Consider the following 258,161-nt stretch of genomic DNA (forward strand, 5'->3'; position numbering starts at 1 on the left):
GTTAGAGTAGCTTTCTTGTCTATCTTAGCTGGCATGCCTGATGGAAAGGTTTAGAATATAAATAACTAAATGTACTTAAGAAACATTCCTTTCAATCTTTTACCCTGTCTTTAGCAGAGATGCAGAGAACAATATTTACACTGAACAAAAATATAAACGCAACATACAACAGTTTCTAAGATTTTACAGAGTTACAGTTTATATAAGGACATCAGTGAATTAAATAAATGCATTAGGCCCTAATTTATGGATTTCACATGACTGGGAATACATATCTGTTAGTCACCGATACCTTAAAAAAAAGATCAGAAAACCAGTCAGTATCTGGTGTGACCACCATATGACTCATGCAGCGCAACACAGTTGATCAGGCTGTTGCTTGTAACCTGTGGAATATTGTTCCACTCCTCTTCAATGGCTGTGCGAAGTTTCTGGATATTTGTGGGAACTGGAAAACGGTGTTGTGCACGTCGATCCAGAGCATCCCAAACATGCTCAATGGGTGACATGTTTGGTGAGTATGCAGGCAATGGAAGAACTGGGACATTATCAGCTTCCAGGAATCGTGTACAGATCCTTGTGACATGGGGCCGTGCATTATCATGCTGTAACATGAGGCGACAGCAACAGATGAATGGCACAACAATTGACCTTAGGATCTCGTCACGGTATCTCTATGCAATCATATTGCCATTGATTAATTGCAATTGTGTTCATCGTCCATAGCTTATGCCTGCCCATACCATAACCACACCGCCACAATGGGGCACTCTGTTCACCTGTTGACATCTTCAAAACGCTCACCCACGGGACACCATACACGCTGTCTGCCATCTGCCCGGTACAGTTGAAACCGTAATTCATCCGTGAAGAGCACACTTCTACATCATGCCAGTGGCCATTAAAGGTGAGGATTTGTCTACTGAAGTCGGTTACGACTCCAAAATGAAGTCAGGTCAAGGGTGGTGATGATGACGAGCAAGCAGATGAGCTTCCCTGAGACGGTTTCTGACAGTTTGTGTAGAAATCCTTTGGTTGTGCAAACGCACAGTTTTATCAGCTGTCTGAATGGCGCATCTCAGACCATCCCGCAGGTTAAGAAGCCGGATGTTGAGGTCCTGGTTGGCATGGTTACACATGGTCTGTGTTCAAACCCACAGTTTTATCAGCTGTCTGAATGGCTCGTCTCAGACCATCCTGCAGGTGAAGAAGCCGGATGTTGAGGTCCTGGGTTGGCATGGTTACACATGGTCTGCGCTTGTGAGGCCGATTGGACCTAATGCCAAATTCTCCAAAACTTATTTGGAGGCGGGTTATGGTATAGAAATTAACATTAAATTAGCTGACAACAGCTCTAGTGGACATCTGTGGCATTGTGTTGTGTGACAAAACTCCACATTTTAGAGTGGCCTTTTATTGCCCACAGCACAAGGTGCACCTGTGTAATGCTCATGCTGTTTAATCAGCTTCTTTATATGCCACAATGGTCAGGTGAATGGATTATCTTGGCAAAGGAGAAATGCTCATGAACAGGTATGTAAACAAATTTCAAACATTTTAGAGATATAAGCTTTTATGTGCGTATGGAACAATTCTGGGATGATTAATTTTAGCTAATGAAATATAGGACCAACACTTTTCATGTTGTGTTTATATTTTTGTTCAGTATAGTTACTTTAAAAAATAACCACCATTCAGGAGGATACAGACAGCTGAAGAGGTATGCTTGGATATACAGAAAAAATATATATATATTTTTACATAGAATTAAGCATAATGATTATGGCTCTAGATTGCAGGAAAAAGCTATTTCAGGTGTTTGAAAACGGCAAAATTCTCCAAATTACAGACAGTGAGCCTAGCTCCCCTCCGGACCACCCCCAGCCATCCTCATGTTCTTTGTGCCCTCTAATATTTTTGCGGTGCATGATGCCCCTGAATCAGCCTGTCATTAGCGGTGCCAGGGAAAAAAATACATTTTACAAGCTATGCGTTGTGATAATTGTGTTGTTCTCTCTATAACCTGTTAGTTCATATGCCTTGACACCATGATACATAGGCCAAGGCCGAGAAGTTGCAGAATAAATTCAACCACAACTGTTTCATCACAAAATCAGAGAGCAACATCTGTCCGGTGAAGTCCACAAAACATATTGCATGTCACAGTTACATGACCTAATGCATGGTCAAGCAAGTTAATGTTTCCGACATTTTCGGACTACTAAACAACTATTAATTTAAAACCAGAGTTACAAGTCGCAAAGAAAACAGGTGCTGAATCCACTATTCCAGCACCATTTCAACATAATCTAATCACCTATGCTTCATCTAATACAGTGACAACTAAAATATAACAAAAACTATTTATTCTAATCAACATAAGCTAAATATGATGTGTCTGTCCATGGTACTAATTTCTCTTTCTGTGTGTGTGGAAGTAGAAAAAAATGTGTTGACTTACCCCACTTGTTGAGAAACGCCAATGCCATCCTACTATTTCATGTTGCCTAAACAGTCTATGACTTTATCATACAAGCTTTGAGTTTTTGTTGCTCTAGGCTACCTGGCTAAAATGATTTCTCGCTAGCCTAACTTCCTTTCATGGGCAACAATTCACTAAGCCAGCTAGTTAACATTAGCCTAACGTTACAACATCTAGCTACATATTGAACTTCCATCCTCTCAGGCCAGGGGCATGATGTATGAATTTATGGTTCATTCCGAATCGCCATTATATTCATTGGCCAATACGAAGAATTAAGTAAAACCACAAGTCGAAATCCATATCTGCATTCATGGCTAATTTAGGAAAGGGACGATTTTAGCTAGCTACTAGCCACCAAAGGATAATGACACAATGAGATGCAACAATTCACGTTTTCTGCCAATGACATTTGAATTCTAATGTGATGTGACTGGTGGGAAGCCAAATCCAAACGGGCTTCCCTTGGCACCTTTTTTGTACGCCAGTACCATTCACAGCTGAGCTCACTCAGTTTAGCTCAACTCTGATTGGCTATATTTTTTTTAATATATTATCAAGGGAGGCCAAATGCTCGCTGGCCTCCCTTGCATTCAATGCTAAGGGCGGCAACAATGGCATACTCTTTTTGACCAGACAGCATAGATGGGTTACATATACAGAGAGGCGCTGTTTCGTTCCCTTGGATGCTTTCCCTGGTGAGATACATTCAGCCTCTTGCGAATTGAAGGACATTTTCTTGGTCATTTTTGTGAGTAAGCCTGGCTTCCCTTGGCTACCATGAATACACACCACTGCAGCCTGTGGCATATTAATTGAAACTTATTGTTTCCAGGCCTTTATAACCTGTAATTTATGACACTTGCCTAAATACTAGGCCCTATAAATTCAATGCTCTGATTCAGATGACCATTTGTATGCCTATGTCTAAAAGTGTTCCTTGTCACAGTAATATCTGAATACACTCATAGTTCTACTTCAAAATATACTAGATAAAGTGTCATGTAGAAACATGTAGTAGGTCTAAAGTTATATAAACTATGTAGCCGTAGCGAAATACTAGGCCAGGCCTAATAGCCTAAATTAATGTTTAATAGTTGTACGTAGAGATAAATAGCTACATCCATATACTCTGCAACTGTGAAGTTGACTGAGCTGCCTGTACAGTCTCATTGGGACCCGGCAGATGTTTTGAAATGTGGCAAGGAGGAATTTCTCCCACTTCCACATTGCTTCCCCAGCATGGAAAACTGCACAGCTATATGCAGGAGTAATTCAATCAGCACCCGGAAATCGTATTAAGAGGTCTCAAACGTTTCCAAGGAGATGGAATGAAAAACATAAATATTTACTGTATCACACTTGAGAATTAAATAAAAGTACAGCATTCATGGTGTTAGTGCAGCAAGAAGGCAGTGGCATCAACTCTGCAACTCTTGATTAACATTGAGTGGAATAAAAGTGTGGCTTCACACAAGTGCCAGCACACATGTTGCCTGCTGACGATGGCAAAATGATGAACCTACTTTACATTTCATGTTACCCATATTCTTAAAGTGTATGTCTTCTGTGACACAAGAGACACAGATCATGTGTCTACGGCAATGGACATCCTAAAACAGGACAATCTTGTCCTGTAAGGGCTTGTGTGGATGGGGTTCAGACTTTTGCCTGCACCCACACCAGTCCTTTTTGGTCGGATTGCTTACGCCTGCCCTAGAAATAGCTTGGCATGCCAGGTGGCTGTTGAAAGAGGATGACATGCTCCAAGCAGATGAATGAAACTCCTCTGTTCAACAAAATGTATAATTTAGGCTGCAAATTCCTGGAGCCAGTTTAATGACTGCTGCCTTAAAACATGGTGTACATTGTGCATGCTTTAGTTCCATTAACAGCACCAGCGCTCCAGATGTGTTCCTGTTCACAGCCTCGTAATCTAACAAACTAACCACTATCAAACCCTCAGCACAGGGTGACAGGATCACAATCACATAGCAGATGCATAAACATTTGCATGGAAATGATCTTTCACTTCTATTCATCCAGAAGAAACTAAGGTGCTTTCACAGATGCAATTGGAGAATTATTTGAATGGTGTTTTGCAACTGCATTAGCAGCATACCCTGACAGTAAGGAATGCGGTGTGGAAAAGTTGACTGAAATAGTCTCATGACTAGACTTCCATTAACAGGATTGTAGTACCTCCCAGTCTCCGTATTTGTGACTGCGTCTCTTAACAACAGCACCTGTGCGAGGGAGTGGACTTTATGTACAGTGGCTTCGGAAAGTATTTTGACCCATTGACTTTTTCCACATTTTGTTATGTTACACCCTTATTCTAAAATTAATTAATAGTTTTTTTCCCACCTCAGAAATCTACACACAATACCCCATAAAAACAAAGCAAAAACAGTTTGCTAATTTATATTTTAAAAAAGAATGAAATATTACTTTACATAAGAATTCAGACTCTTTACTCAGTACTTTGTTGAAGCACATTTGGCAGTGATTACAGCATAAATTCTTATTGGATATGACACTACAAGCTTGGCACACCTGTATTTGGAGAGTTTCTCCGATAATTCTCTGCAGATCCTCTCAAGCTCTGTCAGGTTGGATGGGGAGCATTGCTGCACAGCTATTTTCAGGTCTCTACAGAGATGTTCCATGGGGTTCAAGTACGGGCTCTGGCTGGGCCACTCAAGGACATTCAGAGACTTGTCCTGAAGCCACTCCTGAAGCCACTCCTGCGTTTTCTTGGCTATGTGCTTAGGGTCGTTGTCCTGTTGGAAGGTGAACCTTCGCCCCAGTCTGAGGATCATCAAAGATCTCTCTGTACTTTGCTCTGTTCAGCTTTGCCTCGATCCTGACTAGTCTCCCAATCCCTGCCGCTTAAAAACTTCCCCACAGCATGATGCTGCCACCACCATGCTTTACCATAGGGATGGTGTCAGGTTTCCTCCAGACATGACGCTTGGCATTCAGGCCAAAGAGTTCAATCTTGGTTTCATCAGACCAGAGAATACTGTTTATGGTCTGAGAGTCTTTTGGCGGGCTGTCATGTGCCGTTTACTGAGGAGTGGCTCCGTCTGGCCACTCTACCATAAAAGGCCTAATTGGTGGAGTGATACAGAGATGGTTGTCCTTCTGGAAGGTTCTCCCATCTCCACAGAGGAACTCTAGAGCTCTGTCAGAGTGATCATCGGGTTCTTGGTCAAATCAAATGTTATTTGTCACATGCGCCGAATACAACAGGTGTAGACCTTAAAGTGAAATGCTTACTTACAAGCCCTTAACCAGCAATGCAGTTTAAAGAAAAACCCTAAAAAAGTAAGAGATAAGAATAACAAATAATTTAAAAAGCAGCAGTAAATAATAGCGGGGATATATACAGGTGGTACTGGTACAGAGTCAATGTATCAATGTGCGGAGGCACCGGTGTCAAGGTAATTATGTACATGTAGGTAGAATTATTTAAGTGGCTATGCATTTATAATAACAGAGAGTAACAGCAGCGTGGGGGGTGGGGGCAATGCAAATAGTCTGGGTAGCCATTTGATTAGCTGTTCAGGTGTCTTACGGCTTGAGGGTAGAAGCTGTTAAGAAGCCTTTTGGATCTAGATAGTGCTTGCTGTGCGGTAGCAGAGAGAACTGTCTTGATTAGGGTGGCTGGAGTCTTTGACAATTTTTGGGGCCTTTCTCTGACACGCCTGATATAGAGGTCCTGGATGGTAGGAAGCTTGGCCACGGTGATGTACTGGGCCGTACGCACTACCCTCTGTAGTGGCTTGTGGTCGGAGGCCGAGCAGTTGCCATACCAGGCAGTCACCTCCCTGACCAAGGCCCTTCTCCCTCGATTGCTGGCAGCCCAGTTTGTCTAGGAAGTGTCTTGGTGGTTCCAAACTTTTTCCATTTAAGAATGGAGGCCAATGTATTCTTGGGGACCTTCAATGCTGCAAACATTTTTTGGTACTCTTCCCCAGATCTGTGCCTCGACACAAGGCTGTCTTGGCGCTCTACGGACAATTCCTTCAACCTCATGGCTTGGTTTTTGCTCTGACACGCACTGTCAACTGTGGGACCTTATATAGACATGTGTGTGCCTTTTCAAATCATGTCCAATCAATTGAATTTACCACAAGTGGACTCCAATCAAGTTGTAGAAACATCTCAAGGAAGATCAATGGAAACAGGATGCACCTGATCTCAATTTTCAAATCTCATAGCAAAGGGACTGAATATTTATGAAAATAAGGTATGTTTTTTTTATTTGTAATAAATAATCTGTGGTGCAGAAGAAAGACATTGTTTCTGTGCCAGTCAAAGAACCATTTGAAGACTCCTTAGACACGGTCTCTTCTGAGACAGTGTAAATGTCAATGTGATGATATTGATCAGAGTGAATAGTCAATAAGCATCTTGTTTCATGGGAAAAAGTTGTGTAAAGGAATACAATATAAGCATTTCGCTGCACATACTACATCTGCTAAACTGTGTACGAGACCAATAAACTTTGATTTGATATTCTATGATGCACATCCAGGCAGGGTACTCAGTACTTGTACATTTCCAAGCAGCAATTCTTGTAATGCGTTTATTCAACAGCTGCCTCACATCGACTGCTTCTATTGGGCCACATGCCCAGATTCCAATTAGAGGTTGAGTTTGACAGTGACAGAGAGTTACGGCAGGAAATCATGTCGCTTTCTTAAAACCATGTCTGTGTATTCATTGCGAGCTGGTTGGTAAGGTGGATTGCAAAACTGAGGACTTTGTGAATGAAAAATGTTGACATACAATACCGCTCAAAAGTTTGGGGTCACTTAGAAATGCTCTTGTTTTTGAAAGAAAGCTCATTTTTTGGCCATTAACATAACATTGATCAGTAATACAGTGTAGACATCATTAATGTTGTAAATGACTATTGTAGCTGGAAACAGCTGATTTTGAATGGAATATCTACATAGGCCCATTATCAGCAACTATCACTCCTGTGTTCCAACTATCACTCCTGTGTTAGCGAATCCAAGTTTATCATTTTAAAAGGCTAATTGATAATAAATTCAAAAATGCAATTATATTAGCACAGCTGAAAACTGTTGTGCTGATTTAAAGGAGCAATAAAACTGGCCTTCTTTAGACTAGTTGAGTATCTGGAGCATCAGCATTTGTGGGTTCAATTACAGGCTAGTTATATTTTTGGATTCATCAATTCAAAACATGACATTATCTAAATGTTGGACTTTTTATAAAACTGGTTTTGATTCTGCATGGTTTAGCATCACATAATACCAGAGACTCTTGAATTAATGTGAAATCGTTTTTAGTAATTTTTTGTGTAGGAATGTGACCAGACAGCTTGGGTCAGTGTGTCAAATTTGATGTGATAAGTAAGGTTTTGCTGATTAGAGGACAAGGCTTGATGCATTTTTAATGCTGAGAAATTCCCCCCACTGCTGTGTCTATCACATTTAGTGGCATTAACCCCCACATTTCCTTGTGACAGTTGTAAACTCAGCGGGAAAAAAAGTCCCTTTTCAGGAACCTGTATTTCAAAGATAATTCGTAAAAATCCCAAAAAACTTCACAGATCTTCAGTGTAAAGGGTTTAAACACTGTTTCTCATGCTTGTTCAATGAACAATAAACAACTAATGAACATGCACCTGTGAAACGGTCGTTAAGACACTAACAGCTTACAGACGGTAGGCAATTAAGGTCACAGTTATGAAAACTTAGGACACTAAAGATGCCTTTCTACTGACTCTGAAAAACACCAAAAGAAAGATGCCCAGGGTCCTTGCTCACCTGCGTGAACGTGCCGTAGACATGAGGACTGCAGATGTGGCCATGGCAATAAATTGCAATTTCCGTACTGTGAGACACCTAAGACTGCGCTACAGGGAGACATGACAGACAGCTGATCGTCCTCACAGTAGCAGACCACGTGTAACAACACCTGCACAGGATCGGTACATCTGAACAACACACCTGCGGGACAGGTACAGGATGGCACAACAACTGCCCGGGTTACACCAGGAACGCACAATCCCTCCATCAGTGCTCAGACTGTCTGCAATAGGCTGAGAGAGGCTGGACTAAGGGCTTGTAGGCCTGTTGTAAGGCAGGTCCTCACCAGACATCACCGGCAAGAACGTTGCCTATGGGCACAAACCCACCGTCGCTAGACCAGACAGGACTGGCAAAAAGTGCTCTTCACTGATGAGTCGTGGTTATGTCTCTCAAGGGGTGCTTGTCGGATTTGTGTTTATCGTCGAAGGAAGGAGCGTTACACCGAGGCCTGTACGATTTGGAGATGGGAGGGTCCGTCATGGCCTGGGGCGGTGTGTCACAGCATCATCGGACTGAGCTTGTTGTCATGGCAGGAAATCTCAACGCTGTGTATTACAGGGAAGACATCCTCCTCCCTCGTGGTACCCTTCCTGTAGGCTCATCCTGACATGACCCTCCAGCATGACAATGCCACCAGCAATACTGCTCGTTCTGTGCGTGATTCACTGCAAGACAGGAATGCCATTGTTCTGCCATGGCCAGCGAAGAGCCAGGATCTCAATCCCATTGAGCACGTCTGGGACCTGTTGGATCGGAGGGTGAGGGCTAAGGCCATTCCCCCCAGAAATGTCCGGGAACTTGCAGGTGCCTTGGTGGAAGAGTTGGGTAACATCTCACAGCAAGAACTGGCAAATCTGGTGTAGTCCATGAGGAGATGCACTGCAGTACTTAATGCAGCTGGTGGCCACACCAGGTACTGACTAACTTTTTATTTTGACCCCCCCTATGTTCAGGGACACATTATTCAATTTCTGTTAGTCTCATGTCTGTGGAACTTGTTCAGTTTATGTCTCAGTTGTTGAGTTTTGCTATGTTCATACAAATATTTACACCTCAAGTTTGCTGATAAGTTTGCTGATAAAGTGAGAGGACATTTTATTTTTTTGCTGAGTTTACCTCCTAAGCCTTGTGAAAGAACATCAGGGTACAGTGATATGGTAGTGATATGGTAATGCCAGAAAGAGTGAACGGTTACATAATAGAAGGTGAAGGATTTTACATTGCAGGTTGGATTCTCATTGCAGAATTTAGATGTCTGGGATCTGATACAATGTGGAGAAAAGGGAAGGAAAGTGGAAAAATTTCAATGTGCAAGAAAAATAACATGTATTTATTTGGTGGAATACTGATTGTTGTTGTTGTCCTCTCTCAAAAACATTTCACAAACTTTTAAATTGAGGAATAAGTCCATAAAAACAACATTTCAGAATGCTGTTTTGCTTGAGGGCAAAAGTCAGTGTAGTCGTTTGAAGATTATTGCGGTCACACTGTTGCCAGTCTTGCCACCAAACTGGAAGCGGGGTGTTGGTAGCTCTTTCACAAAATCAAACCCTGCAAGTCAAAGACATTATTAGTTTATGAGCAGCAAGCATAGAGTTAATACCTTGCTGTGCTAGCATTGCTTTTCAAGCTGCGAAACTCTCTCAAAACCCTTGCACTAGACTATGGTTTTGTGTGGGTTTTTAAACAACTATCATTCACCATCTGTGGTGCATCTTCAAAGCCAGTAGAGAGAAGCTGTCATTTTGACAGATGATGTTCACATGGCCTTGGTCCCAAAAGCATCTCCCCAGCTCTTACTCATGCTGAAGTGTGACAGCAAATGGGAGCTTGCCTAAATACTGGCTAAACAAGGTTGCTTTTGTTATAACCTGACATTTGACCAGAGAGCTTTCTTGGTTGTGGCATTATAGCAACATTTTAATAATAGGCCAAGACACTGAAATAAACCACCCAAACAAAGATTTTACAAGTCCAACAGACTGCCCTACTCCCTGCTGATAATACTTAACTTGCTATTGAGCAAAATGATCAAATCAAAATGGCATAAAAGATGCCATAAACAATCAAGGTTAGTGATGAGAACTGACTTTGCATTCATGAAAAAAACAGATATTTAGGTTATCATTATGTTGACTGTGGGATGGAGGTGTCCTGAAAAGTGTAATAATTCAGGCTGTACACTCATAACATTCCAGTGTCTCGGATGGTTCACTCACCTTGGCTGAACATCTGTAGTAGCTGTTCCTTAGTCCAGTTGCAGGAAGTGATGACGAACAGCCCCTCCTCCTTCAGTGCCCCTCTCAGGGATTGAATGTAACATGCTTTGCCCTCCTCAGTGTTCTCTGGGTTCAGGCTTATGGCGTCAAATGTGCCCTTGTCGATGCATACGTCAAAGTCGCTCAACTCTCCAGAACAGCTCAAGAAGTCCACCTCCTAGTATGATGCAAAAGGCACAGTGAGTGAGTTGATATCAGTATATGCTTGAAATCATATTTACATTTATATACAATAGCCTGGTACTCCAGATGTGTTGAGCTACATTATGGCTGTATGAGAAAGCCTGTACACCAAGTCTATCATTTCTCAAACTCTTTGGCATTAAACAACTGATAGTGCCTTCAGAAAGTATTCAATATCCCGTGACTTCTTCAACATTTTGTGTTACAGCCTGAATTCAAAATGGATTAAATAGATTTTTTTCATCACACACACACACACACACACACACACACACACACACCCCATAATGACAAAGTGAAAACATATTTCATACATTTTGCCAATTTATATAAAATTTAATACAGAAATCTCTCTTTTACATAAGTATTGACAACCCTAAGTCAATACATGTTAGAATCGCATTGGGCAGCTATTATTGCGGAGTCTTTCTGGGTAAGTCTCGAAGAGCTTTGCACACCTGGATTGTTCCATATTTGCACATTATTCTTTTAAAAATTCAAGCTTTGTCAAGTTGGCTGTTGATCACTGCTAGACAGACATTTTCAAGTCTTGCCATAGACTTTCAAGCCAATTTAAGGCAAAACTGTAACTTGGCTACTCAGGAACATTCAATGTCCTCTTGGTAAGCCACTCCAGTGTATATTTGGCCTTGTTTTAAGTTATTGTCCTGCCGAATGGTGAATTTGTCTCCCAGTGTCTGTTGGAAAGGAGACTAAACCAGGTTTTCCTCTAGGATTTTGCCTGTGCTCTATTCCATAGTTCTTGCCGATGACAAACATACACATAATATGATGTAGCCCCCATAATTATTGAAAATATGAAGAGTGGAACTCAGTGATGCGTTGGATTTGCCCCAAACATAAGGGTCTGCTTCCAGGATATAAGGTTCATTTCTTTGCCACATTTTTTGCAGTTTTACTTTAGTGCCTTATTCTGTACAGGCTTCCTTCTTTTTGCTCAGTCATTTAGGTTAGTATTGTGGAGTAACTACTATGTTGTTTATCCGTCCTCAGTTCTCCTATCACAACCATTAGTCTTTTAAACTCTTTTAAAAAGTCACCATTGGAGGTTTCCTTCCTCTTTGGCAACAGTTATGAAGGACCCCTGTATCTTTGTAGTGACTGGGTGTATTGAAACACCATCCAAAGTGTAATTAATAACTTCACCATGCTCAAAGGGATATTCAATGTCTGCTTTCTCATCTACCAATAGGTGCCCTTCTTTGCAAGGCATTGGAAAACTACTATTATTGCACACAGAGTGAATCCATGTAACTTATTATTTCACTTGTTAAGCAAATTTTACTCCTGAACTTATTTAGGCTTGCCATAACAAAGCGGTTGAATACTTATTGACAAGACATCTCAGCATTTCTTTTTTAATTAATTTGTAAAAAATGTCTAAAAACATCATTCCACTTTCATATTATAGGGTATTGTGTGTAGGCCACTGACACTAAATCTCAATTTAATCCATTTTAAATTCAGGCTGTATCACAACCAAATGTGGGAAAAGTCCAGGGGTATGAATACTCTCTGAAGGCACTGCATATAAGGGACTTCCAGCATCAATCTTTGGCTTCAGTATCTGTTGAACTTGAGTAACCACGTGACAGAGGCTAATATCTGTGAAAAAGTAGAGCACTTTTGCCCCTGTGGTCAAAACTGACCACTGCTGAGGACCTACCACCATTGAAAGACCTCTTATCCTTATAGGCCATGGAACACTAGACCTCTGGGGTGAGCCAATCAGCCACACATTCACCACCACCTAAGGGTCACATCATTGGCATTTTATGAGGTGGTTAGCAGTGATTCAGTGTTGAGAGAAATCTGTATGTCCATTGGAATGGCTGCTTTCGTTTTGGACGGATGCGGCCATAAACCTCAGTGATGTGATTTAGGACAGAGGTGGGAGAGCAAGGCTTTAAAACAGTTGAAAAACACACATCCAAATGGTGACAGAGGTGGGATTGTCCCAGGCAGACACTAACTACATGGTACACTCCAGGCTAGTCATTCACTCACACACTTTGTCTTCCACTGCTCTGGGGGTATGGATCATGATGCTAACATACCATCTGACATACACACCCACTGCTACCCATACAGGAATGTTGCCAGGCTCGGGTCAATATTGACTTCAACAGCAAGCACCCTGACCAAGTACAGTATACAGTACACAGCTCCAGAGCAATAATCCCTCTCACCCACAGAGAGAAGCATGATAGAAAGTTGAGTGAAGTTCAATCCCTTTATTGTGGCAATTGTGATTGACCCAATGCAATGTCAGCCACTTTCAATACAAACACCCCAAACCAAAACTAACTATGCAATAGATTTTGTTGTAGGCAGAACGCATCGGAGTAGGATTCAATTGCATTGACACGCTCTACACAGACCCGTGGGGCATAACTAATCAGAGCTGCAGTAGGCTTATATGCAAATAAGCCATGACCATATATGGATCTGTGCCATTTACTTTGAACTGGACTGTTTTCAGCAATACACTATGTAGTCAACAGCCAGATGGTAGCATAATTTGTTGATTGTCCGTAATAATGATATGGGAATAATAATGCATTATATTTTGTAAAGTGGTTTCTTGCATCAAACAACATTTTCAATCACCTCCTTGCCCTGCATGTATTTTTTAAGTCTCATGGAACATAGGCCTACATTGAACACCACACATTGGCTGTTACTGTAGGCTGAATGGGGCCGTCATTGAAAATAAAATAAAATTCTTAACTGACATGCCTAGCTAAATAAAAGGTGAAATTTAAAAAAATGATAAACCAGCTATTTCCATGTTAAAATGTTATGGGATGTATTTTCTCCATTGTTATTGATGTTAGGCCACTCTGGTAGGACTACATTATGATCAAATAGCCACAGTAGCCTACTTGGCCACTTAAAACTAATTTAAAGCGGGTACAACCTCAGTGTTCACAGTAAACAAGCGCTGGAATTTTCACAAAGTTCAAGTTTGCTCTCAGCAGACCTGAAATTAGCTCAGTGGCATTTCTTTTTTAAAGGGAACATTGCTCCACAGGAAGGTGTACAGTAAGATATTATACTATGCATGTGTGTGTATGGGGGAGGAAACCTCACTCATCCCTAGGTACGGTATCGTATGGCTGAGCGGCATTTAAAATCTGTTTTTCTTGCACGTGTTCCTGCAGATGTGTTAAATCCCATCAGTTCTCCCAGGCACAAGGTGGCTGAATCCAAAGCCGGGCGGAGTCCCATTACTTTTAACACCCCCCCTGAAAGGTAAACACAGGAGAGTTTCCCCTTATGGCAGCAGGGGATACAGTGTGCTGAAAGCTAGTTTGTGTCACTGGCAGTTGAAGATTTCATGCAGAGCTAAGCATCAATGGCTGGGTTTGTCTGTGGCCTGGGGTCCATCCAAGAGACCCTCAGTCCTAAACATAATATTACTGGGATGGAGTAAGGGAATGTTGATAAATGTTGGAAATTGACATTTTTATATTCCAGTCCTGCACGTGGCATTATACCATTACAGTATGCTTAAATCATAAACAAAATGAACAATAGGGTTTTTTATTCATGAAATGGTCATTCTGACAGATATGTCACATATACAGTTGAAGTTTACATACACCTTAGCCAAAAATATTTAAACTCAGTTTCACAATTGCTGACATTTAATCCTAGTAAAAATTCCCTGTCTTAGGTCAGTTAGGATCACCACATTATTTTAAGAATGTGAAATGTCAGAATAATAGAGAATGATTTATTTCAGCTTTTATTTCTTTCATCACATTCCCAGTGGGTCAGAAGTTTACATACACTCAGTTAGTATTTGGAAGCATTGCCTTTAAATTGTTTAACTTGGGTCAAACATTTCAGATATTCTTCCACAAGCTTCCCACAATAAGTTGGGTGAATTTTGGCCCATTCCTCCATGACAGAGCTGGTGTAACTGAGTCAGGTTTGTAGGACCCTTGCTCGCACACACTTTTTCAGTTCTGCCCACAAATTCTCTATAGGGTTGAGATCAGGGCTTTGTAATGGCCACTCCAATACCTTGACTTTGTTGTCCTTAAGCCATTTTGGAAGTAGACTTGGGGTCATTGTCCATTTGGAAGACCCATTTGCAACCAAGCTATAACTACCTGACTGATGTCTTGAGATGTAGTTTCAATATATCCACATAATTGCTGAGCAGCCTTTCAGGTTATGTTGATATAGGACTTGTTTTACTGTGGATATAGATAATTTTGTACTGGTTTCCTCCAGCATCTTCACAAGGTCCTTTGCTGTGGTTCTGGGATTGATTTGCACTTTCGCACCAAAGTACGTTAATCTCTAGGAGACAGAATGAGTCTCTTTCCTGAGCGGTATGACGACTGTGTGGTCCCATGGTGTTTATACTTGTGTACTATTGTTTGTACAGATGAACGTCATACCTTCAGGCATTTGGAAATTGCTCCCAAGGATGAACCAGACTTGTGGACGTATACAATTTTTTTTCTGTGGTCTTTGCTGATTTCTTTTGATTTTCCCATGATGTCAAGCAAAGAGGCACTGAGTTTGAAGGTAGGCCTTGAAATACATCCACAGGTAAGCACCTATTGACTCAAATGATGTCAATTAGGCTATCAGAAGCTTCTAAAGCCATAACATCATTTTCTGGAGTGTTTAAAGGCACAGTGAACTTAGTAAACTTATATAAACGTCTGACCCACTGGAATGGTGATACAGTGAATGATAAGTGAAATAATCTGTCTGTAAACAACTGTTGGAAAAATTACTTGTGTCATTCAAAGTAGATGTCCTAACTGACTTGCCAAAAATATACACGTTTTAAAGACACCAACCTAACTGTATGTAAACTTCTGACTTCAGCTGTATGCAGTGCACCACACCTATTTTTCTTCTAAAGCATTAGCGATCAATATAATGTTATTCATTTATTAAAATATGACTGTATAATGAATAGGTATGAGGTATAGACATACTGTATGGAGGTGTGGGTTGGTGTCTGTGCATAGATCTCACAATACAATAAAATAGTGCCACCAACAGTATACCATCTGCTGTAATCATGTGTCCCATGCACATAACAATTGCTGGTATACACATGACCAAAACACTGGCTATTTCTTGTTATTGCAAAAGAGAGATAGGTACACTCCCTTATCATTTGTGTATTAACAAAAAACACTCAACTCCCTTACTTTGCACTGCAATTACAAAGCTATTAAGCCTGCTAATGTACTGTGCAACAGCAGATAGATACTCTGCTGTTACTGTAGTGTTTACTGTAGCGATTATAATTTCTACACACACACACAGCAGTTAGGGCTTACCTTGACCTCCACATTAGAAAAGTTTTCTGTCTGCAGTACACTTCTTGCAAGTTTAACAGAGGCAGCAGAATAATCTATTCCTGTGAGATTTGTGTATCCACTTTTGGCCTAGAGAGAAAAAAAAATGCATAAAGAACATGAATAGTCATGCAAAGGCAAAAATTGACATAGGTGAAGAGAGTATTTAATCAAATGTTGTCCTACACCAAATGTACAAAACATTCCTAATATTGAGTTGCACCCCCTTTTAACCTCAGAACAGCCTCAATTTGTCAGGGCATGGACTCTACAAGGTGTCGAACGCATTCCACAGGGATGCTGGCCCATGTTGTCTCTAATGCTTCCCAGTTGTGTCAAGTTGGCTGCAGGTCCTTTGGGTGGTGGACCATTCTTGATACACAGGGCAACTGTTGAGCGAAAAACCCAGCAGAGTTGCAGTTCTTGACACACTCACCCTCTGTATGGCACACATACACAATCCATGTCTCAAGGATTAAAAGTTTTTATTTAACCTGTCTCCTCCCCTTCATCTACCCTGATTGAAGTGAATTTAACCAGTAACATCAATAAGGGATCATAGATGTCACCTGGTTTCAACTGCTCAGTCTGTCATGGAAAGAGCAGGTGCTCTTAATGTTTTGTACATTCAGTATATGCTACAGGTGAAGGCCTAATAGCCATTTTTAAAGCATAGTAATTCCACACCTTTCAATTTTTTACAAAGCCTACCAGTTCTACTAAGAGGACACCATTCCCTGTGCCAATATCAAGTATAGCAGCGTCTTCTGGGATTTCCTCTTTTTCCATCCACCGCAGCACACGGTCCATACTCTCTTCTCCAAACCTTGGGAAATAGATATGGGGCACAGTGCAGCACAATGTGTCCTTGGTTGCTGTATGTTGTACTAGGTAGTTCACTGGGGCAAAGTGTTACAGGCAAATTAACATTCCACCCATAGACATTAATTCCACCCATAGACATTAATTTCACCTCCCCAATCCATTGCAATTGAAAGTTGATATAGGGCTGCAGATCCATGTACACTACAACCAGAAGTATCTTTACCATATCTCACCGACGTCCCCAATGTCTTTAAACGTCTGCAATTCCCTCTGGTACGCATCATCCCAGCTAACAAAAAATAAATGAAAATAATGTAACCTCGCAAGGAACAGAAATATACAAAGTTTCTATAAATACTGGCATAAAACAGCTCGTGTGGCGTAGTGCCTTAATGATTTTTTTGGACTGTATGGGAATTGCAAATAAATACAAATGTATGCTGGGCAAGGAGAACAGTGGTGTCATTTGGAACACTCACTATTCTCTCGTTCCGAGCTTCGAGGGTGTAAAATCATCTTTGACCAAGTCCTCATTGATTTTAGAGGTATTTGGACAGCCAAGTGTGCATTCAATGGATTCCATACCAGATAGATAGCTAGCTTCTTGCTGTACAAACCAAAGTAGCTAACGTTAGCTAGCCAAGTAGCAAACGCGGGCAGGAAGCAAGCATCAAAACGTGTTCCTCTACTTTCATGTGCACATATTCTGTATGTTTTAAAGAAGACTACTGTAGCTAGTTAGGCAACGTAACTTAAGCGATATGCGTTATCGTTTATAATAATGCACAGACATATACGTTTCCCAATGTGTTTGTGACGCCCAGAGGAGCGAGCGTGCAACCAAAGAGTTGTATAAGTAACTCAAGATAGACCATAGTAGGCAGAACAAGCAAGGATGTGGGCAGAGCCAAGTACGAGCTAGCGAGATCCTATTGACGCGTTCTAAGCATGTATTTAGATGTTTCCGTTAGGGAACGCCTACTCTGTGAAGTGCGCGTGTGCACTGACTCAATTCGCCCTTGCACTCCTTATCAACCATGACATTTAAAGGGTAAAGTCTACAAAACTTAGTCCACTATTAGAAACACATTTTAGTTTTTTGAAACAAACTGTATGGAGATCGAATGTTTAATCGATGAGAAAATTAGCAGAATATCGGCCAAAATCCATCTCGCTCCATTTTCTCCTACTACTAGCTACTGGCCTTCCTCTCCTCACCATATTTGGTGGTGAGTGGGAACGCCAACTGGATGCTTCATATTTATACATCCGGTGAAACATCTAGGAGGGGTGCTATCATTGAGTTATAGATGGGATGTTTCCATCATGGCGGCATCCATTTCGGGATATACTTTTAGTTCTGTGTGTTATCACAGCGCTAACAGCAACTCTGATCATGTAAGTACAGGAAACATGTTAATGAATTGGGAGAGAGTGCATACATTTGTTTAGTTACAACTTGGGTATATATTTGGATGTTATTGTCTGAAATTAAGTCAGTGGATTTCCCAGTGTCATCTTCCTGTTGCTCGCTAGCTGCAAACTAAGCGCAATCACTTACATAGGGAGACATTTGTTAGCTAACGTTATTTGGCTAGCCTGCTATGCTATCTATGTCAACCCAACTGACTTCCGTGGTGTCGACTGTATATATATAATATATGTATATGTTAGACAATGCATCATTGATGTTGCTATAATTAGTTGGTTGATTTAAAATATATTTGAAAAATGTCAATTGCATCACCTTCTGCAAATCAAGCACTAAAAATGAACTAGTTAGATTCTGGGCATGTCGTCATCATCAGACAGGTAGAACAAGCGAGCTGTCTAGATCGTTTCCGCGTTATCTACTGTAGCTAGTTAGCCGGTTATGCTAGCCAGTTAGCCTGTCATGTTAAATGATCTGACTTAACATTAGTTAGCTAACTGGCCAAAAATGTAGCTCCATATTTATTGCTATGTAATTTTATTGTTTTTGTAAAGTAATTTATTCTAGCACTGTTACCACATAGTTAGCAAGCTAGCTAGTTGGACAACTAGGAAGTGAATTGATCAAATAAATACGCATGCATTCAAGCCACACGTTTTTGTTTATCATTAGAAGACTGGCTTGACACCTGTCAGTAAACAGTTGTGTGTCGATGCTGCCTAATGTTTCACCTGACATTTGACACGTGATTAGTCTAGGGGTTATAGCGTTGGACTGGTAACCGGAAGGTTGCAAGTTCAAACCCCCGAGCTGACAAGGTACAAATTTGTCGTTCTGCCCCTGAACAGGCAGTTAACCCACTAGGGGTCATTGAAAATAAGAATTAGTTCTTAACTGACTTGCCAATTAAAATAAAAATCTGTGTTGACTGTGTAGTGAGAGCTTGAAAAGTGTCAAGTCTCATCGTGCTGCTTGAGTGTTTATTATTAGTAATTGTCTTCTGCCCAATATATTCTCGGCCTATTTTTATAATCAAGTTTTTGATCCTACAGGAGGGATTCCTTTTAGGAGAAGTTAGGCATGAAGAAACTGTCAGCATCAGTGATACACAGATCAGCAGTTCTGAACTACTCCAAGTAGTAGGTAAGGCCTTGGGTAGCTAACTCAAGGAAACCAACCTATTTGTTTCCAGGCTTGTCTTGGTGGGTTATATGCTCCATGCTACTGTGGAATTCTGTCAAACTGGACTGGCAGGTTTCAAATCAAAGGGATTGTCTTTTGTTTTTTTTTCTGTTTATAGTGGAAGACCTTTACCGCAGCTGTTCAATATGTTATGTAGCTAGTAATGTATTTTGTATGCAATATTACTGTAGGCTGTCTAAAGTCTTACAATTTGTAGTCATCTCAACATTTATAGTGGTAAGAATATATATAATATATTATATTACATTTTAGTCATTTTATAGCAGACACTCTTATCCAGAACGACTTACATTTGAGTCCATACACATTGATACATATTCATACTGGACCCCTTTGGGAGTCGAACCTAGTTGCAAGCACCATGCTCTACCAACTGAGCTACACAGGATGACATTAGACTAACTATACGATGGAGTTTAATAACATACATTTGCTGTGTTCTTTTTTTTTTAAACAGAAGTCCACAATCATGAACCTTGTGCACAGCTATTTAGGTAAGATATTATATTATTTAAAATTAGATGGAATTTGTTGTCCTTAATGACATTTTGTGACATAACAAAAAGTAAAATGTTTTTTCCAAATGACTGCTTGGTTTATGTGCAAGTTATGGGGTTGAATATAATTAGACTAGTGATACATTTGATCAATTATGATTTATCCAATCAGAGATTAAGCTTTGTCTTCATCATGCACATTGTAGGTTAAATGCCGCACAGTACTTTCATTCAACAAATGAGGGATGTAATTGTCAGTGAACAGTAGGTGGCCCCACCCCACCATGAGTTTTGAGTAACAAATGCAGAGCTACTGGAGGAAATTGACTTTTTGTCTATCTTTCCCCCACTAGCTTTTATGATTATGCTGGACAAGTCAATGAAGAGAGTCTTAACAGAATTCTTAAAGACAGACGGAAAGTGAGTATTTATTGTATTGTAGGTCTATTTGTATGAACATTTAGTGGTATTATTTGCCAGTAGTATCTAGCTAAAAAATACTGGCTGCGCATCTTTTAAATTACCCTCTTGTACTTGACCCCCCCCCTGCGCGTGGGTAGAATGTCATCGGCTGGTACAGGTTCAGGAGGAACACGCAGCAGCAGATGTCGTTCAGGGAACAGATCATCCATAAGCAGCTGACCCAGCTGCTAGGAGTGCCTGACCTAGTCTTCCTCCTCTTTAGCTTCATCTCCACAGCCAACAACTCCACACACGCCCTGGAGTATGTGTTGTTCAGACCCAACCGCAGGTAGGACTACCTACACATAGCCATACGCACGCAGTACCAAACAGCATAAACAAACAGGCTGGTGCATATGTTGGCGATGCTGAACAATTCACACCATTTTTAAAGGGATTCTTAGGGATTTTGGCAATGAAGCCCTTTATAATCCACACATTCAAACTGTACATTAAATTAGCTGTTGAACCACCATCCTCTGTGATTGTTCACAGGCTGTTGCTCACCCTGTGCTTGCAGGGCAGTGTATGTGAGTTGGATAAAAGCATAAATACCCAGTGGCTAAGATACCACAGAGGCGGCGAACAGTAGTGGCCTCTACTTTGAGACAAAATGGTTGCTCGTTGTGGAGGCTCCTCAGGTGCATAGGCATAATTTATTTGATTCCTTTATTTATTTGTCAGGCACAATGTACAGCATGCCATTGCACCAGATTTGTCTGTTGTCCCTGGGAAGAAAACATATATTTATATTAAATCAGAGTTTAAATGTCCAACAGTATCGGACATCTTAAGAGTCAGAATGTCTTAACGTTCACATGACTGCTTTTCTTTATAGAATGACTGTTCAGATGCATCATACATAGATTAATGAACTATGTCAGGTCTAGCAATTCTATATCTATGGTCAGATGGACAGCACAGCTGGAGGTCGGTCTGTAGGGATTCAAGGCTTGTGTGTTGGAATCAAGCTGGGGATTTAAATGCTACTCTGTCTGGCTCGAGGGCTCAGAGTGGGTTGGTGGAGGCCTGGCGGGATTGTGTGTGGGTGAAATTGGACATTAGCAAATTATTACGTCTTCTGAACTCTCAACTAGATCCATTGGATCTGGGCATCAATCAAAGCTGTTGCTGCCCTACATACTAGTTACAGGGCCCCAGCCATCAATGGGTTTAAGGGTATTTTGGGCAAGGCTGCCTGTAGTGCATCATCAGACCAACTCTCTGGTTCTACCCAGCAGGTACAACCAGAGGGTGACACTCAGCATCCCAAACCTGGGCAACACCAGCCAGCAGGAATACAAGGTCTCCTCTGTCCCCAACACCTCACTCAACTACGCCAAGGTCATCAAAGAGCATGGGTGAGTGTCTCCCACATGTAGGCACTGTCAAGTTGTTTATTTTCAATGATTTAAAATCTTGTTTGATGGAAATGGGATATGTTGTATGTTTTGCAGGGCTGAATTTTTTGACAAAGATGGTGTGATGAAGGATATCAGAACAATTTTTCAAGTCTACGGTGCACTACAAGATAAAGTGCAAGTGAGTTGGCTGCCAGCAGATTTCCTATTCATACCATTCAATTGATACAAGTCACATACTATACTTGCATAAACAGCAATGTGGTGCTTTGGTTGACACCATAGCTACAGTGCCTTCAGAAAGTATTCAACCCCCCATGAACTTTTCCACATTTTGTTGCATTACAAAATGCGATTTTTAAAACTAATGTAATTATTTTGACGCAAAATACTCTGTCTACAAATGTATGAAAAATAAAAAAACTCTAATATATCCTGATTTAGACAAGTATTCAACCCCGTGAGTCAATAGATGGTTGTTGATCATTGCTCGACAGCCATTTTAAAAGTTTTGCCATAGATTTTCAAGCCAATTTAAGTCAGAATTGTAACTAGGACACTCAGGAACATTCAATGTCATCTTGGTAAGCAACTCCAGTGTATATTTGGCCTTGTTTTAGGTTGTTGTCTTGCTGAAATGTGAATTTGTCTTCCAGTGTCTGGAAGTGGACTGAACTTGGTTTTCCTCTAGAATTTTGCCTATGCTTAGCTCTATTGCATTTCTGCTCACCCCCCAAAAATCTCCTTAGTCTTTGCCGATGACAAGTGTACCCATAACAAGATGCAGCCAGCCACCACCATGCTTGAACATATGAAGAGTGGTGCGACTCAGTGTGGTTGGATTTGCCCAAACTTCATGCTTTGTATTCAGGACAAAAGGTTAATTTTCTTGCCATATTATTTGCAGTATTAATTTAGTTCCTTCTTGCAAACATGATGCATGTTTTGGAATATCTTTTCAAATCCCAAAACATTTTATTTGTCACGTGCTTCGTAAACAACCGGTGTAGAATAACAGTGAAATGCTTACTTACGAATCCTTTTAACAATATATATTTTTAAATAGTGACACGAGGAATAAGTACACAATGAATAACAATATAGAGTAAAAATAACATGGCTATATACAGGGAATAGCCGTACTGAGTATGCTGTACAGGCTTCCTTCTTTGTTTTAAAATTACTATTGGCCAACAGGAGGCTGCTGAGGGGAGGATGGCTAATAATAATAGCCGGAACGGAGCCAGTGGAATGGCATCAAACCCATGATACCGTTCCGCCTATTCCGCTCCAGCCATGACCAGTGCCACCAATCTCCTGTGTATTGGCATTCTAGTGAAATCCCATAGCGGTGTCCTTCCTCTCCAGCAACTGAGTTAGGAAGGATGCCTGTATATTTGTATTGACTGGGTGTATTGATACGCCCTCCAAAGGGATATTCGGTGTCTGCTTTTATTTTTACCAACCTACCATTGGTGCCCTTTTTTGCGAGGCATTGAAAAACCTCCCTAGTCTTTATGGTTGAACATCTGCTTGAAATTCACAACTCGACTGAGGGGCCTTACATAATTCTGTGTCTGGCGTACATCGATGGGGTAGTCATAACAAAACTCATGTAAACCACTATTGCACACTGAGTCAATGCAAGATATGTGATTTGTCAAGCAAATGTTTACTACTGAACTTAAGGCTTTCCATAACAAAGGCTTGAATACCCTTTTGACTCTCTTAGCTTTTAATTTTTAATTATTTTTTTAATAAAAAATAAATCCTTCACATTTTGGGTTATTGTGTGTAGAATAGTGACACAAAATCTAATACATAATGAATTCAGGCTGTAACAAAACAAAATCAACAGGTTGACTACTTTCTGAAGGCACATAGAAAAATAGTGACGATATGATTCTTGAATTGTTAGCTTTTTTTCCTGTTTCAGTCTGTATGTGGAGAGGTTGAGCAGAGTGAACGTGTGAAAGAGAAAGTCCAGGAGGAGGTGAACAAACTCAAACAGCAAATTGTTCTCAGGAAACGAAAAACCACAGATGAAGAGAGAAGTATGTAACTTATTTGGGTATGAATTTGGCTACTCAAATTCATTCTCATGAAAAATGATTATTGTATCAACTAATCTCCCTGTAACTATATGAAAGAATGTTTTTTGTTGCTTATTGAACCCCTCCCCCTTTTTAAATATTAGTCTATTTGTCTCTCTCTGTCACTCAGGACTCCAGGAAGCGCAGAACCCTGAGCCACGTCTCACTCCTGAGGAGAACACAGAGCCCCCGGAGACCTCCCTCCTGTCCAGAGTGGCCTTCCACACCCCATCCACCCCCGAGCGGCCAGGTCCCTCCGCAAACCCTCCTGCCTACGCAGACCTCCTCTCCTTGCAGAATGACTCGCTTCTCCCCTTCTCATCCTCCCCTACCAGTGCTGCGCTGCTCCCCCGGCCCCAGGCTGTGGGCTCCCCAGGTCACCCTTCTCCCAGCCCATTAGGTCTGGGCCTCAGTGCTGGCACCAACCCTGCTCCTAGCCCTGGTACACCATACCTGGGAAACGGGGACGGATCCAGCTCTGACTCCCTGGACAGACAGGCCGCAGGGCAAGAGGATGATGACGAGGAGGAAGATGATGATGATGACAGCAGCGAGTACGAGAACCTTGTGAGCGAGGTGGGGCAGTTGCCCCCAGTTTCCGCCAGTGTGTTGCTGCAGGGCCGCCCAGCCGCCCTCAGTCCGGACGGCGACGCCTCAGTCCGCGGTTCACAGACCTAGTTGAGGGGGGGGGGCTCAATTAACTGACGCACCGAGATAGGAGGGCGTCCAAACCAATCAAAGATAATGATTCTATATTACAGAGGAAGTGCCAGCCCTGAAAATAAAAGGCATGCGGAGGTGGGGTATTCTGCTGTGTATATCTGTTTGTCTTAGTTTTATCTCTATTCTGGGGGGAATGTCAAGCTTCATGGGGTTTTACTTTTCTGTCTAGCATGGAAAAGATAGTCCGTTGGAGCCTGGCTCTCTTCAGTGGATGTGTTTTGATTTAGGGACGGAGGACGTTATAATGGAATAAACGCCAACCGGTTTGTCCGACCTCTCCGTATGGATAGACCCACTCCGCTTTTCCTGGATCATGCTGCGTCACATCTGCATCACCAACTTTAAGCATCCAATTGTACCATTACCTCTTGCACTATTTTTGCTTTTTTTTAAACAATTTAAGAAAAGCAAAAGGAAAATGTTCTGCGGCCTTCAAACCTTTCTTTTTTTTTGTGAGACAGGCGAGAGATTTTTTTAACATATTTTTGGGGTCGTGATTTGCTTATTACAAAAAAGAAGAGATGGTGGTGACTGTCAAAGTAATGGAAACACTTGAGAGTATATTCAAAGCAGGTGCTTCCAAACACAGGTGGGGAACCTGAGTTAAGCTATTATCATCCCATCATGCCTATGGGCATGTATAAAAATGCTTGGCAGGCCATTATTTTGGCTATTATGGCTATGCCACCAACCACAGGGCACTAGTTGTTACTGAATGGTTTGATGAGCATGAAAACATGCTGTCTGTCACCAGACCTCATCCCAATTGAACGCTTATGGGAAATTCTGGAGCGGTGCCTGAGACAGTATTTTTCACCACCATCCATGTCGCATACCTCCCAAGTTCCAGACACTTGTAGAATCTATGCCAAGGTGCATTGAAGCTGTTCTGGCCCCAACGCCCTATTAAGTCACTTTATGTTGGTGTTTCCTTTATTATTGTCAGTTATGTATGTAAACTATCATTTCGGTAGCCGGCACGGTTCTAGACACTCAACTTTTTACTGTCATTAGGATTTAATTTCCTTTTAACATCGATGTATTTTTAAGAATCATGCGGTTGCCTATTTAGATGACGAATAATAGTTTTTATTCAAAGTTTTCCTTTGCCACTACTATAATGGGTGCTTATATTATTTTTATGACAATGTTAATGTCATTGTCTCATTCTTCTATAATAACACTGAAACTGTATGCGCTTTGCTGCACTTAACAAATGTAGTTGATTTATTTGTATTGTGCTTTACCAATGCAGTTCAGTTGTGCTACTTGAGTAGTATGCTTTGACCACCTGAGCAGAGCTAGCTCAGCTTTTGCGCATTGTATGGGGTCAACAGAGCGAAAACACAACTTAGTGTAGCTTTACTAACCAGACAACTATGCTGCATCAGAGCTAGCAGTAAACAAGAAACTGCTTCTACATAGACCTGTCTGCTTCTTCCACCTGTTGTCCTTGTACTGCTGGTTGCCTCCATTACTGCTGACACTGACTAGAATGGCTTCTCCCTGGGTAATTCTGATGGAAAGGTTCTCCCTGTAGTCTCTAAATGTGTTACAGCCTGGGAACAAGGCAACCCCTGCCTGTCCTGTCAAAACCAATAGACCTCACACACTCAAAGCTGTTTGGGCTAAATGTGTATGGACCTTTTGATAATGTGAAAAATATGACCTCAATTCATAGTCCAGTGCCTTCCATTTTGACAGTTACACTGGCTCGTAACTACACACACAATGCAAGCGACTGGAAAGAAGTTTGTTCCAATTGTGGTGAGAGGATCCTTTACCCTGCAGTGTTAACCTACGCCGTGTATATATTTTTTGTGCTCTGCTTACCCCACATCATATTTGGTTGTTTACAGTCACGTTAGTTAAGCTAACGTAGCAGGCATAAAATAAATGCCTGAAGCTAGATCCCCTACATACTAGTCTTGACTAGAAGAATAAAAACACTCGTGGGAGGTTCTCTTCTGCACTGTTCAATCAATCGAGTAAATGTCGAGGAGTTGTAAGTGGGAGTGTCGCCTTGTTAATGTCCAAAAGGAGAAGTTGCATCACTTGCTCACTTTCCATTTCCCCTGAAAACCGGAACATACGGTTGTTGGGGACTCTGCAGAGGCTACTGTCACGTTGGATGGGTACTGTTAGAAACCAACTTTGCAGTAGACTTTCTTCCTTGACCCTTCACAGAATCCCAATATTTCTGTTTGAAACTGGAATTACACTGAACAAAAATATAAACGTAAAGTGTTGGTCTGATGTTTCATAATAAGCTGAAATAAAAGATCCCAGACATTTTCCATATGCACAAAAAGCTTATTTCTCAAAAATTGTTTGCACAAACTTGTTTAGATCCCTGTTAGTGAGCATTTCTCCTTTTCCAAGATAATCCATCTACCTGACAGGTGTGGAATATCAACAAGCTGATTAAACAGCAAGATCATTACACATGTGCACCTTGTGGAGACAATAAAAGGCCACTCTAAAATGTACAGGTTTGTCACACACTTGAGATGTCTCAAGTTTTGAGGGAGCATGCAATTGGCATGCGGACTGCAGGAATGTCCACCAGAGTTGTTGCCAGAGAATTCAATGTTAAAACGACATTGGAGACATAAGCTGCCTCCAATGTCTTTTTCGAGAAATGGCCTCACAACCGCAGACCACGTCTAAACACGCCAGCCCAAGGACCTCCACATCTGGCTTCTTCACCTGCGGGATCGTCTGAGACCAGCCACCCAGACAGCTGATGAAACTGAGGAGTATTTCTGTCTCATAAAGCCCTTTTGTGGGGAAAAACTCATTCTGATTGGCTGGGCCTGGCTCCCAAGTGGGTGGGCCTATTCTCTCCCAGGCCCACCTATGGCTGCGCCCCTGCCCAGTCATGTGGAATCCATATATTAGAGCCATTTAAATTAATTTAAATTGATTTCTTTAATTGAACTGTAACTAAGAGAAATTGTTGCATGTTGCGTTTATATTTTTGTTCAGTATACACTATAGTGGGAAGAAATCCCATACATAGATCGAGAGACGGGTTCTGAGTCAAGCCCAGAACGATGAGTGTGTGACACATATAGAGATGGCCCAGTGACGTTTCAGAGATAAGCTAGTGAGTGAGGGGAGACTTGAGTGACTTTAGGGGACCTTGCACATTCGAGGCAGACAATGACACAGCTCAATTCTCCATGGATGGTTTTAAGCATTTAACATGATAATGTGCAAGGAATAGTCTGCTAATTAGCCAGAAGGGATGTAGGGAGGAGCTTTACCATGTAAAGCAGTTTGTTCTTTTTACTGCAACCAGCTTTTCCCATGTACAGCCCATTTCTTGTATGTCGCTCTTTCTGTCTTAAGGTCATCTAGCTTTCCTTCATCACTTAGCCATGTCAACTCATAACGTGGCGGACTGGTACTCCATTTTTATTTTATTGTTTACAAATTAATCACTGAATAACAAAGTCACAACTGATTATAGTGACAAAATTGAGAGTGAAAGGAGTGGTTTCCACTTGATCACTGGAATAAAAAATTGGAGTTAAGAACAAATAATAATGTACACTGTACAGTAGATCGGAGGGGGTAGCATTCAAACAGCACTTATTTATGAGCATCTCAGTCATGTTGGAAGTGGCTGGCAGGAGAGGAGGGAGAGGAGGGTGAAAGCGGCCCCTGAGATCCTTCTCTCTGAAGCACAAAGTCCCATTAAATCCCTGATGTCTGAACATGTCTATCATAGGCGGGACAGTGATAGACCAAGCTCTTTTGGTCACAGTTGTTCTCTCACAGAGAACACGGTTCTTATGTGGGGTGTAATAAAAGAGACATGCTTATTTATTTTGCAGAGTTATTTGTTCGCTTTCTACCCACTTTCTTTTAGGCCTGAGTAAAAGGTTGTTCAGAAAGACCAACTGTTAAAGGCCCAGTACAGTCAAAACTAGGTTTACCTGTGTTTTATATATATTTTCACACTATTAGGTTAGGATAATACGATGAAATTGTGAAAAGTATGCTAATACTCTTAATAAAGTGTAAGAGTTGTTTGAAAAGACAAGCTGATATTTTGGCCTGTTTTGTTCGGCCTGTTTTGGCAGGGTGGACTTTTTGGCCTTCCATTGTGACATCACCATGCAGTAAATGAGTTAATAGACCAATAAGAGAGAGATCCACATCTTTCCACCAATGACAGTTAATTTTCAGTTTTCCCCTCCCCACTCCCAGACAGTCCTAGCAAAATTCTTGCCTGAGAAATTTCTATTTCCGAAGAAGCTATTTTTGTTTCTTTTTTAACATTTGAATTGAAAACAATCACAGTAAGGTACTACATTGTTGCCCAGAAATGATTTAATATTGAGATAACAAAACAAAAAAAGCCATATTACACTTTTAACAATTCACATCTCTCACATACAAATTCGTTAATGTGCACATTCATTAGTGGGACTTTTGAATTAGAGAAAACAGTTGTCATTCTCTGGAGTTATTGAACATTTTTATTGTATAAATCTCCAAGATAATTATTATTATTCATTTGAGAGGAAAAAGTCAAGAGATTGCATGTCATATGAGAAAATATAAAATGTTATACATATGGCATTGCTATAAATGAAAAAAATCCCAGAATTCCAGATCATTTAAATATTCCATGCGTTCCTATTGCTCTGGACAGTTCCAGAGAACCGTTCGCCGGCGTTCGAGAGCTGCAGGTAGTCGAGTGGACTAGTAACCGAAAGGTTGCCAGATCGAATCCCCGAGTTGACAAGGTCAAAATCTGTCGTTCTTCCCCTGAACAAGGCCCACTGTTCGAATCCCCGAGGTGACAAGATAAAAATCCGGGCCGTCATTGAAAATAATGTTCTTAAAGGACTTGCCTAGTTAAATAAAGGTAACAAACGTATAAAAGCAGAGTTGTCTTCTTCTGGGACGTAATTTGGGAAGTGGGTGGGGCGTTCATGTAAATAAATCATTGACAGTCGCATGAACCATGCAGAATTTGAAAGATGTATTTATTGTTCTGCTAATTTGCCATTGTTTATGTCAATGCTTGAAATAGGTTTAAAGCAGGGTCGCAGTCTGTCGTTGGTAAAATAGTCATGATGATTGATGGTGGTCTAGAACTTCCATCGATTACTTTTTTAATAACCTGCCCTTTACTGCAGACTGCTGCAGTATATATATATTTTAATCCAACATGTGACGTCATCCTAATGTCCCTTAAAGATATACAGCTGAGATACAGACGTAAACAAATTACATGACGGTGGCTCCGTGAATGGGGTGTAATGTAATATTCCGTGGTACATAATTTGAGCCAAAACTGCAGAAATTAATTACGGTTTCATATTATTTTGACTTCAGAGACGGCTAAAATAAAGCCACAGGTTTAACAAAGAGTTATACATATTTGATAAAGCTTGTTAACTATTGGCAACGAACGACGTATTGCATAGCAAACAGGAGGATTGCAAAAAAACGATCCAATCAGTTTACCCGGTGAATCCAGGTGCCAAGTCCTTTTGCTTCTCTCTGGAGTGTATTTTTTTTCCAGTGTCCCCCCACGCCGCCATTAAAGACAGACAGAACGGTGGTTGAAATTTGGGATTAAAATTATTTAAAGCCCTGGAGAGACTGCATCGGGGGTGTTGTTCTATTGCACAGGTCTCGGAGCTACGTACAAACGGAAACTTAAATATGTGTCTTTTGACCAAATGAAAGCTTGACTTCGGGACATCCAGATTGGGTTTCGTTGGGAAAGCGCGAGCGATATAACGTTAATGTTGGACTGAAGCTCAAGAGCGGTTTGTTGTGGTTGCGCGTTGAAGGAGTGTAAACACAGGAAAAGGTAAAACACAGTTACATATTTGGTTGAAACCAGCAGACGCCACTGTTAAATGTTAGCTAGATACAGTTGTCACCCCTTGTGTGTGATGTTTAGGACGAAAGCCATAACGTTACCTTTACTGCGATCATCATAGCTGCACTGAATAGATAACGTTAGCTGAGTACTTTACTGTAGTTGGCTAGCTACACTAGATTATTTTCATATGTGTTAACGTTGGTTAGAATTTGATTTGTCAAAAACCGTTTCATAAATTAAGAGACTAATGGGCACAACATTGTCTGTTTAAAAAATAGTCTTAAACGAATGTGAATTTCGCCCTGCATATTAACTTTAGTCGTCTCGCAAATCTAAATTATTAGACAGACGATAAATTAACTAGTTACAATAGTTAGTCTTATAGTTGTGTTTTTACCATTGTTACTTTGTAAATAGCTAACTATAAATATCATGAATTTTTATTCGACATGCCCAGCTCAATATGCAGTAGCAAAACTAGGTAATTACAGTAGTTGACTTGTTATATTGCTCAATTGAAATAAGTAGACACAATGCACAGATGCGTTTTTTTTCTTTCAAACCAATCAGGTAGCTACCAATCCAGGCTATATAGATAGACAGCAAGGCGTGGCTTCACGTGACCACATCCCGGAGTAGGTACAGGCATAGGGTACTCATGTTGCTCTGATGTAATTTGTCGAGCTTTGGTGGCCTCCTAAGCAAACTACTGACACTTTTACATTTCCATAAGAGTTCAGCAGCATCACGTATTGTTATTAATATACTTGGCTGTCATGACAATAATTTTCATGATACTTATTCAGCCACTCATTTACCTAACCTGCTAACACTGACAGAAAAGATAATAAAACTGTCACATTATACTTACTTCACTGTTTGTTTACCCCTAGCTTTTTTTTAGCCGGATAGCTAGCAGGCTGGCTAGCAAGAAATTCATCTCTATCTAATTCACTAGTCAGATATGTTGCGTAACTACTACCTGCCCTTGAACGGTCTAGGTATTTAGAGAAGTGTATTCTTGTTGGATTGCTTAAATGGCCTTTCAACTTGCCAGAGACCAGCTGGGGAGACAACCCTACCAAATGGCCCAAATTGGCCAATGTTGATACCTACACCTAACATTACACGGCGGAATATCCAGTTTTGCATGAATATCCAAATGCGGAAGAATATTATAGCTGTTATTTGGACTATACAGCTCACTGGTCCTAACTACAAGCGAACTAGCAAGCTGTATGCAATACATCCAGAGATGTTTGATTGGGTTCAAGTCCAGGCTCTGCTGGGCCACTCAAGGACATTCAGAGACATGTCCCGAAGCCACTCCTGAGTTGTCTTAGCTGTGGGATTAGGGTTGTTGTCCTGTTGGAAGGTGAACCGGCGCCACAGTCTGAGGTCCTGCACACTCTGAGCAGGTTTTCATCAAAGAGCTCTCTGTACTTTGCAATATTCATCTTTCCCTCGATCCTCACTAGTCTCCTAGTCCATGCCGCTGAAAAACATCCCCACAGCATGATGCTGCCATCACCATGCTTCACCGTAGGGATGGTGCCAGGTCTTTGGCATTCAGGCCAAAGAGTTCAATCTTGGTTTCATCAGACCAGTGAATCTTGTTTATCATGGTCTCAGAGTCCTTTAGGTGCCTTTTGGCAAACTTCAAGTGGGCTGTCATGTGCCTTTTACTGAAGAGTGGCTTCCGTCTGGCTACTTTACCATAAAGGCCTAATTGGTGGAGTGCTGCAGAGATGTGTGTTCTTGGGGACCTTCAATGCTGCAGACATTTGTGGATTGACACAATCCTGTCTCTGAGCTCTACGGACAATTCCTTCGACATCATGGCTTGGTTTTTGCTCTTACACGCACTGTCAACTGTGGGACCTTATATAGACAGGTGTGTTCCTTTCCAAATCATATCCAATCAATTGAATTTAGCACAGGTGGACTCCAATCAAGTTGTAGAAACATCTCAGGGATGATCAATGGAAACAGGGTGCACTTGAGCTCAATTTGAGGCTCATAGCAAAAGGTCTGAATACTTATGTAAATAAGGTATTTCTGTGTATTTCTAATACATTTGCTACATTTTCCAAACTGTTTTTGATTTGTCTTAATGGGGTATTGTGTGTAGATTGAGGATTTTTATTTAATCCATTTTAGAATAAAGCAGTAATGTAACAAAATGTGGGAAAAGTCAAGGGGTCTGAAGACTTTCCGAATGTGCTGTAATATCCTGAAACTGAGGTTCATCTAACCTGGTCCTTGGACAGTTGATTCAACTTCATTTTGTGGTCTTTTTCTCGTACTAATTATTGTCATGACAACCAAGTATATTAATAACGACACATGATGCTGCTGAAAACATTTATGGAAATGTAAAAGTGTCAGCTTTTCGAGCAGGGCTAGCTAGTTAGTCTGGAGACGTTGCTTGGCACCATAATTGTGACATACATTACATGCGACAATCTCTGTTCATGCTAACATTTTTACATTTAGAATGAAAGTTTTTAGGTATGATGTAGATAGAAGTATGTTAATTACCAACCAAACATATCCATAATGATTAAAAAAAAGACACAAAAAAACAGCCATTGTCAGGTTATGAGTAAAGCAGGCAATTTATCGTAGGAGTAACAGGGTACCCTATGGCTGTACCCCACTTGGGGGTGTGGTCGCATTAAGCCATGCCTAGCCGTGTGTATCTATGCTTGTGGTGGTTTCAACTTTCAAATGTAAGTTACTCATCAACCTGGTTTTGACAGCATAGTGGGTCAATATCTGCAAAAACGAACAGTGTTGAAGCGCAGAGGGCTCTCCACAGTGATTTCAGTGTACGCAAAGTTTAAAAAATCATACCACACAAAGTACGAAGAACTGGCCTCTCGAGTGGCACAGCGGTCTAAGGCACTGCATCGCAGTACTAGAGGCGTCAATACAGATCCGCGTTCGATCCCGGGCTGTGACGCAGCCGACCGCTACCCGGAGACCCATGAGGTGGGGCACAATTGGCCCAGCATCGTCCGGGTTAGAGGAGGGTTTGGCTGGCCGGTATGTTCTTGTCCCATTCCGCTCTAGCGACTCCTGTGGCGGGCCGGGCGCATGCGGTTGCCAGTTGTACGGTGTTTCCTCAGACACATTGGTACGGCTGGCAACCAGGTTAAGTGAGCAGTGTGTCAAGAAGCAGTGTGGCTTGGCATGGTCATGTTTCGGAGGATACATGGCTCTCGACCTTCACCTCTCCCGAGTCTGTATGGGAGTTGCAGCGATGGAACAAGACTACCAGTTGGATATCACGAAATTGGGGAGGATAAGGGGTAAAAAGTGCCAACAAAAAAGTATGAATAATTAAGAAGAGAGCTCTATCGGAATTAAAGACTTTGGAGCCTTGAAACTTCCCAGCTATTTTGGTCCTGTACCTGCCATGCCATACCAGCGTGAAGCAAACCTACACAAATGAGCAGAAACTGTGTCCCAGTGATGGCGAAGGCTTGAATCTCGCTCATTGCAACATCTGCGGTGTTGCTTGTGGCAACATCATTTCGCTGAGTCTACCTTTTTAAGGTTCATTATTGGCATGAGTTTGAGTGTTGTTTGGTTTCATCTGTCAGGTAACACTGCTCTGTAGGGCACATTTGCTCTGTATTTCCGGATGTGTTTACAGTATCAGTTTTAAGAGGCATGGAGGCAGAAGATTGTGTCGCAGGCTGCTGCTCTTGGCTTCTTGCTATGTGGGTTAATCTGCACTGAGCCTCTCGGTGCGTTAAATCAAAGCCTGAGAATTTGTGAGCGCACATCGTTGTAGCTGTTTGAGCATGGTTGATGAAATACAAGTAGCTTTCTTAGTTTTTGTGTCAGAGTTGCGAGGTCTCTAATATCAGATCTGTTACACTATAATAGATTAGGCTTAACTAGCCTAACTGATGTTTTTGTTTTCCTTTCAAACATGACATCCATTTTAAAGTCTAAATGTGTATATTAGATCTATATGTGATCTTTATTCTGTGTGTTTCTGCATGTGTCACAGTGCAGTCAGTCTGATTTTAAAGACCAGTATGGCCCCTCACCCTATCCTGTGTTTCTGTTGTTACCCTAGCATCCTGCTTGCCTGTGTGATCTCCTTGAGTGGAGCTGCCAACCAGAGTCCCTCCCAGCAGCAGCCATCACCCAGCGGTGGAGTGACGATGACTGAGCTGGGTGCCAAGTGGGCCTGTGAGTACTGCACGTTTGAGAACTGGCCTTCTGCCATCAAGTGCACCATGTGCCGCGCCCAGAGGCCCAGCGGGGGTGCCATCATCACCGAGGAGCCCTTTCGGAGCACCCCTGGCCTGGACTCCAGCCACCAGTGGGAACGTCTGAGTCACAGCAACAACCCACCCCAGGGAGGCTCCAGTCTTCTAATCTGCCCGGACTCCAGTGCCCGCCCCCGTGTCCGCATCACAGACTCCCCCGAGCCCCCCTCCAGCAAATGGTCCTGCCACATGTGCACCTACTTAAACTGGCCCTGTGCCATTCGCTGCACTCAGTGTCTGTGCCAGCGGCATCAGGGACATCAGCAGGAGCAGCGCCACCAGGGACTGGCGCAGCAGCCACGCATTTCCACCGAGTCACCCCAGACCTCAGGCTCAGGATGCCAACCCACACACCCATCCACCCCTACGGACCCTTGCGAGGAGTATAACGACCGCAACCGCCTCAACACCCACGCCCAGCACTGGACCTGTGCCGCCTGCACTTATGCAAACTGGCCTAAAGCGTGCAAATGTGTGGTGTGTGACCACTCCAGGCACAAGAGCTTGGCAAAACCCATCGAACTGGCCTTGAACCCCGAGAACCTACCACCCTCCATACTCAACGAGCAGGACAGTGACAACAGGAGAGGGGGGGTGGGAAGGGGCGGAAGTGGAGTAGTGGGGTGCTGCGGTAGCCAGAGAAGGTCCCCGCCCACCTCCAAGCGGGAGGTGGAGGCTAAAATGGACTTTCAGAGGAACGAGCTGGCATTGGGAGCCGGAATTGGGAGCATAGAGGAGCGGCAGGTGGACTTTAAGAGGCTTAAACAGATGAAGAACAGGATGAGGAGGACTGACTGGTTGTTTCTCAATGCTTGTGCAGGTGAGTCAGTGCGTGAGTGGATGCAAGGAAATCGATGTTATCTCCAATCCTGTTTATTTCTCTGCATTGCCTGCTGTGGAGAATGTTATGCTCATTATGGTTGAGAAACAACTCCCCTGTATTTATGTACTTCTGTTGTGAAATGGGAGTTCTTCATTATACATTTTATGCAGTGAGTTAACAGATTCCCTGCTCATGCTCTGAGAGGAGAGGCTGCAAGCTGAGTGGGTGGATGGATGAACAGTTAGGAACTGCTGTGTTGACTCAAGCCAGAGGTTGAGTTCCTGTCTGACTACAGTGCAGATGAATGCCAGATAGGTACCATATTAGCTAACCACATCATAAGATATAGCAATATGTCAGGCAGGAACTCAACCATAGTCTTTTGGTTCATTATGTTCCTCCAACACTTACCCTCACCTGACAGATATTCTTGTTTGCTAGACTGAACAGACTGATTGTCTTTCTGTAAACTAGGGTACCAGTATTTCCTACACTGGACAACTTGTTACAGCTGTTGATAAATCATTGATGATAATCTGCCATTTTTTACTTGCCAATGTTCCTTCTCTAGACAATAAAGTAGATGAGCTCAAGGCGAGGATCTCCTTCTAGAGAGACATACTCTGTTTCACGGAATGTTTTCAAGGAATCCCCGTCCATATGTAACAGTATAACTTTAGTCCGTTCCCTCGCCCCGACCCGGGCTCGAACCAGGGACCCTAGCTAGCCATTTCACATTGGTTACACTCACCCCCCTTTTGACCTCGTCCTTTTCTGCAGCAACCAGTGATCCGGGTCAACGACATCAATGCAACAGTTTAACTTTAGTCTGTCCCCTCGCCGGGCTCAAACCAGGGACCCTCTGCACACACAGATAACAGTCACCCACGAAGCATCGTTACCCATCACTCCACAAAAGCCGCGGCCCTTGCAGAGCAAGGGGTACAACTACTTCAGGTCTCAGAGCGAGTGATATCACCGATTGAAACACTATTAGCGTGCACCACCGCTAACTAGCTAGCCATTTCACATCGGTTGCACATACAGCCAGCTGGGTTCTCAGTTCATCGTGCAGACAGGAATAAATAACTTTCCGTGAAGAAGAAATGCGGGGGTGTATGCTTCATGATTAACTACTCATGGTGTGATTGTGCAAACATACAGAAACTCAAGTCCTTTTGTTCACCCGACCTAGAATACTACACAATCAAATGCTGATCGTAGTCACAGCCGTGTATATTCCCCCTCAAGCCGATACCACGAGGGCCTCAAAGAACTACACTGGACGTTATGCAAACTGGAAATCACATATCCTGAGGCCGCATTTATTGTAGCTGGGGATTTTAAGAAAGCAAATTTGAGGAAAAGGCTACTGAAGTTCTATCATCACATTGACCGTAGTACCTGCTCAGGAAAAACACTAGATCACTGCTACTTGTTTTTTCGAGATGTCTACAAGGCCCTCCCCCACCCTCCCTTTTGCAAATAAGATAACAACTCCATTTTGCTTCTCCCTTCCTATAGGCAGAAACTCAAAAGGAAGTACCCGTGCTAAGGTCTAGTCAACACTGGTCTGACCAATCCATGCTTCACGATTGTTTTGATCACGCGAACTGGGATATGTTCCGGGTAGCCTTTGAGAATAACATTGACGCTTATAAGGGATGTCTTTCCCATGGTGACTATAAAAAAAAGCTACCCAAACTAGAAACCATGGATAGACGGCAGAATTCGCGCAAAGCTGAAAGTGCAACCCACTGCATTTAACCACTGGGAATAGGGTCAAATACAAACAGTGTAGTTATTCCCTCCGTAAGGCAAACAGGCAACATGTCAGTATTGAGGCAAAGGAGTCGCAATTCAAATGGCTCTGACACGAGACGTATGTGGAAGGATCTACAAACAGTCACGGATTACAAAGGGGAAACCAGCCACGCCGCGGACACCGTGTTGCACCCAGACAAGCTAAACACCTTCTTAGCCTGCTTTGAGGATAACGCAGTGCCACCGACACGGCCTGCTCTCATTCTCTGTGGCCGAATGTGAGTACGATGTTTTAAGCATGTTAACCCTTGCAATGGTTTTGGCCTAGACGGCATCTTAGCCGCGTCCTCAGAGCATGCGCAGACCAGTTGGCTGGAGTGTTGACAGACATTCAATCTCTCCCTATCCCAGTCTGCTCTACCCAAGAAAGCAAAGGTAGCTGAGCTAAATGACTACTGCTCCATAGCACTCACTTCTGTCATCACAAAGTGCTTTGTAAGGCTAGTTCAGGATCATATAAACCTCTACCTTAACTGACATACTAGACCCACTTCAATTTACTTACCGCCCCATTAGATTCACAGACAATGCAATCGCCATTGCACTGCACACAGCCCTATCCCATCTGGACAAGATAAATACCTACGGCAGAATGTTGTTCATTGACTATAGCTCAGCATTCAACACCATAGTACCCTCCAAGCTCATCATTAAGTTTTGGGCCCTGGATCTGAACCCCGCCCTGTGCAACTGGGTCCTGGACTTCCTGATGGGCCTCCCTCAGATGGTGACGGTAGGAAACAACACTTCCACTTTGCTGATCCTCAACACAGGGGCCCCAGAAATGTGTGTGCTCAGCCCCCTCCTGTACTCCCTGTTCACCCATGACTGCATGACCATGTACGCCTCCAACTCAATCATCAAGTTTGCAGACGACAGTACAGTAGTAGGCCTGATTACCAACAATGAAGATACCGCCTACAGGGAGGAGGCGAGGGCCCTGGCTGAGTGGTACCAAGAAAATAACCTCTCCCTCAACATCAACAAAACAAAGGAGCTGATCGGGGATTTCAGGAAAACGCAGAGGGAGCACGCCCCTATCCACATCGACGGGACCACGGTGAAGGTGGAAAGCTTCAATTTCCTTGGCGTTCACATCACTGACAATCTGAAATGGTCCACCCACAGAGACAGTTTTGTGAAGAAGGCACAACAGTGCCTATTCAACCTTTTTTTTAGGAGGCTGAAGAAATTTGACTTGACCCCAAAGACCCTCACAAACCTTTACAGATTCATAATTAAGAGCATCCTGTCGCGCTGTATCACCGCCTAGTACGGCAACTGCACCACCCGCAACCGCAGGGGTCTCCAGAGGATGGTACGGCATGCCCAACGCATCAGCGGGGGCACACTGCCTACAGCACCCAATGTCATGAGAAGGACAAGAAGATCCTCAACGACCTCAGCCACCCGGACCACGGCCTGTTCACCCCGCTGTCATCCAGAATCGAGGACAGTACAGGTGCATCAAAGCTGGGACCAAGAGACTGAAACTGCTTTACTCATCTCTTATGTATATACTGTATTCTACTGTATTTCATCAATGCCACTCCGACATTGCTCGTCCTAATAATTATATATTTCTTAATTCCATTCTTTTACTTTTGTGTTGTTGTGAATTCTTAGATACTACTGCACTGTTGGAGCTATGAACACAAGCATTTCGCGACACCTGCAAGAACACCTGCTAAATATGTGTATGTGACCAATAAAATTTAGATTTGAACTCTTATTTAATTATTTCTCATGGTTTGGGATTTTACATATTTGTCAAATCATGTGATAACTTTAAACCTTTCTGTCCTGGCATTTATGGCAGTGTAAGTTGTTTATGTCATATATTAATCAGTTAAATTAGACATTGAACTTGAACCCTGTGACAATCCTGGCTCTAGCTGTTGGACAGTTAAAAAAAATTCTCTGGAAATTTCAGAAATGCAGTGTAACATTTAGTGTCTGTTTATGTTATGTGGTGAACACAGTTTTCATGGGCACACAAACCCCCCAAAATCAATGCTATTGCAAAATCAAATTCTTCTAACCAGATTGCTTCTTCAATATTTATGCATATTACTTGTTAGATGCACATTTGGGGTCGTGCTGTTTAATTACGCGTGATATTTTCACACCATCTGATCCAGGAAGGAGTTTTCTGAATGACAGTCAAGTGACGAACAGCTGTTGTGATAGCGCATGTGATGCAACAACAGCCCAGGTGCTGGAAAAAAGGGTGTTTGCGAGGAATGTCCCAAATGTTTTGGTGTCTCATTCGTTACGCCGGTGAAGACAGTTGTGCCTGGATTCACGTTGGATCTAATATCTCTAGTGAATTGATGTTGATCATCGGTTCTCTGCTTGATTTACAGCAGGTTCTCATAAGAATTATCAGAGAACGCATCAAGGTAATGAGTTCATGTTTTTGTGCCTCGGATTTGACACTACTGTGTGCAATTGTGTAGGATAGACTATTGCGCAACACCCAACGCTATTCCTATGAATTATTCTAAATCTAATTATGACAAATTACATAGAGAGCATAGTGGGCTTGTTTACACTTATCTGACCAGGTTTGCACACACTGCAGCAAGGATTTTGGCCCACTCCTCCATACAGACCTTCTCCAGATCCTTCAGGTTTCGGGGCTGTCGCTGGGCAATACGGACTTTCGGCTCCCTCCAAAGATTTTCTATTGGGTTCAGGTCTGGAGACTGGCTAGGCCACTCCAGGACCTTGAGATGCTTCTTACGGAGCCACTCTTTAGTTGCCTTGGCTGTGTGTTTCGGGTCGTTGTCATGCTGGAAGACCCAGCCACGACCCATCTTCAGTGCTCTTACTGAGGGAAGGAGGTTGTTGGCCAAGATCTCGCGATACATGGGCCCCATTCATCCTCCCCTCAATACGGTGCAGTCGTCCTGTCCCCTTTGCAGAAAAGCATCCCCAAAGAATGATGTTTCCACCTCCATGATTCACGGTTGGGATGGTGTTCTTGGGGTGGTACTCGTCCTTCTTTTTCCTCCAAACATGACGAGTGGAGTTTAGACCAAAAAGCTTTATTTTTGTCTCATCAGACCACATGACCTTCTCCCATTCCTCCTCTGGATCATCCAGATGGTCATTGGCAAACTTCAGACGGACCTGGACATGCGCTGGCTTGAGCAGGGGGACCTTGCGTGTGCTGCAGGATTTTAATCCATGACGGCGTAGTGTGTTACTAATGTTTTCTTTGAGATTGTGGTCCCAGCTCTCTTCGGGTAATTGACCAGGTCCTGCCGTGTAGTTCTGGGCTGATCCCTCACCTTCCTCATGATCATTGATGCCCCACGGGGTGAGATCTTGCATGGAGCCCCAGAACGAGGGTGATTGACCGTCATCTTGAACTTCTTCCATTTTCTAATAATTGCGCCAACAGTTGTTGCCTTCTCACCAAGCTGCTTGCCTATTGTCCTGTAGCCCATCCCAGCCTTGTGCAGGTCTACAATTTTTATCCCTGATGTCCTTACACAGCTCTCTGGTCTTGGCCATTGTGGAGAGGTTGGCGTTTGATTGAGTGTGTGGACAGGTGTCTTTTATACAGGTAACGAGTTCAAACAGGTGCAGTTAATACAGGTAGTGAGTGGAGAACAGGAGGGCTCCTTAAAGAAAAACCCTGTGAGAGTCTGTGAGAGCCGGAATTCTTACTGGTTGATAGGTGATCAAATACTTATGTCATGCAATAAAATGCAAATTAATGACTTAAATCATACAATGTGATTTTCTGGATTTTTGTTTTAGATTCCGTCTCACAGTTGAAGTTTACCTATGATAACAATTACAGACCTCTACATGCTTTGTAAGTAGGAAAGCCTGCAAAATCGGCAGTGTATCAATACTTGTTCTCCCCACTATAGATGTTTTTTGCATTGGATATATTGACCATATCATATGGAGACAAAACATAAACCTTTTACCTTTATAAGTAGACATATTTTCAAATGATTACATCCTTCCAATATAAATCTTAAATAACTATTTAGTTATGAATTTAACTTTAATTAAATGAGTTGATTCTTTACATGGGATGATTTCACTGAACAACAAAAGAAAGAATATTGAATGATCCCCAATGAGCATCTCCCAAAAACGTTTTCAACATTCAATGATAGTTTCTAGATTAAAGCTTTGGTTGTCTTCCTCTCAGGCTTCCATGTATTCTCCCTGGACCTCCTCAATGTCCACCTCTTGAACATCAGACTCTGAGGCCTTATCTTCATAGGGCTGAGATTCTGCTAATGGGATCGATATGACAACAGCCAGGGAAAGTGCAGGGCGCCAAATTCAAAACAACATAAATCCCATAATTAAAATTCCTCAAATAGAAGTATTTCACACCATTTTAAAGATACGCTTTTTGTTAATCCCACCATAGAGTCCGGTTTCAAATAGGCTTTACGGTGAAAGCACCTCAAACGATTATGTTAGGTCAGACCCAAGTCACAGACAAATGTTCAGTAGTTCCAAAAACATCCGGTGATTTTGCAGAGAGCCACATCAATTTACAGAAATTCTCATAATAAATGTTGATGAAAATACAAGTGTTATGCATGGAACTTTCTCCTTAATGCAACCGCTGTGACAGATTTCAAAAAAGCTTTACGGAAAAAGCTAACCATGCAATAATCTGAGTACTGCGCTCAGAGATCAAACAAGCCAAAAAGATATTCCCCATATTGTGCAGTCAACAGAAGTCAGAAATAATATTATAAATATTCACTTACCTTTGATGATCTTCATCAGAATGCACTCTCAGGAATCCCATTTCCACAATAAATGTTTGTTTTGTTCGATAGTGTCCAACATTTATGTCCAAATAGCTAATTTTGTTAGCGCATTTTGTAAACATCCAAAGTCACGAAGCGTGTTCACTAGGAGCAGACGAAATGTCAAAAAGTTCCGTTACAGTCCGTAGAAACATGTCAAACGATGTATAGAATCACTCTTTAGGATGTTTTTAACATAAATCTTCAGTAATGTTCCAACCGGAGAATTCCTTTTGTCTGAAGAAAAGCAATGGAACGTGAGCTACCTCTCACGTGAACGAGCGTCATGAGCTTGTGGCAATCTGCCAGACCACTGACTGAGCCCTTATGAGCCCCTCCTTTACAGTAGAAGCCTCAAACAAGTTTCTAAAGACTGACATCTAGTGGAAGCCTTAGGAAGTGCAACATGACCAATATCCCACTGCATCTTCAATAGGGAATGAGTTGAAAAACAACCAACCTCAGATTTCCCACTTACTGGTTGGATTTTTTCTCAGGTTTTTGTCTGCCATATGCGTTATGTTATACACAGACATCATTCAAACAGTTTTAGAAACTTCAGTGTTTTCTATCCAAATATACTAATAATATGCATATATTACCAACTGGGACTGAGTAGCAGGCAGTTTACTCTGGGCACCTTATTCATCCAAGCAACTCAATACTGCTCCCAGCCATAAGAAGTTATCTTCATTGTCACTTTCCAACCTTTTTGAGGATGGCTCATTGTCAGGCTAAAAAAAACCTCAAATTTGCCCGGATGGCCACCAATTTTTCAACCCTTGTATTGGTCAGCCTGTTGCGTTGATATGTGTTCCCAAACAAGGACCAGTTGCTCTCTGAGGAAGCTGATATTGGTGGGATTTGAAGGATGATGGAGGCAACGGGAAAGAGCCTCAGATCCACAAAGTCCCTTCCACCAGGTGGCTGATGAGATATGTTGGTACGACTGCCATATTGCATCTCCATTCCAAAGCCCTTGCTTGGAAGTGTACTTCGCCATACTGCAAAGAACCTTGCCCTCATCCAGGCCAAGGTGGTGAGATACAGTAGTGATGACTTTGCAGAAGTCTTCATGCTTTTTGATGTATTTCAGAACAGCAATTTCCTCTGCTTGGAGCAACAGTGAAGTGGGCAGGGCAGTACGGATTTATTCTCATACAAGCGCAAGCAGAGTCTGAATATCTGACAGAATGGCATTGTCTCCCTCAATCCGTGCAATGGCTACTGCTATAGGTTTCAGGAGTTTCAGGCTGCTTATCACTCTCTCCCAAAATACATCATCCAGGAGGATCCTCTTGATGGGGCTGTCCATATCGGCAGACTGTGATATGGCCATTTCTTGGAGTGACTCCTTCCTCTCCACGAGACTGTCAAACATGATAACACCACCCAAACGGGTTCTTGCTGGGCAGCTTCAATGTGGTGCTCTTATTCTTATCACTTTGCTTGGTGAGGTAAATTGGGAGTTTCCATATATGCTGAGCATGTGTTGGCTGCTTTTCCTTCACTCTGCAGTCCAACACATCCCAAACCAAACTAGTGGATAAAGCATGTCTGGTTAGAGGGGTGTATGCTGGGCGAAGAACATTCAGTAATCTCTTCCAATACACTGCCTGTGAGCATCGGAGGTGAACCAGTTGCATACACAGCTTGAGCAAGACATTCATCAGCATTTCTCTGACTACGTTCCTCCATTGAGTCAAAAAACTTCTGAGTCCAGGAGTACCATGAGATGTTGCTATCGATAAGGTGTCTGATTCATCATTTTCACCTCGAATAGAAGTAGGACTTTTGTCAGAGGTTGCTTGTTGTAAGCGCTAAGGGAACTTTATGCACTTGGCCAGATGATTCTGTGTCTTTGTTGCATTCTTCACATATGATTTGGCACAGTATTTGCAAATGTACACAGCTTTTCCTTCTGCATTAGCTGCAGTGAAATGTCTCCACACATCAGATAGTGCCCATGGAATTTTCCTATAAAGATTAGAAAAGTTAGATTAAACAACTCCTTTGTAAGAAATGTTGTTTTTAAATGAAACCTGTATAGTTGAAGTCGGACGTTTACATACACCTTAGCCAAATACATTTAAACTCCAGTTTTTCACAATTGCTGACATTTAATCTGAGTAAAAATTCCCTGGCTTAGGTCAGTTAGGATCACCACTTTTATTTTAAGAATGTGAAATGTCAGAATAATAGTAGAGAGAATGGTCCAGTCAGTAGCACTGCACCTGGAGTTAATGGTGACTGAGTGGATTCCACTGCTGCTGTCTGGACTACATGGCAGAGAGGATTCCATTGGCTAGCTACCCTCTCTTCTGTTTTTAGTGGAGTTGCCCCTCACAGTCAGTTTGTCCACTGATGCAAAGGACTCCCCATTGTCTGAGGGGACCCCACTTAATATTGTGAATGGGAGCCCAGGGGATCTCTTGTTGTCAACATATACACTGCTCAAAAAAATAAAGGGAACACTTCAACAACACAATGTAACTCTAAGTCAATCACACTTCTGTGAAATCTCCACTTAGGAAGCAACACTGATGGACAATAAATGTCACGTGCTGTTGTGCAAATGGGATAGACAACAGGTGGAAATTATAGGCAATTAGCGAGACACCCCCAATAAAGGAGTGGTTCTGCAGGTGGTGACCACAGACCACTTTTCAGTTCCTATGCTTCCTGGCTGATGTTTTGGTCACTTTTGAATGCTGGCGGTGCTTTCACTCTAGTGTTAGCATGAGACAGAGTCTACAACCCACACAAGTGGCTCAGGTAGTGCAGCTCATCCAGGATGGCACATCAATGCGAGCTGTGGCAAGAAGGTTTGCTGTGTCTGTCAGCGTAGTGTCCAGAGCATGGAGGCGCTACCAGGAGACAGGCCAGTACATCAGGAGACGTGGAGGAGGCCGTAGGAGGGCAACAACCCAGCAGCAGGACCGCTACCTCCGCCTTTGTGCAAGGAGGAGCACTGCCAGAGCCCTGCAAAATGACCTCCAGCAGGCCACAAATGTGCATGTGTCTGCTCAAACGTTCAGAAACAGACTCCATGAGGGTGGTATGAGGGCCTGACGTCCACAGGTGGGGGTTGTGCTTACAGCCCAACACCGTGCAGGACGTTTTTCATTTGCCAGAGAACACCAAGATTGGCAAATTCGCCACTGGCGCCCTGTGCTCTTCACAGATGAAAGCAGGTTCACACTGAGCATGTGACAGACGTGACAGTCTGGAGACGCCGTGGAGAACGTTCTGCTGCCTGCAACATCCTCCAGCATGACCGGTTTGGCGGTGGGTCAGTCATGGTGTAGGGTGGCATTTCTTTGGGGGGCTGCACAGCCCTCCATGTGCTCGCCAGAGGTAGCCTGACTGCCATTAGGTACCGAGATGAGATCCTCAGACCCCTTGTGAGACCATATGCTGGTGCGGTTGGCCCTGGGTTCCTCCTAATGCAAGACAATACTAGACCTCATGTGGCTGGAGTGTGTCAGCAGTTCCTGCAAGAGGAAGGCATTGATGCTATGGACTGGCCCGCCCGTTCCCCAGACGTGAATGCAATTGAGCATCATCATTTCTCTGAGACATCATGTCTCGCTCCATCCACCAACGCCACGTTGCACCACAGACTGTCCAGGAGTTGGCAGATGCTTTAGTCCAGGTCTGGGAGGAGATCCCTCAGCAGACCATCCGCCACCTCATCAGGAGGATGCCCAGGCGTTGTAGGGAGGTCATACAGGTATGTGGAGGCCACACACACTACTGAGCCTCATTTTGACTTGTTTTAAGGACATACATCAAAGTTGGATCAGCCTGTAGTGTGGTTTTTCCACTTTAATTTTGAGTGTGACTCCAAATCCAGACCTCCATGGGCTGATAAATTTGATTTCCATTGATCATTTTTGTGTGATTTTGTTGTCAGCACATTCAACTATGTAAAGAAAAAAGTATTTAACCTGTTAAGTCGACCCTCTACTTTTCGAACATTCTGTTAAAAATCGCGCAATATTTCAGCGCCCTGCTACTCAGGCCAGGAATATAGTATATGCATATGATTAGTATGTGTGGATAGAAAATACTCAGACGTTTATAAAACTGGTTAAATCACGGCTGTGACTATAACAGAACGTGCGTTTCATCGAAAGGTGCAGGAAAATCTGATCACTGAAATTGGAAATAAATATCCTTGCGCTACTTCCAGGAATTGTTCAAAGTGAACTGAATTAAATGAGGCCGAGGTTGCAGTGCCTACAGCTTCCACACGATGTCTAGAGTCTTGTCATTTGATTCGGCTTTGATTCTTGGTCAAACCGAATCAAGGGAACCGATTCCCTCCGGTCTCCGACCGGATGTTTTGTGCGAGCTCTCTCCAGACATTTTTTCGAGACGGACACCTATAGAATTTACATCGCCTCCTGATGAATTTTATCGCTTATTAACGTGTACTAATACCTAAAGTTGCATTACAAAAGTATTTCGAAGTGTTTTGTGAAAGTTTATCGTCGACTTTTTGAATTTTAAAAAATGACGTTACGTTATGAAACGCAATTTTTTTCCCGTTTATCACACAGTCTTCATAGATCGATATCTAGGCTATATATGGACCGATTTAATCGGAAAAAAAGACCCAATAGTGATTATGGGACATCTAGGAGTGCCAAGAAAGAAGATGGTCAAAGGTAATGAATGTTTTATATTTTATTGTGCGGTTTGTGTAGCGCCGAATATGCTAATTATTTTGTTTACGTCCCCTGCGGGTCTTTTGGGGTGTTACATGCTATCAGATAATAGCTTCTCATGCTTTCGCCGAAAAGCATTTTAAAAATCTGACTTGTTGCCTGGATTCACAACGAGTGTAGCTTTAATTCAATACCCTGCATGTGTATTTTAATGAACGTTTGAGTTTTAACTAATACTATTAGCATTTAGCGTAGCGCATTTGCATTTCCAGAGCTCTAGATGGGACGCCTGCGTGCCAGGTAGGAGCAAGAGGTTAATAAGAATATTTAATTAATTCAGATCTAGGATGTGTTATTTTAGTATTCCCTTTATTTTTTTTAGCAGTATATATACACACACACCCTGCCCTTAGGTCCCAGGGGCTGGTAAACAGTGGGCCCAGCATGCGGGGCTAGGCAGCCTGGCAGCGCCTGCACTAAAAATAACTGACTGGTGCACAAGTCAAAAATATACATGCATTCACATCGAAGAGGATGTTCAGCCTGCTGTTTGCATGACTGGAGTCCTGTTACGTACCCTCTGCTGGTGTAGCATTACATGTCATTTGTGTACATGATTAGGCTACTTGTTTTAAACAAGCATCTCATCTGGACTTAATGAATCACATTTCAGCCTACATTAGCTTCACAATGATCCTTATTGGAAACTGCAAGTGCCACTTTCCTCAGTAAAATCTGTCATATAATTACACGGGCTAAGCATTTGAATGTTTGTTTAAAACAAAGCTAAATCTGTAACATGGTCGGATTAACAATGCATTGTGGGAAGTACCCTGTATAAAAATAGTGTATCCAGGAGCAGTTTTAGTCATGTTGCTATGATGCATTCCAAGCCTTTACTCTCCAGAAGCGAGCAATTAAGGATGTTTGCTCCACTGTAGGACAAGATGCCTGTTTGTATTAAGGGCAGTCTGCTTGACTGAGGATATCCTTGTCTGCTTTACAGCCCACTGGCTTGTGCCACAGCAGGTTTATCGGACTTTCTCATTTTATTAGAGAGACTCTTCATTGCCTGAACACAGCATGCAGGTTTCAAGTGGTGCCTATGCTTCAGGAAGCTTTCTCTGATGACCTGTCTGATGGTGTGTGTGTCTGCAAGTATCTGTTCTACATAAGGATGTGTGTCTGCTTGCCAGTTTTACACCTGAATGAATCGGTAAAAGGAGTGAATGCAGAAGCTACAATACTAGTCTTGTCTGTGAGTGGGTAGATCTATTGGTACCAAGATGAAAAAACCCATAGACACGTCAGCCCAGAAGGACTGGAATTGAACACCCCTGGGCATAGCTAGCACATCAACTAGGCTACATGACTTGCCTGCAAAGCTGCAACACAACCTGAAACATGAAATGTGATATCATTGGTAAAATGATTGAACAGGAATTTGTACTGTGGGATGAACATGTTTGGATAAACCCACTCTATGCAATCTATAGATCAGGCAAACTATTTTCTTTGGTTGCTATCATGACTAGTCTGAGTTCTGAATCACACACTACCTAGCCTAGGCTATGTCATGCAAAATATCAGTAGGTTAATTTAGCCATGAAGCCACTGTGGAAACAAGTTGTAAACGGGCACAAAGTGTGCTGTAGATGGCATGTTGCCCCCTATTCTGGAGCGCTGGCCTATGTGTCACTGGTTGTCAGAGGCTACTGTTGTGGCAGACGACCTGCGAAGTAGTGCCGACGCTGCCAGTTGAAAATCTGTCAAAAAAATTGAGAGCTGCAGTAACACACAGGCTGACTGTTCATCTGGCTCTCTGTCTGCACTTCTTCCTTGACAGACCATTGAAGGCCCTGGGTTTCTGCTGCCCTGAGATCAATTAGACTCCTATTTATGCAGGCTCATAGCCAGCCTTCAGTTAATTCAATTGATTTGGTGTTACCGTCAGGGGAAATTCAATCAAATCTGGTTTTCTTGTAAAAAAAAAAGGGTCTCGTGACTCTGTCAATTGGAGATCTGGACAAACAGGCGAGAGAAAAAAGGAGAGGACTAGAGAAAATAAAGGAAAGTGGTAGGTCTAGATGCTTTGTGCCAGGTGAATTAATTTACCGTAAGTACAATTATTTTTTGCATATGTAACTCAATGCGGTAATGAGAATATTGTTGGAGTTTATCTTCTGAATGTTTAGTGTAGGCCTACGTATCTACATGTACATAGATTGCTGACGCTAATTTACAACAAATTACTCTGTAGATCAGTTGGTAGGACATGTGGCTTGCAAGTCCAGGACTATGGGTTCAATTTCTGTGCGTCACCCATAAGTAAAAATGTATGCTTGAGTGACTAAGTTGCTTTGGATAAAAGGGTGTGCTAAATTGCATATCTATATCATATCAACAACGTTATAGATATAAGTTGATTTAAATGGACCCTTTTTATGTGGACATTTTCTGTGGGGGGAAATTAGCACTTTCATGAATTTTGTGTCTTGATTATTTTTCAAAGTTCTCGACCCTTCCAAATATAGAGCAACTCTTTTTGTATCCATTTCCTTCCTAATGTGTTGTGTATGTGTTGCAAACGATGTGAGTGCAGTTCTGACTGTGCAGGCCGGCCGGCTGGCTGGCAGGCACACCCACAATAATGGACTGCTGTGAGAAGTGGTTGTGGTCTTGTCTCTCACATTCCTGTCTGAGCTCTCTCCCGCCCTCTCTATTACTCTCTGGCAAGCTCCTAACAACACAGTTTGTCCTCCCACTCCCTCTCTTCCTACTCACACTTTCTCTTAGTTGCTTTCTAAAACACACACTTGTGTGATATATATATAACACATCATTCACATTTTATTTGTCACATACACTTGTTTAGCAGATGTTTTTGCGAGTGTAGCAAAATGCTTGTGCTTCTAGTTACAGCAATATCTTCTAAGTAATATCTAACAATTTCACAACACAAACTTAATACACACACATCTAAAGGAATGGAATTAAGAATATATAAATATATGGATGAGCAATATCAGAGCGGGATAGACTAAGATACAGTAGATGGTATAGAATACTGTATATACACATGAGATGAGTAATGCAAGATATGTAAACATTATTAAAGTGACTAGTGTTCCATTTATTATAGTGGCCAATGATATCAAGTCTGTATGTAGGTAGCAGCCTCTTTGCTAGTGATGGCTATTTAACAGTCTGGCCTTGAAGTTGTTTTTCAGTCTCTCAGTCCGAGCTTTGATGCAACTGTACTGACCTCGACTTCTGGATGATAGGGGGGTGAACAGGCAGTGGCTCGGGTGGTTGTTGTCCTTGATCTTTTTGGCCTTCCAGTGACATCGGGTGCTGTAGGTGTCCTGGAGAGCAGGTAGTTTGCCCCTGGGGATGCGTTGTGCAGACCGTTCCACCCTCTGGAGAGCCCTGCGGTTGTGCCGTACCAGATGGTGATCCAGCCCGACAGGATGCTCTCAATTGTGCATCTATAAAAGTTTGAGGGTTTTCGGTGACAAGCCAAATTTCTGCAGCCTTCTGAGGTCGAAGAGGCGCTGTTGCGCCGCCTTCGCGACACTTTCTTTGTGGGTGGACCATTTCAGTTTGTCAGTGATTATGGACACAGGAACTTAAAACTATCCACCTTCTCCACTGCTGTCCCGTCGATGTGGATAGGGGGTGCTCCCTCTGCTGTTTTCCTGAAATCCACGATCATCTCCTTTGTTTTGTTGAAGTTGAGTATTTTCCTGACACCACACTCCCAGAGCCTTCACCCCCTCCCTGTAGGTTGCAGCGTTGTTGTTGGTAATCAAGCCTACTATTGTAGTGTCGTCTGCAAACTTGATTATTTGAGTTGGAGGCATGCATGGCCATACAGTCATGGGTGAACAGGGAGTACAGGAGGGGACTGAGCACGTATCCTTGTGTTGAGGATCAGCGAAGTGGTGGTTTTGTATCCTACCTTCACCACCTGGAGGGGGGGGATCCAGGATCCAATTGCACAGGGCAGGGTTCAGGGCCTCAAGCTTAATGATGAGCTTGGATGGTACATTGACTATAACTCAGCCTTCAACAGCATAGAACAGCATTATTACATGGGAATTCCACTTATCCAGATGGGATAGGGCAGTGTGCAATAGGTCTGTGGACCTATTGGGGCGTTAGGCAAATTGAAGTGGGTCTAGAGTGACAGGTAAGGTGGAGGTGATTTGATCCTTGACAAGTCTCTCAAAGCACTTGATGACAGAAGTGAGTGCTACGGGGCGATAGTCATTTAGTTTATTTGCATTCTTGGGTACAGGAACAATGGTAGCCATCTTGAAGCATGTGTGGACAGCAGACTTGGATAGAGAGAGATTGAATATGTTCGTAAACACTCCAGCCAGCTGGTATGTGCATGCTCTGAGGACGCGGCTAGGGATGCCGTCTGGGCCGGCAGCCTTGTGAGGGTTAACGCGTTGAAATGTCTTACTCACGTCGGCCATGGAGGAGGAGAGCCCACAGTCCTTGGTAGCTGGCCGCATCGGTGGCAGTGTTATCCTTAAAGTGGGCAAAGAACGTGTTTAGCTTGTCCAGAAGCAAGACGTCGGTGTCCGCGACTTGGCTGGTTTTTCTTTTGTAGTCCATGATTGTCTGTAGACCCTGCCACATATGTTTCTTGTCTGAGCCGTTGAATTGCGACTCCTTTGTTTCTATACTGACGTTTTGCCTGTTTGATTGCCATGCGGAGGCAATGACCTCTAAATGCAGCCTCAGGATATGTGATTTCCAGTTTCCATAAAGTCCAACTTCCTTGAGGGCCATCGTGGTATCAGCTTGAGGGGAGATATACACGGCTGCGACAATAACCGAAGAGAATTCTCTTGGGAGATAATACGGTCGGCATTTGATTGAAGCATTCTAGGTCGGGTGAACAAAAGGACTTGAGTTTCTGAATGTTAGCACAATCACACAATGAGTTGTTAATCTTGAGACATACCCGTTTTCTTCCTGGAGAGATGTTTATCCCTGTCAGCACGATGTAATGAGAATCCAGATGGCTGGACCGACTCTGACAGTATATCCCGAGAGAACCCTTTCCGTGAAACAGAGTGTGTTACAATCCCTGATGTCTCTCTGGAAAGAAACCCTTACCCTGATTTATTTTTTTATTTTTTTTATTATTATTTTTTTTTTGATCACTCACACTGATTACCCTTTTGATTGTAGAATACTAGTTAGTCATAGCGATGTTGTTGTGTAATGTGCCAGAGACTGCTACATGGGTATTTCAGAAATCTGAACAAAAATGATGAGGCTGGTAGAAGCACTTGAATTGTTCTAATTTTATCTCCCCCCACACTTTTTATAATGCTGTTCTTTTTCAAATGGTGGTTTTGTTTCAGTACTGTAGTAGTAAATCTACCCTGGTGCTTATGTGGTTTTTGCAAGGAATAGCCTACAAATGATTGGAATGGTAAACGCAAAGAATTTCCACCATGACTGATATACAGATACACCGAGTGTCCAGACATTAGGAACACCTGTTCTTTCTATGGCAGACTGACCAGGTGAATATGATCCATTTATTGAAGTCACTTATTAAATCCACTCCTGTCAGTGTAGACGAAATGGAGGATACTGGTTAAATAAGCCTTTAGACATGCATGTGTTTTATTCAGAGGGTGAATGGGCAAGATAACAGATTGAAGCGCCTTTGAACAGGGTATGGTAGTAAGATGCCAGGAGCAACGGTTTGAGTGTGTCAAGAACTGCAGCATTGCTGGGTTTCCCGTGTGTATCAAGAATTGTCCACCACCCAAAAGACATCCAGCCAACTTGACACAACTGTGAGACGTGTTGGAGTCAACATAGGCCAGCATCCCTTGTAGAGTCCATGCCCCAACAAATTGAGGCTGCTCTGAGGGCAAAAGGGGTGGAACTCAATATTAGGAAGGTGTTCCTCATGTTTTGTAAACTGTACATTGAGTTTGTAGTGTGCATGGCTTGTGTTTTTCACTGCTCACTAATTTCCCCCTCTCCTTTTCTGCAGGTGTGGTAGAGGGGGACCTGGCTGCAGTAGAGGCCTATAAATCGTCAGGGGGGGACATCGCCAGGCAGCTGACATCCGACGAGGTGCGCCTTCTCAACCGGCCCTCGGCCTTTGACGACGGCTTCACCCTGGTCCACCTGGCCATCCGCTTCCAGAGGAAGGACATGCTGGCCGTGCTCCTCACTGAGGTCAGGACGACATACAGGCCCTGCCAATGTATTAGCTGTAATGGTACAGGTCAAAGACTTTATTTATTCAGCTGTACCAGTTAGTGTAAATTGTGCTGGTAAATAGTCACTCCATCTCCAGGTTGACTTAGTTTCTACTTGTCAATGTTTTGAAGATCCGGCTGATGAATAGCTGTGTTCAACTCTATCTACCGGGAGAGGACACAGTGGATGGGATGTGTTGTATTGAGCTGTGGTGTGTGTGTGTGTGTGTGGCAGATCAATGGGAGTGTAAACATGATCCCAGATTATCCCACTGCTGGCTTGAAGCTCTTATCCCAGTGTGTGTGTGTGTGTGTGTGTGTGTGTGTGTGTGTGTGTGTGTGTGTGTGTGTGTGTGTGTGTGTGTGTGTGTGTGTGTGTGTGTGGTGTGTGTGTGTGAACCCTGGAAGGACTGGCAGGATTTTGTCCGCTAAGGAAGGACAGGGCAGGGTCTACCTGGGGCCTGTTCAGAAGGGTGCAGTGTTACCAAACGTTCAGATATAGATTGTGTTAAACAGATCTGATTAAACAGGGAATCGAGTCAGGGATTCTACTCATTTAGATTTCTCCCTGGAACGCTCTGAATGTTTCACCTGGCTTTCATGCTCCCTAGGTTATATTTTCAGTAGGAGACATTTTATCATTCCTGTGTCACATTCTCTGTCTGTGTCTAGGTGTCCCAGCAGGCAGCTAAGTGTATCCCAGCCATGGTGTGCCCTGAGCTGACGGAGCAGATCCGTCGTGAGGTGGCTGCCTCCCTGCACCAGCGCAAGGGAGAATTCACCTGCTACTTTCTCACTGACCTGGTCACCTTCACCCTGCCAGCAGGTCAGCCTCCCACTGACCTATTACATACTACTGCAGTAGTTTTATTTAGCCTAGTTACTGTGTATAGTTGTGGCGTCCTGTTTTTCTGCTCTTCTACACTAAAGCTTCATGTCTTAGGCCTGTATGATGGTAGAATGCATGCTTTGTGTTAAGTAATTGTATGGTTGTTTCCAACTACTCGAGATAACGGTATTGTCGGATGAACAGGCCAACTGTGTCCCAAATCAGGGCTCCAGAATGTGACGATTTGGTCGCGTTTTGCCACTCTTTGACTTGGCTAAGCGAGTAAAATATCGAATTGCTTGGAACTGTGCAAGCTGGAAATTCTAGCTGGTCACTTCAGTCAACATTTTCTGTTTTGGGGGAGGCTACAGTTATGATTTGGTGAAACACAAGGCTCCAGACTGCAACCATTTAGTCACATTTTGCAACCCTTTGACTTGACTGTGCGAGGGAAAATTAATTGGATGCATCGATGTGTGCTGCACATTCAACATGGTCACCTCAACCTTTTTCGGAGGATAAAACCATGATTTGGTCAAACAGTGTGCATTATCATCCTTATCCTTCCTGTAATGAAAGTGTCTGCCCTGTGCCTGTTTCGCTGGCGGAAGCCACTGTCACTCCCTCTCCCACACGGGTGCTCCGAGTAGGTTAAAAGATAGGATAGTGCTGATTGGGCTATTTTTCAGTTGTTGTTTTTTTTATTACTAATTGACCAACGTTGGTTCAATTATTTGAATTCCATTTAGTTAATTTTTTTCTGTGAGCTCAATGTGCACATTGTGCAGCTTCTCTATTGATAAATCCGATCAAGCGCGAACTCTGGGATGTACTAGGGAGTTGTAGTTTCCAACAGGCCAATTTAGTGCAGAAAAAGATGTAATTAACTACAATGACCATAATCCATTGGGTGTCTACTTGTCCGGTCTGTGTTACTTTTATACCTGCTGCGTAAAAGAGACAGAAGGATCCGCAATCGAAGGATGGAGAGCAGTTGCTTCGTGAGGTATCTCTACCTGAAAATACTTAATCTAAGTGATTTTGATAGTTGGTATTCAGCAGTCATAAAATAATGCCTTATTTATTTGGAAGAACTACTAAAATAGTGATTTTTACATAATGTGAATAAATGATGGTTAATGGGACTTTTATTTTATTATGTGTTGAAGTATTCAACACACAATGCATAGTGCATTAAATGTAAAAATAATCCAAATACATTTTTGTTGATATTTTTAATAATCGAACTGACCTCTAAAAGCACTAATAGCTCAGCACTACTAAAGGAAGAGAAAAATGCAATAGCAGAAGAAAAAAAATCTGAAAGCAACTGTTGTGACAATGTTTGTGGAGAAGAGGGTCTCATCTTTTGGGGGGTATTGCATGTATTTCTTAACTCTTGATATTGAGTGTTTTAGCATTGTTTTAAACCCAAAATAACTGCGCAGTTCGGCCATTGAGGTCAATCATTTGAGGCCAATAGATGTCATTAGGTAGTATGCTGCAAAGTTTTTTTTTAGACATAATATTTAATGTTTGAGTAATCAGATACACTTACAACAGGCAGCCTAATAAATTAATTATGGACTGTCGTTTCTCTTTACTTATTTGAGCTGTTCTTGCCATAATATGGACTTGGTCTTTTACCAAATAGGGCTATCTTCTGTATACCACCCATACTTTGTCACACACAACTGATTGGCTCAAAGGCATTAACCTCTTGCTCCTACCTGACACGCAGGCGTCCCATCTAGACATCTGGAAATGCAAATGCGCTACGCTAAATGCTAATAGTACTAGTTAACTCAAACGTTCATTAAAATACACATGCAGGGTATTGAATTAAAGCTACACTCGTTGTGAATCCAGGCAACAAGTCAGATTTTTAAAATGCTTTTCGGCGAAAGCATGAGAAGCTATTATCTGATAGCATGTAACACCCCAAAAGACCCGCAGGGGACGTAAACAAAATAATTAGCATAGTCGTCGCTACACAAACCGCACAAATAAAATATAAAACATTCATTACCTTTGACCATCTTCTTTGTTGGCACTCCTAGATGTCCCATAATCACTATTGGGTCTTTTTTTCTATTAAATCGGTCCATATATAGCCTAGATATCGATCTATGAAGACTGTGTGATAAACGGAAAAAAATAGCGTCTTGTAACGTCATTTTTTAAAATTAAAAAAGTTGACGATAAACTTTCACAAAACACTTCGAAATACTTTTGTAATGCAACTTTAGGTATTAGTAAACGTTAATAAGCGATCAAATTGATCACGAGGCGAAGTATATTCTTTAGCTGTCCGTCTGGAAATAATGTCCGGGTAAATCTCAACCAAAATATCCGGTCAGAGGCTTGAACAAATTGCTTTTCTCTTCTTCGTTTGACCAAGAAACAAAGCCTAGGCAAATGACAAGACTGTTGACATCGTGTGGAAGCTGTAGGTATTGCAACCTCAGCCCCATTTATTGTGGTTCGCCTTTATCAATGGGTTGAAGTGGCGGATGGATATATATTTCCATTTTCAGTGATCAGATTTTCCTGCGCTTTTCAATGAAACGCATGTTCTGTTATAGTCACAGCCGTGATTTAACCAGTTTTAGAAACGTCTGAGTGTTTTCTATCCACACATACTAATCATATGCATATACTATATTCCTGGCATGAGCAGCAGAGCGCTGAAATGTTGCGCGATTTTTAACAGAATGTTCGAAAAAGTAGGGGGTAGGAGTAACAGGTTAAGAAGGAAAGAACTTAATTAACTTAACTTTTAACAAGACACATCTGTTAATTGAAATGCAGGAGGGGACATAGCACGCACCCCTGAGGGGCCCCCGTGTTGAGGATCAGCGTGGCAGATGTGTTGTTACCTACCCTTACCACCTGGCCCGTCAGGATGTCTAGGATCCAGTTGCAGAGGGAGATGTTTAGTCCCAGGGCCCTTAGCTTAGTGATGAGCATTGAAGGCACTATGTTATTGAATGCTGAGCTGTAGTCTATGAACAACATTCTCACATAGGTGCTCCTTTTGTCCAGGTGGGAAAGGGCAGTGTGGAGTGCCATAGAGATTACATCATTTGTGGATCTGTTGATGCGGTATGCAAATTGGAGTGGGTCCAGGGTTTCTGGGATAATGGTGTTGATATGATTCAAGACCAACCTTTCAGCGCACTTCATGGCTACAGAAGTGAGTCCTACTGGTCGGTATTCATTTAGGCAGGTTACCTTGGTGTGCCTGAGCACAGGAACTATGGTGGTCTGCTTGAAACATGCTTAATCTGTCCCTGACAGAGTCTGTAATACCAACATGTCAGTGAAGACACTTGCCAGCGCATGCTCGGAGTACAAGTCCTGGTAATCCTTCTGGCCTTCTGGCCTGGTAATCCTTCTGGTGAATGTTGACCTGTTTAAAGGTCTTACTCACGTCAGCTACGGTGAGCGTGATCACACAGTGGTCCGGAACAGCTCTCATGCTTGCCTCGACGAGCGCATAGAAGTCATTTAGCTCCTCTGGTAGACTCCTGTCACTGGGGAGCTCATGGCTATGCTTCCCTTTGTAGTCTGTAATCGTTTGCAAGCCCTGACACATCTGATGAGCTTTGGAGCCGTTGTTGTCGGATTGAATCTTAGTCCTGTATTGACACTTTGCCTGTTTGATGGTTCGTAGCTTATTATCTGCGTCATCTGTCCACTTCAGTATTGAGTGAGTCACTGGTAATTCCTGCTTTAGTTTTTGCCTGTAAACAGGAATCAGGAGGATAGTTGTGGTAAGATTTGCCAAATGGAGGACAAGGGAGAGCTTTGTATGCATCTCTGTGAATGGACTAAAGGTGGTCTAGATATTTTTTCTTCTGGTTGCAAATGTAACATGCTGGTAGAAATGAGGTAAAACGGATTTGTTTCCCTGAATTTAAGTCCCCGGCCACTAAGAGCGCCGCCTAGTTTTTGCTTATGGCCTTATACAGCTCGTTGAGTGCGGTCTTAGTGCCAATATCGGTTTGTGGTGGTAAGCAGCTACGAAAAATCTATTGGTAAATAGTGTGGTTTACAGCTTATCATGAGATACTCTGCCTCAGGCGAGCAATACCTTGAGACTTCATTAATATTAGATTTTGGTGCACCAGCTGTTATTGACAAATAGACCCATACCGCCACCCCTTGTCTTGCCGATGCACGTAAAATCAAGCCAGCTGTATGTTATCCATGTCGTCGTTCAGCAGGACATAAGATATTACCGTTTTTTTAATGTCCCATTGGTAGAATAGTCTTGATCGGAGCTCATCCAGTTTATTTTTCCAATGATTGCACGTTGGCTAATGGGACTGATGGTAGAGGCGGCTTACGCACCCCGACCTACGTCTCTTCTTCATGGGAATGATGGGGATTTAATGAAGCCTTGTCCGGTTTCTGAAGTAAATCCTTCGCTTCCAACTTGTTTAAAGAAAAAATCTTTGTCCAGTACGAGGTGAGCAATCTCTGTTCTGATATCCAGAAGCTCTTTTCGGTCATAAGAGATGGTGGCAGAAACATTATGTACAAAATAAGTTACAAATAACACAATAACACGAGCACAGTTGGTTAGGAGCCTGTAAAATGGCAGCCATCTCATCCGGTGCCTGTAAAACGGCAGCTTTGACTCCTGCAACCTCAGGGTATTAAACCCTAATCACTTCAGCCTGGCATGGTTTTTTAACATGTGTGTAGATCAAGAGGTTAAGACTGATTCACTTTCTTCTCCAAGCCCTAAACTTGATTTCACCGTTAAGTGAAATGAATTTCACTGTCAAATAAATACTTGCCCTCTAACTTGCCCTTTTTGAAGTTATTTGATGAACTGTATCAAGTCTTCCTTGTGTTGTGTAACTAAATCAATTGAATGCCACCCTAAGTGTGTTTTTGTCTGCAGATATCGAGGACTTGCCCCCAACAGTTCAGGAGAAACTGTTTGACGAGGTGCTAGACCGAGATGTACAGAAAGGTGAAATATTGACTTGTTTCAGTAACTTAAAATACCACTATTTTACTGAATTGTGTGTGAGTGAGAGACCGTTGTCATAGTCAACACTGGGTGGCATCTGAATAGTTTCCTATCCCCTCTACTAAATTAGAATGCTGCTGTATAGTGTTGTATTACAGGTCTGTTCACTGCCTGCCGACAGTGTGCATTCCCTGCTGGCCTTTCTGACATTTTGCCTGCCCTTATCGTGTGTACTTGCATCTGTGCTAATTGAGTTTTAGGATTCCACTGATCCCTAAAGGGCTCTCCACAGGGATTTCATACTCTTTGCAAATGGAGCTACGGAGGTTAGTTTGCATCTCGTTTAAAACATTCTGCCTCAAAGTACCTAGAACTACGTAGAGGGCAACGCAAACAAACCTCCGTCGGATCCATTGCGTAGACTGTGTAGAGCCCTTTAACGAATGACTGTACTTCCTCAAGTGCCTTTTGACTTTACAACGAAGAGTCGTTCAAAAATAATCAATCGTTTGCAATCTGCATATCACTAATCACTGTACGTCCCTATACTTTACAAGACTTGATGTTAGTTCTGGGCTGGAACAAAAGCCTGCACACCATATAAAACCAAGGAGTGCGTCATTTTTTAAATGACCCCATTGCCCTTTCAAAGTCTCACTTTCTCTCTCAGAGCTGGAGGAGGAATCTCCTATCATCAACTGGTCTATAGAGCTCGGCACGCGGTTGGACAGCAGGCTGTATGCCCTGTGGAACCGCACGGCTGGGGACTGCCTGTTAGACTCAGTATTGCAGGCCACCTGGGGCATCTATGACAAGGACTCTGTCCTCCGCAAGACCCTTCACGACACTCTGCACAACTGCTCCCACTGGTGAGATCTGGGGTGTGTAACTTTGTCTGGGGATAGGATGAGAAGGCTGTGTTTGTTTGTGCAAACCAATTATTTAATTGTGGAAAAAAGAACCTGTTCTCATTGCAAAAGGGTTTAAAGCATTTGAGTAACACTCACTTGACCTTTTCCACAGGGAGTTGATACAGGGTCACTGATGTGTGTGTGTGTGTGTGTGTGTGTGTGTTGTCTGTCTAGGTTCTACATGCGCTGGAAGGAGTGGGAGTCGTGGTATTCCCAAAGCTTCGGCTTGCACTTCTCACTCAGAGAGGAACAGTGGCAGGAAGACTGGGCTTTCATCCTCTCACTGGCCAGCCAGGTACTCACTCACTCACTCATTTCCTTATGCATATAAAACATAAAGCTTTGAGCTTTTTAGGTGGAAGGACTTGGGATCATCGGTGTACAGATGTAGGATCTTAATTTGATCACACTTTTTTTTTTTTGCACTGCAGAAAATACAGATGAACTTTGATTTACATAAATTCTCAAAACCTAACTTTTTATGTAGCCTGCTTTTGGCCAGCTAATAGCCAAACAACCGATCAAGCAAAGTTATTGACTAAACATTTAAATCCTGTTGCTGCAGGATTATTTGGCTGTGACAATATAGGTGAAATTAAGATCCTACATCTGTACTGTAACATATAACATATAAAATATGTATCTCTCTCTACAGCCTGGAGCCAGCCTGGAGCAGACTCATATTTTTGTTCTTGCACACATTCTTCGTAGACCAATCATCGTCTATGGAGTGAAGTATTACAAAAGTTTCCGTGGTGAAACACTTGGGTACACCCGTTTTCAAGGTGAGATGTCTGCTTTCTTTGGCCTTAGTCTTAAATTGGGCTGTTTTTGAGGCTCTCTTTTTTTTCTCCCTGTGACGTAGTGGGCTCCTTAGCGGCACAGCTTGTCTAAGGCACTGCATCTCAGTCCTTGAGGCGTCACAACAGACACCCTGGCTAGAGTCCAGACTGTATCACAACCGGATCGTGATTGGAAGTCCCATAGGGTGCAGCACAATTGGCCCAGTGTCGTTCGGGATTGGCTGGTGTAAGCCGTCATTGTAAATAAGAATTTGTTCTTAACTGACTTGCCTAGTTAAAGGTTAAAGACTTTAAAAAAAAAATACAATCCTGACAAGCAAAAGGCTCTCTAAAAATGCAGTGTTGCAGATTTCTCTCCTTGTCCAATTAGATTGACGACCCAGTCTGTGTCCATGGGTTGCACCATATCTGCTGGCTCAGACAAAGCCCTTCTGATTTGAATTTGCCCTAGCACAAGAATCGTGGCACAAGGATGATGCACATTTTTGATTGCGTTTGCTGATATGCAGATTTGAGAGTTTTGCTCAAGGTCAGTATTCAATCAGTAGCGGATTTCCGGATAGCGCTTTCAGAAGCGTTTTGACTTACACAGCAGTGCGTCATAGTTGGAGGGAGTTGCCACTTGATTTATAAACTGTCAGTCTCGTAGCATGACCCTGAGTATTGCAGATAGAAATGTATTGTACAATGGCAAGAAAAGGTATGTGAACCCTTTGAAATTAACTGGTCATAAAATTTCAACAATAGTCAACAATAGACAGTCTGCTTAAACTAATAACACACAGACAATTATACGTTTTCTCGTCTTAATTGAACACGCTGTGTAAACATTCACTGTGCAGGTTGGGGAAAGTATGTGAACCCTTGGATTTTATAACTGGTTGACCCTCCTTTGGCAGCAATAACCTCAACCAAACGTTTTCTGTAGTTACGGATCAGACCTGCACAAGGTTCAAGAGGAATTTTGGCCCATTCCTCTTTAAAAAAACGTTTCAGTTCAGCAATATTTTTGGGATGTCTGGTGTGAACCGCTCTCGAAGTCATGCCACAGCATCTCAATCGGATTGAGGTCAGGACTCTAACCAGGCCACTCCAGAAGGTATATTTTCATCTGTTTAAGCCATTCTGTTGTTGATTTACTTCTGTGTTTTGGGTCGATGTCCTTTTGCATCACCCAACTTCTGTTGAGCTTCAATTGGTGGACAGAACCTTACATTCTCCTGCAAAATGTATTGATAAACTAGGGAATTTGTCTATTGCTGTGACTTAGATGAAGATCAGATCAAATTTGATGACCGATTTGTGCAGAAATCCAGGTAATTCCAAAGGGTTCACATACTTTTTCTTTCCACTGTATGACATGATTCACTGACATGATTCCCTGACACATAACAGAAGAATGTGTTGTTTTCCATAATATATCCTATTCCTTTCTTAATGTTCTGCATGCTGCACCCCAGTGGACACAAGCCAGTGTAGCTGTAGTCTATTCGGGGTGTGAACATTACAACTTTGAAATGTTTCAACGAAATTTGGATTCTTAACTTTAAGAAAAATCCTTAACTGAAAAACAACTAAGAGCATTGAAAGCACGAAGCTCAACTTCCCCACTGTTTTAGTGCCCTGGCTACCATGCTGTGAGCAGCATGAAGTAAACCTGTGCACATACCATGTGTGACTGAGAGTTAAGTGCGAGACATTGCACGGCAAGAAAAATGACGAGATACAGCTTTTGATTGCCGATATAGTCCTAGTGCACAGTTCTGACTGGTGGCTGACCTGCCTAAACTGTGCCTTCTCTCTCCTTCCCTCGGTAGCTTGCTAAGATGCAAGTGTTTGATTGTTCTCAGAAATATGGCAACTAGTCTCCTCTATTCTAAAAATACAGAATCTTATGAGTCGATTCCTAGTGGAATTGAATCTTGACACTCAGAAATTGGAGTCGACACCGGGAGTCTGTGTGTAAGGAGTCGAGGAATCAATTATTTTGGAGTCGACACCGGGAGTCTGTGTGTAAGGAGTCGAGGAATCAATTATTTTGGAGTCGACACCGGGAGTCTGTGTGTAAGGAGTCGAGGAATCAATTATTTTGGAGTCGACACCGGGAGTCTGTGTGTAAGGAGTCGAGGAATCAATTATTTTGGAGTCGACTCTCCACCACTACGTCCTTGTCGTTAACAGTTGGACAAATGGCAGAGAAAGGCAAGCGACAGTGCTCAAGTCTGACAGTGTTGAGCTACAGTAATGGTAGTACAGGTGCAAATGTTTAACCATCTGAAAGGGGCGCACCGTGAGACCCAAACCATTGCTGGCAGCAGTGCAGCTCATTGCCAATTCACATGGATTAAAAAACTATAATTGTTTTAATGGAAATCTATTTATTTTTTTAAATGCAGCTTAAACATTAAGAATGTTTTTCCATTTGTCACATCCCTAGTTTGTAGCTGTCCACTACTGAGCCTAGATGCAAAGTCCCAGTGTGAAATGGCACAAGCGTGTCTGCATACTTCGCATAGCTCACTTAATCGGTCTTCTCATTCTTATAGGAACCGTAGCCGCATCAAGAATCAGTCCAAGTAGATTACAATCTGTTTAGTAAAGGGAGGGGGGTTACAATTGTTCATTGTGATTGTTCCAATGCTGATACAGCATGCGACTCTCTCTAAAACCAGTCGAAGAACAATTCTGCCAAAATAATCCTACCCCCTAACTTTGAAGCATTGCAGGAGGAAGGTTCACTGTACGTACTGTTAGTAGCCATGTCTCTCGGCATATGTTAGCCATCATGGGAAGAGGGAGTGGTAGTTTAAAGCGGGTGTCCAATAAGGGCTGAGGGCGGGGTCCACATCCATGGGCCCTAGTATAAACAGTCTGGCTTTAATTAGCCTGAAGAGCTCGTGCAGCCATAAAGACAGCTCTCTGTAACGATGGGCTGCCTGTGGTAATGTCATTCATTACAGAGGGACGATATAGGCTACTGTTTGTGTTGCCAAGGAAAGGCGAGGCTTATGAGCGTCCGTGGAGGGAGGGAAGGAGAAAGCTCTGTTTAAATTGGTCGCCAGGTGAACCCAGTAAACACACAATAGCAGACTGTTGAACAGTGACCGACAGTAACTGTTCTAGATGCTCAAAAACAGTGGTTTGTGGTTTCAGTTAAGGTCACAAGGTGAAGTGTCTCGTTCACTTTTAGAGGCTGTCTAGTGGTTTGAGGCTGATGGAATAGGCTCAGAGAAAGTGTCCATTGTGTTTGGGAAACTGTTGGTAAGCAATATGTCAGCCTGTTTTGACATTTTGGTTTGTCATTTCTCTTCCTCTTTCTTTTTGTCCATCCCCATGTCCCTTTGACTCTTACCACCTCCCTTAATTCCATTTCTCACCCTCTTCCCCTTCCCCATCTCTCTCCAGGTGTGTACTTGCCCCTGCTGTGGGAGCAGAGTTTCTGTTGGAAGAGTCCCATTGCTCTGGGCTACACGCGCGGCCACTTCTCTGCACTGGTGGCCATGGAGAATGACGGCTTCAACAATCGGGGCGCAGGCGCCAACCTCAACACAGACGATGATGTCACCATCACCTTCCTACCGCTGGTGGACAGTGAGAGAAAGTTGCTCCACATCCACTTCCTCTCAGCACAGGAGGTAGGAGGGAGCGCCCGCTGTGGTATCATGAATATTTATATGGACCCCTAACGGGTTGCTTTTCAAGGATTCTGTCTGAGTCTACTATTCATGCTGATTCAAGCTAATTTTGCTATTCATGCTGACTGACTATGTAGTTCTATTATACCATCTGCTAAGTGACTATAGTATGTCGCTATTCTCGTGAAGTGACTGGAATGTGAAAAGGGGGATTGGCTGCACTAATTGCACTTTTTTCTCTGTATGAGAGCATTCTCTAAAATATGAGATGTAGTCTCATGGCTGATGGTTTTCTTGTCTGTGTGTCAGATGGGGAACGAGGAGCAGCAGGAGAAGCTGTTGAGGGAGTGGTTGGACTGCTGCGTGACAGAGGGTGGAGTGCTGGTGGCCATGCAGAAGAGTTCCCGCCGGCGGAACCACCCCCTGGTAACACAGATGGTAGAGAAGTGGCTGGACGGCTACCGACAGATCCGCCCCTGTGCCTCGCTCTCTGACGGTGAGGAAGAGGAGGATGATGAGTGACAACTGGAGTAGGCAGGAGTCCACCCTCTTTTTTTAGTTTTTCCTCTTTTACTTACATGGACAAACTGTGAAAGGGCAGGGAATTACCGTACCCTGGCAGAGGACACACATAATATATGCCATTTAGAGACTGAGAGAAACTGTTGCTGCAAAAAGACTTGGGGATGACAGAAATAAAGGATTGTAGATTTCAAACGCTAATGATCTTCTCAAATGTAAATGCATGTGGTTGTTTAAAAAAGTATAAGGAAATATACCAGTATCAGTTTATGATGGGCATCGATGAAGTACACTTCCTAAATGACTGTCCTTTTTAGTAGTTTTTCCAGTTGAAAGAGTTCGTTTTTTGACGGGCATGGTCTAGGCCAACATCTTTGTCAGGGCACCCAACAGAAAACTGCTGCAATTGTGTACTATGAATTTAATTCTTAAAGGGATACTTAAGGATTTTCTCAACAAAGCCCTTTATCTACTTCCCTAGTCAGATGAACCCATGGGAGATACCATTTGTCTCTGTATCCAGTATAAAGGAAGTTAGAGGTAGTTTCGCAAGCCAATCCTAACTAGCATTAGCGCAGTGAATGGCATCTACTAGCAGTTATCATAGGCTTTGTTATTGTGCTAATGCTCGTTAGCAACTTCATTCAAATGCAGGGACAAATGGTATCCACAGGTTCATCTGGGGAAGTAGATAAAGGGTTTCATTGACAAAATCCCCTTAGTAACTCTTTTAAAACTAAGCACTACACATTTGACTAACTGCTTGAATGAAGGTCATTTTCAAAGCTACATAAATGAAGTTCCCTTCTCACCTCAAAACAAGTGTCACTAAGGTCTTGGGGATCATACACATTGGTGTTTAGTTTACCCTTTTCCCCAGAATGGCTAAAATGAAGTCTTTTCTTGATCTCAACTAATTCTCCTTATGTTTGGGAGCTTTTGAGCTGAGATTCTGTCGTTTTGTAATTTCTTTCAATCTTGATGTTTTGTGGCAGACCTTTTTGCTGTGAGGAAAATAACCATCTGTGGAAGTTTACTTCAGCACCTCATGTTTGGTGCTTTGGAGGAGTGTGTAAGTCACATTCAACGTCTACATTAAAACAATTCTCATGTTTCTTTTTCTCTGTCCTGCTATTCTTCCCTGTCAAGTTAAACCCATGGTACCTGTTTTTTTCCTATAATGTATACTTCTTGTCTATGTGAGACTGCACATGAACCGAAGTTAAAATATCATGGTCATAGTTTTTTGTTGGGTTTCCTTGCCATTGAGTTGTACTGTAACTTATTTTGGTGTATTACAATTAGGTATAATCACATTGTGCATCGCCTGTATGTTGCTTTGTAGTAATGCAATAGTTGCAGATTTAGGTAAACGCCTGACCTCACTATAGTGCCAGCTAGAGAAAAAAACTTTTAATGTCCAATTTATGAAGTCTATAAAATGATAGTGTAGTTTGACCGTTTCAGTATACATTGACTCGTGTGGTGCACCTGGTTATTTATAGGGATGTCTAAAAGGGAGAGTACTATAACAATATCCTAAATTATATAATGGGAACTTCTATAACCTCCATGTGGCCAGTAAACCCATTACACCACAAAATCCAGAAAGGGTCAACTGAAGGTCATTACATAAATAAGCAGCAAAGTCAAACACTTTCACAGACCCTGATAGAACAGCATTGTTTTTATTTGAACTGCACTGAATTTTATAGATCACCTTGTACAAATACTCACACTAAAAACCAAACAATATGTTAGTAGCCTTGTCTTGCTAAAGTCAGGGCACTAGGGATGTTGCTCACAGAGTGCACGATGCCTCCAAGAGCTCCAACTGGCTTTCATTATAAGAACAGGGGAGGGGGGGGGGGTGGTTCACATAAGACTATGATTATAAGAACATTTAACTAGGCAATACAAATCTAACAGGACTCTGCAAAAACCTTGAACACCAAAAAACAGAGGTTTGATTTATAAAAATACCACAATGAAGAAAAGGTGGAAACACGCAGAACGATCCAGACTTTTTTTCTTTCAGACAATTTGGGGAAAAAGATTATATCTGCAAAAGTTATTTTTCCTGAGTCAGTAACCTCAATTTCCAAACCCTTTCCTGTCTGGCTGGTGCTACTGTGTAGGTCCTTTTGGTGAGAGAAAAAAAAATGGACATTTTAAGAGAGCCCTCTAGCATACAAACACCTGTGACAATGTCCAAATCCATGATGTGGAGGTCCATGTAAAAGCAGGTGCTTTTAACAGTTAGAATGGCTTTTGCATGCATTTCTTATTTCAATATTTTAGTGATAGACCACCACATGATTACTGAATCCGGAGTTGGAATGAAAGTCAATGAATCAACAGTTAAAAGTTTACATTGTCTTAAGATTGCGATAATGACCTTTACAGCAAGTCTCTCAATCCTTGTGCGTCAGAACCTGGAGCTTTGAAGAAGCTCTTCAGAGATACTAGATGTCTAAAAGGAGTTTACCAGATCAACATTTTCTCTATAATATATTGGGTGTTCTCAGGGGTTGAGAGATGTTCACAATGGACAAATTCAAACGGTTTCAGGTCCCATATTCACTTAAATTTGGGCTTATTGTTCTCGTACTGGTCATGAGACTCAAGAGATCTGGCAACCCTGGTGTGTCCATCAAATCCTTTCTGTACATTCAGGAACCAGCAACCTACAGGGTGAGGGATGGACTAGGACAGGGTTTAGAGGTCCCCATTGAGACTGCTGATGGCATTGGTAACACCAATTGTCTTTTTCTACTTGTCTGACAACTATGTCATTTCTTAATTTCTTTTTTCACATTGAAGAAGAGAAAGACATATTCATTTGTAGGGTGGTCTCAGAACAGAGGAAAGACAAATAGACACACGTGAACTGAAATGATGGAATGGGGCAGGGTGGAGTTAGAGGAAGGCAAGTAACAGATGATGTCATTGTCCTTCCAAGCTCTCTTATTGGTGGGTCAGTCAAGGTGGACGGGCCTTAACTCTGGCATGCGGTAACAACGTGTCCCAGAAAGCAGGAATAAAAAAAAATTAAAAGAAGAGGATCCTTGGAACATGAGTTTTGACGGTCCCCACTTTGGAGAAGCAGTTGTGAATATATTCACTGTCCCCACTTGGTTCCGGTGTTGTGTGAACCCTAACGATCAGTCTGCTGGTCGATGAGTGGGTGGGTCAGTTGTGTATATATGAACTCCTTTGTCTCTGGATGCAGAGTTATGGCTCGGTCATGTGCTCTCTCATGGGCTCCCCGTTTTTGTAGGGTTGGTTGGGGGACGGGGCCTGGGAGGGGTGGGTACCGGAGGGCAGGGTGTGGGCGATTGTCACCCCCCCAGGCACCATCCCCTCCATTGGCCCATGGATCCCACCAGAGGCCACACCAGGGGGGTACCTGTGCCAGGGAGACATTGGTGAGGTCACATGGTACCATAACAATACCTCATAGGTTACAAAAACCTGATAATCCTTTAAATTGCCATTTTAAGTTGCTACATTTAAAAACATGTGTTGCCTCACATTAGACATGAGGCAAAGGATCAAATTCAGTGGTGAATTTTATAATAAAAGAAAGTAAAGTCACATTGGAGAAAGAGTGTGGTGCAAAACAGACATCACATGAAATCTGAAAACTGATTCAACTCTTACATGTCAATTCAGGATTCAAAACGACCACAAGACCTCATCTGTTGTTCTTGGGAAACTGATAAACGTATCAGAGAAATATATCTTGATTTACTAAACCACTCAGATCTCAACAAAATATAGTTGGCATAAGGGGATGGTGTAGGGCTAGGGATGGCAGGTCAAGGAAAGATTCCTGATAGAATATCTCAGGGGACAAACACTGAACTGTATGAGAAAAAGGGGGGTTTAGAAGGAAAATGATACAAATGTCACAAATATACCCAAGTAGACCTCATACTTCCTGTGCAGGAATATGGAATACAACGCTGACTGTCCTACAATCAAATGGTTGCCATTATGTGCTACCTTGCAATAGATTTGTGTATTATTTGGCATGGTACAAGTGCCTAGGTTTGGCCACATTTGTTGGTTTTGGGGAAGTAAATGAGGGGTGCAATGAGAGGGTGGGCAGAGCAGGTATATTGGGTGGTAAATAAAGCAGACAGTGACTATACTTTTCAGTATCATGAAAACCAACAGCAGTTCTGCTTTGATCAGCACAGGTGGTCCTGAGCCTATCACTGTGGGTCAGCATCGGTAGTATTTACCTGGTTCTCTATTAGGTATATAATTTGTCTTGCATTCCCCCCGTTCCTATGGCCTGTACCATGGTTTGGTTGACTCGGCTGTGTAAGAGAAGTAGTTCAGTCCAGTTGAGACAGTAGGTATAGGGTGAGAGACTGAGAGGTCAATACTGTGAATTCCTGACAAACAATAGCAGGGGATGGTAGTAGCTAATCAATGTTTCCCCATAGCGCTTCATTTCCACTATATGCCACTACGGAAACCAAGACTAAAATACCACCAAGGTTAAATAGAAAAGACAAGAAGTTATCATATATTGAATACAGGGAAAAACAAAGTATATATCTGAGCATGGAAATTACTCCTGCTGTACCAATTGAAAAAAATGTATCCCCCTTTTTATCAAAATGATTAAGTCCTGCTTATGTGGACAATATATGCAAGAGGAGGTGGACCTGACCCTACATAACTGTCAGTTTGGTTGTGATTGATACCTGTACGCGGCACCGTTGAGTTCGGGGTGCATTTGCTGCTGTTCCACTGTCCAAGGAGCCGTGGTAACAAAGAACTCTTTGTTGACACAGTTTCGTAAACTGTCGGGAATACGGCCTGCGTCGTAAAAACCAAAACATTCCAGTTAAGAATCAGCTCCAAATGAGTTTATAAGTGTGATAAATGTGTGTGTGTGTGTGTGTGTGTGTGTGTGTGTGTGTGTGTGTGTGTACCAGTGACGGCTCTGCGTATCTCTGTGGCGGCTGCCTCTCTCATCTCCAGCGAGGCCTGTTCACTGTACCAGGCCGTGTGAGGAGTACAGATCAGGTTAGGAGCATCCTTCAGAGGACCCTGGGTAAAACTACACACACCAGAAAAAGAGATTGGCTAACAACTGGATAATGGAGTTGACGAAGTTACCTTTTCACACAGATAAACACACACTCACCTGAAGGGTTCTGACTCATGGACATCCAGGGCAGCTCCCCGTATCCTGCCCTCTTTCAGGGCCTGAGCTAAGGCCTTCTCATCCACCAGACCTCCCCGCGCAGAGTTAACCAGAAACGCACCCTGGCGCATCTTAAACAAAAGTAAACCCGTTTTACTAACATCAAATAGATAGTAGATATCTGCGATGAGATTAAGTGATATTCACTCTCCTGGAGAATACACATGTTGGAGCCCACTTGTACAGTATGTGCCTGCAGTGGTGCTTTCAACCATAAAGCCCTAAGGTGCCCTGCAGTATGCTCCTCGTACCAACAGCTTAGATTCAAATCACAAAGAGCTAACGGAATAAAACTTCTGTGTTCCAAAAGAGAGAGACAGAGATTAAATGAGAGTATCTGGATAAAAGTAATCCCTTCATCTTGACAAAAACTGAAATTCAGGGTCCTAGTTGTATCTGATCTGTAAAAGGCACAAGCCATAGACACCAACGCACGTACGCACAAACAAAGATCTTTTGGCAACAAAGTAGTGATGTTCTTTAAGAAACTTTTCTATGGTTTATATGAATATATAATTAACACGTTAACCAGGTTCTGCCTTGAGACCGGCCCTCACATTTCAAAGAGGAAATGGATGTTAGTCGTCGACAGCAGCATGCAGTTTTAAAAGCAGACTGTAGGTGACAGTGTTGATCACCAACTTGGCCACGAGGCTGGGTGCACAGCACTGTACTGTAAATGGTAAATTATGGCCTATTTTAGCATTGTGTGTGTGTATGGGTGTATGTTTTAATTGCCTGCAAGTGTGTGTACCTGTTTGATGGTGAAGTCGTTGATGAGGTGGTGGTTGTGTTCATTCAGGTTGCAGTGCAGGGAGACACAGTCACTCTGGTAGAGCAAGTCCTGCAGGGTATAGACACGCTGAACACCCAGCGAACGCTCCAGACCGTCCTGCAGGTACGGGTCGTAAAAGATCACGTTGAAGCCAAACACCTTGGCCCGCACTGCCACCGCCTGCCCTGAACGACCTGTAGACGTACACACGAATACAGTGTCAGAAAAGGATCACAAAGTTATGGCTGTGTGTGTATGTGAACCAAGCACTATCAGAGTGTGTTCTTGCCAAATACCAACATCTCCTGTGACTCACCAAAGCCAATGAGGCCCAGCGTTTCTCCTCGGATCCTGGCGGCTCCGGATGCCACCTCTCTGATCTGCTCCACGCTCTGGACCCGTGTGCCCTCCCGGAGCGCCTGGTACAGCCATGTGTTCCGCCGGTACAGGTTGAGAATGTGGCACAGAGTGGAGTCTGCTGTCTCCTCCACCGCCGCCGATGGGATGTTACACACCGCGATGCCTGGCAAAGGGAAGACAGGATGAGAGAAGAAGAACACCAAACATGTATAGAAGCCCTGTGCACAGCAATGTGCTGGTTATGGAAGGAACTACTAAGTATCCAAGAAACATGTAGAAACATGTCCCCACTTGGAAAGGCTGAAATTGATTCAAATTGTAGCGTTTAATAATTATAGTGAAAACTATTTTTAAATGAAAGACACGTTTCACACCAGGTTACTATGTTTATTGAGGATTTTTGTTTGAATTATTAAGTGACATGCCTGGGGCAAAAATGACATCTGTGGGGGACTATTTCTTAATAATGCTTTCACGGTTGTCTGTGTATTTAGGGGATAATACTTCAACTACATATGCTATGTACTGAAGTATACAAGAAGTGTTTGGTTAGGCTACATTCCATAAAGTCTTGGCCGCAGTGCTGAGGAGTGGGTTGTTGTTGGTTCTATGTTGTGTCTGTCATATTGGCCGATGCAATAAAATGTCCCCTTAGGGGATCAATAAAGTTTGATCTTATACCTCTCTCCTCTCTGTTTCACTCTCTTACCCATCTCTCCGGCTGCCTTGATGTCGATGTTGTCGTAGCCGCTGCCGATGCGGATGATAATGCGTAGAGCCTTGAATTTCTCCAGGTCTTCTCTGGTCAAGGTGATGGTGTGGTACATCATGGCCCCTACTGCCTCGTTCAGCACCTGATGGAGAGGCACCTTCATCATCATCATCATCATCAAATGCTTTTCATCATTATGTTTAAACATTTTGAATAAACCCTTTTTGTGTGTGTATGTGTACGTGTCAAAAGCCCTGCGTTGTCAGAATGTGTAAATGGAAACAAGGTGAGGGTGGAGACGGGCAGGGTCATAAACTGGATTGATGTTTTATCCAGATCCCCAGATACCATAGCAAGTGCACCCTGTCAGGCGTTTTTGGTAAATAATAGATTTAAATTCTCCTCAGGCTAACTGCATTAGCTTGGCCTGCCAGATTAGCATAGCTGTGACTTTCCATAGCGGTTTTATTAGAGCTAGCTGGAGTCAGCACAAGATGCTAATTCAAGGTTAAATCTCTCCTCATGCATTCATCTATGCTTAGGCTGTGTTGCTAGCCAGAGGCAAGTTTGGCTGGAGACAACACGTCCTGTGGGTTGTAATGGCCAATGCTGTGTGAGTCATTAAGCAAGTAATCACTGAGCAATGTGTCAGAATAAATGGAAAAACTGAACGCGTGATTATTTTTAGAACGATGGTGGACCAGTATTAAAATATACAGAAGTTGTAAAAAAGCACTTTGATATGGCATAGAGGGATGGACTCAACCCAATAGATGTTTTTCAGAATTTCTTATCCAGATCAAAATGTTGCGAGGAGAGTTTGTGTGGTGTGGAATGCTATCAGTACACCACTCTATTGTACAGATCAAAGCTGATATAACGCTAATGACTCATTTGTATCAATTCACTCACAGTCCACAAACAGATGGTTAAACTGCTTACATTGTTCTGACATCAGAGGGAGAGATAACGTGCAAGCACGCGAACCCTTTAGCCGACACAACACAACACGAGAGTGGTAAGTCAGCACCAAAACACGACGAGAGCACGCTAGCACTGCTTTGAAATGGATAGTGAGTCATTGTAACCTCCTAATAGTGCTGTAATGCTATGTAATTCACTGGGGAGAAATATACAGATTCAGGCTCCTGTCAGGGAACTAACTTGGCTCATCTTTCTCAGGCGATGCATGCAGAGAGGCAGTAGTGTGCGTTTCAGTATGTATGATGAAAGTGGGTGAATTTGTGTCTTTGAGAGGTGAGGGCTGTGTGTTTATGTGTAAATGTGAGTCAGCATGTGTGTGTATTGTTTGGTTTGTATTTGAGCCTCTGTGTTTGAGCCAATGTTAGTGGGTTGTTTGCGTGTGAGTGTGCGGCCCTTTCTCCTTTCGTGTGTGTGAAGTGCCACTTCTGCTGTCTCTGCTGACTCGTAGACAAAAGGCGGGAGCTCTGTCAATATTTCTACACCCAGGGTAGGCTGCCTCGCTGTGTAATGTACGTGCAAACAACAGCTGTTTGGACAGAAGGCCTTGGTGTGTGTGAACAGGGTAGCACAGAGAGGCCAGGGTCCAGAGAGAAGCATGTCAAGAGGTCAACAGAACCCGGGTCCTGTTTTTCCTCTCACTTTCTCCTTCCCTCCATCCATCTAGCCTTTTCTATTTTCCAATCTCACTTGCTCCCTCTGTGCGTTACACCCAAATATAAATATATATTTTTAAATGGTTCAAAATCTCCTTTTCTGACAAAAGATGTCAACAAACCTTGTTGACAAGATCACAGACAACATGATTATCACGGATTGTTTGGGCTTTTGACGCTGATCAACTGTAAGGTCAACATACACAATACATGGAAATTGCTTTGCTTTGTTAAAGGTGCAATATACAGAAATCGCACCGCCATTTCCTAGTTGCAGAAATTCTAATAGTTGTCAGGTTCAAATCCAAATCAAATGTTATTTGTCACATGCGCTGAATACAACCATACTTTTAATTTTTGGATAAAAAACGCTCCCGTTTTAAACAAGATATTTTGTCACGAAAAGATGCTCGACTATGCATGTAATTGACAGTTTTGGAAAGACAAAACTGACGTTTCCAAAACTGCAAATATATTATCTGTGAGTGCCCCAGAACTAATGCTACAGGCGAAACCAAGATGAAATTTCATACAGGAAATGCCCCAGATTCTGAAGGCGCTGTGTTCCAATGTCTCCTTATATGGCTGTGAATGCGCCAAGAATGAGCCTGTACTTTCTGCCGTTTCCCCAAGGTGTCTGCAGCATTGTGACGTATTTGTAGGCATATCATTGGAAGATTGACCATAAGAGACTACATTTACTAGGTGTCCTGCGTCGAAATTATTGCGTAATCTCTAGGTCCATGCGCGTTCCATTTCTTCAGAGGAGAAACTAAACTGCCACGAATAATTTATCATCAATAGATATGTGAAAAACACCTTGAGGATTGATTCTAAACAATGTTTGCCATGTTTCTGTTGATATTATGGAGTTAATTTGGAAAAAAGTTTGCGTTGTAATGACTTAATTTTCGGGGTTTTTCTTACCCAAACGTGATGAAGAAAACAGAGCGATTTGTCAACACAAATAATATTTTTGGAAAAACTGAACATTTGCTATCTAACTGAGGGGGGGGGGGGGATACAGGGGAAAAGGAGGAGTGGAGGGGGAGGTGAAAAGAGCTACAGTTTGAATTGAGGACATGCACATTGTTAAGGCTTATTATTTTGTAGAAACTCATACAGTCTCAGTGTATAGCATGTGCATGTATGTGTATGCATGCTCGTGTCAGTGCCTGAAACAGTGTGCGTACGTGGGTAAGTGTGTGTTGTACCTTCTCATGGATCTCCTGTGTGGACTGGGCATCACAGAAGGCGACTGTGGCCAGGTCTTTGAGGATGGGCATCTCGACTGTACAGTCACGTCCATCCAACAGGGCCACTAGGGGGCGAGGGTGCATGGGCCCATTCATGATCTGGGGTCGGATACCTACAGACAGAGAGAGACAGAGATAGAGACAGAGAGAGATAGAGACACAGAGAGATAGAGACACAGAGAGACACAAAGCGAGAGCGAGAGAGACAGAGAGAGAGAGATACACAGAGAAGGAGAGAGAGATAGATACAGAGAAAGAGAGTGAGAGAGGTTTTAATTATGGAGCCTCCCTAAAGCACACACACAGCAGTTACAGTAGAGTATTGTAAGACACACAGCAGTTACAGTAGAGTACTGTGAGACACACAGCAGTTACAGTAGAGTACTGTGAGACACACAGCAGTTACAGTAGAGTACTGTGAGACACACAGCAGTTACAGTAGAGTACTGTGAGACACACAGCAGTTACAGTAGAGTACTGTGAGACACACAGCAGTTACAGTAGAGTACTGTAAGACACACAGCAGTTATAGTCGAGTACTGTAAGACACACAGCAGTTATAGTCGAGTACTGTAAGACACACAGCAGTTATAGTCGAGTACTGTAAGACACACAGCAGTTATAGTCGAGTACTGTAAGACACACAGCAGTTAGTCGAGTACTGTAAGACACACAGCAGTTATAGTCGAGTACTGTAAGACACACAGCAGTTATAGTCGAGTACTGTAAGACACAGCAGTTACAGTAGAGTACTGTAAGACACACAGCAGTTACAGTAGAGTACTGTAAGACACACAGGGAACCTCATGAAAACCTGAAGGGTCGGGGATTGTCAAAAATAAACCACATGGGAGTATAGACTGCCATGTGCAGTCTCTTTTTAACAGAACCTTCTCATAGACATTGGATGTGCGCATGCAATCTTTTCACAACCATGCACATAAACAAGACGTTCGATGTGAAGACTGACAGTTTGATACAATGAATGCTCTGACTCAAACTGGACTGAGTGCTCTTTTCCACTATCATCTCCCTCTCACCTAGTAAGACAGATCAATAACACACACTCAACACTTCCTGAAATAACCAACACCTTTTCTGTGTCTCATGATGTGACTCCAGGTACCTCCAGATACCAGGGAACAAGGCCTTTCACGTCATGAGGTCACTCCCACCCTATCACAACCCTGCAGGGGCAGTTTGTGTGTGTGTGTGTGTACGCACACACACCTAAGCAATCACACACGCACTTGTCTTCTGTATCTGTTACAGCCTGATACTATAGACCACAATCTCTCAACCTTCTGCACACACCGCACAATACCACCATCCCTGGAGCTTCAATGGTAACACACCAGTGAGCTACAGTACCTAGCCACCTCCAGATGTACAATTCAATAAGGAAACAGAGAAAAAAAGAGAAGAGTGACTGGACAGAATGGAACAAAAAAAGGAAAGTGGGGAAGTGAACACCATCGCTCCCTACTGCTGTTGTCATGGTGATTACAGGATTTGGGCAGGATTATAAAATATTTTATTTAGTGGCATCTGTGCTGCTGGGGAACAGATCTGAGCTTTTCTCTCTGCACTCTGTCTCCAGAACTGTAACCTGTGCCCGTCGAATGAGAACACAAGATAGCATCAGGAATACAAAAAGAGAATACATAGAAATGTGTCAGAATGTAACACCAAAATATTTTGCTTCACAATAACACTCTTTTGTTCTCCATTGTTTTGTTTTTTTGTAATAACAAAAAACAGCTAACCACTAAATCCTAAACTGAACCCAGCCTAGTAAATGTATGAATTTTCACCTTGGTGACAGTAACCAGGGAGGGTAAAATCACAAGGGGATGGTAGAGGAACATATTTTCACACAGTACAACCTATAGAACGCACCTACAGACATCGTGTATAATGTCACAGCTGTGACAGACTGCCCATATCCACTGAGGTCCCCAACGATCCATGTGAGTGTGGAGGAGCTCGGAAAGGCTAGTGCATAGATTTGATCATGGGCTAGTGTGTCAGTCACTGTGTCAATACATTCTCACTGCCTTGTACATGAAGGAGTGCAGAGGAAGGAAATTGCCATGACAACATTGTTCTTTACAATTGAGTGAATAGGGTACCTACAGCATCAATATCCCTGGAAGAGTGAGGTGAATATAGCTATAGTGCTCCACAGAGACACACCAGAGTCTCCTAATAACCCGATTAACATAGCACAGAATGGGTGAAAATAACTTGTTTCAAATACCCTATTAGCTGGGAGCAGAAGGTCTCTCTCCTTCGGTATAGCTGTGTGCTCGGGTGTGGCTGAAACGGCCAAATCTACTCATTTGAAGGGGTGTCCACATATCTTTGGCCATGTAGTGTATTTGCTGCAGTGTGCAGGTCCAATAGGCCTTATGGTTGGGAATATATTCTCTCTCCCTCTCTCCCTCCCCCCGCTCATAAGAGCCTGGCAAAAAACTGGCAACACTGTAGGAAGTGGGTCAATATACTTACGATTCATTATTACCTTGTGGCTAATACTAGCACCCTAATAAGACTGAATAAGAAGCTGTGCTAAATACATGATACATTGCTGGTTAATTAGATACTAATGAGAGACTAATGAGGTCCTAAAACCTGGTCACAAATTCTGAAGAGCTTCTTAAAGCAGCCTGGGAGAAAAGACACATGAGGCAAGTCATGCATCCACCCTGTGTGAAATGCAAGTCACATCACGTCATGTGCTACAGCGCCATACTGTGACAATATGTTCTTAATGCCATAATGCAATACTAATGTATGCATACATGTTCTGGATAATCTGAAAATAGAGTGAAGATTAACAGATATGCACACACACGCACAAGTGCACAAACTCACCAGTACACACACACACATACAGTGCCTTCAGAAAGTATACAGACCCCTTGACTTTTCCCACATTTTGTTACAATTTCCTCAGCAATCTACACACTATAGCCAATAATGACAAAACAAAAATACATGATTTACATAAGTATTCAGACCCTTTGCTATGAGACACAAAATTGAGCTCAGGTGCATCCTGTTTCCATTGATCATCCTTTGATATGTTTCTACAACTTGATTGGAGTCCACCTGTGGTAAATTCAATTGATTGGACATGATTTGTAAAGGCACACACCTGACTATATAAGGTCCAACACTTGACAATGCATGTCAGAGCAAAAACCAACCCATGAGGTAGAAGGAATTGTCCTTAGAGCTCCGAGACAGGATTGTGTCGAGGCACAGATAATCAAATCAACTAAAATGTTATTGGTCACATGCACATGGTTAGCAGATGTTAATGCGAGTGTAGTGAAATGTTTGTGGTTCTAGTTCCGACCATGCAGTAATATCTAACAAGTAATATAACAATTTCACAACAACTACCTGATACCCACAAGTGTAGAATATAATAATAATAAGAAGAATATGTACAGAAAAATATGTGGATGAGCGATGGCCGAGCGGCATAGGCAAGATGCAGTAGATGGTATAGAGTACAGTATATACATATGAGATGAGCAATGTAGGGTATGGAAACATTATATAAGTGGTGGCATTGTTTAAAGTGGCTAGTAATACATTTATTACATCCAATTTGTAATTATTAAAGTGGCGAGAGATTTGAGTCAGTACCTTGGCAGCAGCCACTCAATGTTAGTGATGGCTGTTAACACTCTGATGGCCTTGAGATAGAAGCTGTTTTTCAGTCTCTCAGTCCCAGCTTTGATGCACCTGTACTGACCTCGCCTTCTGGATGATAGCGGGGTGAACAGGCAGTAACTTGGGTGGTTGTTGTCCTTGATGATCTTTTTGGCCTTCCTGTGACATCGGGTGGTGTAGGTGTCCTGGAGGGCAGGTAGTTTGCCCGAGGTGATGCTTTGTGCAGACCTCACTACCCTCTGAAGAGCCTTACGGTTGTGGGCGGAGCAGTTGCCGTACCAGGCGGTGATACAGCCCAACAGGACGCTCTCGATTGTGCATCTGTAAAAGTTTGTGAGTGTTTATGGTGACAAGCCAAATTTCTTCATCCTTCTGAGTTGAAGAGACGCTGCTGCGCCTTCTTCACCACGCTGTCTGTGTGGTTGGACCATTTCAGTTTGTCCGTGATGTGTACGCCAAGGAACTTAAAACTTTCCACCTTCTCCACTACTGTCCCGTCGATGTGGATAGGGGGCTGCTCTGGTTTTAGGGTGTTAAATACTGAGCTGTAGTCGATGAACAACATTCTTACATAGGTATTCCTCTTGTCCAGATGGGTTAGGGCAGTGTGCAGTGTGATTGCGATTGCATCGTCTGTGGACTAATTGGGGCGGTAAGCAAATTGGAGTGGGTCTAGGGTGTCAGGTAGGTGGAGGTGATATGGTCCTTGACTAGTCTCTCAAAGCACTTCATGATGACGGAAGTGAGTGCTACGGGGTGATAGTCATTTAGCTCAGTTACCTTAGCTTTCTTGGGAACAGGAACAATGGTGGCCCTCTTGAAGCATGTGGGAACAGCAGACTGGGATAAGGATTCATTGAATATGTCCGTAAACACACCAGCCAGCTGGTCTATGCATGCTCTGAGGACGCGGCTAGGGATGCCGTCTGGGCCAGCAGCCTTGCGAGGGTTAACACGTTTAAATGTTTTACTCACGTTGGCTGCAGTGAAAGAGAGCCCGCAGGTTTTGGTAGCGGGCTGTGTCGGTGGCACTGTATTGTCCTCAAAGTGAGCAAAGAAGTTGTTCAGTTTGTCTGGGAGCAAGACATCATGGTACGCGACGGGGCTGGTTTTCTTTTCGTAGTCCGTGATTGACCATAGACCCTGCCACATACCTCTCGTGTCTGAGCCGTTGAATTGCGACTCTACTTTGTCTCTATACTGACGCTTACCTTGTTTGACTGCCTTGCGGAGTGAATAGCTACACCGTTTGTATTCGGTCATGTTTCCGGTCGCCTTGCCCTGATTAAAAGCAGTGGTTCGTGCTTTCAGTTTTGCACGAATGCTGCCATCAATCCACGGTTTCTGGTTGGGGAAGGTTTTAATAGCCGCTGTGGGTACAATATCACCGATGCACTTGCTCATAAACTCGCTCACCGAATCAGCGTATTCATCAATGTTATTGTCCGACGCTATGCGGAACATATCCCAGTCCACGTGATCGAAGCAATCTTGAAGTGTTGAATCTGATTGCTCGGACCAGCATTGAACAGACCTGAGCACAGGCGTTTCCTGTTTTAGTTTCTGTCTATAGGCTGGGAGCGATAAAATGGAGTCGTGGTCAGATTTTCCGAAAGGAGGGCGAGGGAGGGCTTTGTATGCGTCGCGAAGGTTAGAGTAACAATGATCCAGGGCTTTGCCAGCCCGAGTCACGCATTCAATATGCTGATAAAATTTAGGGAGCCTTGTTTTTAGATTAGCCTGTTAAAATCCAGCCTCGGGATATGCAGCCTGTGGCATTGAAGGTCCCCAAGAACACAGTGGCTTTCATCATTCTTAAATTGAAGAAGTTTGGAACCAGCAAGACTCTTCATAGAGCTGGCTGCCTGGCCAAACTGTGCAATCAGGGGAGAAGGGCCTTGGTCAGAGAGGTAACCAACAACCTGATGGTCACTGACAGAGCTCTATAGTTCTTCTGTGGAGTTAGGAGAACCTTGCAGAAGGACGACCATCTCTGCAGCACTCCACCAATCAGGCCTTTATGCTAGAGAGTGGCCAGACGGAAGCCACTCCTCAGTAAAAGGCACATGAAAGCCCACTTGGAATTTGCCAAAAAGCACCCAAAGACTCTCAGACCATGAGAAACAAGATTTAACTCTTTGGCCTGAATGCCAAGCGTCAAGTCTGGAGGAAACCTGGCACCATCCTTACGGTGAAGCATGGTGGTTACAGCATCAGGCTGTGGGGATGTTTTTCAGCAGCAGGGTCTGGGAGACTAGTCAGGATTAGGGAAAAGATGAACAGAGAAAAGTACAGTGAGATCTTTTATGAAAACCTGCTCCAGAGCGCTCAGGACCTAAGACTGGGGGCGAAGGTTCTCCTTCCAACAGGACAACGACCCTAAGCACAAAGCCAAGACAATGCAGGAGTGGCTTCGGGACAACTCTCAATGTCCTTAAGTGGCCAGCTGGAGCCTGTACTTAAGGTCTCTGGAGAGACCTGAAAATAGCAGTGCAGCAACGCTCCCCATCCAACCTCACAGAGTTTGAGAGGATCTGCAGAGAAGAATTAGATAAACTCGCCAAATACAGGTGTGCCAAGGTTGTAGTGTCACACCCACAAGGACTCAGGGCTGTAGTCGCTGCCCAAGGTGCTTCAACAAAGTACTAAATAAAGGGTCTGAATACTTATGTAAATATAATATTCAGTTATTTTAAAAAAAATATCTAAATGAGCTAAAGGTCCTAAAATCCAGTTTTTGCCCTGTCATTATGGGGTATTGTGTGTAGATTGATGAGTGAAAAAAACAATTGTATCGATTATACAATAAGGCTGCAACTTATCAAAATGTGGAAAAAGTCCAGGGGTCTGAATACTTTCCTTAGGCACTGTATGTGCACACTGCTCACAGGCACACACACACAGTTGGAGTGGATCCATCCAGTCCAGCGGCTCTTGTTGACGAGCTCTGTTCCCCATGGGATCCCACATCATTACAGAACTGATGTGTCCTCTGGGATCTCATCACCACAGCTGGTCCAGGACCAGTGCTTGTGCAACCCACGTGGTTCTGTGAACCACACTCATGTGATAAGTAACATTGCCAGAGACACCAAGACTTAGATACCCAAGCAGTGATTCTCAACCAATTTGCTAACAGGAACAGACAGCTAATAGGGTCGGACTCTCTCCCTTGAGGATCACTGAAATGAAAACTACCCAGGGAAAACTATAAAGTTCCTACTTGTGAAGTGAAACTATGAAGTTCCTAGGTCCCGATATATTTCCTCCGCCAGGAACCTGTGTGTTCCGGGAACCAGAGACGAAGTTACAGTTGTGTGTCCAATCAAACCCACCACCACAGCTGGTCCTAGATCAGCACTTACAGGCTTCTTAATCCAACTTGGCAATGTATCTCACCCTCCTCTGTACTAAAGGCATTGGTCTGTTTAGCACCGTGGGAGTTTGGCAGGCTAGCCTGAGCCCCACCCAACACCTGTGTCATAGGAAACCATTGCAGGGGTAAACACTAGTCAAAACAGGGTGGAGAGACTCCACTCTAGACAAAATATGAGGCTCATTTTGAGGGGGGAAAAAAATAAAAAATGAGCCCTTTGTTTTAGTGAATAAAGATGCCACTGTAACTTTTGAAGCCACCAATTTGATTCAATGATACACCATAGTTAATAGATAATCAATTACTACACCCTGAGCTACTGAATGGTCTATTTGCTTAAGTGGAAACAAATGTAGACCATTTTACGAGGATTTCCTCTGCATTATTATCACAGAACACTAACACAACCAATAGATGACGTTGCTCTGAGACTCACAAGGGAGTGTGTCACCACCATGCAGTGTTGCTGTGCTACTGCTCCCGGGATGACCTTGAGATTGACACCAGGCCAGTATGAACGAAGATGTCAGAGAGCAGAGAGACATGAGCATCCAACCACAGATAAAGCCCAGATTTTCTGCAACTAAAAACCTTTCTGGATTCTGACAACAGAAATAGAAAAAAAACATGAATAGAAATGTGCTTTTCCCTCAGAGAATACGATGGGGTGTCTAGTTCCCATTTGGATGCCTGATCAGACAACTCTTATTCTCCGCTGCCAGAGGGTGAGAGTCACAGATTTAGAGGAGAATCGTATCCAAATGAGAGCAGAACAATTGAGAAACAATCTCTCATTTGAATTTTCTCATCAATTTCTCTTGGAACTTGAGTTGTATTTCATTAGTAGCTGCCATCCTATTGTATGCAGTCATTTGTAAGCTAACTCACTTTGTACCCTTTTTCAAAGCACCCTTCAAATAAAATAATTGGTGATATGATGTGATATTTCTGTGTGCCTCATTGCCCTGTTACTTTAAAAGACTCTAGCTGTCAGCTGTTTGTACGAGTTTCCTGACACAAGACCCAGCTTTGAGGTAGAAATGAACCACCTTGAGACACCAAAGACTGTCTCACATACCCGCTACGCTGTTATTTACATGCTGCATATCTCCAGCAACAATGTCCCATCTGGAAACAAACAGTTCAGCATACTGGCTAATAAAACAGTGAGATAGTTTGACTAAATAAGGGAGTGTTGCTCTCCCCCTATCTTCCAATCAGGTTTTCCGCAACAGATTAATGGGGAGAAATGTGCAGGGTTATTCAAATATCCGAACGGACTTTAGTATTCGAATACTAGTGTGAGTATTCCTTTTTGCAAGATAAAAAATGACAACACTGAAAAGGCCTTTTCTAAATTTTAATATCCATGTGACTTTGTTGCATACATGAATATACCATGACATTTCAAATAATACATATATTTTTTGTTTACTTTTACCCAATTTCATGGTATCCAATTGGTAGTTACAATCTTGTCTCATCCCTGCAACTCCTGAACGGACTCGGGAGAGGCGAAGGTCGAGAGCCATGTGTCCTCCAAAACACAACCCAACCAAGCTGCACTGCCTCTTGACACAATGCCCACTAACCCGGAAGCCAGCCGCACCAATGTGTCGCACCAACGTGTCGGAGGAAACACCGTACACCTGGTGACCGCTTCAGCGTGCACTGGGCCCAGCAACTCTGTTAGGCCACAGCGCCACTCGAGAGGCCCCAAATTATACATTTTATAAAACAACAAACTTTTCAACTTAGTTATGACGTGCCCCCATAAAAAGACTGGTAGCCTTCACCTGTGTAGCTTGTTGTTTATGTTAGCCAATCAAATCGGCAAAGAGGCTCAATGTCTAGCTAGTGGAGAGTTTGTTTACTAATGCCATGCAAGATGGGAATTAAATTATGAAATTAAAGTTAGCAAAATGAGAAAAAGTAGGCTACAATGACCAACCAACAGGTAGGTTGTTATTTTATCTGAATAATTGGGGAGAAATCACAACATGTGGCCTTAATTAGCCTAGCTAGCTATAGCTAACTGGCTACTCTAGTCAAGACAGGCAGTTATATGAGATGGATAAATAACATTGTGGGTCCTACACGTTATCTAGTCTTGTCTGTAGCCGAGTTGCCTCTCTCTCCTTCAGTCTGCTCGCACTAATCTGACCACACACACACCAGCACCTCTGCAGCTGCACCAATAGAGCGCCAGCCTCTCTCTCTTGAACAGCAGTGCTCAGGTTAAAAACAGAAGTATACATAAACAAACATATACAAAGAAATACATGTATTTAGAATACCTGATATCCGCCAACAATGTATGATTCTATTCGAATAGTAAAAAAAAAAAAAAAATCAAACCCCCATCCCTAATTACGGGAATAGCTCGTAATGGCTTTCATCACCCGTCCACCCTCATTCTGCCCTTCTCTCCTTCTCTTTCTTGGATGTGAGTGTGTGAAAGATGAACAAACACAGCGACTCAAATATGTGTGTGAAGGAGTCAATATTTCTACCCTGGCCTCAAGTCATCAGCCCGTTGAACAATAAAAAAATGAAAAAACAAAAGGAAGTGAGGAGGATTTTCCATGGCATGGTGATGTCAGGGCTCTGCCGCGGTGCGGTCGCCGAGCTCAGAATGGGGTTTTATAGAAACTGCTCTCTTTCCTACTGTAGATGAAGAGCCAAGACGGCTCAATGGCTTAGGACCAACAGCTGGTTCTTGTTACCTAGCAACTCCCTAGCTGAGGCCATGGTTACAGGTTGGCTCAGAGTGGGGGTCTCACTCTCCTGACTCAATATGGCAAACCAGTGGTGAGACAGACATCTTCACTCAAACTAACAGGCCTCCAAAACTGGTACACCGAGAGAAAGAGGTTCTGACTCCAACTAAGAAAATAACAAAGAGAGGTATGTGAATGTGTTATGTCTTTGTGTATCAATATATGCCAGGAGAATTAATAAGTGTAATGTGTCTCTTTGGCTGGTCAATAGCCAAAAGCAGCATGGTTTAAGTCCTGGTGCAGAGACAGTACATGGATGGGTAGTGAGACGACAGCGTTTCTCTCTCTGGAGTTCTCTCTCATTTCTACTGGAGCTCTGCCAGAGCACAGGAACATTGCACTGCCTCAGAGGGCCAGCTCTCAATCCACATGCATAAAATACAAATAAAAACACATGCACAATACACATGGACACACACCGTTTCCCGGTACACCTCCTCTAAGCCCCTATATAGAATGAATAAGGAAAAGGTCAGGACTCACTATTGTACAGGATGAATCAGCATGGGGCCATAACATGAGTTAAGGTGCATACTGTGTGTGTATATGTGTGTGTGTGAGCAAGAGAAAGAGAGAGCAAGAGGGTAAAGAACATATCATCTTCTGTCGTTGGCAGGTTCCCCTTCCAGACCCCATCTGGACCATATCGGCGCCCCCCCCCCACACACATACACACACTCTATCCCCCCTGTAGACACACAAAGCCCCTGCTTGTCCTCCCTCTGCCTGCCATCTTCCACCACCCTTATCACCACCCTGCTGCCACTGCCCTGTCACCAGCCCCACCAACCAACCCCTCCCCTGCCCTGTCACCAACCCCACCAACCAACCCCTCCCCTGCCCTGTCACCAACCAGCCTCTCCCCTGCCCTGTCACCAACCAACCCCTCCCCTGCCCTGTCACCAACCCCACCAACCAAACATTCCCCTGCCCTGCCAACAACCCCACCAACCAACCCCTCCCCTGCCCCCAACCCCACCAACCAGCCCTGTCACCAACCAACCCCTCCCCTGCCCTGTCACCAGCCCCACCAACCAACCCCTCCCCTGCCAAAAGAAAGGGCAGAAATTGGGACAGAGAAAGGGAGAAGAGATACAAGGAAACAAGAGAGAGTGGAGGAGCTGGAGAGGGGGAGAGCGAATGAGAGATAATGAGACCCATGATAGAGAGAGGGAGGAAGATGAGAAAGAACGTCCGTCTTCCTAAATGGCAGCCTTTGTGCTTCCCCAGAGAGGCTCACTCTCTAGAGCACAGTTGGGGGGGCCAGAGACAAAAGCAGGCGACTAGTGGACAGCACACTTCAGCTCCCATTCAACCACACTGGCATTCTTTACACAGGAAACTACCACACATGGACCATACATACACCACAGGGAGGAAAACACACACACACACACACACACACACACACACACACACACACACACACACACACACACACACACACACACACACACACACACACACACACACACACACACACACACACACACACACACACACACACACACACACACACACACACACACAACTGCCTGCCATGTAGACAGACTCTCTAGGATTTAATGTGGTAATAACTACATACGGTTTACAATGTAGCTAAACACTGTATAAGAACATGCATACACACCACACACACACACACACAAACGCAGACATCACTCACTCATACTCCTGGAAACATGCATGACCATTCTTCAATGACCACCCCCCAACACTCCCAACACTCAATTACAACCCCCCCTCGTTCTTCTCTGCTCACTCACTCGCTTTCCTTCCCTTTTGATTTACAGAGTTCACTGGTTTCAAGCCAAGTAGAGAGACAGATGCACACACATTCTTTCATGACACACGTCATTGCAGACAGGCTGAGGTTCAATTGCCTCGAGCCGTACAGAACCCCCCCTACACACATGCTTCCATACATGACACCCCACACAGGTACACACACATACGCACGCACGCACACACACAGAACAACCAACAGGAAACATGCTCCTTGCCTGGGAAATGCGGTCTCCACATTCTTCAGATTAAGGGAGGCACATGACAATGGCTGAACGAAAGAAAAAAAATAAAAAGTGGGCAGGGGGGATTCTCCGAGTGTGTCCTGAGGGTATCCCCTCCGCTGCCTCCTCCTCTCTTTCTCCCCCTCCCTCCTCTTCCCTCTCTCCTTTCTTCTTGCACAGTCTCTATCCGCCACTCGTTGTCCAAAAGCACCCTTCACCTTACCCTCAGCTGTTCCATACTTGAGAGCTGTGTGGGGGGTAACAGGGGCAGTAGGGGGGTAGGAGGGGGTCAGGGCAGGGTGGGTTAGGTCGGGGGATTATGAATAGTCTCGGATTGAGAAGAAGCGTCACTTCTTTTACCTCCGGGGCATAAACAGCTCTTTTCCAGTCAGCATCCGCCAGCAAATCTTCTCTCTTCTCCTCTCGTCGATCGCAAATATCTCCTCTCTCCGTCTTTGTCTTCCTCTCTATCCCTCCCTCCCTACTGCACACTCCGTTCTGGCTATTTAGATCGCAGGCTTTCTCCACCAGCCTTTGTGTGAGGCCGAGAGCGAGGAAGAAAGAAAGGAAGAAAAGACAGGGAAAACAAGTGAGCAAACCAGAGAGCCCCAGCTACGTAGGAGAAAAAAAAAGAGAAAAATGAAAATAAAATAAAAAAATCCATAAAGGAGTTCCAGTCAAAACGAGTGGTGTGGTGCGGCGCTCCTGGCGTGGACAACTCAGTCTTCCGTTCGCTCTGCTCGCACTCAACACATTTTCCTTCCCTTATTTTTTCCCCTTCCCCCTTTCCCTCACTCTCACTTTTATTATTTGTGATCTGGCCTTCACAGCATTTTAAGAATGCCAGCCCCTTTTTTCCCCACTTTCCCTCTCCCTCCTTTTCACACACTGTTATTTCCCTCCTGCTTCCCCCTTCCTCCTTTCTTCACAAAACATCCCGTTTATTTTCAAAACCAGAGTTGGGTAGGTTACTTTCTAAATGTAATCTGCTACAGTTGTAATCCTCCCGAGTCAGGCAGCAGTCTGAGGCACTGCATCTCAGTGCTAGAGGCATCCGGTTCGATCCGGGGCTGTATCACAACCGGCCGTGATCGGGAGTCCCAAAGGGCGACGCACAATCGGCCCAGCGTCGTCCAGGTTAGGCCGTCATTGTAAAATAAGAATGTGTTCTTAACTAGCTTGCCTAGTTAAAGGGGTGGCAGGCATTAGAAGAAGACAAAAACGTATGTTACCCATTGAACAACATCTATTGCAGGACAAATCAATGTTAATGTTGACATCGCTGGCCATATATGGATGTGAAATTTGACTTTATGGGTTGGTTATGTAGGCTTCTTCTAACCCATCGCTTTCTACTACATATAATAATACGATGAAATGATATCTTTACATTAAAAACCAAAGTCGATCAGAATTCAAGTCATTCCAATAAATGTTATGCCCTTTGATCTTCAAGAATAGGACCGGTAAATATAGATTAGACAAATTGTTATACCTGAACACGACCCCAAAACTAAGGACTTAATAACCAGCCCTACTCTGTTGTTTATTTTCTTGTCATGGAGGACTGATTGGGCTCATTGATTCGAGTTGAAAAATAAATGCTGCGCTCATGGAATAGCATGCTTTGAGCACGACTGAAAAGTGCTATCTACATGTGAAAAATGAATGCCATATGCTGCATTTGCTTCAGGCCTATTGTTTACCTTTTTGTTGGTGACACTTTATATTGATAATATGCAGCAGTTTAAAGGGCAAATCCACAGATGAAACAATAACAAAATGGTCACCCCGCCTCTGTTTTGGTAAACAGCCGAGGGATGGGCCTGGAGAAATGTAACCACTCTCAGATTAATAGACAGAGGCTATGGATGCAAGGACTGACCATCCATGATATCAAAATGATTGTTTTATCTATGTTATGAGGCTATACACTATGTGTTTACATTTACAATGTTTACAAACATTGGAGAAAAACAAGAACATATTTTGGGTTCTCGTGGAGTGTGACAGTTGAACTAAGCTCATAAGGCACTTAAGTTATATTCTTCAAGAATGAAATATACATTTTATATATATAAAATCAATTGATGTAGCAACTACAGATTGTCCCTTTAAGTCTATTAAAAGTGGGCGAGTTTGAGCATGTGTCCATGAGGCCTATGGCTTAATTTTTTTTATCAGTATGAATTAGATTGAGCAATAAAAGCCCCAGTAGATTCCATAGGCTGGGATCCGCACTATGCAGCTGTTGCAAGAGCACATTTTTCACTGGCTGTCCACTGGTTTCAAAATCAATGATCGATAGGCAGCTTAAACTTCTTGAATTCAACTATTATTGGGTTAAAAAACACATGTAGATTTGTGAACAGCCATCCACAACAACCACAATCCATAAGGTGCAAATCGCTAAATGAGAGAGCAGCAATGTGATTCACATCAATGCGCGATGTAGATATAAATAATACGTGATGTCAGTATCACCGTGGACCACATCACTGTTGTCATCCATACCTCCAAGCATTTATTCAAGTTGGATAATCTTTGGATGTCGACAGCAGTCACACCATTCGAAGACTTAGCTTGGACTGTAGCCTATTCCTGCTCTTTTCCTGCAATCCATCAAACCTATTTGGTGGGTCATCATAGTGGTCTCTGACTTGTTGTCAGACTCGCTCAGGTGGAACAAACTTACATTTGTGCCTTTTTTCAATGCTGATTTGAAATGTCATTGAGATAACAGAAGTGTCAAGGATTTTTTCTCTGCAAACATCCTTCCTGAATTTAAAAGTAATCCTCGAAGTAATCAGTTTTGCAGAAGTATCTGTAATCTGATTACAATATTTTTGCTGGTAACAGATTACAGTTACCTTTTTTTGTAATACCTTACATGTAACAGAATACATGTAATCAGTTACTCCCCAACCCTATTCAAACCCAAATCAGTGAAGTACACATATGGTGTATTTCCATCTAATGTCTAACGGATCAACAAAAGATTACAGTAAAATATCAACATCATCACCTGCCAACATAAAGTTAAACCGACACACGACAAATAAACAAAAATAAACAAATGTATGTGCACACATACACAAAAAAACACAGAAGAACGTGACTGCAGTTAAGGATTCCTAAACGATTACGTTGACAAAGAACTGAAAATCTGGAAAAATCACTGGTATGTTCTCAGGAAAGTAACCTCTCCTACAATCACCTGCATGTTGTCCCTTAATGTTCACAACCTCCCATGGTTTGGTGGCGTGTGTCACCAATTTGTAATGACAATACATTAACGTAGACAACCATAGGACATGCACACCTACATAGAAACATGTGCTCACACACACACACACACACACACACACACACACACACACACACACACACACACACACACACACACACACACACACACACACACACACACACACACACACACTGTTAAACCCTTTTCTGAACCCACTCTTCCTGTGGTCTTGGTGGCAGTGACAGCAGTGAAGGGTTAATTAATTCTCAGTCAAACTCAGTCAGACAAAACCAGGTCAGAAACCCAGAGGGAGCGTATAGAGCTGAGCTTCCCCTGCCAGAATACACAAACTGTAGAGCAGGGGTCGGCAACAGGCCGAAACCGGGTGAGGGGGATTTTAGTTTTGGTCAAAAACATTATTTTTTTTAATCACCAGGAATTAAGCTAAAAATGTGTTTAATGTAGGAAATCTGCCCCAAGTATTCCCACGAATAAAAAAAAATAGATAGGTGATCATTTCTCAATGTTATCAAGGTAAGAAATGATTATTTTCAAATACAATAATTTCATACCATGATTAAATTGAGGCACAATGCAATCAAGGTATTAAACACACTTGCACTCTTTAAAAGTTTACTTTGGCTCAGTGGTGTTCTAAACCCCAACACAGGACTTACAGATTGTTTACTTCTAGGGCTAGTACTCTGAAGGAGTCAATTTAAGGCAGGGCTGGAGCTCACCGACAAAATGCCCTACAACAGGACTTAAAAGGATTTAGAAATACAGGTTAAGAAGTCCGCCTTCAAATAGAGGTTATTCTACAACCACACCCCAACCGTCTAGGAACAAACAAACACCTCATCAGTGTGCAATAATGGAACACTATTAATTTACACATGTTAGAAATGGCATCTATGCCTAACATATCAATGACAAAGCTTGTTTCAATGACTTCATTTACCAAACCCAAACAGAGTATACAAAATATTAAGAACACCTTTCCATAACATATACTGACGAGGTGAATCCAGGTGAAAGCTGTGATCCTTTATTGATGTCACTTGTTAAATCCACTTCAGTCAGTGAATGGGAGGATACCGGTTAAATAAGGATTTTTAAGCCTTGAAACAAATTGAGACCTGGATGGTGCATGTGTGCCATTCAGAGGGTTAATGAGAAAACCACTAAATGTAAGTGCCTTTGAACGGGGTATGGTAGTAGGTGCCAGGCGCACCGGATTGTGTCAAGAACAGCAATGCTGCTGGGTTTTTCAAGCTCAACAGTTTGCTGCGTGTATCAAGAATGGTCCACCACCCAAAGGTCATCCAGCCAACCTGACACGATTGTGGGAAGCATTAGTCAACATGGGCCAGCATCGCTGTAGAACGCTGTCAACACCTTGTAGAAGCTGTTCTAAGGGCAAAAGGGGGTGCAACTCAATGTTAGAAAGGTGTCCCTAATGTTTGGTATGCTCAATGTACATCCAATGGGTCAGCCTAGTAGAACACACGTTCTGCATATTGTCGCTAATTGAGGTTAACTCAGCTTTGTGAGGGATATATATATATATTTATATCGAGAGAGAGACAGAGGAGCATGGCACAGCAGCAGGTGCACTCCAGGTGTATCTTGGGGGAGGGTGTCTCAGCTCTGGTGCTCCCCTTTTCTCATTCTGCTCTCTCCATCGCTTTCCTCTCTGTGTGTCATGAGCCATCTGGCCTGGTAACACAGTGATAGAGAGGGAGAGAGAAAGAGAGAGAGAAAAGCTCCCCTATACCCTCCACCTAAACACTGTCTACAGAGAAACGCACAGACACACAGTGAGTGATAAGTCATGCACACACGCGCATGCAAGTACACGCACAGGCCTGCGCACACAGACACACACACAGCTGGGCTCTGTTCCAGCTGAAGGCAGAAAGCTGTTTGGGGAGATGTCAGCTCACAACACCAGGGATGGAGTTACAGGAAGACACACACCATTTACACACTTACACACTTACACACACACAGCTGGACAAGATAAAGGAGGTGTAGCGAAGCTTGCTTATCAGTCCTGATGTTGTCTTGCCCGGAAACCTGATGATAGTCACTGACTCAGCGCTAGAGCCTTAATGAGCGAACACATTCATGTGCTGCTGGTGTGTGTGGAATTAAATCCTAGGTGAGGTCGTTTCTGCGAAATCCCTCCCATAAGGTCTAGAAGTTGGATAAGACTTAATCGCAAATTATTATTTTTTTTAATGTACAAAGCCATTAGATCCAGACACATTATCATCAGATCGCATAACTCCTTTTGTCAGGTAGATACCTCAAGGTATAAAAGCAACATAAAAGACAAGCTAGAATAGGGACAGAGAATAAGGGACACGTGTGGAGGTGGAGAGCAGGAATCATAACCCTGAAGGGCTATTCCTTTACAGCTACTACTCTACAGTCACACAGAAAATGAGGTTCCTTTTCCAAGATGGCCTCCCTCTGGTAAAACACAGTCAGACAGCGTAGTAAAGCATTTCAACCATGCAAAGCCTCTATATTCCCATATATTCTCATCTGGGGAAAACAAGGTTAGTGCAGCCACTTCTGCTCTGTAATTTAATAGCCATGAAGTTTTCATTTTCTCTGGATGAATTATTCAATGTGACTTCCTGCTTGGCAGAGAGATAAAGAGTATAAGAGAAGGAGAAGAGAGAGTGTGAAAGAGGGAGGAGGAATGGAGGGGTTGGATGGGGTTTCAAATTTCTCATTTCTTTTCTTTCATTTCATTCCCCTTTGATTTTCATTTTCGTACTCCAACTCTCTCACACTGTCAGTCCTCAGCCGTCCTCACTCTTTCTCATCTAGCAAATCATAGTGTATCATTCATATGAAAAGTTATTATAAATTGCTATGGAATATTATGATATTATATATTATTATATACTATATTTATATATACACTACCGTTCAAAAGTTGGGTCAATTAGAAATGTCCTTGTTTTTGAAAGAAATTTTAATTGACATTTTTTTAAATAACATCAATTTGATCAGAAATACAGTGTACATATTGTTAATGTTGTAAAAGAATATTGTAGCTGGAAACGGCTGATTGCTTATGGAATATCTACATAGGAGTACAGAGGCCCATTATCAGCAACCATCAGTCCTGTGTTCCAATGGCACGTTATGTTAGCTAATCCAAGTTTATCATTTTAAAAAGCTAATTGATCATTAAAAAACCCTTTTGCAATTATGTTAGCACAGCTGAAAATGGTTGTGTTGATTAAAGAAGCAATTAGCCTAATGAAGGCCAGTTTAAGTAAGTATCTGGAGCATCAGCATTTGAGTGTTCAATTGCAGGCTCAAAATGGCCAGAAACAAATATATTTTTTCTGAAACTCGTCAGTCTATTCTTGTTCTGAGAAATGAAGGCTATTCCATTTGAGAAATTGCCAAGAAACTGAAGAGCTTGTACCACGCTGTGTACTACTCCCTTCACAGAACAGCGCAAACTTGCCCTAACCAGAATAGAAAGAGGAGTGGGAGGCCCCGGTGCACAACTGAGCAAGAGGACATGTACATTAGAGTGTCTAGTTTGAGAAACAGAAACCCTCACAAGTCCTCAACTGGCAGCTTCATTAAATAGTACCCACAAAACACCAGTCTCAATGTCACAAGTGAAGAGGCGACTCCGGGATGCTGGCCTTCTAGGCAGAGTTCCTCGGTCCAGTGTCTGTTCTTTTGCCCATCTTAATATTGAATTTTTATTGGTCAATCTGAGATATGGCTTTTTCTTTACAACTCTAAATTCTCTTCATATTTCACAACATTTTAGGTACCGCAGGCTGTCCCAACACATAATGACATGCAAGTGAATTCTGACACTGTAAAATGCCCTGATAATTGACTCTAAAATATTGTATTCTATACCTATTTGAAGAGAAACAAGTTATTTATTCATGTGTATGATAAGATGAAATATTGTCTCAGGGAACTCTACTTAAATCTTAGGAGACCCTACATGGGTCCCGGACCCCAAGTTTGGGAACCACTGTACTATTAACCTCTCTCCCTGCTTGCTTCAATGCTTCCTCTCTCTGTGTATCTTCTTTGCCTCCTTCATTGCAGCCTGACTCACCACTCTCTGTCTCACTACTCAGTATAAAGAAAATTGATTTTGTTAATAGAACTTACAGTAGCCAATCTTTTGATTATAGCTAGCCTCATTTCAGTCAACTGCTCCTGCTGAGGTTTGGCTCCGTTCAACGTTAGCTTCTAACTTCATCCTTCTAGCGAGCTGGATATAGATAACTACCTGGCTAATAGCCAGAGCCCTTGAGCTACCTAGCTCGCTGGAGATCTGATTGAAATATCAGCGACTATTTACCAGTTGTACACTCATTCTCAGAGAGTCGGGTTTTTTTGTTTGGGGGATGTCTGTTGAAACTCCAGGAGTCGAACGAAGTTAAAAACATTCCCACTGTTAGCGGCGTCTCTCTGCTACTTAACACTGTAGGTCAAGGGAGCTTGTTTCTCCTCTCGGCCTATGTCGTGGGGGGAGTTTCCCGTTGAGCAAAGCATTGAATGAATGTGCTGCTAACAAGGCAAATACGGGGGAGTAGGCGAGCATAACGAGCATACATAAATCATTCATGATTCCACTCGTTCGCAGAGGTAAGCGCGGTTAGAAATCTGATCAAGAAGCCTTCTGAGCGTTGATCAACGCAATAAGTGGGTTAACAATAATTATCTAATTAAAAGGCTAGTAAGTACTATTTTACAAATAGAAAGGTGTGAAAACGTTTACCCTCCACTACATCCCTGGTTGGGTCTGGCAAAACCCATTCATAAACATTGATATCCTGCCAGGCAGCAATGAATCTACATTTGCCCGGCATGTTAGCTATCAACGTGACGTTTGGCGGCGCCTAATCATTCGGTTCTGTACCTGCCTGGCTGAGTAGCAGTGTGGCTGGAATGAACGCGCTTCGCCTGGCATCCAGAACGCAAAACACTTCAGGAAATAAAACTCGGTAGTCTGCCTGGAAATGAATTTGCAAGACCAATAAATGTTTCAAAAAATGTTCATGTTAACATATTTGATCATCTTCTGTTCTTTCAAGTACCAACTTGAGAAAATGTCTGATTTCCAATGTATTCCAGTACTTGAATTGCAGAGTGCCAAATTCAAGCACCTCAAGCACATTGTGCGAACCCTGCCCACTACACAACCTCTCGAGAGGACTCACTGAAAGGCATGATAAAAGGTCATCACCTTTAACCTGCAACCAAGATTACACCCTGACCTTCACCCTCAGACAAGGGGCGGGTGCTGCTGACAGCCTCATCTCACATCCATGGCAACCCCACCCTTGGCTGCTGTCTTACTACGTCATCACAAAGCCCCTCCCCCATCACCATGCAGGCTGCAGAGCTGGTCCACTGTAGTATATATCTCGTCTCATCCCAGTCCCACCAGCTGGCACATAGGGCAGAAAACTGTAGTATACAGTATCTAGCCTAATGCACACTGAATCAATGCCTCTTAAAGATGCACTCAAGGATTTTAAGCACAACAAATGGGTAACAGATAGTATGAATTGGATGCGTTTCATATCATACAAATAAAACGACTTAACAAATGAAACGGATGATGTAGTACACAATAAACTGGGACCACTTTTGGATTGTGAGGCACCACTCAAAACTACTGGCTGAAATGATAAAGTTTGAGAGTGCATCTTTAATCCTAGAACAATTGCGTGTTGATGTAAAAACTGAACCCATTTAAAATATAATCTACCATCTAGAGAACCACAGATCATAATGCCCATCACGCTAGGGAAGAGCGGCTCGTGTCTTACGCGCATACTGACCTGGACTGGCATCACGCTGTGTGGCTGGCATCCATGCATCTGAGTGCAAGCACTCCCAGAGGCACCTATGAAGAAGAGGTGCCACTCAGCCATAGACAGTATTCAAACCCATTGCCTTTGTCCACATTTTGTTACATTACAGCCTTACTCTATAAATGATCAAATAAAACATTATCATCAATCTACACACAATAGCCCATAACGACAAAGTGAAAACAGGTTTTTAGACACCGTATTTATATACAGTACCAGTCAACAGTTTGGACAAAAGTTTACACATTCCAGGTTTTTACTTTATTTTTTACTATTTTCTACATTGTAAAATAATAGTGAAGACATCAAAACTATGCAGTGGTGGAAAAAGTACCCAATTGTCAATGGTAAAGATACCTTAATAGCAAATGACTCAAGTAAAAGTCACCCAGTAAATGACTACTGGAGTATAAATCTAAAAGTATTTGGTTTTAAATATACTTAAGTATATTAAGCAAACCAGACGACATAATTACTATTTATTTATTTATTTACGGATAGCCAAGGGCACACTCCAACAGTCAGACATAATTTACAAACGATGCATTTGTGTTTGTGTTCGCCAGATCAGAGGCAGTAGGGATCATCATGGAGGTTCTGTTGATAAGTGTGTGAATTGGACCATTTTCTGTCCTGCTAAGGACTCAAAATGTAATGAGTACTTTTGGGTGGAAGGGAAATGTAAGGAGTAAAAAGTACATTATTTTCTTTAAGTATGTAGTGAAGTAAAAGTTGTGAAAATATATAAGTAGTAAAGTACAAATACCCCCCAAAAATGACTTAAGTAAAAATACTTAAAAGTTCTACTTAAGTACTACTTAAGTACTTTACACAACTAAGAAATAACACATACAAAATCATGGAGTAACCAAAAAAGTGTTAAACAATTCAAAATATATTTTATATGAGATTATTCAAAGTAGCCACCCTTTTCCTTGATGACAGCTTTGCACACTCTTAGCATTCTCTCAACCAGCTTCATGAGGTAGTCACCTGGAATGCATTTCAATTAACAGGTGTGCCTTGTTAAAATGAAATATGCGTAATTCCTTTCCTTCTTAATGCCAATCAGTTGTGTTGTGACAAGGTAGGGGGTATACAGAATATAGCCCTATTTGGTAAAAGACCATGTCGGTATTATGGTAAGTACAGCTCAAATAAGCAAAGAGAAATGACAGTCCATCATTACTTTAAGACATGAAGGTCAGTAAATGCGGAACATTTCAAGACCTTTGAACATTTCTTCAAGTGCAGTCGCAAAAACCATCAAGCGCCATGATGAAATTGGCTCTAATGGGGACTGCCACAGGAAAGGATGACCCAGAGTTACCTCTGCTGCAGAGGACAATTTCATTTGAGTTACCAGCCTCAGAAATTGCAGCTCAAATTAATTCTTCATAGAGTTTAAGTAACACACACATCTCAACATCAACTGTTCAGAGAAGACCGTGTGAAATCAGGCCTTCATGGTCAAATTGCTGCAAAGAAACCACTACTAAAGGACACCAATAATAAAAAGAGACTTACTTAGGCCAAGAAACATGAGCAATGGACATTAGACCAGTGGAAATCTGTCCTTTGGTCTGATGTGTCCAAATTTGAGATTTTTGGCTCCAACTGCTGTGTCTTTGTGAGATGCAGAGTAGTTGCATGGATTATCTCTGCATGTGTGGTTCTCACCGTGAAGCACGGAGGAGGAGGTGTGATGCTGTGGGGGTGCTTTGCTGAGGACACCGTCAGTGATTTATTTATAATTCAAGGCACATTTAACCAGCATGGCTACCACAGCCTTCTGCAGCAATATGCCATCCCATCTGGTTTGCGCTTAGTGGGACTATAATTTGTTTTTCAACAGGACAATGACCCAACACACCTCCAGGCTGTGTAAGGACTATGTGACCAAGAAGGAGAGTGATGGAGTGCTGCATCAGATGACCTGGCCTCCACAATCACCCGACCTCAACCCAATTGAGATGGTTTGGGATGAGTTGGACTGCAGAGTGAAGGAAAAGCAGCCAACAAGTGCTCAGCACATGTGGTAACTCTTTCAAGACTGTTGGAAAAGCATTCCAGGTGAAGCTCGTTAAGAGAATGTCAAGAGTGTGCAAAGCTGTTAGGCAAAGGGTGGCTACTTTGAAAAGCCTCAAATATATTTTGATTTGTTTAACACTTTTTTTGTTATGACATGATTCCATGTGTGTTATTTCATAGTTTCGGTGTCTTCACTACTATTCTACAATGTAGAAAATAGTTTTTTCTTTTAAAGTAAAAATAAAGAAAAACCCTCGAATGAGTCGGGGTGTCCAAACTTTTGACTGGTACCTTCGGTCTCCCAAAACCCACAATAGTGGAATTTTGTAGACAGAAGGTGCTCTTTCGTAAAAGGGGTAAACTGTTCAAAAAAAGAAAGGAGGACCATGGCACTCTTCATATAATTAATTAAAATGCCTTTATTTGTATGGCCTTCTTTAGAGAGTACCACGATATAATACAATGTCTTCTTTTGAACAGCTTTTCCCAATCAACCCCGATTTGAAGAGGGAGTAGTTACAGAATTAATTGGACAACACCTAGTAAGCAATCAATCAAATGTATTTATAAAGCCCTTCTTACATCAGCTGATGTCTCAAAGTGCTGTACAGAAAGAAACCCAGCCTAAAACACAAAACAGCAAGCAATGCAGGTGTAGAAGCACGGTGGCTAGGAAGCAATATTATACACATTAAAAAGTGAAATACTGTAGATATTTTATCAAAAATGCATATTAAGGCTATAAGTATTAGAACCCCTAGAAAGGTAGTTCTAACCTTGAATATGACTGGGCAAAGTGGTAAGAACAGGAGAGCCATCTATTTTATAGTTTTCCGAGCCCATTTGTTGGAAAGTACACTTTATTGATTTGGTGTTTCAACCGAAAGGTCGCTGTTTGCAAAAATAATAGGCTACTTCCCCAGAGATCACATAGGAGAAAACATCGCTCTGAGGTTGAGAGAAGCTTAAGGGTGTTTTCATTTTAGTAATTTTATGAACCGATCCCAGTCCTCTTTAAAGTGAAATCTGGGGTAAAAAAAAAATCAAAAGAACTCAGTTTACTTTATATTCACACAGCCCTTGCCTTTGAATGAGGATTCAACTCTTTTGCCAGTTCACTTCACCTATATTGTGGTTCCGAGTCCTCTTTGCATTCACATTTCTATTTATTATGTCTCCCCCTCTTCCTCGGGTCCAGCAAAATTAAGGCAGTTATAAACATCACAATACATTCACAACAAATGTCACATTACATTAAGTGTGTGACCTCCGGTCCCTACTCTACTACCACATATCTACAACACAAAATCCATGTGTACGCTATTGTGTGTTTGTATGCATGTGTCTGTGCCTATGTATGCATGTGTCTGTGCCTATGTATGCATGTGTCTGTGCCTATGTATGCATGTGTCTGTGCCTATGTATGCATGTGTCTGTGCCTATGTATGCATGTGTCTGTGCCTATGTATGCATGTGTCTGTGCCTATGTATGCATGTGTCTGTGCCTATGTATGCATGTGTCTGTGCCTATGTTTGTGTTGCTTCACAGTCCCCGCTGTTCCCTGAGGGATATTTGTATTTTAAAAAAAAATCTAATTTGACTGCTTGCATGAGGTACTTGATGTGGAATAGAGTCACGTACGTAGTCATGGCTCTATTTAGTACTGTGCGCCTCCCATAGTCTGTTCTGGATTTTGGGACTGTGAAGAGACCTCAGGTGGCATGTCTCGTGGGGTCTGCATGGGTGTGATTAAGTAGTGATTAAGTCAATCTCTCCTCCACTTTGAGCCAGGAGAGATTGACATGCATATTATTCATTGTTGTTCTCTGTGTACATTAAGGGCCAGCCGTGCTGCCCCGTTCTGAGCCAATTGGAATTTTCTTAGCCTCTTTGTGGCACCTGACCACAACTGAACAGTTGTCCAGGTGCGACAAAACTAGGGCCTGGAGGACCCGCCTTGTTGATAGTGCTATTAAGTCAGGGAAGCTTTTTATTATGGAACGACTTCTCCCCATCTTAGCTACTGTTTTATCAATATGTTTTGACCATGACAGTTAACAATCCGGTGTTACTCCAAGCAGTTTAGTCACCTCAACTTGCTCAATTTCCACATTATTCATTACAAGATTTAGTTCAAGTTTAGTGAATGAATGATTTGTACCAAATACAATGCTTTGAGTTTTTGAAATATTTAGGACCAACTTATTCCTTGCCACCCAATCTGAAACTAACTGCAGCTCTTTAAGTGTTGCAGTCATTTCAGTTGCTGTAGTAGGTGACGTGTATAGTGTTGAGTCATCTGCATTTACTCAAAGCCAGTGGCATGTCATTAGTAAAGATTTAAAAGAGTAAGGGGCCCAGACAGCTGCCCTGTGGAATTCCTGATTCTACCTGGATTATGTTGGATAGGCTTCCATTAAAGAACACCCTCTGTGTTCTGTTAGACAGGTAACTCTTTATACACAAGAATCAGTCATTTGTGTAAGTGCTGTGCTTGTTTAATTTCCTTCCCTATAAGCCTGCTGAAAGTCTGTTGTCAATTTGTTCACTGTAAAATAGCATTGTATCTGGTCATAATTTTTCTAAAGTTTGAGCCAGTTACTATTTTTAGGTAGTAGAATGACTTTTGCTTCCCTCCAGGCCTGAGGGCACACACTTTCTAGTAGGCTTACATTTAAGATATGACAAATAGGAGTGGCAATATCGTTCGGTATTATTATTCTCAGTAATTTTCTATCCAAGTTGCCAGACCCTGGTGGCTTGTCATTGCTGTTAGACAACAATAATTATTTAGCCTCTTCCAACACTCACTTCACAGAATTCAAAATTACAATGCTCGTCTTACATAATTTGGTCCGATATACTTGGATGTGTAGTGTCAGCAATTGTTGCTGGCATGTTATGCCTACATTTCCTAATCTTGCCAATTTAAAAAAAATCATTAAGTTGGCAATATCATTGGGTTTTGTGATGAATGAGCCATATGATTGAATTAATGATGGAGCGGAGTTTGCCTTTTTGCCCAACATTTCATTGAATGTGTTCCAAAGCTTTTTACTATCATTCTTTGTCATTTAGCTTTGTTTCATAGTGTAGATTCTTCTTTTTATCCAGTTTAGTCATATGATTTCTCCATTTGCAATATGTTTGCCAATCGGTTGTGCAGTCAGACTTATTTAATAATAATATATGCCATTTAGCAGACGCTTTTATCCAAAGCGACTTACAGTCATGTGTGCATACATTCTACGTATGGGTGGTCCCGGGAATCGAACCCACTACCCTGGCGTTACAAGCACCATGCTCTACCAACTGAGCTACAGAAGGACCACGTATTTGACATTTATTTTGCTTCATCCCTTTCAACCATACATTTTTTCAATTCTTCATCAATCCACAAGGATTTAACAGTTTTTACAGTCATTTTCTTAATGGGTGCATGCATATTAGTAACTGGGATAAGCAATTTCATAAATGTGTCAAGTGCAGCATCTGGTTGCTCCTCATTACAAACCACAGACCAACACAGTCTTTACATCAACAACATAGGAATCACTACAAAACTTATTGTTTGACCTCTTACACACTATATCAGGCCCAGCCTTTGGAACTTTTCCTAGATATGGCTACTATTTAAATTAATTAAATTTAAAAAAAAAAAATGTTTTTTACTATATTGTGATCACTACATCCGATGGATTTGCATACTGCTTTCAAGCAAATTTCTGCAGCATTAGTAAAGATGTGATCAATATATAATGATTTAATTCCTGTGCTGTTTGTAACTACCCTGGTAAGTTGACTGATAACCTGAACCAGGTTGCAGGCACTGGTTACAGTTTGAAGCTTTCTCTTGAGTGGGCAGCTTGATGAAAGCCAGTCAATATTTAAAATCACCCAGAAAATATACCTCTGTTGATATCACATACATTATCAAGCATTTCACACGTTATCCAGATACTGACTGTTAGCACTTCATGGTCTATAGCAGCTTCCCACCAGAATGGGCTTTAGGTGAGGCAGATGAACCTGTAGCCATATTACTTCAACAGTATTTAACATGAGATCCTCTCTAAGCTTTACAGGGATGTGGTTCTGAATATAAATGGCCACACACACCTCCACCTTCGGCATTTGTGACCCAATTCAGATAACTAGGCGTATGTTGGAAGTCACGACTTCACAGGAGAGCCATTTGAACATAAAACATTTGATCAAAACTCGTTTTTTGGCAGAAATGCCTTCTCGAACATGTGAACTTTCATGCCATCTGTAAATACTAATAAAATGGTTAAATAACGAGCCTTGTTGGTTAAGCCACAGAAAAAGTTGGCAAACTTCCCACTAGCTATGTTTTTTTTTTATGTATTGTGTAATGGAGCTGCATAAACATTTTGCTCTCCATTCTCTGTAAGATCAAGTTTTGAAATCAGTGGAATTAGAGTATGATAGCTAAAGAGATGGAGAAAACACCCATCTTCAAACTAGGGGCAACTGTGGTATGGCATTCCTGACAGTGAGATGCGTCCATCATGCATGATGATGTATACAGGTAAGATAATCTAGCGTTAGCTAGCAACATTTTCAGATATTACACGTTTCAAATTTTGATAGAAAGTGGTTTCATTTCAAGCTAAAGTGTACTGTTAGCTAGCTAGCCTATGTTAGCTGTCTGGCTCCCTAGCTGATGTTATTATTCATGTTATTATTCATTTCCCAGAGCTGTTAGCTTTTCTAGTTAGAGCCTAATGTTAGCTAGCTAACATGGAACCTGGTTGGTTAGTTCCCAGCACTGTGGCATTGTTGGCACTGATCTTGTTGTTGAACTAGCTAAAGTTGTTGAACTAGCTAACGTTAGTTGGTTGGTTCGTTAGCTAACGTTAAGTGATATGTGTACAACACCCATTGAATATGGCTTGTGTAAGCAAATGTCTGCAAAAAGTGTAATGAAATTGTTGCCAGCAGAGCTGGTTAGGCTGTTTTTTATCCAGAAGTAAACAAATCATCGGCCAGAGCGTCAAGTGTGCGCTCCGAGAGCGAAACAATGTGGGTGGGGCTAAAACTTAAGAGGGTGTGAACGATGCTGAATGGGTGTAGACAAAGCCAAGCTCTTCACTAGATACCAAAACATTCAACAGTGATTATCTCAAAGGTGAGTTGATCAACTCTCGAAGCAGAATTACTTTCCCATTGTTCCTCAAATGCAGTGTATGATATACCACTTTGTAGCTCTGAGTCTCTATTTTTATCCAATGTAAAAAAAAAAAAAACATTTCAAATTTTGCTACATAAGACTGAATCCAGGTGGTGAGTCACATATTTTCTGTAGATCTTATAACCATGTATTGCTACCACTGTACCATTGAATGTCATCTGTTACTAGCAAATTATTGATTTCATCAACCTTGTTTCTTAAGCTACATATGTTAACGTGGGCTATTGCACTTTTCTGGGATGCTTGATTGTTTTAATTGCTTTACTGAGAAGCTTAGCAGAGGTAGACATGCTCAGGTTATTTATGTTAGTGCAGGGTGAGCTGCACACAGTGGACTTCCTGCTAGTACACACCACCTAAGTGCTAACAGTATAACTCTGGGTCATAGGCACATGATTACTGTATACAATAGCTGTAGGATCAACAGAGGCATTCAGGGCAGTAAGAGGAACATAAATTAGGTTAATTACATCGCGTCTTCCAGTGCTCCTGGGATAATGTACATTTGCTGAAGCATTATGACAACTCAGTGAAACAATGGTAGGTATTAAATGAGCCGTGCTTTGGTCTTTGATAAGTCATTGTCTCAACATAGCCTTATAATGCTGTGAAATGATCCAGGAACCCAAACGATAATGATAATAATAATAATACGAGCTTTGTTTTCAGAAGGTATCAAAATTACATGGGTGTAGATACATGTTATACCCACAGAGCTGCAATAGTCTCGTAGCCAGTTATGGAGGGCTAAAGGTCGGCTGAACCATTCAATACCACAATTTAGGGAGGTCACAGGGTCAAATATTATAGGGTGTTTTTGTTGTCAAGTAGTGAGCCAAATAGTTCTTTAAAATCAATCTTCAGCTATTCTGAGCATATGTCATTGAATCCCACATGAACTATAATATACGTCATTTCCTGATGCTGGTTTAAAATGTTTGGGAGAGACTTATTGATATCCTGTACTCGTGCTCCTGAATAGCATAACATTTTTGCTCCAGGGACTGAGGCATTTCTCACCTTTGAGCTCCAGGGACTGAGGCATTTCTCACCTTTGAGCTGCCCAATACAACAGCCAGAGAAGGGAATTGAGAAATCCACCCATTCCCACCTCTCACACAATTTGTTGAGCCTTTCACGGGCCCACGAGAAGCAGGATATGGTACACCCGCTGCTCCAGGGCAATAGGTTCAGACCTCAGCAGGCAGTGCCCTGCCAGATCCAGAGACGGGGAAAGGAGCCGAACGACAACGACGGCGCTGCTGGAGTCAGCGTAGTTAGAGTTAGCACCGCCATTGCAGACACAGGCAGTTCCAGCGATGAAGGTGCAGGTAGATCAGGCACCAGTGAAGCTATTCCTAATGTCAATCTGCTCGAACCCCTCAGTCACTCCTGTCCGGTTAGCAGTATGCTGCTGCCTGCGGTTTCCACGACTTGTGACATTGACCAGCAGCTGATTGGAACACTCTTCTTGCTGTTCTCCGTCTACTTCACTACAGGATGGAGGAGGAGAAGCAGATGGAGACCACTTCCTTGGAAGGCAGGTTCCAGGTAGCACAGGCCATTCGGATAGGGACAGATGACAAGGGGTGAAAACATCCATTAGGCCCGAGCGGCATCCATAGGAGTTGAGAACGAGAAAGTTCGTAGAATTGAGATTTGTTTGCTAAGCATAGCGACCTCATTCCTGTAGTCCTCCGCTAGCAAAACAATTACCGCATTGGAACTCCAATTGTCAATATTGTCAAGGACAAGACCAAAATAAGCATAGCTTCTACAGCACTGGAAATGTTTGTTAGCTATTCCAGGAGAAGCAGGCTCCTGGTAGCAGGTGTTGACACAGATATCCAAGTTCTTGAGTTTTCAGTGTCGAGTCGTTGTCTCCCGACAGCAGCTGTGTTCATTGCAACATTCACTCAATGCACTCTACGTTTTTACAATGTGCAGGTCAAGCCATTCCATCAGAATGTGTTATCGGACAGCTAGATATACCTACTTAAATTGTAATAGCTAATAGATTGCATTTGTTAAAATATGAGACGTACGAATTGTAATCAGAAGATACTATTAAAATGTAAATATTATTGGTAACAGAATAAATAGCAGAAGAATAAATGAAGAGTAAATAATGCTGTAATTGAAAATTGTACACCCAATGTAGGCCCTGTAAGAGCTAGAATAGATGTTGTATCCTATGTTGTGATTCTTACCAAATATGTTGTCTTTTCACAATATTCCAATCATTAGCCAAAATTAAAAACAACGTTTCTACTGTACAAATTCTGGTAGGATCTCCCCCTTTCGTTCCATCTACATCCATTGAAAAAACATTTTGCAACAGAATCGGCGTAATGAATACACCCCCGTACATATCATAATCTTCTCTATTTTGTGGCACCAATGTGAAGGGTGTGTGGTGTGGGAATAATGACAAGTGAACCTGGGGGGCTAAAAAAGGGAACCAGAACACGGGATTCAAGCGAACCGAACTCAGACCACCTCTCGAAATGGTCTCAGTTCGGTTCACTTCGGGGGCTCTTTTTAGGGTTCTGAGTTCCTTTGGAATGTGTTCACACTGCAAAGATTGGCTGAAAGTGACCAAGTGTGAAAACACCATTTGCTGCCTAGGGCCTGAATGAGGTGTGCATAACTATAACGGCGCAAATGTGGTAAAGGCCATCACGTTGAATGACTGGACCAGATTCCAATGTTTTGGACACAGGCTGCACCTTGTAATCGGTAGGCTACGTGTTTTTAAGGGACTTTGACTTCATTTCTATTATAATAACAATTGTAGCCTACTTGTACATAATTACACAATCATAAGCTTCTTATTCCCACTACAGCCTATGGCTGCCTGAAAACTAAGTCGTAGACTTAGTCGTAGAAATCGACTCTGCCGCTCAAGCATGCTTTTGCGGCACAGTCGATAGCGCGCCGGACCTCGGGCTAAATCTATTTGATGATCCCTGCCATAGACTGACCAGGTGAATGCTATGAACCCTTATTGATGTCACTTGTTAAATCCACTTCAAATCAGTGTAGATGAAGGGGAGGCTACATGCTGAAGAAGGACTTTTAAAACTTGTAGACAACTGAGACATGGATTGTGTACAGTGCATTTGGAAAGTATTCAGACCCTTTCCCCCACATTTTGTTACATTATAGCTTTATTCTAAAACGGATAAAGTATAAATGCACAATCTAAACACAATACCCCATAAGGACAAAGCAAAAAAATGTATGAATAAGTGTTTGAAAATCGCAATTCATAATCGCAATTAGAATATCTGGCCATAAAATCGCAATGAGATATTTTGTCCAAATCGTGTAGCCTTAGGTGTTACTAATGAACATATTGAGGCTATCGGCATATCATATCTAAATATTTATATAGGCTTACTAATTATGAAGACGGTACAGAGGAACAGCTCAAATGGTTGAGATATTCCCTACATCATGTTGTCAAATGTCAGAAATTATACTCAGACATACTCAATGCAACCAAAAAAAACGGTTGACTCTGACAATTTCTACAATGCAAAATTATATTAACTACTGCTCTCAAAAAGGGCACATGCCATTATTGCTCCGTGGTCATATTTCAACACTAGGTGACTAAAATGTCATTATTATGACTCTCCTCTAGCTCACTGTATTAGCTCAAGCACCCTTTTTTTCAACACAGTGCCATAAAATGCTAATTCTCAGCCATTTCCACCAGTCCCCACTCTAGTGAAACATTTTGCCCGCTCCTTAAAGGATCATCTTTCTGTGATTATGACCAAACCCCTGTTGCCTAGCAACACACAATTAAGAAATATGCTTTCAGAGAGGCTTTGCAGGCGTCCATTAACAGATGAAATTACCAAAGCAACAAATGTCAGCCGCATGCACATTCATTTGTTGTACTGAGTGTGTGTTTAACATGAGGAAACCCTTGTGTGCAAAAACGAACTAGGGTGAGCTATTATCATGGCTGCAGATTTTTACAGCAGAGAAAGGTAGCTAAACAGAAAGGGTCCTTTAGACATAAACAGAAGAAGTACCATCTTTTTCCCCCCCTGAGACTAGACAGACTTCATAAATCCATTTGTTCTCAATCTGTAGGGGAGCTGTCGGAGCCAATGGTTATAGCTCTAGTACTGGGGGAATCCAAAGATGTCAGCCTAGTCCATAAATAACGGAGTGAATCTGTGGATTAGTAGGGTTGTAAAAGGAGGATCTAAAGGACTAAACCCCTTTTGCTTCTCATTCCAGTAACTCAGAGAAAAGACACAATTGCTAATCGGTGATCATCACATTCATTTCAGCAGCATAGCTAGGATGTTGTCCAACCCGATGGATGCTGTCCAATAGCATTATTATTGAACAACTTTGATGATGAATCATACTTGTTGAAATCATAGTTAGTGCTGGTAATTTCTCACATCTTCCAAATTTCTGTAGCACCAACGTTAGAGAGCTACAGTATACAATATAGTTCATTTCAACATTCCCTACAGTGGTCACTGCTGCACCTGAACAGAGACAATAACAGTGTATGCAACACTACACATAACGTACAGCTCCAGGCCACTTCAATGCACTATAAGCAGAATGATGCTGTGATGATGCTGAAACCAATATTACATAACCCTTCCCACCAGGCCATCAGCCCTGAAGATTATGCTATGTGTGGACAAGAATGTGGACAATTATGCCTTTGTTCTGTGTGGACAAGCTTCAAATGCCTACAGATGAGGTGAAGGGCAAGGAATATTGCTCCAAAGCAAAAACAGCTCTCTTTTTCTCTCTCTCTCACACACACACACACACACACACACACACACACACACACACACACACACACACACACACACACACACACACACACACACGGCACGCATAAACTCAAGGCTCCAATTTTCCCATGTTTAATCGTGACCATGTACCCAGATTGGTTGGACAAACAACTACTGACAGGCTGTTTCTGCTTTAAAAAGCAGCGTTAACTCAGATAGATGACAGCTCACATCGTACCACATCACACTGTCCTTGCCCCACTCCCACCCTCCCATCTTGGTCATCACAACCATTATGTGTGGCAAAAAAATAAACAATACAGAACAGCATGCATCTCATAGAGCACAAAGATGACTGACAGTACACGAGTGTCTAAAATAGAATTCAGAACGAGGTAGGTAGGGCTACTCTCAGAGCTTTTCAACAGGGACTCATTTTAGGATCACAACAGCGGACTATAAATAATTAGGGCATGGGGAGGATTAAAGGCTGATATTGTTAAAAAGTTACGCTTTTGGGCCATTAATTAAGCCATTCATTTAAAAAAACATGATCTCAAATATGGATATACTGTAACTAACGCCATTCACGGAAGATATGGTAGACAAACTCTTAAGGATCGGAACCTTTTTATTCAATTTTTGCCTAAAATGACATATCCAAAACCAAATCTAACTGCAAATCTAACTAATTCTTGATACCATTTGAAAGGAAACACTTTGAAGTTTGTGGAAATGTGAAATTAATGCAGCAGAATATAACACATTAGATCTGGTAAAAGAGAATACAAAAAAAATAATTGTATGATCATCTTTGAAATGCAAGAGAAAGGCCGTAATGTACTATGCCAGGTCAGGCGCAATTTAAATGTTGGCCACTAGATGGCAGACGTGCATGGGTAAAGTTTTAGACAGATTCAATGAACCATTGCATTTCTGTTCAAAATGTTGCATCAAGACTGCCCAAATGTGTCTAATTGGTTTATTAATACATTTTCAAGTTCCTAACTGTGCACTCTCCTCAAACAATTGCATTGTATTCATTCACTGCAATAGCTACTGTAAATTGGACACTACAGTTAGATTAACAAGAACGTAAGCGTTCTGTCCATATCAGATATGTCTATGTCCTGGGAAATGTTCTTGTTATTTACAACCTCATGCTAATCACATTAGCCTGCGTTAGCTCAACTGTCCCGTGGAGGGGACACCGATCCCGTATTAAGTTGAGATGTTTATCCATTGTCAATCCAATACAAAGGCACATACACAGGTTAACAATAAGCAGAGCTCCACACAGCCAAAGGGTAGATTGAAATGATGTGAAAGCAGCAAAGAGATAAATTCATATCAATCTACAATCTACAGAAAAAGTATCTCAAACACTTCAACGTTGAGTGGGAACCAGATAAATGGCCCTTTTCGGGCACTTGGTTTAAGAGCACTGCATTACAGTATCCTGTATTCAATTCATGCCAAATAGCTGTCATAAAGAGAGCAGTTTCATAGCCGTAAATATTCAACTGTTATTTGAGAAAGGGGCTATCCTGATAAGGGTATACAATAATTATTAATTTGATTGCAAAAACACAATACCTAATTGTTGTCTTAGAGTACAGAGTGAATGGTTATCTAACCAGAGCTTCCATTTCAAATAGAAAAAATATATAACTACAATTTTTTTTATATAACCCAAGAGAAACCATACTCTTTCAGTAACCATACTCCTTCAGTAGCCAACAAATACACTACAGCCAAGAGACATTCTATACAGGAGGACTAGGGGAGAGGAGGAAGAGGAGGGAATGTTTGAGGGGATAAAAGTATGCTTTACTTGTATCTGGTGATGCCATGGTGGAGACGATGACAGGTGGGCCAGTACGGCGGCTAAGCTTCTGGTTGGTGGCCATAGCACTCTGGTTCTGCATGCTGGTACCCACTGGCATCATGGCTCCATCGGACGGGGTGCCCCCAGCCTTGCGTATCATCTGAGGGCTGGGGTGGGCGCTGTGCACGGGTTGCAGGCTGCGGTCCCGTTTCATCAGCTCCATGGGCACTGTGTAGTTGGTGGAGTATGCCCTTGGGGCCTGCTGAGGTGACGGCTGGGCAGGCATGCACACTGGCATTTGCTGTTGTTGCATGGCTTGCATCTGCTGGGGCATGGCACCCATCATCTGCATGCCCGGCGTCATGGGGACACCCGGGTGTTGGGAGAATGCAGACATGGGCCGGGACTGGACAGGGACCATGGCACCATTGTAGGTCCCTGGGGTACGAGGTCCTGGGTAGCCCTGTGTATTTTCCAGAAGTTGCTGAGAGGGAGCACTGTTGGGCCTCCTGGCCAAGGCCTCAGCCATGGTGGGGGAGATGGTCTGCATGGTACCAGGGGTCTGTGGTGGCATCAGCCGGGGGTCCATGCCCATGGCCTGCTGCTGCTGCTGGAGGTACATGTCAGAGCGGTGGCTGAAGCTGTTGGAGCGGCCCCGCATGTGGGCCTGTTGCTGGGGCGTGGGAGGGGGCTCTAAGGGCCTCTTGACGCTGATGGCCACCCGTGACAGCACCCGCGCCTGCCCTAGGTTGGGAGCCACTGAACGTACGTCATTCTCCTCCATGACTGCCAGCATGCCGGTTGTGTCAAAGCCCTGCTGGATGAGTGAGGAGATGGTACTCTCTGAGAGACCCTCGTTTCGAAGAAGAGCCAGGAACTCTGGGTCGGCGTTCCTCTTGTGATCCACTGGAGCTGCAGGCGTCTGGTGGGCTGTGGGAGGTGGAGGGGGGAGGGCTACAGGGGCAGGTGGGATAGGAAGAGGGGCAGGAACAGGTGCAGGAACATGGGCGGCGACAGGAGGGTTGGGGTTGTAGACCTGCATGTTGGGCTGCGGAGCTTGTTGTTGTTGAACGCTGTAGGGCAATGTGCACTCCTGCCTTATCATCATACCTCGCTGCTGTATGCTCCCATCCAGCCCCTGAGTGTTAGGGTCCACCACCAGGCAGGTGGCTGCAGGCTGCTGCCGAGGGTCCACGGGATGGCCGTTGATGTCGGTATAGACTGTCTGGCCGGCTAGAGGGGTTGGCTCAGAAGTGTAACGAGGTGAAGAGGGTTGTTCCATTCCATAGTGAGCAGGAGAGCTTTGGCCATCTGGCATCATATTGGCAGTGGCGGTTGCAGCTACAGCTGCAGGCTGATTGTAAACCTGGTTAATGCAATGGGCAGTTGGCGGAAGAGGGCGAGGAGGAAGAGGAGAAAAAGACGAAGGACCCGGAGGTAAGGGCCTCCCTCCCTGTCCCTGGTCCCATGGTGGGCGTCCCACTGGGTTCATCCCGTAGTGGGACGGGGATCTGCTGAGCGGGTGAGGCTGCTCCTGAGTCTGATGCTCCACCCGGTAGAAGCCCCGGGGGTCCTCTGGTGGTCGGGGAGCCATAGCAGGGTCATGGGGATAATAGTCCTGGGAGGCGATGAATCCTCGGTGACTATTAGCCATGGGTGGACGGTCGTAGTTGTTTAGCTCAGGGACTGAGCCCTTTCTCATTCCCCGGGGATCGGTAGTGTAGCCTTGCTGACTGTACAGAGAGTCTTGGTAGGAGTAGGGGTCTCGTTTCAGATCCAGGTCCGGAGGACGCATCCCAGGGGGAGTCTCATAGTAACCTCCTCCCTCTGCCCCGTAAGACAGCGAGTTTCGTCGACCCGCTATCCTGCCTTGTTGGTCATACACGCTTTCTCCCCCGGCCCACTGACCCTCATTCCCCCCCAGGGTGTCCCAACTGTGAGATCGACCGATACTCAACTGCTTGCTGGCGACGAGCATTGGAGAAAAAAAAAAATGGACAGCTTTACAGAGGACAAAAAACAAGCAGGGAGTAGTTGGTGTTTTCTTTCAAGTCTTCAGTTACAATTTACATCAATAGAGTGGAAAGGAGGGAGGGAGGATGGAGGAGGAGCAAAAACAGATGAAGCAGTGGGGTATATTGTTTCACCTGATATCCAGTTGTCATTTTTTGGGGCTCTTCTGAGGTCCTTTCTATTCAGTGGCTCCCCCTTGACAGGCAATCCTTGAATAATTAATCAATGGAAATATTGCTGCTAGTTGTGAGAGGACACCACACTGTGCAAATGCTGCAAAGGCAGCCCCAACTACTCCATTGAACCACAATGACAGAGTCCGTGCTTGTGCTGTCCACCAACCATGTAGGCTACCCGATGCGGTGAGAGGAAAAATACACGAAAGGGGGGAATATTGGAGGGGGTGGGATGGGATTGTAGGCAGGGGCTTGTACTAATCCAGTAGGGTTTATCCTTCCCGTACTCTGGGACAATTTACTCACTCTGGAGATTGCTATGAGGGATTACAGTCTAAATAAAGACGGCTTAATTCTGCTACCCATCGTGACGTTACGTGAACCAACTAAAAAGTATCTCTGAGGATTCTGCCCATTTACGTAAGGGCAAACCTCCATCCAAATCCGTGGCCCGGGACACTTACCTGGGTCTGATCACTTGATTTTGTTGTCAATGACTTGCTGGGTCTCGTTCAATGAGCATGAGAGATTTACACTACCCCGCTAGTAGCCCTCAGGGAGGGGAAGGCAGGCAGGCGGGTGATTGAAATGAATACAGATCTCCCTGCTAAGTCTCATGTGCCGTCAGGAAACATCAAATCCACTCTGATTGGACACTAATCCGTTGCCTGGGCCGGCGCTGACAGAGTGACCACGCAACTCCTGTGAAACTCCTGTCACACTCTCCCCCCTCACTGAGAGGACCTAGTAAATGTCACAAGACGACTGGCACCCGGAGACACAGAACCCACAGGGGGCAATGGGAAACTGACTGCTAAAAAAACATCTGAAAACGTTATTAAAGAATACTGCCTGCAACCCTTTAGAAATAACAAGCGTGAAAGAAAGTGACAAAAGCAAGGCTTGTCCTCAAAGCAACTATTTGCATGTACAATTATTGGATTAAAGCCATTTGCTCCAACCACAATCTGTCAACCTGCTGTTACCACAGCACTCCACCCAAAGCATTGCTGATCCCCTTTACCAAGCGAAGCTCTGTGTCTGGATTTTGCCCCTTGTCAGAGAGACCTGGGGGGAGAATGCACTTTTTGTCACTACACACACACTTCTCTAAGCAATCCTTGAAAACCTCTATGAATCCTTCCTATCCTCCCAGTCCCGCTGTGGTACATAATTCTTTGGCCTACCTACCTGCCTGGCCAGCTGACACTTGATCCCTGTTGGAGAGGTTCCCTGTTAACTAATGCATGAGAACAGATGTTAAGGCGGAGAAGACGCCTACATTTTCATTAACCCTGTCCTGGGATCAGTGCTGGGGCATTATGTTTTCTGTTGCCATGACAGCTAGGGACCCTCTCAAATATCCCACCTCATTGACAAATTATACTCGAGTTGAAAGATTAGTGGAATTTGTGTGGGTAGCTGGACAGGTAGGATGACTGACAGTGAAGGTGAACAGGTGGTCACGTGTCAGGTGACAGAGGAATGGATGAGACTGAGGCAGGAATTCCTTTAACCATAAAGTGGTATATTTACTGAGTAGTCTGTGCTGCATCACAAAGGAAACAAATAACATGTATCCAATCAAATTCATAATCAAAGATCAAATCATATCAGTCATTATTAACATAATTTAGGGAATTCAACAGTCCAGTTCATTAAGAAGTCAATAGTAATCATCCGCGAGTCATTTAGGCCCATAACTATTTATCATAAATCATGAAAGAATACAAACAGTGAATGGTTATACAATCTATAATCCCCATGATCAAAGTCAATCAGTTAGCAAACAATGACGTTTCTCATTTCACTCTTTCAATTGTCTTCATGTGTACATATATAATTAATTTCAATGCACATGAACCATATCGATTGCATAATTGGCCTATGAGGATCCGTAGGGCCGTGATCATTGACAATTCACATTACACAATGTTTTTGAAGCGTGCGCTCCAACCCGCGCTCCGCGGTAACAACTATTAACAATAACTGATGGCCCATCTCCGGATCGCAACAGATAGTTCAGATGAAAGGTAACATGAAAGGGAACGGAGTTACCCTGCATTCGGTTTTTAGACTGTAGCTCAGTTGGTAGAGCATGGCGCTTGTAACGCCAGGGTAGTGGGTTCGATTCCCGGGACCACCCATACGTAGAATGTATGCACACATGACTGTAAGTCGCTTTGGATAAAAGCGTCTGCTAAATGGCATATATAGACCATTGTGAAGACCTGCTGGATTGCAGTGGTGGATCCGTGTTTAATCAGTGTTGAGTAATTAGGAAGAGAAGCGATAACACTGGACAGGATGTCAAAGGAAATGCTAAAGCGCCCAATGCTGTTGCATTATGGGTTGACAGGAAAAGGGGGATTATCATTGATAGTGGAATTGACTTCAGACCAACTGACTTTTTCCCTGTGTTTTTATAGTTCCAGGAAACCATAGTTGACAGAAGGAAATAAGGCAAGTGAGATGGAGAGAGAGGGAAATGGATGGATGAGAGAGCAAGAGACAGGAGGCAGCTGGGGGCACTGATATTAAAATGAGAGCGAGAGTTTCTCAATTCAGTTTCATGCTTGAATGAATAGCAGGGTGAAAAGTAAACTAATTAAGTCTTTGGGGACTTTGTGGAAACCGAAAGGCGTACACATATGTAGAAGCATGCACACACAGTTATCTATGAAACAGCAACCATACGTAGCACATGCCTTGTGGGAATAGGATTCAATTCACTTAGCAAAAAACCTAACAATAACATTGGTCACTGGAAGCCATTGTCCTGCCGCCAACACACACCCACGTAGACTGTGTACAACAACCCGTGTTTCAACTCCATCAGTGTAAACCTAAACAACGCTATTCCCCTCTTTTATTGATTTACTTCTGTGATCTGATTCCCAAGAGTGTGCTAGACTAGACTACACATCTTTATCGAACAGTTCTAGATAGAGTATGTGTGTTCTGGGTTTGTAGATCTAATCATACAGTAACAGGAAGCAAAGACACCGTCGACAAACCAAGGATCCCTACGCCTGAGTATACACAGGACATTAATGGGACAGTTCACTCACTCATCTTTGCACGCTCCTTGGAGCATAGTGCCTCAACAAATGGATCCCCACGCTGCGGCCAGGTCCCAGCATGGTGTGTTGTTGAGTCCCAAGGTGTGTACAGTCGTGGCCAAAAGTTTTGAGAATGACACAAATATTCATTTTCAGTCTGCTGCCTCAGTTTGTATGATGGCAATTTGCATATACTCCAGAATGTTATGAAGAGTGATCAGATTAATTGCAAAGTCCCTCTTTGCCATGCAAATGAACTGAATCCCCCAAAAACATTTCAGCCCTGCCACAAAAGGACCAGCTGACATGTAAGTGATTCTCTCGTTAACACAGGTGTGAGTGTTGACGAGGACAAGGCTGGAGATCACTCCATCATGCTAATTAAGTTCAAATAACAGACTGGAAACTTTAAAAGGAGGGTGGTGCATTGGAATCATTGTTCTTGCTCTGTCAACCATGGTTACCTGCAAGGATACACGTGCCGTCATCATTGCTTTGCACAAAAAGGGCTTCACAGGCAAGGATATTGCTGCCAGTAAGATTGCACCTAAATCAACCATTTATCAGATCATCAAGAACTTCAAGGAGAGCAGTTCAATTGTTGTGAAGAAGGCTAGAAAGTCCAGCAAGCGCCAGGACCGTCTCCTCAAGTTGATTCAGCTTCGGGATCGGGGCACCACCAATACAGAGCTTGCTCAGGAATGGCAGCAGGTAGGTGTGAGTGCATCTGCACGCACAGTGAGACAAAGACTTTTGGAGGATGGCCTGGTGTCAAGAAGTGGAGCAAAGAAGCCAGACTGGTATTCTGCAAAAAGGTACAGGGATTGGACTGCTGAGGACTGGGGTAAAGTCATTTTCTCTGATGAATCCCCTTTCCCATTGTTTGGGGCATCTGGAAAAAAGCTTGTCCGGAGAAGACTAGGTGAGCGCTACCATCAGTCCTGTGTCATGCCAACAGTAAAGCATCCTGAGACCATTCATGCGTGGGGTTTCTTCTCAGCCAAGAGAGTGGGCTCACTCACAATTGTGCTTAAGAAAACAGCCATGAATAAAGAATGGTACCAACACATCCTCCGAGAGCAACTTCTCCCAACCATCCAGGAACAGTTTTGTGATGAACAATGCCTTTTCCAGCATGATGGACCACCTTGCCATAAGGCAAAAGTGATAACTAAGTGGCTCGGGGAACAAAACATCAATATTTTGCGTCCATGGCCAGGAAACTCCCCAGACCTTAATCCCATTGAGAACATGTGGCCAATCCTCAAGAGACGGGTGGACAAACAAAAACCCACAAATTCTGACCAACACCAAGCATTGATTATGCAAGAATGGCCTGCCATTAGTCAGGATGTGGCCCAGAAGTTAATTGACAGCATGCCAGGGCGGATTGCAGAGGTCTTGAAAAAGAAAGGTCAACACTGCAAATATTGACTCTTTGCATCAAGTTCATGTAATTGTCAATAAATATCTAAAGACACTGAAGCAGAAAACTTTGTGGAAATGAATATTTGTGTCATTCTCAAAACTTTTGGCCACGACTGTGGGTCGTCTCCCAAATTACAAGATGACATATTGTTTTGATCTACAAATTGATTAGATTTGTGCCACAAATGCTGCAAAGTTAGCATTTGAAACAGTAGCCATGTAAACAAAACCAAAGAATGGATTGCAGTCATACCTTGTCCATAGACTGCTTACAGTTTGTCATTTTGGTGAACTCTCCCTTTTGAAACACTGTGACATTCAAATGTAAATACTTGTGGAGGCACATACACAATTATGTGTGAGAAGACACAAAAGTGAGCCGCTTGTACAAACCCAGTATTATACATTACAAGTGGAAGGTGAAACAAAATAAATCAATACAACGCAGAAATACCTCAGTCGCCACACAATATTTCTCGGTACACCTTGGCATTGTAACTACTTGCCACATGAACAGAAAAGGTCTTCCGTATTCACAAGGGGCTTGGTGTTCTTTGTTGTTGCATGCTTGACATCTGTGAAAGAGGCTACCCACACAGATGCCTACGTTTAATATGCCCCCTACATCTCACTGTCAGTCAAATGCTAGCTCTCTGCCTCGATATTAATAATGCATCTCAGTAAGACCGAGGCAGGGATGGAGGGTGTGTACTGTATGTTGTGTGTGTATGTGTGTGTGTGTGCTCTCATGCTATGAGCTCATTTGTACTCAGTACACCGCAAGCATGTGTGACCCTAGATCTGCTCTGAGCCTTTGACCCTGTTCAAGGCAACTCCTTTCCTCCTCTTCTGACATGCTACAGCGACTTCGCTAATGTCCCATTACATTTAGACATGCCACTGCTGTAGCCAGCCTTGTTCTGACATGAATACATGAAACAAGGACTAGATATGAATACTGACTTGACATTAAAAAAACAACCGCCTTACATGCTGACCACACCGCTCGCGTCTCCCATCTCCTCATGGGTTTTTAGAAGCATATACCCACGTGGGTGATTGAAAGCGGAACTGAGGTCCACACACAGTCCCGTTGGTGCTGATAATGCAGAAGACGACGACTGAAGGAGAGACTACTAGAAACTAACTAAGTTTCCCCTTATATCTGTGGATTAATTGTCGAGAACACACAATTTTGTGTAACTCAAAATGGGTAAAAATTGTACAAATATCCAGGACAAAAAGGACATTGTGCATTTCAGGTAAAATAACAACCTAATGTTTATATCCCTGGACAAATTAGCTAGCAACAGCACGCTAGCTAGCTAAATGTCCATGAATGTTTCATGTGTTTCGACCTGTCCCCAAATTAATATAGTTGGTTCAGAGTTAATTTGGATATTTCATGGTGTTCTGGTGTGGATAGACAAAATCAACAGACGCACGCACGTGTGTGCCCAGTGTAGTCAGCATGTTAATATTCATCCACATCGGTTCACTCATTTCATGATTAAAATGTTAAACACACATTGACATATGGATGAGCTATGGCAGTAGGCAAACTGTAAGGGAGGGATTCAATTACACAGGACAGATTGACCTCAACGCATTGTATGTAGCTATGCAACTCTGATAGCAATACCATGACCGCATTGTGACTGATCAGATTGTAACGGGGCATGTGGATACTCTTGCTAAATGTAGTTGGTCTTACCTACAGTCATATCATATTACTTTCTATGGTATTAATGTTTAAACAACATCTCTCCAAGATTCATACACTGCTCAGGAGGGCAATTTTACGATGCAGAAACAGAAAAAACCCCAGAAACTAAAGCCGATGGTAATGATTTCCTAGGTGTCAACCCTGTTACAGCTGTCACAGCCTGCATCCCACACTGCTCATCTATCCGTGTTCAATCTCCCATTAGCCCCTCCTCCTTCCAGGCCAAATCCAGCCCAGACACAGCTCTGTTAAAACAGCCTATTGTTTTCTCTTTGCAGTAGATTTGTCTTTCCGAGAACTAATTTCCACGTCTTGAAGGCAACCACACATACAAACTAGCTCCCACAAATACTGTAGAATGGGCACACTAGCGCACGCACGCGCACACACACACACACACACACACACACACACACACACACACACACACACACACACACACACACACACACACACACACACACACACACACACACACACACACACACACACACACACACACACACACACACACACACACACACACACCTCCTACCCAGGGATTTGTGAGATTATGGACCCCAGATGAGTTATTCTCCTTCTCCCCCAACATACAGTCCTCTATGACCATCTCCATAAGCCCATAAAGGGGCTGTGGGGTTTGGCTGGAAGCCTGGAACACAACCCGGGGAGGGGTGGGGGGTTGGTTGGGGTGAGTTCATAGCCTGACTGGATGCCAGGAGCAGGGGGTTGGAAGTATCAGGGGCTTAGGCTGTGCTCACAGTCTGGGTAAAAGGCTCCCCTACCGGGGAAGTATACGTCAGGATACCTCTCCTGTTCTCTATCTCTCTAAAATATTATCATGGCTGATGGCACAAAAACCCCTCACCTCTCCACTGCAATAGCCAACTAATGGTTTACCATCTGGTGTAAATGTGATGCCATGCATTACCCAGGAAGTTACTGCAAATTGGAAGTAAATGTTAAGTGACCCACTAACATTGTTAGAGGTTTTGAAACATTTTACAACAAACATTTGTGGTGACTATTTTCATGTACATGCATGTGAAAATAACCACATTCACCATCTATGTTCTATCACCCTCACCTTCACCCTACGACATCACTTAGGTCTGACTAAATATTGTGGCACTGTGTTCTGGAGTGTTACCCAGCAGCCGTAGAAGTAGCAAAGCCAGAGCATGCTGGGTACACAGATGGGGAAGACAGACGAGACTAGGGGGCGAGGCAGGGGGTGCTCCAGTGTTGGTGAGGTGGGGTGGAGGGCGATGTCGGGCAACAAGCCGCTGCAGCTGGGCCAAGAATAAGATGATGCAGTCATATGCAGATGACAACTGATGTCTGACAGCAGATGTTTCTAACCATCTCCTCATTAAACCCGTTACACTCATACCTGTATACAGGTTCAAAATGGCAGATTTGGACATTGATAAGCGCCTAAATTGGAACGCAGTGGCTGTACAGTAACATGCTATACATGACATCAGAGCTAAGGGTCTCCGCTACACAGCTTTGTATGGGTTTTGAGTGACAGCCGTTCTTGTTGCGCTCGGTGCTCATATTCAGAAGTTTCCCCCATCCCTCCCACCAATTAGGCAACTTTAGCAAATTGTTTGTTGTCTGAGAGGGAAATGCTGTCAATAACGAGGACTCAATGTATTTTGAAAGATGAGATAAACCAAAACACCCGTGAGTCTAAATGTGCACTTCACATTTCCATATTTTAAAACTTGTAATATACCGTGTCAACGTTTATGATCATTATGTTTGATGTACAGCTACAAGATGACATGGGGTTATACCCTGGGTTGTCCTGAACAGAATGAGCCTGTTTGTTGTATTGTGTAGACAATTGGCCACGGACCATGCATCTGAATGCACTCATTACTTAATTCAATGCGCACCAACATTTGTATCTGCTTCTCTGAATTGCCTTGTGAAAGCCTAACTCTGTAAGAACGTATTTTATCATTTATACTGAACAAAAATATAAACACATCATGCAACAATTTCAATGATTGGACTGAGGTGCAGGTAATATAAGGAAATCAGTCAATATAAATTAATTAGGCCCTAATCTATGGATTTCACATGACTGGGCAGGGGCGCAGCCATGGGTGGGCCTGGTAGGGCATAGGCCCACCCACTGGGGAGCCAGGCAAAATATTTTTTTGTCCCCACAAAAGGGCTTTGTTTACCTACCTCATCCCCATACTGTTTTTATTTATTTACTTTTCTGCTCTTTTGCACATCAATATCTAGTTAGACCTCACTCAATCCCTCGTGATTTTTTTCTCTGATTTTGCACCTAGCCCAGATTTTCCCATAAATATTCTTATCATGTTACCTAATGTATCCAGAGTATTTTCACATTTCAATAACAAATGTGGCAGAAAGTATAGATCATGTGAAATGCACATAAAATCAATTGTGTTTGGATTCAGTCGTGTCAGGTGAACTGCTGTGTCCTCACCTTTAGGGTGCATTCGTAAATTCACTCTGGAGTGCCAGAGAAGGCTCATAGTGCGCTCTGGGTGTTGTAAATTCAGTGTTTGGCTCTTGGAGCGTTTTGTGTGCACACTGGACCCTCTGGCCGAGTAGTAGGGTTGATTGAAGTATTCTGACCTTACAATGACAGTCAAGCACCCAAGCTAACTGGCTAAAGTTATCTAGCATGCTAGCTACTTCCAGGCATAAATGATAGAACACCTCACTGACCATTTTACTGTCTGTTTAAAATGTTATCCAGAGCGTTATCCAGACTAACTGTGCTGCTGGCAACAATTTAATTAAGCTTTTTTGCCGATGGTTACTGACACCGGCCATATTCAACGCGTGTTGAGTGTTCATAAAATTCATCAGTTATTCTGTGCTCTGGCACACTCAGACGTGAATGGTCTGAAATCGGAGTGGATAGCCAGGGTGAATTTACAAACGTGCCCTTAGTCTAATCACTTTCCCATATTCTGCAGTTGCCATGGCACCCTAGCAGCAGCCTAAGCAGAGAGCTCCTAGAAATATGTAGCTACATATTTAAATATTTTAAATAGTTGTTTTTTTATCAGCTGTTTTGTATTTGATAACATTGAGTTCTTCTGCATATGTCTGGTGGTTTTGACCCACAGATTTGCAGATGAACTGGCAGGTCAACACTTTTTGTCTAGCTTGCTAATTGTTTTTGATCGAATGTTTATTTGTTTTACCCCTTTTTCTCCCCAATTCCGTGGTATCCAATTGAAGTGTTACAGCCTTGTCTCATCGCTGCAACTCCCGCACGGACTCGGGAGAGGCGAAGGGCAAACCCTTTCCTAACCCGGACATCGCTGGGCCAAATGTGCGCCGGACCCATGGGTCTCCCGGTTGCTGCTGACTGCAGCAGAGCCTGGACTCAAACCAGGATCTCTAGTGGCACAGCGAAGCAGTGACTTAGACCACTGTGCCTCTCGGGAGGCCTGTACCAGCCTTTTTGTTTCACCTGGCTGCAGGTTCCTGATCTTTTGAAAACATCAATTGAAGAGTCTCCTGAAGCTTGAGATGAATGGAAGATGCAGTAAAGGAATGAGGTGCTGAGGCAGAGGGCTCGTAATGAGGACAACTGGCTACAACAGTGTGTGGTGAGATTTCTGGTGCCCAGAGCTGCTGAGGCATCACCCAAGTGGGTGCCATAGATATAGACCAATTCCCACGAGTGTAAGGGGTTAAAGGTCAATTCTGTAACTTTCATTTCTAGTCAAATGTGCGGCCCCTTCACTTCTTTGTAAACCAAGTGTGTGGGTCTTAGTGAAGGCTTTTTGTTTTGATTCCTGGCTAATGTCTTTAAATATGTGTGTCCTTGAGTTACCACCTGGGAAATGAAATGAAACCACCTTTCAGTCTACATACTCTTTGGACACGAATCAGATTGAAAACTAAAACACTTACTGTTTTCTTCAGTGGTAAGGAATTGCTCTTCAGAACCTTTAACGATGTAATCAATAGTCAGCGAATAAACAGAGATTATATCGACACGGTTACTCTTAGAACAGAAATGAGGTTAGTTTGCTCGGCTTTCCAAACGAGACCAATGGAACACCCAATCACACTGTCATTATGGTCCACGGCTGTGACATACTTACAAAGACCAATCTTGTTTTCATCCATCAATATTGACTTTGATTTCTATTTTGTGCTTCAGTTCTGGTAATAGATTCAAGCAGTTGGTTTGTTTACCTTGTCAAGCTTGTTCTAATGAAGGAAATAAAATGTGCACACAGAACATTTCTTTCCTTCAGAATTCTTTCCCCCCGCCAACCACACAACTACTCATTCAAGTACTTTGCAAGCAATGGTGTATGGAATTATTTACACATCATGATAGACCAGAACTGACATTACATCACTAATCTACATCATGTCCATAAAGACCATGTACTGTATGACCCATGGCCTACTTCATAGTTTTACATTGCATGTTAAAAGTCTGATTGACGTATGCACAATGTGTGAAGTACATGAATAAGCATAATTTACCACACAGTTAGATTCAGGGCTGCAGAACAGGCCCATTATAGAGTTGCACAATAATAGTGTTTAACATGACTACCTCATCTCTATACCCCACACATAATTGTAAAGGTCCCTCAGCCGAGCAGGGAATTTCAAACACAGATTCAACCACAAAGACCAGGGAGGTTTTCCAATGCCTTGCGAAGAAGGGCATCTATTGGTAGACAACCAGCCACAACAAAGATACAGGCATCCTTCCGAACGAAGTAGCCGGAGAGGAAGGAAACCATTCAGGGATGTCACCATGGTGACTTTAAAACAGTTACAGAATTTAATGGCCGTGACAGGAGAAAACTGAGGATGGATCAACAACATTGTAGTTTTCCCAAAATACTAACCTAATTTATAGAGTGAAAAGAAGGAAGGAAACCTGTACAGAATACAAATATTCCAAAAGGCACTAAAGTAATACTGACAAAAATGTGTTGTTTGTAGAAAATAATAATAATAATAATAATAATAAATGCCATTTAGCAGACGCTTTTATCCAAAGCGACTTACAGTCATGTGTGCATACATTCTACGTATGGGTGGTCCCGGGAATCGAACCCACTACCCTGGCGTTACAAGCGCCATGCTCTACCAACTGAGCTACAGAAGGACCACCAAAATCCAATACAACACATTACGGAGTACCACTCGCCATATTATTAAGCAAAGTGGTGGCTGCATCATTTTATGGGTATGCTTGTAATTGTTAAGGACTGGGGAGATTTTCAGGATCAAAAAGAAAACAGAATGAAGCTAAGCACAGGCAAAATCATAGAGGGAAACCTGGTTAAGCCTGCTTTCCACCAGACACTGGGAGTTGAATGTACCTTTCTGAAGGACAATAACTTAAAACAAAAGGCCAAATATACACTGGAGTTGCTTTCCAAGATGTCATTGAATGTTCCTGAGGGGCGGAGTTAGAGTTTTCACCTAAATCTACTTGAAAATCTATGGCAAGACCCGAAAATGGTTGTCTAGCGATGATCAACAACCAATTTGACAGAGCTTGAGAAATGTAAGGGCAGATGTTGCACAATCCAGGGGTGGAAAGCTCTTAGAGACTTACCCAGAAAGACTCCCAGCTCTTAGAGACTTACCCAGAAAGACTCCCAGCTCTTAGAGACTTACCCAGAAAGACTCACAGCTGTAATCGCTGCCAAAGTTGCTTCTAAAAAATATTGACTCGTGTGAATACTTATGTAAATAAGATATTCTGTATTTCATTTTCAATAAATGTATAAACATTTCTAAAAACGTGTTTTCAAATTTGTCATTATGGGGCAGTGTGTGTAGATGGGTGAGAATAAAAATCCATGTAATCCCATTTGAATTCAGGCTGTAACAACAAAATGTGGAATACATCAAGGGGTATGAATCATTTCTAAAGGCACTGTATCTGATAGAATGACCTAACTGTTTGTAAACTGAGGAAACCCTGCTGTTGCCCAATCATCCAATGGCCATGAAGCAAAACACCAATAGCACAGTTAAAAACGTTCATTATATCAACTAATAAAGTGAGTTGAAACCCATACTTCTGTAAAAGACATGCTGGAAAAGCATTTCCCAGGGTGGAGGGTTAGTGGCTTGGATAGGCCAGGGATACACATGTGGCTCTCATATCTGTCTGGAGGAGAGAGATGCATTATGGGGGTTGGAACAATTTTTTTTTTTTTAAGGAACCCAGTCTGGCTTTCAACTTACTCCTGAAAGGTGAAATAGTAAAATGCACAAGGTGCAATTTTGAAAATGGGCAGTGCATCAGCAGTTTCTCTTGTCGTGTCAGTCAATGCAGACCTTAGAGAGCTATTTATAACTTGTCATGAATGCCCAGAACAAATCAAATAAAAGTAACAAGTAATTAAAGAGCAGGAGTAAAATAATAGCGAGACTATATAGAGGGGGGTCCCGGTACAGAGTCAATGTGCGGGTGCACCGGTTAGTTGAGGTAACATGTACATGTAGTTAGGTGTTCAGGGGTCTTATGGCTTGGGGGTAGAAGCTGTTTAGAAGCCTCTTGGACCTACATGTGTCGCTCTGGTACCACTTGCCGTGAGTTAGCAGAGAGAACAGTCTATTACTAGGGTGGCTAGAGTCTTTGACAAGTTTTAAGGCCTCCCTCTATAGCAGGCGGTATCAGAGGTACTGGATGGCAGGAAGCTTGGCCCCAGTGATGTACTGGACCGTTTGCACTACCCTCTGTAGTGCCTTGTAGATGGAAGCTGAGCAGTTGCCATACCAGGTAGTGATGCAACCAGTCAGGATGCTCTCGATAGCGCAGCTGTACAACCTTTCGAGGATCTGAGGACCCATGCCAAATCTTTTCAGTCTCCTGAGGGGGAATAAGTTTTATTGTGCCCTCTTCACTACTGTCATGGTGTTTGGACCATGACAGTTTGTTGGTGATGAGGAAACCACAAGCTCTCAACCTGCTCCATTGCAGCCCCGTCGATGAGAATGGGGGCATGCTCGTTCCTCTTTTTCCTGTAGTCCACAACCATCTCGTTTGTCTTGATCACGTTGAGGGAGAGGTTGTTGTCCTGGCATGACATGGCCAGGTCTCTGAACTCCTCCCCATAGGCTGTCTCGACACTGTCTGTGATCAGGCCTACCACTGTTGTCATCGGCGAACTTAATGATGGTGTTGGAGTCGTGCCTGTCCATGCAGTCATGAGTGAACAGGGAGTACAGAAGGGGGCTGACCATGCACCCCTGAGGGGCCCTTTTGTTGAGGATCAGCGTGGTGAATGTGTTCTTACCTACCCTTACCACCTGGGGCGGCTCGTCAGGAAATCCAGGATCCAGTTGTAGAGGGAGGTGTTTAGTCCCAGGGTCCTTAGCTTATTGATGAGCTTTGAGGGCGCTATGGTGTTGAACGCTGAGCCGTAGTGAATGAATAGCATTCTCACATAGGTGCTCCTTTCATCCTGGTGGAAAAGGCAGTGTGGAGTGCAATAGAGATAGCATCATCTGTGGATCTGTTGGGGCGGTATGCAATTTGAAGTGGGTCTAGAGTTTCTGGGATAATGGTGTTGATGTGAGACATGACCAGCCTTTCAAAGCACTTCATGGCTACAGACGTAAGCGCTACGGGTCGGTAGTTATTTAGGCAGGTTACCTTCGTGTTCTTGGGCACAGGGACTATGGTGGTCAGCTTAAAACATTACATTAAAGACTCGGACAGGGAGAGGTTGAAAATGTCAGTGAAGACACTTGCCAGTTGGTCAGCACATGCCCGCAGTACACGTCCTGGTAATCAGTCTGGCACTGCGACCTTCTGAATGTTGACCTCTTCAAAAGCTCTGACTCACATCGCCTGCAGAGAGCGTGATCACACAGTCTTAGAGATTCTGGGTTCGAGTCCAGGCTCTGTCGCAGCTGGCCACGACCGGGAGACGCTCGGGGCGGCGCACAATTGGCCCAGCATCGTCCGTGTTCGGGAAGGTTTGTTCAGCTTGGATGTCCTTGTCCCATCGCGCACTAGCGACTCCAGTGGTGGGCCGGGAGCAGTGCACGCTGACACAGTCGCCAGGTGTACAGCGTTTCCTCCGACACATTGGTGCGGCTGGCTTCCGGGTTAAGTAGGAAATGTGTCAAGAAGCAGTGCAGCTTGGTTGGGTTTCGAAGGACGCACGGCTCTCAACCCTAGCCTCTCCAGAGTCCGTATGGGAGTTGCTGCGATGAGACAAGACTAACTGACAATTGGGGAGAAAAAGGGGTAAAAGAAAATCATTTAATAAAAAGACCCCCTTGCATACTCAACGTCATCGAGATACATCAAGTTCTTGTCGGCCTATTTGGCAGGGAAACCAGCTATATAGACTGTTTGAGTCTTATTAAAGAATGTGAAACAATTTTCATTAAATCATGCATTGCTTTTCTTTATATGTCCTAACATGAATGTGTTCATATGGGCAGAATATTATTTATAGGTTATAGCATACCGAATTGATATCAGTTATGAAAATAAATAATTTAATGGGGGACAAAATTGATCTGGTAAAAGGCTGACATTTCAATTAAAAAGACTGGATGGATGGCTTCAATAGTCCAGCAATCAAATTGCAAGTCATTCATATGCTAATAATCCAAATATTCTGCTTAAAAGGATATTTCACTGCTACCTTCCACATTCATTATTCTCAGAGGAGCAGAACAATCAATGGAACCCAAATGTGTCCTTTCTGTGTGTAGAAAAAATATGCTGGCACATGAAGGCTACACCTACAAACGGGAACGACGGGACACAAATAAGTCCTCCTGGAAGTGCACCGAATATGATGCTTCGAATGCAGAGGTCGCATAACCCTCACTGATGGGGTTATCTCCAAGTTATCTGGAGAACGCAGCCATAACCCGGACAATGCTCGGATTCGGATCCTAAAAGGTGATGAATGGCCTGAAGGAGAGAAGCCTGCAGACCCAGGATGAAACAGACCAATTTTTCAGCCACTTTCCTTTTTTTTAATGGTAAGGTATGCATTTTCTTTCTACTAAATGTATTGGTACGTCATTGTATTTAAACTTCAAAGTACTTAGGAGTAAGTGGTCTGCACACAGGCAGCTTGAGATAATTTGATTGACAGTTCTGGTTGCCTAGTGATGGACTTCAGCCCCACTTGAGAAGCAGCATTCCTTTACAGTTAAATGCCCATTCAGTGGCTGTTCGAAACTCTCCAGAGAAAGTTTCATGGGGGAATTTAAAAAGGCATAGTGTACCGTTTCAGACAAACAAACATGCTGTAGCTGATGTGCTTTCAAGGCACCACACTTTATATACCCAGATGAACATATTTTATTTTAGGCCATGACCATATTTGTAGCCATACATGATTTAATGAAAAGCAGTCAAAGTACCCATTAAATAAGACTCATGAACACAATCGTGCAATAGTTAACATACAGAACACTGTTTCACATTGTTTAATAACAGACTCAAACACAATCATTCAATAGCATTCGGCTGGCTTCACAGCTTGCCTGGGAAATCCTATGTGTTGTAGCCTCACGCGGATTAAAGAGTAGCGGAGAAGGGGCTTGCTTCTGCTGCACGGTTCGTGGTCAAATATTACGCGTTGTGGTGGTGCTTTGCTCACACACCCCCAGTGGCTCTCATGAAACACAAAATGACTGTCAGAGCCTAGCGCTGAGAGCCGCTCCCCCTCTCTTTCTCTTGCTCTATAACACACACTGACGCACATAATCCCTTTATTACAAATTCCCTACTCAGCAGCAATCTGGAAACATCAAACTAGATTTTAAGAGTCTCTCACTAACCCACTTCCAACCTCCTAAACCCCCTCTCTCCCCCTTCCTTCCCTCTCCCCTCCCTCCTTGGCCAGGCCTGAGGCTCCTTACCCACTCTCCCAGGCCCTGTAAGACAACCATCAAAGCAGTGGTTTGGAGGGCTGGCAGGTCCGTTGGTCCCACGGGTCTCGCTCTCTCACACACACGCACGGAAGCACACACAATAAAGGCAGTTAAAGACAGGGCAGGGCATGGCGGGCTGAGGCTTTGGAAGGCTACAGTACAGTAAGGGGCTGGAGGTGGTGTGTATGTATAATATAGCTGTTTCAGTATACATATCCATGAATAATGGTTCCTGTCAGTGAGAGAGTGTGTGTGGATGTTCCTCCAAAAGCTCAGCCAGTAAACCAATCACCAGCCTGAATAAACCTTATGGAGGTACTACAAGTCCCTATCACCTGAGGTGGAAAAGGATCAAAACTTCCTTCCAATCCCGCACACCCACACATACTATCCTAGGAACAGATACTCCCTCTGGCTTTCCCGTGAAGTTGTGACATTGGCCTGGATAACTCTGGCTGGATTGAGTCATTCCTTGTGACAGTCAGCCCCTGTTGTGACTAACCATCTCTCTCATCGACTTGTAGTGTTGGGGTTAATGTGGAGAGAGGCAGCTAGAAGGTAGAGTGAGGGATGTGATGAGTCATCACAGTGACGCATGACGATGACAGAGGGTTACGCCATTAAGTAGGTTAACTCAGCTCGTCTCTACATTTTGACGAAGTTATAGGGTTTAAGTCCATGATGGGATTTGATATACATGCACGCACACACAAAGACGAGCTCATTTGGTCAGCCAAAGATGATATCTGCTGACATAATCTCAGTACAAGTGATTGATCCAGCCAGGGTGACTGATATTGTCCCTCTGATACAAGTAGAACAGTAGCCAGCCCAGGTCCACTCATACACTGTGACTCTATCCAGGGTGGCCATGTCCATTCTAACACAGTGCTGACAGCAGGCTTTACTGCTAACCTCTGCTGATGGATGGGCTACAGATAACAGAGTGGGGGGATACAGAGAGGGGGGAGAGAGATACAGAGAGAGAGAGGGGAGTAAGGGGGAAGAGAGATACAGAGAGAGAGAGAGAGAGGGGTAGGGGGAAGAGAGATACAGAGAGAGAGAGGGGTAGGGGGAAGAGAGAGAGATACAGAGAGAGAGAGAGAGAGAGGGGTAGGGGGAAGAGAGATACAGAGAGAGGGGGGTGTAGGGGGAAGAGAGATACAGAGAGGGGGGTGTAGGGGGAAGAGAGATACAGAGAGGGGGGTGTAGGGAGAAGAGAGATACAGAGAGAGAGGTGGGGTAGAGGGGAGATACAGAGAGAGAGAGAGAGAGAGAGAGGGGGGGTAGGGGGAAGAGAGATACAGAGAGAGAGAAGGGGGTAGGGGGAAGAGAGATACAGAGAGAGAGAGAGAGGGGGGGTAGGGGGAAGAGAGATACAAAGAGAGAGGGGGGGGTTAGGGGGAAGAGAGATACAGAGAGAGAGAAGGGGGTAGGGGGAAGAGAGATACAGAGAGAGAGAGGTGGGGTAGGGGGAAGAGAGATACAAAGAGAGAGGGGGGGTAGGGGGAAGAGAGATACAGAGAGAGGTGGGGGGGGGGTAGGGGGAAGAGAGATACAGAGAGAGGGGGGTAGGGGGAAGAAAGATACAGAGAGAGGTGGGGTAGGGGGAAGAAAGATACAGAGAGAGAGGGGGTAGGGGGAAGAAAGATACAGAGAGAGAGGGGGGTAGGGGGAAGAGAGATACAGAGAGAGAGGGGGTAGGGGGAAGAGAGATACAGAGAGAGAGAGGGGGTAGGGGGAAGAGAGATACAGAGAGAGAGAGGGGGTAGGGGGAAGAGAGATACAGAGAGAGAGAGGGGGTAGGGGGAAGAGAGATACAGAGAGAGATCTTCTCAACCACTAGTCCTATATCCCCTGCACACTGCAGCAAATACAGAAGTATGTATGTGGACACCCCTTCAAGTAAGTGGATTCGGCTATTTCAGCCACATCCGTTGCTGACAGGTGTATACAATCGAGCACACAGCTATGCAATCTCCATAGCCAAACACTGGCAGTAGAATGGCCCATACTGAAGATGTCAGTGACTTTCAACATGGCACCGTCATAGGATGCCACCTTTCCAATAAGTCAGTTCGTCAAATTTCTGCCCTGCTAGAGCTGCTCCGGTAAACTGTAAGTGCTGTTATTGTGAAGTGGAAACGTCTAGGATCAACAACGACTCAGTCGCGAAGTAGTAGGCCACACAAGCTCACAGAGCTCACGTAGCACGCAAAAATCATCTACCCTCGGTTGCAACACTCACTACCAAGTTCCAAACTGCCTCTGGAAGCAACGTCAGCACAAGGACTGTTCATCGGGAGTTTCATGAAATGGGTTTCCATAGCCGATCACCAATGAGCAAAGCTCGCCGACATCGGACACTGGAGCAGTGGAAACGCATTCCGGAGTAATGAATCACGCTTCACCATCTGGCAGTCCGATGGATGAATCTGGGTTTAGCGGATGCCAGGATAGCGCGTCCTGCCCGGGGCTGTTTTTGCATGGTTCGGGCTAAGCCCCTAAGTTCCAGTGAACGGAAATCTTAACACTACAGCCTACAATGACATTCTGTGCTTCCAACTTTGTGGCAAACGTTTGGGGAAGGGCCTTTCCTGTTTTATCATGACAACGCCTACAGAAATGGTTTGTCGAATTCGGTGGGAAGAATTTGACTGGCCTGCACAGAGCCCTGACCTCAACCCCATCGAACAGCTTTGGGATGAATTGGAACGCAGACTGCGAGCCAGGCCTAATCGTCCAACATCAGTGCCCGATCTCACTAATGCTTGTGGCTGAATTGAAGCAAGTCCCCGCAGCAATGTTCCAACATCTAGTGGAAAGCTTCCCAGAAAAGGGAAGGCTGTTATAGCAGTAAAGGGGGGCCCAACTTATATTAATGCCCATGATTTTGTGATGTATTTCTTCCAGTGGAACAGATATGACTCAGGCTAACAACATCTTTCTCTCATTACTGGGCGATTCAGTTTCAGCAGTATGACAGAGGAGGAAACGGGGAAAGTAGTTGGAAAAGAGAAGTGTCTCTTACCTTCACAGATCCTGTCTAGTCGTTGGCGTTTCACTTTGTGTTTGTCAGGCAGAGCCATGCTAGCACTCCTCTCCTCCTGTTCTCCTCTGTTTCCTTCTCCTGCTGTCAGCCAATCCTCAGGAAGCTAGCACTCTACCCAGAATTGCCCACGAGTCATGCCGCCACACCACACACACCTGCAAAACACCCAGAGGAAAAAGTGATAAGGTTACACACACACACACACACACACACACACACACACACACACACACACACACACACACATTAACCTAACGTAGCAGGCATAAGAGAAACTCCTGAGCAGAGTTCCCACATGCGGTTTTCAGCAGAAAAGGAAGCTAGGTTGAAAATAGCTATATCCCTAAAACCAAGAACATCCGGTTGTTGGCAACTCCGCAAAGGCTACAAACACACCAATCATCATCATCAGATCCATCCAAAATACATTCAAACATGCAGACACTAAATATGGAAAAAGAAATTAAAACAGACGGAAAAGTTGCTATTCATTTATTTGCATTTTCACCTTCAAAATTAAGGAACCACAGCCCATATTAAATTGTTGTGATAAAAGAGAATGTTCTCTTTATTGTAAAAATATTGGATTTATTTCCCATTAGAAATATTCCAAATGATAGTACCCTGCAATGACATATGGTGACCAGTAGAGGGAGAGCTATCTCGGAGAGCTGTGCAAAAAAATCTCACCTTCCCAGCCAGATGCCAAAAGCAAACAAAAAAAAAACATGTATACACACCAATTATCTCTCATTGGTCAGATATTTCCCAATTCAAAGATACTGCAGAATCCCCTTTAAACCCTGAGGCTGAACACAGACACCCCACCGTACACACAAAGATACAGACATGCAAACATGTGCTCTCACCCTCTCACACACTTAGAAGCACTTCCCGTAAGGGCATCCAGTCACACTGTGTGAAATGTGGGTCAGCTATAGTCAGTAGACATGGGTACTGTCTTCGCGAAATATAGAGGAAGGGGGAGGAGGAGAGAACGTGGCCAAGTGAGAAAGATGTGCTAAACCACACTTTGAAAAGCTAAATGAAACAAGGAAGAAGAAATGAGGAGTGAAGAGCAACTAACAGCATCAGTCAGCCAGGTATGTGACGTGTAAAGTTCATCCATCTCTCTACAGTGATTAGGTTTGACATTTAAACCCTGCGTGCACACACACACACACACACACACACACACACACACACACACACACACACACACACACGTCTCACTCCCACCGCTTCACGACCTTTCTCTTCCCTTTACCCTAATTAGGGTCTCATTAAATCACTCCATATTGTCATCTCTCAATCACCCAGCTCATCTCCTTCACATCTAAAGTGTTGTCTAGGATAATAACTATCAACCATGTGTCCTAACTGACCAGTGGTTTTGTGTTGAGGTATTGTGTGTGTTATATCTGGGGTCTCCCAGAGAAGCCATAGTGAAAAATCGGCGTCTAGTGCTGACAGGTCAAGCTTTCATGGCTTCCCTTACAAAAACAGTTTAGCTTAAAAAGTTGACAATGGAACAAATTCTGCTCTGTTTTCCATCTCCCTGTCATCTAGTAAATCTTTCTGCAGTTGGTCAAAACAAGAAAAGAGGGAAGGAGTGAGAGAGAAACCAGAGAGAGAGAGAGAAAGAAAGAGAAAAACAGAGACAGGGAGAGAAAAACCGAGCGAGAAAGAGAAGGAAGCCAAAAAGTGTAGTGCCATAGAGACTATAGTGTATCAGGTGGTGGTCATGAGCCTTCCCGGGGGTCACAGCAGTGCATAGGAGGTAATGCTATACACACTATATTATATGGCGAATGGATGAAAAATCATGACATACCCCTTTCACTGACATAATGTTACACCCACTCTACTGAAAAAGCTGAAATGTCAACTCCGTTGAGAAGGGTTAAGAGTCAACATCAACAACATTTGAGTGGAGAACTAACAAGGAGAGTCCAAGAGGCAACCGTCACTCAAGAGGCCCTTACAGGATACACTGGTGAGTTGTAACTAAGTGAACTTAGGTAATGTAACTAAACAATTACAGAGGCTTGTTCTGACAGAAATACACAGAGGTGCAGGCTGGGAAAATAGTGAAGACCCCCCCCCCCTCTGAAACCACTCCACAAATACACAAGTGTCCAAACACACACACAACAAGTCATACAGAAGTGTCCAAGCACACACACACACACACACACACACAACAAGTCATACAGAAGTGTCCAAGCACACACACACACAAGTCATACAGAAGTGTCCAAGCACACACACAACAAGTCATACAGAAGTGTCCAAGCACACACACAACAAGTCATACAGAAGTGTCCAAGCACACACACAACAAGTCATACAGAAGTGTCCAAGCACACACACACACACACACACACACACACACACACACACACACAACAAGTCATACAGAAGTGTCCAAGCAAGCACATACAGTACACAAAAACGCATAGAGCCTCAGGAGTTGTCAGACTCCACAGCCAAGCGCTCAGCAACAATTTCCTGTGTGTGCTCACAGGAAGAGCTCCTTTAAAAAGACCTGAGAAAATGATTCAGTGACAACACTGGTTTCTGGCCCATAAAAATACACACACTCGGGTTTTCGTTAGGAAAATGTGGCACTGGACATTTAATAAATGTATTTGAAGGTGTATTTAAGGTGTCCACCCAGTGCTCAGAATGCCAGAAATCACATTCATGGTAATTCACCTTAACAGAGCATGCAACCGAGAGCGTCATTCTTACCGAATTCCGATGAGCAATTTGAAGATGTTAGAATACATAGGCGGCACGTCCATAAGGCTAGGGTGTTAAACTTTCCCTAAAGCTCATTTAATTGACAAAAGTATAGAGCATTATTGGCTTACTCATGTATATACAGAAATAAAATAATAAAAAATAGGCTACTACACCAGAAAGCATGAGTTGGCCAGAGGATCATTAGCTTCTTTAAAAAAATGTAGATTGTTTTAAATCGCATAGAATACAGGCTGAAGGGCCCACAATTTGGGCCAAGCGCGCAAAAAATACCAAATAGATGGTTGTTGAGTTGCGACTTTCGGTGAAAATCAGAGACCCAAGCCAGGCATATAGCAACATAAAAAAATACAAAGCACGGAAAAACAGTTTGGAAAGTAAAATGACTATTGCTGTAAATAGAAGACAACGACTCCAATCTGTTTTTAACTATCACATTTCTCAACTTAATTGAGCAAAACGTATCTCAACACACTGCATTGAACAGTCTTTGTTTTGCGAACAGTGATTGAGTTATATTATTAGCCTAAATTATGTAGTAAAACGTTCAGGTTTCAAACAATCAATTATATGTTTTCAAAATGTCACATGTGTGACGCGCTGAAGCCTGCCAAGTTGCCTATGCACTTGGCGAATGGGAAGCGCGTTTCAATGAACAATTTGTGAAAAAATATGTTGTAGGCCAAGTATTTTTTAATCATGGCGATGTTATTTTTTTTTTTTAAACTCAATTTTCTTCAGAATTGTTACGCAATGACTTGGCTTATTAAAGCACCTTTCACTCCAGCAGCAACAAACAGTTGTTTGATGGGCTGTAGGAGCATCTCTGGCGCTACATCGACTTGTATTTCAAATCAATGAACAGGCTAAAATACATTATTTCGCAATGGGATTTTTTCAATTCTCTCGGACAATTGACCGGAGGCAATTTTATTTATCAGCGTATCGTTTTTGGGGGGAGGGACAAAACCCGGCAAAAATGCTGGTTCCGCGGTCTCTCACACACACTCACCACCTTGGTTGTTTCTGCTCTTTCAGCGCTCCCTAGTCCCTTTTAACTACCATACCAGTAACTACCTCTCTCAGTACCTCCATTAGAGTGAGCCAAGAACAAAATGGCTGGGTTAGAAAAACAACAAAGAACTGGGCAATAAGACAATACACACATATACCACATCATGTTGGAGTTGCTAGAGGTGCAGTCATTTGTTTTGGCACCTTCACCATTAAAACATTTGACCGTGTCAGATCGCACACGTTGTCCTGGTTTGGCACCGTGGCTCTGCCCGTGTTTCCACACGGAAGGAATGTACGGTTTCTTTAACCAGGGAGGTACAGAGCAGGTGGATGTAAGGTCATGTCAAATCAACCACACAATGCACACACGTCTGTCATCATAGGGGAAGTTGACACAAAAGCATAAAACGGATGTAAGGATATAACATGGATGGGGAGGTCCTAAGCAGTGGTGCATTGTCTCTCACATACAGGTCCGTACATTTTGGAACCCTTAATAAATATGAGCAAAAAAATGTATAAAATAAATCAAACAAATACTGAGCTATATTGTATGCTCCAAAAAAATGTATAAATGCTATTGTTTTATACTTACTAATACAATTGATCAGAGAAAGAGAGAGAAACAAATCTAAAAATGATAAGGGGCAAAATTATTGGGACCCCTGTTGTCAATACTAGTGCACCCCCCTTGTGAAGACAATGACACAGATTTTTTTCTAAAATGTTCTATGGGATGGGACAACATGTCCAGATAAATTTAAGACCATTCCTTCATACAGAATCTTTCCAGATCTTTAATATCATTTGTCTGCTCTTATGGACAGCACTCTTCAATTCAAGCCACAGGTTTTCAAAATGGGGTTCAAGTCCAGAGACGGATGTTGATTTTTGTGCTCAATTAACCATTTCTTTGTGGATGTTGATGTGTGGATCATTGTCTTGCTAGAAGAGCCACTGGGAAAATCATACAATGTGATTTTCTGGATTTTTGTTTTAGATTCCGTCTCTCACAGTTGAAGTGTACCTATGATAGAAATGACAGACCTTTACATGCTTTGTAAGTAGGAAAACCTGCAAAATCGCCAGTGTGTCAAATACTTGTTCTCCCCACTGTACATACATACATACATACATACATACATACATACATACATACATACATACATACATACATACATACATACATACATACATACATACATACATACATACATACATACATACATACATACATACAGCGTGTTCAGTATTGCAGATGCGTCATTGTGAGCAATACAAACAGCTGTTAACTTTAAAAGATCCACAATCGTAATTAGTAGGTAGGTCACCAGAACTATTAGAGCAACATTTATATTCACTTTCATTCTGATTTTGTTTTTACAGAGAACGTGTTTAACAGGGAGACACCAACTCTGGGAGAAACATTTCAAATCTCTCATTTCATGTTGGTATCAAAAAGGTGATGTCAAGTTTTCCTCAAACTACTACACACTAAAACATAAAATGTTGCATGTCTGATCTCTGCCTCTCTTTCTTACACACACACTCTTTCTCTTTATGAGAGACTTAAGATGAAAGCTATCTGCCCAGTGTCAGGGGAGACGAGGCACAGAAAGAAGTCTTTGTGAGCATCAAAAAAATAAAAGAGGTTGAGAAGGAGAGAAAAAAAACCTGTGAAAGCTAGACTACCCAGGAGGCCTAGTCCGTGTGGGCGATATTACAGGCTCAACACAGCACCAGGCTCAGAGAGAGAGAATAGAGCAAGCGAGCGAGCGAGCGATAGCGCGCGCGAGGGAACAAGAGAGAGGGGGTAGATTGAGGGGAGGGTAGAATCTCGTGGGACTAGTTCTCCATAAGAAACGTCTAGAATGTCTGTGGGTTTTGACTAAGTCAGTGAACACGTCAGGGGGGAGTTGAAGGATGAAATAAAACTACTATAACTAACTTTGTAGTGCAGCTCATGACCGAAAAGACCAATCATTTTCTGCCTTGATATCTGCCTAGTTAGTGGCGAGTATATTCCTGAAAGTGCAAGATGGCAGGAAAAGCTAAAATAGTAGAGAGAAAAGAAAAATGCAGTTAAGGTTTCTATCCGGTCTCATTAAATGGTGGCAGTTGAGGCTCTGAGGGTCGAATAAAGCTGTCATTCAGACCAGTGATTTAAACCTCTCTCTCCTGCCTCCTATCCCAACGAATACAGCCTCCAATTACTGCTCTACACGGTTGCTCTCTTTATCACCCTCAATCTCCCTCCTCTCCTTGTCCTGTCATCATCTGGCCACATCCCTCTTTCATTTCCTTTTTGTATTCCTCCCTTCTTTAATCTCCTTGTTCTTTTTATCTTTCCTTTTCTGAAATTCACTCATTTCATTATTTCTCTTGGTTTAACAGAGTGCTTTCTCGCCATCTCTCTCTTATTCTCTCCCTCCCTGTCTGTCTCGCCAACCTCATGAGTCTAATGTAATGGGACTGCAGCATACAAACTGCTGACTCGGGCTAATGCGCAATTTTCTAATAATGCCTATTGGTTTAGGTCACACAGGAAATGCATAAAGGCGGCATTATTTTGCACAGCCTGTTAAGCCAAAAAACGTCACTTGAGGCATTAGATGCGCATGTTTTTCCTCACTGCAGCTGATAAACTAAAATAAAACACCCTCTTGAGAAAAATTACATTTCCACATGCCTGGACTTTTCAGCCAACGCAAAGTGGGAATGGTATATGCTAACTAGGGGTGTTCACAATTAGTTCTATTCAGAAACCTGACAGAGGGATGATGTATGGCTTTTAAATCTTTAACTGAAAGATTAAAGCCCTCAACATGGACAGAGATGATGGAGCTGACAAAAGAATTACACACCTAATAAGAAAGGGTTGATCAGCATCATTAATTTTTGCTTGTAGGAAAGGCTGTGCTGACATGTAGGAAAGGCTTGCTGTGCTGACATGTAGGAAAGGCTTGCTGTGCTGACATGTAGGAAAGGCTGTGCTAACATGTAGGAAAGGCTGTGCTGTTGATGACATGTAGGAAAGGCTGTGCTGACAAGGAGGAAAAGCTGTGCTGTGCTGACATGTAGGAAAGGCTGTGCTGTTGATGACATGTAGGAAAGGCTGTGCTGACAAGGAGGAAAAGCTGTGCTGTGCTGACATGTAGGAAAGGCTGTGCTGTGCTGACATGTAGGAAAAGCTGTGCTGTTGATGACTTTATTACAGTTAAACCTTTTCGGGCAATTTTCCACTAGAATATTTTCCTCGCATAGAAAACCAAGTTCTCCTCCCTGCACAGTGCAAACTGTGCTGCTCAAAATTATATTGTATTAGTCACATGCACATATTTAGCAGATGTTATTGCGGGTGTAGCGAAATGCTTGTAGAGAGGAGTATCAGGGGGCTAAGTCTACATCCCAGCACATTAATGGAGGCTAACGGTGCCTGGTTAAAGCCTGAGTAGAGGAGATATTCAAGCTCAAATCTCTTAAGTCACCAGGGGATATGAGGAGAAGTGCAATTCTTAGAAGCCTTAGTAGAATCCTTAGTATAATGGCAGTTGACTCGACCCAAGGGGTCTGTTTACGCCAAATGGAAGGCCAGACGAGGAGTGAACTGTTCGCCACCGACCTAGATTTAAAAACAACCAACCAGACATTGCCATGACAACTCTCCACACTCTGATTTCCTGTTTTCTTTGTGTGAGATTACTCTGTGAGAATGGCTGCTGGCACAGACACACACATGCAGATAGACAGACGTGTCAGCTGGGCCGGGTTCTGGGGATAAGGTAGGTTTATCTCCAGGGAGGAAGGGGAGAGTCTGAGGACAAAAAGAGAGGTGTTAAGGCTGGGCAGGGGAACTCTGCGAGGAGGCGGTGCTGGTGGAAGAAAATCAGCGTACCATGAAGCCGAATCAGCTGTATTGACTTACAGTATGACCAGCACTGTTTTGTTTCTCCAGAATCAAGCTCTCCTCTTGATTCAGAGTATAAAGGCTTTGTTTCAGCTACACCTGTAGGCGAGTGCTCATATTTGTCTTTTATCCTGTATGTTGTGTGCACACACGTGTCTTCCTCCTGGCCAGTTGGCAGATTAGCAGAGCACAGTGACCTCCCTCCAATAGCGTGCATTTGCGCAACTGTGTGTGTGTGTGTGTGTGTGTGTGTGTGTGTGTGTGTGTGTGTGTGTGTGTGTGTGTGTGTGTGTGTGTGTGTGTGTGTATTATAGTGGAGTGTCAGGGCACAATGCCCTCTCAGTGTGAGCTGATTAATGAACCCTCGTGGATGGTGTATGTTATGTAGCAGGTTAATTACACTGGAATGCTTCCCTGACCAGCAACAGAGGATGAATTCAACAGATACCACAGAGAATACCAGAGAATACCACATAGAACGCCTGGGAAGGACAAGGTGAACTTAAAAAATGTTTTAATAATCTGTCGTTCTGCCCCTGAACAAGGCAGTTAACTCACTGTTCCTAGGCCGTCACTGAAAATAAGAATTTGTTCTTAACTGACTTGCCTAGCTAAATAAAAAAAGTAAAATTAAACTTCAACCACTTGCAAACAAACAGACATAAAGAGCAACAGAGAGAAAGTAGAGGTGAAACAGACAAAAGAGCAACCAAGAACACATAATCGGGAAAATCTTAAAATCAGGGGTCAAGGAGGGGACAGATAACAAAGAGAAAAACACCTTGCCTTAATTCCAAGAAAGAGTGAGAATTAGAAAGACAGACAAAGTTGAACAGGTAAGATGGAGAGAGGAAAATAAAAATACATCATCGATTCAAATAAGAGTAAGTAGTATTTCTTCAGTCTTCATTTCCAACAAGATCTGCTATGTTTCTCTTCCTTTGCCCCAGCAAAGTGGCACTGCTCCTTACCTTATGATAGTACTCCTGCACTAACAGCACTATAGAAATCCTTTCCCAATCAGAAAGTGTTTTTGACTATGATTTACAACCAGGCTAAAGACACTAAGAACCTTGTGCTTCTAAGCTAATGACTGTAACAATGTAATTTACATTATTGGCCATGTTACAATGGCTGAGGCTACTGCCTTCAAGCAGGCGACAAACTCAGTTACCATACTTTGTAACTGTCAGTAGGGATAGGGGTCAGTATTATGATGTACACTACCATTTAAAAGTTTGGGGTCACTTAGAAATGTCCTTGTTTTTGAAAGAAAAGCAGACGCCTCAAGTCCTCAACTGGCAGCTTCATTAAATACTAACTGAAAAACAACAGTCTCAACGTCACAAGTGAAGATGCGACTACGGGATGCAAGCTTCTAGGTAAAGTTCCTCTGTCCAGTGTCTGTTCTTTTTCCCATCTTAATCTTTTATTTTATTGGCCAATCTGAAATATGGCTTTTCCTTTGCAACGCTGCCTAGAAGGCCGGCATCCCATAGTCGCACTGGTGTTTTGCAGGTACTATTTAATAAAGCTGCCAGTTGAGGACTGGTGAGGCATCTCTTTCTCAAACTACACACTCTAATGTACTTGTCCTCTTGCTCAGTTGTGCATCAGGGCCTCCCACTCCTCTTTCTATTCTGGTTAGAGCCAGTTTGAGCTGTTCTGTAAAGGGAGTACTACACAGCGTTATATGAGATCTTCAGTTACTTCGCAATTTCTCCCATGGAATACCCTTCATTTCTCAGAACAACAATAGACTGACGAGTTTCAGAAGAAAGATATTTGTTTCTGGACAATTTGAGCCTGAAATCGAACCCAAAAATGCTGATGCTCCAGAAACTCAACTAGCCTAAAAAAGGCCAGTTTTATTGCTTCTTTAATCAGTACAACAGTATTCAGCTGTGCTAACTAACATAATTGCAAAAGAGTTTTATAATGATCAATTAGCATTTTCAAATGATAAACTAGGATTAACTAACACAATGTGCCATTGGAACAAAGGAGTGATGGTTGCTGATAATGGGCCTCTATACGCCTATGTAGAAATTCCATTGAAAAACAGCCGTTTCCAGCTACAATAGTCATTTACAACATTAACAAGGTCTATACTGTATTTCTGATTAATTTGATGTTATTTTAATGGACATTTTTTGTTGCTTTTCTTTCAAAAACAAGGACATTTCTAAGTGACCCCAAACAGTTTAACCTCTTTCAGCTAGGGGGCACTATTTTTATGTTTGGAAAAATAACGTTCCTAATGTAAACAGCCTATTTCTCAGGCCCATATGCTAGAATATGCATATAATTAACGGATTAGGATAGAAAACACTAAAGTTTCCAAAACTGTCAAAATATTGTCTGTGAGAATAACAAAACTGATATTGCAGGCAAAACCCGAGGAAAATCAAACCAGGAAATGGCTTCTATTTTGAAAGCTCCATGTTCCATAGCCTGTCTTCACTCCATTTAAGTCGCTCTGGATAAGAGCGTCTGCTAAATGACTTAAATGTAAATGTAAAGGGATATCAACCAGATGCCTTTTCCTATCGCTTCCTCAAGGTGTCAACACTCTTTAGACATGGTTTCAGGCTTTTATTTTGAAAAAATGAGCGAGAAAGATAACATCGCGTCAGGTTTCGCATGAGTTTTGCTTACGCAACAGAGCTTGGGCAGCCATCGTCTCTCCCTATCCTACTGAAAAAGAGACAGTGCCGGTTGATATATTATCGATTATACATTTTAAAAACAACCTGAGTATTGATTATAAAAAACGTTTGACATGTATCTGTGGACATTAGAGATACTATTTGGAATTTGTCTGAGTTGTCGTGACCGCTCGAACCAGTGGATTTCTGAACATAACGCGTCAAACAAACGGATAAACTTATACAAACACAGAGGTTTGCTTTCGCTGTAAAGCATATTTTCAAAATCTGACACGACAGGTGGATTAACAAAGAGCTATGCTGTGTTTTACTATATTGCACTTGTGATTTCATGAATATAAATATTTTTTGTGATATTATTTAAATGTGGCGCTCTGCAATTCAGTGGTTGTTGATGACAATTATCCCGCTAACGGGATGGGTAGCGTCAAGAAGTTAACAGTAGTATATATATATATATATATATATATATATATATATATATATATATATTTTTTTTAAATTAATTATACAGTAGAAAGGGGAAGTTTACATCCACTTAGGTTAGAGAATTAAAACTCGTTCTTCAACCACTCCACAAATTTATTGTGAACAAACTATATTTTTGGCAAGTCGGATAGGACATCTACTTTATGCATGACAAGTAATTTTTACAATTGTTTACAGACAAATTATTTCACTTATAATTCACTGTATCACAATTCCAGTGGGTCACAGCTGTCTGTGCCTTTAAAAAAGCTTGGAAAATTCCAGAAAATTATGTTATGGCTTTAGAAGCTTCTGATAGGCAAATTGACATAATTTGAGTCAATCGGAGGTGTACCTGTGAATGTACTTCAAGGCCTACCTAAAACTCAGTGCCTCTTTGCTTAACATCTTGGGAAAATCAAAACAAAATCAGCCAAGACCTCAAAAACAATTGTAGACCTCCACAAGTCTGGTTCATCCTTGGGAGTAATTTCCAAATGCCTGAGGTACCATGTTCATCTGTACAAACAATAGTATGCAAGTATAAACACTGTGGGACCACACAGCCATCATAACGCTCAGGAAGGAGACGCCTTCTGTCTCCTAGAGATGAACGTACTTGTGTGTGAAAAGTGCAAATCAATCCCAGAACAACAGCAAAGGATCTTATGAAAGATGCTGGAGGAAACAGCTACAAAAGTATCCATATCCACAGTAAACCGAGTCCTATAATCAACATAACCTGAAAGGCCGCTCAGCAAGGAAGAAGCCACTGCTCCAAAACCATCATAAAAAAGCCAGACTACCATTTGCAACTGAACATGGGGACAAAGATCATACTTTTTGGAGAAATGTCCTCTGGTCTGATGAAACAAAAATATAACTGTTTGGCCACAATGACCATCGTTATGTTTGGAGGAAGAAGGGGGAAGCTTGCAAGCTGAAGAACACCATCCCAACCGTGAAGCACGGAGGTGGCAGCATTATGTTGTGGTGGTGCTTTGCTGCAGGAGGGACTGGTGCACTTCACAAAATAGATGGCATCACGAGGGAGGAAAAGTATGTGGATATATTGAAGCAACATCTCAAGACATCAGTCAGGTAGTTAAAGCTTGGTAGCAAAGGGGTCTTCCAAATGAACAATGACCCCAAGCGTACTTCCAAAGTTGTGGCAAAATGGCTTAAGGACAACAAAGTCAAGGTATTGGAGTGGCCATCACAAAACCCCGACCTCAAACCTATAGAACATTTGTGGGCAGACCTGAAAAAGTGTGTGTGAGCAAGGAGCCCTACAAACCTGACTCAGTTACACCAGCTCTGTCAGGGGGAATGGGCCAAAATTCACCCAACTTATTGTGGGAAGCTTGTGGAAGGCTACCCAAAATGTTTGACCCAAGTAAAAAAATGTAAAGGCAATGCTACCAAATACTAATTGAGTGTATGTAAACTTCGGACCCACTGGGAATGTGATGAAAGAAATAAAAAGGTGAAATAAATCATTCTCTCTACTATTATTCTGACATTTCACATTCTTAAAATAAAGTGGTGATCCTAACTGACCTAAAACAGGGATTTATTACTTGGATTAAATGTCAGGTATTGTGAAAAACAGAGTTTAAATGTATTTGGCTAAGGTGTATGTAAACTTCCGACTTCAACTGTATATAAACTCAGCAAAAAAATAAAACGTCATTTTTTCAGAACCCTGTCTTTCAAAGATAATTTGTAAAAATCCAAATAACCTCACAGATCTTCATTGTAAAGGGTTTAAACACTGTTTCAATGAACCATAAACAAGTAATGAACATGCACCTGTGGAAGGGTCGTGATTAATTAAGACACTAACAGCTTACAGACATTAGGCAAATAAGGTCACAGTTATGAAAACTTAGGACAATAAAGAGGCCTTTCTACTGACTCTGAAAAACACCAAAAGAAAGATGCCCAGGGTCCCTGCTCATCTGTGTGAACGTGCCTTAGGCATGCTGCAAGGAGACATGAGGACTGGAGATGTGGCCAGGGCAATAAATTGTAATGTCCGTACTGTGAGACGCCTAAGACAGCACTACAGGGAGACAGCTGATCGTCCTCGCAGTGGCAGACCACGTGTAACAATACCTGCACAGGATCTGTACATCCGAACATCACACCGCGGGACAGGTACAGGATGGCACATCAACTGTCCGGGTTACACCAGGAACGCACAATCCCTCCAACAGTGCTCAGACTGTCCGCCATAGCCTGAGAGGCTGGACTGAGGGCTTGTAGGCCTGTTGTAAGGCAGGTCCTCACCAGACATCACCGGCAACAACATTGCCTATTGGCACAACCACACCGTCGCTGGACCAGACAGGACTGGCAAAAAGTGCTCTTCACTGACGAGTCGTGGTTTTGTCTAACCAGGGGTGATGGTCAGATTTTCGTTTATCGTCGAAGGAATGAGCGTTACACCGAGGCCTGTACTCTGGAGCGGGATCGATTTGGAGGTGGAGGGTCCATCATGGTCTGTGTCGGTGTGTCACAGCATCATTGGACTGAGCTTGTCATCATTGCAGGCAATCTCAATGCTGGGCGTTACAGGGAAGACATCCACCTCCATCATGAGGTACCCTTCCTGCAGGCTCATCCGGACATGACCCTCCAGCATGACAATGCCACCAGCTATACTGCTCGTTCTGTGAGTGATTTCCTGCAAGACAGGAATGTCAGTGTTCTGCCATGGCCAGCGAAGAGCACGGATCTCAATCCCATTGGGCACATCTGGGACCTGTTGGATCAGAGGGGGAGGGCTAGAGCCATTCCCCCCCAGAAATGTCTGGGAACTTGCAGGTGAGATAACATCTCACTGCAAGAACTGGAAAATCTGGTGCAATCCATGAGGAGGAGATGCACTGCAATACTTAATGCAGCTGGTGGCCACACCAGATACTGACTGTTCCTTTTGATTTTGACCCCCCCTTTGTTCAGGGACACATTATTCCATTTCTGTTAGTCACATGTCTGTGGAACTTGTTCAGTTAATGTCTCAGTTGTTGAATCTTGTTATGTTCATACAAATATTTACACGTTAAGTTTGCTGAAAATAAACGCAGTTGACAGTGAGAGGACGTTTCTTTTTTTGCTGAATTTATATTATATGCTTCATCAGCAGATTCCTGCAAACATAGCCATGCTCTCTCTGGATGTGGTCTATCATGGATACTAATGAACTCTTCTGTCTCACATCATCCTGTAGTTAATGGAGTTTACTTTGAGAACAACATAGAAAGGGGTCATACTATAAGGCTTGAGCTACAGTACTGTAGGCCTATATTTAGTAATTGTGGAGACTGGAGAGTACAGCCTATATTGTCAAAAATAGAAAGGATAGCTAAATCTGTTTTCATAAAATGTGGACAACTCATCCCACTTCATTAAAAAAAGAGCTAGAAATGATGGTTAGGAAAAAAAGTATAGCATAATATAACAGCAAGCATCTTATCATTGATCTGGCACTGTTTAAAACAAACTCTTGAAATACATGTTGGTATGATCCCTAATATAAACTCTTAGATAAACCAAGATGGCTGAGTAGGAGGTACTAGAGGAGGGCGAGTCTGTGGGGCCTTAGCTCCTTGCTGCGCTAGCTCAGAAACACATTCCCTACACTTTTGTTCCAGATTATAAATCAAACATCTCCATTTGAGGGAAATCAAACACTGCCAGATGGACAAGCAGACAAGTTAAAAGTCAACCATCCCACTGTGCTGTCCAAAGCTAAGTATGAAAGGATTACCCTGTAGGCATGCCAAATACTCCTTCTATCAATATTCATGCAGGAAACGGGGCAATAACATCCATCCATTCTGTTACATCAACCACTCTGGCAGCACTTCTGTCACTTTGTTGACAAGGAGATATGCTATGCTTTCAGAGGGGAGATTAAACATTTTGCGAGTGGCAGTTTTCTAGTCTTTCATACTCCTCGGCAACAAGCAATACATAGATAACCAGTGCTCTGTAAAGATGTTTGACAGACAGCTATGCAGTGTGTACTGATGCTTGCTCTCCGTCAGCGATACCCTGATGTTCTCATAGTAGGAAATAGAGTATTTCACCCCACAGCGATTGGTTTCTGTTGCATCTTCTGTTGGTATTCTTTTGTGGTCGGTAAACAGTTCAAGTAATGGGGAGTTTCTCAAGAAAGTATTCCACCAACAGGTCAAAGTCCACAGATTCTGTGCTCTGGTTTCCCTTGGTGTTATCCCATCTAGGCCATTAAACAGCCAGAGCCTGGTGTTTCACTACAGGATTGCCCTCCCAAAACCCCAGGGGCCTCCTGGGAGTCTGCACAATGTGCCACACAGCAACAGCAGACTAGTAAAACAAGCTGCAAAACTTGAACTATGACATACAGTGGGGGTCTGGAATTATTGGATCTCTTGATAAAGATGAGCAAAAATTACTGTATAAAATTTAAAAAAAAATACAAATACTGAGCGATATGGTATGCCAACATATTTGAAAAGTTATATTATTTTATATAAACACAGTTGCTCAGAGAAAGAGATTTTGTTTAACAAGTAATACAAAATATAATCTAAGGGTCAAAATGATTGGATAGCCTGTTTTCAATAATCCAGCACCCTTCCCTAGTGAGGATAACAACAGGGTTAAATGTCATTTCAGCAAGCCATCATACCCACCCTCTCAAATTGTTCTGAAATAGTTTCTGTAAATAAAAACAGATAAGATAAGCATTCCTGGAAACATTATTTTGTTGAAATATAATTTGATGTGAGAAATTGCATCCAAATTGGCCATTTTAAATTTATAGTACTCATAATATTCAATTATAGTATCTAACAACAACAAAAATTCGAACAATAATTAAGACATGAGGAATCCAAAGAAATGCTCAAAAGCTATCCACGAGGACCTCCCAAGTGGTGCAGTGGTCTAAGGCGTCACTGCAGATCCTGGTTCGATCCCAGGACGTGTCGCAGCCGGCCGAGACTGGGAGACCCACGAGGTGGCACACAATGGGCCCAGCATCGCCTGGGTTAGGGGAGGGTTTGGCTGGCCGGGTTGTCCTTGTCCCATTGTGTCCTGGCGACTCCTACGGCGGGCCGGGCGCAATGCATGCTGACTCGGTTGTCAAGTGTACGGTGAAGAAGACCAAGTCCATATTATGCCTAGAACAGCTCAAATAAGCAAAGAGAAACGACAGTCCATCATTACTTTTAGACATGAAGGTCAGTCAATACGGAATATTTCAAGAACGTTTAAAGTTTCTTCAAGTGCAGTCGCGAAAACTAGCAAGCGCTATGAAACTCTCATGAGGACCGCCACAGGAATAGAAGACCCAGAGTTACCTCTGCTGCAGACAGTACGTTCATTAGAGTTACTAGCCTCAAGAGATCGCAGCCCAAATAAATGCTTCACAGAGTTCAAGTGACAGACACATCAACTGTTCAGAGGAGACTGTGTAAATCTGCAATGAAACCACTACTAAAATACATAAATAAGAAGAAGAGACTTGCTTGGGCTAAGAAACACCAGCAATGGACATTAGACTGGTGGAAATCTGTCCTTTAGTCTGATAAGTAGTCCAAATTTGAGATGTTTGATTCCTACCACCGTGTCTTTTTGAGAACGTGGTTGTGGGTGAACGGATTATCTCTGCATGTGTATTTCCCACCGTAAAGCATGGAGGAGGTGTGAGGGTGCCGTGTTGTGCTGGTGACACTGTGATTGATTTAGAATTCAAGGCACACTTAACCAGCATGGCTACCACAGCATTCTGCTGTGGGACTATCATTTGTTTTTCAAAAGGACCTCCAGGCTGTGTAAGTGCTATTTACCAAGAAGGATAGTGCTATTTTACCAAGAAGGATAGTGATGGAGTGCTGCATCAGATGACCTGGCCTCCAAAATCCCCCGACCTCAACCAAATTGAGATGGGTTGGGATGAGAGTGAAGGAAAAGCAGCCAACAAGTGCTCAGCATATGTGGGAACTCCTTCAAGACTGCATTCCAGGTGAAGCCTAGTTCGGATGTCTTCACTATTATTTTACAATGTAGAAAATAGTGAAAATAAAGAAACTGTTGAATGGGTAGGTGTTCTAAAACTTTTGACCGTTAGTGTATATATATTTTTAAAGCCATCCACGGACCACCTACGACAATCCCACCCCAACAACGAGTATATAATATCAGTTCTGCATGTTTGACAAGTTGTATGGAGCTGTGGCTCGGATAATTGTTTCTTCATCTTCTATAATGTATTCTAAGTGAATATGGTTAAGTTTTTTTTCCGCTGTTCAGAGAAATTAGTCATTGAAGTTGTTGGGTTTATGTCCTATCATACATCCTGAAATTACCAGGCTTCTTCTGACCACCAGATGGTGGTGTTCTTGCTATTAGGTGTTTCTTTGTTAAAGGGATAGTTCAATCAAATTACTAAATTATCATTTTCGTTTCTTGTTTATAGTCTATGGACCAGGTATGACAGCAACCCATGCTTTAGTTTGGTTTACATGGCCACTTTTTAAAATGAAAACTTTTCTGAATTTGTGTCACAAATCCAATGCAAGTCAACGGTACCAATAATAGACTTTTCCCGCTTCATATCCAAATAATCTATAAGTAACATCACTGAGTTACACAATCAATTTGTAGATACTTTAAAATTATTTGGACATGAAGCGTGTGAATGATGCTGAATGGGCGGACTAAAAAAAAAAGTGAGAAAAACGTTCCGGGGGATTTTCTGGTACTTGTCTACAAGTTGGAATAACTTTAAAAGTTCATCACATTTGAAATGTGCCTAACTTTCCCATTGTCATGGAAATTCTTACACAGGGACACCTGAAGAGAGCGCTGCCCCTGAATGAGGGACACCTGTCTCTAGTCTATTTTACCATTACCTTACAGGATACAATTAAGTTAAGGTGGAGGGGGATCACCAGTCCCCTGGGGCCCTGGCCCTTTAATGGGACTGGTCAGTTGGTAAATATGCACATTTATTTTCTTCACTTCTGCCTATGAAATATGTTGGTAATGGTTGACAATTACGGAAAACGTATTTAAGTTTTCCCCACCTCGAGTGATATGTGTATTGCTGTTGTTTACTTGCTTTGTTTTTGTCTTGCTTCAATACCAAATCTCACCAGATTGGGTCTGCTGGGTGGTCGGAATTTCTCCCTAAGGATTATCCCTCTAACTCCCTGACCAAGTAACTCTTCGGTTAGATCGCCAAGATGATAGGAGAGTTTAAGCCAATGTGGGCAACAACAAAAAAGTTTGTGTTATGTCTTTGACATTTGTATTAAGAATATTGGTAGTAGTAATCATTTCTCATACGGTAAATAATTTGTTATACAGTGAATAATTTGTCTGGATTTCCAGAATCAGAAATCCCTACACTAAACTGTTCTTCTTGTCTGTCCTTTCTCGAGGTTATGGCGAAGGTGACCACAGATGGTATCCAGATGCACAGAAGGGATATCCTGCCGACAAAGCCAAGTAATCATAAAGTTAGTGATGCCAAATGGTCGTGAAAATTCTTACACAGGGACACCTGAAGTCAATCTTAAATGAATCATTCTCTATTATCAGCACGCTAGAGAGGTTCCAATCAACTCAATGCACACGTCAATCAGGAGCTCTCCCAGGGCAGTCCCGTTAGTTCCCTTATATACTGGTTACAGAGACATTACATAGGCATAGTACATAGGGTTGGTTCAGGTGTCTGGCACTATCTCTAATCTTAACTTAAAGAACATATTCTGGGAGTTTTGCCAGATGGTCCTAAGGAGGTCATGACAGCACAGGCACAGGTAAAGGCAAGATGAACATTTTCAAGACTGTTTCTTCATAAAATGACAGTTCCTTTATGCCATGTTTCCCCCCAACTGCAGTGTATGATATACCATTTTGAAGCTCTGAATCTGTCTTTTAAAATCTACAAAAAGCCAATCTTGCCAAACGTGTCTTTCCAAACATGTTTGTTTGATAGCTAATGTCAGTCAAAGCTAGAACCAACGTAAGCTAGCTAATGTTACGCTTATTTGGTAGCCATCCATTCCATCCTTGTCTGGAAAACACTCTGTTACTAAAAATAGAATTGTTGATATAGCTAACTCACTCTCCATTTGTGTGTTGGTAGGAATGAGGAATGTGTATAAATCGTCTATGGTTGGTTAGTTGGTTCTCAAACAGTCTCAGTTGGCTAACAATCTTGCTGCCAATTTAGGGATGATAGTTAGCGAACAGCAAGCTGACAATAATGAAATGTCCATGTTAGGTATGCTTAGCTAGCCAGTCTAGTAGAGATCAATACAATTTGTAAGTCGCTCTGGATAAGAGCGTCTGCTAAATGACTTAAATGTAAATGTAAATGTAGTGGGGTGGTTAAATTGTGTATTTTTCTGTATTTTGTTGTCAGTGTACAGAATCAGATTCTACCAACATGTGCATCCAACCTCTAGCGCTGGACAAGGTGGAGGTAAGTTGGCAAAAACTTTAACAAGTTGATGGCTAAGATAGCTAAATTTAGAATAAGCTTGGTATAAACCATGAATTGGGTAGTGTTTGAATGGTTTGTGTTATGGGTTACAGGTGGTTAGATGTATTTTTTGGTCCTCTGGCTACCTTCCAGACCATGTAATCAATTCAGTCTACCCCTTTTCACCTTTTTCTTTTCCTGAGTCATTCCACAGTGCCCTGCTGAAAAATACACCAAAGCGGGGGAATTATGTGTACACAAGCATGATGTAGCAGACACACCTTGCGGTTATGGAGCACAACCGGATTGTGGGACAGAAACCAGAAAGGGACACTAAAAAGGTATGAAATCAAGACTACAACAGTAATGACAACCACCTCATTCTTCTCTCTGCAGATTCTCAAAACACAATACAAAAACCTGTCTACAGAATGTGCCTGCAAGTGTACAGTATGAGAGAGATTGAAGTGCCATTTCTCCTCAATCTCCCATACAACAATTCATACTGTGTAAGAACTGCCTTCGAGACAGGATATTTCTGCAGCATTGAAGGTCCCCAAGAAAACATTGGCCTCCATCATTCTTAAATTTAAGAAGTTTGGAACCACCAAGACTCTTCCTAGAGCTGTCCGCCCAGCCAAACTGAGCAATCGGGGGAGAAGGGCCTTAGTTAGGGAGGTGACCAATAACCCGATGGTCTCTGACAGAGCTCCAGAGTTCCTCTGGGGAGAACCTTCCAGAAGGACAACCATCTCTGCAGCACTCTACCAATCAGGCCTTTACAGTAGAATGGCCAGACGGAAGCCACTTCTCAGTAAATGGCACATGACAGACCGCTTGGAGTTTGCCAAATGGCACCTAACGGACTCTCAGACCATGAGAAACAAGATTATCTGGTCTGATGAAACCAAGATTGAACTCTTTGGCCTAAGCGTCATGTCTGGAGAAAACCTGGCATCATACCTAAGATTAAGCATGGTGGTGGCAGAATCATGCTGTGGGGGTGTTTTTCAGCAGAAGGGACTGGGACACAAGTCAGGATCGAGGCAAAGATGAACATAGCAAAAGTAGAGCGAGATCCTTGATGAAAACCTGCTCCAGAGCACTCAGGACTTCAGACTGGGACGAAGGTTCACCTTCCAACTGGGCAACTACCCTAAGCACACAGCCAAGACAACGCAGGAGTTGCTTCGCGACAAGTCTCTGAATGTCCTTGAGTGGCCCAGACAGAGCCCGGACTTGAACGCAATTGAACATCTCTGGAAAGACCTCCAACCTGACAGAGCTTGATAGGATCTGTATAGAAGAATGGGAGAAACTCCCCAAATACAATTGTGCCAAGCTTGTAGCATCATACCCAAGAAGACTCGTGGCTGTAATCACGCCAAAGGTGCTTCAACAAAGTACTGAGTAAAGGGTCTGAACACATGTAAATGTTATCTGTTTTTTGTATATATAAAAAATAGCTAAAATTTCAAAAAACGTTTTTTGTTCTCATTATGGGGTATTGTTCATAGAGTCTTGAGGAAAATTTGTTTTTAAATCAAATTTTATTAGTCACATGCGCCGAATACAACAGGTGTACACCTTACAATGAAATGCTTACTTACGAGCCATTATCTGACAGTGCCGTTTCAAAAAATACAGATAAGAATAACAGATAAAATTAACAAATCTTTTCAGTCTCCTGAGAGGGAATACGTTTTATTGTGCCCGCTTCACGACTGTCATGGTACGCTTGGATCATGTTAGTTTGTTGGTGATGTGGATACCAAGGAACTTGAAGCTCTCAATCTGCTCCACTGCAGCCCCGTCGATGAGAATGGGGGCGTGCTCGTTCCTCTTTTTCCTGTAGTCCACAATCATCTCCTTTGTCTTGATCATGTTGAGGGAGAAGTCGTTGTCCTGGCCCCACACAGCCAGGTCTCTGACCTCCTCCCTATAGGCTGTCTCGTTGTTGTCGGGGATCAGGCCTACCACTGTTGCGTCATCTGCAAATGTAATGATGGTTTTGGAGTCGTGCCTAGCCGTGCAGTCATGAGTGAACAGGGAGTACAGGAGGGGGCTGAGCATGCACCCGAGGGGCCCGTGTTGAGGATCAGCGTGGCGGATGTGTTGTTACCTACCCTTTATCCACTTTAGAACAAGGCTGTAACGTAACAAAATGTGGAAGAAGTCAAGGGGTCTGAATACTTTCCCGAATGCACTGTACTTTTGGTCAGGTAGCGCATCTTTACTTTTATGACAATTTGGTACTTTTTCCACCACTGAAAACCATCACCAAATTCACTGAGAATACATTACATAGGATGAAAAAAAATGTACTCAGATCCACAGCTCCATACTTTATTTTCAAACATAGATAACTGATACTATATACTTGTTGTTGGGCTGGGATTGGCGTGGGGGTCCATGACTGGCTTTGTTCATTTCTTTGGATTCCTCATTTCTAACTCGTTGTTAGAAAAAGGTTTGTCCAAATCGGATGTGAGGTACTATATTTATTGAAAATTATGTGAATACTATCATTTAAAAAAGGCCAATTTGGGTATTGATTTAGTTGAAATATAATTTGACCTCTGAGAAATTATGTTTTGGAGAAATGCTAATCTTATCTGTTTCTAACAACAGAAACGATTTCAGAACAATCTGAAAAGGTGGGTGTTGAAATCCTCTTTCTTGTGCTTTGACGTGGAACACAACCTTTTTCTAAAATGTTGTATGAGATTGGAGAACAACTTGGGAGGGATCTTACACCATTCCTGTATACAAAATCTTTCCAAATCCTTGATATCCTTGGCCTTCGAAAGAAACATGCATATGCTGAAAATACATCACCCCTCCTGCAAAATATGGTGATGGATCTTTGATGTTATAGGTCTATTTTTCTTCCACTGGTCCCGGGGCCCTTGTTAAAGTCAACGGCATCATGAACTTTACCAAGTACCAGGAGATTTTAGGCCAAAACTTTGTAACCCCAAGCACACATCAAAATCCATAAATAAATGGTTAATTGATTACAAAATCAACATCTTGCAATAGCTATCTAAGTCTCCAGACTTGAACCCCATTAAAAACCTGTGGTTTGAATTGCAGTCCATAAGCGCAGATGAAGGAGAAGTATGGAGCAATAGTCTAAGATCCCTTCCCATGTGTTCTCTAATCTCATAAAACATTTTCGAAAAAGGCTCAGTGTCGTTATACTTGCAAGTGGAGGGTACTGGACTATTGAAAATAGGGGGTCCAATCATTTTGACACTTATCTTTTTATTTATGTATATTACTATCTATATTACTCTTAGCAATTGTATTAGTATAAAATATAGCTCGGTATTTGTATTATTTATTTTATAGTCTTTTTTGCTCATATTTATCAAGGAATCCAATAATTCCAGACCCCACTGTAACTGTCAAGATAATATAGTACATGGGTGCCAGGAGACCTGATTTCCATGATTTCTAAGAGCACTTCAACACAGTATTTTTCCTTCACAATGAATCATTTTATTAGACTGCACATTCACAAAAACGAATTTGCATTTAAATATGCAGGAGCTGTTATCCTTTCATAATACAATTTATATCATGCTGCTAGATGTTCTGGAGTTGTCATAAACAGCCTTTTATTCAAAGACCTTTTCAAATGTCAGGTCCCATCAAACACTGTGACAGGTCTTTCGGAAAACTACTCCAAGAAAGAAAATAAAAGAAGGCTTATCATGCATATTCATGTGCCTTTCAGACAGCTACTTCAACTGCTCTGGTTTTACAATTGGCAACACAGAAGAGTGAATGAAGTGTAAGGTAAAAGAAAATAGCTTTTACTTTTCTGCAAATAACTCAACAGGATATTTGCACTGGGTATTTTGCTTCTCTGCCAAGATGGACTGTTTGCTTGTTATGCATTTACAATCATTGCCATTTGGCCAAATCTGTAGGATTAGCCAAGTTCGTGCACTAAATTACACAATTGAAGACACTACAAATATAATGAATGATTGTATATAAAGCATGTAATCACGTTGCACTAGCCTTGGCATGACCGATCAGCTATGTTGATACCATGATGTAACCACTGGCAGACAGCATTCTTTTACCTGAAACAGTTGAACAAAACATCTTTCCAAAACCATACTTTGTGGGAGAGAAATGCCAAACATTTGAATTCCCACAATGAATAGTGCTATATCGAAGAATGACTAACAAACAATAAGAGTAAGTCCTTTCTTTTCTCATAGTCAGCACAATTCTCTTGAAGTGAAGTAGAAAATATAGCCATTGCCTTCAGCCTCCCAGACGCCTCAGCCTCCCAGACGCCTCAGCCTCCCAGACGCCTCAGCCTCCCAGACGCCTCAGCCTCCCAGACGCCTCAGCCTCCTAGACACCTCAGCTTTTTATCGCATAGTTGACTCGTCCCCACATCAGCAGGAAACATCCTTCGGACACTATTCCATGTCAGCTGAACTGAATGAGGCCCATCTATGGCACAAAAGAGGACTTCCTCCTAGCTTCAACTCACCCCAGAGATGCTGAGACAGGAGAGAGGAGATAAAAAATAAGAAAAAAAGGCAAAAATCCTGTTTTGCTTCTTGGTGAATTGACAGTGTTTCTTGTGTCATTGGCTGTTTTTTTCCCCACCAATGTTGAAGGCTATGTCAGCACATTCCCTCTCCCTCTCCAGGTAGCAGATAATGGACATTATCAGATATTTATGTAGTTAGTGTTGAAGTGAGAAGTTTACATACAAGTTTAACTGACTCCAACCTAAGTGTATTTCAACCACTCCACAAATTTCTTGATAACAAACTATAGTTTTGGCAAGTCGGTTAGGACATCTACGTTGTGCATGACACAAGTAATTTTTCCACCAACTGTTTACGGACAGATTACTTCACTTATAATTCACTGTATCACAATTCTAGTGGGTCAGAAGTGTACATACACTAAGCTGACTGTGCCTTTAAACAGCTTGGAAAATTCCAGAAAATAATGTCATGGCTTTAGAAGCTTCTGATAGGCTAATTGACATTATTTGAGTCCATTGGATGTATTTCAAGGCCTACCTTCAAACTCTGTGCCTCTTTGCTTGACATCATGGGAAAATCAAAAGGAATCAGCCAAGACCTCAGAAAAACAATTGTAGACCTCCACAAGACTGGTTCATCCTTGGGAGCAATTTCCAAACGCCTAAAGGTACCACGTTCATCTGTACAAACAATAATACTCAAGTATAAACACCATGGGACCACAGCTGTCATACCGCTCAGGAAGGAGATGCGTTCTGTCTCCTACTGATGAACGTACTTTGTTGCGAAAAGTGCAAATTAATCCCAGAACAACAGCAAAGGACCTTGTGAAGATGGAGGAAAAAGGTACAAAAGTATCTATATCCACAGTAAAACAAGTCCTATATTGACATAACCTGAAAGGTCTCTCAGCAAGGAAGAAGCCACTGCTATAAAACCACCATAAAAAGGCCAGACTACAGTTTGCAACTGCATATGGGGACAAAGATTGTACTACACCATCCCAACCGTGAAGCACGGGGGTGGCAGCATCATGTTGCGGGGGTGCTTTGTTGCAGGAGGGACTGGTGCACTTCACAAAATAGATGGCATCTCGAGGGAGGAAAATTAAATGGTATATTGAAGCAACATCTCAAGACATCAGTCAGGAAGTTAAAGCTTGGTCGCAAATGGGTCTTCCAAATGGACAATGACCCCAAGCATACTTCCAAAGTTTTGGCAAAATGGCTTAAGGACAACAAAGTCAAGGTATTGGAGTGGCCATCACAAAGTCCTGACCTCAATCCTACAGAAAATGTATGGGCAGAACTGAAAAAGAGTGTGGGAGCAAGGAGGCCTACACACCTGACTCAGTTACACCAGCTCTGCCAGGAGGAATGGTACAAAATTCCCCCAACTGATCGTGGGAAGCTTGTGGAAAGCTACCCAAACATTTTACCCAAGTTATACAATATTAAGGCAATGCTACCAAATACTAATGAAGTGCATGTAAACCTCTGACCCACTGGAAATGTGATGAAATAAATAAAAGCTGAAATAAAATCAATTCACTTTCTTAAAATAAAGTGGTGATCCTAACTGACCTAAGACTGGGAATTTTTATGGGGATTACATGTCAGGAATTGTGAAAAACAGTTTAAATGCATTTGGCTAAGGTGTATGTAAACTTCCGACTTCAACTGTTACATTGTAATAATAATAATAATAATAATAATATATGCCATTTAGCTGACGCTTTTATCCAAAGCGACTTACAGTCATGTGTGCATACATTCTACGTATGGGTGGTCCCGGGAATCGAACCCACTATCCTGGCGTTACAAGCGCCATGCTCTACCAACTGAGCTACAGAAGGACACATTGTAACGGCGTTCTTCATTTGTCGAAAGAGAGTCGGACCGAAATGCACCGTGGTGGTTACTCATGACTTTATTGGAAAAAAGCGACATGAAATAACTAATACAAAATACAAAACAACAAACGGAACGTGAAACCTATTACAGCCTATCTGGTGAAACTACACAGAGACAGGAACAATCACCCACGAAATACAAAGCGAAACCAGGCTACCTAAATACGGTTCCCAATCAGAGACAACGAGAATCACCTGACTCTGATTGAGAACCGCCTCAGGCAGCCAAGCCTATACAACACCCCTAATCAGCCGCGATCCCAAATACTACAAACCCCAATACGAACATACAATATAACATAAACCCATGTCACACCCTGGCCTGATCAAATAATTAAAGAAAACACAAAATACTAAGACCAAGGCGTGACATACATGGGTTTTAACTTGTAAACAAACCAATCATTTTTCAATTGTACAATTTGGCATTCCCAGATATAAAAACCACAAAGTTGGCCGGAAAACCCCGAACGGAAGATCATAATTTCTATGACTCACAAGGTGGAGGAACATATTGCCTGTAGTCTACTGTACATGGTAAACTGGTGAGCACCAAGTGGCACTTCCATTTTAGTATAGAAAACATTGGTAAGGATTTTTCTTCAATATTCACAACATAGACACAATTGAAAATCGTTATATAATAAAAATAAAATGTAAATTATGACGTGTAAAAATATAATTGAGTGAACATTTGCAAGCCAGCAGCAGATTAAATAGACAGTGATTTCTCTCCTCCCTCTTCTTGGTTTTAGCTTGTAGCTATCAGTCTAACTGGCTAGGTTTAGGATATTTACTAGCCAGTACCAGTAACAAACGTAGCTATGTTATAGACAAAAGGCACTACACAAACAAAATCTAGTTCACTTATTTTGCCAGCTAGAAAGAAAGACAAATTCATTCAACAGCTATTTTTAAATTATGTTCCAGCCCCCTGGCTATCTGCTCAAGAAATACAATTGGCCCGTGGCTGAATCTAGTTCATGATCCCTGCCCTAGCAGATGTCAGAATAAAATTATGTTGGAGGTGTCACATCAACCAGAGCGGATCCATCCAACAAACCATCCACACACAGACACACAGAGCCCGAGGGCAGAAAGCCAGCAACTCCCAAAACACAACTCACGGCGAGCTTTCCCATTGACCAAACTCCACAATCCACCCCTCTGAAAAATGGCTGGCTCCAGGGCTTCCCTGAAATGGCTCTTGGGCTTCTCTGATCAGATCCATGGATGAAGCGTCACACTCGGCAGCCCGAATAGAAAACTCCCCCATAGCCACAGAACGACTGAATTACCACAACACAGCCCCAACAAACACCTTGAAAACTACTCTTTCCAATAGTCTTGTACTATCTATGACAGCATCAGCAGTTAGCTAACAACAGCTGGCAGGCATTTTTACATTTGGTTAGTTTTAGGTGGAAGACGTGAGCTAAATGTCTGCCACCTAGCTCTTTCACTTACTCGGGGGTGAAATGTGCCACGCCTCACTCTCACAAACATATCCCACTTTTTTAACAAAGTTTTTCATTCACCATGTGACGCTGACCGCAGGGCGTTGTGGGATTGTTTGCGAAGTTAAAGCTGATTTGGAGAAAACCTCAAACCCAACTTTGAGAACAAGATTACAATATTATAACAATTGATTTAAGATTTTATAATTTGGGAATGTTTTCTTTGGGTCCTATAAAAGTTACTATTATATGCATTTCTGGCATTGAAAAAAATAGGTGCTACACTCCCTTTAACACAGCATAGAACAGAAAAGCTATACCAGACTGCCCAGTACAGCACAGCAAAATTCGGGAAAGAGCAGCATTGCCCTCTGCCATTGAGCAGACACCTCTTTCTTTGTGCTCTAGTCTTTTACATTCTATTTTACAGTCTGTGTAGCGGGCAGCAGTGTTTTCATAGCTAATGGTTAGCGCCCCCCTCCCCTCCCTGACTGCATATAGCAAGCCAGTCAGGAACCCCACTGGGTGCAGATGGCGCTTTGTCTGTGTGCTCCCAAAAGCACACATACTGTATACCCAAAAACTGTTTGATGTTGTTGGATGGCTGTGCTGTGCTGCTAATGATTCATAATCCTCCATGGTATATGAAAGTTTATAAAAGGTCAAGAAATAACTAACTTTGTCAAGTGAGGGAAGGACAAATAGAGCATGTAAAAACAGAGAAGGAAAAGCTTGACACGCATCTGCTGGTAAGATATGGTTGTGTGACTGAGTTTGTGTGTGCTTGACAATGAGACAGACAGACAGACAGACAAATTGATAGTGAGTGAGAGAGAGAGAAATTGATAGTGAGTGAGAGAAACAAATAGATAGAGACAAATCAGTGTAAACAATGTACTGAGCAAATGTCAAATTGGCTTTTTACCAAATTATCATACGACAGACCACGTATTCACCCTGCACACCCTAATTGACAAACAAACAAACCAAAAACAAAGGAAAAGTCTTCTCATGCTTTGTTGATTCCAAAAAAGCCTTCAACTCAATTTGGCATGAGGGTCTGCTATACAAACTGACAGAAAGTGGTGTTGGGGGAAAAACATACGAGATCCATGTGGACAAACAACAAGTGTGAGATTAAAATAGGCAAAAAACACAAATTTCTTCCCACAGGGCCGTGGGGTGAGGCAGGGATGCAGCTTAAGCCACACGCTCTTCAACATATATATCAACGAATTGGCAAGGACACTAGAAAAGTCTGCAGCACTCAGCCTCACCCTACTAGAATCTGAAGTCAAATGTCTACTGATGATCCGGTGCTTCTGTCACCAACCAAGGAGGGCCTACAGCAGCACCTAGATCTTCTGCACAGATTCTTTCAGACCTGGGCCCTGACAGTAAATCTCAGTAAGACCAAAATAATGTTGTTCCAAAAATAGGTCCAGTCGCCAGGAACCCAAATTCCATCTAGACACCGTTGCTCTAGAGCACACAAAAATAGCCTCCAACACTCTACTCGACAAATTAGGTGCAGTCTATCACAGTGCAATCCATTTGGTCACGAAAGCCCAATATACTACCCACCACTGCGGACTGTATACTCTTGTTGGCTTGCCCTCGCTTCAAACTCGTCAAAAAACCCACTGGTTCCAGGTCATCTATAAGTCTTTAATTGGTAAAGCCCCGCCTTATCTCAGCTCACTGGTCACAATAGAGGCACCCACCTGTAGCACACGCTCCACAGGTATATACAGTTACCAGCCCTTTCAAGCTTAACATCCTTATCATTTATCGCCCTCCAGGTCTCCTCGGAGAGTTCATCAATGAGCTTGATGTCTTGATAAGCTCCTTTCCTGAGGACGGCTCACCTCTCACAGTTCTGGGCGACTTTAACCTCCCCATGTCTACCTTTGACTCATTCCTCTCTGCCTCCTTCTTTCCACTCCTTTCTTCTTTTGACCTCACCCTCTCACCTTCCCCCCCTACTCACAAGGCAGGCAATACGCTCGACCTCATCTTTACTAGATGCTGTTCTTCCACTAACCTCATTGCAACTCCCCTCCAAGTCTCCGACCACTACCTTGTATCCTTTTCCCTCTCGCTCTCATCCAACACTTCCCACACTGCCCCTACTCGGATGGTATCGCGCCGTCCCAACCTTCGCTCTCTCTCCCCGCTACTCTCTCCTCTTCCATCCTATCATCTCTTCCCTCTGCTCAAACCTTCTCCAACCTATCTCCTGATTCTGCCTCCTCAACCCTCCTCTCCTCCCTTTCTGCATCCTTTGACTCTCTATGTCCCCTATCTTCCAGGCCGGCTCGGTCCTCCCCTCCCGCTCCGTGGCTCGACGACTCATTGCGAGCTCACAGAACAGGGCTCCGGGCAGCCGAGCGGAAATGGAGGAAAACTCGCCTCCCTGCGGACCTGGCATCCTTTCGCTCCCTCCTCTCTACATTTTCCTCCTCTGTCTCTGCTGCTAAAGCCACTTTCTACCACTCTAAATTCCAAGCATCTGCCTCTAACCCTAGGAAGCTCTTTGCCACCTTCTCCTCCCTCCTGAATCCTCCTCCCCCTCCCCCCCTCTGCAGATGACTTCTTCAACCATTTTGAAAAGAAGGTCGACGACATCCGATCCTCGTTTGCTAAGTCAAACGACACCGCTGGTTCTGCTCACACTGCCCTACCCGGTGCTCTGACCTCTTTCTCCCCTCTCTCTCCAGATGAAATCTCGCGTCTTGTGACGGCCGGCCGCCCAACAACCTGCCCGCTCGACCCTATCCCCTCCTCTCTTCTCCAGACTATTTCCGGAGACCTTCTCCCTTACCTCACCTCGCTCATCAACTCATCCCTGACCGCTGGCTACGTCCCTTCCGTCTTCAAGAGAGCGAGAGTTGCACCCCTTCTGAAAAAACCTACACTCGATCCCTCCGATGTCAACAACTACAGACCAGTATCCCTTCTTTCTTTTCTCTCCAAAACTCTTGAACGTGCCGTCCTTGGCCAGCTCTCCCGCTATCTCTCTCAGAATGACCTTCTTGATCCAAATCAGTCAGGTTTCAAGACTAGTCATTCAACTGAGACTGCTCTTCTCTGTATCACGGAGGCGCTCCGCACTGCTAAAGCTAACTCTCTCTCCTCTGCTCTCATCCTTCTAGACCTATCGGCTGCCTTCGATACTGTGAACCATCAGATCCTCCTCTCCACCCTCTCCGAGTTGGGCATCTCCGGCGCGGCCCACGCTTGGATTGCGTCCTACCTGACAGGTCGCTCCTACCAGGTGGCGTGGCGAGAATCTGTCTCCTCTCCACGCGCTCTCACCACTGGTGTCCCCCAGGGCTCTGTTCTAGGCCCTCTCCTATTCTCGCTATACACCAAGTCACTTGGCTCTGTCATAACCTCACATGGTCTCTCCTATCATTGCTATGCAGACGACACACAATTAATCTTCTCCTTTCCTCCTTCTGATGACCAGGTGGTGAATCGCATCTCTGCATGTCTGGCAGACATATCAGTGTGGATGACGGATCACCACCTCAAGCTGAACCTCGGCAAGACGGAGCTGCTCTTCCTCCCGGGGAAGGACTGCCCGTTCCATGATCTCGCCATCACGGTTGACAACTCCATTGTGTCCTCCTCCCAGAGCGCTAAGAACCTTGGCGTGATCCTGGACAACACCCTGTCGTTCTCAACTAACATCAAGGCGGTGGCCCGTTCCTGTAGGTTCATGCTCTACAACATCCGCAGAGTACGACCCTGCCTCACACAGGAAGCGGCGCAGGTCCTAATCCAGGCACTTGTCATCTCCCGTCTGGATTACTGCAACTCGCTGTTGGCTGGGCTCCCTGCCTGTGCCATTAAACCCCTACAACTCATCCAGAACGCCGCAGCCCGTCTGGTGTTCAACCTTCCCAAGTTCTCTCACGTCACCCCGCTCCTCCGCTCTCTCCACTGGCTTCCAGTTGAAGCTCGCATCCGCTACAAGACCATGGTGCTTGCTTACGGAGCTGTGAGGGGAACGGCACCTCAGTACCTCCAGGCTCTGATCAGGCCCTACACCCAAACAAGGGCACTGCGTTCATCCACCTCTGGCCTGCTCGCCTCCCTACCACTGAGGAAGTACAGTTCCCGCTCAGCCCAGTCAAAACTGTTCGCTGCTCTGGCTCCCCAATGGTGGGACACACTCCCTCACGACGCCAGGACAGCGGAGTCAATCACCACCTTCCGGAGACACCTGAAACCCCACCTCTTTAAGGAATACCTAGGATAGGATAAAGTAATCCTTCTCACCCCCCTTAAAAGATTTAGATGCACTATTGTAAAGTGGCTGTTCCACTGGATGTCATAAGGTGAATGCACCAATTTGTAAGTCGCTCTGGATAAGAGCGTCTGCTAAATGACTTAAATGTAATGTAAATGTAATGTATATCTCACTGGTCACCCCCAAAGCCCCAATTCCCCCTTTGGCCGCCTTTCCTTCCGGTTCTCTGCTGCCAATGACTGGAACGAACTGCAAAAATCACTGAAGCTGGAGACACATATCTCCCTCACTAGTTTTAAGCACCAGTTATCAGAGCAGCTCACAGATCACTGCACCTGTGCATAGCCCATCTGTAAATAGCCCATCCAACTACCTCATCCCCATACGTATTTATTTATCTTGCTCCTTTGCACCCCAGTATCTCTACTTGCACATCTACCATTCCAGTGTTTAATTGCTAAATTGTAATTACTTCGCCACCATGGCCTATTTACTGCCTTACCTCCCCTATCATACCTCATTTGCACACAATGTATATAGACTTTTCTTCTACTGTATTACTGGCTGTATGTTTGTTTATTCCATGTGTAACTCTGTGTTGTTGTATGTGTCGAACTGCTTTGCTTTATCTTGGCCAGGTCACAGTTGTAAATGAGAACTTGTTCTCAACTAGCCTGCCTGGTTACATAGAATGTGAAATAAATGATTTATTTTTAAAATAAAAACTATACATACCTTGGCCTAAACATCAGCACCACTTTCACAAAACTGTGAACAATCTAAGAGACAAGGCAAGAAGTGCATTCTATGCCATCAAAAGGAACATCAAATTCGACATACCAATTAGGATCTGGCTAAAAATACTTGAATCAGTTATAGAGCCCTTTATTGACGTCTGGGGTCCGCTCACCAACCAATAATTCACAACATGGGACAAACACCAAATTGAGAGACTGCATGCAGAATTCTGCAAATAATGCATGCAGAGCAGAATTAGGACGATAGCCGCAAATGATCAAAATCCAGAAAAGAGACTTTAAATTCTACAACCACCTAAAAGGAAGTGATTCCCAAACCGTCCATAACAAAGCCATCACCTACAGAGAGATTAACCTGGAGAAGAGTCCCCTAAGCAAGCTGGTCCTGGGGCTCTGTTCACAAACACACCCCACAGAGCCCTAGAACAGAAACACAATTAGACCCAACCAAATCATGAGATAACAAAAATATAATTATTTGACACATTTGAAAGAATTTACAAAATAACAGAGCAAACTAGAATGCTATTTGGCCCTAAACAGAGAGTACACAGTGGCAGAATACCTGACCACTGTGACTGACTGTGACGACCCTCCCACTCTGTCTGCCGTATTCTCTCTTTGTTATTTCCTTATTAGGATGCTGGTGGGCAGAGTTGGGAGGGTGGTCAGCTACATGGGAACTTGCTACCCGGAGCTATAGCCTTTTTTCCCTGATAGGTTTAGCGACGTGTTTCATTTTTCATTTTTTGGAATATGTTGGGCATGGTTAATGTTTGTTATTTTTGTGTGGTGTCTGTGGACTCAGCAGTTGTCTCGGCGTCACATCCGTGGCTTGGTGGAATTTGCCAGCATGCTGGGGAGTTTTTCCTTGCCAGCGGGCTACAGTGCGTAAATTCCCACCACAAATCTGCACGAAGACTAGAGTTATTGTAGGTTTTGGGAAAGCTCCGTATCTCATCTCTCTTCTGTGGTGCTAAGGGTGATTGTCAATTCTCGGGTTGTGGTCTGGTGTGCTCAGCAGAGGGGAAGAGCGAGAATTTTTTTTTGTGTGATTATGGCGTCTTATGTAGATGAGTTCATTCGCTCTCCATCAGAGGAATTGTTAGATTTAGGTACTAAAGAACAGCTGTTGAAGGTCGCGGAACACTACAAGGTTGAGATTAGTGATAAACGTCTAAAGAATTCTATTAGGTTGATATTGAAGGCCAATTTGATGGAGAGTGGTATTCTTGAAGTTACCGCTGGGCCAGCCTCTGCTGAGGATGTCGTCTCCCCATAACGTTACAATGGCCATTCCATCGGTTAGTCCTAGTAGCCTTCTTTTTGAACAGCAGAAAGAACTGCTTCTGTTACAGCTGGAGCATGATCGTGAGAAGAGAGAGTATGATCGGCAGCATGATCGTGAGAAGCTAGAGCATGATCGGCAGCATGATCGTGAGAAGCTAGAGCATGATCGGCAGCATGATCGTGAGAAGCTAGAGTATGATCGGCAGCATGATCGTGAGAAGCTAGAGCATGATCGGCAGCATGATCGTGAGAAGCTAGAGCATGATCGGCAGCATGATCGTGAGAAGCTAGAGCATGATCGGCAGCATGATCGTGAGAAGCTAGAGCATGATCGGCAGCATGATCGTGAGAAGCTAGAGCATGATCGGCAGCATGATCGTGAGAAGCTAGAGCATGATCGTGAGAAGCTAGAGCATGATTGTGTAAAATATGAAAAGGAATTGGCATTTAAACAAGATATGGAGCGTGCTAAAATCAAGTTGCAACAAGAACGTATAGAGTTGGTTAGGGAAGGAAAGATCTCAGGGGAGAGTTTGTTTTGGGAAGGTGACCCAGATTTACCTAGGGGTAGTTCCGCTTTTGGTCGTGCCCCAGAGACATTTGATATTGTTGGGAACTTACGGTCATTGCCTCGGTTTAATGAAAGGGACCCAGAGACATTTTTTTCGTTGTTTGAGCGGGTTGCTGACGCTAGGAGTTGGCCTGATTCTGACCGCACTTTAATGTTGCAGTGTGTGCTGACTGGTAAAGCGCAGGAAGCATATTCAGCTCTTAGTGTACACGACAGTGCCAGTTATGATAAAGTTAAAACAGCTGTGTTACAGATTTATTAATTGGTCCCTGAGGCTTACCGCCAACGATTTAGAACTTTAAAAAGGGATGATAACCAGACTCATGTTGAGTTTGCGCAACAGTTATCTTTACAGTTTAATCGCTGGTGTTCCGCCTCTGCAGTTGTGACTTTCCAAGGGCTGTGTGATCTGATTATGTTAGAGCAATTTAAGGACACAATTCCTGATCGTATTGCCACGTATATTAACGAACAGAAAGTAAAGAACGTTGCTGAAGCTGCGGTTTTGGCGGACAAGTATGTGTCGACTCACAAAAGTGTCTTTGCAGAGCCCCGTATTTGGAAAGAGTGGGGGCGTTCGGATAGATTTGGGCTTCGCTCACCGAGATACTTTGGTTCACGGGCAGAGTTCTATTCAACTAGGGTTTAGCCTGACTCCCATGGTAAAGCTGACTTTGGGCAGGAGTGTCACTACTGTCAAGGTTCAGGTCATTGGAAAAACGAATGTCCACTTCTCAGGTCAAAGGGTGCTTACGCTAAATCTAAGCCTACCGCGTTAGCTGCACCTGTTCCACATCAGTTCACTCATGACTCATTTCCTCAGGCCCAGGAGAATGTGAAAGTCCATATTGATCCAGACTATTTACCTTTCATTACGGAAGGTTTTGTGTCTATGTTAGGAAGTAAAGACCTAGTGCCAGTGAAGATCCTGAGAGACACAGGTGCCTCTGAATCATTTGTGTTAGTCTGTGTTACCCTTTTCTGCTGAGACTGATTTGGGGAATAGTGTTCTAATTAGGGGAATAGGTTTGAACACTGTCAGTTCCATTGCATAAACTGATGTTGGATTGTGGGCTGGTGAAGGGTGAAGTTGTAGGGGTGCGTCCTTCGTTGCCTATTGAGGGTATCGATGTTATCCTTGGGAATAACTTGGCTGGTGAGCGTGTATGGCCTGTCGTGTTTCCATCTCTAGTGGTTTCCACTAAGCCGTCATTTGTTGGGATTCCTGATGAGAGTGTACAGAGTTTCCCAGAGGTGTTCTCTGCGTGTGCAGTGACACGTTCTATGAGCCGTGGCGAACTGGTCACTGTGCCGACTAATGATAATAATACAAAGTATGCCACTGTTTTCCCTGTTATCCCGTTATCTGTAACCCGCTCAGATCTAATCAATGTGCAACGGGATGACCCCACGTTGGAGGAGTTGCGTGATCAAATTGTGCCTGTAGAACAGTTGGGAGATGTCGCCCATGGCTATTTTCTCCAAGAGGATGTCCTGATGGGAAAGTGGGTGTCTCATGATAGTTGTTTTCTGGGGGAGGCAATTAGTCAGGTTGTTGTACCAGTTAAGCTTCGTGAGTTGGTGTTGGAAACTTCTCACAGCAACGTTGCTGGACATATGGGGGTGAGGAAAACCTACAATCGCATATTAAGACATTTATTTTGGCCTAGATTAAAGAGGGATGTTTCTGATTTTATCAAAACTTGTCACGAACCGGCTCAAAGCCCGTAACAAAAAGGGAGACAACGTGGAGATAAGGAGTAACAAAATATATATTTATTAAATAAGTAACTAAGTATAATATACAATGGTGTCTGCAATCAGTAATCAGTAGTGTAAGTGAGTGTTTTGCATGAATGTGATAATGCAGGGTGTTGAAAGATGCTAAAGCAAACAACCAAAAAAACACCAAGAAAAACAACCAAATCTATAAAGGTGTCTGCATGGAGAGAGTCTCCTCCATGAATGGGGAAGTGGTGTATTTATCCTGGGAGACACCGGGCCCAGGTGTTTCCCATGTAGCTGACGACGCTTCCAACTCCGCCCAACAGCATCCTAATAAGGAAATAACAAAGAGAGAATACGGCAGACAGAGTGGGAGGGTCGTCACACTGACCCATACTTAAGGAAAGCGTTTGACTATGTACAGACTCAGTGCGCATAGCCCTGCTATTGAGAAAGCCAGGTCTGCCTACGGCGGCCTATCAAGAGAAGACAGGCTATGTGCACACTTCCCACAAAATGAGGTGGATACTGAGCTGCACTTCCTAACCTCCTGCCCAATGTATGACCATTTAGAGACATTATTTTCCCCAGATTACACAGATCCACAAAGAATTGGAAAACAATCCAGATTTTGATAAAGTTCCATCTACTGGGTGAAATACTGAGGTGTGCGATCACAGCAGCAAGATTTGTGACCTGTTGCCACAAGAAAAGGTGAAGAACAAATACCATTGTAAATACAACCCATATTAATGTTTATTTATTTTCCCTTTTGTACATCGTTACAACACTGTATATATACATAATATTACATTTTTAATTTTTTAATTTTACCTTTATTTAACCAGGCAAGTCAGTTAAGAACATATTCTTATTTTCAATGACAGCCTGGGAACAGTGGGTTAACTGCCTGTTCAGGGGCAGAACGACAGATTTGTACCTTGTCAGCTCGGGGGTTTGAACTCGCAACCTTCCGGTTACTAGTCCAAAGCTCTAACCACTAGGCTACGCTGCCGCCCCTAATGTCTTTATTCTTTTGGAACTTCTGTGAGTGTAATGTTTACTGTTCATTCTATTGTTTATTTCACTTTTGTATATTATCTACTTCACTTGCTTTGGCAATGTTAACATATGTTTCCCATGCTAATAAAGCACCTTGAATTGAATTCAGACACAGACACAGACAATGAGAGACTGACAGACAGGCAGACAATGAGAGACTGACAGACAGACAGACAGGGACAGACAGACAGACAGACAGACAATGAGCCAGACAGACAGACAATGCGAGAGACAATGAGAGAGAGAGAGGAGAGAGAGAGAGAGAGACAGACAGACAGACAGACAGACTACGAAAGAGCCAGACAGACAATGTGAGAGACAATGAGAGAGAGAGAGAGAGACAGACAGACAGACAGACAGACTACGAGAGAGACAGACAGACAGACAGACAATGAGCCAGACAGAAAGACTACGAGAGAGACAGACAATGAGCCAGACAGAAAGACTATGAGAGAGACAGACAATGAGCCAGGCAGACAATGAGCCAGACAGACAATGAGCCAGACAGACAGAGTTATGGAGCAAAAATAAGAGCTTGCTTTATGACCTGAGATTTTATTTAATAGAATAACAATGTCTCCCTCACTCCTCCTCTTTGTGCATAATCAATCAACACACAACTCCCCTCACCTCCATCTCCTCCTACAATAACACTTTCCTTAGCAAACCCACTCACCCAGCCCTGGCAAAGCCTCCATGATGTTGAGAGCAATTGAGTGCTCGTTTAGATTAAAATCACCTGTCATTAAGGAGAGGAGTGGAAATCTACAGAGCAGCGTTTTTCACAGGGTAGGAGGCCATTACCAGGCCCAGTGGCATGGCATGCTGATCCTCCTACTGTAATACACTGAGAAGGCTGTAAAAGCCTCCCACTGCTGTCTGAGTTCTCCATCTCACAGTGAAGTTGAATCTCAAAAGTATTTTCCTTGTTCCTTGAATCCGTTCTCCTCCATGCCGGAAACAAGACCACCTCCAACCCCCCACACTCCCAAACACAGCACCAGGTCCACTTACCTTGGCAAATAGGTTATCAACAGGCATTGAGAACCAGGCATCTGCAGGGTAGTCTATTCCAGGGTTCCCCAATTAGGTGGCCCAAGGGCTAAATTATTCCCCCCCAAGTTCTATTTGTCCCCCCCTAAGTGTTCTGAACAAAATATATAAACTGAGTACACCAAACATTAGGAACACCCCCCTCAGAACAGCCTCAATTCGTATGGGCTCTATAAGATGTCGAAAGTGTTGCACAGTGTTGCTGGTCCATGTTGACTGAATTTTTTATTTATTTAAATTTTTTATCACCTTTATTTAACCAGGTAGGCAAGTTGAGAACAAGTTCTCATTTAAAACTGCGACCTGGCCAAGATAAAGCAAAGCAGTGTGACGCAAACAACATAGTTACACATGGAATAAACAAGCATCCAGTCAATAACACAATATAAAAAAAGAAGGAGGTAAGGCAAAGGACAAGGCTGGAGATCACTGACTGAGTTCAAATAACAGACTGGAAGCTTTAAAAGGCAGGTGGTGCTTGGAATCATTGTTCTTCCTCTGTCAATCATGGTTACCTGCAAGGAAATGCGTGCCGTCATCATTGCTTTGCACAAAAAGGGCTTCACAGGCAAGGATATTGCTGCCAGTAAGATTGCACTTAAATCAACTATTTATCGGATTATCAAGAACTTCAACGAGAGCGGTTCAATTGTTGTGAAAAGGGCTTCAGAGCACCCAAGAAAGTCCAGCAAGCGCCAGGACCGTCTCCTCAAGTTGATTCCGCTGCGGGATCGAGGCACCACCAGTACAGAGCTTGCTCAGGAATGGCAGCAGGCAGTTGTGAGTGCATCTGCACACACAGTGAGGCAAAGACTTTAGGAGGATAGCCTGGTGTCAAGAAGGGCAGCAAAGAAGCCACTTCTCTCCAGGAAAAACATCAAGGACAGACTGATATTCTGCAAAAAGGTACAGGGATTGGACTGCTGAGGACTGGGGTAAAGTCATTTTCTCAGATGAATCCCCTTTCGCATTGTTTGGGGCACCCGTAAAAAAAGCTTGTCCGGAGAAGACAAGGTGAGCGCTACCATTAGTCCTGTGTCATGCCAACAGTAAAGCATCCTGAGACTATTCATGTGTGGGGTTGCTTCTCAGCCAAGGGAGTGGGCTCACTCACAATTTTGCTTAAGAACACAGCCATGAATAAAGAATGGTACCAACACATCCTCCGAGAGCAACTTCTTCCAACCATCCAGGAACAGTTTGGTGATGAACAATGCCTTTTCCAGCATGATGGAGCACCTTGCCATAAGGCAAAAGTGATAACTAAGTGGCTCGGGGAACAAAACATTGATATTTTGGGTCCATGGCCAGGAAACTCCCCAGACCTTAATCCCATTGTGAACTTGTGGTCAATCCTGAAGAGGTGGGTAGACAAAAAACGCACAAATTCTGACAAAATCCAAGCATTGATTATGCAAGAATGGGCTGCCATCAGTCAGGATGTGGCCCAGAAGGTAATTGACAGCATGCCAGGGCGGATTGCAGAGGTCTTGAAAAAGAAAGGTCAACACTGCAAATATTGACTCTTTGCATCAAGTTCATGTAATTGTCAATAAAAGCCTCTGACACTTATGAAATGCTTGTAATTATACTTCAGTATTCCATAGTAACATCTGGCAAAAATATCTAGACACTGAAGCAGCAAACTTTGTGGAGATTAATATTTGTGTCATTCTCAAAACTTTTGGCCACAACTGTACAGCTGCAGCGATCGGTTAGCTGCTCAGATAGCTGATGTTTAAAGTCAGTGAGGAAAACATAAGTCTCCAGTTTCAGCGATTTTTGCAAATCGTTCCAGTCATTGGCAGCAAAGAACAGGAAGGAAAGGCGGCCAAAGGAGGTGTTGGCTTTGGGGATGACCAGTGAGATATACCTGCTGGAGCGCGTGTTATGGGTGGGTGTTGCTATCGTGACCAGTGAGCTGAGATAAGGTGGAGCTTTACCTAGTATAGACTTATAGATGACCTGGAGATAGAGGGTCTGGCAACGAATATGTAGCCATGCTTCCCACAGTTGTGTGAAGTTGGCTGGTAGTCCTTTGGTTTGTGGGCCATTATTGATACACAAAGGAAAATGTTGAGCATGAAAATCCCAACAGCGTTGCAGTTCTCGACACAAACCGGTATGCCTGGCATCTACTACCATACCCTGTTCAAAGGCACTTACAGCATTTGTTTTGCCCATTCACCCTATAAATGGCACACATACACAAGCCATGTCTCAAGGCTTAAAAATCATTCTTTAATCTGTCTCTTCCCCTTCATCTACACTGATTGAAGTGGATTTTACAAGTCACATCAATAAGGGATCATAGCTTTCATCTGGTCAGTCTGTCATGGAAAGAGCAGGTGTTCCTAATGTTTTGTGCACTCAGTGTATAACCATTGTATGAGCATGGTCTCCATGACAACACCCAGTCATTCCAGTATCGCTCCAAAAATAACCTGCTATACTTTTCATCATATAATCCCCATATTAGATCAGGGTCTCCCAAACTCCGTCCTGCTTCCACTATTCCTAGCACTACACAGCTGATTCAAATAGTCAAACCTTGATGATGAGTTGGTTATTTGAATCCGCTGAGTTTGGGAAACCCTGTCTTAGACCACACTATTGCATTCCACGGTCACATCTGCTGAACAATAAGAGTGTAGATGTTTTTATATCTAACCATAAATCAATCGTTATTTTAGGGATATAGCTCCTGGAACAGCACTTTTGAAAAGCTGTGAGTGACATCAGGCTACAAATGTCCTCCCTAAGCAGAAGGGGTATATTGTAATTTCACACCAATTAACTCCTCTCCATAATGCATTGCACAATCGCAGGGTAGTCAAATGGTCTCAGAAGCCTTCCTACGGTAACTTACTAAAGAGGTTTGTGCTTTTGCCTTTGAGAAACACTTGGTGAATTCAGCTAGAGCTAAATGATATGTTAAAAAGGAGTATTAGGATACAAGGATATGATTAATACTAGGGATGCATGATGTATCGGTGAACATTTCGAAATAGGCCGATATCAGATAAAAATGCCAACATCGGCCCAATGCCTAGTTTAACGCCGATGTTAAAAACCGATGTCAAAGCTACCGTGCATACCTATATAACATAGGTACATGACGTGATTACGCCACGTCAAATTTTGCAGTAGACATGCAGCACAGCATTCCTAATCTAGCCCACAATGTCTGCTGTGTGGATCGAGCACTCAAAAAGTCGAGCAGTCATTTGAAAGAATAAGAACATTTCAGCGAAAATTAAACTGGTCGAGCACCGGTACACACTACCAAGTGCACTATTTTTCAGATGTTGCCCTACCGGAGTTACACAGTAATAGCTTCACTGCTATTAGCTTCATGACAGGCATACTATGGAACGCCGTTTGGGTCTTTGCGTGTCAAAAAAGATACAGTAGCACTGTCAAAGCTGTCAAAAAAATGTCTGCAAACAAGCAAACACTGGCCACGAACGATGTGTTTACAATAACGCGTTGGTAATTAAGCATAATTTGTTTGACCGCAACTTCTGGGGTAACTAGCTTTAGCTTGCTACAATGACAAGTAGAAACTGCAGTTATGTTCATTATTCTTAGGAATGATTTAGGAATCCTTGTGAGTAAGTATTAGCTAGGTTGCCACTTGTTCGCCTACTGAAATTGAACTTCAGTTCATGAAAATAAATAGCTAGCCAGCTAGTTAACCCTGTTGCTCAAAGCTAATGTTATAAGCAGCCAGCTAGCTTCATCTGGCTAGTGAGGGTCGATCGGACCGGGGTACATATTGTGAAGCTAGCCACAATACGGATTAGCAACAATAGTGGACTTTGTGGTTAGCCTTCAAAATAACAGTGTCATTGACAGTGATGCAAATTAATACAAATAGCAGGACTATGCCATACTTTATGTTGAAGACTAACCGCAAACGCCACTATTGTGGCTAATCCTTATTGTGGCAAGCTTCACATAGATGGGTCCAACCACCATTAATCAAATAATAACTGTCTTATAAGTTAGGGTTATTTTAGATGATGACACCTAGGTATATAGTTAACTATATAGCTATTGAAACAGTTGTTTTAATTACATTTTATGACCAGCACTGTAGGTGCGCGAGACAACTTTACCAGAATCATAGCATACGTATCGATGAATAGCTGTGACTTATGAAATGAGTGAAAGTGTCATCAATTTGTAAAAACGTACAGTGACGACCCAGGCGTTTGCCAATTGTCAAATCAAATTTTATTAGGCACATGCGGTGAATAAATTAAATGTATTTATAAAGCCCTTCTTACATCAAAGTGCTGCCTAAAACCTCAAACAGCAAGCAATGCAGGTGTAGAAGCATGGATATAACCGGTGTAGACCTAACAGTGAAATGCTTACTTACGAGCCCCTAACCAACAATGCAGTTTTAAAAAATATAGATAAGAATATGAAATAAAAGTAAAAAGCAATTAAAGAGCAGCAGTTACTGTAAATAACAATAGCGAGACTACAGTTGTAGTAGGAAGTTTACATACACTTAGATTGGAGTCATTAAAACTCGTTTTTCAACCACTCCACACATTTCTTGTTAACAAACTATAGTTTTGGCAAGTTGGTTAGGAAATCTACTTTGTGCATGACAAGTATTTATTCCAACAATTGTTTATAGACTGATTATTTCACTTATAATTCAATGTATCACAATTCCAGTGGGTCAGAAGTTTACATAAATTAAGTTGACTGTGCCTTTAAACAGCTTGGAAAATTCCAGAAAATTATGTCATGGCTTTAGAAGCTGCTGACACTAATTGACATCAATTGAGTCAATTGAAGGTGTACCTGCAGATGTATTTCAAGGCCTACCTTCAAACTCAGTGCCTCTTTGCTTGACATCATGGGATAATCAAAAGAAATCAGCGAGGACATCAGAAAGAAAATTGTAGACCTCCACAAGTCTGGTTCATCCTTGGGAGCAATTTCCAAACGCCTGAAGGTACCACATTCATCTGTACAAAAAATAATACTCAAGTATAAACACCATGGGACCACACAGCCATCATACTGCTCAGGAAAGAGACGCGTTCTGTCTCCTACTGATGAACATTCTCTGGTGCGAAAAGTGCAAATCAATCCCAGAACAACAGCAAAGGACCTTGTGAAGATGCTGGAGGAAACAGGTACAAAAGTATCTATATACACAGTTAAACAAGCCCTATATCGACAAAACCTGAAAGGCCGCTCAGCAAAGTAGAAGCCACTGCTCAAAAACTGCCATAAAAAAAGCTAGACTACGGTTTGCACATGGGGACAAAGATCGTGCTTTCTGGAGAAATGTCCTCTGGTCTGATGAAACAAAAATAGATCTATTTGGCCATTATGACCATCTATTGTTTGGAGGAAAAAGGGGGAGGCTTGCAAGCCGAAGAACACCATCCCAACCGTGAAGCACAGAGGTGGCAGCATCATGTTGTGGGGGTGCTTTGCTGCAGGAGGGACTGGTGCACTTTACAATATAGATGGCATCTCGACGGAGGAAAATTACGTGTATAAATTGAAGCAACATCTCTAGACATCAGTCAGGAAGTTAAAGCTTGGTCGCAAATGGGTCTTCCAAATGGACAATGACCCTAAGCATACTTCCAAAGTTGTGGCAAAATGACTCAAGGACAACAAAGTTAAGGTATTGGAGTGGCCATCACAAAGCCCTGACCTCAATCCCATAGAAAATGTGTGTGCAGAACTGAAAAAGCGTGTGCGAGCAAGGAGGCCTACAAACCTGACTCGGTTACACCAGCTCTGCCAGGAGGAATGGGACAAAATTTCCCCAACTGATCGTGGGAAGCTTGTGGAAGGCTACCCAAACATTTGACCCAAGTTTAACAATTTAAAGGCAATGCTACCAAATACTAATTGACCTCGTGTAAACTTCCGACCCACTGGGAATGTGATGAAAGAAATAATAGCTGTAGTAAATCACTCTCTACTATTATTCTGACATTTCACATTCTTAAAATAAAGTGGTGATCCTAACTGTCCTAAGACAGGGAATTTTTTACTTTGATTAAATGTCAGGAATTGTGAAAAACTGAGTTAACGTATTTGGCTAAGGTGTATGTAAACTTCCGAATTCAATTGTACATACAGGGGGGTAACGGTACAGAGTCAATGTGCAGGGGCACCGGTTAGTTGAGGTAATATATACATGTAGGTAGAGAAATGAAAGTGACTATGCTTAGATGATAACAACAGAGAATAGCAGCAGTGTAAAGGGGGGTGCAAATAGTCTGGGTAGCCATTTGAGTAGGTGTTCAGGAGTCTCATGGCTTGAAGCTGTTTAGAAGCCTCTTGGACCTAGACTTGGCGCTCCAGCACCACTTGCCATGCGGTAGCAGAGAGAACAGTCTATGACTAGGGTGGCTGGAGTCATTGACAATTTCCAGGGCTTTCCTCTGACACCGCCTGGTATAGAGGTCCTAGATTGCAGGAAGCTTGGCTACAGTGATGTACTGGGCCATTCGCACTACCCTCTGTAGTGCCTTGCGATCGGAGGCCGAGCAATTGCCATACCAGGAAGTGATGCAACCAGTCAGGATGCTCTCGGTGGTGCAGCAGTAGAACCTTTGGAGGATCTGAGGATCCATGCCAAATCTTTTCAGTCTCCTGAGGTGGAATAGGTTTTTTCATGCCCTCTTCACGACCGTCTTGGTGTGCTTGGAACATGTTTGTTTGTTGGTGATGTGAATACCAAGGAACTTGAAGCTCTCAACCTACTCCACTGCAGCCCCATCGATGAGAATGGGAGCGTGCTCAGTCCTCTTTATCTTGAAGTCCACAATCATCTCCTTTGTCTTGATCACATTGAGGAATATGTTGTCCTGGCAACACACGGCCAGGTCTCTTACCTCCTCCCTATAGGCTGTCTCGTCGTTGTCGGTGATCAGGCCTGCCACTGTTGTGTCATCGGCAAAACAATGATGGTGTTGGAGTTGTGCCTGGCCATGTAGTCATGAGTAAACAGGGAGTACTGGAGGAGACTGAGCACGCACCCCTGAGAGGGCCCCATGCTGAGGATCAGCGTGGTGAATGTGTTGTTACCTATCCTTACCACCTGGGGATGGCCCGTCAAGAAGTCCTGGATCCAGTTGCAGAGGGGGGTGTTTAGTCCCTGCGTCCTTAGCTTATTGATGACCTTTTGAGGGCACTAAGATTTTGAACTCTGAGCTGTAGTCAATGAATAGCATTCTCACATAGGTGCTCCTTTTGTCCTTTTGTGAAAGGGCAGTGTGGAGTGCAATGGAGAATGCATCATCTGTGGATCTGTTGGTGTTGATGTGAGCCTTGACCAGCCATTCAAAGCACTTCATGGCTACAGACGTGAATGCTACGGGTCGTTAGGGTACCTTAGTGTTCTTGGTCACAGGCACTACGGTGATCTACTCAGCTCGTGTCACTGAGCAGCTCTTGGCTGTGCTTCCCTTTGTAGTCTAATGGTTTGCAAGCCCTGCCACATCCGACGAGCATCAGAGCCGGTGTAGTACGATTCAATCTTAGCCCTGTGTTGATGCTTTGCCTGTTTGATGGTTCGTCGGCGGGCATAGCATAATGTCTTATAAGCTTCTGGGTTAAAGTCCCACTCCTTGAAAGCGGCAGCTCTAGCCTTTAGCTCAGTGCGGATGCTGCCTGTAATCCATGGCTTCTGGTTGGGGTATGTACGTAGGTCACTGTGGGGACGACATCGTCGATGCACTTATTGATGAAGCCAATGACTGATGTTGTGTACTTCTCAATGCCATCGGAGGAATCCCAGAACATATTCCAGTCTGTGCTAGCAAAACAGTCCTCTAGCTTAACATCTGCTTCATCTGACCACTTTTTTATTGATCTAGTGCTTTAATCTGTATTTCTAAGCAGGAATCAGGAGGATGGAATTATGTCAGATTTGCCAAATGGAGGGCAAGGGAGAGCTTTGTATGCGTCTCTGTGTGTGGAGTAAAGGTGGTCCATAGTTTTTTCCCTCTGGTTGCACATTTAACATGCCGAGAGGAATTTGGTAAAACGGATTTAAGTTTCCCTGCATTAAAGTACCCGGCTACAAGGAGCGCTGCCTCTGGGTGAGCGTTTTCTTGTTTGCTTGTGGCGGAATGCAGCTCAATCAATGCTGTCTTAGTGCCAACCTTCTGACTGTGGTGGTATGTAAACAGCTTCAAAGAGTACAGATGAAAACTCTCTCGGTAGATAGTGTGGTCTACAGCTTATCATGAGAAACTCTACCTCAGGCGAGCAATAGTTTCAGACTTCCTTAGATATCATCAGCTGTTATTTACAAAAATACATAGACCGCCGCCCCTCGTCTTACCAGACGCCGCTGTTCTTCCTGCTGGTTCAGCGTATAACCATGTTGATATTGTCGTCGTTCAGACACAACTCCGTGAAGCATAAGATATTACAGTTTTGAATGTCCCGTTGGTAGTTTAATCTTGCGCATAGGTCATTGATTTTATTCTCCAAAGATTACACGTTTGCTAGCAGAATGGAAGGAAGTGGGGGTTTATTCAATCGCCTACGAATTCTCATAAGGCAGTGCGCCTCTTGGCTCTTTTTTCTCCGCCATCTCTTCACGCAAATCACGGGGATCTGGGCATTCGCGTCGGGCCCGTCAGACTAGCTAAAGGGAAAAAACGATTCTGCCAGTCCGTGGTGAGTAATAGCAGTCCTGATGTCCAGAAGTTATTTATTTTCGCTCATAAGAGACGGTAGTGGCAACTTTATTGACAAAATAACTTTAAAAAAATAATAAATAAACGGGGAAAAAAAGGGAAAAAAAATGGTTGGGGACACTTAAAATGTCTCCCTTCTCCCAGGGGCCATTTTTCCTTCAATTGTGCGCCGCTCTATGGGACTCCCAATCACGGCTGGTGATGCCTGTTGCACTGAGATGCAGTGCCTTAGACCGCTGCGTTCATGTGTGTGAATGAACTATTTAACTGTACTAAAAAGGCCGCTAAAATTTTAAATATCGGTATCTTTTTTTGGGGCAAGGAAAATATTGGATATTGGTACTGGCCAAAATGTCATATCGGTGCATCACTAATTAATACTTATAATTCCTTTACCAGTCAATTGTGTGACTTCAAATACCTGTCTACATAGCATCCTGTTCAAACACAGATTGACGTTACATGTGTATAATAGACATCAACCTGACATCAACACATTCAATTATTTGAAGAAAAAAAACAAGTGTGTTTCATGCATTAAGAAGCCTATCATAACACTATCATAACATTGACGTAAAATATGTCAAAGGATCAGTTTATAACAGATTGTTCACAGCATATGTTGCAATCGCCCTCTTTTCAGACACCAGCTGTTCATTTAAGTAGAACCTTACATTCACGACCACCATGTCCAGACATGTTTAGTGTGTTACATGCCTATTAGGTGTGTTGGAAACATCTGCATCTAAATGCAACTACAAATCACCAGTGCCTGAAAGGCACCCAACTACACAAATTCCCAAGTAGAAAATCTGGTGAACAAAGTTTTATTTTAGAGCTGTGCATTACAGCAATCACCCTTCAGTGGATCCAAATGAGTCAAAATACAGTGATCTTAATTTTACATGAAATAGTGGCACACTGGCACTTGGCCTATTGCCTTCTCTACTTGAGTTTTTACAATACGCATCATGTTCACTCGACTGTGCCTTCACATCCACCTGAGATTAGTTCCAACACAGCGACTCCATGGCTCCGCTTGACGCATAACTCTTAATTTCCACCAATAGGTACACATGCCGCAATGGGATGTCATAAATACAAAATCTCTGGTTAGCAGTGATAAATCAAACACTCTGATATTAGCTGCCATGTGCATTGTGATTCTGCATGTGATGCGTCTGCCGGGAGGGGCAAAACACTCCTTTTGTATCCGAATACATAAATGCCAGGGATAAGTGAGCGAAAGTTCAACGCCCAACAGCGAGGATGGATAGAGGTAGGGAGGGGTGAAAGAGAGAGTATGGGAGAAGGAGACTGTACACTGTTTAGCACACATTTTCTAAGAATAACAGTAGGAATATGTTGGTTAAAGAAAGGCAGACACTTCAATGAAAAGTCAAATTTAGTCAAATCAAAACATTCCAATACCACGGGTCCCCAATTACATTCATCGTGGGCCGATTTTTCCTTGAGCAGATGTTTGGGGGGCCAGAACTTAGTTATAAATAATTTGTACACTGCAAATAAAAAAAAAACTGCTCTCTCCACTGGCTTCCAGTTGAAGCTCGCATCCGCTACAAGACCATGGTGCTTGCCTACGGAGCTGTGAGGGGAACGGCACCTCAGTACCTCCAGGCTCTGATCAGGCCCTACACCCAAACAAGGGCACTGCGTTCATCCACCTCTGGCCTGCTCGCCTCCCTACCACTGAGGAAGTACAGTTCCCGCTCAGCCCAGTCAAAACTGTTCGCTGCTCTGGCCCCCCAATGGTGGAACAAACTCCCTCACGACGCCAGGACAGCGGAGTCAATCACCACCTTTCGGAGACACCTGAAACCCCACCTCTTTAAGGAATACCTAGGATAGGATAAAGTAATCCTTCTCACCCCCCCCCCCCTTAAAAGATTTAGATGCACTATTGTAAAGTGGCTGTTCCACTGGATGTCATAAGGTGAATGCACAAATTTGTAAGTCGCTCTGGATAAGAGCGTCTGCTAAATGACTTAAATTTAAATTTTTAATTTTAAAATTTTAAAAAATTTTCAATTTAATTTTTTTAATTTAAATTGAACGCTAAAATTTCAAACAGATATAGCATTTGACAAAACAGAATAATTTCAAACCTTGATTAAATTGGGATACAATCACATATGCCTCTCTATTTATGAGAGCAAATACTTGGGAACAGATTTCCGAAATTAAAATAACTTTGAGATGATTTCGTGGTGATTTTACAGTCTTATGTCCAACACCAAAAACACACTATATATACACAATGCCTTCAGAAAGTTTCCACAGTCCTGGACTTAAATTTAAAATGGATACAATTTTGATTTGCCATCACTGGCCCACACACAATACTCCATATCAAAAATGGAATTATGTGTTTCGAAAATGTTACAAATGAATTACAAATGGAAAACTCAAATGTCTTGAGGCATTAAGTATTCACCCCTTTGTTAGGCAAGCCTAAATAACTTCAGGAGTAAACATTTGCTTAAAAAGTCACCTAATAAGTTGCAGGGACTCTGTGTGCAATAATAGTGTTAAACATGAATTTTGACTACCTCATCTCTGTACCCCACACATACAATTATATTTAAGGTCCCGCAGTTGAGCAGTGAATTTCAAACACAGATTCAACCACAAAGATCAAGGATGTTTTCCAATGCTCGTAACGAAGGGCACCTACTGGTAAATGGGTCAAAATAAAAAAGAGCAGACATTGAATAAAATATTTCTTTGAGCAAGTTACTAATTACTAGGATTGGGCGGTATTGTCACGACTTCCACCGAAGGGGGTTTCTCTCCCTGTTCGGGCCATGTTTGGCGTTGCCGCCCTACTAGCCATCACCGATCCACTTTACGTTTGTTTTGTCTTTGGTTCTTTCACACCTGGTTTCATTTGCTTTCATTTCTGTGTTTATAATTACCCCTGTTGCCTCCTTAGCTTTGTGCAGGATTATTCGTTTCATGTTGCTCGTTGAGGTTGTGGCTCAGTTATTTTCATGTATATACCGATTGTGTATAGGTTTAAGCAGCTTTGTTTTTTCCTCCTTCCGTGAGTAACTGTGTTCCCTTTTGTCGTGGGCATTTATTTGGTATTGTACCTGACCCGTTTTTGTTGTGGACTTGTCTATTAAAATACGCTACTTGGACATCTCTGCTCTCCTGTGCTTGACTCCTTCACCTACCTCCTAATACAATAACGCAACAGGTATCCAGATGTTCATATAGTCATATCATCCTTCTCTCATACGGGGATTTACGGTATTACCGGTTTAGTATACAAGTGGGCGCCCAAAAAAAATTAAAAGCCCATTGGGCATCTATTACCAGAATGCTAACAAAATTTGCACAAGTAATAACAAATTTGCATGGAAACTGCTAGCTAAATATACAACCGAGATGCAAACAAAAATAAACTAATTGCAAAGACAGGCAATCCAGCTCATTAAGTTACACACATACAGTATATCACAAAAGTGAGTACACCCCTCACATTTTTGTAAATATTTGAGTATATATTTTCATGTGACAACACTGAAGAAATTACATTTTGCTACAATGTAAAGTAGTGAGTGTACAGCTTGTATAACAGTGTAAATTTGCTGTCCCGTCGTAATAACTCAACACACCGCTGGCAACCGCTGGCAACAAAAGTGAGTACACCCCTAAGTGAAAATGTCCAAATTGGGCCCAAAGTGTCAATATTTTGTGTGGCCAGCATCATTTTCCAGCACTACCTTAACCCTCTTGGGCATAGAGTTCACCAGAGCTTCACAGGTTGCCACTAGTCATCTTCCACTCCTCTATGACGACATCACGGAGCCGGAGGATGTTTGAGGATGCCCCACAGATGCTCAATAGGCTTTAGTTCTGGAGACATGCTTGGCCAGTCCATCACCTTTACCCTCAGATTCTTTAGCAAGGCAGTGGTGTGTTTGGGGTCGTTATCATGTTGGAATAATGCCCTGCGGCCCAGTCTCCGAAGGGAGGGGATCATGCTCTGCTTCAGTATGTCACATTACATGTTGGCATTCATGGTTCCCTCAATGAAATGTAGTTCCCCAGTGCCTGCAGCACACATGCAGCCCCAGACCATGACACTCCCACCACCATGCTTGACTGTAGGCAAGACACACTTGTCTTTGTACTCTTCACCTGGTTGCCGCAACTCACGCTTGACACCATCTGAACCAAATAAGTTTATCTTGGTCTCATCAGACCACAGGACATGGTTCAGGTAATCCATGTCCTTAGTCTGATTGTCTTCAGCAAACTTTGCGGGCTTTCTTGTGCATCATCTTTAGAAGAGGCTTCCTTCTGGGACGACAGCCATGCAGACCAATTTTATGCAGTGTATGGCGTATGGTCTGAGCGCTGACAGGCTGACCCCCCACCCCTTCAACCTCTACAGCAATGCTGGCAGCACTCATACGTCTATTTCCCAAAGACAATCTCTGGATATGACGCTGAGCATGTGCACTCAACTTCTTTGGTCGACCATGGCGAGGCCTATTCTGAGTGGAACCTGTCCAGTTAAACCACTGTATGGTCTTGGCCACCGTGCTGCAGCTCAGTTTCAGGCTCTTGGCAATGTTCTTATAGCCCAGGCCATCTTTATGTAGAGCAACAATTCTTTTTTTCAAATCCTCAGAGAGTTCTTTGCCATGAGGTGCCATGTTGAACTTCCAGTGACCAGTCAGTATGAGGGAGTGTGAGAGCGATGACACCAAATTTAACACACTTGCTCCCCATTCACACCTGAGACCTTGTAACACTAACGCGTCACATGACACCGGGGAGGGGAAAATGGCTAATTGGGCCCAATTTGGACATTTTCACTTAGGGGTGTACTCACTTTTGTTGCCAGCGGTTTAGTCATTAATGGCTGTGTGAGGAGTTATTTTGAGGGGACAGCAAATGTACACAGTTATACAAGCTGTACACTCACTACTTTACATTGTAGCAAAGTGTAATTTCTTCAGTGTTGTCACATGAAAAGATATACTCAAATATTTACAAAAATGTGAAGGGTGTACTCACTTTTATGATATACTGTATATAGGTAGGTGCTACCGAATGTAATTTTTGTTGAGTTTGGACATTTACAAGCGAATGTGAACAATGTGTGCAAATGAACAAAGTTTTGACACATGCAGTACTGGCTCTCCAGGAGCATGCTGTGTCTGTGTGGATTCTGGAGCCGCTAGGGCAACAGGCCTGCCTGACCTGATTGGAGAAGAGGGGGGAGGAGCAGACGGGTGAGAACGGAGAGGAGAAAAGAACACTAAGAAATCAAGATAACAGTGGCAGCTGTACAAATAACTAATCCAAAAGGGTTTTGCCTTCTCAAACACAGCAGAAAGCTACACAATATATAAAACGCAACATGCAACAATTTCAAAGATCACAGTTCATATAATGAAATCACTCAATCAAAATAAATTCATTAGGCCCTAATCTATGGATTTTACATGACTGGGAATACAGATTGGTCACAGATATGACTTCATCTCAGGCCTAACAACACCTGTGACAATATGTCTGCCAAACACCGGCTTCGAGGACATTATTACTTAACCTCTCTTGGGTAGGTGGCAGTATTTTCACGTCTGGATGAAAAGTGTGCCCAACGTAAACTGCCTGTTACTCAGGCCCATAAGCTAGGATATGCATATAATTGGTAGATTTGGATAGAAAACACTAACGTTTCTAAAACTGTTCACCAGTTGGATTTAGGGGGCGCTATTTTAATTTTTGGATGAAAAACATTCCCGTTTTAAACACAATATTTTGTCACAGAAAGATGCTCGACTATGCATATAATTGACAGCTTTGGAAAGAAAGCACTCCGCCGTTTCCAAAACTGCAAAGATATTGTCTGTGAGTGCCACAGAACTGATGTTACAGGCGAAACCCAGATAAAAATCCAACCAGGAAGTGACGCATCTTTTGAAACCGCCTCATGCCAATGACTCCTTATATGGCTGTGAATGAGCTATGAATGAGCTTACGTTTTCCACGTTTTCCCCAAGGCGTCTACAGCATTGTGACGTCTTTTTAGGCATTTCCCTTGAAGAATGGCTGTAAGGGACCATATATGGCATGTGGTCACATGGTGTCTCCCGCAGAAAACCTTGCGTAAAATACTGAGGTAGCCATTTTTCCAATTGCTTCTTATGAGAAACCAACTGCCTCGATGGATATATTATCGAATATATTTGTTAAAAACACCTTGAGGATGGATCCTAAACAACGTTTGTCGTGTTTCTGTCGATATTATGTAGCTAATTTTGAAAAAAGTTTGCCGTTATAGTTGTAGCATTTTTCGGCCGATTTCTCAGCCAAGCATGGTGAAGAAACGGGAGCTTTTTTGCCTACAAAAATAATATTTTTGGAAAAAAGGAACATTTGCTATCTAACTGGGAGTCTCCTGAGTGAAAGCATCCAAAGTTCTTCAAAGGTAAATGATTTAATTTGGTTGCTTTTTTTATTTTCGTGAAAATGTTGCCTGCTGCCAGCAGAGCCTAGCATAGCATTATGCCATGATAAACTTACACAAATGCTTGTCTAGCGTTGGCTGTAACGCATATTTTGAAAATCTGAGATGACAGTGTTGTTAACAAAGGGCTAAGCTTGTGTTTGAATATATTTATTTCATTTAATTTGCGATTTTCATGAATAGGAAACATTTCTAGGGGTATTTATGTGCGTTGCGTTATGCTAATGCATTTGAGGCTATGATTACGCTCCCGGATACGGGTTTGCTCGTCGCAACTGGTTAAAATGATGTCTGTGAGTATAAAAGAACTGATATGGCAGGCGAAACTCCGAGGACAAACCATCACAAATTATTTTTATTTTCAGCCTACCACTATTTTCAATGGCTGTCACTTTTATTATAAGGCAAAGTCCTCCCAGATTGCAGTTCCTAGGGCTTCCACTAGATGTCAGTCTTTAGAAAGAGTTTCAGGCTGGTTTTTGGAAAAATGAGCCAGAAATTGTAGATTTTCTAGGTGGCTCCCATTTTGGCTGTAGTGTTTCCAAGCGTGTGAATGAGAGCGCGTTCTTTGGTATTTTTCTCCGGTAAAGACAATAAAGATTCTACGTCTTAAATTGTATTGTTTATTTACGTATTAGGGTACCTAAGATTTTATAATAAACGTTGTTTGACTTGTTTGGAAAAGTTTATTAGTAACGTTCGGGATTCATTTTGTTTGCATTTTGATGGAGTGAAACTGGGTGGATTATTGACTTAAGCGTGCCAGCTAAACTGAATTTTTAGGGATATAAAGGAGGACATTATCGAACAAAATGACCATTTGTGATGTAACTGGGACCTTTTGGAGTGCCATCAGAAGAAGATCAAAGGTAAGGCATTTCACTATTTCTGACTTGCGTGTCGCACCTGCCTGGTTGAAATATGTTTTTTTATGGTTTTGTATGCGGGGCTCTGTCCTCAGACAATCGCATGGTGTGCTTTCACCATAAAGCCTTTTTGAAACCCGATACAGTGGCGGTATTAACAAGAAGTTAAGCTTTATTTTGATGTATTACACTTGTGATTTTATGAAAGTTAAATATTTATAATTCTGTAGTTTGAATTTCGCGCCCTGCAATTTCACCGGATATTGGCCAGGTGGGACGCTGCCCATAAGAAGTTAAACAAGTGACTGGCTCAACTGTGCTGGGGAACTAAGTAAGCTTCAAAATGTAAAATGATGTGACAGGTGAAGTAGGAACACTATCTGCTTTATCGCCTAACGCATTGCACGTTGACTGCAGGTATTTACTTAAAATGCTATAAATAAGTAAATGTATAAATGAAACTTTTTATAAACTTTATTTATATTAAATAGTTTCAACAGTATTGACGGTACTGAAAAACCATCCCGTGGCTATTTCCAAATACCCCGGTATACGGTATACCGCCCAAGCCTACTGATTACACTTTGGATGTTGTCCAAAGATATCTCTTGTAAACCAAGCATTTACGTATGTCCCCATTTCCAGTAAAACATCATCAAAACCTATTTCTTTCACTTACTTGCTGTGCAGTTTCGTTGTTCATTTGTTTAATTCTCAACCAGGATGTCTGTTGAACGCTGTTTATGAACGTCAAAAAAGATACGTCAAATAAGACGAGTTGATGTGTCAAATAAGCTTGTTGACCAATCAGGACCTGAATATGACTGACATCACATGATAATTTAACGCATTCATAAAAATGTTTACTTAGTTATTACACATTGATTACACTATCACTCGTATTTCATAAAAAGTCACAGCGATTCATCGATACATATGCCAAGATGCTGGTAAAGTTGTCTAGCACACCTACAGTGCTGGTCATTTAAAAAAAAGCTAGCTAGCTCATGGATGTAAACAATGTTCTTCCCAAAAACATAGCAAAACAACATAATCTGTTTCAGTAGCTATAGTTAGCTAGCTAACAATATAGTTAGGTGTCATCTTCTAAAATAACCCTAATTTATAAGGCAGTTCTTATTTGATTAATGGCGGTCTATGTCTATGTGAAGCTAGCCACAATAAGGATTAGAGATTAGCCACAATAGTGGACTTCGTCGTCAGCCATTAAATAAAAGTATGTCAATGGCAGGAGATGCAAATGCATAGAAATAGTCAAAGGATGCCATAATTGAATAGATCATGCTAAACGGGGTTGGAATGTTATATAAAATCAACAAAAGACTATGCTAATTTGACAAAAATCTGTCCCACGATAAGAGCTACAAAGCTAATATTTGCCTAAACTCTTCACAGTTGTGTTCTGTGGGTGTCACCAAGTAGACTGATACCCCATTTCATTACTTCACATTTCAACCGTGTTTAACATTATCTAGTCTAAATATGCATCACTGTCAAATAGGTACTTTTATTTTGAAGGCACCCCCACAAATTCCACTATTGTGCCTAATCCTAGCTTCACAACACATAACCCGGTCAGGTCAAGCCTCACTAGCCAGATGAAGCTAACTGGCTGCTTATAATATTAGCTTTGGGCAACAGGGTTAAGTAGCTGGCCAACTATTTATTTTCATGAACTGAAATTCAATTTCAGTAGGCGAACAACAAGTGGCAACCTAGCTAATACTTACTCACAAGGATTCCTAAATCATTCCTAAGAATAGTGAAAATGACTGCAGTTTCTACTGGTTTCTTGCTGGTTGTATTGGTGCAAGCTAGATACCAAGCTAGAGCAAGCAAGCTACCCCAGAAGTTGCGTTAGAACAAATAATGCTTTATTACCAACATGGTATTGTAAATATGTTGTTCTTGGCCAGTGTTTGCAGACTTTTTTGTACAGATTTGACAGTGCTACTGATAGTAGGTGGTCCTGTAGCTCAGTTGGTAGAGCATGGCGCTTGTAACGCCAGGGTAGTGGGTTCGATCCCCGGGACCACCCATACGTAGAATGTATGCACACATGACTGTAAGTCGCTTTGGATAAAAGCGTCTGCTAAATGGCATATATTATTATATTATTATTATAGTAGTGGTGGTGCTTGGTTTGCACTGGCAAATTCAGAACACACAACATTCTATAATAGAACTGTGTTATTTGACGTGTCAAATTAAAAGTTTATTCAACACGTCAAATAGTGTTATTTGATGTGCATCTTTTTTGACATGCAAAGCTCCAAATGGCGTTCCATAGTATGTCATGAAGCTAATAACAGTGAAGCAATTGCTGTGTAACTCCGGTAGGGTAACATCTAGTAAGATGGTGCCGGAGAAGGCAGGCGTTTTACGTGCCCCCAGCCGATTGTGTTTTTTTGTAACTTGTTTTTTTCTTTAAACTTATTCTGTACCAAAAATGTTGCCGCTACCGTCTCTTATGACCGAAAATAACTTCTAGACATCAGGAGTACAATTACTCAGCACGGACAAGCAGAATCGGTTTTTTCCCTTTCATGAATCTGACGAGCCCGACGCGAAGGATATATTGCTTCCTCGGGAACAGGCCCCGATCCCTGTGATCTGCGTAATGGGAATTCGGAGAATTCGTAGGCGATCGAATAAACCCCCAATTTCCCTCCATTCTGCTAGCAAATGTTTAATCTTTGGAGAATAAAATCACAGAGTTATTGGGAAGATTAAACTACCAACGGGACATTAAAAGCTGTAACATTTGATGCTTCACGGAGTCGTGGCTGAACGACGACAATATCAACATAGAGCTGGCTGGTTATATGATGTCCCAACAGGATGGAACAGAGGCGTCTGGTAAGACAAGGGGCGACGGTCTATGTATTTTTGTAAACAACAGCTGGTGCACGATATTTCAGGAAGTCTCGAGCTATTGCTCGTCTGAGGTAGAGTATCTCATGATAAGCTGTAGACCACACTACCTACTGAGAGAGTTCTCAACTGTATTCTTTGTAGCTGTTTACACACCCCCACAGTCAGAGGCTGGCACTAAGACAGCATTGAATGAGCTGTATTCCGCAAAAAGCAAACAAGAAAACGCTCATCCAGAGGCGGCGCTCCCAGTAGCCAGGGTCTTTAATGCAGGGAAACTTAAATCAGTTTGACCAAATTTCTATCAACATGTTAAATATGCAACCAGAGGGGGAAAGAAAACTCTTGGACCACCTTTACTCCACACACAGAGACACATACAAAGCTCTCCATTTGTCAAATCTGACAAGAATTCTATCCTCCTGATTCCTGTTTACAAGCGAAAATTAAAGCAGGACGCACCAGTGACTAGGTCAATAAAAAAGTGGTCAGAGGAGGCAAACACTAAGCTACAGGACCGTTTTGCTAGCACAGACTGGAATATGTTCCGGGATACACCACATCAGTCATTGGCTTCATCAATAAGTGCATCAATGATGTCTTCCCCACAGTGACCTTACGTACATACTAGGTACATCAACGCCAAACTTTTTTCAAAATTAACTCCATAATATCGACAGAAACATGGCAAACGTTGTTTAGAATCAATCCTCAAGGTGTTTTCACATCTATTCGATGATAAGTCATTCGTGACAGTTGGGTTTCTCCTCTGAAGCAAATGGAAAAATGCACGCAGCTGGAGATTACGCAATAATTGCAACGGAGGACACCAAGCGAGCACCTGGTAAATGTAGTCTCTTATGGTCAATCATCCAATGATATGCTTACAAATACGTCACAATGCTGCAGACACCTTGGGGAAACGACAGAAAGTGTAGGCTCATTCCTTGCGCATTCACAGCCATATAAGGAGACATTGGAACACAGCGCCTTCAAAATCTGTGGCATTTCCTGCATGAAATTTCATCTTGGTTTCGCGTGTAGCATCAGTTCTGTGGCACTCACAGATAATATCTTTACAGTTTTGGAAACGTCAGAGTGTTTTCTTTCCAAAGCTGTCAATTATATGCATAGTCGAGCATCTTTTCGTGACAAAATACCTTGTTTAAAACGGGAACGTTTTTTTATCCAAAAATTAAAAGAGCGCCCCCTATATCGAAGAAGTTAACAGGTCAACATTCACAAGGCCAAGGGCCAGACGGATTACCAGAACGTGTACTGCGAGCATGCGCTGACCAACTGGCAAGTGTCTTCACTGACATTTTCAACCTCTCCCCGTCAGAGTCTGTAACACCAACATGTTTCAAGCAGACCACCATAGTGCCTGTGCCTAAGAACACTAAGGTGACCTGCCTAAATGACTACCGACCCATAGCACTCACGTCTGTAGCCATGAAATGCTTTGAAAGGCTGGTCATTAACACCATTATCTCAGAAACCCACTATTTGCATACAGCCCCAACTGATCCAGGGATGATAAAATCTCTATTGCACTTCATACCTGGACAAAATTAACACCTATGTAAGAATGCTATTCATTGACTACAGCTCAGCGTTCAACACCATAGTGCCCTCAAAGCTCATCAATAAGCTAAGGACACAGGCACTAAACACCTCCCTCTGCAACAGGACCCTGGACCTCCTGAAGGGCCGTCCCAAGGTGGTATGGGTAGGTAACACATCCGCCACACTGATCCTCAACACAGGGGCCCCTCAGGGGTGCGTGCTCAGTCCCCTCCTCTACTCCCTGTTCACTCATGACTGCATGGCCAGGCATGACTCCAACAGCATCATTAAATTTGCCGGTGACATAACAGTGGTAGGACTGATCACCGACAACGACGAGACAGCCTATAGGGCGGTCAGAGACCTGACCGTGTGGTGTCAGGACAACAACCTCTCCCTAAACGTGATCAAGACAAAGGAGATGATTGTGGACTACAGGAAAAAGAGAACCGAGCATGCCCCCAAACTCAACGACGGGGAGAAGGTTGAGAGCTTCACGGGGAGCAGGTTGAGAGCTTCAAGTTCCTTGGTGTTCACATCACCAACAAACTAACATGGTCCAAGCACACCAAGACAGTCGTGAAGAGGGCACGATAACACCTATTCCTCCTCAGGAGACTGAAAAGATTTGTCATGGGTCCTGAGATCCTCAAAATGTTAAACAGCTGCACCATTGAGAGAGGTTCTGTAGTCATCTATGCATATTCACTCTAATAACTCTACCATCATGTACATTCTAACCGATGCACCCACACATTGTATCGGTACCCCCCGTTTATAAGTAAGTATTTCACTGTAAGGTAAAACCACCGGTACACACTAATATTACCAAGTGCGCTATTGTTCAGATCAAATTTTATTGTATGTTGTAGTCGGCGCATGTGACTAATACAATTTGATTTGAACAATAGCACACTTGGTAACATTAGTGTGTACCGGTGCTCGACTAGTCGTGAAAGACAACATCACCCTCGACAGACAACGGTTGATTGTCAAGGAAAAGTCATTTTGGCATTAATGGATTTCGCCTGAGTTGTCTCGCTGAAATGTTCTTACTCTTTCAAATGACTGCTTGATTTGTGACTGCTCGATCCACACAGCAGACATTGTGGGCTAGGTTAGGAATGCTGTTGCAGGTGTAGCGACAAATTTTACATGGAGTCATTACGTCACGAACCTACGTTATATACATTTGAAGTCGGAAGTTAACATACACCTGAGCCAAATACATTTAAACTCAGTTTTTCCAAAATTCCTGACATTTAATCCTCGTACAATTCCTGTCTTAGGTCATTTAGGATCACCACTTTATTTTAAAAATGTGAAATGTCAGAATAATGGAAGCGAGAATTATTTATTTCAGCTTTGATTTCTTTCATCACATTTCCAGTGGGTCAGAAGTTTACATGCACTCAATTAGTATTTGGTAGCATTGCCTTTAAAATTGTTTAACTTGGGTCAAACGTTTCCGGTAGCCTTCCACAAGCTTCCCACAATAAGTTGAGTGAATTTTGGCCCATTTCCACTGACAGAGCTGGTGTAACTGAGTCAGGTTTGTAGGCCTCCTTGCTCGCACACGCATTTTCAGTTCTGCCCACATATTTTCTATGGTATTGAGGTCAGGGATTTGTGATGGCCACTCCAATACCTTGACTTTGTTATCCTTAAGCCATTGTGCCACATCTTTGGAAGTATGCTTGAGGTCATTGTGCATTTGGAAGACACATTTGCGACCAAGCTTTAACTTCCTGACTGATGTCTTGAGATGTTGCTTGAATATATCCACATCGTTTTTTCTTCCTCATGTCGCCATCTATTTTGTGAAGTTCACCAGTCCTTCCTACAGCAAAGCACCCCCACAATATGATGCTGCCACCTCCGTGCTTCACGGTTGGGATAGTGTTCTTCAGCTTGCAAGCCTCCCTCTTAACTCCAAACATAACGATGGTCATTGTGGTCAAACAGTTCTATTTTTGTTTCATCAGACCAGAGGACATTTCTCCAAAAAGTACCATCTTTGTCCACATGTGCAGTTGCAAACCATAGTCTGGCTTTTTAATTGCGGTTTAGGACTAGTGGCTTCTTCTTTTCTGAGCGGCCTTTCAGCTTAACTGTGGATATAGACACTTTTGTACCTGTTTCAACCAGCATCTTCACAAGGTATTTTGCTGTCGTTCTGGGATCGATATGCACATTTCACACCAGAGTACGTTCATCTCTAGGAGACAGAACGCGTCTCCTTCCTGAGCGGTATGACGGCTATGTGGTCCCATGGTGTTTATACTTGCGTACTATTGTTTGTACAGATGAACGGGGTACCTTCAGGCGTTTGGAAATTGCTCCCAAGGATGAACCAGACAAGATGAGGTCTACAAAAAAAAAATTCTGAGGTCTTGGCTGATTTCTTTTGATTTTCCCATGATGTCAAGCAGGCCTTTAAATACATCCACAGGTACACCTTCAATTAACTCAAATTATGTCAATTGGCCAATCAGAAGCTTCTAAAGCCATGACATCATTTTCTGGGATTTTGCAAACTGTTTCAAGGCACAGTCAACTTAGTGTATGCAAACTTCTGACCCACTGGAATTCTGATGCAGCGAAATAATCTGTCTGCAAACAATTGTTGGAACAATTACTGAAAAATGAGTTTTAATGACTCCAACTTAAGTGTATGTAAACTTCTGACTTCAACTGTATGTATGTATATACAGTGGGGCAAAAAAAGTATTTAGTCAGCCACCAATTGTGCAAGTTCTCCCACTTAAAAAGATGAGGCCTGTAATGTTAATCATAAGTACACACAGACAAAATGAAAAAATCCAGAAAATCACATTGTAGGATTTTTAAGGAATTTATTTGTACATTATGATGGGAAATACGTATTTGGTCATCTACAAACAAGCAAGATTTCTGGCTCTCACAGACCTGTAACTTCTTCTTTAAGAGGCTCCTATGTCCTCCACCCGTTGCCTGTATTAATGACACCTGTTTGTACTTGTTATCAGTATAAAAGACACCTGTCCACAACCTCAAACAGTCACACTCCAAACTCCACTATGGCCAAGGCCAAAAAGCTGTCAAAGGACACCAGAAACAAAATTGTAGACCTGCACCAGGCTGGGAAGACAATCTGCAATAGGTAAGTAGCTTGGTTTGAAGAAATCAACTGTGGGAGTAATTAAATGGAAGACATACAAGACCACTGATAATCTCCCTCGATCTGGGGCTCCACGCAAGATCTCACCCCAAAATGATCACAAGAACGGTGAGCAAAAATCCCAGAACCACACGGGGGGACCTAGTGAATGACCTGCAGAGAGCTGGGACCAAAGTAACAAAGCCTACCATCAGCAAGGGCATTGAAGATGAAACGTGGCTGGGTCTTTCAGCATGAAAATGATCCCAAACACACCGCCCGGGCAACGAAGGAGTGGCTTCGTAAGAAGCATTTCAAGGTCCTGGAGTGGCCTAGCCAGTCTCCAGATCTCAACCCCATAGAAAATCTTTGGAGGGAGTTGAAAGTCAGTGTTGCCCAGCAACAGCCCCAAAACATCACTGCTCTAGAGGAGATCTGCATGGAGGAATGGGCCAAAATACCAGCAACAGTGTGTGAAAACCTTGTGAAGATTTACAGAAAACGTTTGACCTCTGTCAATGCCAAAAAAGGATATCTAACAAAGTATTGAGATAAGTATTTGGTCAATAACAAAAGTTTATTTTCCACCATAATTTGCAAATAAATTCATTGAAAATCCTACAATGTGATTTTCTGGATTTCTTTTTCTAATTTTGTCTGTCATAGTTGAAGTGTACCTATGATGATAATTACAGGCCTCTCATCTTTTTAAGTATATATATATTTTTTCCCCCCCAGTCGGATAAATAATCCTGACAGCCTACCCAACCGCTTGGAGGCGTCTGCATGGTCCTAAAGCACACCCTTGCTTCGTTTTGTATCACATTCCAATTATAAAACTGGGGGTGGGACAAAAATGCAATGTGGAAGCACCCAAACCACTCCCCCATCAGACTATTCTTGATTTAATCTTGTGTTTACATATACGAAATAATGTGTGTGAAATGGATTTTGATTTCGAATAGATCATTATCATGCACCTGTCTCGAAACAGGGGCAGGGGGGAAAATGAATGTCATCTACGCACTTAAAAAGCGAATGGAGGATGCTTTTCCCGTGGTTCATTTTCATGCCAGTCAGGTAGGCTACACTCCTGTTGTAAAAATAAGCAATGTGCTTAATATTAGGAAATAAATATAGTAGGCTTAGCCTATAAAAAGCTAATGGGATCCTCATCTCTCAGGTTTCTCACACAATTGCATAGCCTATAGAATTGTTGTGCAACATGAGCTCATGGGCTCTTATGAAGTGGCTCTTATGAAGTGTGTGATTAGATTTTCAATTTGCATTGATGTCATAGTAATTCGAGGGAAAATAGAGTGCTGAGTACCAGGCAGTTAGCAAGTTTGGTAGGCTTCTAATGACCATCAGCAGCATCAGCTCTTGGAGAAGCCATGACTAAACGGTCACATGGAATTTGGCTGCCTTCATGACTCGTGACCGCCAGTGTGGCGGTAATACGGTCACCACAACAGCGCGAGCCGAGTTACAGTTGACTTAAATCTGCTTGAACATCTATGACAATAACTGAAAATGGTTGTCTAGCAATGATCAACAACCAATTTGACAGAGCTTGAAAAATTCTGAAAAGAATCATGGGCAAATGTTGCACAACCCAGGTGTGGAAAGCTCTTGGAGACTTCCCCAGAAAGACTCAAAACTGTAATCGCTTCCAAAGGTGCTTCTACAAAGTATTCACTCAGGGGTTAGCATACTTATGTAAATTAGATATTTATATTTAATTTAATACATTTGCAAAAATGTCTAATAATATATTTAACTTTGTCATTATGGGGTATTGTGTGTAGATGGGTGGAACAAAAATATATTGAATCCTGTAACAACAAAATGTGGAATAAGTCAAGGGGTATCAATACTTTGTGAAGGTACTGTAAATAAAAATAAAAACTTGCTCAGAAAACTTGGGGGGCCAAATAAAATCACAGGCCCGCAGGCCGCATATTGCGGAAATCTGCTCGACCCACCCTAAAAGACTTAAATAGGGCAAGGTAACAGAGGTCTCAAGTTCATTCCAAAGTGTTTCCCCTAGAGAGGAAAGGGCAGCAGGGTCATTAGGCTTTACTGAAGGGGCCTTTTCACCACAGGCTGGCGCCATGACAATGCCCACAGGGAGAGCAGATGTTAGTTACCAGCAGCACATCTGCATACAGCCACAGTCCCCACTCCTTCCACGCCAAAACAAAAGAACCCTCTCCCAAGGACCTTCCTTCCACTTAAGCCTCCAAATTGAAAAAAGGTTATCTTTTCATACCAATCCCCACCAGGCCCTTTAACAAGATAATGATAAATTGTGAAGTAGGGGGAATGGAGAGAGACTAGAGCTTCTGTTGCTTTGCACCTATAACAGTAATCATTGTATGAAGAGAGTCTGAATTCCTTACATGATTAGTTTTCAGTGATTATGTGGGATACTTTTGTAATATCAATGACAAAAGCTGAATCCAAGGGCCTTGGAAGAAGAGATGTGGCCCTCTAAAATCAAACCACCTGCTTCCATCTGTGAAGTATGCAGTAGATGCATGCTATAAAACTGAGAGACAGAGTGGGAGGGAGAGAGAGATCTAACTTGTAAACCTCAAGTTAAAGGGCCAATCAGCAGCTGAAACAAAGCGACCTTCCGACCATGGTTTCTGTAAAAAGCTGAGGGATGGGGCTGGAGAAATGTAACCACTCTAAAATTCATAGACAGAGCTATAGATGCAAGGATTCATGATATAAAACGTATCGTTTGAACCATGTTGAGGCTATACAGTGTTTGTTTATATTAGCATTTTTTTTTTTACAAATGGTGTAAAGCAAGCTTATATTTTGGTTTCTGATGGGGAAAGACAGTTGAACTAAGCTCATGAGGCATTTATGAGTTATATTCTTCAAGAATCAATGGGTACATATTAAAATGTATGATCCAAACATGTATGTAGCAACTTCTGATTGCCCCTTTAAAGTAAAGCTCAACCACTGCAATGGTGACACTTATCTGTTTTCATGGACTATTGAAATGATTTGAGATATTTAACTTTTTTCTAAATAACTTTTTTTCTATCCAATCATATAATGTGAAACGGCTAAAACAGACTTCCTCAACGTGTTGAAATTGGCGCTGCCAATTAAAATGGAATCCTTCTTCTGTTCTCTCTTATTCATCTATTATTCTATTAAATCTGTTGGAGTTCCAAAGTTGGTTGTTGTGTTGGTATGACTGAGGGTCATAGTTGATTACTTTACTGACAGGACGTAGCCACAATAGCATTATGTCTTTACTCATGCAATTTTTTCCCTTTCACTAAAGATGTCCTCGGAATTGCCCACCCCACAATTCCCTCTCTAGTCACTCCACTTCTTGATGGCGCAGACACACATGGGCACCAACAAGCGACAAAGATCGCTTTCAAAACTACACCGGTTGAACAACTGAGGTTTTCGAAATCATTAGAAAATTATTTCGTCCTACCTCGATCAGATGTTTATTGAGAAGTTCAAACTGAGGCTTTATGCGTCCGAAAATAGCATCATACGCTCTACAAGACCGCTTCCTGTTCGATATTAATGGATCCACCTTTAGATGCCACAAAAACTTAAATCCTAGAGCAACGGGACCGATCTCCGCAGAAATAATTGATTCCGATTGTCGCTTTTTTCCTCTAAAATATCCTATGCTTGATTGCGGCACCGTTTGTAAGCCTACACACTCCTTCCTATTATATCCCTCCTGCAAGAATTGAGAGAGGGGTGTGTAGCAGTTTCTTTTCCTTTTTTCTCTCGCCTTTTTAATGAGGCGGGGCTTTGCCCCATGCAAACCAATGGCGCTTACGAGCGCGCCTCGCCTCCCTTTTAACACACACACTCACACAGGTCAATGGATCACCCATATATCAGATAAGGACAGATACATTTCTAACCAATGTGAACAAACAAATAGCCATAAAGACAATGATCCAAATCTGTTTGATGACATCATCCCTATTGGCCCTCAATCTCAGTGCCATGTGAGGGGGAGTATGGACATCTCTGCATCCAAGCAGATTAATCAGTGTTAGTATTAATGAATTAGATTAGCGGATATTTATTTCCCAGTCCCATTGGACTGATCAGATGAATACAAAAGTAGAAGTAGAAGGGGGGTGAACATATCACACAGGCTTAATGTTTTACCAATAACGCAGCTATTGTTATTATCTATGCATAGCCACTTTAATAATTCTACCTACATGTACATATTACCTCAATTACATCGACACAGGGTGCCCCCCCACATTGACTCTGTACCGGTACCCCCTGTATATAGCCCCGCTATTGTTATTTACTGCTGCTCTTTAATTATTTGTTATTCATATCTGTTACTTTTTTAGGTATTTTTTTGAAACTGCATTGTTGGTTAAGGGCTTTTAAGTAAGCATTTTACTGTAAGGTCTACACCTGTTGTATTTGGTGCATGTGACAAATACCATTTGATTTCATTTATTGCCAGGGATTTTGAGCAGATGTGTTTGTTTTACACTAGAGCCCATGGAAGACTGACTGCTCTCTCCTCTCTCTCTCTTATTTGAGTCTAACCTTACCCCAAACTCACCCAGCAATGGTGTGTTTTCTTCATCTGCATGGTCTCTCTACTGTGGTGTGTGTGAGAGAGAGGGAGAGAGAGAGAGAGAGAGAGAGAGAGAGAGAGAGAGAGAGAGAGAGAGAGAGAGAGAGAGAGAGAGAGAGAGAGAGAGAGAGAGAGAGAGAGAGCAAGTGTAAGCATCTCTCTGCTCCACTCATTGCCTGCAACTTGTATGGCATCCACTGCAGCTGCAGTCATGTCTATGTCATGTTTTAAACATGCAATCTGTAGTTTCCTGTTCATTTCCTGTAGGCAGACCCTTTCTGCATTGAAATAGAATTCTAGAACATTTGCATTGAAAACAATGTTACATGGCACGGATGGATGGTAGAGGGCATGAACAGTGAGGGCAATTAGTCCGCTTGTGAAATACAGTGAGCTCAAATTAATTTACCAATTTGACAGCAGTACCAAGACATACCCGACCCACCCCAGAGGCAGCGAAGAATCAGCCCTGCTCATAATGTTGGTTATTTAAGGGTCTAATGATATGCTCTCTGATCTGGAATATTATGTTCAGAAATATGTTTTTACAATCAAAAGGGGAATAAGAGCAGATCAAGGCCCGTGAACCTTTTAACCACTGTGCATTTCATTAATGTCATAACTTCACGACAGAGAGCTGGTGTAGGCCCAATGGTTAAACCACATTTTAGTGTTCTAATACTATATTAGCATAACATTTTCCTTTAACATTTAAGATATTTAAAAAGGAAAGGTAAAACGGATACAAACTAAAACAATCTATTCTTGAAAAGTATTTGTCTCAGAAGTCATAAAATACTTGACCCATGACTCAGCCAAAATGTTTCAGAGGATAAAGGAATTATTTGTATATATATATATATAGATAGATAGATAGATAGATAGATAGATAGATAGATAGATAGATAAGAGAGAGAGAGAGAAAGAGAGAGAGAGAAAGAGAAAGAGAAAGAGAGAGAAAGAGAAAGAGAGAGAGAGAAAGAGAGAGAGAGAGAGAGAGAAAGAGAGAGAGAAAGAGAGAGAGAAAGAGAAAGAGAGAGAGAGAGAAAGAGAGAGAGAGAGAAAGAGAGAAAGAGAGAGAGAGAGTCACAGAGGGAAATAACGACACTAAATATTCAATGAAAAGCACATTTTGAAAACGGGAACAACCCCCACCTCCTTACCCTCCTTCCTGCCTTAACAGCTGCAGCCTGTCCTGTCTAATTAGCCGTGGAGTGTGGTGATGCAGCTAATTGTGTATTACCCTTTAGGTGTGTAGGCCCTGCCCCTGAGTCTGTCTGTCTGTACCTCTGTACTTCACACCACTGCTGTGCACCGCTGTCTGTCTGTCTGGCTGACTGTCTGCTCTGGGAAACAGCCCAAACATTTAGGCTGGCAAAACCAACAGCAGAGCAGTCTCAAGGGGAGACTGAGCATATGTTTGTGTTGAAAGGAGAGAGAGGGGGAGATGGAGGAGAAGAGGGGAAGAAGGCATAGGTATGATAAAGAGGTGAGGGGAGATGTTTGGTGCGTTAGCCTCAAGCAAGCTGAGGTATATAGACCGTTAGGCTAAATTATGGGCTCAATTATCGACCTAAGTCTCCAGGGCTCAATTTCTGTTCCAATGCCACACCTACAGTTGAAGTCGGAAGTTTACATACACTTAGGTTGGAGTCATTAAAACTCATTTTTTTCTCCACAAATGTCTTATGAACAAACTATGGTTTTGGCAAGTCGGTTAGGACATAGGACAACTTCTTTGTGAATGATACAAGTAATTTTTTTCAGCTCTAGTGGATTCTGGTGTGGCGGAGAATTTTATTGACCAGGCCCTTGCACCCTCCCTGCACGATCACGTTTCAGGAGAAGACCCAGATGCAGTGTCGATGTAACAAAAGTTTATTACTAGAACAGAGGCAGGCAAAACGACAGGTCAAGGGCAGGCAGAGGTCAGTAATCCAGATCAGAGTCCAAAAGGTACAGAACGGCAGGCAGTCTTAGGTTCAAGCAGACAGAGGTCATTAATCCTGTCACGATCGTCGTATTGAGGAGACCAAAGCGCAGTGTGGTGTGAATGCATACTTTAATAAACGGACGAAAAAACACGAAGTACACTAAAAGAAAACTAACAAGACGAACGTGAACACTAAAGAAACTGAGTGCTAACATGCAACATCACATAGACAATAACCCACCAACCACAATACAAAACAGGCTACCTAAATATGGTTCCCAATCAGAGACAAACGACAAACACCTGCCACTGATTGAGAACCATATCAGGCCAAAACACATAGAAATAGACAAACTAGACATACAACATAGAATGCCCACTCATATCACACCCTGACCAAACAAAACATAGAAACAAACAAGGCAAATAATGGTCAGAGTGTGATAAATCCAGGGTGGTGTGACAAGGTACAGAACGGCAGGCAGGCAGAAATGGTCAAAACCAGGAAAACTAGAAAAAGACAGGAGCAAGGGGAAACTGCTGGTAAGCTTGACGAACAAAACAAACTGGCAACAGACAAACAGAGAACATGGGTACAAATACACTGGGGATAATGGGGAAGATAGATGACACCTGGAGGGGGGTGAAGACAAGCACAAAGACAGGTGAAACAGATCAAGGTGTGACATGCACATCACCTCATACCCTCTCTCTTCTCTGTTTCTGGTCCAAGTGTTGGATATGCGACCATTGGGATCTGGCACTATTACCACGTCACATCTCCACTCATCCTCACCGTGGAACCCAAGCACAAGGAAGGCCGTTTCTTCCTCATCACCTCCGCACCCGTGCACGAAGTCATCCTTGGCCTCCCATGGCTCCAACTCCATAATCCCACTATCTCCTGGCCAGAGAGGAGGATTACCGCGTGGGGACCAGGATGTCGGAGGACCTGCTTTCCCGTATCCTTTGGTTCCACATCAGTGGAGGGCCGTGTAAGTGTCTTCCAGCCTATCAATCGGTCCTCCCGTATCGTTGGCCCCGTGTTTAAGGATGTAGATGTGCCAGGCTCTGGAGAGGAAACCCACTCCTGCCACCCGGAGCGCATCTACGTCCTCAAGGAGGTCAGAGATCATTGGCTGACCTGGGCACACTCATCCCTCACCGCTGACCATCCAGGTATCACCCGCACCACTCAATCCCTTTCTGAGAAATACTGGTGGCCCACGTTGGCGCAGCATGTTGCAAACTATGTCAATTTATGTTCAGTATGTACTCAATCTAAATCTCCTCTGCACGCTCCAGCAGGAAAACACCTTCCACTTCCCGTGCCTCAGCTTAATCTCATCTGTCCATTGGTTTCGTCACTGATCTGATGGTTTCACCAAAATGTTGGTGGTTGTGGACAGATTCTCAAAATCATGTTGTTTCATCCGTCACTCTCTGGTCTCCGTACCGCTCTCCAGGTCGCTGAGGCACTGTTCCAGCAGGTCTACCGGCACTATGGCCTTCTGGAGGATATCGTCTCTGATCGCGGGCCCCAATTCACATCACATCATGTATAAAAGGCTTTCATGTAGAAAATGGGGGTCATGGTCAGCCTCACTTCCGGGTACCAGCCTTAATCTAACGAGCAGGAATTCAATGCATCACTCATCCACTGCCTGAATCCCTTCCAGTGTGTTCTGAGTTATCAGCTGGCCCTGGCTCTTTGGACTCCAAGCCAGACCAAAGCTCCTGCAGTGGACGAGTGGTTCAGGCGCGCAGAAGAGGTATGGAACGATGCCAACGTGAGACTCCAGCGCACCGTCCACCGTCAGAAAGAGCAGGCTGGATCGCCACCGCAGTGAGGCCCTCAGGTTCTATCCTGGTGATTGCGTCTGGCTCTTCACCAGGAACCTCCCACTTTGCCTGTCCTGTAAGAAGCTGAGCACCCGGTTTGTGGGGCCATTCAAGGTCCTCCGGAGGGTCAACGAGGTCATTTACAGATTACAACTCCTCGTTAACTTCTGGTCCTTCTGTAGCACAGTTGGTAGAGCATGGCGCTTGTAACGCCAGGGTAGTGGGTTCGATTCCCGGGACCACCCATACGTAGAATGTATGCACACATGACTGTAAATCGCTTTGGATAAAAGCGTCTGCTAAATGGCATATATATATTAACTACCAGATCTCACAATCTTTTCATGTTTCCCTCCTTGGGCCGGTTGTTCCTGGACCTCTGGCTGATGCTGCCGTTGGGGGTGGGGGGACTGTCACGTCTACTCACGCTCCCCCTCCAGTACTCAACGTTGCCGGTCTACTAACCACAGGTCCTGGCAACCCATCTTTACATACACCTGCGTCTCATCAGTCACACCTGGACTTCGTTACTCCTTGATGACTTACCCTTTATATAAGCACTCTTTTGTTATCAGTTATCAGGCAGTATTGCTTATGTTGCTTGTCAGACATTTCTCCTGTTTTTTATTGTTCTGTTTGTTCATATTAAACTCACTAACTGCACCTGCTTCCTGACTCTCTGCGTCAACATTACAACAATAATGCACGATGAGAAAAAACACCAGCAAAACAAAAGCTAGGATAAATATTCAAGTACCTATTGTTTCACACACCATAATGTGGAATATGAGGCTGGTTATCATGTCTCATAACAAGTATGTGCTGTGTTATTTAAAATAGGGCCTAGGTAATACAGTATCTTTAGCCCATACAAACCAATAGCACCGTTCCTGCACGTCTTGCCTCCCTTAACACACACACACACACACACACACACACACACACACGTCAATGGATCACGTATATATCGGATAGAAAAAAATGGTTGACAAAGATTTACACCAACGTACTGCATCTGTCATCTTGTCTTCATTTTACAGAGCAAGGTACTGTAAACATGCCATTCAACACAACACTAAGCCCTACTGTCACGAAAGTCATCAGGGAAATGACCGGACCAAGGTGCAGCGTTGTGAGTGTACATTTTCTCTTTATTTAAAATATCTCCAAGAAAAAAAACAAACGACCGTGACGCTTACTAGGGCTATACAGGCCACTAACAAAGACAACTACCCACAACTAAGGTGGAAAAACAGGCTGCCTTAGTATGATTCCCAATCAGAGACAATGATAGACAGCTGTCCCTGATTGAGAACCATACCCGGCCAAAACATAGAAACAGAAAACATAGAAATAAATAAACTAGAATGCCTACCCTAACCAAAATAGAGAATAAAAGCATCTCTATGGCCAGGGCGTGACACCAACCCTTAGGATCTGTAATGTGCAACTCCACATTTTTACGGATTACATGAATTTCTCCCTTTTTACTTTCCTCCTGGCAGAGATCTGAGTGTTTCACCTTTTCAAAATGCAAAGCAAGTCTCTAACTTGGAGAGCGAATGGGTGGCTTGTGATTGTGGTAGTAAATTGAGGGACTATTGCAGTAACTCACAGAGAGGGATAATGGTTTTATGTCTGCCCAAGTCCTGACTTGGTTATGGGGATACAATAACACCTTCAAGGGTTATGTTAATCTTTAAAAACAGGCTTTTCTCATGCCGCTCCACACTTTACCTCATTTGAATGAATATTTTACCTCAGTCTAAGTCTCCCTCTGCAGCTTATATTGTGTTATCCTCTGCCTTTTCTTTTATTTGCACACAAAAAGGGAAGCCTGCAGTTTATTTACTCTCTCCCATATAGAGCACTCGTTTTAGAGGAACATTAAAGTCCATAAAACAACCACTTTCTCAAGCTCATTCCCAGTCTTCGTTTTTAATAAGCATTGTAGCTACATCAACATCAATCATTTCTGAGGGCAGCCGAACACCGTACATGATCTGGCTGGTATCCATGTTCCCATGTTGGCTTGTATCTCTCCCCACATCTCTTCGTGAGAAGGATTAGGGAGTAATCTTGAAGTTTTACTTTGAAATCCCTCATTATGAGATTGGGTAGAACTCTGTCTTAACCCCAGTGCACTTCAGTAACACATTAAAGTCCCCACAACACAAACACCCACATATGCATAGAATATAACAAGGATTAACTCACGGGAGAATCATTTAGATTCAATAGTTTAGCAGTAGTTTAACAGAATATAAACAATAATAGTACCACCTTCACAAATGCATGTGAATGTGCTTGCCTGGGTGCATGTGTGAGCGTGCATGTATGTGTGTGTGTACCTCATTTATCTTTTGCTTTGCAGGTGCTCATTCGAGTCTAAATCCAACAGTATTGTTAGTCGGTCCACATCTCTCAACATTCATATTTAGACTGCACTATCTGGTGAGAAATGCAGGTTTGCCACACTCCTTGTTTTCAGGATTGGTTTCATGTCATGGAGTCCAACGCATGATAACTACAGATGTAGGATCTTCATTTGGAAAACTCTTTTGTTAATGAGAATGCACACTTGTAGTGTATTTGAGTTTTTAAAAGGCTTCCAAAGTTCGTCACTTCCACTTTGAACGAAAAATGTATTAACCCCCACAAAAATGTCTATTAATTATAATCAACATAATAATTCACATTTACTGTTGGCTGCAGGATTATTTTCCCACTGTAGCAAACTGGCTCAAATTAAAATCCTACATCTGAACTCAGACACTTTCAAAGAGCCATCTAAGAGAATACAGACCCCCCCATGTTTCTCTATTTTGTTTTCTTGCCAAATGTGTTTCATTGCCCTTCTCCCAAAACAGCAACATGTTTCATGCTCCTCCTTAAGAGGAAACACTGACTGGGTTTCAACATTGAAGTTTTTGGCAGGTGTGAGAGAGAGTTCAGTTCACACGTTAATGAGAGGTAGATACGTTCCAAATCCAGTCTCATTATGACTGTTAGATTAATATGTTTAGAGTGAGGGTATCCTGTTCCTTTACTATGATTTCCACAATCCTGACTTTTAAAGGACAGAGAGGTTCTGTAGCAATGGAGAACCCGTTGAGAGAGGATATAATAAATGTGATGTGGAATATGTCCTTTCTTACTCAGAGATAATTGCAATTACATGGTTTTGAAAGGAAAGTCACATTTTGCTTGTTTCCATTTTGAGAAAGATAATTGATATGTTCTCCGTGAGTGTTATTTCAAAGGAAGCCAACCAGCTTTAAAGCTTGATTAAACAAGGTTAATTGAACTATCAGGGGTGTTGCTCAAATGAGGTAAACAACTCAAAAAGAGTCTAAAATAGTTTCTGAGTCAAAGGATTAAGACAACCTCCATTTGTCACGTACATCACAGGCAATATTTATCTAGTAGGCCACCAGAAAATTTGAAAATACGAAATAAAGCTTTGTTCCTCTGCCCAGATATTACTGACACATGCCTGTGGAATTTTAAGTTTAATCTAACCACATCATATGTTATAGCAATCTGTCAGTCGATGACACAGTCAATGGCGTGCCACGCAACCATTGGTTGATGCAATGCAATGCCTGAGCAGGGGAACGCGACTGCCTACGTCTGAGTTTGTGGGACATTTTGATCTGACTGTTTGAGACACTTCAAACGATGGTGGATAAACGAAGGCAGTTCACCCCATGCCTTTATCATTGAAAAAAACAAATGGTCAGTTCCAGTCTACTTAACTGGGTGTGTCTCCCATAGACACCCATGCAATAGCATCAGAATAGGGAGCAGAGTTGTGTTGCATTCCTAATCTGTAAAATTGGATAGGTTTAACAGTCTTGGGTCATGGGATTAAATTGTTGTGAGGCAGCGGTTTACTTAGGAGGGAGAGAGGTTCAAGGGTGTCAAGCCCTGGTCTAAGTATTTTGTGTTTTTCTTCATGTATTGGGTCAGGCCAGGGTGTGGCATGGAGTTTTTGTATTGTGGTGTGTTTTGTCTTGGGGTTTTGGTGTGTATGTATTTGGGATTGTAGCTAGTGGGGTTATCTAGCAAAGTCTATGGCTGTCTGGAGTGGTTCTCAATCAGAGGCAGGTGCTTATCGTTGTCTCTGATTGGGAACCATATTTAGGCAGCCATATTCTTTGAGTTTGTCGTGGGTGATTGTCCTTAGTTTCCTGATGTCCTTGTTCAGTGTCAGTTTAAGTATAGGCTGTCTTCGGTTTTCGTTACGTTTATTGTTTTGTAGTGTTTGTTTATTTGTCTTTACGTTTGTTTCAATAAACATGGATCGCAATCGACACGCTGCAGTTTGGTCCGACTCTCCTTCACCCTATGAAAACCGTGACAGAGGGAAGTAGAAATGTGGAAGTCTTCAGGGGTGCTCCGTAAAATGAACACACGGAAATGGCCAGAAGTCATTGGCTGTAATAAGAAAAGCAAATCAGAGGGAACAATGCTGTGGAGAGACCATTGGCTTTGTTTTACAGTGTGTGGGGGGATAGTTTGTCTTGTCAAGAATTGTTTTGGAAATATGTTTTTGGATGAACATCTTGATACATTTTCATATATATTTTTTAGTCGGATTTAAAAAAAAAAAAATATTATTTCAATATTTAGAAATGTATAATATACAGGAGTGGCAACTAATGCATAGTTAATACTAATGTAATTACATGCAATGTAATTTAGACATTTTCTATAACAAAGCCGGCTGTCGTCGGAATGAGACCAAAGCGCAGCGTGGAAAGTGTTCATGATCTTTATTGTCAAGAATCACTCAAACTGCCCTGTACTGCAGCACCAGCTGTGCCACCAGAGACTCTGGGTTCGCGCCCAGGCTCTGTCGTAACCGGCCGCGACCAGGAGGTCCGTGGGGCGACCCACAATTGGCATAGTGTCGTCCGGGTTAGGGAGGGTTTGGCCAGTAGGGATAACCTTGTCTCATCGCGCACCAGCGACTCCTGTGGCGGGCCGGGCGCAGTGCACGCTAACCAAGGTTGCCAGGTGCACGGTGTTTCCTCCGGACACATTGGTGCGGCTGGCTTCCGGGTTGGATGCGCGCTGTGTTAAGAAGCAGAGCGGCTTGGTTGGGTTGTGTATCGGAGGACGCATGACTTTCAACCTTCGTCTCTCCCGAGCCCATACGGGAGTTGTAGCGATGAGACAAGGTAGTAGCTACTAACAATTGGATACCACGAAATTGGGGAGAAAAAGGGGGTAAATTGTTTTTTTGTAAAGACAAAAAAAAAAATCACTCAAACAAAAATAACGAATACAAAGACGAAAGCGAACAGTTCCATCAGGCACAGATACTAAACAGGGAACACCCCACATAACCCAAATGGAAAATGACAACTATTATATGATTCACCTGAAGAAAAGGGATCCTGTTACTTGATTACAGCGAATTGCATTGTCCGTTAACTAACAGGCTGCACACCTTTTGACATGTTTTTCCATATGCTGTGTGTTTGTGATGGATTAATCCATCCTTGAAATAGGTAGGTCATGTTTTTCTTTCTATTTTCCCCCTCAGGTTGAAATATCCATAGTACTGTATATATATCTAGCTATTACAGTAAACATAAGGCCATATTAGCCTACACACCACCCACAAGTGGTTTTGCATGCACAGCTGCTTCTTAATTACCTTAGTAAGAAGGAGATGAAGAGAAGTTATGAAAAACAAGTGGGTGTGTGATGTGCAATAGGAGCCAGTGTTTTATCCGGCCTGGAGCAAACACGCCAGACCAATCGTCCCTCCAACTGGGACATGAGGCACCAGCTCGGACAAGACCACAGCTAACAAGCCACACACATGCACACACGGATGGTTACATCCACTCACATGTGCATGCACACACAAACTTGCACACACACACACACACGCACGCACGCACGGACACACGCACGCACGGACACACACACACGCACGGACACACACGCACGGACACACACGCACGGACACACACACACGGGCACACACACACGGGCACACACACACACACACACACTTCCGTGGGAGGCTAGCAATGCCAGATAGAGGCTAGCTAGGGAGTTCTTAACTTGACTGGGAAAACTTCCTCCATGATGGGAACAGTTGCATGATTTATCTGTAGGAATGAGATAGCTGGTACTTTTATCCCTACAGCCTCTGGTGAGCTTAGGCACATGGCAACAAGGACTTTTGGGTTGGCAGGGGATGCAGACTGGCTGCCATGTCCTACAGAGAGCATAGGGATAGACAGAGTAGTGGGACCACATAGCACTGCTGTTAAATTACAGCTCTCTGAGTAGAGTGGGTTCTTTCTCAATTCAGCCTAAAATGAGCACTGTTTTTGTCTGGAGGATGAGACTACTGAACCAGTCTGAATAGAAATAAACACACGTCCTAATGTGAGCTCATTGCATCAGTTCAAATTTGTTTCATTTTTTATTTATTTTTATTTTACCTTTATTTAACTAGGCAAGTCAGTTAAGAACAGATTCTTATTTTCAATGACGGCCTAGGAACAGTGGGTTAACTGCCTGTTCAGGGACAGAACGACAGATTTGTACCTTGTCAGCTCGGGGATTTGAACTTGCAACCTTTCAGTTACTAGTCCAATGCTCTAACCACTAGGCTACCCTGATGCCCCTGAGAGAGAGTGGGGGGGATTTATAAGAATGGTAGGGAAGGACACAAAAAGAGGGTGAGGGTGCGGAAGAGCTGCGAAGGAGAGGGGAGGAGGGTGTTCTCTTGGCACCAGAGTAAACAGAAAACATTCATATGGGATGTTATGTGAATTTGCCTAGCCATCTCCATGGCAACTCTATTTTCTGGTCGCAGCTTTAATGAATAGGTAATGAAAGAAATGCAAAGCGCAAAACTTCATTACTGCTCCGAACATCTGCAATGAAAGGGAATTACAGAGGCTGTCATTTGCTGTCATTTGTCAAACTGTCTTTCTGCACAACATCAGGGTTAACTTGTGTCTAGCAGGGCTGGGAGAGTGGCAGTATTGGAGCTCTTTGTTAGTAATGTTAGAGGGTACATACCTTCAAGGTAGCAGGTCAAGGTGGTGGTGGAGATAGCAGTATGAGGAAACAATATAGCTTTTTTCCAGGCAATAGGTATTCACTAAGACTACGGCAATTTAATCCTTGACGAAACAGACTCCAGATAATAACAGCTGTTATTGAAATGTTTGACCAAGAATACGTATTTGATGCGACATGTCTCTCTTTTCCCCTATCCATATACAGTAGACATATTTGTTTTTAAAGGAAAGACTTGACAATGTCATGCTTTGTGTTCCAAGGACATTATCACATCATCTGACACTAAAATGACCTATGGGTCTACAGGTCAGCATGACCTGCCGCCTTGCACTTTGCCTACTCAAGGCTGACCTCCATTATCATCCTGATGTAGTTTAGAGATTATCACAAAAATGCATTTCTCAAAATCTGAGGGAGATAAAGGATGAGAGAATGTGCCTTGCAGTAACACGAAGGCCACCATTGTTTACTTTAGCTCCAGGCCTTCGTGCATGCTGGGATACAGGGGTCATTCCATGTCATAAGCCATGACACCCACTATCTCAGATTGCTCTGAAATAATTTCTGTAGTTAGATAAGATTAGCGTTCCTGAAACAATATTTTGTTGAAATATATTTTGATCTCTGAGAAATTAAGCTAATTGATTGCACCCAAATTGTAAATTTGTAAAATGATCAAAAGCCATCCACAGACTCCCCATACTCCTTGCCAATCCCACCCCAACAACCAGTGTACACTATAAGTTCTCTACGTCTAATGGGATCCTGAGTGGCACAGAGGTCTAAGGCATCGCAGTGCTAGATGCGTCACTACAGACCGGGGTTTGATCACAGGCTGTATTACAACCGGCCGTGATCGGGAGTCCCATAGGGCGGCGCAAATTGGCCCAGCATTGTCAGGGTTAGGGGAGGGTTTGGCCGGGGTAGAATGTCATTGTAAATAAGAATTTGTTCTTAACTGACTTGCCTAGTTAAATAAAATAAAAATATTTAAAAAAATATGACAAGTAGTATGGAGCTGCTGCTTGGAGTATTGCTTCTTCAACCTTTGTAATGTACTCCTTGTGAATCGGATGACCCCCCCACGTTCAGGGAAATGATCAATTGAAGTCACTTGCGTTCTATCCCATACCTTAGTGTGAAAGTACCTGTTCCTGTTACTGCCACCACACTCTTTAATTCATTTTGCTGGTCTCTTTTGTATTTTAAATGGATTACAGCATGTTCTTTGCAACGTTGGGTTGAAAACCAATAGCTTTCGCTCATGATGAATATAAATTGTGTGGTCATCCTCAAAATTCAAGACAGTCCTCCATGAAAGCAGGAAACGGCCCCTCTGTGTGTGGTTTATTCCCACACACAGAGGGTCTGGATTAGTTAGACCATTCCTGGCAACTGGCGAACAAGCAAACCATTAGGCTACAGCAGTCTAATGGTTTCAATGGTAAAATGCCCAAACACACACTGTATAGTGTATTGCAATGGTAATGTTATTGCGTTGGGTTTAATGGTAAATGTCAGTAGTCACACTACATATTGAGTTGTTTTCTAAGAACTTTATTGAAAAGCATACGAATGCCAAGCAATGGTTTATAATTGTATTATTTTATAAGCAGTCGGACGTGTGTTTTGTCTTGTCCCGTCCTGTCTAGTGTAAATATAGTTTTCTTCGTTTTTTTCTGTATATATTTCGTACATATTTTAATCTCACTTTCAAACTAGAGCTGAATATACTCTCCTGCAACCCGCATCACCCAATGTGGTACGGATCTGCTTTTTCTATACTTTACTTTAGAACCGGAACCACCATCAGAAGCTAGCCAGCTAACTAGCTACTAGCTCGTACTCAGTTAGCCATTGCTAGCGGTATTCTAAGCTAACTAGGACACCAGCGCGACATCAACCCAGAGCATATCAGACTGCTCTTTCTCTACCACATCTCCGGATTCCTACCGCAAGCTCTGAACCTTTACACCGGATCATCGCAACTAGCTAGCTGCAATCCGAGTGGCTACTCCTGGCTAACGTCTCTGTCCCAAAACAAGCTACAGTTAGCCTTGAGCTAAGCCCATCTCCCGACTAGCCGAAGAGGCCCAACAATACCTCTTTTGCCAATTGGCCTGGACCCTTTACTGCCGACACGGAGCCCCGCCGATCCATCACGACTGGTCCGCCGACATAATCGTCCGAGGTGGTTTCAACAGGCTTTTTCGTTGCGACATCGCCAAAGATCCATCTGCTGGCCAAGGCCCGCGAGCTTTCTGAAACGCTGTGTCTCCAGCTCACCCAGCGTACTAGAGCTCCTGTAGCATACTCCTGGGCTACAATTACCCGGGCCCACGACCGGTCTGTCGATGTCACCGCAAGAAGAGGAATAAACAGACTCACCCCATCGCGACGTCCCCCAAAGGTTAGCTCTCTAGCCCTCGCTATCTCCCTGCTTGCTAATTCGGCCTGCTAACGGCTAGCTTGTCTAGCCCGGGCCTACGAACTGTTAGCTTGTTAGCACAGGCCTGCTAACCATCTGACTCACCGCATCCCAAACACTCTGAACCCATTTACTTTCTATCTCTCTTTGATTTTTATTTTGTTTATACCTTCCGGAAACCTGCCTCACCCACTGTGATACGGAATCGCTATCACTTTTAATTTTTATTTTATTTTTATGACACACTCAAGAACCTCCAGACGCTAACCAGCTAACTAGCTACAAGCTATTTAGTCATTGTTAGTTTTTAAAAAAAAACCTGGATAACACTCGCCAGCCCAGCTTCCCTGCCCATCCACCGCTGCCCCCTGGACACTGATCTCTTGGCTACATAGCTGACGCACGCTGGACTGTCCATTAATCACGGTACTCCATTCTGCTTGTTTGTTTTATCTGTCGGCCCAGTTGCCTAGTCAACGCCATTTTACCTGCTGTTTGTTGTGCTAGCTGATTAGCCTCGCCTACTGTTTTTAGCTAGCTTTCCCAATTCAACACCTGTGATTACTGTATGCCTCGCTGTATGTCTCTCCCAAATGTCAATATGCCTTGTATACTGTTGTTCAGGTTAGTTATCATTGTTTTAGTTCACAATGGAGCCCCTAGATCCACTCTGCATACCCCTGTTACCTCCTTTGTCCCACCCCCACACATGCGGTGACCTCACCCATTACAACCAGCATGTCCAGAGATACAACCTCTCTCATCAGTGCCTGGGCTTACCTCTGCTGTACCCGCACCCCACCATACCCCTGTCTGCGCATTATGCCCTGAATATATTCTACCATGCCCAGAAACCTGCTCCTCTTATCCTCTGCCCCCAACGCTCTAGGCGACCAGTTTTGATAGCCTTTAGCCGCACCCTCATACTACTCCTTCTCTGTTCCGCGGGTGATGTGGAGGTAAACCCAGGCCCTGCATGTCCCCAGGTACCCTCATTTGTTGACTTCTGTGATCGAAAAGTCTTGGTTTTATGCATGTCAACATCAGAAGCCTCCTCCCTAAGTTTGTTTTACTCACTGCTTTAGCACACTCTGCTAACCCTGATGTCCTTGCCGTGTCTGAATCCTGGCTCAGGAAGGCCACCAAAAATTCAGAGATTTCCATACCCAACTATAACATCTTCCGTCAAGATAGAACTGCCAAAGGGGCGGAGTCGCAGTCTACTGCAGAGATAGCCTGCAAAGTAATGTCATACTTTCCAGGTCCATACCCAAACAGTTTGAACTACTAATTTTGAAAATTACTCTCTCCAGAAACAAGTCTCTCACTGTTGCCGCCTGCTACCGACCCCCGTCAGCTCCCAGCTGTGCCCTGGACACCATTTGTGAATTGATCGCCCCCATCTAGCTTCAGAGTTTGTTCTGTTAGGTGACCTAAACTGGGATATGCTTAACACCCCGGCAGTCCTACAATCTAAGCTAGATGCCCTCAATCTCACGCAAATCATCAAGGAACCCACCAGGTACAACCCTAACTCTGTAAACAAGGGCACCCTCATAGACGTCATCCTGACCAACTGGCCCTCCAAATATACCTCCGCTGTCTTCAACCAGGATCTCAGCGATCACTGCCTCATCGCCTGTATCCGCCACGGAGCCGCAGTCAAACGACCACCCCTCATCACTGTCAAACGCTCCCTAAAACACTTCTGTGAGCAGGCCTTTCTAATCGACCTGGCCCGTGTATCCTGGAAGGACATTGACCTCATCCCGTCAATTGAGGATGCCTGCTCATTCTTTAAAAGTAACTTCCTCACCATTTTGGATAAGCATGCTCCGTTCAAAAATGCAGAACCAAGAACAGATACAGCCCTTGGTTCACTCCAGACCTGACTGCCCTCGACCAGCACAAAAACATCCTGTGGCGGACTGCAATAGCATCGAATAGCCCCGTGATATGCAACTGTTCAGGGAAGTCAGGAACCAATACACGCAGTCAGTCAGGAAAGCTAAGGCCAGCTTCTTCAGGCAGAAGTTTGCATCCTGTAGCTCCAACTCCAAAAAGTTCTGGGACACTGTGAAGTCCATGGAGAACAAGAGCACCTCCTCCCAGCTGCCCACTGCACTGAGGCTAGGAAACACGGTCTCCACCGATAAATCCATGATTATCGAAAACTTCAATAAGCACTTCTCAACGGCTGGCCATGCCCTCCGCCTGGCTACTCCAACCTCGGCCAACAGCTCCGCCCCCCGTAGTTCCTCACCCAAGCCTCTCCAGGTTCTCCTTTAACCAAATCCAGATAGCAGATGTTCTGAAAGAGCTGCAAAACCTGGACCCGTACAAATCAGCTGGGCTTGACAATCTGGACCCGCTATTTCTGAAACTATCTGCCGCCATTGTCGCAACCCCTATTACCAGCCTGTTCAACCTCTCTTTCATATCGTCTGAGATCCCCAAGGATTGGAAAGCTGCCGCAGTCACCCTGGAAGAGACACCCTGGACCCAAACTGCTATAGACCTATATCCATCCTGCCCTGCCTATCTAAGGTCTTCGAAAGCCAAGTCAACAAATAGGTCACTGACCATCTCGAATCCCACCGTACCTTCTCCGCTGTGCAATCTGGTTTCCGAGCCGGTCACGGGTGCACCTCAGCCACACTCAAGGTACTAAATGATATCATAACCGCCATCGATAAAAGACAGTACTGTGCAGCCGTCTTCATCGACCTCGCCAAGGCTTTCGACTCTGTCAATCACCAAATTCTTATCGGCAGACTCAACAGCCTCGGTTTTCGGATGACTGCCTTGCCTGGTTCACCAATTACTTTGCAGACAGAGTTCAGTGTGTCAAATCAGAGGGCATGCTGTCCGGTCCTCTGGCAGTCTCTATGGGGGTGCCACAGGGTTCAATTCTCGGGCCGACTCTTTTCTCTGTATATATCAATGATGTTGCTCTTGCTGCGGGCGATTCCCTGATCCACCTCTACGCAGACGACACCATTCTATATACTTTCGGCCCGTCATTGGACACTGTGCTATCAAACATCCAAACGAGCTTCAATGCCATACAGCACTCCTTCCGTGGCCTCCAACTGCTCTTAAACGCGAGTAAAACCAAATGCATGCTTTTCAACCGATCGCTGCCTGCACCCGCATGCCCGACTAGCATCACCACCCTGGATGGTTCCAACCTTGAATATGTGGACATCTATAAGTACCTAGGTGTCTGGCTAGACTGCAAACTCTCCTTCCAGACTCACATCAAACATCTCCAATCAAAAATCAAATCCAGAGTCGGCTTTCTATTCCGCAACAAAGCCTCCTTCACTCACGCTGCCAAGCTTACCCTAGTAAAACTGACTATCCTACCGATCCTCGACTTCGGCGATGTCATCTACAAAATGGCTTCCAACACTCTACTCAGCAAACTGGATGCAGTCTATCACAGTGCCATCCGTTTTGTCACTAAAGCACCTTATACCACCCACCACTGCGACTTGTATGCTCTAGTCGGCTGGCCCTCACTACATATTCGTCGCCAGACCCACTGGCTCCAGGTCATCTACAAGTTCATGCTAGGTAAAGCTCCGCCTTATCTCAGCTCACTGGTCACGATGGCAACACCCATCCGTAGCACGCGCTCCAGCAGGTGTATCTCACTGATCATCCCTAAAGCCAACACCTCATTTGGCCGCCTTTCGTTCCAGTACTCTGCTGCCTGTGACTGGAACGAATTGCAAAAATCGCTGAAGTTGGAGACTTTTATCTCCCTCACCAACTTCAAACATCAGCTATCGGAGCAGCTAACCGATCGCTGCAGCTGTACATAGTCTATAGGTAAATAGCTCACCCTTTTTCACCTACCTCATTCCCATACTGTTTTTATACTGTTTTTATTTATTTACTTTTCTGCTCTTTTGCACACCAATATCTCTACCTGTACATGCCCATCTGATCATTTATCACTCCAGTGTTAATCTGCAAAATTGTATTATTCGCCTACCTCCTCATGCCTTTTGCACACATTGTATATAGACTGCCCATTTTTTTCTACTGTGTTATTGACTTGCTAATTGTTTACTCCATGTGTAACTCTGTGTTGTCTGTTCACACTGCTATGCTTTATCTTGGCCAGGTCGCAGTTGCAAATGAGAACTTGTTCTCAACTAGCCTACCTGGTTAAATAAAGGTGAAATAAATAAAATAAAAATAAAAAATAAGGGTTATCACATTTTAGTAACTAGCCCATTTCTCCATCAAAGTTTTGGGCTTGTAGGAAAAGTCTTCATATGAAAATTGCACCATACGGATAGCCCTTTCAGAGAGCTGCCATTTTTTGGGGACTAGACAAGGAGAGTTGGTTTGAATCATTAGGTTGCTAAAAGGAGGACAAACTGAATTGCTTTCATTGAGGACTGTCTTCACCACACAATTGACCACACAATTGATTTTCCTCATGAGAAAAAGCTATTGGCTTTAATTAACACAAGAGACGAGCAAAATTACATAAAGGTTGTGGTTGCAGTAGCAAGAACATTGGCATCTAGTGGACAAGACTTGGTACTTTCACACTACTTTTTGGTAAAGAAAGCAGGCAACTTCAACGGCTAATTTGTCTGAACAGGGGGAAAAAATATCACCAGATTCACAGGGAATACATTACAAAGGTTGAAGCAGCAATACTCCAAGCCGCAGCTCTATACTACTTGCTAGACATAGAGAACTGGTACTGTATACTGGCTTTTGGTCATTTTTTTGTATTTATTTTCTTACTCATTGTTAGGAAGAATTATGGTCCAAATCGGTTTGTAGGTACTATATTTATTGAAGATCATATGAATCCTATAAATTAAAATGTCCAATTAGGGTGCAATCAATAAATGTAATTTATCAGAGATCAAACTTTATTTCAGCAAAATAATATTTCAGGAATGCTAATCTTACCTGTTTCTAACTACAAAAACGATTTCAGGACAATTTATTTATTTATTTTATTTATTTATTTCACCTTTATTTAACCAGGTAGGCAAGTTGAGAACAAGTTCTCATTTACAATTGCGAACTGGCCAAGATAAAGCAAAGCAGTTCGACAGATACAACGACACAGAGTTACACATGGAGTAAAACAAACATACAGTCAATAATACAGTATAAACAAGTCTATATACAATGTGAGCAAATGAGGTGAGAAGGGAGGTAAAGGCAAAAAGGCCATGGTGGCAAAGTAAATACAATATAGCAAGTAAAACACTGGAATGGTAGTTTTGCAATGGAAGAATGGATGTTGAAATCCTCTTTCTTGTACTTTTTGAGGTGGAATGACTCACAAATGACTTTGGTTGTCTGGCAATCTTCATCACCTTATCAAAGCCTTTTCTCTCTAGCAGGTGTAGAACCGCTCAACTCGTCACATCAAAGAGACACACCTGCAAATAAATCACAGCAAACAGACAAAGTGGATCCAGACTAGGGCCTCCACTACCAAAGAGGCATGATTCATTTCAGAGTCTAATTTAATATTCATGAAGGTACGCTTGGTTGAAAGGTTGTTTACTGAAATCTGTCTTTTGTCTATAAGAGACAAGAAGTGTGATGCGCCAGCTGGCATCTATGTTTGCACTTGTTGGTCCATATTTACACATCACAGTGTGCACACAAACATGAGCAAACATGCACAAACGCACAAAAACGCACACACACAAACACATACATACGTGCACAAATACACACACGCATACAAACATAGTATGGGTTCTTCACTTATCATCGTTACGACGGTGGGAATTGATTTTGCTGAGTGTTTGTCGAGTTGGGTGGGGGGTTGTTTTGACCTCTCAGTGAACTGAATAAATTAGGATGCTGTGCCACGGAGATTTAAAATATGTCACTACGTCAGAACAGAGGGTGTGTGGAGTGGGCAGAGCAAGCAACAACAAAGCTACCTACAAAAATAAATGAAGAGGAAAGGAAGGAGAGATGGGTCAAGTCATCTGTAATTAAGTTCATACAGTAGTCCCCCTGTGAGATCATCCTCCTCTATGAAGAGTGTGTGTGTATGTATGCGTGTGTGTGTGTGTGTGTGTGTGTGCTTGTGTGTATGAGTGTGTGTTTATGCTGAGCTCCTTGAAGCTGAGGTGTGGTGCATAGTCAATATAGAATAGTCAACAGGCATGTTGTGTCAAGTCCAAGACGAGCACTACAGTCTTACTATCCAGCAGGTGCAGACATAAAATACATTCTAAACAGTAACACACAGACAGATGGACAGACGTACTGTTAGACAGCGAGGCGCAGGTGTTACTTTGTAAGCAGCACCTGCTTCTAAATACACTAGAGGCTCCTCTTCATGGCTACTGTATCGACAATTGTACTGTATCGGTGTTTGGTTCCATTCCATTTACTCCGTTCCTCTTACCATATCCTTTCAGTTCAAGGCAAAGAGGTGAAAGGCCCCCCCAAAAATGCAAAAGACTCGAGTCAGTCTATCAATAGACTGTTCACTCTGCTAGGCAAACAATACCGAATAATCCTCTCTCGGACCAACAGGCTCAGAGACAGCTTTTACCCCCAAGCCATTAGACTGCTAAATAGTTAGTTAAATGGTTACCCGGACTATCTGTACTGACCCTAACTTGCACTGACTCTGTGCACACTCACAAGACTACATATACACACTATATACGCACACTCACACACACTACACTGCACTGACATTCTCACACAAAACCCACACACATAACACACACACGCATACCGACACAACACATGCTTCAAACAGACCACCATAGTCCCTGTGCCCAAGAACACAAAGGCAACCTGCCTAAATGACTACAGATCCGTAGCACTCGCATCCGTAGCCATGAAGTGCTTTGAAAGGCTGGTAATGGCTCACATTAACACCATTATCCCAGAAACCCTAGACCCATTCCAATTTGCATACCGCCCAAACAGATCCACAGATGATGCAATCTCCATTGCACTCCACACTGCCCTTTCCCACCTGGACAAAAGGAACACCTATGTGAGAATGCTGTTCATTGACTACAGCTCAGCGTTCAACACCATAGTACCCTCAAAGCTCATCACCAAGCTAAGGATCCTGGGACTAAACACCTCCCTCTGCAACTGGATCCTGGACTACCTGACAGGCCGCCCCCAGGTGGTGAGGGTAGGTAGCAACACATCTGCCACGCTGATCCTCAACACTGGAGCTCCCCAGGGGTGCGTGCTCAGTCCCCTCCTGTGCACGACTGCATGGCCAGGCACGGCTCCAACACCATCATCAAGTTCGCTGACGACACAACAGTGTCACCGACAACGAAGAGACAGCCTATAGGGAGGAGGTCATAGACCTGGCTGGATGGTGCCAGAATAACAACCTATCCCTCAACGTAACCAAGACTAAGGAGATGATTGTGGACTACAGGAAAAGGAGCACAGAGCACGTCCCCATTCTCATCGACTGGGCTGTAATGGAGCAGGTTGAGAGCTTCAAATTCCTTGGTGTCCACATCAGCAACAAACTAGATTGGTCCAAACACACCAAGACAGTTGTGAAGAGGGCAAGCTGAACAGGTAACCAAATGGTTACCCGGACTATTTGAATTGTGTGCCCCCCCCAACCCCTCTTTTACGCTGCTGCTACTCTCTGTTTATCTTATATGCATAGTCACTTTAACTATAAATTCATGTACATACTACCTAAATTGGCCCGACCAACCAGTGCTCCTGCACATTGGCTAACCGGGCTATCTGCATTGTGTCCCACCACCCGCCAACCCCTCTTTTTACGCTTCTGCTGCTCTCTGTTCATCATATATGCATAGTCACTTTAACAATATCTACATGTACATACTAACTCAATAAGCCTGACTACCTACCCAATGTCTTTTTACTGTTGTTTTATTTATTTTACTTACCTACACACACACACACACACACACACACACACACACACACACACACACACACACACACACACACACACACACACACACATACCTTTTTATTCTTCGCTCCATTGGTTAGAGTCTGTAAGTAAGCATTTCACTGTAAGGTTTATACCTGTTGTATTCGGCGCACGTGACAAATAAACATTGATTTGATTTGAACACAAATACACATACACACACACATATGCTGCTGCTACTCTGTTCTTTATTTTACTGTTATTATTATCTATCCTGATGCCTAGTCACTTTAGCCTGCATTCATGTACATATCTACCTCAAATACCTGGTACCCCTGCACATTGACCTGGTACTGGTACTGGTATTCTTGTGTATTTAATTCCTCTGGTGCTACTATTTTTCATTTTATTATTATTCTCCAGCTCTTTATCGTTGAAAGGGGCTCATAAGCAAGAATTTCACAGTAAAGTCAACACCCGTTTTATTCGGAGCATGTGACAAATAAAATGTGATTTGATTCATGATGTGCAACTGTCTCTGTAGATAAGATATTTGATGGTGATTGGACAGTGGCATATGAATCGCGGATCCAGGTGGATCCATCTTTGCCCTTCTTTACCTCACTGTAAAGTTTGGTTATTTTATAAGTCTTCCATAGGGGTGGAAGATTTTTTTAAAAGAGGGCGATCTTGGAAGATAAATTACTATCTTCCTCTTTCTTTGTTCCTGTGGTTACTGAACACATGTTCTGTCAATCCACTGTCTCCAGCAGCAAACCTACTAACCGTGAGAGAACGGATGGTTCAAAAGGTCAGTTCATTGTCTAATTCATCTATTTTTAATACTGTATGATCTAACGGTGAAGTAAAGGTCAGGCAAGATAGAAAGACCCTGGAGAGAAAGAAATTGTGAAAAACAATCTCCCTGGAGAGTGCTCAATGAAAGAGAGCAGCTGCTCCACAGCCCGCTTCTCTCTCTCTCTTTCTCTCTCTCTCCCTCTATCTCTCTCTCTCTTTGCCCACATAGAGAATATACAGACATCCCAAGCAGGTGTTCTCATTGCCTTACACCCAATCCTCCCTGCCTCTTCTCAATGTTCCAGTACAGTCGGCCATGTCCTCTTAAGTGATTACAGTGAAACAGATTGTTTCCGAAGGGAATCAGCCAGACTTTGGAACATGTTGCAGCATGTTTAATAGACATCATCAAGCTCCCTTCCATGCAGATGCTCTAATTTGCCTGTCTCTGACATAAAGTTCAAACCCGATTTCTTTCCCTTTTTTCTTTTCCAAGCCTGGGCCCCTATAGGTGACGTCTTTCTTGATGAGGTCATGCACAACATGACAGATAAGTAAAATAACCGTTACTCGCATAGCTGCCATCTGCTGGAGCTATGTGCATTTAGCCTTAAAACATTCTGTAGGTGCACTGCAGTGCTGAAGACAGAGCAGACCACATGCAGGCACGCACCCACACTTTCCATCTCAATCATGTTTGCCATTGAGCTGGTGTAAGTGCCTGAGGTTGTCTGGATTGTAGCAGTATCAATTCGACCAAGTTCGAAATAACAAGCTTGCATTTTCATGGTGAATCTTAATCAGTAGAGGAATAGAATACCTTAATGTCCAACCTGGTCACAAAGCATTTCGTATGATTTATTCAGTATGATCACTACATTACCAAAAGTATGTGGACACCAGCTCATCGAAAATTCCAAAATCATGGGCATTAATATGGAGTTGGTCCCCCCCTTTGCTGTTATAACTAACTCTACACTTCTGGGAAGGCTTTCCACTAGATGTTGGAACATTTCTGCGGGGACTTGCTTCCATACAGCCACAAGAGCATTTGTGAGGTTGGTCACTGATGTTGGGCAATTAGGCCTGGCTCGCAATCCGCGTTCCAATTCATCTCAAAGGTCTTTGATGGGGTTGAGGCCAGGGCTCTGCGCAGGACAGTCAAGTTCTTCTACACTGATCTCGACAAACCATTTCTGTATAGACCTCGCTTTGTGCATGGGGGCATTGTCATGCTGAAAGAGGAAAGGGCCTTCCCCAAACTGTTACCACAAAGTTGGAAGCACAGAATTGTGTAGAATGTAATTGTACAGTATGCTGTAGCGTGAAGATTTCCCTTCACTGGAGCTAAGGGGCCTAGCCCGATCCAAGAAAATAGCCCCATACCAATATTCCTCCTCCACCTAACTTTACAGATGGCACTATGAATTCGGACAGGTAGCATTCTCCTGGCATCTAACAAATCCAGATTGGTAAGTCAGACTGCCAGATGGTGAAGCGTGATTCATCACTCCAGAGAATGTGTTTCCACTCCTCCAGTGTCCAATGTTAGCGAGCTTTATACCACTCCAGCCGACACTTGGCATTGCGCATTGGTGATCTTAGGCTTGTCGGCTATGAAAACCCATTTCATGAAGCTCCCGAAGAACAGTTCTTGTGCTGACTTTGCTTCCAGAGGCAGTTTGGAATTCGGTAGCGAGTGTTGCAACCGAGGACAGACGGTTCCACGCTGAAAGTCACAGAGCTCTTCAGTAGGGCCATTCTACTGCCAATGTTTGTCTAGGGAGATTGCATGGCTGTGTGCTCGATTTTATACACTTGTCAACGGGTGTGCCTGAAATAACAAATCCACTCATTTGAAGGGGTGTCCACATACTTTTCTATATATAGTGTATGTTATGTTTCATATGCTATGCATTTATTTGTGGATGTCCATCACCCATTTCTTATGATATGTTACGAATTACGATTCCTCTTATGTGTTATGATTTTGCAAAATGTATAATATGTTACGACTTCTAGCTAGGTCCCTAGGTCGCTAAAGTTTGCTAGCTGGCTAACGTTAGCTAGGCTAGGAGTGAGTTAGGTTAAAAGGGTTGAGGTTAGGGTTAGTGGAAGGGTTATGTAGCATGCTAGGTAGTTGCAACGTTTAAAAAAAATTAGTAAGTAGTTGAAAAGTTGCTAATTAGTTAAAATGCTATAGTTGTCCATGATGAGATTCGAACTCTCAACCTTTCAGTTGAAATACCTTTGTGTTATACACTGCTTTCGTTTTTGCCTTAAGTAACCATCTGTTAAACCAAACATAACATATAATACTAATTTGAGTGTCCCGGATTTACATTTACTATGTTACGTCTAGTCTATGAGACTAGTCTGCAACGTCTCCTCAGTTTATTCTTTTGTCTTATGTACATCACAATTGTGACAAATGGTGTACTTGAAAATAGATGGCCCTTCATTACGTAATTAATCTGGATGTGATTAATTAATGAGGAACAAAGGGGATGGTTGTCTGATCTGTCTTTCCTTAAGAACCCAGTTTTACTGTAAAAGGAGAAATGTATAAATAATACAATTTAACATCTCCGTATCTCAATGTTTCATATTTTTTTATTTGCACTTGGAGAACTATCAAGATGTGTTGCTTTGTGATTTCCTAAAGAAGAGTATTTGGGTAATATGGTGTATTCATCTAATGCCTGATATGGTAGGAGTGTCTGGACGGCTTGGATGAGGAGGAGCAGTTGGTAGCTGCCAGCACTTCAAGGGGCACAGGACGGTCCTCATCATGCCTCCCGAACCACATAAAGTGCTCTCCTGCCTGGGCAGCAGCTGCCACAGTGGACCTATCAAGATGGTTACTGGGAAAACGCCTGCTGGTGGAGGAGCCCTCTGTGTCCTGGCGGTCCTGGTAGTCTGTCTGATAGGCTGAGAAGTCTCCCCTCGTCTCCCCCACGCCACTCACACTTCCATGGTGGCACAGGCAGAAGTGTGAGTTATGTTGTCTACGCTCGTCCAGGCACTTCTTGCGGCCTAATCCCTATGAAAAACACCATAAGAAAAACGGTATTGTTTCCAATTGTATTTTGTTGTATTATCTTATTAAAAACCTTAGTGTTGATTTGACAACATCAGTCATGACGTCTTTGTTTTCTTTGTAGTGGGCATATTGCTTACATCATCAAATACAGTGATGGTATCTTGCAGTGCAGCTTGGTTATCATGGGCTGAGAATGGATAGACTCTTCCCATGGTTTTCTGTAAAGAGAATAGTTAATTGATATATCACATTTTCTCCTAGGTTTTGGCATAGTTATGCCAACAATTATTAGTCAATTGTATAAAGGATAAATGTAATCATCTTCATGGAAATTAAGGTGATTGCACAACAACCCAAGACCATGTAGATACTTTTGAGTAATGTTTCACTCTCTGCATGAATGTATTGCACTCTGCCAACCTGTTCTGTGTTGATGAAGATCTTGGGATACTTCTCTGTGCTCGATGCTGGAGGTAGTGGTTCACTCTGAGACATCATATACCCTGTGCTGGTGCACGTCTCCCGTTTACTGGTGTCATTTGCTGGTAAACCTGCATGAGCCAACTGCACATTTTTGAAGGACATGAAGTTGTTAGGAAAAGGTACAGGGCTGTCTTTATAATAACATTATTTGTCAGTATCTGCAAAGTTGAGTGCAATTATAATGGGCTCATCATAAGCTAATAGTGAAAGATTTAAAGTAATCAGAATCTTACCCATTTGCCATCCTTTTCCATTGATGAGTATTTCTTACCACCTTTTGTCATTTTAACAAGGTTGAAACTTTGTAAAGACAGCACAAATATGACCACCTGGACAGGGTTTATAATACTTTTGCTTCTCCCATTCTTCTCACAAAGAATGCAAACAACAGTAACTATAATAACATACTAATCACAAATAATTTGTATTCCATTTGAAAAAAACAAGTGTATTTTATTTCTGTTTGTTACATCACAATTCAGCCCGCCTTATTCCCCGTTTTCTATTTCATTTGAAGGCAGTTTTATTTAACCTTCCAATTATACAACTGAAGGAAAGGGAACTGGGGGAAAAGGAATATGCAAATAAAGAAATAATACATGAAGCTAAAGATAAGGAATTAGGGTAAAGAATAGAAAAATAAAGAATCAGAACATAAGATAAGGAATAGAAATTATCCAGAAAATGTCATTTATTGTATCCTTTTTTTGTAAACTCACTGGAAGTTAACTTCCAGATTGAAGTGTGATATCCAGAGCATAATTGAACATGTGAAGTTAGCAGCAACTGAAAACCCTCACTGTACATCACAACCGACTGCTTATATCAAACTAAAAGTCCAGCCCTAACCTCTCTTCTTTTAAATGTTTTTGTCGCCTTTGTCCAAATCCAATTATATCAGTTATGTAACAGCTAGCTACCACATCCTGTTGTATTATATTAAAAGCCACTTACCCTTCATAGTTTAATTTGGAGTTTGGCTCAATTCATAATCCTGAAAATGCGGTCTTTTATTTAGCTTTTTTTACCCGGAAGTTGTGAGCTCTCTCGCTTTACAATAACGTGTGGTCTGTCAACAGCAGCGGACAGAACGGCTAAAGCAAGTGGTGTTGTTCATTCCGTCTGGAAGGTTCTGCAAAAACAGTGAGAGATGAAATGTAAAAGCAGTAACTCAATTTGTTAGCAAATTTTCATATCGTTCTGATCATGAACAAATAACGTTATGTCGTTTGGTGTGTAAAGTTATGTTAGCTAGCTACTAAGCAGCAGGTGGTGAATTCGCAGCAACCTTGTGACTGCAATTGTTGTTGACATTTTAAGGCAGCTTGGACAGCATTCGTTTGTGTGGCCAGGAGCTAGCTTGTAGATAGAACATGAGTTCAGCAACAGCTGGGATTGGGAACCGAGAGGATGGCGTCCCTCCAGACCGTGGAAGTGAAAAAGTGGATGACAGTGGGGGCGACAGTGGCAGGCAAGTAAGCAACAGCTAGCTAGCTTTGAACTGCAGTTAGCGATCTGTTAATGCATGCATTGCAGTGTCACGTTATTTCATGACGTTGCACAGGACAGTTAACTGTACATACTGTACATAGGATATTTAAATGTATTTAGTTAGTTGTAGCTAACATCACAATATCTACACAATAATTTAACTATTTACTTGTTATATTGAATCAAGTTGTCAGTGACTAAACAGACAATTGAACTCAGTTTACCATCAATGCCACCTTTGTTTACATGTGTCAAAGGAGTCGGGAGATGTGCCTCGGGCAACAACGAAATAAAGAACTGTGCAGTGAAGTACTCTGCTGCCCCTCAACCCACCGCCTATGCACTACTACAGGAGAAGACTGATCTGAAGCTGCCTCCTGCCAACTGGCTACGGGAGAGTCCCCAACGTGGGCCTGCAGGCACCTCTGTACTCGGGTCTAGCAGCAAGAGCAAGCCTTTCTCCAGGTGAAGCACTGGTTATTCAGCCCTCAAAACGAGATGTGATATCTGGTGGTATGCATCATCACTGAATTGTTGCAAGGTGCTCATGTACATGTACTTTCTCCTTGCTCCAGTTTGGGGATGGCTTATGATTTAATTGATTCCATTAGGTATAATGTTGATGTGGTGTAGGACTCTGAGTTAGGTCTATCCACTGAACAGCTAAGGATGTTGTATTGTTATTGCTTCTGCTAATATGTATTTGGCTTGTTTGGTAATCAAAACTGTTTGGTGAACCTAAGCGTCTCATTCTCCTTTCTATTCAGAACATCAAGAAGATCCCCTACAGCAAGTCCCATGTCAGTATGGCAGTCCACCGTGTGGGAAGGACTCTCCTTCTAGATGAACTGGCTCTTCATGAGTTCTTCTCAGGTACAGTTAGACAGCCAGTGGAGAGGAAGCCTGTTTAAATGTCAATGAAGAATGTGAGAAAGCTCATATCTGGATGATTGACGATGCTTGTAAAAAATACATTTGATTGTATGTCACAGAGAGGAGATTGGACATGGCTAATGGAGATTTACCAGAGGGTAATAGATCAGAAGTGACAGAGGAACAAGAAGAGTAAAGAACACTGGTACCAAAAAGCAAGTTCAAATACTACAAGTGAGATACTTGAGGTTGGACTTCTAACCTACTTGTCAATGTTAAAGACTTGCAATAGAAACAAGAACCTTATTTGAGCCAGAGTAAATCCTAATGTTTGTATTCCTCAATGTCTTCGCCAGTATAAATGGTGATGGAGCCACAGAGCCTGTCCCTGAATCAGACAACCCTGATGAGGAGTGTGGGGCGGAGGAGTTTGGTCCCTCCTGGCCTGTTACCTTCATCAGCACTGCTTCAGACTCGGAGGAGGCCGCAGCACACAGAGGTAGGCCACACTTTATGGAAATGTGCAGTACCTGGTGCAGTACCTGGTGCAGTACCTGGTGCAGTACCTGGTGCAGTACCTGGTGTTTTGCTGTGCTCTTGTTGAGTTTCAGTTTCTTCCTTTGTGACTGTATGTCCATTCCTTACAGGAAAGTGTTCCCATGGACAGCAAGTATCCATTGGGACAAGTGGCTTCCAAAGAGCAGAACCTTACCACATTTTTCAACAAAGGGGAGAACAGTCATGTCGGCTAGTGATAAAGAAACTTCATCAACAATCTCAGGAGGCTGTGTATTTTCTCTATTTTGTTTTGTTAGCATTTGTTTATTTGATTGTAAATGAGTTAAATCTATTAAATTCAAGTATCCAAACAACTTTTTTTCCCTCAACTTGATTGACAGGGTTTGAGGAATGACTTTGTGAGGAACATCTTGTGGATGTTTGAGGACATCCACATGCTGGTGGGCTCCAACATGCCTATCTTTGGAGAAGGATGCTACCCAGCCTGCGGCTCAGGCCAGAATCACGAAAAACAGGGAACAATGGCCATTATTCATGTTGGTCAATATAAAAATGTTCAGATGGTTTACTATTGTTCCACAGCAATGTTCCCCTAAAAAATACCTAGAAGGTCCTTTATTTTTTTAGGAATAACCTCAAGCCAATCAACATTCTCACAGGTATTGACTACTGGCTGGACAATCTGATGTGCAATGTTCCAGAGCTCATCATGTGTTTTCAAGTCAATAGCATCGTCCATGTAAATAAGTCTTGATTTTACTGCCCAAATGAGTAACTTTATTCACAATTTAATACTATTTTAATGTTAGTGCTGATTGTTCTTTGGTCAGTAATATGAGATGATCTAAACAGAGGACATCCCTGATCTTGAGAACTCCACCTTCTCAACCATGGTTGTGAAAGACATTGCTCAGAACATTTGGTTCTTTCTCAAGTCTAACTGCACCAAAAAGGGCTATACCAACTGGCTCTTCAAAGGTAGGAGACAACACAACACACTAACTGTACCTCCTGTATGACTTACAAAATACATGTGAGAATGACCTGCATTGTCGGAACTAGAAGCACAAGCATTTCGCTACACTCACATTAACATCTGCTAACCATGTGTATGTGACAAATACAATTTGATTTGACCTGGTAAATAAACACTATGTGGTAGTCGGCCTACTTCATCGAATTGGCCTGTTTCTGTGTTTCCTCGGCTATTGGAAGTGGCATCGTAAAGCTGTATGACCTCATCACTCTCTGTGAGGAAGCAGCAGTGGAGAAATGCCAGAACCCCTTCACCCTGCCTGTGGATATGCTTCTTTACAAGTAGGTGCCTGCAACGGTATCAACACAGTATACCTGAAACTAGTGCACAACGCGCAGTGTTATCGGTCAATGCATTAATGGCAAATTAGTCCCAATAATTTTTTAATTTTTTTTTTATTTTACCTTTATTTAACTAGGCAAGTCAGTTAAGAACAAATGCTTATTTTCAATGACGGCCTAGGAACAGTGGGTTAACTGCCTGTTCAGAGGCAGAACGACAGATTTGTACCTTGTCAGCTCGGGGGTTTGAACTTGAAACCTTCCGGTTACTAGTCCAACACTCTAACCACTAGGCTACCCAGACTATACATTCTGTTTTGTAGAATGTGCATTCTTGTTCTTGCAGAGTGGCTAGCAACATGATGCTGAAGAAGAGCCAGAACAGGAAGCATTATGGGACAATTGGAACATTGCTGTGGGCGGGGGGCTCTGAGGGCAGCTACAGTGACGAGGAGGCTCAAGAAGATCGACCAGAGGACAGTCATGAGAATGGCTCCTGCAGTACCACCTCGGACCCACAGGATGATAGCAAAGCTGTAGCTATTATCAAATCAGTGGGGGGCTGTCTGTTCTAGAGAAGTACAAGTCCACTCATCAGATCAGTGTGAGTGTCACACATTTGTCGCTAGCTACTCTGTTTGGATGACCTTGTTGATATGTAACCTTGACATAGCTACAGTAACCAGAAACTAGTCACTACCTGGAGTGACTATTAGAGTCTTGGATGTTTTATCTTGACAATGAATTAATCCTTTTCTTTTCCCATATTGCACCCAATCTATGCATTTCCCGTCTCTCAAAACAAGGAGGAAAGATGTCGCCATGTCCTCAGCTATGTCTTAAAGTTGAGTCTCTACTGTAGTGATTACTATTGGAATGGTTGTCACTAAATGCTATGTTCCGTGAGCTCTAACTGTTTGATGTGATTGGCAGTGCCTGAAAGCAGTGGATGGCAGCATTAAGAAGGAGAGTGACCTCCCAGCTGCTGACCCAGAACACCCCCATCCCCCTGAAGTACTAGGATGGGAGTGAGGCCGTAGAGAAAGGGATCACACTTCTCCTGGACAGAGGTTTGCCATCACGGACCCCATCAAGATTCTGAAGAACAGCTATATGACATTATTGATCATGAATGTTGTTATACCATAATGAGCAGGTTCCTTGTTGTATGTGAATTTGCCCCTAGTAAATACCTAAATTTCTCCTCCTTATACTCTATTCCTATATATCTATATTACCACCAGATATCACATTATCTCTCCCGCCCTCCCCCTCTGTCTCTCTCCGTTCCCCAACCTCTCTTTCTCTTGGTTGAAGCATCTGTCCCGGTCAGGGATGATCCCAGGGTCCTGGCAGCACCGTATGAAGCTTCAGCTCTTCTTCAAGGCGCCCAAGGCCTACTACATACTGTCAGACGCTGCCACTAACCTGCTGAAGAACAGCCGGTCCCTGCACTACATCAAACTCACCCTGCAGTGCCACGGTCAATGTCTCCTCTCCGGCTCACCTAAGCATGCTGTAGTCAACGTTGATCAGAGTGGCTGTCGGAGGTTGGACTGATGGATAAGGTAGGCAACCTGTTGTAATAGGGTTCAACTTTTCTTGCGTTACCTCAAATTAACCCTGCGGTACTACGATCAGTGTGTCTGTCTACCACTCTTACTTAATTTCTTTCTCTGCCTCCCTCTGCAGATGCCTACTGTTCCGTGTCCAGTGTCTGTCTCTGTGTGGGGACATCCATCTGTTGCTGGCCCGGAATGCAAGTAGCCGTGGTGCCTACCTGGAGGAGGACCAGGAGTTGCTGCACAGAGAGAGCAGCTGCCAGGGTGAGGAGACATTCGCACACTTTTCAACGATTAACATATAACACGTCCCTCCTAATGTGTTCACAATTGACCCAAAAGGTTTAAATATTATTTAGAATGTATAGGTCTTGCCATTTTAATGTAGTGCTTTTCAAAAGCAAGAACCTGTCATAAAAAAACACTAACAATGTCAAAACTTTACCGATCCTCTATATAAATTCAGTGCGTTATTGTTGTTACAACTGGCCTACCTGGTTAAATAAAAGTGATTTTATTATTTTTTAAAGATAATTCTGGCTGTGTGACTGTCCCCCAGCCTTTAATATGACCAGTGATCTGGCCATGGACCGAGAGTACTAGCTGTTTGTGAGCAGTAAGTGTTATGAGGCGGCCTACGAGCTGCTGACCTCCAGGTGGTAAAGGAGCACGGCCCTGAACAGCTAGCCCAGGTGCTGAAGAGACCGGGCAACATTTGCAACAAGATAGGAGTCTTCTACATGAACCAGGCTGCTGCCATGCAGAATTAAGAAGGAAGGTAGGGAGTCAGTCTGGCCTATCAGGTATGGATGATGATTTTGTAAATGGTTGGTTGTTGAATTAATTTATGAATAGGAAATATTTCACAAACATGATATCGTTCTTCCAGTTAAAGGTTCAGGATACAGACCTCTCCCTCACTCTAATCCCCCTTCCTTTACAGTGAACAAGTCTGTATCTATAGCTGAACAGGAGATGTGGAAGAATAGTTTCTCGTGCTTTGAGAAGGGCATGAAGAACTTTGAGGCCATCGAGTACAGCACCAACACCTCTCTGCTGCTGTGCAACACAGGCAAACTGATGAGGATCTTTGCCCAGGCCCACTGCTGTCTCTACAGACCTGAGCAGAGGAGAGTTCTCCCAAGAGGAAGCTCTCTATTACAATAAGGTACCACAACCATATCATTTTTTAGTAGACATATAATGATTTCAATGACTACCAACCCATGTTGTTTTCCACGGTAAGTTTTCCTCAGTACGATCTGCTTATCTTTGTGCCAGTCACTTCTGTGTCATTTTGAAAATTGATGCATGAGATCTCTAAGGTTTATTTTTTGGGGGGTGGCTTTAACTAGGACAATTCAACTTAAAATCGCTAGGCTTTCACTAAGATGTGGTGCTCTAAAAAATTTACGGAGATCTTTAGAGCAGAGATCCTCTCCAGGCTATAGACTACCTACCTGAGGGCTATGCAGTCCTTGGCCACCAGAGGGAACCACCCTGCAATGTGGGACTTGGTCAACTGGGAGCTGTCCACAACCTACTTCAGCCTGGCCACTCTGCTGCAAGAAGTTGCCTCTCTGTCCAGGAAGGCCCAGGAACAGGTAAGAGGCCATGGGCCACACTTGGAGAGATTTATAGTAGGTGAATGAACAGAATGGAATATGTCTAAGTTTACTAACCTTACAAACTCTACATGCTGCCCTAGGTGAAATAGTTTTAGTGTTTAGTGTTTTTTCACAAGTCAAATGGTTATTTGACCATGTGTATAGGAGCACAGTAGTTCGTAATAAAGCTGTCATTCCTGTGTGTTGCCAGATTGAGCAGGAGGTGACGGAGACCATGTTGAAGTCTCTGAAGTACTGTTACCTGCAGACCGAGTCGGCCCGCCAGCCCCTCTACCAGTGCAGAGCTGCCACCATCCACCACCGTCTGGCCTTCATGTACCACAGCTGTTTCCGCAACCAAGTAAGGACTTGGCCTAGGATGTACACTAACCAGAGTAAAATGTGTACTATGTTTTCAAATATTTAAAGGTTAAGTTTTCTGTAGAAGAGCATTAAGGTTTTCAGTATGTTATTGCTATGTTTCCTCCTCTGTGCCAGGTGGGGGATGAGCACCTGAGGAAACAGCACAGGAGCCTGGCTGAACTGCGCCACAGCAATGCGGTCCGCCTGTCCCTCAGCCTGAAGGACGAGCCCTGCGAGCTGCTCCGCACCCCTGCTGGAGAGGGTGGCCTTCGCCGAGTTCACCATGGCAGGTTAATCAGTGAGGCTCACCCAGGCCAGGGCCAGGCTCACACCCGCTAGGTCAGAACCGTCTTAGCATTCTGAAAGGTGGTGTCATTGCGTAACAATGCGTGTTCACAGTTCAGAGTGAGCAGTTAGGCCATGCTGAAGACCCTGACAGGAGCACACAGAGGGAGACACAAACATAGAGCTAGAGCTAGAACTGGAACTTGGATAGCAGAAATTCCCTTCAGTTTGCACCTTCTGTTTGAGAATCTACGGTTACTTCTAACCACCAATTACTCACATGCCTCATCCCTCTGTTAAAATTCCACATTAATGTATTTAAAAAACAAAGTATTATCTATTTTGTTTTTTTTGGTAGACGGATGGCCCAGAGTTGACAGGACCCCCTGACAGTAGTGCAGATGGCCCCATCTCCTCAGGGCTGAACACAAAGGAAGCGATGAAGTTGATTGGTGTCTTTGAGCTCAGTTTCTCCTTCCTACTGCTGCAGGTGGTCAAGCTGATGACAACCATGAAGCGCAAACCAATGTGACGAAAGGACTGGTTCTACACGGCCTGATTAAGCTTATCCAGCAGGGCTAAACCAGGACTAAACATATCATCCAGTAGAAGCATAATACTGAACTTTCCGTAATCTTTTCAGCCTAATTCGGAAACCAAACCGGCTGCGCGCGTGCGCCATCGTGCATAAATTTATTTTGCCCCCCACACCAAAACGCGATCACGACACGCAGGTTAAAATATCAAAACAATCCCTGAACCAATGACATTAATTTGGGGACAGGTCGAAAAGCATTAAACATGTGTGGCAATTTAGCTAGTTAGCTTGCACTTGCTAGCTAACGTTAATTTGTCCTATTTAGCTAGTTTGCTGTTGCTAGCTAATTTTGTCCTGGGATATAAGCATTGAGTTGTTATTTTACCTGAAATGCACAAGGACCTCTACTCCGACAATTAATCCACACATAAAACGGCCAAACAAATCGTTTCTAGTCATCTCTCCTCCTTCCAGGCTTTTTCATCTTTGAATACCTTTGACTCACATCAATACAGTGGTAGCAATCCAAGGTTATAACATTTACAGAAAATATAGAAATGCCATTGGTGGAGGTGCTGCTGTTTATATTCAGAACCACATTCCTGTAAAGATACGAGAGGATCTCATGTCAAATACTTTTGAAGTAATATGGCTACAGGTTCATCTGCCTCACCTTAAGCCAATTCTGTTGGGAAGCTGCCATAGATCACCAAGTGCTAACAGTCAGTATCTGGATAAGATGTTGAAATGCTTGATAATGTATGTGACAGATAGGTATATTTCTTTATGGGTGATAAAAAAAAAATACTGACTGCCCACTTAAGAAAGCTTCAAACTGTAACCAGTGCCTGCAACCTGGTTCAGGTTATCAGTCAACCTACCAGGGTAGTTACAAACAGCACAGGAAAGAAATCATTAACATGTACTGATCACATCTTTACTAATGCTGCAGAAATGAGCTTGAAAGCAGTATCCAGATCCATTGGATGTTGTGATCACAATATAATAGCCATATCTAGGAAGGTTCCAAAGGCTGGGCCTAATATAGTGTATAAAAGATCATACAATAATTTTTGTAGTGATCCCTATGTTATTGATGTAATGAATGTCTGTGGTGTGTAATGAGGAGCAAACAGACTTGTACTTGACACATTTATGAAATTGCTTATTCCAGTTGCTAATAAGCATGCACCCATTAAGAAAATTACTGTAAAAACTGTTAGATCCCCATGGATTGATGAGGAATTGAAAAATGGTATGGTTGAGAGGGATGAGGCAAAAATATAGCAATTAAGACTGGCTGCATAACCGATTGGCAAATTGAGAAATCATGTGACTAAACTAAATAAAAATTAGAAACTACACTATGAAACAAAGATGAATGATAGTAAAAAGCTTTGGAGCACCTTAAATGAAAATCTGGGAAAGATGGCTCATTCATCACAAAACCAACTGATATTGCTAACTACTTTAATGATTTTTTAAAAATTGGCAAGATTAGCAAATTTAGGCATAACATGCCAGCAACAAATGGTGACACTACACATCCAAGTATCTCTGACCAAATTATGAAAGACAAGCATTGTAATTTCAAATTCTGTGAAGTCAGTGTGGAAGAGATGAAAAAAATAGTATATCAACAATGACAAGCCACCGGGATCTGACAACTTGGATGGAAAATTACTGGGGATAATAGTGGATGATATTGCCCATCCTTTTTGCCACATCTTTAAGCCTACTAGAAAGTGTGTGCCCTCAGGCTTGGGGGGAAGCAAAAGTAATTCCGCTACCCAAGAATAGTAAAGCTTCCTTTACTGGCTCAAATAGCCGACCAAACAGCCGGTTAACTATTTTACAGTAAACAAATTGACCAACTTTCAGCATGCTTATAGAGAAGGGCATTCAACAAGCACAGCACTAATACAAATGACTGATGATTAGCTGAGAGAAATTGATGATGAAAAGATTGGGGGGCTGTTTTGTTAGAACTTCAGTGCAGCTTTTGACATTATCGATCATAGTCTGCTGCTTGAAAAACGTGTGTTATGACTTTACACCCCCTGCTATATTGTGCATAAAGAGTTACCTGTCTAACAGAACACAGAGGGTGTTCTTTAATGGAAGCCTCCAACATAATTCAGGTAGAATCAGGAATTCCCCAAGTAAGTTGTCTTGGCCCATTTACTTTTTTCAATCTTTACTAATGAATTGTGGAAAGCCACTGTGTCTATGTATGAGGATGACTCAACACTATACAGGTCAGCTACTACAGCGACTGAAATGACTGCAACACTTAACAAAGAGTTGCATGTAGTTCCAGAATGGGTGGCAAGGAATAAGTTAGTCTTAAATATTTTTTAAACTACAAGCACTCTATTTGGGACAAATCATTCACTAAACCCTAAACTTCAACTAAAAGTTGTAATAAATCATTTGGAAATTGAGCAAGTTGCGGTGACTAAACTGGTTGGAGTTACCCTGGATTGTAAACTGTCATGGTCAAAACATATTGATACAACAGTAGCTAAGATGGGGAGAAGTATGTCCATAATAAAGTGTTGCTCTACCTTCTTAACAGCACTATCAACAAGGCAGGTCCTACAGGCCCTAGTTTTGTCGCACCTGGACTACTGTTCAGTTGTGTGGTCAGGTGCCACAAAAAATAACTTAGGAAAATAAATTGCAATTGGTTCAGAACAGGGCAGCATGGCTGGCCCTTGGCTGTACACAGAGAGCTAATATTAATAATATGCATGTCAATCTCTCCTGGTTCAAAGTGGAGGAGAGTTTTGACTTCATCACTGCTTGTATTTATGAGAGTTATTGACATGTTGAATGCACCGAGCTGTCTGTTTGAACTACTGGTGAACAGCTCGGACACCCAAGCATACCCCACAAGACATGCCACGAGGTCTCTTCACAGTCCCCAAGTCCAGAACAGACTATGAGAGGCGCACAGTACTAAATAAATCCATGACTACATGGAACTCTATTCCACATCAAGTAACTCATGCAAGCAGTAAAATTAGATGCATTTACACACACACACATACACACGATAGCATACGCTCTATACACACGTACAAATGGATTTTGTACTGTATATACACTACCGTTTAAGAGTTTGGGGTCACTTAGAAATGTCCATGTTTTTGGGAAAAAAAAACATTTTTTTTGTCCATTAAAATGGCATCAAATTGATCAGAAGTACATTGTAGACATTGTTAATGTTGTAAATTATTATTGTAGCTAGAAACGGCTGATTTTTTTTTAATGGAGTATCTTCATAGGCGTCCAGAGGCCTATTATCAGCAACCATCACATCTGTGTTACAATGACACGTTGTGTTAGCTAGTTTATCATTTTAAAAGTCTAATTGATCATTAGAAAACCCCTTTTGCAATTATGTTAGCACAGTTGAAATCTGTTGTTCTTATTAAAGAAGCAATAAAACTGACCTTCTTTAGACTAGTTGAGTATCTGGAGCATCAGCATGTGTGGGTTCGATTACAGGCTCAAAATGGCCAGAAACAAAGACCTTTCTTCTGAAACTCATTCGTCTATTTGTGTTCTGAGAAATGAAGGCTATTCCATGTGAGAAATTGCAAAGAAACTGAAGATCTGGTACAACACTGTGTACTACTCCCTTCACAGAACAGTGCAAACTGGCTCTAACCAGAATAGAAAGAGGAGTGGGAGGCCCCGGTGCACAACTGAGCAAGAGGACAAGTACATTAGTGTCTAGTTTGAGAAACCGACGCCTCACAAGTCCTCAACTGGCAGCTTCATTAACCTGTCTGGGAACTAACGGAACCCCTCACCAACAGCCAATTTAATTGCAGGGTGCCAAATGCAAATCAACAGAAATCTCATAAATCAAATTTCTCAAACATACAATTATTTGACACCGTTTTAAAGATAAAATTCTCGTTAATCTAGCCACAGTGTCTGATTTCCAAAATGCTTTACAGCGAAAGCTCCACAAACGATTATTTTAGGTCACCACCAAGTCACAGAGAAAGCAGCCATTTTTTCAGCCAAAGAGAGGAGTCACAAAAAACACAAATTAATCACAAACCTTTGATCTTCATCAGATGACACTCATAGGACTTCATGTTACACAATACATGTATGTTTTGTTCGATAAAGTGAATATTTATATCCAAAAATCTAATTTTACATTGGCGTGTTATGTTCAGTAATGTTTTGCTTCCAAAACATATGGTGATTTTGCGGAGAGCCACATCAATTTACAGAAATACTCATTATAAATGTTGTTGAAAATACACATGTTATGCATGGAACTTTAGATAAACTTCTCCTTAAACTCTTTTGGGATAGGGGGCAGTATTTTCACTTTTGGATGAATAGCGTGCCCAGAGTGACCTGCCTCCTACTCTGTCCCAGATGCTAATATATTTATGGCACTCTCATGAGACCACTGACTCAGAGGTCTCATTAGACCCTCCTTTATAGTAGAATCCTCATTCAAATTTCTAAAGACGGTTGACATCTAGTGGAAGCCGTAGGAAGTACAACTTTATCCATATCTCAATGTGTATTCGGTAGGCCAAGCTTTGAAAAACTACAAACCTCAGATGTCCCACTTCCTGTTTGGATTTTTGCCTGCGATATGAGTTCTGTTATACTCACAGACATCATTCAAACAGTTTTAGAAACTTCAGAGTGGTTAAATAGTACCCGCAAAAAAACAGTCTCAACGTCAATAGTGAAGATGCGACTCCGGGATGCTGGCCTTCTAGGCAGAGTTGCAAAGAAAAAGCCATATCTCAGACTGGCCAATAAAAGATTAAGATGGGCAGAGGAACTCTGCCTGGAAGGCCAGCATCCCGGAGTTTCCTCTTCACTGTTGACGTTGACTGCTGTACGCCTTATTAATACAACATTTGTATGTCTCTGCATGCAGCTTTGAAGGTAGTATCGTGAGCCATTGCTAACTAGCATTAGAGCAATGACTGGAAATCTTCAGGTACAGCTAGAATTCTTCCAGTCGCTGTGTTAATGTTAGTTATCAATTGTGTTGACCTTAGTTAGCAACTTCATTCAAACTGCACACATAGACATACAAATGGTATAAATGAGTTAATCTGACTCTGGTTAAGTGGAAAATGTCTTAATTTACTAAATCTCTCACTATCCCTTTAAGCATAGCTTTGATTAAAAACAATAGAAATAAGGTCGAGGAGCTTCTGAAGACCTATAAGAATGGTTACTCTAAGCTACTTCATGCTGAAGACTGCTCCACTCCTCAGACGTGTAGAGCTCTTCCTTGACCTCCTGCAACAGCTGACCCCACAGACAGGAAGTGGGGACCTCTGGGGCAGGGTCATGATGACAACCAAAATAACAGACCCGTATCAAGGTGTTCAATGCTCTTTGCACCTGCAATGTGAAATTATCACCAGCTGTGCCTTACTACCACATTGAGCAATCCACAATTTTGCCTTTTGATAGATTTTGTTTTACAATTCCTGCACTTCACCTTTTCAATTGACATTGTTTTGTAAAGGAGATTTGGAAATTAAATGACAGATATACATTTTTCTTTGTTATCCCTAACTAAATGAGGGATACATGAACTTAAACGTTGGAGTACTCATATCGCAACGGGATTTGGTTTTATAAACCTGAATTATAGTAACTGCTTTGAAGAAACACGTTGCGGAAGCTGAAATTAAGTTAATGTTACAACATTTCAAAGTGAAAATGTGCAATAGCCTGCAGGCAATGTTGAATGCAAATGATTAATTCAAAGGATAATTTGTACTGGTTGTGGTATTTATGTTTGAATGTGTGTGCCTGCATGTTTGCCTTGACTTGAAATAAAGGTTAGTATATATTTCTAATCACCTTGTCTTGGTTCACTTTGGTAACGACAGTGTATGAACATTACTACACAACGCCAACCTTGGTGCCAAGAAGTTCAACTTATTTCTGTCTGTATATAAAATGCCCTGGATCTTATGTATGCAGGACTAAAGAGGTCACATGGTGCTGTAATGCCTCATGTAGCTACAATACTGTAATGCACTGTCCCTGAATTAGGTCACCCCCACCCCACCTATCCCTTCTCTCTTCACAGCAGATGGAGCAACAAACCCAAATGATGTCCCTGTGCTACTCTGTTTCTGCTCCTCTGTGCTAATCCGTCTGGGACACATTTTATGCACTATGACAGCCTAGAGTCATTTAACAGAAAGGCAAGGGAAATGGTCCAACTGAGCAGTGGAGGATAAGGGCAAAGTGTAAAGAATACGCCCGTGTGGGTTAAGTGTCTAAGCTGGTTTTTTTTTGCTTTTGGACTGACTAAATATACATATTAGAAGCATTACAGATTGCGCAATAGAAATGTAAAGGTCATTTCCGATTGAGCTGACATTTGCAGCATTTACCTTGAATGCATTCTCTAGTGCGGGAACATTGCCTTTACATTTTAATCACGCTGTAATACTGAACTTTCGCAATACGGATTGAATAGAGCCCTAGATTTGCATTTAGGCTAAGTACTCTTCAAACATGCATTTTTAGTAGTGTGTTTATTATTAAACTGCAAGTTCCAAGAAACAACGTACATCCCTGTACATACGTAGGGCTCTATAAATTAAATATACATTGACTAGAAAGGATGCCTATATAAATATTGCTAAAACGAACACATTGGCAATCTGGACAGATAGTGTCACTTTTCTTCCCATAATTCAATTCCAGTAATTAACTAATAGCTTGACATTAACATTATTCTTAGTTTCAATGACTCGAAAGTAACACTGGTGATGAGATGACTGAAAGGTAACACTGGTGATGAGATGACTGAAAGGTAACACTGGTGAAAGTGATCATATAATACAGTACCGGGGAATGAGTAGGGAGTTTATGCCTCCAAGACATTCTCAACCAAGGCCTTCACAATCACTGTATGACACAACTGGCGGTGACTTCTGGTATGCTCTCTAGGCTGGGGCTCTTTTGAAGCTTCTTCGCTTTGTAGTGTTCAGCTCCATTGTCTAAGATGTTCTGGAGGATGTCCTTGCTCTCGCTGGGAGGCAGGTTGAAGAAGAAGTACTGTGGAGCCATTTGAATGAATCTGGGTAGAGGGAGGGAATCATTGGTGAACATGGAGTTGGACATTGGGCGAGTCAACCCAATATTCTCTGATATATTTGCCTTTTTATTAATTTGGTTCTTGTTCTGATTTCACAGTAAGTATTGTCTTATTCATTTGCACTTGAATTTAACATAGCACGGGAACATTGGGTCAACTGCAATTATGGAGTGGAACCTGAAATTAATTTGAATTACAGTGAGAGGGAATTGAAATTAGTTCGATTACCATAGACCAAAGAACGAGAATCTCCCAATGATGTTCACTGCAATTGACCAAAATTCAGCAATCAAGGATCTATGAATGACACCCAATCTCTTTGTTGGAAAGAGCACTTACTGTAACATCAGTCTAACAGTTGCCAGGAGCACCATTTGGTAAACATTTGAGCGATTAAAAAGCAACAACAACAAAAAACATTTCAGAGTGTAACCTAACACGGCATGTGAAGGCTGCCGAGCCTTCTCTGTCATTAACAGTCCCCATTAAACCAGCATCCTCTCTGTAGCTGTGCTATTCCTAATCCCTGTTTAACCAGTTGATACTGGAGGGCAGGATTAAGAAAACCCCCACCCGTTACAATCTGACTCTAATGTGCCATGGTGAAGAGCGTGGTGCAAAAAGGAAAGCAGTGTGTGGGAACTCTTGTCACTCCCTAAAGTAAATGTCAAAGCAAATGTATCTATTGGAAGTTACAAGCTAGACACAGTTCTAACCTATTCATATATTTGTATTTTATTTAATTATCTTTTAATATACTATATATTTTTTTAATGTTGATTTTGTTGCTGTATATCTTTTGCAAATGGTTACTTCACATCAACAAAGCCCTTTTTGAACAAAGTTCAAAGAACATCCTCCACCTCTAATCCACTTACTCCTCTGGAGATATGTGGGACACGGTGCGGATGCAGTTGTCCTCTGAGAAGGAGTACTGATGGAAGAGGACCCACTCCGGCAGGCCCAGTTTGGGTGTCTTGGTGCCGTAGGCAGAGAAAGGGTGGATCTGGGCCACGTGCTTGTGTGTCAACATGAAGTAATTCCCCGATGAATCCACATCCCTTGCCACCTGAAAGTCATAACAGTATGACTTTTATAATCACTTTTTTGCAGGTGCATGGGAACAATGTGATAACTTCAAAGAAAAGAGAAACCCGCACACTGCTCTTGCTAATGATACGAGGAAGTAAAAGGTAGATTGTACAGTGCCTTGCGAAAGTATTCGGCCCCCTTGAACTTTGCGACCTTTTGCCGCATTTCAGGCTTCAAACATAAAGATATAAAACTGGATTTTTTTGTGAAGAATCAACAACAAGTGGGACACAATCATGAAGTGGAACGACATTTATTGGATATTTCAAACTTTTTAAACAAATCAAAAACTGAAAAATTGGGCGTGCAAAATTATTCAGCCCCTTTACTTTCAGTGCAGCAAACTCTCTCCAGAAGTTCAGTGAGGATCTCTGAATGATCCAATGTTGACCTAAATGACTAATGATGATAAATACAATCCACCTGTGTGTAATCAAGTCTCCGTATAAATGCACCTGCACTGTGATAGTCTCAGAGGTCCGTTAAAAGCGCAGAGAGCATCATGAAGAACAAGGAACACACCAGGCAGGTCCGGGATACTGTTGTGAAGAAGTTTAAAGCCGGATTTGGATACAAAACGATTTCCCAAGCTTTAAACATCCCAAGGAGCACTGTGCAAGCGATAATATTGAAATGGAAGGAGTATCAGACCACTGCAAATCTACCAAGACCTGGCCGTCCCTCTAAACTTTCAGCTCATACAAGGAGAAGACTGATCAGAGATGCAGCCAAGAGGCCCATGATCACTCTGGATGAACTGCGGAGATCTACAGCTGAGGTGGGAGACTCTGTCCATAGGACAACAATCAGTCGTATATTGCACAAATCTGGCCTTTATGGAATAGTGGCAAGAAGAAAGCCATTTCTTAAAGATATCCATGAAAAGTGTTGTTTAAAGTTTGCCACAAGCCACCTGGGAGACACACCAAACATGTGGAAGAAGGTGCTCTGGTCAGATGAAACCAAAATTGAACTTTTTGGCAACAATGCAAAATGTTATGTTTGGCGTAAAAGCAACACAACTCATCACCCTGAACACACCATCCCCACTGTCAAACATGGTGGTGGCAGCATCATGGTTTGGGCCTGCTTTTCTTCAGCAGGGACAGGGAAGATGGTTAAAATTGATGGGAAGATGGATGGAGCGAAATACAGGACCATTCTGGAAGAAAACCTGATGGAGTCTGCAAAAGACCTGAGACTGGGACGGAGATTTGTTTTCCAACAAGACAATGATCCAAAACATAAAGCAAAATCTACAATGGAATGGTTCAAAAATAAACATATCCAGGTGTTAGAATGGCCAAGTCAAAGTCCAGACCTGAATCCAATCGAGAATCTGTGGAAAGAACTGAAAACTGCTGTTCACAAATGCTCTCCATCCAACCTCACTGAGCTCGAGCTGTTTTGCAAGGAGGAATGGGAAAAAATTTCAGTCTCTCGATGTGCAAAACTGATAGAGACATATACCCCAAGCGACTTACAGCTGTAATCGCAGCAAAAGGTGGCGCTACAAAGTATTAACTTAAGGGGGCTGAATAATTTTGCACGCCCAATTTTTCAGTTTTTAATTTGTTAAAAAAGTTTGAAATATCCAATAAATCTCGTTCCACTTCATGATTGTGCCCCACTTGTTGATTCTTCACAAAAAATACAGTTTTATATCTTTATGTTTGAAGCCTGAAATGTGGCAAAAGGTCGCAAAGTTCAAGGGGGCCGAATACTTTCGCAAGGCACTGTATCTTTCAAGTTTCTTAGTCGGAAACGGTTATCAATAGATAGCTAATGGTAGAAGCAAAGCCATATTACTGTACCTGCATGAAGAAGCCAGCTAGCAGCGCTCTCTTAATGTTGAGAGTGTTTCCCTTGGAGCCAAAGGAAGGCATGGAGACAGGCAGCTCTATCCTCCTCAGGATGTCAGTCAGCTCAGAGCGGATAGCATCAGCCGTCTGCAGGGCAGACAGACTCAGGAAGTAGTCCTGACACCACTTCTCCACACTGACAACTGGAAAATGCCAAACCAGAGAGAGTAAATGAGGGTTTTAGCCAATGTTATCCTTATTTGTATATATATTTTTAAAAATGGTTGTATGCACTGTGGCTACAGGTATGCCTATGTGAACTCACAGGGCTCATGCTGGTTCTGTTTGAAAGCCTTGTAGATGTTGATGAGGGTGAAGTGGTCTCCCTCTGGGTGCTGGAACTTCAGGTGACACTGAGAGGCCTCTAGCCTCAACTCCCTTGAGGGGACCAGAAAGCAGCTTGGTGCTGAGAGGGGCAGCGTCAGAGAAGGGGTTAGCACACTAAAATTGTACATTATGAAGTATATGTGAGGATTGACGTGACTTCACTTTGTATGAGGTGTGCAAGCATGACCACAGCATGGTGGCGGTGTGTGTTAACACAAACCTTTCATGTGGTATACAGACCACAGAGCATAAGTTGAAGTCCCACACACCTGTCAGCATGGCGGCGATGGTGACCACCTCGTTGACACAGTCAAACTCGCAGGAGGCTAGTAGTGTCTTGGCCATCTGGGGCTCCAGGGGGAACTCAGACATGATGATGCCGATCTCCGACAGGTTCCCATCGTCATCCAGGGCTGCTAGATAGTCCAGTTCCTCCAAGGCCTGCATCAGACCCTCAGGATCTGGTGGAAATAACACCGCCACGGAAATAAATCGAACTGTGCGTGACAGAATTGTGAAGTATCTGACTTTGTAAAGAAAGTCACCTGTAAACTATGTGATTACAACCTTGTAAAACAGATTATTTTCAAGGTACAACCAGCAAGCAGGCTAAACTGATTGACATTTAAGTCCTCAATATCATAACATCAGTTGTGCATCACTATGCAAAATAAATGTTCTGAGAGGCTTTGCTTTACACTGAGGGTTTTGGATGTAACATTGTTTTCAACAAGAGAAAAGCTACAGTATACAGGGCAATAAACATCTCAAATGTACTGTCCCGTTATGATCATTATGATGATAGTCTAATCCTGAAAAACAGCATCACAACATCAGCAACATAATAATAATTATAACATCACACCCATCAACACACGCTTTCAATCAATGTCATTCAATCATGGGGCTTATAGTGAAATGTCTACATTGCTCAGCTGCACATGATCATTACGCTGTAGTGCTTGGCAGGGCTTACACACACACACAGAAAGAGAGAGCATGACTAAACTCATCGTTAATGAGTGTTAGACCTCTATGGCTGCTGCTGCATCACTAGGCCAGCTCTCCAAACATTGGCCATAGAACAGTGCTTGTCAGCTCAGCTAACGCATGCCTCACCGACCTCCAATAGAACCCAATACCACACAACAGGCCTGTTTGTACTGGACACACGGGAAAATACGAAATAACTGAGCTCAACCCAAAAATGTGTCTCTCTACAGGATGCATGGAGCTCAAAAACTTAAATACAAAACAACATTATTGCCTTGTGCATTAAGAATGTAATTTAATTTTGCTGATGTATCACTCCACTCAGTTTGTATACATTTAGCTGCCCTGTCACATATGTACTGTAGATACAATAAAAAAAAGTTATGTTGAAGAAAGAGCCTGTACGTGTTCAGCCTGTCTTGCTGTACCTGGCCTGTCGATAAAGTCACAGCGGCCCAGACCGCCGATGTCCATCCTCTTCAGGAAGAGCACTGTGGATGTGATGTCAGACTCAAGGATGTGGGGGCGTGTCTCACTGGGCAGGGGTGTGTCCTCTGGGTACAGACAAAAACTCTTCCCTGCGGAAAATGATGCTCTCAGGTTAGCAAGAACATATGACCCTCCAAACTGTGTGACTTCAATACCTGGACTTTGTTACTGATTTCAGTCTTCGTCATACCTGTTGGTCCTACAAGCTGTTTGCGGCTTTCTGCTTGGATCCGACTGATAGGTTGAATGGCGACTGAGTTCGCCCTGATCCTAGGGTTATAAACCTATAACACGAGAAAACCCCCCCACTAATTACCATTTTTTACAATATTGTTGCCAAAAAGGGGTACAAAGGTTTGCTTAAAATAACTATTCAGCAATAAGTTACTCACATTTCTTTTCTGGACACCGGCATCAATGACAAAGTTCAGCATGTGCACAGCCCAAAAGAGGTCTTCATTTGGACTGGAGGTGAGGAATACTCTTCTGCACCGGCCTTCCTCTTCACCCGGCATGGGCAGAGTTCCACCCAGCCCAGGGTGCACCGAGATAGGGAGAAGTTCCCCTAGATGTGTGGGTATATTGGCCTCCTCGCGAAGTAGGATATCACGGGCAAGATCTATCTCCTAATAAAACACAAGAGAAGGTTGAGTAATGCTGTTGTCGAAGCAACAGTTGCCATGGTATGGCTTCTTCCACGTTCCCAGACTGTAGACTAGGATAAGACATTTTAAGAAGATCTTACTTGAGTTGTGGCCAAAAACACGACTATATCCCCTTCCTCTTGGGAGTGGTGTATCTCCAGAACCAGACGCAGGGCAGAGCAGAAGTAGTCCTTGTGGCTGGTACCAGTATACACCACCTCCGCTGAACACACCCCCTCCAGCTGGATCAGTGGGACATTCTTGTAGTGGCCCAGTAGTTTGGGTCCTGGGTGTGTAGCTGTGAGGAGCACCACGCGGAGCTCGGGCCTCTGCAGGGTGATGTCTTTGAGAAGGCCCAGTAGAACATCTGTACTAACCGTCCTCTCGTGGGCTTGGTCGATGACGATGACACCGTAGTGCTCCAGCATGGGGTCTGACATCATCTCTCTGAGCAGCATGTCATCAGTGCAGTACCTGGGGTGGTGAAGAAGAAAATGGTCACAAACATACATAAACAGACATGGTCGTAAACAGGTGTAGGGTAACATTTTGTGGGAGTAGCATATGTGCTGATAAAGTTCTACTAAAGTGATTTATCAAGTACATACACTCTACTTACAAAAACATAAAATCAATCAATTCTAATAGCAAATTAAAGGCAAAGGTGTAAGACAACATGACGTATTAGGAGATGAATAGCCGTCCTCCTGGAAGGGTCCTTAATGAAGCTGCTGTGCTTGGCTACTTTGTGTAATTTAGGGCTCTATTCAATCTGTATCGCTGAAGTGTTACAGATTGCTCGATAGAAATGTAAAGATATAAACCCTTACTCTTAGAAAAAGGTTTCTTTGGCTGTCCCTATAGGATAACCCTTTTTGGATCCAGGTAGGATCCTTTTTGGTTCCAGGTAGAACCATTTTGGATTCCATGTAGAACCCTTGTGGAAAGGGTTCTACATGGAACATAAGAGGATTCTCTACCTGGAACCAAAAAGGGTTCTTTAAAGGGTTCTCCTATGGGGACAGTCAAAGAACCCTTTAAGGTGCTATATAGCAACCTTTTTTTTCTAAGAGTGTAGTTATTAGTCTAGTCAGTAGATTCATTAGGTCTCCCTGTCTGCCTGTTTTCTTAGTTTGCCTTGGGTCTTTGTTCCCCGGCTGACTTATGGCAGTGAGCGACGCGGGAGCGTGGCATATGGTCAGAGTGAGAGCTGGGCAGCTGCAGGGGAGCCACAAGAAAAGAGGCTCCTCAACTCTTTTGTTCAGTTCTTTAAAAAAAGAAAAGACAGCCCCCAAGAAGATGGGGGTGGTGAGGGGGGTGATGTAAGTGTGTGAGTGTGTATGAGAAAAAGAGTGTGTGTGTGTGTGCTTGTGAATTGGTGTGTGAGCAATGTGTGTAATAGTGTTTACAGACCTGAGAACAGTGTCACCAGAGCAGCATGTCTCTAGGGGGATGCTGTAGCCCACTTCATGGCCGATGTTGACGTCCATCTCATCAGCGACACGCAGGGCCAGATCCACTGTATGTTGCCTGTGGACCTGGGTGCACACCACCATGCCATTCTGGTACTGGACAGCCAGGCAGAACTCTGCACACCACTGGGGGATCTGAGCATGCCACAGGAGGGAAAGATAAGAACATGAAACATACTGCCACAACAGATTATCCTTTCTAATCACGTCCTTCAGTCATAATTAGAGCGTTAAACCCAAAACCCCTCATTTCACTTACCAGTTTGAACATCTCTCTTTACTCCTGAAGTGTGCACCGGTTCAGTACTCCCCACTAATGTAAAAATATTGAATTAGTATGGGCGTGGGCTAAAGGGATATTCCACCATAGGCCTATTTCTTAAACCAGTCATTTTCTTTCAAATTCATTATGGTAATTGAACAAGTGCACCCTTTGGGAGAAAGGAAAGATTTTTGGGATGCAGTCAATAGTAACTGCATTACACACATATTTTTGTGAGATAAAATCTAGTTATTATCAGAGAGTAATCAACTCACCTGAGAGCTTCTGCCAGTTCTTGCCGTGCCAGAGACAATAATAAACTGCCTGTTGGCCAGCTTGTCCATGAAATCACACTTGGCTTTCCAAACCGGCAGATCCATTCTTTCCTTCAGTAATGTGTAATATCGAGAGGAGTAGGGTAGTCCGTCAAATCGATTAAGCTCCAAAACATCACCATATTCTACAACTTCTTGACCTGCTCCTTCTGTTTCGAAGGCTACTCTATCCTCCCAATACTTCTCTCCGGTTATGCCCTGCGCCATGCCTGAAATGGATTACGCGCTCTCCTTTCTTTACCCAATCGAGAGATAGGCTACGCGCAACAGAAAGAGCCTCGACCATGCAAATTATTTAAAGAAAGTTTACGTGATTTTATATAATTCGAAGTCGGTTGTTCAAACGAAATAAAATTGATTCGAATGAATGCCACTGCCCTGCTCCAAACCGGGAGAGCCTGAATAACGAAACACACTCCAGCGACCGTGAAGGCTGACTAGTCATGTGGCCACTAATCCCTGAGTCCAACAGATGAGACTAGGCTCAATGATGGAACAGGCCATCCAGGGCATAATAGAATAGAGAACAATAGTTTGAATAGAACATGGCCAGCGTGGAGGAGGAGTGTGCGGCTGTGCACAGCTGCATGGTTAATACTATATTGTGCAATATAACATTTGCAACAATGGTGCAAACATAGAGAATGAGATGAATATTGCAACAGTAGCAATAAATCACAGCGTTGCGCAAACTTCGAAGGATTTACCGCACATCAGGTTTTCCCGCAACTGCAACAGTGTGGTTCCCATAGCAACCATCAGCGGTCATCAAAAAGGCATTCATTACGCAGTGTGAAAAACGTTTCACTAGTTAGTTAACGTACCTAGCTAATTTTTCATTGCGGCCCTAGAGTCGATCGGTCTTCTAACAAAATCATCTGTATCATCCGAATGGTTTGGCCTGCAACCTGTTATGACCCATTTATGTAAAAATGATACTCTCCCGAACACGATTTGCTCTATGATCCACACAACGCGCCAACAAGCGTCATGGAGCAGCCGATCTGCCAACGTATGTCTGTAGCGTCTGAACAGTAGGCTACACAGTAATATGTCATGTACGGTCAATTACCGTGAGACTGGCAGTATTTTGCATGATAATAGCCTGCGGATAAAATGTTATGACTGCCACAGCCCTAACTCAATACAAGCAGCTAAAAGTTGACCCACGCCTTACCCCTTTCAATGTCTGTGCTGTTCTTGGGGCTGCCTTAAACCATTCAAGCCACCATCTCCTCGTCATTGGTAAAGTGGGTCACCATAGCATTGACCATGGACAGGCCCACTAGAGAAATGGACCTGCTTCTCTGTGGAAGAGATGTACCCCAAATCACACACATACAGTAGAGGTGCATGCATGTATGTTTGTTAATTCCATGTGTAACTCTGTGTTGTTGTAATGTGTCTAACTGCTTTGCTTTATCTTGGCCAGGTCGCAGTCAGCAAATGAGAATGTGTTCTTAACTAGCCTACCTGGTTAAATAAAGGTGAATACAATTTTTTTTAAATGCAGTGTTGATTTTAGCAGATTACTTTCTGGGGATTTTTGTCAACTTGATTCATAATGATGACTGCCAGCCAAGATTTTGAAAGTATAATGTTGACATGATCAGCCAATCAAATCTACTGTACATATAACTGATTTGACATAATTTTATCTGTGGCCAATGACCTTGAGTCTTCTTGGATCGGCATTTCTAATGTAACTCTATGGCGCCACCCAAGGGGCTCGATTTTTGAGGTCTCCCCTTAGACTTGGTGGTGATGTAGTGTCCTCATGAGTGACAGAACACTGAGCCAATCACGGCACAACGCTCCATATTTTCTGCTGGCTTATCCCACCACCACAGAATGCACTGAGCTAGGCTGAAACACCTGCATTTTGGAGCTGCCTTACTCAAGAAAACAAAAAAGAGACCATTTTGGATGCGTCTTTATTAACTCAATGACTTTTTTTTTTTACATTGTTTGCAAACTGATATGCGACACGTATTAATGGAAAAATAACATGCAAAACAGGCAAGCCCCACCTGTCCTGAATGACAGGTCGCCACTGGGTGCATAGGTAAAATCACGGGGGAAGCCAGAAAAAAAGCCATATTACAACCTACAACCTCTTTAACCCGTTATTTCATATGCCTTGTGACCGTGATACAGTGCATTTGGAAAGTATTCAGACTCTTTGACTTTTTCCACATTTTGTTACGTTACAGCCTTATTCTTTTTTCAATTTAATGTTTTATTAAGTTTTCTTGTTTGTCAATCAACCAACAAAACACATTCCACATTCACAGATGTGACAGGCTTTAAAAATAACATTAAAATATATAATAATAATAATTAAAATACAATTAAAATAAAAAATAGAAAATAATACAAAATAATGATTTTTTTTAATTTTTTTTTATTTTAATTGAATTTGTATTGTTATTATTATTATATATTTTAATTATACATACACATATATAGACACATGTCTATATATACACACACATACACATACGTACACATATACATACATACATACATACATGCATACATACATACATACATACATACATTCACACCCATATGTAACAGTATAACTTTAGACCGTCCCTCGCCCATACCCGGGTGCGAACCAAGGACCCTCTGCACACATCAACAACAGTCACCCTCGAAGCATCGTTACCCATCGCTCCACAAAAGCACAAAACACCTACTTCAAGGTCTCAGAGCAAGTGACGTCACCGATTGAAACGCTATTTAGCGCGCACCACCGCTAACTAAGCTAGCCATTTCACATCCGTTACACATACACACATATCCTACATACCTACACGTACTCACAAAGAACAATAAAACATATATATTTTTAAACATATATAAAACTTGCAGCAGCACTATCAAGGTTCTTATTAGCTATTTCTAGCCTTCGTTGAGACGACGAGCCAATAATTTGTTTTTAGATTTTACAGCACCTTACATAACATGTATCTGCTCATTTCCCTAATCACCCCATTCACTCTGTCCAATTTGAAATATAGTTGAATAGTGGAGACCAGAGTCTATCAAACTTGGGCTGTCTCTTGTGGAGGTCATAAGTGAGGGGTATTAGAGGCCCACAATAGAAGAATACATTTCTTAGCAAAGTATGTAATAGTCATAAGCAAATTTTCTCTGTCAGGATCAAGAACAAAGTCCTGCTGGGCATTAAGAAGAGTATTAGTATTTTCTGTGCAGCAGAAATCTGGCAATCTCTCTACAGCTCCAAAATACATGCATATAGGTTCCACTTTCAGGGGTACATCTTTTACAGTTAGGAGACATATCTGTTTTCATTCTATGGAGTCTCAAAGGAGTGTAATAAAATTTGTACAAACATTTGTAATTAGATTATTTCATTTTTGCATTAGTAGTGGTGCAGTATACCCTGTTGCAAACCTCCGGCCCATAGCTCATCACTGATAGTCAGACCAAGGTCCTTTTCCCAGATTATTTTCAAAGGAGTAAAGGAGGAGCCTCCTTTCTCAGAATATTTATATATGTTTTGCCTTTAATGGGGCGGCAGCGTAGCCTAGTGGTTAGAGCGTTGGACTAGTAACCGGAAGGTTGTGAGTTCAAACCCCCGAGCTGACAAGGTCGTTCTGCCCCTGAACAGGCAGTTAACCCACTGTTCCCAGGCCGTCATTGAAAATAAGAAAATGTTCTTAACTGACTTGCCTGGTTAAATAAAGGTAAAAAAAAAAAAAAATGGATTGTGCTGTGACAACTTCATTCAACTGAGTTCTAAACCTCCTCTTGGAAGTAAATGAGGAAATGACCTGTCTAATTTGAAGATACAAAAAAAAAGGGATCTTGGCACATTGAATTAACTGCAGAGCTCTTTAAAGGATTTCAGTGTAATGGTTTTCTAATGAAATAGGTCTGAACAGGTCCTGATTCCTAGAGTATGCCAAAGATTATAGTTGGCATCCCTCAGGGCTTTTGGCAAGCCTACTATAGAGTGAGAACATATTTGGGGGGAAATGCCCAGGTATTTCTTACAGTCTGTCCACGCTAGTAGGGTGCTGTAAATCACAAAGGTTTTGGCTATGTTGCCCACTTCACTAAAGTTATTAATAAATATAATTGAACTTAAGGGCAATGAACCACAGGATTAGGCTTCTATCTGAATCCACGTTGACTCTTGTCTGTTTGTGATCCATGTTAGCATGTTGCGGATTTGGGCAGACCAGTAGTACAATTGAAAGGAGGGAAGGGCAAGACCACCCTTAGATTCAGGTTTCGATAGAGTGGAGAACTTGATCCTAGGTTTTTTATTGTCCCATATAAATTTGGTGATGCGTTGGTTAGTTGTTTTGAAAAAGGAAACTGGGAGATAGCATGGGAGCATCTGAAATAAATAGTTAAGTCGAGAGAGGACGTTCATACGGATGACATTCATTCTTCCTACTAAGCTAATTGGGAGGGAGATCCAGGTTTGGAGATCGTTCTTGATTCAATCCAGGAGTGGAAGATCATTTTCCTTGAAAAAGCTATTCAGATCTGGTGTTATGAAGATCCCGAGGTATTGAAACCCCTGTGTTTTCCATTGGAAAGGACATAGTGTCTTCATAGAGCTGGTGAGTGTAATATTGAAAGGGCAGACAGTGGATTTGTTAAAATTGATCTTATAACCTGAAAACTTGCCATACTGAGAAATTGTGTCTAAAATGGGGGGTTCTCAGGGTTGGATATGTAGAGCAAGACATCATCCGCGTAAAGCGAAATCTTGTGCTGCAGGCCGCCTGCAGAAACACCCATAATATTTGGATTGCTCCTTATTAGCTCTGCCAGAGGCTCCGCCCCCAAAAAGTAGAGCAGGGGCGTACAGCGAGCACCCTTGTCTTGTGCCCCGTTCCAGAGGGAATCTGTCAGAGTTCAGTCCATTAGTAGTCACCATGGCATTTGGATGAGAGTATAGTGATTTAATCTATTTAATACAATTTGGGCCCATATTGAACTTTCTAAGACTGAAAACAGAAAGCTCCACTCCATCCTGTCAAACACCTTCTCAGCATCCAGTGAAGCCAGCAGGACAGGGGTCTTCTGTGCGTTTACTTCATCAATAATATAAAAAAGACGGCGAATGTTATCAGAAGAGTATCTGTCTCTAATAAATCCAGTTTGGTCCGCTTTTATTATTTTGGGAAGACGAGTGTGTAGTCTTTTGGCGAGCAATTTGGTAATTATTTTGTAGTCGAAATCCAACAAGCTTATGGGCCGGAAGGACGAGCAGGATAGGAGGTCCTTGTCCTTTTTGAGCAACACTGTAATGCAAGCTGTGGGCATTGAGTCTGGGAGAACTCCGTTTTTGCAAAAATCCTCCAGCATTGGCATGAAGATGGGGCTGAGCTGGGGCCAAAAAGCTTTGTAGAACTCTCTGGGGAATCCATCTGGGCCTGGGGACTTATTAGGTGGCATGGAGGTAATTGCCTCCAGGATCTCCTCAGGAGTGAAGGGGGAGTTGAGATCTTCTTGGTCGGTCTCTGATAGTTTAGGTAGCGAGATTCCCTCTAGGAAAGAGTGGAGTTCTGCCTCCGTGTGTTTTCTCTCAGAGGTATATCGTTTGCAGTAAAAATCATGAAAAGTTAAATTGATCTTTTTGGGTCATATGTGACCTCGTCCTCTGCTGTTCGGATAGCCATGATTGTACGCTCTGACTGCTCCTTTTTTTAATTGGTAAGCAAGCAATCTACTGGGCCTATTGCTATACTCATGGTATTTCTGTTTAGTAAAGAAAACCTTTTTTTTATCTCCTGAGTATTGTCCAAATTCAGTTTGGCTTTGGCTGCTTTAAGTTGACTCCAGGAGGTGCTGTCTGGGGATTGTTTATATATTTTTTCACAGCATTCCAGCTCCCTCTCAAGATCTAGCCTGTGTGCTTCCATTGCTTTTTTCTTAGAGGAAGCATATGCAATTAGATGATCTCTTAGTGTGGCTTTAGCAGCGTCCCACATTGTGGCCGGAGAAACAGGACAATCTTTGTTGTCTTGTGTGTAGTTGGCGATCCATGTAGTTACCAATGTATGGAACGCTTTGTTTGATAACATGGAGGTGTTGAATTTCCAGCTCTTTGACCTCGGGATGTTTTTGCAGAGGTCCAAGCGGAGGTGGACAAAGGCATGATCTGAAAATGCTATGGGTCCGATTGTACATGTGGCTGAATTTATGAAACTCTTTGGGATAAAAATGTAATCTATACGGGAGTAGGTGTTATGGGCATTAGAGTAGTATGTATAGTCCATAGATGAGCTACTAGTCTCTCTCCAGATATCTATCAGTCCCATCTCTTTAGTAAGAGAGTTCAACATCTTTGCAGATCTAGGATTTGTGGTGGGGACTTGATTTGTCTAGGGTTGGGTTAAGGGTACAATTAAAAGCTCCGGCCACCACGCCAAAGGAAACACAATGCTCATTAAACAGGGTTATCATTTTTGACATGAAAGCAGGAGTATCTTGTGTTAGGGGCGTATATGTTTAAGCTAGTAATTGGTTGACCATACAGTGACCCAGTTATCAAAATAAATCTCCCTTCCGGATCAGATGTGTTTTTGTCAATTATGAACATTCTTCTGGATAAGTATGGCTGTGCCTCTACTGTTTGATTTGAAAGATGAGAAATACACCTGTCCCACCCAAGCGGAGTTTGGCATGTCCGGCATCACAGAGGTGTGTCTCTTGTAATAGCGCAATGTCTGCTTTTTCCTTTTTTAGAGCACATAGTATCTTTTTCCATTTTATTGCATGCCCTAGACCTTGGCAGTTCCATGTCAATAGATTTAAGGTACTAGTCATCGTCATCGAACAGTAATCAAACTTTAGTGCAAGTCATCGCTGGGTAAAAGTGGATAATAGTTACATCTGCGTTCACATAAAAGGAAAATAAATGGTGTACATAAAACAACAATCTCTGAACACCCCAAAATAAAATCAATAGCCCAGCCTACATATAACTCCCCCAAAGGAGCGGCAGCGTAGCCTAGTGGTTAGAGCGTTGGACTAGTAACCGTAAGGTTGCGAGTTCAAACCCCCGAGCTGACAAGGTACAAATCTGTCGTTCTGCCCCTGAACAGGCAGTTAACCCACTGTTCCCAGGCCGTCATTGAAAATAAGAATATGTTCTTAACTGACTTGCCTGGTTAAATAAAGGTAAAAAAAAAAAAAAAAAAAAAAAAAGGACCCCAAGTAATAATAGCAACAAAAAAACATGGAAATAAAAGTAGGCTGAAACATTAGTCGGCCTAGGTTAGGCTATAGAGCCTATCCCTCTCAGCTAAAGGAAAATAAATATAGATTGGACTGCTATAGTGACATTTAGCGGGGCGGGTGGGTCTTTGGATATCGGCTATATGTTGTCTTACCTCCTTTAGTAATAGCATTAATTGCTAGTCATTGGTCCGTTTCTCATTGACCAGGATGTCTTTCAAAAAACGTTTTGCCTCTTCGGGAGTTTTGTAGTGTCGCAAGGCTCCTTGGTGAAGAATCCTGAGCTCGTTTGGGTATTTGAATCCCCTGAAGATGCCTCGGTCAATGGAGTATTTCTTCACCTCGTTAAACTCTCGGCTCTTTCGGCGTATTCCAGCTGACAGGTCCTGGTGTAAAGTGTGTTTGGCGTTTCCCACTGTGATGGTGTTTTTTCTCTCTCTCTCTCTCTCTCTCTCTCTCTCTCTCTCTCTCTCTCTCTCTCTCTCTCTCTCTCTCTCTCTCTCTCTCTCTCTCTATCTCTCTCTGTCTGTCTCTCTCTCTCTCTTTTGTTCTATAGGCCTGTCGGTGGACAGGTGGAGCCACTCGGGAAGTTTGTCTTGCAGGTAGCGGATCAGTGGCATGTTTCCCTCTTCTTTTTCGCCCAGATTTAATAGAACACAATTATTCCTTCGCCCCCTGTTTTCCAGGTCCTCTGTTTTCTCTTCCAGATGCTTGATTTTCTTTTTAGCATATGCTATTGTTTCCATGGCATCTGTCAATAAGTTTTGCATGGATAGGATTCGCCCCTCTGCCTCGTCCAGGCGCCCCGCGTTTATGGTTATCTTGTTGTTGATGTCAGGCAAAGCATTTTCCAGGATTGTCACCTTGCCCCCTATCACACTGAGCTGAGAATTAATGGCATCTAATTTAGTGTTGAGTTCTGTACGTTGGGATCTCAACTCAGAAAGGATGTCTTCGAGAGAGTGCAAGGTTGTCATTCGTTGGGCCTCGGAGGGGAGCGGGTCCTCTTGCTCCTGGCTAAAGGCGCTAGCTTTTTCTGAAGCTAGCTTCTTCTTGGAGGCTTTTTCGTTGCTAACGCTCGAGTCCGGGTAAAAATGTCAGCTGTAGTGTCGTCTTCTGTAGCCGCCATTACTTTTTTTACTAAAGCTAAAGGAGTTTGAACTTGGAGTGGAGGTAAGATCAGGAATTGGAAACTACTTGTGCGGAGGTCTTAGTTCATGCGGCCATCTCGTTCAAGAGTCACGTGATCCCCTATAGCCTTATTCTAAAATGGATAAAATGCCGCCCCCCCTCATCAATCTGCATACAATACCCCATAATGACAAAGCAAAAACTGTTTCTTGAAAAACATTTCAAATGTATAACATTTTTAAACTGAAATAGTACATTTACATACAGTAAGTATTCAGACCCTTTACTCAGTACTTTGTTGAAGCACCTTTGGCAGCGATTACAGCCACAAGTCTTCTTGGGTATGACGCTACAAGTTTGGCACACCTGTATTTGGGGAGTTTCTCCCTCTATTCTCTGCAGATCCTCTCAAGCTCTGTCAGGTTGGCGAGCTTTGCTGCACAGCTATTTTCATCTCTAGAGATGTTAGATCAGGTTCAAGTCTGGGCTCTGGCTGGGCCACTCAAGGAAATTCAGAGACTTGTCCAGAGACAAGCCACTCCTGCATTGTCTCGGCTAAGTGCTTAGGGTCATTGTCCTGTTGGAAGGTGAACATTCACCCCAGTCTGAGGTCCTGAGCGCTTTGGAGCAGGATTTCATCAAGGATGTCTCTGTACTTTGCACCGTTCATCTTTTCCTCGATCCTGACTAGTCTCCCAGTCCCTGCCACTAAAGAACATCCCCACAGCATGATGCTGCCACCACCATGCTTCACTGTAGGGATAGTGCCAGGTTTCTTCCAGATGTGGCGCTTGGCATTGAGTCCAAAGAGTTCCATCTTGTTTTCATCAGACCATCTAATCTTGTTTCTGAGCCATTTAGATGCTTTTGGAAACCTCCAAGCGGGCTGTCATGTGCCTTTTACTGAGGAGTGGCTTCCGTCTGGCCACTGTCCCACAAAGGCCTGATTGGTGGAGTGATGCAGAGATGGTTGTCCTTCTGGAAGGTTCTCCCATCTCCACAGAGGAACTCTGGAGCTCTGTCAGAGTGACCATCTGGTCCCTGGTAACCTCCCTGACCAAGGCTATTTTCCCCCAATTGCTCAGTTTGGCTGGGCTGCAAGCTCTTGGAAGAGTCTCGCAGGTTCCAAACTTCTTCCATTTAAGAATGACGGAAGCCACTGTGTTCTTGGGGATCTTCAATGCTGCAGACATTTTTTGCTACCCTTTTCCAGATCTGTGCCTCGACACAATCCTGTCTCGGAGCTCTACGGACAATTCCTTCGACTTCATGGCTTGGTTTTTGCTCTGACATGCACTGTCAACAGCAGTCAAGCACCCAAGCTAACTTGCTAACAGTTCTCGCAGTGACATTCTATTAAAATGGACACTTGCACAGTGGATAAAAAATAATAAATAAATAAATGTTAAAAAAATGAAAAGACTTTGTCAAAATTAGAAACGTGTAATATCTGAAAATGTAGCTAGTTAGAATATCTTACCCGTGGTCTGAAATCGGAGTAGATAGCCAGAGCGAATTTACCGGCTACGTCTGTCAACAGTTGTCGAAGTGACATTCATTTGCAATGGATACTTGTATAGTGGAGTTTTTTGTTAAGACATGTAGCTAGCTAGCTAGCTAAACAATGAACCATCATTACTACCCTGCATGAATCTGCAGGTCAAATCAAATCAAACTCATCTTTCGGCATGTCCAGCCCACTCATTATCTCAGCCAATCATGGCTAATGGGAAGGTTGCTGACTTTTTCTGTGGCAAAACCAACTAGGCTTGCAAGTTATCCATTTTATTCATATTGACAGATGGCTTGCAAGTTTCTTATTAAGGCAGACAAAACTTCACATGTTCCAGAAGGCATTTCTGCCCAAAAACAAATTTAGATTAAAAAAAAAATGATTACGTTCATATGGCTTTCGTGTGAAGTAGTGACCTACGACATACTGCTAGTTTCCTGAAATAGGTCACATATAGACAGGTGTGTTCCTTTCCAAATCATGTCTAATCAATTTAATTTGGAAGCAAAAGAAACACACGCCTGTTTAGGCGAGGTGCTGGCTAGCTGAGTAGAACACCTGAAAAAGAAAAGGTGTTGGTGTTATCACGTGCTCCACTAAGGCAGTTATTTATCTAATAACTTGTCCTTGTGGTAAAAATGATGTGTGTCAAAAGAAGTGCGAAATAAAAGTACGAATCTCGGAGCATCGTAGCACCTTTATGTGCAAAAACTCAGCGTACCCAGTTGCAGACCACTTTTTGGAAGCAAATCACAAACCCCTCTAGGAGAGGGGGTGACCTTGACAATTTAATTTAAAGACCCTTGCTCCCTTCAGTCTCAATGTGGACTTTGATATGAAGTCATTCTTGTGATTATTATGATTTTGGTATTCATTGTAAATGTTTGTAGGCCTATTATGTAGCCTAATTGTATCTATGGATTGTATGCTATCCATTCATGTTTTTGACATGTTCTATTTATATCTGTAAATCAACCAATGATATCAAGCCACCCCAGCCATGATTACAGACACCTGTGTGTGTGTCCTTTGAAACTATATAAACTAGTGACCCGCAATGTTTGCCATTATACCCTTATGAAGACAGCTTGTCTGTCAAAACGTGGGTTATTAGTTTATAAAAGTATTGCATCTGAGCTCCTATAGTGTGCGGCTCTCCTTTTCAATCAATTGAATTTACCACAGGTGGACTCCAATCAAGTTGTAGAAACATCTCAAGGATGATTAATGGAAACAGGATGCACCGGACCTCATTTTTGAGTCTCATAGCACAGGGTCTGAATACTTATGTGAATGAAGTATTTCTGTTTTTTCCTCCTCTCTTTCATGTCGACGAAACAGTCTATCACTGTCATACAGTACACACTTTTATTTTTTGTTGTCTGGCTGAAATACTTTCATTCATGGGCAACTTTAGCTAGTTAACATTAGCCTTCTACATCTAGCTGCATGCTGAACTTCCATCCTCTCAGGCCAGGGTCACAGTGTATGAATGAATGGTTGGATCAGAATCGCCGTTATAATCATTGGCCAGTACGGCTGACAGAGGACACCTTGCTGTCATAGCCTACATGATTCAGGATGGCTGGGAGGTGAGATTGGTTTCAGCATTTACGAGCTACACTATATTCTCTACAGTCAATGTAAAGTGCACTACTTTTAACCAGAGCCTTAGTTTAACTATCCAAAAGGAAAACTAAAGGAAGTGAGTGGTAATTTTGAGACTAAAAGGCATGTTGATTGTTGTCTCAGTTGGATGTTAGAGACAACGTGTCCCCCTGACTGGACTCCTTTGATGAGGGTGTCAGCGGCCAGTGGAACCCAGCGGTGGCCTCTCTCCTCATCAGAGCCGTGGCTGATGTCAACACCAACACATGGGAAGACGCCCCTTATGGTACACTTCTTCACAAACTTCTGTTGTGCCACTAAAGAGGTTACTCATGGTGCAAACTCATCGAGACTCATGGTGCAAACTCATCGAGACTCATGGTGCAAACTCATCGAGACTCATGGTGCAAACTCATCGAGACTCATGGTGCAAACTCATCGAGACTCATGGTGCACACTCATCGAGACTCATGGTGCAAACTCATCGAGTTACAACAACTATGTCTGCTAGGTGGCAGTGTTGAACCCCCACGAGTTGCTGGTGCAGTTGTTGTTGGACAGGGCCGACCACGATGTGAAGAACGAGGTAATGACAAGTAACAGCATTGGTTCTGTTTCGATTAGAGCAATTGAAATCATTCTGGAATTGACTGATATTTTTGTCCTTGCAGTTTGGGCCAGGGGCAGCTGAAATAGCAAAGG

At 42.9% G+C, this 258,161-nt stretch overlaps 7 protein-coding genes and 1 pseudogene across 17 annotated transcripts; 4 read left to right on the plus strand and 4 right to left on the minus strand.

Moving 5' to 3' along the window:
* Positions 1-9,643: 9,643 nt before the first annotated feature.
* Positions 9,644-17,880, minus strand: eef1akmt2 (EEF1A lysine methyltransferase 2). 2 transcript variants are annotated; one of them, XM_035796392.2, is made up of 7 exons: positions 17,458-17,880; positions 17,202-17,267; positions 16,865-16,979; positions 16,136-16,243; positions 12,484-12,567; positions 10,554-10,770; positions 9,644-9,885 (listed from the first exon to the last, which is right to left on the minus strand). In XM_035796392.2, the coding sequence occupies exons 1-7, from the start codon at positions 17,559-17,561 to the stop codon at positions 9,788-9,790; spliced, it is 792 nt and encodes a 263-aa protein (XP_035652285.1). In that variant the 5' UTR covers positions 17,562-17,880; the 3' UTR covers positions 9,644-9,787. The 2 variants fall into 2 exon arrangements, with proteins under 2 accessions (XP_035652285.1, XP_035652294.1); XM_035796401.2 differs by lacking the exon at positions 12,484-12,567 and having other exon boundaries at positions 17,458-17,870.
* A 180-nt stretch (positions 17,881-18,060) lies between these two features.
* abraxas2 (abraxas 2, BRISC complex subunit) lies at positions 18,061-28,583 on the plus strand. 2 transcript variants are annotated; one of them, XM_035796378.2, is made up of 9 exons: positions 18,061-18,376; positions 19,463-19,553; positions 20,071-20,107; positions 20,464-20,530; positions 20,671-20,861; positions 21,814-21,933; positions 22,030-22,114; positions 23,870-23,987; positions 24,157-28,583. In XM_035796378.2, the coding sequence occupies exons 1-9, from the start codon at positions 18,305-18,307 to the stop codon at positions 24,702-24,704; spliced, it is 1,329 nt and encodes a 442-aa protein (XP_035652271.1). In that variant the 5' UTR covers positions 18,061-18,304; the 3' UTR covers positions 24,705-28,583. The 2 variants fall into 2 exon arrangements, with proteins under 2 accessions (XP_035652271.1, XP_035652261.1); XM_035796368.2 differs by having other exon boundaries at positions 18,066-18,376; positions 21,811-21,933.
* Positions 28,584-30,318: 1,735 nt separating this feature from the next.
* On the plus strand, positions 30,319-66,051 carry LOC118400058 (ubiquitin thioesterase Zranb1-like). The gene is made up of 10 exons (XM_052476165.1): positions 30,319-30,588; positions 34,697-35,712; positions 53,040-53,227; positions 53,923-54,076; positions 58,995-59,066; positions 59,737-59,935; positions 60,152-60,272; positions 60,633-60,762; positions 64,186-64,415; positions 64,725-66,051. The coding sequence occupies exons 2-10, from the start codon at positions 34,785-34,787 to the stop codon at positions 64,935-64,937; spliced, it is 2,235 nt and encodes a 744-aa protein (XP_052332125.1). The 5' UTR covers positions 30,319-30,588; positions 34,697-34,784; the 3' UTR covers positions 64,938-66,051.
* A 558-nt stretch (positions 66,052-66,609) lies between these two features.
* On the minus strand, positions 66,610-196,488 carry LOC118400045 (trithorax group protein osa-like). Of its 5 annotated transcripts, none has more exons than XR_004828955.2 (12): positions 196,195-196,488; positions 131,096-131,271; positions 74,863-75,017; positions 72,009-72,153; positions 71,256-71,462; positions 70,919-71,133; positions 70,105-70,235; positions 69,890-70,017; positions 69,659-69,773; positions 69,188-69,265; positions 68,601-68,655; positions 66,610-68,346 (listed from the first exon to the last, which is right to left on the minus strand). XR_004828955.2 is itself a non-coding variant. In XM_035796420.2 (10 exons), exons 1-9 carry the CDS (start codon positions 111,729-111,731, stop codon positions 69,199-69,201), a joined length of 3,135 nt encoding a protein of 1,044 aa, XP_035652313.1. In that variant the 5' UTR covers positions 111,732-111,746; the 3' UTR covers positions 66,610-68,346; positions 69,188-69,198. The 5 variants fall into 5 exon arrangements, 1 of the variants encoding a protein (XP_035652313.1); XR_008076862.1 differs by lacking the exon at positions 196,195-196,488 and adding an exon at positions 134,895-134,912; XR_004828956.2 differs by lacking the exon at positions 196,195-196,488 and adding an exon at positions 133,871-134,031.
* A 25,473-nt stretch (positions 196,489-221,961) lies between these two features.
* On the minus strand, positions 221,962-222,972 carry tex36 (testis expressed 36). The gene is made up of 3 exons (XM_035741899.2): positions 222,761-222,972; positions 222,478-222,558; positions 221,962-222,340 (listed from the first exon to the last, which is right to left on the minus strand). The coding sequence occupies exons 1-3, from the start codon at positions 222,923-222,925 to the stop codon at positions 221,993-221,995; spliced, it is 594 nt and encodes a 197-aa protein (XP_035597792.2). The 5' UTR covers positions 222,926-222,972; the 3' UTR covers positions 221,962-221,992.
* Positions 222,973-223,859: 887 nt separating this feature from the next.
* Positions 223,860-226,059, plus strand: LOC118400065 (erythroid differentiation-related factor 1-like). Of its 4 annotated transcripts, XR_004828960.2 has the most exons (7): positions 223,860-223,980; positions 224,144-224,298; positions 224,572-224,779; positions 225,082-225,187; positions 225,307-225,435; positions 225,544-225,686; positions 225,835-226,059. XR_004828960.2 is itself a non-coding variant. In XM_035796454.2 (4 exons), the coding sequence occupies exons 1-3, from the start codon at positions 224,234-224,236 to the stop codon at positions 225,155-225,157; spliced, it is 345 nt and encodes a 114-aa protein (XP_035652347.1). In that variant the 5' UTR covers positions 223,875-224,233; the 3' UTR covers positions 225,158-225,187; positions 225,307-225,537. The 4 variants fall into 4 exon arrangements, 1 of the variants encoding a protein (XP_035652347.1); XR_004828958.2 differs by having other exon boundaries at positions 223,873-224,298; XR_004828959.2 differs by having other exon boundaries at positions 223,873-224,298; positions 225,307-225,421.
* Positions 226,060-226,122: 63 nt separating this feature from the next.
* Positions 226,123-231,871, plus strand: LOC118361269 (erythroid differentiation-related factor 1-like; annotated as a pseudogene).
* Positions 231,872-237,926: 6,055 nt separating this feature from the next.
* On the minus strand, positions 237,927-247,151 carry dhx32b (DEAH (Asp-Glu-Ala-His) box polypeptide 32b). Of its 2 annotated transcripts, XM_035741918.2 has the most exons (12): positions 245,918-246,064; positions 245,640-245,693; positions 245,322-245,515; positions 244,010-244,382; positions 243,657-243,890; positions 243,455-243,548; positions 243,204-243,353; positions 242,052-242,243; positions 241,721-241,861; positions 241,408-241,598; positions 239,380-239,570; positions 237,927-238,483 (listed from the first exon to the last, which is right to left on the minus strand). In XM_035741918.2, exons 2-12 carry the CDS (start codon positions 245,649-245,651, stop codon positions 238,309-238,311), a joined length of 1,947 nt encoding a protein of 648 aa, XP_035597811.1. In that variant the 5' UTR covers positions 245,652-245,693; positions 245,918-246,064; the 3' UTR covers positions 237,927-238,308. The 2 variants fall into 2 exon arrangements, with proteins under 2 accessions (XP_035597811.1, XP_035597804.1); XM_035741911.2 differs by lacking the exon at positions 245,640-245,693 and having other exon boundaries at positions 245,918-247,151.
* Positions 247,152-258,161: the final 11,010 nt, after the last annotated feature.

This window comes from Oncorhynchus keta, chromosome 2 (genome assembly GCF_023373465.1).
Source record: "Oncorhynchus keta strain PuntledgeMale-10-30-2019 chromosome 2, Oket_V2, whole genome shotgun sequence".
Lineage (NCBI taxonomy): Eukaryota > Metazoa > Chordata > Actinopteri > Salmoniformes > Salmonidae > Oncorhynchus > Oncorhynchus keta.

What these genes read in the sequence shown, in the direction of transcription:
- eef1akmt2 (XM_035796392.2), bottom strand. Translation starts at nt 17,561, where the DNA reads ATGGAATCCATTGAATGCACACTTGGCTGTCCAAATACCTCTAAAATC. An exon ending in GTGTCCTCTTAGTAGAACTG is followed by an intron (nt 16,244 to 16,864) that starts GTAGGCTTTGTA and finishes TTTTCTCTCTAG; the next exon opens with GCCAAAAGTGGATACACAAA. An exon ending in ACTACAGATGTTCAGCCAAG is followed by an intron (nt 9,886 to 10,553) that starts GTGAGTGAACCA and finishes TTTGACTTGCAG; the next exon opens with GGTTTGATTTTGTGAAAGAG.
- abraxas2 (XM_035796368.2), top strand. Translation starts at nt 18,305, where the DNA reads ATGGCGGCATCCATTTCGGGATATACTTTTAGTTCTGTGTGTTATCAC. An exon ending in TTGTTCAGACCCAACCGCAG is followed by an intron (nt 20,862 to 21,810) that starts GTAGGACTACCT and finishes GGTTCTACCCAG; the next exon opens with CAGGTACAACCAGAGGGTGA. An exon ending in CACTACAAGATAAAGTGCAA is followed by an intron (nt 22,115 to 23,869) that starts GTGAGTTGGCTG and finishes TTCCTGTTTCAG; the next exon opens with TCTGTATGTGGAGAGGTTGA.
- LOC118400058 (XM_052476165.1), top strand. Translation starts at nt 34,785, where the DNA reads ATGACTGAGCTGGGTGCCAAGTGGGCCTGTGAGTACTGCACGTTTGAG. An exon ending in GTTTCTCAATGCTTGTGCAG is followed by an intron (nt 35,713 to 53,039) that starts GTGAGTCAGTGC and finishes CCTTTTCTGCAG; the next exon opens with GTGTGGTAGAGGGGGACCTG. An exon ending in TGGCCGTGCTCCTCACTGAG is followed by an intron (nt 53,228 to 53,922) that starts GTCAGGACGACA and finishes GTCTGTGTCTAG; the next exon opens with GTGTCCCAGCAGGCAGCTAA.
- LOC118400045 (XM_035796420.2), bottom strand. Translation starts at nt 111,731, where the DNA reads ATGCTCGTCGCCAGCAAGCAGTTGAGTATCGGTCGATCTCACAGTTGG. An exon ending in CAAGGCAGCCGGAGAGATGG is followed by an intron (nt 71,463 to 72,008) that starts GTAAGAGAGTGA and finishes TCCCTTTGCCAG; the next exon opens with GCATCGCGGTGTGTAACATC. An exon ending in CATGAGTCAGAACCCTTCAG is followed by an intron (nt 70,018 to 70,104) that starts GTGAGTGTGTGT and finishes TGGTGTGTGTAG; the next exon opens with TTTTACCCAGGGTCCTCTGA.
- tex36 (XM_035741899.2), bottom strand. Translation starts at nt 222,925, where the DNA reads ATGTCCTTCAAAAATGTGCAGTTGGCTCATGCAGGTTTACCAGCAAAT. An exon ending in TCTTCATCAACACAGAACAG is followed by an intron (nt 222,559 to 222,760) that starts GTTGGCAGAGTG and finishes TTCTCTTTACAG; the next exon opens with AAAACCATGGGAAGAGTCTA. An exon ending in CCATCACTGTATTTGATGAT is followed by an intron (nt 222,341 to 222,477) that starts GTAAGCAATATG and finishes TGTTTTTCATAG; the next exon opens with GGATTAGGCCGCAAGAAGTG.
- LOC118400065 (XM_035796454.2), top strand. Translation starts at nt 224,234, where the DNA reads ATGGCGTCCCTCCAGACCGTGGAAGTGAAAAAGTGGATGACAGTGGGG. An exon ending in AGTGGGGGCGACAGTGGCAG is followed by an intron (nt 224,295 to 224,571) that starts GCAAGTAAGCAA and finishes CATGTGTCAAAG; the next exon opens with GAGTCGGGAGATGTGCCTCG. An exon ending in AAGAGCAAGCCTTTCTCCAG is followed by an intron (nt 224,780 to 225,081) that starts GTGAAGCACTGG and finishes CTTTCTATTCAG; the next exon opens with AACATCAAGAAGATCCCCTA.
- dhx32b (XM_035741911.2), bottom strand. Translation starts at nt 246,184, where the DNA reads ATGGCGCAGGGCATAACCGGAGAGAAGTATTGGGAGGATAGAGTAGCC. An exon ending in TGTTTTTGGCCACAACTCAA is followed by an intron (nt 243,891 to 244,009) that starts GTAAGATCTTCT and finishes GTGTTTTATTAG; the next exon opens with GAGATAGATCTTGCCCGTGA. An exon ending in TGACTTTATCGACAGGCCAG is followed by an intron (nt 242,244 to 243,203) that starts GTACAGCAAGAC and finishes TATTTCCACCAG; the next exon opens with ATCCTGAGGGTCTGATGCAG.